The 265,109-nt window shown below is 40.7% G+C and overlaps 1 protein-coding gene, 1 long non-coding RNA gene and 1 other non-coding gene across 5 annotated transcripts; 1 reads left to right on the forward strand and 2 right to left on the reverse strand.

The window, feature by feature from the left end:
- The first annotated feature begins 38,811 nt into the window (after positions 1 to 38,811).
- EPB41L4A (erythrocyte membrane protein band 4.1 like 4A) lies at positions 38,812 to 156,346 on the forward strand. Of its 2 annotated transcripts, none has more exons than XM_030968200.1 (23): positions 38,812 to 39,448; positions 85,305 to 85,409; positions 92,129 to 92,180; positions 92,636 to 92,714; positions 96,422 to 96,519; positions 99,008 to 99,128; positions 103,275 to 103,362; positions 105,450 to 105,538; positions 105,910 to 105,973; positions 115,273 to 115,364; positions 116,109 to 116,186; positions 118,537 to 118,649; positions 124,791 to 124,872; positions 129,116 to 129,199; positions 131,376 to 131,489; positions 133,832 to 133,879; positions 138,331 to 138,408; positions 142,708 to 142,827; positions 148,231 to 148,278; positions 148,870 to 148,938; positions 149,813 to 149,923; positions 150,961 to 151,042; positions 152,114 to 156,346. In XM_030968200.1, the coding sequence occupies exons 1-23, from the start codon at positions 39,350 to 39,352 to the stop codon at positions 152,240 to 152,242; spliced, it is 2,043 nt and encodes a 680-aa protein (XP_030824060.1). In that variant the 5' UTR covers positions 38,812 to 39,349; the 3' UTR covers positions 152,243 to 156,346. The 2 variants fall into 2 exon arrangements, with proteins under 2 accessions (XP_030824060.1, XP_030824061.1); XM_030968201.1 differs by having other exon boundaries at positions 85,308 to 85,409.
- On the reverse strand, positions 155,763 to 160,493 carry LOC115915121. 2 transcript variants are annotated; one of them, XR_004061485.1, is made up of 5 exons: positions 160,464 to 160,493; positions 160,263 to 160,333; positions 159,424 to 159,536; positions 158,621 to 158,780; positions 155,763 to 158,122 (listed from the first exon to the last, which is right to left on the reverse strand). It is a non-coding gene; the product is annotated as an uncharacterized LOC115915121 (long non-coding RNA). The 2 variants fall into 2 exon arrangements; XR_004061484.1 differs by having other exon boundaries at positions 160,418 to 160,482.
- On the reverse strand, positions 159,981 to 160,113 carry LOC115915829. Its single transcript, XR_004061529.1, has one exon. It is a non-coding gene; the product is annotated as a small nucleolar RNA SNORA13 (small nucleolar RNA).
- Positions 160,494 to 265,109: the final 104,616 nt, after the last annotated feature.

Raw genomic sequence — 265,109 nt, forward strand, 5'->3', positions numbered from 1 at the left:
AAAGAATATTGCTGCTGGATGACTCAGAGACAGCCCATGTGTGTTAAGTGTAGTATACAGGGGATAAAGAGAAGGAAAAGAGAAGTACTAATACATCCTGATAAGTTTGGCAATTTAGCTAGCATGAAGAATGAACAACACAAGAAGTAAAGATGGTATTAAAAAGAGTGCACTAGAATGTAATTTAGCAGATGAGAAAGATTTGGGAGGAATCCCAGAGGGTAATTTTTCAAGGCAAGGTAATCTGATGAAACACTCTACCCAATGGTAGCCTTGGTATCAATTAGAAAGTGGTGAAAAGTGACCCCCTAATGGAACTTTATGATACATTGTTACAGTTGATGTTATTTTTAAGAAAAGAAGAAAAATGAGATCCAGTGCTTTCTGCAAACATGTTTTTTACCCTGAAGAATAAACCTGAGTGGCAGAAAGAATGTGGCTTTGATTTGGCCCCACAGGACCTTTAGTCTTAACTTTGGAAAGAGATAACAGGCAGAAAATAAAGAGATGTCGTTCAGCATTCAGCATAGAGTAGAGATGTTTGAAATTGGCTCAAATGCACCAGGAAGATTGTGTTCTAGGTGTCCAAGACTTAGAGCCGAGTGACCCCAGGCCAGCTTGAGTACACTCCCCCGCAGCCAACCACTGTGCCCCCTGAATGAAACCCAAATGGCAGTGAGGATGAGATGAATAATGCAGGGGAGGGGACAATTTCAGAGACCCCCAGTGACAACCAACACAAGGACTAAAACCAAGAAAGCTTTGCTTTTAGTCACCCCCTTAAGGCAAGTCTTGAGTCCTCCAGGAGAAGCCATGAGGGTGAACATCTGCTTTTCTACTAGTGACCTGAACAGTTGGTGGGAAAAAGTTAAAATGTATCGAGAAAACCCTAGCAAAGGAGCAAAAAGATTGGAGTTCATAGTCAAGAATCAAGAGCCAGACTGAGGTGATACTGATTTTGTGTTGACACAGCTAACAAAACCAGCAAAAGAGTTGGTGATAAAGGTAGCCAGAGCACGTGTGCAGGGGCAAATTGCTAGAGGAGCCTTACAAGGTACAGTGGACCAGCTGTTTCCTATTGTAAGCCCTTTGTGGGACCCGAACAATGCAGGCAGCTGTGCAATGTTAACCAGATACCCGGAACTAGTCAAATTTGAATTAAAAAATGCCATTCCAAAAGCAATAGATTGGTCAGTAATAGATAATGTTACCCAGGGACAGCACAAGTCACCCACTGACTTTGTGGACAGGCTCTGAGCAGGTGCACGTAAACACAGAGCCCTGGATCCCTGGTTGGATATGGGAAAGCAGCAGTCAGTTTCCCTGATGTTAGGGCAATCTAGCCCAGGTGTCAGGCAGAAACTTCAGAAGCTGAAAGAGCCTGTAAAGAGAGACTTAAAGGCATGAATGAGAAAAGCATAGAAAGTGTATGATAATAAAGACAGAGAAAAAGAAAAAGAGCTCCCTGCAGCCATGGTGGCAGCTCTGGATCAGCACCAGGGAGAGGAGGTGGGCGTGGACGAAGCAGAGGCAGGGGCAAAAATAGCAGAGGCAGGGGAGGTTCAAACCAGCCACAGACCAAGCTGGGGCCAAATCAATGTGCATATTGTAAGAAATCATGACACTGGAAATAAGGCCAGTGCCCAGAGTTAGCAGACAAAGTACACAAAACTCTTGCAGCCACTCTAGATGATAAGAAATTACCGAGACTGGCAATTCTTCCCCTAGCAGGCCAACGGTTAAAATACAGCTAAAGAATGATAAAGAAGTTGAATCTTTAATCAACAGTGGAGACACATTTTCACTCTTGAATCAAGCACTGATACCCCAAAGTGAAAACTATCTTCAAGCAATAGGAGCCACTGGCCAGCCAGAAAATGCATTCTTCCTGAAACCACTTAAATGTAAAATCAAGAAGAAAATGGGAATACATCAGTTTCTTGTTTTACCAACCTCACCCAAATCTGTTCTAGGCAGGGATTTGCTTGAAAATTTAGAAGCAACAGCTCTGTTTAGAAAAAGAAAACTTAAATTGAAGGTACCTGAGGATAAATTAGCGGTTTTAGCAGTAGGACTGACAATTGACACAAGACCAACAAACAAGAATAACTATTTAGAGCAAGTATTGAATCAGATGTACCCAAGAGTATGGGATACCGATAGCCCAGGAAAATCAAAACGAGCAGACCCTCTTAAAATGGAGCTACAGACAAGAGTTAGGCCAGTAGTCAGAAAGCAATACCCCTGAAGATTATAAACTAGGAAAGGAGTAGAGCCAACAATCAATAAATTCCTGACATCAAGATTCTTGGAAGAATGGGAGTCAAAATTTAATACTGCTAGATTAGCAATCAAGAAACCTAATGGAACTTAGAGACTAGTGCCAAATTTCCAGGCAATTAATGGTTTATACCTTACTACCTTACTAGCTAAACTTGGGGATGATTTTATTTGGTGCGGGGAATGTCCATGGGCTGGTGCTGTCGAGAGCGGTTCCCTCTTGGTCTGAGAGACCAGCTGCCCCAGCCCACCTTGCTCTCAGGCCCGGAGGTTGTATTGTGTGCTCGACCGGCAGCCGAAGGAGGGCTCTTGACACCATGTCTGATCCAACAGGGTTTACTAAAGGTAGGTCAGAGGGTCCAGGTTGGGTGAGGGTGAGGAGAGGGACATGAACAGGCAGGAGCCCATCCACTCTTGAAGGGGATCAGTGGCAGAGCCCAGAACAAGGGAGGGGCTAGGGTTTATAACCAGCGGAAGGTAGGAGGGGTCAGGGTACAAGCTGTCCCATGAGGAAAAGAGTTAGGGGAGGAGTTGAGGTGGAGTGACCTGGGGTACAGCAATCAGGGATTGGATCGAGGGTGGTCTTTGTAGGGGAACCAACAGGGGAACAGAAAGTGTACAACTTTCCAGAACAGGGGAGTGAACCACATTTGATTGACAGTGAAACAGTATCTTCCAAGGGCATCTCTGCCCTGTCTTCCCTGGGGCTCCCTCCCACAGCTCTTCACCAGGAATGGTCTCACCATGGTGACTTGTCCTTCTGGCCCTTCGATGGTAACGTGGTGTTTGCTCCTCCTATAGGTGACAGCTCCCCTGATCCCAGAGACTGAGCCACCAGGGGATACCAACTCCCAGTGGCTTGGCCATTTTTTGTACGGAATCAAGGTGACATCTGCTCCAGTATCAGCCATTCCTACAAGAGAAGGAGACCTTATAAGACATGGTTACCTGCACTTTTGGCTTCTCCTCCTTAGTATTTGGGATAAGGAAATATCATAATTGTCTGTGTCCAAATAATCTTGACCACTCAGGATATACACCTGGGCAAATAGTGCATTCTTAGTCAATGAAAAAGGAGGATTAGTTATGGAGATGGTGATTTCTTGCCCAGGACTGACCAAGACAACCTCTGGGGTATACTGTTATTTCATCAGGTATATAGTGATTTTCTCCTATTAATAATACACTAGTAGGTATTCCATCTGGGTTCAAAGGGAGGTATCCTGCCGGGACTCTTACAATACTTTCATCACCCAATTACAAATGTAGGGAACTGTATAACACACGCCGGGTCCCTTGGTTTAATTGGTTAGTTCTCCTGAACAAGTGGAGTCTCTCTGTGTGGTCTCGGTCCTCCGAAATGTACCTTCTGGGAATTGGGTCTCCTGGATGGTGGGGAGACTGGGGTGATATGACCTCCCATCTGATGTTGTGGCAGGGGTTGTATTGTGCTCAGCAGTCCCGTTTCTCGGCTGGTACATCCTGGCAGATGATGACCTCTAGAAGGCCTTGAGGAAGGGTGAGAACTTGAAAAAGGGTGAGGACAGCTGTTGCGGTGCGCGATGTTTGTTTTAAGCAGTTTTGACAGTTGTTTGGTTTATTTCTGTGAGAGTTTGTACCGGTTTTGTAAGTTATCTTTATTTGTTCAAAATGGCGATTTGAATTCAGGGCTCCCCCTTCCTCCCCCCTCCTTCTCCATGCGAGATAACTGCCTGTCACCAAATCCCTATGGCAACTCCCACCCTTTTGTATCCTTTTATCCATCAATCAGTTGCCCCCGCAGTTTTGACAGTTGTTTGGTTTATTTCTGTGAGAGTTTGTACCGGTTTTGTAAGTTATCTTTATTTGTTCAAAATGGTGATTTGAATTCACGGCTCCCCCTCCCTCCCCCCTCCTTCTCCATGCGAGATAACTGCCTGTCACCAAATCCCTATGGCAACTCCCGCCCTTTTGTATCCTTTTATCCATCAATCAGTTGCCCCCTCCTATGTTGCCCCGGCGACCCCCCTGTCCATCACCCTCTCCCCACTCCTTGTCCCTAGAAGCTTCCATCAGGGGCTGGGGGTGATTGGTGCAGGGTGGGAAGCCACTCCTTAGTTGTTTTCTTATTTGTCACTGTGTTCTGCTCATCATTTGTACCTTTGTTATCATTGGTTCTTTGTGCCTTCCCCCTCCCCTCGGAGTTCCTTTATCTGCCCCCTCCGAGGGGCGGGCGGGGGGCAGTTGCTCGCACCTTCCTTCCCGACCCGTTGTCCTCCTCCCTCCAATAAACCCAACCCCTGCTGCGAGTGGCTGCCTGCCTCGTGGTTCTTTGCCTTGCTGCTTCACTGCTGCCGTGCACCTGATTCTTCTCAGCCTCCCTCAGGGACGCATTTCCCTGCCCTGCCGCAGGGAAGGTCCCTGGAAGCCTGCTGCCTCCCCAGCCGCCTCTTCGGAGCCTAAGCTGCAGCGTGAAGGCAGCCGGCCCAACCAGGCTGTTGGCTGCGGGAACTCTCCTTGTGGTCGCTAGCCGGGACCAGACTCCCGCGCAGCCGCAGACAGCGCCCCTTAATGTGCCCCATTTGTTCCATAGTTGAAGCATCACATGGTATTCTGAGCTGCCATGACTTCCCCCACCCCTTTGCTGACTGCCAAGGCAACTGGGTGTTCTGAAGAGGTTACCTTGGAGCAGACTTCTACCATTTATTGAATTGTAGGCTCAGGTTCCTGAGGAAGTGTCCTGATTACCTTTTTATATTCAACATTGATGTTGGTCGTCTCCATCTTTCTCAAAAATTCTTCTTGGACATCAGCGTTTTCCATCTGTTTGTCCATTGCGTCTTTGAACTGTCTATGAACTTAATGAAAGACTCATCAGTGTCTTGGAAAATAGTAGAAAAGTTTTGCTGGGGGGTATTACCGTCTGGTGTTTTCCATAAAGATGCTGTGTGTGCAGCATCTTTAATATCATTCAGCACTGGCAATGGCAGCTGAACTTGGTCTTCAGGGCTTTCAAATTCCCCTTCCCTATACAACACATCCATGACATCTTTTGCCTCTCCATCCCCAGCCTCATGTTTATTGATCAATGGCCTTAACAACTTCTTCCACTGTGCCTCCCACAGCATGAATTCCGTGGGGGACAGCAGGCTAATCATCAGGTACCGAATATCATGTGGTATTAATACGTGACCCGAAAAAGTAATTTGTGGTACATTCTTAAAATATGGTGAATTCCTCCCGTAGTCTTTTGCTGCTTTTCGCAATTCTTTTACCTCGGTGTACAGAATTTGTTCCCACCTATGTTTTCCCCCCTACTTAGGATCACCAGTGCTACCAAATGGTCTTTGGCTAACTCAAAATTTCCCTCCCTTAGGGCTTCCTCCTAAATTTGTTTCCAGCCCACTCCAGGCTGGGTGTTGCGGCCTGGGGAGTCACAGTCCTCATCCTCTGAAGAAGATGAAGGAGGACTGGCTGGGGTACAGATTCTCCTATTGGCTGGTAGAGTCTGATGACTTGGTCCCTTGAGTGCCAAGATGGCCTTCTTCCAGCTAGGCCCACTTCTGATTCTGGTGGTGTGAGAACTGGAAGTGGTAGGAGGCGAGGGGGTGTGGCTAGCTCTAGGTGTAGAGCTGGGGAGGAGTTTATCAGTGGGAGTGACCGATAGGGGAGAAGGGGAGGGTCCCAACGCAGACACCATCGACATCATGGAATGGGAGGGACCCTGTTGCAGTGTCCACCAAGTGACCACTTGGTGCCTCCCTGCTAGCCCTGACACTGCTGACTGCAGGGGACACTTTTCTGTGCTTGGGAGCGCAGAAGGGTGGCTAAGGGTGTTAGCCCTTTCTTCGGAAAGACACGGCCGATGATGGTGAAGGAAGGGAGGAGGCAATCTGGAGGGTATTTAATCCAAGTTTTTATTAGAACCTACGAAGAGCTCTCAACCTCAGGGGATACAGCTCTGGAAAGCCTCTGAGACAGTAGGAGCAGCACCTTTTATTCAGGGGTGGAAACAAGGGAGGAGTCCAGCTATCTACCAATAAGGGGATAAAGGGGAGTGAACCAAGAAAGAACTGACAACAGAGCAGTTTATCAGGGAACTTAGTAGGAGGGACCCCTGGCCCTTGACCAATCACTCAATGCCCTTTAGGGAAGTTTCCAGAGAGGGGGACAGGAAGCCGTGTGATAGACAAGGCGCCAGGGAGGGGATTAGAGGATTGGCAGGGAAGTTTCCAGAGACCTGGGAGGAGGGGGGATAGGATTGACATTTGGGGAAAGGGAGGCAACTTAGGGTGAAACCATAAATGGGGGAAGAACAAGAACAAACCAAATGACACAACACAACAGGACCCAACGCAGGGGCAGAGCACAATGCTTGGGAGGGGTCTGGTGGGAAGCGGGGGGCATCACTCCAACCTTGATCTTGTTGAGGCTCTAAGGTGGTGGCCCCTGTCATGTGGCCAGTGCCATCTTGGCTCATTAAATGCAATGCAGGAGGGGAAAGAACTAGGGTAAAGGGGAGAAGGTAAACAAGGGATAAGGTTAGTGCTCAGACTGGCATGGCCAGCCAGTGTCAGTCTGAGGAAGGGACAGAGGGGGACTGGAGGTGGCAGAAAGTGTTGTGGTGTGTTGAGGTTGTTTTAGACTGTTTCAAGTTGTACTTTGGTCTGTTTTATAAGTTGTTCTGATGTTATTCAAAATGGTTTCCTTATTGTACAAAATGGTTCTGTCTCCGGCTCCCTCCCTCTGCTCCCCCTTGCAGTTAACTGTCCGTCACAGGTTCCTACAAAACTCCCGCCTGTTTTGTATCAGTTCATATGTCCGTCTGTAATCCCCACCTTGTTTTCCTCATTATCTCGGTTTCCCCTCCCCTGTTACCTTGTCAACCCTCCTGCCCATCATCTTCTGCCCAATCCCTAACCCCAGAAGCTTCTACCCTGGGTGGAGGATGATTGGTGCAGGAAGGGCAGCCCCTCCTCTGTGGTACCCTCATTTGTTATTGTCTCATGCTCATCATTATGTTCTCTGTTATGATTTGTTTGCTGTGGCACGCTCCTCGCCTCGGGGAGTCAATAACTGTTTGCCTTTGGGGGCGGATCATGGGCAGTTTGCTGCAGCCTCCCTCCCGACCTGTACCTGTTTCCCTCAATAAACCCTTTTCCCGCTGTGACAAACTGCTGCCTCTCCGCCTTGTCCTTGCTGCATCGCTTAGTTCGCTGCCGCTCGCCTGCCTCTCAGGGAGATGCAGTCTCTCACTCTCTGCCGTGAGAGAGCTCCCCTAGCCAGCCGATCGCCCCAGTCGCTCCCCGCTTGGAGCACCGGCTGAGTGGCCACACGGCTGGCACAACCCAGCTGTGGCGCGCATTTGTGGAGTGTGCCAGGCTTCAGCGTCACGCACAGCCGCAGCTGCTGGTGCCCAACGTAGGGCCCCCCTTTTTGGACTACGTCGGACCCATGGACTGAAGATCCTCGTCTTCACTGGGCGCGGCAGTGCCCCTGTGAGCAGACCCCAGGGCACTTGGGGTAGTGCTCCGGGGGATTTCGGACTGGTGACATCTCCCAGCACCCAGAGACAGTCCTGCAGCTGGATCTTGGCATCCGGACCCTTCCCCTCTCGCCTGGATCGGTGAGCTCCTTCCTTTTTCTCACCCCCTCGTATTTTATCAACCCCCTCGGCGTCAAAATTCTGGGGCGTCAGGGGCCCGCGGTCCTCCAAGGCTGCGGGGTTGCGGTCACTTCTCTCAGCGTTGAAATTCTGGGGCGTCGGGAGATCCGCTGTCATAACTTTGAGGCAGTGGCGACAAGGGGCCAGGCGGGAGATTCCCTCTTCTCTTTTCACCTCCTATTCTTTTCGGTTGTCGCGTTTCTCTATCCCCATTTTTCTGTTACGGGTGTCGAAGGGCACGCACGGCTTTTAACATCATACAACCATGGGTGCTCGGTTGTCAGCCATGCAAAGAGAGGCTGTTTTTGTTTGTTCAGGAAATTTGGTTGGTTGTGATCTCCAGGTTAAGGAGCGGGAGATCAAGAGTTTAATCCGCTGGGTCTGCTCTCAGTTCAGAGATTTCTCCCCAGACCGTTGTCGAGACCTCCGCTTTTCGAAAGAGGTCTCTCGCAAATTATCAAATCTGGCCAGGTCTGAGGAGATTGATATTACGAAAAGGTTAAAATTGGCAAGACACCTTCATTGGGTGGCGCAGATTTTATCTGCGTTGAGACAGAAAAATGAAAGAGAGCTGAGAGGACACCCGCGAAATGCCACTGTTGTTCGGAAAAGTTCAGTTCGTTCAAACGTTGTCCCCAGTTCTCTCCCTTCTCATGTCCCTACCCCTCATTCCTCTCCTGCTGCTCCCCAAAGACCTGGGATCCTGAAGCAGGCAGCCTCTGCCCACAACAGACGGGAGCAGTTCCACCGCCCTGGCCCGCCTCAGAGTTGCCAGTCCCCCCACGGTGAACGACAAGGGGCCCCGTCGTCTCCTGATTCTCCCCAACCCTCTTCTTCCCATTCCCCAGCTTTCCGTATAGTTAAATCCCCCAAGTTAAACACTAAAATCCGCTTCAAGGTCCCCGCACAAGATGGCTCCCATGGAGCACAAGATGGCGGGGACCACGAGGCGGTGTGGCAGGAAAACCCCCTGTCTTCTTCCCACAAACCTTTCTGTTCCCCGCCACTCAACCCTTTCCTCCCATCTCCAAACCCCTTCCTGTTCCCAGACTCCGCCTTCCCCTCAGCTCCTCCCAAATATGACATTAGCGCTCCTCCCTTGGTTCCACCCATTGCTCCTCCCTTGACCACTCCTTCTTTGGCCGCTCCTTTTCCCGAAGCCGCTCCCCCAAGCTCCTCCCCGTGGGCGGAGGGTCCCACGTCATTGGACCCCGCCTCCTTTTCCCACGGCACCTCCCATCCCCTCCCTTTGGGTTCCGGTTCCCATGCTCCCTCTTCCGGTTCCCACGGTCCGCCATCTTGTTTTCCAGGGCCGGGGGAAGGTGGGGAATGGCTGGGACCTGAGGCGCTGAATACAATCATGGCGGCTCCGGTGACTTATCACCGGAGACAGGGGTTGGGGGGGGGGGAATTGGGACGTGCATTGGACCCCCGTTTCGCAATCAGCGATCCGAGAGCTTTGTAAAGCCCAAAAGGAATTTGGCACTCAAAGCGAATTTATTAAGGGCTTGCTCGAGGCTTCCCTCCTGGAAAATGAACTCGTTCCTGCCTATGTGCGGCAGATTTTTAAGTGTCTTATGAACGAGGCTCAGTTTTCCAGGTGGGAAGTTGCCTGGAGAAGGGCAGTCGCCGATATGCTCCACAGTTTGCAGGAGGATCCCAACGCGGGGAAAGATGGGAATGGGGAGAAACTCACCGTAGACCATCTGTGCGGTCTGGGGGATTGGGCCAAGGGACAGAAGGGAGCTGAATTCATTCCAAAGGATGTGCTCGATCAAAGCGCCCAGGCAGCTGCCCAAGAATTTTTTAAAATCGTAGCGGGGGTGCTGGTGGTCCACATTTCTTCTATTTTGCAGGGGCCTGAGCAACCTTTCGATGACTTTGTGCTGAGGCTCAAGGCAGCGGCCAGGCACGAGGACGTGGACAAGGGGACGAGAGCGCAGCTTGTAAAATCCATTGCGGCTGCAAACGCCAATGCGGCGTCCAAAGCTGCAATTCTCAGTCTGCCCCTCCATCCATGTCCCACACTCGAGGACCTTCTGGAGGTCTGCGCCCTCAAAGTACCAGCGCTGCGGAGGGCCGGCGACCAGAAGACCACAACATTGTCATGTCGGTTCGCCGTGGCAGACTTTCCGGAGGACGTCGAAGCTGCTGCCGCCTCTGCACCACACTCCACTCCAGGCACCCCAAGGACCGCCCGGCAAAACCCCTGCCACCTTTGTGGGCAAGAAGGACATTGGATGCCCGACTGTCCCCTCCGAAAGGAATTTTATGAGTTCCATCGAGGGAAACAGTCGGGACGTCCCAGTGGGGGAGCCCCACAAAAAAACTAGCGAGTGAGCGCAGTCGCCCCCAGCGCTCTGACAAAAATAAAAGCGGGCATGTACCATCAAGCCGCAGGGGGAGGAGTTGAGGGAGAGCCCGCCGGCAGCTCCACCAGAAACACCTGGGTGGAGCGAGCTACCTTCCACTGGACATGACAACTTACCGGACATAACACTGGGAGATGTGGGCTGTCTTTCCTGCACGGATCCGGATCTCCCAACAAAACCTAACCACTTTTTCTATCCATTCAAAGCAGAAGCCCCTGGTTTTGGTGCGGGATCCAGAAACTTGGCGGCAGGAGGGTCCTTTTGAGCTTGTGACCTGGGGTCGGGGATACGCGTGCGTGTCCACCCCCTCGGGTCCCAAGTGGGTCCCTTCCTGCTGGGTACGGCCCTTTGTGCCCCGTGCGGGAAACACAGTCTCACCAACTCCCCAAGTGAAGGTGGCCAATTGGCGGTGGCGGCAGAGGTCCAGTTCCCCCTCATCCAATTCTTCTTTCTCAGACTCCCTCCTTCCGGAACTTTCCTTCCACCTGGACCCCGAACTCACTCCCTGAGACAGAACCACATTTCATTTACTTACTTCCTTTCTGTTTGCTTTTCTAGAAGTCTGCACCACCAGCATGCTCGTGAGTCAAGTCCTGTTGAGCCTGCTGGCCATCAGAGCCGTCTTATCACCCGTTGCTCCATGGCCAGTCCCGCAGCCAGATCACAGCATCTGGAAGATGCTCGCACGCTCCCTCGGCCGCGAAGACATTTCCCTTGACACCGGCAATGCAGAAAGCCCTCTGGGTACTTGTCTGGGAGTTCGAAGGGCTCTGTTGCTTTGATTTAAAGTCTAAGGCCGAGGATGTGCGGGCAAAAATTGACAAAATGGAACAACAAGTTGCCAAAATCCAACAGGAGTCTTCTGACTGGCTGAACAACCTATTTTCCGGGACTGGACTTTCGGACTGGGGCATTTCTTTAATCAAAGACATTATTTACGTACTACTCACTTTGATTTTAATTATAATAAGTTCTTCTATCATTTGGAGCTGTGTTAAAGGGTTGATTCAAAAGGTAACATCAACCCCGCAGGATAATATGGACTTGGCTCTGGCTCCTTTGTTGCTGGACACTTCCACCTACGTGGAGATGGCGAGTCAAACAATTCCACCAGGAGACGAGCCCCCCGAGAAATTTGAGCAAGGCCAAATTTAGGAGGACGTGCAGCTCCGCAGTTGGGAAGCATGAACATCACAGCCCGAAAATTTAAGTTGAACTTCCTCTTTCCTTTTTTTTTTTTTTTTGTGTAAAAAAGGGGGAGATGTTGTGGTGTGTTGAGGTTGTTTTAGACTGTTTCAAGTTGTACTTTGGTCTGTTTTATAAGTTGTTCTGATGTTATTCAAAATGGCTTCCTTATTGTACAAAATGGTTCTGTCTCGGGCTCCCTCCCCCTGCTCCCCCTTGCAGTTAACTGTCCATCACAGGTTTCCTTGGTTACTCCCACCTGTTTTGTATCAGTTCATATGTCCGTCTGTAATCCCCACCTTGTTTTCCTCATTATCTTGGTTTCCCCTCCCCTGTTACCTTGTCAACCCTCCTGCCCATCATCTTCCGCCCACTCCCTAACCCCAGAAGCTTCTACCCTGGGCGGAGGATGATTGATGCAGGAAGGGCAGCCCCTCCTCTGTGGTACCCTCATTTGTTATTGTCTCATGCTCATCATTATGTTCTCTGTTATGATTCGTTATGCTGTGGCACGCTCCTCCCCTCAGGGAGTCAATAACTGTTCGCCCTTGGGGGCGGATCATGGGCAGTTCGCTGCAGCCTCCCTCCCGACCTGTACCTCTTTCCCTCAATAAACCCTTTTCCCTCTGCGACAAGCTGCTGCCTCTCCGCCTCGTCCTTGCTGCATTGCTTCGTTCGCTGCTGCTCGCCTGCCTCTCGGGGAGATGCAGTCTCTCACCCTCCGCTGTGAGACAGCTCCCCTAGCCAGCTGATCGCCCCAGTTGCTCCCTGCTCTGAGCGAGGGCTGAGTGGCCACGTGGCTGGCCCAACCCGGCTGTGGCATGCATTTGTGGAGTGTGCTGGGCTTCAGCATTACGCACAGCCACAAGAAGGCAGTTGGTTCTCCTGTGCAACAGGGCAGGTTCCACATCCAGTCCCACCTTTAGAGGAAGAGGGAGTAGGATTGGGAAGGGAGGAATGAGGTAACTGGGGAGAACTGCGACCCAAACCTTTCCCTTTTTCTTTTGACAGCTTAACAGTAGAATTATTCAAAGGATAAGATCTCCTCGCCTTAAAATTTCCCTCAACTTGTTCCTCATACAAACATTTCCTAACTTTCCCCTAGAACTCAATAGAACGAGCATCTTCCCGGGTGATTCCCAGGAAGGGTTTGAGTAGAAAGTAAACAAAAAATTTTAAATCCCTTTTAGGAGACTGAACATCTCCCAGAATTAGGGTTCCTTTAACTTAGACGTAAATCTCCTGCTCCACAAGGGATAACTTCAACCCAATTGTGGATGTAATTTCTCCCCACCCACAGAACAAATGTAAATCAGAAAGAGAAGAGCTTATGTCAGCACCTCCCCCTGGTACCCAGCAGCAACCCGGCTGCTGCACTCACCCAATTGCACACAAATGAAAGGAAAAATCTTGTAGGGGTCTGTCAACTCCAGTCATTCCTCTTGCAGCACCCACTCCCAGGCTGGTGTACAAAGTGCTCGAAAAGTGTTGTCGGCTGTCTGACTGAAAATTGTCTCAGAGAATTGAGACAATCTTCTTCCAGAGCTGAAGCTCCAAGGCGACTTGTCCAGGAACAGGGACTCACAGAGTCGAAGCTTCCTGGAGACGCTCTCAGGGAGTCTCTAAAAGACATCCCTGTTTGGGCACCAGCTGCAGCAGCATGGCAGATGTTACCGAGACAGCCACCTTCCAAGAGCATCCTCCTCCAGAGAAGGCAGATAGCTCAGGCAAGCAAGCACCAGATGCTCACACCTCCAGTTGTTATATGCAGGTCCATGGAGAAAGGCAGGAGAGGCTCTTTGTATGAGATTCCAATAGCAGTTTAATAACAAGCACACTGAAGGGACTCGGGGACAGAAGAATCCTGACGGAGGAGGGTTCAGGGGTTATAAACAGTCTGGAGTGGATGGGGTATCACAGTCTGAGGGCCAGTGGGTCAGGGGATCAGGGGTGGAGCTAAGGTGGGGTCGGGGGAAACAATCAACGGGGATACAGTGGAGGAGTGTCTATAAAGGTAAGCCAATGGGGAAATCAGAAGCAATGAACTTCCAGAACTGGGGAGAACAGGGATGATGTCACTGAGGTCCTTAACATTAAGAACAAGGGAACTGTGGGGAAGAGTCTCAGTGTGTCACTCAAACAAGGATGTCCTCCCATGGCATCCCAGTTTCCCCCTCATGAAGCAGCGGCTGATAAGGATTGTCCCTTCGGGATGTCCCGGCTAGACAACCAGCACCACTAGCAGCTGTGGGACGCTCTCCCGATTTCCACCGGTCAGGAGAGTGTCTAAGGCTCCCGTCTTGTTCAGGGACGCAGTTTGCAGCAACAATCAGCAGAAGAAATGAGAGTGGACTTCAGCTGGGGTGAATCTGGGTTTGTTGAATCCCGGCAGGGAGTCAACACCCCAGGGGAACCAACAGCCAAGACTGAGGCTGTTACAAAGGGTTTATAAAAAGGGGAGGAAATGGCGGTGGGATCAGTCTCCAAGCAAATACGATTTCAGGGGGGAGTGGGGTACAGAAGATTGACTTTTGCAATACACCAACAGGAATAACTTTAGGGAAGGGCCCCAGCCCCTGAACCAATCACTTGATGCTCTGACTGGAAGCTTCTAGAGAGAGGGGTTGAGTCGTCAAGTGACAGACAGGGCACCAGGATACATTGGGGTTTCCATGGTAACTGGGGGAGCCAGAGTGATTGACTATGCAAGGAAGGGAGGAGAGAACCAGGGCAGAACCATTACGACAGAGGGGGGAAACAGAGCAGTTCAACCGACAACTTATACAACCAATGCACAACACAACACCCTCACCCACCTGGGATGCTACATATACATGCATAAAATATAAACTGGTGATGACATAATTATATATATATACACACACACGTATATATATATTACACACACACACACATATATATGTATATATATATATATATATGTATGTATGTATATTACACACCCTTTTAAGGCTGTAGTGGCCTATATCTATCTATCTATCTATCTATCTATCTATCTATCTATCTATCTATCTATCTATCTATCTATCTATCTATCTATCTCTATGTATCATATGTACTGATAATGACATATACATTGATATATATACACAAACATATGTTCCTATATATATATATACATACATGTGTACCTATATGTATATATACACATATGTACATATATCTATAAATAAATAAATAATACACATGTATATAGCACCCCCAGGAGTTAGTCTCAGCACATAGATTACTTAAGGATCACTCGTGATTTGTGAACCATGGTAGTGGTACGTCAACTCTGTCTACACTGTGTACAAATGTCTTATTTTGTAGGGCTGTGATATAGATTTAGATACATGTGTATATACATAAAATATATGCGTATGTTGCATATATAAAAATAAATATATACATATACATATACATATACACATACACATACATATACATATACATACACACACATATGTATGTATACATAGTATATACACTGGTAAAATGTAGCTCACTCTGCGGTCACTGGAGCAGAGAGGCGCCGGCTAGCTGCTCCCTTTATGACCGGCAGGGGCCACAAGATCTGCCACTCCCAGGCTCTCCTCTGAGAACTCCTGGGTAGTGGTGCTGTCTGCGGTGTGGGTGACACAGACGAGACTGTCCTGCGAAATCCCGAAGCAAAGGAAGGAGAGGGGACACTTGTATGGGTGCCAAGGAAACTTTATTCCCAGATACGACCAGGAACAAGTGCCTAAGAAAAGGGGTCTGAGGAGGAGTATAAAGGGAGTGGGTTTGATGGGAGGAGACATAAAGCAACCAATTAGCAAAGGTCAGGGGAGGAATGAGAAACAGAGTTTCCTATGAGGAACCTATGAGGATTACACAGGGGAGGGAAGAAGCCATGGAGGCAAATCATGTATCAGGTTAGGGATGATTGACACAGAAAATTCTTGAAATAAAGGGGAGTGGTTGCAATGACAGGCAGGGGGAGTGGGCAGCACCACAAGGGTGGAAAGAAACTTATAAGGGCATAGGGGGAGGAACAGAGGATCAATCACTTTGAGGGGCAAGCCACTGGTGGGAAAAACAGGTGGTAAACAACCTGAGGAAAAACCATTCTGATGGGATTACATGGGGGGAACTGAGGATTGAGCCATTTCTTGAGCTAAACCGAATATCTCTTACAACAGAACCAACATTAATATTTAAAAAAACACACGATGCCACAGTAAAATATTTACTGATAATATGCACATATATATTACATTCTGATAATGACCTGTATTTATATACACACCTGTAGGAGTTGTAGTGGCCTGCCTATATCTGTATCCATATCCGTATCTGTATCTGTATCTGTATCTGTATCTGTATCTGTATCTGTATCTATATCTATGTATTATATGTGCTGAAAATAACCTATATACGTGTATGTAGACGAATTCTTGGCAGAACAAGGGCATGCTGTACTCTTACAGGAATTGGACAACCCTGGCCTGCAGATTACAGAGTTACTTTGAAGACCATGTACCATCCTCAGAACAAGGCAGATGATGTATGAGAAATGCTAATTTAGCACACCTTAGCTAAAATGCTTACAGCGTAGCAACCAATCAACAAGTAACATGTACATGTGATTGCAGTCATTCAACCAATAAGCATTAACCAGTAGTGGCATGAAACAGAGTATAGAGAAGCATAAATATGCCAAAATTGCTTAGTAAAGTAGAACAACATGTGGCCATATTGGTGTGATTGTTGTTACTCAGCCAACTCTCCGTGGGACCCTCTTCATGTGTACACACACCTATTTATATCTCTATCTCTATCTCTATCTATCTCTATCTCTATCTCTATCTCTATCTCTATCTCTATCTCTATCTCTATCTCTATCTCTATCTCTATCTCTATCTCTATCTCTATCTCTATATCTCTATCTCTATCTATCTCTATCTCTATCTCTATCTCTATCTCTATCTATCTTCATATATACTCACATATGTACAGATACATACATATCTATATACACACACATATGTATATATATATGTATAGATGTATAGATATACTATGTATAGGTATGCTTTTATATGGCACTCCTAGAAGTAAGTTGGTCTCAGCACATAGATCACTTAAGAATCATTTGTAAATACGGGAATGGTATGTCAAGTTTGTCTACACTTGGTACAAATGTGTCTTATTTTGTAGGGCTGTAGTAGTCTATCTATAACCATATCTGTTTTTATCTATATCCACATCTATATCTATCTATACCTAATCTATATCTATTACCTATATATCTAATCTATACCTATCTATATCTATATTTATCTATGTATTATATATACTGATAATGAGTTATAAATACACACCTATGTATAGACTGATATATACATATACATCTGTCTATCTATCTATCTATCTATCTATCTATCTATCTATCTATCTATCTATCTCTATCTATATTCATGTAACCCACATATGTAGAGATACATACATACTTATACACACAACACACACACACACACACATATATATACCACTATATTTACACAGATAAATAGGATCCCTAGCAGTTAATTAATCTCAGCACAGAGATTACTTAAGGATCATTTGTGAATATGGTACTGCTATGTCAGTTTTGTCTACACGGTCTACAAATTTCTCTAGTACAAAACCAGTATTCTGATGTAGGGAAAAATCACTTCCTCACCCCCACTCAGCTTCAGGAATGTCCCACACGGCAGAAACACAGCAAAAAAAGGCGTGTTTTCTGAATGTTCTGAAGTCTGCAGGAATTTTCTTCATCCCAGTGTACAAGAACCTGGGTATTTGCTTCGATGCCACAGAGGAGAGTGTTTGTAGTGTCCCTGTAAATTTCCTTGAGGAGGAAGCCTAGCTGCCGTTCCAGTGCCTTTTCTGAATCGAGCTTCCTCAGTGTTCCATGCTCATGGAGCGCAGGAGCCACGCTGTTCACCGAGCCTCGGAGCCCCGCCCTTGTCCATGCTTGCAGTGCCTGCACACCACCTGCCGACCAAACACTGACGCATTGACGGGCCATCACCAACACCCTGCATCTCTCTCTCCACCTCTTTCCTCCTTTGCCTTCCTTTGCTTCTGCCTTTTCTGTCCTCTCTCTTAGACTTTTTTTTTCCTTTTTATCAAGAAAAGTTTCACAGATGAGATATCGATCTTGTTTGCATCTAATTTCATTTCAGGAATCTGATAAGTTTCCCTTCCCCCAGCCTCACTCTGGGTTGGGACATCTTTGGTGTCAGAATTGGGAGTGGATCAAGACAGCCAGCCAAAGTGGGGAGGGAGCATAATAGAAAATGAAATCCCCCAAACAAGAACAAAAACAAATGTGCCAGCCTGTATGATGAGTGTTATTAACTTTTAATACATATGGTGACTACCAAATCCAGAGGAAAGGCAGGGGTAGGTCCTTTACTGGTTCATTAAGGAACAAATCCTTAAATATTTCCCCCAATATTTTCCTGGTGCAGACATATGCCTGTCACACTAAATACAGAATTTGTTTAGAATCAAGCACAATTTAGAAGTTGCCTGTTGCACTGCACTTATGGATGCCATTTGCTGCACTGGAGGAACTGCAAGGTGAATCCTGGGTGGATTCTGTGTGATGGATGCTGTTTCAGGCTCAGCATTCTGTATATCTGCACACGAGATCTGCACAGGAAATCCAGAGGTACCACATGATAACGTAGAAGGTTCATCATCATCGTTACTATGATCTGGCTAGTGCAAGGTTGTTCTGCTGCACACAGCCTGGCATTCAGAGGTATCCAATGCATAATATAAAGGAGGAGATGAAGGAAGGTTCTAGTGAAGTATGGCAGGCACAGTGTTGAAAATGTAGCTTAGACAGTCCCATAAAAGCAGAATAAGTATATTAATATTTTTAAAATTAAGTTGACACTTTATAAAATTAAGTTGACACCTTTACCTCTAAAAAGCTTTCTAAATGTCAGTCTGTAGCAGGATGCCCTGCCTAAGCCCAGATACAGAAGCTTGAACTTGGTCATATTTACATTCTGTCTGTGATGAACTGAGCAAAGAGGGCCTGCTGTTCAGTTGTGAGATTGAGCAAAGAGGATATGCTGGTTTTAGGTCTCCTTGACCAACTATCAGACCTAGTGCAAGGCCATGCAAGGCCCTGATATGAAGACTCAGAAGTGTTGAACAGAAGAAACCAAAGAGCTGATTACAAAAAAAAAAAAAAAAAAAGGAGCATATTTTGCTGAATAAGCCTGGCAACACTTAGCCTAAAAATATCTATGACGGATAGTCAATTAGGTCATACTGTAAAACCCCAGTCCCACTTTTTCACAGTGAAGACTTCTAGCATACCTGCTTAAGGTATGTGAAAATCCATCCCTTGAGTGTGAGTACACCTCAAGGCTGCTCCTGGAGGTTGAGTGAAAGAGATTGCCCATGGTAGTTGGTATGAGTGAGTAGCACCAGCCTCTCCTGAAGAATGGTTTTTGCTAGCCTTAGTGCTGTAGCAGTGCTTCAACACTGCTTCAACAGTAGTGCATTTCAGTAGTAGTTACAGGTACCTATACTGTGTGGAAATTCTGATTGAAGTATTTATTGTCTACTAATTAGCATTATTGTATTAGTTTAAATTATGCTTTGCAATTCTTATTTGTGTTGGACAAATCAGTACAAGGGTTGTATTACAGCTGTATAATGATTTAGGCATAAAACATTGACTAAGTTAGGACTAAGATTAAATTGAGATGCACCTTGATCCCTCTGTGAGGAGGAATTTAGATAGCAAAGGGATCCTTTTTGCACTTTATGTCTCAGTGAAAGGGCTTCTCTTACGAACTTTGACTGATGCTCCCATTCTGCATGCACCACAGAGGTATCTAGGTGTGACACTATTTCTGTCTACCGTGGTACTAAATTTATTTGTCTCAGAGCATTGCAGGATCCTAATTCCAAAGCAGTCAAGTCAGTCAGCTGGAGAGTCTTCCATTGCCTCAGTAGCCCAGAGAAAAGTTCTCACATTTAATTGTAGGTCAGGAACACAGGAGTGACCCTAGATAAGCATCAACAGTTTGACTTTCTCCCTGATTACAAGAAAAGCCTTTAGGATTTTTTGGCAAAATCCTAAAGGAGTAAAAGCCAGCACCTGGCACAGGCAGGTCACTTTCATGAGCAAAAACTTCCTTCTCCCCAGTATGGATAACATTCATATCACACACTTCTTTACACTGTTGTCATGCTGCCAAGACTGCCCACAGAAAATAAAGCCATACAAGGACCTGAGCCTTCTGTAGCACAAGGTCATGCAGTGCCCTTAAATGACCTGTTCATATAGTAAAAGATGTGAGATCTGAAATCTCACTTACTCTTTGTAAGGAGGATTATAAATATATAAGTAAGACACAAGAAATTATTGTTAAAAATACAGTGGTTAAAAATAGTTCTCCACATAGTAGTTATACTTACAATTATTTGTACACTATTTGTACACTTTTGGGAGAAAAAGTTTGCAGGAACAGATAACTCCAGTTAGTCTTACTTTCCTAGAGACAAAAAGAGGTTAGCTCTGTCCTTAAACTAGAGAAGAATTTTAGATGGAGTCAAAGGGTTCCTTATACCACTGATCATTGAAACTTGTTATATGTATAGTGGTGTCATATATTGCATACAGAAGTATTGGGGAGACCACAAAATCAGAGGAGTGCATGTTCTATCTCTAGTTAGAACATGACTTGCACCTTCATTCAGGATGCATGTCACCATTTGAATACTTGCAAGAAAGGGAATTATTAGAGTCTTAAATCTTAATCATAGAACTATTACGCTCTTTAGAGTACAAACAGATAAGCCTGGCACACAGTCTTCTCCGTGGTGAGCAGTCACTCTTACTAGTCAAAATGCAAGATTTTTAAAAAGTGCCTTTTTTCCCTGCTACTTGTTAGTCACAATTTTCCTTTGACTTGATAGTCACAATTTTACAACTACTTCTGTCTGCAGGTATTAGAAATAAATTTATAAGTATAAAAGTGTTACAGCTTATCTTTCTTTGAAAAAGATCCTGTCTTGTCACCACACACAGAGATATCCTTGCTTTGCGCAGAGAAAGGCCAGTTATGCTGAAACAGAAAGGGGAATATGGGATGACAACTTCCTTTGTCTATAGCATTAAGACAGATAGTTTGTAAACCAGAAGCTATTCCTGCATCTTAAGCAGCTGCACTAGCAAGAGTATTGAGCTGCCTTAAGCTAGTTCTTCAAGCCAACATCATATTTGCATCATAGATTACTTTTCACATCTAGTGGGTACCAGGCCAAAACGTTCCCTCATTTGCTGTCTCCTTCTATGCTTCCTATTCAAAAAGAATTCTAGTGCCCTAGGAAATTTGTGTCACTCTGGCTGCCAGCTGATAGACTTAGCTCTTGTCCCTCTAGATACTTCCCTTGTGCCAGTTGCATATACATTTTCCACTTGCTTGAGGGCAGGCTTCCAAATCAAAAAGTGTGCATTGTGTTAGGGCATGGTGTCCACATCAGGGCGCTGCTTCTGATACTGTGAACAGCCTTTTCTCTTCCTGTCGACTGCAAGTGGCAGTGTGGAGCAGTCAGCTTGAGTGGGCCTCTTCTCCCATGCCAGCTCATGCCAGCTCCCTCCAGCCTCTCTGTGGACAGCTGTAGTGTGTGAGAGGGGCTGATGTGAAGCAGTGTCTTTTCTGTGCAGCTAAGGGGGTGATTTGGGAATTGCTCCCTTCCTCATCCAGCCTGTCTCTTGCCACCTCTCACCTCCAGAATTTCTGCTTTAGGCGCCTCCAGCTTTGCCTCCAAGCAAGGAGAGCGAGAGCTCCATGGAGGCCCTGGCTGAGGCCGAAGCCCCGATGAGCCTTCCTGACTCACCCAGGTAAAAGACGTTTGCATTGACTGCAACAAGAAGGGACTCGGCTCGTGCGTCTGGGCTTTGCCCGTCTAATCCAACCGGGCACGTCAAGGCTTGCAGGCTACCCCAGTGGAGGAACCCAGCAAGAAATGACAGCGGGAAGGCCTGGGCCAGAGATGGAGAATAGCAGCCCGAGAGGAAGAGGAGGACGAGGGACGGCAGGAGATGCTGACAACCCGTGAGGCTGCGGCAGGCTGGGAAGCCCAGGTACGAATGCCCCAGGCTCTGCTGCCTTTCTCTCCACGCTGCCCTGAGTCAGCCCAAGGTGCTGGCAAGAGCCACCAAGAGCTGCTGCTGGCCAGGGCTTGGCAAGAGCTGCTCTGCAGCCCTTGGCTTCTGGCACAGCCATGTGCTGTACCTCTGCAGGAGGAGTGCTTTGTGCGGGAGAAAGCACCTGAGGGAGAGGCTGTGAAGATGAGGCAACTGCCATGGCTCTCCCTCCACTTCTGGGTGTAGCTGTCTTTTGAGCTGCACTTTTGAGATGAGGCTTCAATCAATTTCAATCTCAAAAGTCCTAGCTCCATGCTAAGGAGGTAGGTCTTTTTCTATTGGGAGAGGGAGATGCTTCTTTTTGGCCTCTTTCCCCACTCTGCTGCCCCTGTGCCCTGTTGCCTTGCGCACCCTGCCGCCCTGTCCCTTCTGGCCGTGCTGCGGTGCGGGCTGGCAGCCAGGCCGGGCCGAGCAGCGCTTTCAGCCCCAGCTCCCGGCTGCCCGCCCCTAACGGGAGCGGCGGGAAGTGTCGGGGGTACCAGACACCGTCTCCCTCAGGGGCCGCGGGGCTCAAGGCACCGGGGAGCCGCTGAAGGGCCGGTAAGGCTGAGGGCACCGGGGCTGCCACAGCAGGGACAGTGCCTCTGAAGGCACCCTGCCGCTGCTGAGGAGCTGCTGCTGGTGCCCATGGCACTGAGGGGACGGTGAGGCGGTGGGGGCTGAGGGCAAGCTGTGGCTCTGGAGGCTGAGGGCGATGGTGGCGGAGGCTGGGTGGGCAGGGAAGAGGCACGGGCTGAGAGGGCTGGCGGGGCTCAGGGCACTGAGGATGCTCAGGGGGATGACAGCACTGCGTGGGCTGATGGGCTAGGAGGCTTTGAAGGGACTGGGGAGCTTGCGGGTGTGCTGAGGCTATGGTGGGGCTGAGGGCACACGCAAGTGACTCAGTGCTCCCTTTGCTTCCTAGAGATCTCCGTCTGCTTGACCTTTCCAGAAGCCAAGGGACCGAGGGGGAGTGAGGAGAGATGGGCCAGCTGTGTTCCCTCTGTATCTTGTCCTAGCCCTGTTTGTACTGGGTTAGCATTGTACCTCTATATAGTTATGTATTGTAAATGCATGGTGAGCCCTGTGGCAGGGAAGAACGATGCATCTGACTCCATCTTATCAGAAGGCTAATTTATTACTTGATTATACTATGTTATATTAAAGAATACTATACTATACTATAGTAAAGAATACAGAAAAGATACTTACTGAACGCTAAAAAGATAATAATGAAAACTCGTGACTCTTTCCAGAGTCCTGACACCGCTTGGCCCTAATTGGTCAATGAGTCAAAACAACTCACACCAGAGTCCAATCAAACAATCACCTTGGGTAAACAATCTCCAAACACATTCCACATGAGCACAACACAGGAGAAGCAAATGAGATGAGAATTGTTTTTCTTTTCTCTGAGGCCTCTCGCTGCCTTTCAGCTTCCCAGGATAAAAGCCCTGGGTGAAGGTATCAGGTGAAGGTATCATGTTCAGAGAATGTGAATGCCACAATTATTTCCCTGTCTGTCTCCAGTACTACCTCAGTATGCATGGAATGGTAGAGCTATACACAGTTCTGTGTCTTTAGTTACAGGGACATAGAGATGTAGCTGGGTCATTGTATAGCTCTGTACAGGTTCATGTTATGTAGAGCCATTTGTATACAGAAGTCAATACATTTTCACAACGCAGATCCTTATGTTTCTCTCTGCATCAATTCCTATATAAACCTCCATTGCACTGGGCAGTTTCTTTCCAGCTCTGTGGGTATTTAGAGAGGGCCAGGGATGTTTGTCACTCTCCCTCCATACATGGATCTGTACAGGCACCACTTTGTAACCTGTCAGTGATGAGATGGTGTGAACTGGTAGTGACCTCTGTGGCCTGCCATGGAATCAGCAGAGAAGTAATTATGTGCAGTAAGCTTGTGAAAGAACTTGTAATTGCATGTAAGAAGCACGAGTACAACAAGCTGTAGCACATTTCCTTTTTCAACTCAAGTTGCCTTTGGTGGACTTCTACCTGGACAGTGCTGCTGGAGCAAGGTGCAGTCAGTGAAACTGGAACTGAAAATGAGTCTTGGTTGGTGTTGTTGGGAGCAATTAGGATCCAGGAGGGTTTTGGCAAAGAGGGCTGCTGGGGGCTGGGGGAAAAGAGCCAGGCCTGCCCAGCTGATCCCTGAGCTGTGCAAAGACAGGCCAAGAAACCGTAAAAGGGCCTGGGCAGGTGGCGGAGCCACACGTTTGGGGAGAAGGCGCTGCAAGGGCCTGCTGAGGAAACCTCCATTTGCCATTGGGAAAGTGGGCAAAGGAAAGAGAGCCTGAAGGCTAGAGGGCATCTCCTTTCTTTTGTGATAGCCCATCCTGAACTCGTCTGTGCTACTATGGAGGGGGGATGCGCTAAGGAAGGCTCTGTGCAAGGATGCCAGTGAGGCCACCTGCCCCTCCCTGTCTGCCTCTGCTCTCTGCAGCCAGGGCTCTGCCTGGCCCTGGGCCAGCTGTGGGTGCTGAGCACCGGGAAGGGGGCAGTGCTGCAGACACAAGAGCAGCAGCAGGAAGGCAGTGATGAAGATGCCACCTCCATGATCCTCATCTGGCCCAGCGGCTCCTGCTTTGCCACTTTTAAGTGAGTCATGGTGCCACGTGCCATGGCAGGGCAGGAGAGCTTGCCAGCTGTGGATACAGGAGTCCTTGGGCAGCCTTGCCTTTGGCCTCTGTGCGGAGCAGGAGCAGAGAGTGGCCTGTGTAGCTCAATCAACATTGGCTTGCCAGAAGGTAAGGGCAAAAGCCACTTCTCTGGCAGCTGACAGAGAGGCAGGGCTTGTGCACCATCCCTGTCCTGCCCCCCAACATGGGGCTTCTGGTCCCTGGGCAGGGCTGTGCCTCTCTGCCCCCCAGGGGCTGGGGGCACTGGGGCCTGCTGCTGGTTCCCCTCTCCCTCTCCCTCTCCCTCTCCCTCTCCCTCTCCCTCTCCCTCTCCCTCTCCCTCTCCCTCTCCTCTCTTCCTGCAGCTCCCAGGCACTGAAGGAGCAGTGGGTGGGCACACTACAGGGGTAAGCTGCTGCTGCTGCCACAGGGGGATGCTCCCATGGCAGCCACACTGGGCAACACAGCTCCTCAGCTGGGGAGAGCTGCCCCTGAGGCTGTGGGCAGCTGTCGGGCACGGCTGCCTGATGAGGCACCGCAAGTGGCTTGGGGCTCACCCAGCTCTCTGCCCATCCCTTTTGCTTCTGCCCAGGATCCAAGGAACCCGAGTCAGCCACCTGCCAAGCATCAAAGCCCTGGCTGTGCAGTTGAACGGCTGCCCTGCAGCAAATGTTTCTGTGCTGCAGGCTCTGTGCCTGAGCGCTGCTCAGTGCACTGTTCTGGGCTGCCAGGGAGCCTTGCCTAGTGCACTGACCTTGTGTACAGGGAAGCAGGGGACCCTGCTGCTGCTGGGCAAGCAGAGCCTTCGGGAGCCAGCAGCAGTTCTGGCTTGTCTTTGCTGCTGCCACTGGCAGGATCGCTGTTGCATGGGCTAGAGAGGCTGGCGGGCCAGAGGCTGCCATCTGTGTGCCACACTCAGGCTGCTGGGGCTGGGTGGCTGCTGGCTGGTGGCCCTTTGTGCTGTGGGACTCCTCTGTGAGTGCAGCTGGCTCCTTGCAGGCTGACCCTGAGCAAGGGCCTGCCATGGCCCCATCCAGCAAGGGAGGACAACCTGGCCACTCACTCTGCAGGTGAGTTTGGGAAGGAAAGGCAACCTCCTGCTCTGGCCCAGCTGCCCTCTCTTGTGCCCTGAGTATGGCCATGCAGGTGTGGCACCTGAGGGAGGACATATGCCGCTGCCCATAGCTTGGAAGAAGGCAGGGCCAGGGCTGGGGTGGCTTGTCCCAGCACCACGCCAGCTCTCAGGACTTCTGGGCTCTTCGGCCACGGCTCAGTCTTCTGCTGCCAGCCCGTGGCAGCAGGAGGCAGGGAGCTCAGGCTGGAGAAGAGCAGAGCTCTGGCCCTGGCCACTGCTCTTGCACCAGGCAGCTTCTCACACACATCCCTGCCCTCCTGCCTCTCCCGCAGGAGCTGCTGACTGTCCCGCACAGCAAGGGCTCACGATGCAAGGCATCTTCTGCACAGCCAAGAGCGCCACTTGGAGAGATAGATAATACTTGTTCAGTTTAAATTTCACACTATACATTGTAGAAGGCAGAGAACAGAACCCCTTTCGGCATACCTGTGGTTACATTTGAGAGAGGAGGGGAAGAAAGACCTTATAAAAAATCTCAGGACAGATAAATTAATAGTGTTTGAAAAAAATAATGAAGCGTAGAGGCAACAGAAAATCGCATAGCTTGCACAAGCTTTTGGAACATGTTCGTGTTTCTTATCCTCTTGAATTACTTCTTTGTCTCTTCAATTTTTGACCTCTCAGGGCAGAAGCTGATATGCTGTAAACCATAAGAGTCTAAAAAGCACCAGTTGCTTTTTGCACTGTTTTTCTGACGTCATTGAGAAAAGGAGAACTATGTGAAATGTTAGTATAAACAATTAGAGACAACGCAGTTCAAGCAACAATTTTCATTCCCTTTGGATAAATATAGCCCGTGGATAATAAGTTATGACAATATGGATTTAACACTAATGTCAATGGGCAAACCCATGTTTCCCATGTTTTGGCAGGAGAAGCAACAGTACAAGAAGAAGTACAAGTACAAAACCCTGAAGAAAAGGGTTTGGAGTAGATATAAATATAAATATAAAAAAAATCTCTGTGAAACACATCAAGAGAAACAGAAATTAGTACATATAGTTATATATATGTATTTACAGCACAGAGGGAGTAGAACAGCTATGTAAATGTAAAAAGGCTGTGGTTTATACTGATTTGAAAAATAGGTATTAAAGCAATTAAAGGAACTCAAGCTTACTTGAATGATGAGTTGTTTTTCTATCCTGCATAATTTTAAAACTATGTATGTGTACATGTTTTTGTAATAAGAAGTGTTCATTTACTTTACTTTAGATACTGTCATGTATTCTTAATTTTTTTTTCTCAATGCATTTATGCAATTTTGGGTCCAAATAAATCCTATTAAAATGCAATCTTTTAAATATATTTTTAAGCAAATGTCAGAGAATGAAATTAATATGACATCTCAGTAACTATGGAAAACAAGATGCTATAAGGATAGAACAGAGGATGTATAGCCATTTATTGGTATAGCAAGAGTAGAAAAAAGATTTGGAAGTCTCTTGTACTTTTTTTTGCCTTGTGATGAAATCTTCACATTTACATGAAAAATATGACTGGTACAAGAGGTATTTAACTTTATGTGTTGTAGTTCTATCTTTAGGTATTATGTAATGGTAATTTTTGTATCTAAAAACAAAACAAAAAACTATAAGACTTCACCTATTTTATTTTAAAATCCACAAAAGTTTGAAGTAGCAACATTCTGTAGTGCATACTATATTAAAACATTAATTTTAATTCCAGACAAAAAACAACAGGGCATCCAATTTATCAGTGTGAAGGGGACTTCACACTTTTCAGTCAAACAGCTGATTAAGTTGTTAGTAAATTATTCAACAGTGCAAATGAAGGAAACAGATGTTTAAAAGACAGAATAATGTTTAGGACACCAACTACTCTTAGCACACTGTATTAGCAGCAGATTAAAAAACATTACATACCTACAAGTAAATGGAAGTGATGGTCATAAAGAATGTGGATTGATTGCACTAAGAAAACATATGGAAAAATCTTTCCCTTAACATGTCACAAGGTTGAGAAGGAATAGCCTCTGAAGAAGATTAAAAGAGGTGGGTTTAAAAGCAGTAAAATTTTAATACTTAGTGGAATAAAGAATATCCAAAGCAAACAAAGAAAAATAATAATGTAAGGGAACCTGAAAAATAGAAGAATATTGTACAACCCAGAAAAAGCAAACAAGATAAATAATTTCAGATTTTATCTAGCATACTGAAAAGAAATACATTGACATTATCCAGTGTAAATACTAGTAAATCACCTGTAATATGTAGGAAGTATACCCAAGAAAGAAATTAAAACTATAAAAAAGAAACAGAGCATCATGTCTCAACTCTTCAGTCAATGCAACGTTAACTTTCTGATTACTGAAAGCCAGATACTTTTGGTTAAGTTAAACTTTCTAATGGCCACTCCCAAATCAGTAGAAATAGTGGAGTAATTCCAGGAGCCTTTAGAATGCCTTCTGCTACTGAAATAGGCAATATTTAAGAATTTGATTTACAAAATCTTCACACCATAAGGTCTGGTCACTTTAGATAAATTTCAAACTGCACATGTTACTTAGAAAATATAGGATTTAAATTCTGCATTGTTAAATACAATATTTTATTCAAATTGGGAACAGTTAGTGAATAAACAGAGGCATTTCTAAAATGAAGATAATGATCACCATTTTCAGTTTACATATAGTCACTTTGACCAATTTCATATATAAATAGTCCTAATAGATGGTGAACTGAAATAAAAGTTCATTAAGAGATGATGCAATTACTTCATATCTTAAACTATACTTCTAAAAATAACATTTTGTTTCCTCAATATAACTACAGATCTCACATTGTTATATTTTGACAACCAGTTCTTTCAGAATCAGTGAGGAGCTCTGACCTTGCTCACTGTGCAGCTGAAGATATTTCTTAAATTGTCAGTGACTTTCAGCAATCTCTCTTCCCATTCAATGCTACCAGACTTCCTAGGGATGACCCATGAGTCACTGTAGCTCTTGTATTCACTCCAGTTATCATCAAGAAATATGATTATTCCCCATATAAAGAATCACCATCTTCTCTGGCCACCAATTTAAGCCCAAAGCTCAATATGCCTAGGTTTGAGTGGCTGTTGGTTTATTTGCAGTCAGCCTTCACAGAGTGGATTCTGGCTGCCTTCAGGGATTGTGTCTTCTGGCTATGTCTCCTCTAGAGAGCAGTGCCAATGCAGTCCCTTTTGATGAAGAGCAAAACCAAAATAATTCTTCATTAAAGCAAGCTATTCTGAACAAATGAAACTAGGAGGACACCCTGGAAATAGCTTACATGGGGGAACTTTTCTAAGTGTTGTCCCCAAAAAGCTGGACATCCCAACTAACCAGCAATCAAATTCTTGACAAGGTTAGTAATTTCATTATAACTGGATATCTTTTCAGTAGTCTTTAACCAGGTATGTCTCTGTCTATGAAGAAATATACAGGATGATTCCACAAATGGAGATATTGTCTTGTTCTTTGAGATTATTTGAATAATCTCAGAACCCAGCCACTGTTCAGTTGCTTAGATTTTCTCTGTGAACTTAAAGGTCATGTATAAGCCCAAACAAACGTCAAAGTGTTGATGAGTTTCCTCTGTGATTATGGTCAAACTATTAATCTTGTATAAGTCTGGTGTAAAGGGCATCAGGAATACCCTGTGTTAAAGAAGACCGTGAAGTTATGTGTTAAAGAATGCTCTGTGGTTGGAGAACTCTGGTATGTTCAAAACCTCATTTGGACTAACATGGTGTCTGATTTGTTGGCTGTCTTGTGCATATTCATATAGATGCAAACAATATTCTGCCCTGATGGCTTTCATGTACCTGTGTGAGCCTATAAAGCTGTGTAGTGTCCAACATCTAAGGTTTTAAAAGCAGGGCTGAATAATGTCCTGAGGAAACTTTGTCTAGCCTCACAGCTGATTAAGCTGGAGTTTGACCTAGAAACATCTTGAAATCCTTTCCAAGCTTATCTTTTGCTACCATCATCCTAAGATGTTTGTTGATATCAGGTGAATTATCATCAGTTCTCTGGTGAGTCAACCTCGACTGAGTGCCAGGTGTCCACCCATTCTTTTTCACTCATGCATCTCAACTGGATAAGGGCAGAAAATATGATGGAAATCTAATAGGTCAAGGTAAGAACAGGGACATCTTTTACTAATTAGTGTCATGGGCAAAACAGACTTGACTTGGAGCATATTGGTTTAATTATTTGCCAATTAAAAATAGAGTAGCATGATGAGAAACAAAGACAAAACCTGAAAGCCCTCCCCAACTTCTTCCCAGGCTCAACTGCTCTCTTTCAGTGTCAACACCTCTACTTCCTTCTGCCTCCAACAAGGGACATGAGAAATAGGGGCTGGGGTCAGTCCATAGCAGTTCTTTCATGCTTCTCCTTCCTCCTCACTTTGCTGCTGCTGCTGCGGCATGTCCATCCTGTGGGATACAGACCTCCATGAACTGCTCCAGTGTGGGTCCTTGCCACAGGACGCAGATCTTCACTACTGCTCCAGCTGTTCCCTTTCCACAGGGTCAGTCCTTCTGGAACAGCTTGCTACAGTGTGGGTCCCCCACAGGTCACAGTCCTGCCACCAAACCTGCTCCAATGTGGGCTACCCTCCACTGGCAACAGCCCCTCTGGAGTGGGCTCTCCATGAGCTGCAGTTTCCTTCCTGGGACCTTCTGCACAATCTGCGTGGGTTCCTCTATAGGTACAGCCCTGATCTTTGTCCCCTGTGCCCTCTGTGGGCTGCAGGGGCACGGCTGCCCCACCATGGTCTCGTCCAAGGCGAGCAGGGGTGTCTCAGCTCTGGTGCTGGAGCACCTCCTGCCCCTCCTTCTGCACCGACCTTGGGGTCTGCAGGGCTGTCCCTCAGATTTTTTCTCAGTCTTCCCTCACAGTTATTGTGCAGCTTTTTTCCATGTTGTTAAATGTGTTATTACAGAGTCACCACCATCTTGGCTGAGGAATTGGCTGTGCCCCACAGTGGGTCCGCTGTGGATCCTTGTGTGGGGCTGACCCACCCTCCCTCTCCAGTGGCCATTCCTGCAGCATATCCTGCCAAGACCTGGACACTTGTACCTGGTACGAGTTCTGCTCAACAGTATTCTAAACTTGGTTCCTCCAAGTGCAGAAGGATCACGCAGGAGGAACAAGAAGTGGGTGATTTTTTTACAATATTTCCCAAAATGGGATCCTTATCCTGAAATGTCATGCTTATTCTAAGCTGAGTATGCTTTCTTTGAAAGCTTCAAAGTAGCAGATGAAACAATCAATTTAGAAGACCCAAGTGTTTTTCTGAAAAGGTCAATATTGTTTCAGTCAGCTGTCTGCCTCTTCTGCCAGTCCTTACATCTTTTACAAAAGAACTTGGATCACTAGTAATGATTACTATAACAGTCAATATTGCCTTCTTGGTTTTCTTCATACCTCTATTGAGAGAGAAGTATAAATAAAAGACTTTTTTTTTTGATGGTACAGACATCAGCAGACAGAAATACAACATTTATTTTTAACTGGTAAAAAAAAAATTGGTAGCATTATAGTCTGTACAAACACCCATTTATAAATATGCAAGGAATGGTGCAGAACTTGGTTACAAGCATCAGTTGGGTTAATAGATGTCAAAGTATAAATACACCACCATTCAAAATGGTATTTCAGGTATGCTGTTCTGGCAATGAATTAAGATCCTAGGAATGCAAACCCTATCAAAACAGCATGAACATGATATAAATACATGTACAAGCAAATTAAAAATTCATCGTGATCATTCAGTGCTAGCAGCAATGGAAATTATTGATGAACTTGGTAATGTGAATATGGAACACTATCAGTTTGTAAAGAAAAAGCATTTCTGTAGATATATTAATAGAGACGGAATGGCTTAATCTCATTAATCTTCTCTTCACAGATGCTGTGTACAGAGCCCTTATATCCTTGGAGCACTGCTGTATCAGTCCCTGGCAATCTGTGCTTTTCTGTAATGTGGTGGGTTTGAGAATATGCATCTATTAGACTTGTATTGCATTTTACATGCTGTGTAAGCTGTAGCATTTCTACTTTCATGTCACAGAAAATAAATTAATGTCCATAGTGTTATCAATTTGTACATAATATTTAGCATGCTAAAAAGGAGTCTACACTTTGATTTATTCACGATCATCTCCGAACATCTAATGTGGGACACATAGTTCTCCAAGGCTGGCAAAATCTCATTTTTATTTTCAAGATATAGAAATGTACTTGGCTTCATGAGCAATTGCTTCATTTTTTATGTTCAGGTGCGGGGGAAAAGAACCCCCAAACACTGAAAAACCCAAACCCCATATTATATGAGCAACCTAGAGCATACCTTGCTGTTTAATAACCCATGTGCTTAGGAGGAGTTACAGCGAGACAGGTTACCAGTTCCCTGCTGGAAGCACCAGAAGCACACCTTTAAAAATTGTGTTTTACTGTGCACCAGGGTAGGAAGCCAGGCCAAGAATGCAGCTTGGATTTTTGAGGAGAACAAGAGGTCTGTGGAAGCAGATGAAGGGGAGGAACACCCATGGTGCTTAGACCACATTCCTGTTGCCTTCAAGGCAAAATGTTACATTGGAGGATAAGAGCTGTGCAAGCAGCATTTGCCCTTCAATTCCATCAAAGCTGTTTACATTTTCATGACCTCATCTGATACTCTCTTTCTGTCCCTGCTTGGCAGGCCCAGCTCCTACCAAAGCAACTCCTGCTTAGAGCATTTTTATAATACTTTCATCCTCTTTCTCTTTTTCAGTTTACATGCTCTTTTCCTCCACTTTTCTTTTTATTTCTGTCTTCTCTGATATACCTCTCGTAGTTGCTTTTATTTTCCTAGCTTTCACCTCTGTGTGGTGTACTTACTTTTCAGTCCTTTTCATCCCAGCAACAAACAGATGTTCTCTCTCCTCCTCCTCCTCCTCCTCCTCCTTCTCCTTCACTTTTCTTGTATACTCCCTTCTCCTCCCCTGTGCTGGAAATTGAGTTTTTCCTTTTTCTCTTTCAGCCAGCTGAATGTTAGCATGGCCAAATAATTTGAACTTAAAAGTGGGGTGGCAGTAAATTAGACTGTTATACAGACTGATAAGGAGCAGAAGGTACAGTTGTACTGTTAAAGCCTGTGTCAGACATACACTATGAGAATATGAAAGGCAGCAGTACCAGGGCTTTAAGAATGCTCTGAACCTCTTATTCACCTCATCCATTTCTTTGAAAAACGCTGGGTGCTGATAATTTTTATTCTGAATGCAAGATGAGTTCTGTAATTTCCTTGCTTTATTAAAGGACTTGCTGTCCCATGGAGGTCCCATTTACATTTTTTTCCATATGTCCTAAGGAGACAACCAAATGTTAAAAAAGGATACACACAGAAATATGTCAGTCAGGTGTAATCATGCTTAGAAACTCCTAGAAAAGGGGAAAACTTTCCAGATTGTACTGTTGTTCAGCCATAATTCCAGAAAATACACTATATCAGAGTGAGTTTCTGTCTTCTGCAGCAAGAAACATTCCCCCATATTGAAGAGAATGTGATAAACACGAAATCAATTAGACAATTTGGTGTCCCTGACTGACTTTGAGCTGGAGCAATCCTCTGCAGGCTCAGCATCACTCAGAATCAGAGGCTGATGTAGGAGCTTGAGGGAATCCTCATCCATCTGCTACCAAAAGGAAATTTGAAAGGAAAGCACAGCAGGCTACATGTGGCATGCTTTAGTCTGTATCTTATATTAATTATCTGAGTCTACAAGATATATGACAACCTGGTTATTTCCTTAATCAGTTGTGGGAGCTATTTAAATCTCTTTGCTTTTGAAATCAACATAGATAAGTGTGGTCACTGAAGAAAAGATTTATTTCTTCCAATTTTCTCCAGCATCCCATTACCACCCCATCTCATCATAGCTCACAATAGATGATGTTCTCCAGACAATAACTGCATTTTCTGCTTTCAAGGTTCAGCTAAAGAGCACTGCTTATCCAGAAAGGACAATTCTTCACACAAATTGTATTAAAAAATCTTTAAATTTTCAGGTTGAGCAAAACTTGAAGTGTTGCTGCATACTACAGCTGATATTATTTTAGGATACATCTCACAATAGTAGAAATTTATATTAGCTACATGAGAATGACAGGTTTAAATTAGAAACTGTGTTTAGGATTAGCATTGAAGATCTCAATTGAGAATGTGGCTGTAATATCCAAACATCAGAAGAGAGAATAAATGTAGATCTATTACCTGTAAAAAAAAAAAATGGACCTGAAGTTTTAAAGATTAAGGTTCACAGTACTGAGTTTATTAAACATAAAAGTAGTCAGCTGTTTTCTCCATCAGAACTTCCTACTGATGGCTTGTATATGTAAATATATTCTTTTATGCATGGAAAATGCTTGTCTTAATGGACACCTATGTCACTCTTGACTAACTGCCTCCCTGATCTGGCCTGGAGTTCTGGCTGGGGAGGGTCCTCTCAGCCTGTGTTTGCCTTGCCTAGATCATTGCTTAAGTTTATTGTGTCCCTGGGTTTATTGCCATGGCATTTGTAGACCTCTGTCTAATTAATCTCAGTGGAACAGAATTGAAGATCTCCAAAACTTGCATCCAGAAAGTGGCAGAGAGGAAAAAAAGAGGTGATGCTTACAGACAAACATGGTTTCTGTTGTGTTTGGGCAATGTGGGGCACAAAAGGCAGCAGACTGGTTAACTAAGCCCCCTGTCATTTGCCAGCCAGCACAGCCAGCCTGTCCTTGGGATAAAAAATGCTTCACTAAGTGTATTCAAAGCAGCTACTTCCTACAAAAATGTCAGAGTATATCGGATGCCTTGGAACAGCTAGCACCCTCCCTGAGATGTAGGTTTTGGCTTACCATTGTTCATTGTCTTACCCCAAAGATGCATGTCTGGAGCTATTCTAATTGAATAGGAAAAAGTGCAGTAGTGTGGAGACAATATTCTCCTTTTTGTGCTTAAGCATGGATCTAGTCTGTTGTGCTTTATTAAGAAAAGCAACAGTTTATTCACTAGGCGGTATTCTTTGAAAAACTCTTTGCAAGAAGATTACCTTCCAAGCATCCACAGTCCTTCACAGCCTGTTTCTCTCTGCAGACTGGGGCTACAAAATACTACTGGTTTAAATTGTGAGAGCATGACTTGAAGTCTTGTAGAGAATTCTTGGTTTTGTTTGCTCTTGGTGAGTTAGATTGTTACATCTTGCCACCCAATTACCTTTACTATTAAAACTTACTAAGTTCTGCCGAGGAAGCTAAGCATAAGCAAAATAAAACAGGATCATCTGGTTCTTCTTTGCATAGGGGTAACTTGTCAAAGTCTTGGCAGAAACTTTGTAAAACCACATCACACACAAAATTAGGTTCAATAAATTGTAGCTAAAACCAGTTTTTTTTTTCTTGCCTTGATAAAAGTGTACAGATCTTTCAGTTTCTAATTTTAGCTCTATGGTTTACAATAAATATCCTGAATGTTTTATTTTAAATTTTTCTTGGGTGGAGGAGATATAGTTAATGTCATGTGCTCTTATTAAAAATCAGCGAGTGAGAGATGCTTATTATTTCTTTGACTGTTAAGTGTGTGTCTGCAGTGTTACAATCTTCTGGGTCTTGTTAAATGTGTGAAGAAAATCAGGAATTGATTGTCACTCAGTCTCATGTCAGTTCAGAGGATCTCAAGGCATTTATTGCTATAGAATGATTAATAAATGTAATCTGTTCAAGTTTATTTTGTGGCCTCCTAAGATTTTAAAAAATGTTTTGTTTTATTTGCCTGTGTGGGGTTTTTTATGTTATCCTTGCACTGTATATGTGAACTTTGGCCTTTCTGTAATATGTTTTGTAATTAAGTGGTCTTAACTGGTATGTCTTGCTTTAAGGACTCTAAATGTATTGTGTAGAGCATAATGTCAACATTTTTGCAGGAAGTATAAAACTGATCAATATCTGAATAAATTTATTTTCACAGTGTTTTTGATCATAGCTTCTAATGGTGCAATGGATGCATACATGTCTAATGTGTAGTGGTAAGACAGAATCCAGATTAATCAGTAGTTGGCAGCATCCCTGAATGTGTTTTAAGTAAAGCCTTCCATTATTGAAATGAGAAATGTCAATTCATGCACCATTGCAACAAACTTTTTCCTCTGAATACTGTAAAATGCTATGTGGAAAGTATTATTTTTCCAGTGCCTGCTTTGGTCCTCTTTTTGGATCCAAGAGCCACAAATAAGTAGAGCTCTTAACAGCATGTTGAAGCTCTGGAGAACCCCTGTGGCAGGGCTGAGGACAGGTGTGTCTGGGCAGGTGGGCAGTGCCAAACCAGGGCAGTGCAGTGCTGCTGGGGGAGTTGTACCTCATTTTCCCTATAAAGACCAGAGACCCTACTGGGCAATAACTATTGAACACTTGTCTTAGTAAGATTTTTTTCTTTAGTGGAAGATACATTCAGGATTGTACATGTAGCCCAGAGAGTATGTGCTGTTTCTCCGTTTTCATTTTAATTTTCTTGCATTAGACCTCAGTGCTTTGCCTCTGCTCATTGTTTGAGCAGGGAACTGAGTCCAGGAGACTTGTTTTTACATGTAAAGAAGAATGAAGAGCTTGCTCTGTGCCTCTGAAACTTTTCACTCAGTCACTGGAAACCTACATGGGTAAGATGCAGGAATTGCATGCCTACATATCAATGGGTAATAGTGATAGGAAAATGATACTAATAATAGCTAAAACAAGTCATCATGACTCCTACTATATTATCAACTTCCTGACAGCAAATGTTTGTGAGCAAAACTGTGTAAAAATGAGAGAGAAAGCAGATATGCCACCCTGTGTCCCTTGGGCAGTCAAATTGCTGTATGTTGGAATATGGATATAGGTCACTTCATGTATAGGAGACCTTGTGGTGCCATTGTGATGCCTTGCTTATACGACCTCATTGAAAATACTGCATTACAGCTAAAACTGAACATTTTAATGAGGGTGTACTGGATCACAGAGGCTGCAGCGAGTTCTGCTGGCTACTTCATCAAACAGGCAATAGACAAAAATGCCTTTATGCTCTGGTCCTGTACTTACATGCCTGAGTTAAACATGTCCATAAGTGTTTGTGTGATGAGAGCTTACATCAACAAGTTTCATTCTGCAGTGCTTGACCTGTGTTTTTTATTGTAGAGAGAAGTAAAAAGGAGCTCAGTTTCCTAATGGATTTGGAAAACAGATGGCTATCCCAGGATCTTCACGAGTTGTGAGGTGGTCCTGATACTTGAAATACTGAGGCAGGGCTGGTCTTCTATCACACGGTGCTCCAAGCTTAAACTGGGCCCTATGTTTTTGCCTGCTGGTTGTTTTGATTTCCTGAGCTTCTCAGGGCTCATACTGGTTCATAGTCTAGATCCCATCTATTCCATCCTCTCTTCCTCTGTTCCCCTGGCTGATTTTCTCTCCTCTGAATTTCAGGATCTCCTCCCAGGCTTTCACCTCAAGTAGCACGTCCTGGTACTGCCTCTTTATAAAGTGCTTAGCTGTTGGCAATAGCTGGCTAGGAGACAAATCCAAGAGTTAATTTCTCTGTCCCCTAAACACTGGCATCAGCTCAACATCACTGTGTATTATGTATTTTTCCTATGCACCAATCAGCAGCGGCACAAAATGGATCTTCAAAAAGAGAAGACGTGAAATAGTTCACTTGGACAGCTTATAAGCAACATATAACCCAGAGCAGTATTGATAAAACTGCTCAGATTTGGGATTGTGATTGTATGAACACTTAAAATTATCAATAAAGATTTTGAAGAAGTTTTGAGTTCACTGAACCCTCCCTCCCACTTGATTAACCAGTGATTTACACATATATAATGACTTTAACTGACTTAGAGGGTAATTTATATCTCAATGTGCATGATACATGGATCTAAATAGACTAAAGAGAGGGGAAAAGGAACCATCTGATCTCTAGAAAATTGTCTGCTGTCAGAGGGGCTCAAGAACTGTTTGAAAAATGTGTTTAGAAAGCCATGAGTAAATTTCCTAAATTTTCTGTGCTTTCTGGATGGCATTCTCCCTGGGTACATATTGCCCAGGAAAAAAGGTTAGGAAGTCGTATTTTTAACTGGCTAGTCTTTTTAAGTCTTTCTAGGTCTTTCAAAAGGCTTTATTTTTATGAACCTCTATAGCGGGTTTTGTCCTGATCTTCCCAGTGCTCATGGAATATTGTTTTTTGCAGCTACAGGATGGATATGGAGATCCCAACACCCCAAGGTCCAAGCTCAAACATGAAAATGAGAGTGCCATTACTTGGGAGCAGCAGGGTTATATTTAGGACAGGTGTTTAAAAGCAGACTTACCTACATACCCAGTGGGTTTTGTAAGCATAATTTCGTTGCGCCTCTCTCTTATGCTACACAAACAAGTTATTGACTATAAGAAAAACACTTCTGGCATATTCTTAATTTATACATGTGGACTTCAATAGGACGACTCATGCATACAGATTTACATAAAAGCACAGGCACTTGTGGGATCAGGGCTTAACTTGTAGGATCCCTCTTCTACCTGAGAGGGAAAAATCCTGGAGGTATGTGCATCAAAGAAAGTGGATTGTTGTGTGCTCCAGAAACTACAGACAGCAACTGCAAAAGCAGTTGGAGGATCTCTCATGTTCCCCCTTTTCTTTGTTGGTTGGGTTTTCGTTTCAATTTTTAAAACTGATTTTTAAAAATGTATCTATTTATTTGTTTTTAATACTGTTGCTTTGTAAATTAAATATACCTGTAGCAAGCTCAGTGTTTAACAGCTCGATGGAGAATAGACTTCCGATCTAGCGCACCTTCAAAAATTCAACCTCTGCTGGACCCTTCACTCGTGGTGTCTCCTGAAGTTCTTCTTGTCAAGCGCAGAGACAAAACCCGCTCCCGATCTGAGTCCCGCCCGAGCGGAGCCGGCGCAGCCCGCAGGGGTCAGTGCTGCCACGGAGACCGGGGCCGCGGCCGCCGGGACGGGCAGCCGTGCCCAGCGGCGACGGGGACAACCGAGGGGCGCGGACCGGGGCAGGGATCACCGCCCCCGCCCCACGGCAGAGGGCAGGGAGCTCCCGGCCCCAGACCGGGCACGCCGGGGGGTCCCGTGCCATGATGCGGCGCGGTGCCGGGGCCGGGCAGGTGCCGTTCGCCGCTCTCCGCCCCAAAGGCGCCCCGGGGGAGTCCTGCCCGGCGGCCGGCAGGAGGCGGCCGGCGCTGCCCGACCGCCGGGTCTCTCTTCTCTCCATCCCTCCGCCCCCGACGGGGAGGAGGCGAGCGCTGCCGGGGCCCCCCGCACGGCCGCGGGCAGCCGGGGAGCAGCGCAGCGCCGGCCGGGCACCGCCACCGCCACCGCCACCGTCCTGCTCCGCCCGCAGGCTCTGCGGCCGGAGGGAACGCGGTGGCCGGGTGGGGAGCACCCCCACGCCCCGGCTGCGGCGGCCGAGAGCGCTTCCCCGGCCCCGCTCCTGCACACAAAGGGGAGGCGCGGAATCGTGCGCGGACGGGGCGGAGGACGAGGCGGGTGGGCGGCTCGGTCCCACCCCGGGGCGGCAGCGGCGGGGGAGCCGCCGTGACAGCCGGGCGCGGGCGAGGGCTGTGCCCTGGGATCCTTCCTAAAAAAGCCGCCGGTCTTTTTCCCCTCTTTCCCGGAGAGAGAGCCCGGCAGCCCCGTCCAGGCTGTTGGGCGGGATGGCGGCGGGCCGCCCCGCGGGGCTGGGCGCTGCGCCCTAGCAGCCGCCGGGCTCCATCCGCGCAGCCGGGGCGCGGAGCCGGGCGCGGCCCAGACCCGGCTGCGCCTCAGCCCCTCTCCGCCGCCGCCCGGGGCTCTTCTCGCCTCCCCGCCCCGTCTTCGGCCATCACAGCAGGCATGGGCTGTTTCTGCGCGGTCCCGGAGGAATTTTACTGCGAAGTTTTGCTCCTGGACGAGTCCAAGCTGACCCTGACCACGCAGCAGCAGGGCATCAAGGTAAGGACGCCGGCATGGCTGCGGAGTCGCGATGCGGGAGAACCCGCGGGGCTGCCCGGCGGCGGCTGCCTCCCGACTGCGCTGCGATAGCCGGGAAGGGAGCGGCGGCGGTAAAAAAGGGGTTTCGGGAGGAATAACGTCGTAACTTTGCTTACGGTCGCGCAAAGGACAGATGGATCAGGGTGACGCGCGCCGGTGGGGCAGACGGTGCTCTGGAAGGCTTCACCTCGAGATAGTGACTTAAAGCGAGCAGGTGCCGACCACCCCGCGGCACTCGGGACGCTCGGCGCAGAGGTATTGTTCTGTACCTGCCAGATCAAGAAAAGAGAAGGCGGCTGTGTGCACGGTGTGTTGCGCACCCGTGTTGAGTCATTCCCCGCTCCCTGCGCCTTGGGCCGTGCCCGCCCTGGGACGCGCTCTCCCGGGAAAGGCCGGGGGCCGCGGAGCGGGGCGGGAGCGCAGCAGTTCCTGAGCGCAGGGGCGAAGGTCCGGCCGCCTCCCCAGGCCGGTGTCCCGTCGCCCGGCCGCTGGGAACAGCTCCCGCGCCGCTGCAGCACGCTTGGCGTGGATGAACTCTTCAAAGTAGTCATCTGCCAAGCGCTAATGAGCCCTGACAGAGCTTGTGAAAACTGAGATTTTTCTAAAGGCGCTTAACTTGGTCCTGTTTTGTTAAGCCTGATGACAACTGATAGCATGTCGCAGACACTTGAAGTCCTTGTTCGAAGAGCCGCGGACATGAATTTATTAGCAACGTAAGAACGTGGTTTCAGTGTTGGATTGTTGGATCAGAAAGAAAAAAACCCAAAACCCAAACAAACAAACAAAAAACCAAACCAAACCAACTAATCAACCAAACAAACAAAACACATTTGAGAAAGAGAAAACACATTCAAAGAAAGAAATTCATTCTTTTAAAATTTATTGTTGGAAAGGGCTGTCCGATTTTACCGAAGACATCCAAAGAATAAAATTCTGTATGCCTTTGTGCTTGAGCTTAAATGATTGAAGCTTGGTGAAGCAACTGGGGAAAGGAGAACCTGAAGGAGGGTAGTGGGGAGAGGGAGTTTATATTTAACAATATATTTTCAACTGTAATCAGTGGTATTACTAGGTCTACATGTATTCAGCATTATCAGGCTTTGCTGAATCAACTGCCTGCAGATAGGCCCATAAATCCATGCTTAGCACAGAGGAATAAGCAAATCACGCTGGAATGACACTGGAATTCAGTACCTGGGCAGGGTCTTTGAAGTCTAAGTTTAGACACTTCTGAAAAGCCTTACCTTTCAACGTGCAGATGTGGGTGTGTTTATCATGCATGCTTTTGTGCAGTAAATGTGCAGTCACAGAAGTATGTTAAAAGTATAATCTGCAAAGATGGTTAGTCTAATGAAGCTGAACCCTGAAAATGAAGGGTATGTGCAGTGTCTAATAAAAATTAATGTCCCATGGGAAAGAAGGAGTCTGAAGATGTAAGTTCTTTCCAAGAATGCATGACTTGCAGTGTTGGGAACTGTCTAGTTTAAGATGAGGGTGTGTTTTCCTGCCATTCTTAGTGTGATCTGAATGTGGTATAATGCTAAATATTAAATATTTCATCCCTTCTACCTGCTCCTTCTCTGTCTGAAACCCAACCACAGAGCAGTCATGGAATCAGTTGGAACAGTGTGTGGATCTGACAAGAAAAGTAATAGTTCATTAACAATTTGGCGTAGGCACTCACACTGCGCAGTGGGAAAACTTAGGGAAGGGAGAATCTCACTTTTTGTAGCAACCTGTTTTCTGTGTTTCCTTTTTCTTTCCTTTGTTTTAAGATATAGTTTGTACGCGGTGAAACCACACCCCAGTGCTGTATCTCCACGAGCCTTTGAAAATCCAAGGTGAGGAGCTGCAGAGCTCTCTCCCAGGCAGTGTTTTAAACCATGGAGCCCTCCCTTGCCTCTGTACCCGCAGGAGTGTTTGTGCAGCTGTGCATGAAGAGCAGCTCCTGCCCAGCTGAGGGGTGGCCACTGGTTTGCCTTTCACTGGGTGAGCCTTCAGCTGGACCTTTGTGCCCTGCTCCACTGCACAGCTGGAGGGTGGCTTTTTCAACACAGTCCTGGCTTCTGTAATTTTCAGCTGCTGTTGTTATTATTCTACAGCTTTCCAGGGATGTAATATTATCAATTCTTAGTGAAACAGAACATAAAATTTGTCATATTCTGTCACGCTTTGTCATTTGGCACTTTACCCTTGAAATACAAATGTTTTATTTTAAATCTTTTACAATGCACTCATGTAAATGCAGAGACTTTTATTTTTAATTTTTAAATTTTTTTTTAAGTGGCATTTCAGCTTTGGCACATATGTATAGTTTGTAAAAGTTTCATAGGTTTCATTTTAAACTAACATTTAAGAAAAAAACATTTCCTTAGAACTACAGATTCTGGATGGGATCTTCCTTTTGTCATCTTCACTATTAATTTGGTTCAGAGATACATGGGAAACAAGCTTTTGGTACTCTTTCACATATCTTGAATTGTTACAGGAGCAACTTTGTTCTCTTATTTTCTCCCAAGCAGATGTATGTCTGTTAGAAATAAAAACCACAGCTCAACAGCTTTTGGCAATCTATGTACTTGCTTGATATTAGTGATATAAAACTACTTGTTTTGAAGGGTGGAAGGCAGTAGGAGTCCGAGGCAAGTTTGTTTCTTCAGGGAATTGGCTACGAAGTAGATACTTGTGTCCGAAGAGTTTTGAGGACGCATTGCTTACTTTGTATAGTGGTTACTTCTGACTTGTTGTGCTTGGCAGCAACTCTACTTATCAAAACATGACATTTTTTAATTACAATTTCATTGACAAATTCTTCATTCTACAGTGGGCTTCAAATTGTACTTCACATTGAAACAATGAGCAGAGGTGACAAGACTGAGACTTTGGGTGCAATTTAGGGGTACTTTTCTCTGTCGAAGAGCTTAGGGAAAGGAAAAGATTAATTTTCTTCTGGCTCCCAAGTGGAGAAGCTGAGATGGAAGGAGGTCAAGTGGCTTTTTCAAGGTTGTATGACAAGGAACCAACTTCCCTTTGCTGTTAGGGTGATAGCAACTGACCATAGTGCCATGGGCCATGCTGTCTGGAGGGGTTAGTGAGGGACTCTTCCTCAAAACAATTATTGCTTCTCAGGGTGTTTTTTGGTGGTTTTTTTTTGGTTGGTTTTTGTTTTGTTTTTTTTTGTTTTGTTTTTACTGTTATCAGTGCTGCGTTGCTGTTCTCCCTTTCTGTCTTTGTGGTTTAAGGTTAGAGCACTGCTCTATGAACATGTGTAAGCTGGGTCCAGCACTGAGGCTTACAGGAGGCTGATAAGAGTTAGGTAATCAGGAAAGGCCATCAGGTGTCTCATAATTTTTGTGTTTCCTTGTAGTACATTAACAGAGATATTCTGGAGTGTACATGCATTGAGATAAAAAAGTGATGGCAGTTGTTAGTCCCAGAAATTTTGGGATGGAAGAGGCTATTCACCACAATCTCATGCTGCTTTCTAGTCAAGGTGCATGGCCTCAAATGGGGACAGCTTTTCCTCTTAAAAGGGTGTTCGAGTTTCCAGTTAGGAAATGGGTTTTTGCTAAAGATATGGTAAGAATGAGCTACCAGCTGAAAAGAATCCCTTTTCCAGGACTGCTACTTTGTCTTCTCTTCACACAAACTAAACAATAACTTAGGCATTTGTATGGTACAGCACCAGTTGTAGCTCATCTGTTGATGTTGCAAGACATGTCAGTGGTCTTTTGACATGATACCTGACTGAGGGGTTTGTGGGCATTACATATTTTGGCTCTGTTGAGAACTGGGCTAATTGTCCTTGTAAACAGTGGTGTGCCTTATTGCACAAATTTGTTTCTGGAGATTAAGGAAAATCTCTGCGGGCCCTTAAAATTAATGCCTTGAAACCTACTGGTGATCAGCTGTTTCATAAAGAGTGCTCATCTTGAAAAGTGTGTGTTACAGGAGCCTCAGAACCCTTTTTTCCTCCACATTGAAAATAGTATTTAAGGGAGATATTTATTTTGGTTTTTTTCTCCTGAAGAAGCTAAAAATGATATGAAGCATCTGTGTCTCATGTTTGCATCTCTTTGGTTGGAACAAAGATCTCAAAAAAAAAATATTAGCTGCTTCTGCAGTGAAGAAGCTCTCTAATTAGTCTTAAGCCATCTGGTCACTGCACTTTTGAAGTACTCCTTGAAATTCCTCTCTGAGCACTCTTTTTATGTTCTGTTTAGACTGACATGTGTGATGGGCCATCAGCAGTATTTCATTAAAAGTGATGAACAGGAAAGATACACAAGATCTTTCTGGGAGAAGTATATGTTCTGTAATATTATTTTATTTGGTGGTACCGTTTATCATTGGTGGCCAGTGGTAGTCTGGCCATCATACCGTTTACTTGATGATTTACTGAGAATTTAGCAAAAGGATGGCTAAAAAAAACCCCAAACCCTCACCTCAAAAAACAAAACAAAACAACAACAACAACAACAAAACAAACCAAAACCCCCAAAAAACAACAAAGCAAAAAAGCAAACCTGAAATAGAGAGTGACTGATATTAGGAACTGTGTTAAATAACTGGACATGTAAAAAGCATGAATGGGTTCATCAGAATATTATACATATTGTGAAGATACTTATGGAATAATTGACAAAAGGATTCAGTATGATCTACAGAAGTAGGTAAGCACACCATTTCTTAGAAAGTTTTCTGTGGATTATTCTGGTATTTTTCATTTTTTTGTGTGTGTGTTTTTTTGTTTGGTTGGTTTTTTTTTTTTTTCATTTGTTTTGTTCAGTTTGGGTTTTTTTTGTTTGCTTTATTCCTTTGTTTTTTTTTTTTTGACTTTTTTTTCAGTCCCCAGTGAAGCTAAACAGTTCCAGATTTCATGTCTTTAAAATACAGTGTATACAGAAAATATACAATTTTACGCTTTTACAAGTGCACCTTTACATCAAGCTGTATTAGCTGTAGGTACACCAAGGAGTCAGCCTGGGAATTATAGGGATCTATTTTTTTCCCCAGTGAAAATACTTAATGGATACATTTGATAGCAGGAAATAGAATCCTGTGAATACAATGAACTTATATTGGGTTAAAAAATTATTGTAATGGAGAGTTAGCATTAAAATCAAATTGGTAGTAATTTGCTGTGAATGTGGAATGTATTCTTTATGAAAGTGATTTCTGCTGGTTTATTCTAAATTTTTCTAGGAAAGGAAACTGTCTTTTTTTGTAAGAAATTTCTAAAATTTTCTGGTTACACTACTTCAGAAATCTGAAAAATCTTTTTAAAGGTAGATTGCAGTTGTTTTCTACCTATGGTGTTTTCACCACCTACAGGAATTACTAAACTGAAATATCAGAGTTCAAGCATATTTAATCATATTTTCCTCTGCCCTCTTTGGTATTGATTAATAAAGAAATAATTAATCGATAGATATTTCAAGGCAGATTCTTCTTGATAATCTGCATATTGATTTGAAAAGAATAGTTAATAAAAAGTGAGTTGATTAAAAGGACACAATCTCAGTCTCGTTTCAACCTTGTAATATATTTTCTTTATAAAGCAACAGTTCTGCTATGTGTACATATTTTGCATAGCAGCAGGAAAACTACACAGACAATATCATCAAGTTCCAAGTGTGAATAATTTTCTTCCTTAATGCTGTTGACACCCTGCATCTAAGGATTGTCTGTAGCAAAACAACAAAAAAAATGTTAACAAAAAAGTACATTACTGATAATCCCTTTCATATCAGAAAGGTGCTGGTGCTTCTTAAAGTTCCTTTATGAGTGTAAAATGGTCATCTGATTGCACACTGAGGACCAGATGGTTTATATGAAATTTTGAACTATTTCAGTTCTCTACAAATGGACTGAAACAGTGCACAATTCTAGTTTACAGAGAATGAAAGGAACAAAATGGCTCATGAACACTGCTATTAACTGCTCTGCAAAAATTTGTGTCACAAATTTGAAATAAATTAGTAACTTCTTACAATATCTTTACAGATGAGGCCAGCGATCTTGAATACCCCACAGAATAACCATAAAATAAATGAACAATGAGACGCTTTATTTTCCCTAGGTTCACTTAACTAAATTAATGAAACCAGCATGACAACGAGAAGTAAATCCATTAACGTCTAAATGGAGTTATGTCTTGGTCAACCTGAGGTTTGAGCAATAATATTGTCAGAGGTGTCTGTTCTTCTGTTTTCACTGAGCAGTAATTTCATAATAGGACCAGGGTACACGTAAACTATGAGGCTGCTTTTTTTTTGGTACAGTTTTGGGTTTATGTAACTTGGATCAAGCATTTCTTATATTAAAATATTTTAGTATAGTTAAATATCACCTCTTGATATGTTATTCATTTTAGTTCCTGAGAATTCTGAACTAAAATTCAGCTGCAGAATTGCAATCCGTTCCCTCAAAAAAGAAAACTGCTAAAAATCATCACATTGTATGAGGAGAAATCTTGAAGAGACTGAATTGAAAAGGTGTTTCAGAAAGAGAATATTTCTAGAAGCTAAAATTTTATGTCACTTCATGTTGTAAAAATATCTGTTTTCAGGATGATATTGAACACATATGAGGAAAGAGAAATTATGTATTGGTCATATTGCATCATTATTAATATCTGCATTTTTGCTAGAAAGATGAGAGAGGACTTGCCAGTCTTTTAAATATTTTTAAAATTTATTTTCCTAAAGGGGATTTAATTTTGTAATGATAGATCAGCTATATTACCTTAACTTTTTTCACAACTGATACATTTGGAAGTGAATAATCACATTTCAGTACCTGGGTTTGATTTTGCAAACTGCATTTTAAAATGCACATTTTAGATGCAGCTTTCTGATCAGATCTTTTGCTTGCTGCATACTGATTTAATTGGAGAGTTTAAAATGAAGGTTGTCATTTCAGTATTGATCGAACTTTCGTTCCCACTTCTTCAGTCGCATCCTGAGTTGTGGATGGCTGAACACTGCAAGCACTAAGGTCAAAAGGACATGCTCGAGGTCAACCCGTGCTATTATTCAGAAGTGGAAAACCAATAGAAACATTGCAAAATGAGAGCTCTGCTCCTTTGGTTTTGCTGCAGCATGAAGAGGGGAACCTGCCTGTTTTGCCAAGCGGGAAACATGCTTTATCTGCTCTCCTTGGCTTGTGACCACAAACATTGATTTCTTTGAAGGAAAGAGACCTTTTTTGAATGGTAATTCTAGCAGTACCTTTCCAGAGGCAGGAAAAAGACACCTCAGAACTTCCTTTGAATTGATATACAAATTGTCTTTATTGAAAGTAACAACCAAAATTCAATATACCCGCATGGGCATTTTTGATCATTCTAGATGGAAATCCCTATTGGGCTGAATGTACCATTAACCTATAGTACTAGGGTAGTTATGTTAAAGTTTGGTTGTTAGATGTCTCAGAGGTCTGTAAAGATTCTTTTTTGAGAAGACTTTCTTTCCTCTTGCCCCTCATGATTTCTTTTTAATTCTGTCTTGTTTGCAAATGGCAAACTCTCACTCCTATCAGGAGCTTTCATTAGTTATGCTTGGTAAGAGCAAGCATAAGACTATATATTCAGTGAAATTCAACTGCTCCTGCTTATGTTTAAGGTAAATAATAAAGTCATTACAGTAATGGGTAGTTACTGATGTAAAGGAAAAGTGGATCTAATTTGTATGGTGATATGTTTATTTATTTGTCAATATTTACATTTTAAACTCTGCAGATTACAACTGGTTGTCCATAAGGCAGAGAAGAAGACAATCTATCTTGCTGTAGTTCTTGAAGTTATGGGTAAAATCTCTCTGTGGTTGAGTGAGCCAGTTTGATAATAAATCACTCACCACTTCAATACTTTTCCTCTGTTCTTGGGAAAGTAAGAACTGAGTGCACTGAAGAATAAATTCTCTTGTTTGTGTGAGAGACAGAATGCCATTTAGGAATGGAAAGGAAAGACCTTCAGTATCTCAACTCTATTAAAAGAATTTGGAAGGCAGAAAATGGCAGTTTCCCTATATAATTAGTGGCAAAATTTGGCATGACTACTAATGTAGGCAAGCACATGATTTAACACTTTGTAGAACTAAAGGCAGTCGATTGTCTTGTAGAATTGATCCAGAAGACAGTTCATCCAAACAAAGCCCACTGGATCTGGTTTTTGTTTTTCACATACTATATATTTCACTGAAAGTTCTCATTTGTGTCTTGACAAGAGGTTATTTGTAGTGTTTTGGAAAATATTTTCTATCTATAATAATACTCATTTGTGTGTTATATAGAATATGTGGTTTATTTTATTATTAATTTTTTAAATACATTCTATATGAGAAAAAAAAATTACAGTTCTTGTTTTGGTTCCACAGTTTTATTTAGATCGCAGTGTAAAAGAATTGTGACAAACTTCTTTCCTATTTGGTGGATGAATGGTGGCTGGAAGGAATGTAATGGGGTTTTGTTCTTTTCCCCCTTTAGAATACCAGAGCAAGTATTCTCTTTATAAGAGACTACATTGAGAACCATAAGGGAAAGCAAATTTTCTTTTTATGCTGTTTGTGAGTACTGCAGAAAACTGGTGGAGCTAACAGTTCAGAATTATAAAAATGAGGAGGAATGCATAGGAGACTAATGAGGAGTGAGTTCAGCACTGACTCAGGACTTGAAGCAAATGATTCAACAGCCCTTGTGAGAAGAGGTAATCCCACAGTGCTGGTGTGATAGGTAACATGGAAGGAGATTCTCCACATCCCTCTCAGGGGTGCCTCAAACTGCCTGCAAAACTCCCTGTTTTGAAATGAGTTTTGCTTTGTTTGGCCAGCACCAGATAGAGAAGAATGCTGCCCTGGGCCCTGCCTCTGCCCTGGTTCAGTGCTTGTGGGGTTTACTGTGGTGTAGAAGGTGGCTGTAATTTATAAAGTGGTGAGATCTCGTCATGGCCATCAAAAGGAATGCAAGTCAGGTGTCAGAACCAAGTGGGACTGGAAGGCCATGACTGCCAGCATTTCTTCAGTGTTTGTTCCCATGGAGGAATCCTCAGATCCTCCTTCCCTGCAGTTCCTGTGGCTGTGGGAAGTGAGAAGGAGTGCAAAGGAGCTTGTTGCAGCCTGACACTTCCACGCTGTGTCACACAGAGCCCGGACCTCCTACAAAGGGGTCCTTTCAAGAGTGCTTCAGGCTGGCAGCAATCTTTTGTCTGTGTGGCTAGTTTGTTTATTTAATATGCCAGAACCAAAGAAAGCTGAGTGTCAGACTCTCATAATTCTGGTTGTCATACCATGACAGTAAGGGGTGGGTGATATGTATTGGGGTGCCTTGAAGGGGACAAGACAGCAAATAATCCTGAAACCTGTGCCTGGATCTCCCTTCAGAGCAAATTAGGACACCTCAGGAGGGACCACAGGAGAGAGATGGCTTAAGTTCAGTAGAGGTGATCAGGAGAAGAAGTTCCTGGGGAAATGAAGGAGAGTTGCAAATGGACAGAATAGTCTTGCAACAAACAAAGTTTTTTGTATTGCCATTCGCTTTCTGAAAGAAGGGGAGAAAGCCACAAGACTTTGTAGAGGAACCTTTTGATGAGGTGTGTGAATGTCCTGACTTGCCCTCAGCTTTTTAGGTTTAATTTCCATTGGCTACTTTGGGTAGGGGAGGAGGAACTGGAGAGAGGAGGAAAAACATTAAAAATGTTTTTTAAATAATATTTTCAGGATGGAATAAAGCCCTTATGTTGAAAAGATCAAATATTTTCTCCCTGCTTTGAAGTGATGTCAGATTCTTCAGCTGTATTCTTCACTTTTTTATTATTTTTTACTTTCTAAAAGTCCCATCTTTTCTTTTTGTGTACAGCACATAAGTTGGCCGAACACTTCAGTTCTCTTTTCAGTGTGTGCGTCCTTCCTCTGGAACACTGCAAACTCTAAAGCTGTGGGAAACAAAAGTTTCTGGTATCCTTCAAAGGGTATCTACCAGATTTATTCTTATCCTTTTGTTCTTAACAAATGCATTTCTGTAGACAAATTATAATGCCTTTAAAATCAACCCCTGACTGAACCATCTTTCTCCAAAAATGGGGAGTGTTCTGGAGCTCTCTCAGTGCTCTAGGTTGGGATGGATAAGATTTACTAAAGAAAATATTCTTGGCCTTGAGGCTCCTTTATCTGTGTCCTTAGTGTCTCAAAGCAGTTCCTGCAAAAGCCAATTTTCTTTCTTGGACCACCATTTAGTAATAATGTTTCTTTTTCTTTTCCTGTGAAAGCAATAGTGAGTTACCACTGTCTTTCCTGGATTGGAGAATACTTGAAATTTTGTACCTGGTTTTAATTTCAGTGTCGATGACATGTGTTTTGAAGTTCTTTGGCACCAATTTCCACAGGAGCCGAACTGACCCCAATTTTTCTGTGAGCAGGTTCAATTAATAAATGAAAATTTACTTGAAAGAAACAGTGTAATTTCTTGGATGAAGGTGACAGACGTTATTAACGTAAAATGAACATGAAGAATTTCTACCTTTTTAACAGAAGTCAAATCTTTTTCTTAATCATCCTTGGCCTTTCACCAGTATTCAGCTCTTGTATCCGTTTAGAGCATGAAAGCCATTCCGTGTCTGAATCTTTATTATTTTCTTTCTTTTTTCCTGCTTTCCTGGAAAAAGTCTTCTACAGAACCAGGTTTCATGAACTGTCTCCTGAAATCTTTGTTTAAAGGAAAACTGCAATGCTGACCATGTTTGTTTATGGTGTCTGCTGCTTTGGGAACAGGTGAACAGAAGTCAGAAGAAATAATCAGAAAAAATAGTAGGTTTAGTTTTGGTATTATGTGTGTGTTTGTCTGCAACAGAAATTGGAGGGACCTTGGCGAAATGAAGTTGTCTGGGGAGAGGAATCTATAAAATGTCCAAAAGAAGATAGTTCTAAGTACTGTTGTTGTTTTAAATTTTTCTTCGTAGTGTTTGTAGTTTTGTGAAAGCTGAATTTTTTTTCCTGTGGCATGGAAAAGCTCCAGAAGTAGGCAGAAGTCCTGCAGGAGAGCTTGACTCCAACTTGATGTGTTTTGTTGAGAGGAAGGTTTGATTGGGAGGGAGTTGAACCACTTCCACTGAGTTGGCTGAAAATGAATCAAACCCAGTTTTTTGTTTTAGGTACATTTTCTTTTTCCTGATGCTTAGTCTGTATCTCAGATCAGGACACTTTCAATTATCTTGATATTAATTAATTAATTAATTAGTTTATTTATGCTAATTTTTGTTTTGTTCATGAATTTTAGAAAGATCAGGGTAGAAGATTTGCAGTAGATTTGCAGTAGGGCAGCACACAGAAATATTTCTGCTGCTGTGTGTGACATACACACATAGTGTGCTTATAGAACCCTCCCTTCAAGAATATTTGCTTGGAACTTTTCATAGAGAAATAGTGCCCCCAGAGAAACTCAAAAATTGAAAGGGTGATTTTTCCTTCAGTATTAGTTAATCCTGTTGTGTGTCTTACCTTGAAGAGAATTCAAACCAGACAGATTTTTATGTGCCTGCTGCACTAAGGTATAAGCATTCACTTGAAAAGTTACAAAAGTACAAGTCAGTGTTCATTGCAGCATTCACTTCTCTGAAAGGTACATAAATGTGTGCACTGCCCATCTCCATGCCCAGCTTGAGGTGATTATACTCTGTTTGTATCTAATCCACCAGTGGATTCACGCAATTCTATTGAAAGTGGCAGAGTTTCTTTGCCTACAGTGGATCAAAGGCTCTTCATCTTAATATGCATTTTTTCCTACCTAATCTAGCCACACAGAGCAGATGGACTTGGTATTACTATCTATGCGATGAAGAGCATCTAACACGATGCTGCTTATTATCTTGTTTTTCAAGCTTGCTGTGATTCATATTCCTTTTCTTGCATACAGAAGGAATATGGGATAAGAAAAATCACTTGAACTGAAGAAATTGCAGTGTAATTGAATTTTGAACATTGATTTCTGAGTGTACAGAAAATGAAGCGAAATAATGTACTTGAGCAGCAAATTGCAGGAGGTAGGATAGTGTACAGTGCCTTTAAGAAGCAGGTGTTTGCTGGGTAGTTCACTGTGCATACAAGGGTGCTCACATTTTGAAGTTGGTTAGGAACAGTTATAGGGAAGAGGAAACCTGACTACTACAGGCTTTTTCTATTCAGTACAGGCTTGAAAAAAAGGGGGAAATATAATAATGTAGGGAAAAGCTGGGTTTTGTTTGCCCTTTAAAATCTGAAGCAGGGGAGAACCAGAAGTATGATTTAAAGGAAATTGCAGTAGTGGTTGTTGTAACACAGAGAGGAAGCCTTGCATAGTTTTCAGTCTGGAAGGAGGAACTGAACATTTAATTAAACAATGCCTTTGACTCAATTAGTTGATACTCCAGTATTCTTAGTACATATAGTTTTAGGTTATTTTTCAAATGTACAGCTGTTTCCTCCTGCATAACATCTGGGAGGGAGGTACACTGAGGTTCCAGGAGCAGAGGGGATGGAAGGTTTCTAGGCCCGAAAATTTTAAGCATCTCTAACTCAAAGCTGCGAAGGTAGCACATCTGACAAAAACCTAACAGGTAATTTCACAATGAGTTCACAATTTCACAATTTCACAATTGACCTTATCAAAGTCTACCCAAAATCTATTGAACCCCTTTGATCATCCCATCACCCCTGCCAGACTGCTGAACCCCGAAACTTCAGGAGTTTCTCTGCATGCAGAAATGGTATTTGACTAACTGGATCTGCTTTCATGGGGAAAATAAAACACAGTCCACCTGTAGTCTGTTTGAATATGCATTGTGTTAGTGCTCATGTAACAGAGGTTACTCCCTTGTGGGCAGAGGAATATGTTGGACAAGGTTAAAACACCTTGAAACATATTTTTATATATAATTACACTAAAAATTAGCAGAAACAGTGTTTTGGTAAAATAACAAACTTATTGAACTGTGTCATAACAGATGATTGTTGTGATTTTTTTTTCCTTGATCTACCTCATTTAGATAGAAGGCTGGATCTGCTTAAAAGAACACATTATTTTAAACAGGTATTTGTTCTGGATTTTGGCTCTTGTTTCAGGGGGGAATTATATTCTCTAATGGCACTTGTTTAAGCCAAAATAAGCCAAGTCAGTTGGAGTTTGGTAATCTCAGACATGTTCTGCTAAAAAAGAAGAAGAATACTCTCCTGTGCTGAATTATCTCAAATTTCATTTAAGCAATAGTTTATCAATGCAAATAAAGTGCAGATCAAACAGAAGAAAATTATGCATAATAAAATGAAGAAATTGGAAGGATCTGACCTTGGTGAGGAAGGGCCTGCCAGTTTCAGTGGGAATTATCATGTGTCACATAATCATAGACAGGATTGCAATTGTGCACAGAGGACGCAGGCATTGGAACTTATTTTCAGAACTATTTAGGTGCTTGCATAAGAGTCTTTCAAAAGTCTTTTTTAAAGATTGTACAGGGCACTCAGGCAATTCTGAAAACCACTCAGGACTGAATTAATGGTTACAGAGTAAATATCAGGAGAACAGCATCACTTAAATTGAGGTACCTACTGCATGAGAGCTTGACCCAGAAGCTGAGACTGGGGAGCAGCATCTCAGCCATGTGAGCTGGCATTTTCTTACTCAACGCTAGAAACAGAAGATAGAGAATTTTATGCTGCTGAGGCTGTGGACTTAACAGATTTAAGGAACAGCTGCTGCTGAGACAAAGAAATGTTTGCCCCATAGCAATTCTTCACACAGAATTGCTTCAACAGGAGAGTTTGGCTGTCATAGAGTTGTTTAGGTGGGGACATTGAGCTGAAAGTTCTGTGATTCAGGTCGGTGTGTTACCCTATCTAAAAATCAGTTCTCCAGAGGGATTACAGTATCTAAATATTTTACTTGTGTGTAGTATTTGCAGGCACTGCTGATTCTTACAAGTTTCTATGGAAAGGTTTGGACATGTGATCAAACTGGTAAGTGTTCAGTCTGGTAGCCATCCATATGCATGAATAGCAAATATTTATTAATTCAGTTTATTTTAGATTGCACTAAGAGGATTTAGTTGCATTACCTTTTATTTGCTGTTGGCTAAGAGCCTTCACTCGTGGTGGTGGTGGTGGTGGTGGTTTAGCTTTCTATCTTGAAGGGCTCTGATTTCTCTGGGAGGATCAAATCTGCAACACTTCAGTCTGATTCTTACAGTAGATTTCACTTCGGTGTTTTTGTCAATGCAAAGTCTTGAATTTCTTTCTTGCTTTCATTTGAAATAAACTTTCTGTTGTCATGGTTGCAGAGAGGAGCTCAAAAGCATGAACCCTGCTGGCACCTAAAACCAGTAAGCCTGCATATTTCTGTGAGGAAGCTTGGAACTAAAGCAAGTGTTATGATTTTTTTTTTTTCCCTTGAAGGTAAAGTCATCATTTCTCAATGGCCAGGATTGCCTCTGTTGAACAGCAGGGACAGGAGGGAATCAGATGAGGAGGCTATATAGTCAATGTATAGTGAATTACATTACATGAGGGCATGGTCACAATTATGTGGCTTATCCTTTACAGGTTCTTTCAGTGTGATCTGTTTTTGAAAACCCCAACTAAAGGAGTCTCCCAGGAGCTCAGCTGCAGTCCTTTGTTACTCTTGCAGTAGAAAGCTTTCCCTGATATCTCATCAGGGTCATGTTTGTTTTCAGTTAATCTGCTTTCATGTTTTCCTGGCTTCGGTGGGTCTGTGCACAGAGTACATTTCATTCTTAACCTTTTTCCACATGCTTTTTTATAGAACATTAGGAGACGATGCTAGGAGATGCTGGAAGCTTTGACTTTGATCAGAGGCAGACACCCAGGCAATTGTCTGACAGCCAGGGTGGAGGAGGTTACCAGAGTATAGAGCATTAAATTGTGTGCCAGCCTCTTCCACCACCATTTCTCCTACCCATGTACCTAAGGAAAATATTAGGATTTGGGTTTGTTTTACCTCAGCTGCTTCTCTCACGCTCAGTGTTTCTGAGTACCCCCAGGAACCATAATCTTTGTTCCTGCAGTATGTCCTCACTGTTTTGCAGTTTCCTCTTGCCTTTCTTGACGAGTTCTTCTTGTTCTATTGTTTCCTTGCTGGGAGCATTGGTCTCCTGGCCAAAGACTTGAGATGGCATGTGAATGAGCAGAGTGCAGTTCTTCTTCTGGCAGCACTTGGGGCAATCTGGGCTTCATATCTCTGCACTTTAAAAAGTGGGAATGGGCAAATGTTTCTTTTGTTTGTTTGGCTGGTTCATTATTTTGACTTTATGTTTTGGGAGTCGGGGATTAGTAATTGTATCTTTTACAATCCATGCCACAGGGAGCTACAGTATTTTAGCATCCCTTTTTGTGTCTCATCTCTAAATCATGGCGACAGTAATAAAGCAGGAGGGGCGAGTGGCATGAGGGGAAATAAGCACTGCAGTATGAAACATATATTTTAATTAAAATTGATCTTATCAGATATAGGTCCTTCTACCATATACAAACTCTCAGACAGTTCTTGTTAGAAGATCTGAGAGGACCCTGAAGACTGGAAATGTGTTGAACCAAATATCTGGTATTTTATTTAAACTAAAAGAGTTTACTTAAAACAGACTCACAAAACAGAAGCAGAGCAAAAATATGCAAACAAACCTCACCCCCAGCTCTGCCAAATTCCTCTCCCCTTAAAAAATCCCTACAGCTAAGGACAGATTTTCCTCTCCAGAATTAATTTTGAAATTTAAGTTTGCTGGCTTATGCATCCAATATTTATAATTTCCACTACACTGTTGCATCCAGTGTCCCTTCCCATTTTAAAATGCTTATGCATTTACTTTCCAGAAGTAGACCCCATGATTGTAGAAAATTAATGGTTTTTAGAAAACTCACGGTTTTTAGAAGATTCTTCTGCTTCCAGGCATCCAGCAGCAGGACAAGAGGACACAGCCTCAAGCTGTGCCAGGGTTGGACATCAGGAAGAATTTCTTCATGGAAACATTGTTCAAGCATTGGGATGGGCTGTCCAGGGATGTAGTGGAGTCACCATCCCTGGAGGTGTTCAAGAAATGACTGGACAGGGCACTACGTGGTATGATCTGGATTGGTCAGAGTTTGGACTTGATAATCTTGGAGATCTTTTGCAACCTAAGAGATTCTGTGATTTCAGGAAGTTCCCTCAAGTGAACTCGCTGCTATTTGCATTCTGGTCTCAGGCTTTGAAGAAGCCATTTGTAATGACTTCCTATTAGATCAGTTCTGACCTTTCATGTTTGGGAAGTGCTCTGGGGTCTTTGTGGTCGCTGTCATTCTGACAGTGAAGCATTAGACTGAAACTGCAAATGACATTAACCACCTTTCTTGCCAACTGCTATGCAGGCAGCAAAATCACAGAAACAGAAAAGGTACATTGAATCAATATTTTCCACTCTTGCTGGGTTCAGTTTTACTGAAGGCCTGTAGAGCTTTACTGCAGCAGTTGGTGTTTGTCTTTATTTGGCCCTTGGCTTGCTGAGATTCATGGCGTCAGGAACAGCCTGTTTTGAGTTACACACCTGATGCACTTTCTGGGCGGGGGGAGTGGGATAGCAGCACTGGTATTGCACTAGTATTTTTAACTCTGGCACTTTTTTTTAAGATCCAGGAATCCCGAGTGCAGTAGAAAAATGAATGACACAGCAGAGATGATGTCCCTTTCCATTCATTCTTCTTCCAGCCTAGAATTGTTGGTATTTGTAAGTCTGGCTGTGGATACAGGTGGGATGGAGATAGGCTAAGCAGACCTTTGTAAAACTCTTATTGCTCAACAAAATTAAGAGGAAACATGTCTTCGATTAAGAGAGTGCTTCTTGAAGTTTATCCTGATTACAGCTGCGTGTTTCTCCTCTCCTGACTTGTCCCAGCCCTGTGTAAGGTAGCCTGAGGTCTACTTTAATTTACTCCAGTTGGCAGTGGTCCCTGAGGAGCTGTGTGCCACCTGGCCATGGCTAGAACAGGGCTGGTCCCAGCCACTCCCTTTCCCTGCCCTGCCAAGGTGCTGTGGGCAGGAGGGTGTGGGAGCTGGATCTCCTGGATCAAAGCCCACCAGGTTCCCTCCAAGTGAGGAACTTGCTGAGACTTTCCTGTTGAGGCTGTGTGGTGTGCAGAGAAGGAATGAACCTGCTGTCTTCCTTCAAATACTCCCTCATGCCCTCAGTGAGGAGTGTGAATGCTGCAATGCCATGCCCTGTAATTTGAAAGACAGGCACAGGACTTGTGGCTGAAGTCAGTGGGTTTTATCAAGGACCTTCTCTAAAGGCCCTCTGAGAACAACTCGACAGTTTGTTAGTCAGAGATATGAATGTCTCTGCATCTTTTGCAAAAATGTTACTGGATGAGTAAAGTAGGAATATTTCAAAGAAAATTTAGTTGCCTTAATTAATTTACAAAAGATAAGTTTATTTTTCATCTTGCTGGAAAGAGTTTAATCATCCTGTTTCACTTAACAGAGTGTATATGAATAGTAAATGCAATAAATAATTACAGAATACAGTAACATGATAAACTGAGGTCACAATTCATTCAACCCATTAATTTTTTCTTTTCCCACTCCTCTGCAGCAGAAATACTTTAATAATTGCTTTTAAATCTACACTCCCTTAATATATGCCATGTTTGGGGGTTTATTATTAAAAATGTTTGCGCCAAAGTGTAGGAATTGATTCCTTGTCCACAGTAAAGCTGCTGTTTCTTTAAATAAAAAGAAAAAGACACATCCATGGATTATATGCTATCACCAATACATTTTTACTGTTACTTGCCTGCTTCATGCATTTATTTAACTTTGTGATTTATAGCCAGGCTCGGTATTGACTTTCATCTCCCTTGATGGCAGATTTAATGCAACCACACATGCATTAGGAATTAGGATGTCATTGCAAGAGTTTACAAATCAAGAGTGTTGCTGCAATGCATTGTACCTGTGCTAAGAGCACTGTTTTTTATTGCATGGGGAATTATTCTCTGCAGCCTTCTGAATAGGCTTATCATTCATCACAGAAGATGCATCCTAAAATGTGTAATATTGGTTTGTCATAATGCTGTCAGATAACAGGAAAAAAAAGTTTTTTTTCTTTTTCCTGTATTAACCTTTAGCTTCACCTTCATGTTGCAGTGGGCTGTTATCAGAAAGAGCAAGTTTCACTTTAAAGTTCAGCAGACTAATTAGTTACAAAAAAAAGTTCATTATCTCTCTGGTTTATATTTTTTATCTGAGTGGGTTTGAGATTATAGTGAACAAGATTAAATTGCATACCTGGAAATCTAAAACCTTGAGTAAATATTGACTGTGAAAATGAATTTTCAGGATTTTTAAGCATCTGGATATTTTCTGTGCAAATCACCTGCATAGTTTTGTAACTATTTGATTTTACTGAGTAGTTACTGAAAAGATTAGCCTTAAATAGACTAAAAAAAAGAAAACAAACACACAGTGTAAAAATGCCTTTAAAAAATTTATATCTTTTATATAGAAGAGTATACAGCACATAAAAAGTATAAATGTAATTTATGCTGGGATCTCTCTATGTATCTTTCTACCTAAAAAAGTAATTGAAAGACCAGACCCTTTTTCCAGGAGAGCGGTGGCTGAAAAGTGCAAATGTGCTGAAGAGCTGCTGAGCTGCCATTCCTAAAAGTCTGCAAGAGGGCTTTGAACTTCTTGTGAAAGGGCAGAAGGTGCTCAGGATTCCTGTGAGTTGGTTGCAATGGGAAGAAATTTAAAGATGTGTTGTCCATGTGATGTACACTACCAGTCACCTTTGCTGACTGGGATGATGTAAATTTAAGGAATTGTAATTGGATCTTTATACAGACAGCTTAGTTAAATCTCACATTTTCCCACTGATTTTAAAAGACTAAAGGTCAACTTTTATCACTTTCTCCTCGGCTGAAAAAGACCTTGACAAGGGCCTGGAAAAAATGTGTGTATGTGCAATTTTCTCAAGATATTAAGACAATTTAAAAAACAACATAAATGTTCTAGTAAATCAGGAATCTGTGGTAAAAGTTTCAAAACATTGGTGTTCAGTGGAATCTTTTCATTTTAGAGGAGATTTCACACACACACATACCATAATGTTTGCTTCATGTCTCAATAATTTTTGTCAAGAAATCTAATTTAACGTGTAAACACAGTATTAACATAAGCCCCCACAATTATATTATCTGATCGTGTGAACACACATTTTTAGCCTACCTTTTAAATCCTAAAAGTAGTGTATTTTTTCAGATTTCTGGGTATATTTTCCTGAAAATGTAAGGGCAGGGCTTTCAGGCATGGTTTCCTGGTGGCATATTTCCTATTTTACATGGCTTCGTAGATTTTCATTGGCTCTGCATTAAACTTATGGAGTTTGAAAATGTTCCATGATGTTTTGCCTGAACATGGGGAAGAACTTCACTGCGCAGTGACTGAGAACTGAACAGACTGCCTGGAGAAGCTGTGGGTTCTCCCTCACTGGGGATATTCCAGAACATGGGCACAATCCTGGGATGACCCTGCTTGAACAGGGCAGCTCGACCAGATGACCCCATTGTGTCCCCTTCTAACCTCACCCTTCTGTGGTCCCGTGGTTCCAGCTGTGCGTTGTTAATGCTGACCTGCATGTCCAGGGGTTTCTGCCTGCGGTATGGGACAGAAAATGTATCAGGGAAATCAGGTCAGTGGAGTCAGAGTTGATTATCCCAGTGACACAATAGCAGGGAGCAGCAAATCTCCTATGAGCAAAGAGCCCGTTTCATTTTGGTTTCCAAAATGATGTTTGCAGTGCATTGTCTGAGTAGGGCAGGTGTGGTTTTGTGCTTTGTTTGTCTGTAGTGCTATGTTCTGAGCTGAAGTGAGGCCAGACTGGATACAACCTGAATATTCGCAAAGTTTCCACTAGTACAGTGTTTAGAAGTGGGTTTATAGCTGTTGTCCAGACTTTTAAGTAGTTTGTGGGCTTGTGAAGAAAATAGCAGAATTACAGTTCTGGTTCATGACAGGTTTTGTGGAGCATCGCTGTGGAAATAATCTGTCTTGACACGACTGTGGGGTGCCAGTCATGGTTTCATAAACCCAGGTATGCTTCTCACAGTGCCACAAACTAACACAGAATTAGCCAATTTTTAGAAGTGAATAAACAGCAAATCTCAACAGCATGTCTGGGTCTGTTTCAAAGAATTTTGGAGATTATGTGTGGTTACCAGCATGTTAGTAACTTTCTGGCAGAGCAATTAAATGTTTTCCTTTATCCCATACTTGGGCCAACTGGGGCTGCTGAAAAGCCTCTGTTTCTAGATCACTTCTCATAAATAACTCTGCCCTGTATTCTGTTTGTGAAATACTGAGACATCTTACCCTTTCACCTGTGTAACAGCAGAAAGCCTTGGAGTAGGCAGGGACTGCAGAAGGCATGGGATTTTTGCCTTGTAGGTGATAAATAGTATGATGGAAATATAAAGCAAATCTAGGTTGTGTTCTGTATACTTCACCTGCCTGGGAGTGTTCTGTAATTAGCTTTACATGCAGTACCCAAGGGGAGGTAAAAATCACGTTTTAAAACAAGATATGGATAAACCTGCACAATAAATTGATGCCTGACAGGCAATTCTTTGAGCATTTTAGCAGCACACTTTGATTACCTTTTGGTTCCTGTTTCATCCTTGCTCTCTTTTTACCTTTTCCCTTTTATTCTGTTTTTATGAGGTGTTTTGAGCGTAGGGTTTTTTTTTTTTTCCTGTGTGGTTGCTTGTATAGGCTTGTTAGGCAGGCTCTTTCTCACCTCGTGCATGATCAGGTGATGGTTCTGTGGAACCAGCAGCTCACAACTAGAGTCTCGAAATGGGGTGGGAGTGGGTGGATGAGGCATGGGGGACGTGCAAAGCTCATGTGCTGCTCTCTGGAGGCAGATGTTTGTGCTGCCCTCCCTGTCAGGCAGGAGAAGGTGTTTGTTTCTTTCACAGAGGGCACAGTGTTTGGAGGGCGAGAAAGAAAGGAGCCATGCTTTCTCTCCTTCTTAGTATTTCTGCTCTTTTGCTCTGCCTCCCTTTAATGCATTTTTGGCTGTCTCCTTCGTGGCTGGAGCTCCCGGGACATCCTTCCAGTTGCTACCTATCTTCTTTCTGTTTTGCAGAAAAAAAGAGGCTTACTTTAAGAAAACAGACTGTAGGGTTGAATTTTTTTTTCTTTTTGTTGTTCTACTGTGTTGAAAGCAGACATCTACTGCCGTATCTTTTGTTGCTTATCAGTACCTGAAGCCTAATGCACAACTGCTTTCAGTACAGCTTAGGGATGTTTTGGTCTCAGGCACATGGCTTTGAAGCAAGAGCTCATTTTCTCTCCCACTCAGCCAGAGAGATCCAGAAGAAGGGTATCTTCATCTGAGTCCTTTCAAAATTTGAAAGCAAATTTAGAGCTGATGGCTGTTGTCGAAGCCACCCCCACTAATGAATCAAAATAGTATTTGTACCGTTGGTTTCCATCCAGTTTTAAACAAAATCCATTCTCTTCCTGGGAGTTCTTCCTTCTCTTCGCTTCTTCTTGAGAGGAAGAACTGAAATGCAGTTTTTAAGTACCCATTTTCTATTTTTGGTGTAGATCACATCAGTTGTGACAAGTTAAGTTGCATGTGTGGCTTGCACATGGAAGTCCAAGTGTGACAATGTAGATCTCAGAGTGCTTTGTGTATGGCTTACAAAAATTACCACGAACAAGGAATTTTTGGTTTCAGGTAGGACACAGATAAATAAATGTGAGTGGAATACAGACACTAAAGCTTGTCAGAGAGGATAAAGTATGAAAATATCAGCTTAGAAATTGAGCCTGTTTATTTCATCTAAGTAATTCAGTAATTCTTTTCATTCTTTAAAAAGCAGCATCCATAAGAAGAAAAGGCAGTGCCTTTTATGGCAGATTGTGCCAATTGAAGTAAAACCCACCCATCATCTGTGAAGGAAAAGGATTTTGTTTCTGCTTTAAGTGCTAATTTCAATGCATTTTCAAATTTGGAGCAATCATTATGTAAAACTGCCCATACTTTACCTCATTTTTACTGGCTTATATAGTTTCATAAACCTGCAGAGACAGATATGACAGAGCAGCCTGTCTGGCAAAAGCACAGCAAGAAAGCTAAGTGCTTAAAAATTGGCATTCATCTTCTTTTAGCCAAAATACATTAGAATATTCCTTTATACCTGAAATGAAATTAGTGCTTTCTTGAGCTGCTGTCATGTTTGTGCTATTATTTTGCCCTTCACTTAATGAATCCCAGAGCTTCAGGATTGTTATTGACATAGCAAATGCAGTTGAATATAGAAGTAATTTTTCCAACCCTTTCACATTGTACTTGCTTTTTGAGAGCACTTTTTATCCATCGGTGTTTGAATCCAGAACTGTTTTTTACTGTACACAAAAAGACGAATGAAGGGATGTATCTTCCTGGAAATAGGGAATGGTATCTGGTATTGAAGTGGCAGAGGGGGAAAAAGGGTCCTATTGTATTTACTGAATAATCACCCCTACTTTGTCTGATATTATGCAATATACCTGTAAGATAAAGCCTAACAGATGTTTTATGTTTCATGTAAAATATAGCTTAAGCTTTCTCGTGAGAGAACCATGGAGGTTTCTATAGGTTTTGCTGCTGCCTGATACAGTGAGAAAATCTGAGTACCACCAGAGGCAGTACTTTAATTTATGGGGAGTCAAGTTTTACCAGCCAGTAGTGTCTTTTTACCCCTCTGGAAAGAAAAAGTAAAACAACAAGAAAAGAAATTAACTCCTCCACCACAGGAGTCTTTGGCTTCAGAATTGCACTGCCCTGAGCCATCCCCCCCCCCCAACATGATAATTTAGATCCTTAGCATGGCTGTTCCTAAAGGAGGATTATGGAGAACTTCAATGGCAGTGAGCCCTTCTGCTGGCAGTGCTCTGAACTGGAAACATGAACATGTGAGTCAAGTGTCCAGGCTTTGAAATATACATTCTTCTGACGTGTTTGGAGACAGCCACACATCCTCCACTGCAGCTGTGATTGGTCACTACAGTGGATGTTTAATTTTGGTGATATCCTGTCTACAGTCCTGACCCAGAAATCATTCTTTCTTCCTTAGCTGGCGAAAATTTAAGATATATGCAGTATTGCCTCTCCATAAATTTGTGCTCACTTTTTAAAAAGGCAGCGATGAGAACGTAAAGTTTAAAATTAAGTGTTACTGTATCACCTGTTAGGTTGCTTGATGTGTTATTTTTGTTATTGTCGCTGTTAATGCTTTCTAATATTTACTGTGAATTTGTGTAGATATCTTTTATCCATTTCAGCTTTCTCTGCCTTTTGCTCTTAAACTTTTGCCTTTTCCTCTCTATCAGAAGCCTTCCTTGTGTTGATACTGGGAGGCACAGACCAAATCACCTTTAATCTCTTTCTGATACACAGAATATTTCAACATTCTTTGACACTTCCCAAATGGCAAGATTTCCAGAGTTTATCTGTTTGTTTTTCAAAAATCCCCATCTGAATGAGTTTTAACTTTTGAGGTACAGAACCAGAAGAGAACTAGTTGCATTTCTTCAATTATATTTAATTATTGCCATCTTCCTACAGGGATACCTGGAATAGAAGTTCATGGGGTTGTATTCTCTCCCTGCCCTTGCTTAATAACTGCATCACTGTGATCTCAGGTTCACTTGCTCATTCCCAGTGATGCCCAAATTCCATTCAGAGCTGCAGCTTGTCAGTACACAAACCTTACTTCATAAAATTGGTGTATTTTCTTGCCACAGATGACCTCGCCCTTTGCAGTTGTTAGAATGCATGTTTTCAGAGAGCTTGTCTTACCAAGAGGCTCAGGTGATTTTCGCCAATAACTGGCTTTTCTCATTACTTGTCACTTCAGTGATTTTTGGAGTGTCTACAAATTGCAATGTCTACAAATGTCTACAAATTTCTAGGGGGAGGTCTTATGTTGCAGGTCATAGAAAAGCTGTTGCAAAGCCCTCCTTTGAACTTGGAAGACAGTACTCTACTAAAAATTATACTTTAAGGATGTATAATTCACAACATTTATTTAATTTAATTAATAGTTCATTGGTATATTTATAGTATAACTTTTAAACATTATTTAGCGTAGGTTTACTTATAACTGCCAGACATCTTTAGTAAAGTGTTGCTGTTATAGCAGGCTCCAAAATTTGAGAGTATGTGTGGGAAAAACAGACCCCTGCCATAATACACATTTATTTTACACAAAGAAAATTGTTGATTTTATTTTTTTTTCCCTGACTGTGGTTAATTATTTTGGGGAAGGAAATTTTACATATGATATTTCTGGTGCTGGAGCTGAAATGTTATTAAACCTATAAACAGAGCTTTCCCCCCTCCCACCCTCCAGAATAACATCATTATGGAACAGTATAATCAGGCTCTCAAAGGCTTATTCTGTAGGCTATTTACACAATCACATTGTGTTTACATGGCAAGGCTTTTGTGGTGGGGTCTGCAGGGATGGCCTCTGTGAGGGGAGCAGGGGAGAAGAGGAAAGGATGGAGCAGCAGTGAGGAGCAGCCATGGGTTGAGCACAACCCCTGCTCCCCATCCCTCTGCACTGCTTGGGGAGGGGACACAGGACTCAGAAATGAAGTGAAATTGAGCCTAGCAAGAAGAAATGGAAAGCATTTCAAGTTTTGCTGCTGTTTCTCAGCATCCTTGTAATTGTCAGCAAATTAAACCACCTTTTCCCAAGCTGAGTCTGTTTTGCCTGTGACAGTAATTGATGAAGCAATTTCTCTGTCTGTATCTTGACACATGAGCTTTCAATTTTGTTTTCTGCCTTTGTCCAGCTGAGGTGGGGAAGTGAGGGAGTAACTGGGTGGGCATCTGCAAGCCAGCCAAGTCTGCTCACTATAACAATAAAGATTTAGGACCCAAAATGTTAGCAGCCTGGTTTCCCTGAATTAGAACAAGCATATATTATTGTAAAGGGTTATGATAATGCTACTCATATTAATGAAGAAGGACACTGGATAAATGGAAATACTAAGAAAACACTAAGTTATACATGTGCTTGGCAATAGTCATAGTGGATAATTGCTGTCCCACTCCTGTTGTAGCACTGAGTTGATACATTCAGTTTTATTCTACATTTACTGTATTCAAAAATATTTAGCTGTATTTTAAAAGGTACTAGTTACAAAAGCTATTTATGCTTGTTTTAGTCATCCTTTGCTTTGTTTTGAGGCTTTTAATGCTTTTTCAAATACAATTCCTTTTTTGGCCATAGAAGGAGTAGATTTTTAAGACTATTGATAATTTAATTGTCTTTGGGTTTTATAAGGCATTTTAGCCTTATAAACACCTACACCTTAAAACACCTACACTTTAATGGTTTTTGCTACAGGTGCATATTAATATTATTCTTCCCATAATGAAAAAGAAAAAAAAAAAAGAAGAAAGGAGGAAAAAGTGCCAATGGAAGGTCTTTGAATGGAAGATCTTTGTAATTGTTTCTTACTGCAAGCTCCAGTTTTGAAACAGTATATGAGAAAGTAATGTTGATCATGAATTTCTGATAGTTTATTTTGGTATGTGATCAACATGGAAGTTCCACAATTAAATTGCATATGTTGAGATATGTTCTGCTGCAAAAATTGTACTAATAACTTATAGTGAAAAAGACTACTTTTATTATTATTGTGTGGATAGAGAGGAGCAGGAGAAAAACATCTCCAGGTCTCTCCAAGGGCTTTGAGAAACATGCAGTTGTGAACTTGTTTCTTGCCCCACAGAACAGCATGTTTTATTTTTGTATTTTGTTTAATGTCATGTATATTATGTCTCAGGTTGGAGATTTTCTGTTTAAGTGCCCTCCTCGTGTGGGTTAGCAGAAGGAGGTGTGGTACTGTGACTTTGTTTTCATTCTTCACTGTGGAGAGTTTCTTTCTGTTTACATTATTGTTGTGCAGTTTGAAGGCCGGCAAATTAGGAATCAAACTGGCATTTACATAATGTTTACTTATTTCTCTATGAAATTGGAAGTTTTTAATTGAAAAACACATTACTGGGTCCTGGAACCTCCAGTGGTGGTGGGTTTTTTGTTTTGTTTTGTTTTTGTTTGTTTGTTTGGTTGGTTTTGGTAATTTTTTGTTTGTGTTTTTGGGGGGGAGGTTGTGTGTGGTTTTGTTTTTTTTTAATTTCAAATAAATAAAATGGCCTAGGATCAATTCAGCTGTCCTTCTGGGTGGATAATGTGAGCGCTGGCTGAAGTTAAGCCAGACGTTAGATACTGAGAGTGACAATTTATTTTTCTCTGCTTGCAACAAACTTGTCCACTTGGATGCCTCAGAACTTGCCATGCCAGAGGCTTCTGGCAGGCACAGGGGCATGGCCATGGCCTCCTCGTGCTGGCAGCAGGTTTGCTGCAAATTCCTCAACTGCAGGGTAGCTCTGTGGTACTGCAGGATCTGGATTGTGAGGACATGGGGGACTGGCCGGAATGAGGCAGAAGCATTGCGTCACCACATGGATGGATAAGCCAACAATGTTAATAATCTTTGTTAATGACAGTCTTCTGTATTCTTCAGCTGGATTGGTTTTAAACACTTGGAAATAAGTAAGTTCTTGAGTTTAAAACGTGTTGCTCTTGTGGAACCTGCCTGTGGAAAATGGTGTAACCAACAGGTGGCCTTCGCATTCACAGCGTAATTTCTTGATTGAGACCTGATTTGGTTCTCCTGTTTCATAGATGAATTGGACCAATGCCTAAGGCAACAGCTTTAAATCAAGATTTTCTGGCATATCTGTGTGGGGTCCAATTATCACAATACTCCTTTCCAAAAGAGAGCCTGGGGCTGCAGTACCACAGATTTGGGCTGAAATTTTGAGTTAATTTATTTTCTTTCCAACAGCTTTATAAAGATAAGAAAATGAAGGACCAGTAGGATAAGTATCTTCCCTTTTGCATTATTAACACAAATGTCTTACATGCTAATTGATTGCACTTATTTAAACCAGGGTACAGCTGTAATCTGAAGAAGCCATCAGTTATCTAGCTGCCTATATAGTGGAGATTATGAAATAGTATTTTGCCCTGGGAGACTATCTTAGTGTCTTGAGTAATGAATTACCCAAGGTCAGAATGTTTTATTTCATTTTCCTGTATAAAACAGCAAAAGAAGTGTTACAAAAGTTCCCTGGAAGGTATTTAAGTATAAAGTTTTAAGGAGTATGCTGGCAGGAAAGGAACTTTTCTTTTAAGTGCTGAACTTACACAGTTCTGATGGTACCTAGTCCATGATGAGCTAGGGCTTTGCTTGTTACAGCTAAGAAACATTCTTGCTTCTCGCCTTTGAAACAATCAGCTTAAAGAATTAAAGACTTAATTAAATAATTAAAGAATTTGTGCTTGAAAATTTTAATATTAATTAAATTTCTTGCAACTATTGTTTTGGAGACTACTTTTGAACTGTGAGATGCTATATCGTCTGCCTGAGCTTTATAGGCAGGTAGCATTTGTTTCTCCTGTGCTGGAAGAAAAGGAAAAGGAAAAAGAAAAAAATTCAGATAAAGATGCTTGGAATTTGGTATTCAAGGCTGCATTTTTTCAGACACTGTCTTTCTCATTTCCATATATAAATGAAGAATGAAGTTTAATCTTTAAGAGAAACAAATTGTAGCTGCAGATTTGGCTGTGAACTGCTTGAGTTTCGAAGCTCCAGTCAGAAATTGTCTATGTCTTTTGATTATAAGTTATGCATAAGAAATGTTTTCCTGCATCAATATAATGTTTCCAAAACATAGCAGATTTGACTCTGTGACATAGATGGCAGAAATTACATCCATAAGTTCAGTGCTAAGTTCTGGTATATCTGCTCTGTGTAATGGCAAGGATCTGTTTTAATTTTTGCCAGTTTGTAAGCAGTAATTACTGGAGAGTGAAAGATTGATTTCCAGTTTCTTTTGAGACTGGGCTTCTTTCCTCATCTAGCTGGTAAATGTAAGCAAATTCAGTTTGGTGTTTCCCAGAGGCAAGTCAAAGCATTGTCCTGATTCAATAGAGATGGCTATAGCTGGCCCTGTTTAAGCTGTCCAAATTTTTCTCTTTTCAACAGTAATAATTCATAGTATTATATAGGGTTAAGCTGGTTGAATAAAACCATGAAAGACAAAAGTAAATGTAAGAATTGCAGAGTCAGTCATCTTATGCTATAATTAATGCTAAGCTATCAGATCATGCTGTGACTGAAATGGCTTTGAGTGGGTCACTGAGACGCTTGTGCCATTGTTTCAAAGCGGCCCAGTAATTTATTGAAAATAGTCTGCTTGAACTAAGAGTCTTCTGTTAATAATTAATGAAAAGAACTCATGACAAGTGCTGCTGGCCTCAAGTTTCTAACTATTCTCTTTAGAAACTCCTCAGAGGCAGCATTTCTGGAAATTTTGCTATAGGTAAACAGAGCTGAGTTGTGTAATTGACTTTATGCATAACCTGTCTTCTGGCGTGTTTACTTTTAGTGTTAAGCTGACTTGATGGTTAACACTAGAATATCTCATTGCAGTTAAGAGTTGTAGTTAATATCTAAGAGGTTTGTGTAACTTCTTTTAACTCCTGCTTTCCTTTTATATCAATATAAGCAGTATAAAAATGAACATAAAGTATTTTTGTGGGAATAGTCGTTATGCGTGTGTCCACTATGAATTAATCATATGCTGTCACAATGGCATAAAAATATTTTTCAGTATGTGTATTTATACCTTCAAAATATTTTTGAGGTTAAAGTGAGTAGCATTTGGATAAACAATACACTATTGTCTTGGAACAGTAAGTGTACTATTTATAACCATTTCAATAAAAAATACTGATAATGCTTGTTGACTAGATGTCTATACAAGCTCTTTTAGGATTTAGGAGTTTTACAGACTACGTCCCATTTCCCCCCCTGTTTTTGTAGTTGTATCAATTATATACATTTATTTTAATAATTTCTGTATGACAAAGGTTTCTTACAACATCCTTGGGAGCTGAGGATATGTGCATATTTACCCCAAACTACTATTTCCACTTACTCACATTGAAATCTAATTTCAGACAAATGCAGACAAAGTGATGCAGCACTAATTAGCTCTCTTCCGTGGGCTGTGTTAAGTTGTGTGATAGGATCATTAAAGCTGGAAGGACCCTCTGGGGGTCATGTAGTTTATCTTCTTTCCAAGTTAGAGCAGGAACTTTCCCAGGTGAGTTTGAGTCTCTCTAACCATGGAAGCTCCATAAACTGTAGCTGTGGGCAGCCTGTTTCTGCACTTACTCCCTCTCTAGTGAGGGATTTCCTTTGCTGCATCTTGTAATCCCTTCATTTTCTTACTGTGCATCTGTGAGGAGAGTCTGGCTCTGTTGTTTCTTGCTGTAACTACACCCTCCCTTGAGTTCTCTGCAATGTAGATAAGTTCTTGTGGATACTTGGATGTCCTTGTGCTGCACCCCACTAGCAGCCTTTGCAGCTCTCTGCAGAACTTTATCCTGCTTTATTTTTGTGTGGGACCTGGATAAACTCACCTTTTTACAGAAAGGAGGCTTAATCAGTGTCATGTAAACCAGGCAACCAGGAGAGAGTGAGGAATAAACATGAATTTTCTCATGTCTGTCCATAAATAATATTTAAAAAGTTGTACTTCATCTCTATCTAGGTGTTGTGACTATAAATTAACAAGACTTTTGATGTGTAACTTCTGGTCCTAATCAGAACTTTCCCAGGGTGGTAGGAGAGTGAATATACCAGATTAACTGCAACTGATCCTACCTTCTTTGGGTCTGGCTTCTGAAAGCAGGGAAAAATAGGTATTATAATGGCTATAAAATGACTTAGAAGAAAATATTTGCCCTCTTCATAGTCCTAGTGGCAAAGTGTTCTGCTTGCTATTTTATGAGCATCTTTTTCTCAAGTAAGCTACTGAAATAATTGGACTCCAAAAATTGCCTTTTCCATTAAACAGAAATCTTAAACTTCCCAGTCTGTTTGTTAGGTCTTAAATTTGTGCTTATTTTGGTAAATGTTATGTATATAAGCCCTTCTGTGAAGTGCAGTTTTTCTGAATATTATCTTCCTTGTGCAGTGAATGCAGGATTAGGACACAATGAGTTGAGTGCTGTCAAAACAGCCATGTCACCAGCTGACTTGTCAAACAGTGAAGTATTTGGAGCCTACTTATGCTACTTGGTTTTGACAGTGGAGTTGCACGCCTTTTCTCCTTTGTGACAGATTTGAGAGCAAACATTTTATAGGGGAACACAGTAAGACCTACAATATTCTGCTGTTTGGTGAGCCAACAATGTCTTTCACTTTGACTTTCAACAGCTGTGCATCTAACTTAAACAACTTATTCGAGTTCTGTAACCTCAAACAGTGCAGCCCACAGGTTTGTAGCAGTTGTTTGAACACCAGGTGTTTACAGGTCTTGTGAACTGCCCTGTGAACCCAGCTGAGGCTCTTCTGCTGTATCAGCTGAAGATCCTGAAAAGTCTCCAGGCTTTGAGACTTCTTGCACACATAAAATTAATCAGATAGAGATTTAAAAATTTTTTTTTTGCCATTGTCAAATGTGTAATGCATTTATGATCTCCACAGAAAGAACTTAAATCTGGGTTTCATGGCTAGGATTATATTTTTTTTTCTTCTAATTTGAAAGAAGGAGCTGCACAATGAATGTAAAATTCAATGGTGTATATTTGAAATGTAGGCTTTTTCAGTAGGATTTTGGTAATTAACCTGTCTTAGCCGCTTGGATCTTGGTATTGCGTGATGATATTCACTAGGTTTAGGAATGGAATGCTGAAGTTTCCTTGGGCAAATCTCAGTTTTATTAGATTTTAGTGGATTTATGCGAAAAAAGTAAGAGGTAGATACATACACAAATAAGCATTTTAGTAACAGAAAGGATGCATGATGATGCTTGCGAATGTGGGGGTGAAAAAGAGAAAAAAAAATTATTCTTACTGTGGGAATAAGTACAGAGAAGACTTTCCTATCAGAACAGGAAGAACCTTAATAGTACTAAAAATACTGTGGACAAAATGAGGTCGATACGAATTTGCAAGCATCTCAGTTCTTGAATATTAACATACTTTTGCCTTCTTACGTTTAGTGCTAGGTGTAGTCTATTTTCTGTAAAAACATGCAATGAGTTAGTTCTTGCTAGTTGCTAGGGCTTTATTTGAACCAAGATTTAGACCCGTAATTATGGACTACAGTAGAGTGATATAGAGGACATATATGAAGCATTACCTCAGAGCCACAGTAATGAGAAAGTACCCTTCTCCTCTCCAAAAATTATTAGCCAAATAATTTGGCCTAAGTGGTAACTGTCCCCCTACCCAAGATGGGAACTCCAGCACTATTTGGGTTATTGCAGCTCTGAAGGGGATAACAGATGGGTTCCCCACATCTAGCAAAACAGTAATGTTATTTCTGCTTCAAACAACTCTGAATTGAGCAAAATGTGTTTCTTGGCAGCCTCCATGGACCATTCTCAATCTAGCTGTGCAAGTGGGGGTGATGGTTTCTCTTATTTCACTTGCTTTCAATTGCCTGCCCTTGATTTTCATACTGTCCTGTTTCTGTGTCAAAATGTGACATCCCCAAATCCATCAGCTGCCTTTCTTCAGGAAACATCAGCAGCATATTTCAGACTAGGATAATATTCAAATCCTCTGTTCAGCTTTGAGTTCCTCACAACAAGAAAGTCAATGAGGTGCTGGAGCATGTCCAAAGAAGGGAAACTTCTCTGGGAGCTGGGAAAGGGTTTGGAACACAAGTCTGATGAGGAGGGGTTGTTTAGTCTGGAGAAAAGGAGGCTCGGGAAAGACCTTATTGCTCTACAACCACAACCACCTGGAAGGAGAGAGCATTGCTTGCTTGTCCCATGAACGAGTGATAGAACAAGAAGAAATGGCCTCAAGTAGTGCTGGGAGTTTCATATTGGATAATAGGGAAAATTTCTTTATGGAGGGGTTGTCAAAGAGAGGATCAGGCTGCCCTGGGAAGTGGTTAAGTCATCACCCTGGAATTACCTAAAAGATGTGGACATGTGGCACTTAGGGACGTGGTTTAGTGTTATGGATTTGGCAGTGCTGGGTCAGTGGTTGGTCTCAATGATCTTAAAGGTCTTTTCCAACTTTGACTTTTCTGTGATTCTCTAATGGAGTCAGTGTCACCTTTCTTCTCAGTGTTCACAGGAGAAGTTTGTGCTCTTGCAGCAGGGAGTGACAGCTAGGTAATAGCTGAGTTTATAGAAGCTGCCAGACAACTGTAAAGGAGTGAACAGTTTGAATGTAAGGAAGTGAGAACTACTTCGCTGTGGGAGGAAGAGGGTGCATAGGACCAGGCAAACCTTCAGCATCCATCTTGAGTATTTTCCATATTTTCTTAGGTAGCCTGGATAATCTTTGGTCATCCTTCTTTCAGTGAGGGTTTATTGCCCGTTCTGTGGTTTTGCTTTTTGTTAAAATGTATATTAGAATACAGGGAAGATACTAGGGTAGTGCTCTCCACTCATCCATGAGTGACCTCAGCCCCGACTTTGGTGGCGTGTTGCATGGCAGCAGGTCCAGGCTGGGCCTTGGAAATGTCAAAGTCACTGGCATCACCCCTCCTTAATTAACTGGATGAATGCCATGTACATCACTGGCATAGTGTTCTAGTCCTCCCAGACCCAATCTAGATATAAGTTGTGTATTTTAACAGCATAACTCTGTCTGGGAGATGGCCAATTTGCAGTTAAAATCTCATATGTTTTGCATAACTGGACATACCAAATGCCCTTTATCTCTGTGCTGTGGCTGGGATAGCTGATCACTACTCCAGTACAACTCCTGCAACCTGAGGGACTTGCTCATTTCCATACTGATTGGATACTTGCCTAAAATTCCTAGCAGGTTTCTGACTGAGACGTCAGCAGGCTGTGGCAAGTCAAAATCCATTAGATTTATGAAGTTTACCTGAGAGATCTGTGCTATCCTGGTTCATTTTCATTGAACCCAGATGAGTTATACTCCCAGGAGCAGCTGTGTTAGCTGGCATCCACTCTCTCTTCAGCAGGGGGATGGGGATGTCAAGCACCTTTGGCATCTTGGTGAGAGCTGCTGGGTTTGTTACAGCTGGGAAGTTGGATGAGACTGTCCTTGGGAGCATTTGTGTTAAGCGGATATTTCATTATATATTCATATAATAGGCAAATAAATGAAGGCCTTGATCCTTAGTCATGGCTGAGGCATTGTGGTACAACCTGGTGGCTGAGGAGCAGGGCCTGGGAGAAATAGTGCTGGGATGAATCTTTAACATGGTGGATACTGGACCAACACTGGTTAAGTTTAGACTTTTATGGTGGAAAAGATTTACTGAAACCTACGTTCACTCACACAGAACTGCACCTTTCAGTAGAGACAGTGTCAATCTCTTCTCTTTTAGTGTCTGTCTTCCTTTTATTGGCTACCTGGGATGAAGTTTCAAATCACCTTGGCTGGGAAGAATCAGTATTTTGGGGGATGCCCTAAATAATAACACAACCTCCTCCACTTATAAACAAACATGGTTATTTAAAAATCATTTTACATACACGTTGTAACATGTACATAGAAAGAGATACATATTCTAATATGGTTTTGGGTGTTGTCTCATGTAGCAGTCCTGGTGTGGTTATTGTCAGCAGAGAAGTTTTGCGAGCAGGAGTTCATATCACCAGAAAAAAAAGAGGGTGCAAAAGTTAAAACCTTATATTTTACTAGAAAGGGTGCCACAATTAATTCTGGAAAATGAGAGTCACTGACTTTGCAACAGAACTTCAAGAATCATCACTTTGATATATCTCATTTAGCAGCCCATTGACAAAGGGATGAGTATGGGCATGGTTGAGGTCCACACGAAGTGGTAGACCTTAAAAATTTACAGAAATCGTGCCTCTTAACTGAAATGCCAGGGAAAGCCTAGGGACTATTACTTTATTAAGTTCTGCTGAATATGCTGCTGGTTTTACTCTAAACAAACCACATTATTTTATCCTCAAGCAATCAGATCAAAACTGAAGGTTGTGAACCTCCTGTCTTTAAGTAAAAGGTTGGGTTGGTTTTTTTTGTTTGTTTTTTTTTTTTTTTTTGTTTGTTTGTTTGTTTTTTTTTTTTTACTTTTGGATTTCAGTGTGAATAGGATTTTGTCCAAATCATCCAGTAAGCTAAATTTACTGTAAACAAAAGTAATACTGCCAAAAGTCTTGTATTCAACACAGATCAGAGATGGGTAATTTTGCCTTAGAGATTTGGACATAATCAAGTACATTTTAAGCAAGTTAAAAATGAAAAGTAGTGATATATTTGAAATGAAATGGTCTAGTCTGCAGAATATGTCATGACTTGACTCTAGTGAAAGAATTGTGTTGGGCATATGCAGTATTTAAAAAAATTCCTTTAAAACGTGGTCATTTAAGGTTCATCCAGAGCTCTGTGGCTGGGTACAGCTGTAACAGAAATGGAGATTCTCTGCTCAATACTCCTGACAATACACCAGTGGCTTGCCTGCAAGCTCGGGATTTTAAACATAAGAGTTTTTACAATCAGCCTTCAGTTTCATAGTTTATTTTGCTTTTCTTGCAGTCATCAGTTTTCTACTCTGAGTATTGGGAGGTAGCTGGGACCTGTGTGCTGTTTGGGTCCAAAGAAAGCACTGTGAGCACAGCTCCACTGTGTGCAATTTTTAGGCTAAAGGCTTAAAATCTTATTTCTAACATTAATCTAAAATTCTCTGTCTTAAAAGTCAGTAATAAATTTCACATTTACATAAATCTGAATGTGTTATTTTCACGTCACCAGTGAAAAATTTAAACAGATTTTTGTTGTCTTCTGGTAATAATCAACTCCTTTTTTTCCCCTAATGTGAAATATGTTTGTGATTTCATGTCCGTAGTCAGAAAGCTGTTTTAAAAACTGTTTTCCTTCTTGCTTGAGATGTGTACGTGGACTCATAGAGTATAGCAGATAGGAAAGGGTGGTGTGCCTTGGGCATTTAATTAACTAACCTCGTTATTCTGATAATGGAGATGCTGCAAGGATGCGTTTTTTCAGTGGAGTCACAATACTGAGACTATGAGCATTAAGGAGTTAATTGCTTACATCTCTACAACTTTTGTTAATGCACAGATGTATTTGTTGATTTTGTACTAAATGTAAAGAAAGAAGCGTCTGGTTCTGCAAAATTACATGCACCATGTTTGTGTATAGATTGTTATACTAAGTTTATCACTAATCTGCCTATCAGCTGGCAGTAAAGAAATTTATCCAGATTTGCACACGTCTTTAATCACTTTATATTCTCCTTCATACATCATCATGGAGATGTATTGTGGAGATGCTAATTAAGGTGAATGTTTTTTTTCTTTTTTCTTTTTTCATTATATATGAATATTCTTGCTAACTTACATAGTTAAGCTGCCAACATGTATAAAAATATAACTGTCATATATGTAAGTATATATCATACATACCATATATCACCATGCATAAAGTGCTCCATTTCTTGAATATTCCATATCAAAGAATAAAAATCTTCTGCAGGAATAGGTTTCAAGTCAAGGCATAGCAGTTAATTGATTTGTAGCCTCATGTTAAAAACATCTTTCCCCAACAACCTTGGTATGTTAAACATCTCTTAAAAATAAAGAGATTGTGGTCATTTTATTGATGACTATGTGAACGTGCAAATTATATTCTCTGGTTTATGCAGTTCCCATATCATATAAAGGCACTTCAAAATATACTCCCCATTTTAGGGATCCAGTGAAGACTAAGCAGTGAGTGTCCTTGCTTGAATCACTGTGATTAACATCAGGTCACTACTTGAGAGGTTTAATTGCTGAAAGGGAAAAAGAATGGAGGTCACAGGGAAAAAAAATCTTACTAAAATATGCCATAGTTTCCCTTGAAACCACACAGAATGTTTTTTGCATTACTTTTTCATAGGGAGATAGATGTGTTTTCACTACAGTTCCTTGCTGAGGAGCTTGTTCAGAGTAGTATTGACTTTTTAATGAAATCTCTGAGGAAATAGTTGTAAATTCAGAGTGAGAAGCTTGTGGGACTTTCCTGAAGAGAAGGTGCAAGGGAGAAGGTTGTTAGCTCTGCTGGAGTTGGTTGTTCTCTTTGTAGGTTTTCTACTTACCAGTTTTCAAACTCTGCAATGAATTATATTAAAAGCTTTGTTCAAATCGGTTTACCTATTTCCAAAAAGAAAGAAAACCAGGCAACTTTTGTCTGAGAAACTCTGGGAGCAAAGAGATAACAATTGCTGTCAGCATGGTCACCACGCCAGAGATGTGTTGTTCTCCTTTTATTTAAAAAATATATGCCTAAAATAAAGCCATTTAAGATGCTGGAATCACTCAGGAGAGATTTCCTCAGACTTTCTCAGTGAACTCCTGTTAGGATACCATCTCACACTAGCCCTATCAGGTCCTGGTGTTCCTGATGCTTGAGTTTGGGCACCAAAACTGAAAAACATATTCTTGCATTTGGAGCTGTCAAATGTCTCTCTGCGTTACCTGTCCCACAACATGGGAGTGTGGAGGAATTTCCTCTCTTGATTCATGTGGGGACAAGGACAAAGTCGGTGGGGAGAGTGAAGAAACAGATTGGAGGTGGGTCGGAGGGAGGATTCGGTGCAATCCGCGGGAACCGGTGAGGATGTCTGGCTGGGGAAGCAGCGGTGTCTGTGCAAGGGGGCTGAGCACGGAGGGTGCTGTTAGCGCTCCGTGGAATCAGGCAGCATGTGGGAAAGGGCAGGGAACTGGGAAGTGGTTCGGGAAAGCACACAAAACCCCCTGGGTTACACCAGGGGTAGATCTGATTAAGGAGCAGAGCTCTGGCAGGCAGGGATGAGCGATGATGCCCGGGAGGAGACAGCGATAGTCCTGTGTGAGTTGCAGGGGGAGGGGAAACAGCTGGTGGTGGCACTGCCGCATTCACACAAAAGAGTGAATTAATGGTCGGCAGGTTCTGTCGATGCTTTAAGTTATGTGTGCTGCTATTTTAACTTAACACTTGCGTTTTGTGTTTATTTATGCGCAGGAGTATCATTCTACCAAAACAAAAAAAAAAGGCTGGCTTGGATTCTGTTTTATCTGAATATACAGGGCTGGAACGTGCAGCGATTCGGGGACTGAGTGACAGCTGAATGATTCGGGAGTTGATTGACAGCTGAATGAGGCACTCTGGCTGTGAGTGTGGGTGTGAGGGGCCAGGGAGCACTGGCAGAGGGTGACAAGAGCTGGGAGCTGTGATGGATACCTCCTTTTCATCCCTCTCTGCTGCCGCGGCTCCCTGAGCGTCCTTCCTTTCCCATGCACGGGCTTTTATGTTCGGGTTTTTTTTTTTCAGTCAAGCCTGTTAAAGTTGAATGCAGACCAGCGCCAGTAAAATGGTAATATGAGCCCATGCAGTGTGTGGCACTGGATAGCATCTCTTCAGGACAGCCAGAAATTCTAGAAGAGGAAGGAGAGAATGCAGGTGTATAGAGTTCCCCATTAGTAGTCATTATGCCCTGCTAATGGGTAACTTATTCTTGTCCTGGTGCAAACGTGTTGACTGCTTTTTTCTTTTTTTTTTTTTTTTTTGTGTGTGGCATTTGTTAATGAGAATATCTGGAAAGCCATTTTTACAACAAAACTCTTGCAGTGTATCCTCCATTGCTCTAATGGGAAATATCTATTGAACAAAAAATGAAGACTTTAAAAAAAAATGTCAATCTTCAAAAATTTTTTTTAAAATATGAAATTCCAGATGTTTATTTTGAGAAATTAGGAATTAAGTTTCCAGTATAATGAATCAGTTTTCTGGGAAGCGCCATGGCAATAAAATTATCAAAGATGTACAGAAATCATATGTACATTTTTCAGGATAATATATGTATTCCTTTGCCTTCTGTCTGTCTCCACTGCAGAAGTAAGTAACTTGGTGGTGTCAGCCCAAATGAGAATTTGAACTTCATCAAATGGGAAATGACACTTTTAAATATTAAAAATCATAAAGTGTTTGGGAAAAGCTTTTTGGGATGTGAGCGGCTCTGTGGTGGGGCACGACTCCCTCAGGTTTGTGGTGGAAGAGCAAAATTCCAAGGATCTATGTGCTTTGAAAGGCTTGTTGAATGGCACGAGCTACTATTTTTGTTTTGCATTTCCCCCTCTCTTTCTTCCCCGAGTCACCTATGCCAGAGCTAGAGAGAAAAGGTGACTCTGTCCAGTCAAGAAATATACCGTCTCTTTGTCCTTTCTGTTAGTTTTGCATCTGAGAAGGTTCCACTTGACTGATAGTGAGAGAGTTCAATTAACAGAATCAGCTGATAAACAAAATCATGCTAGCGCCATTGCTTTTGAAGAAGGAAAATATAAAAACTTATTTTTAAAAAATTAACTGAGCTTGATAGAGGTTTCGAAGGTGTGAATTGACTTGAAGATAAAGATTTCAGTCTCTATGTTCTATATGTTGTAGCCCTTACTCTTGAACATGGGGATTTAGAAAGAAAGGGTTAAAAAATAAATAGAGAATCTACCTGGGAATTGCCATCATAAGTTGCTGACTTCATGACCAGAACACTGATGAGATTTTGAGAAATGGAGACTAAAGGAGGGGGAAGAAAAAAGGGGGATGACACAGGTAAAAGTCAGAGAGCAGCAGAAATAATTATCTTAAGAAAAGAAGGAGCAACTTGAAGGCAAAGATGTTAATGAGGCTGAGAGTAAGTGGTAAGCAGGGCGCCAAATTTGGGCTTTGCTGAGGGACAGAGAGCATGAGAAGGTGGTTTGTTTTTTGCTCAGTCTAGTGGAGCTCTGTACAAACAAGCTTCTGCAGGTATGCTCAGCTCTGACAGTACAGCTATTCATTCTGAATGAAAAAATGGCAAAATAAAGGATTGGCAAGATGTTCACTGACCTTTTCTCCTCCCCATTCTTCTTGCTCCTAAAAGCTTCCCAAAGAATCTAACACAGAAAACCTTCTAACCATTTTGCCAGCTAATAGTTTGAGCCAACTTCTTATAATGAGAATATAACTTCATTACTTCTTTAACAGCTGAAACGATAGTAAAATCCCTGAGCAGTTTGATAGAGTGAGTGTCTAGTCTTTAATTTCTAACATTCTCTTTCTGAAAGCCTTTTAGAGTTCAACTCTTTACTGACACTCTCCCTTGTCAGTCTTGCACTTAAAGCAGTTAAGCAAAGCAAGTGACATATTTAAATTTTAAGTCCCTGCGCTCTAAAACTGCTATGCATAATCAGTTTAGTATGCTCCATGAAAATGCATGCAACACCTAATTTAAAAGAGGTGTTTAAGTGGATGACCATAGGAAAAGATAGGGTGTTAAAACTGAGGCTTTAGTACCTCAAGTGCTTCCTTTGGCACAAAGGCAGCAATCACAGAATTACAAATAGGAGGAATAGAACCAAATATACCAGGACTAGATGACTTATACAAAAAAGATTATACCTATGTATTTATTTCTCAATTGATATTTTGTATGTAACTTGACAAAACTAGCATGAATTGTAATAAAACATAACAAATAAACGAAGAAAAATAAATAAGACAAAATAACTAAAAAGAGGACAAAATAGAAACCAAGAATGCCAAAATAAGCAGCAGCAAAAAATAGACTTTTAAAATGGCAAGAAATTTATATGAGAAAGGTTTCAAGAAAGATTTCAATGATTGCAAAAAGAATTGCAGAAACTGTGTCATGAAAATCACCTAGAAAACAGGATGCTGATTTTATTTAGAATGAATCTGCCAAAAGTAAGTACAGCATCCTTTCTCTGCCAGGATAACTCTTCCATCAAGAGCTCTACCATGGAGCTGCTCACCTCACAGAGTAAAGGGCTGTCTCCTGACCAAAAGGTACACCAAGTCACACAGCTGTGAGTGAAGAGTAGTTTCAAAAAGTAGAAAAACAGTAGCAATCTACATCTTCACTATTCCCAATGAGCGGCTGTATTCTGTATTTTAAAATTTCATTATTACATTATTCATAATTCCTTTCTTAGGTGTAGATTTATTCAAAGTACATTAGGATGATGGAAATGTTCATTGGTATTCAGTTCTTCAGAAAAGCTCTTTTCTGTGAAAACTTGGAATGCATTATTGTTGGTAGCTTAACTCATCTGTCATACAGTGAATGTAGATGCTAATGAGCTGGATAATGTTAATATCAGGGGATAGATTAGGAGATAGATTTTAACAGAAAATTTATATGGCTAGGATTCCTCTAAACAGAACCACTTGCTGCCATTTTGTAAAATATCATTCGTTGCAGAGAAGAGATCAGTTTTAAAGCACTAGCATGTAATTATGTTTCCAAAATTTATTTGTCTTCCCATTACTTATTTGCTTGCTCTACTTGTCCTTTGTTTTCTTCACTGGGCTTTGATTCCTGCTTAGAGCATTCCTTTTAATGTATGTGCATGTCCAAATTGCATTGCTATACCATGTAAGCATAAATATACTTGCTTAAATCTTCTCCCCAGAAAGGACCCCACTGAACTGAAGTAATTTCCCAATATTTTTCCCCAATTTCCCATAATTTCCCAACATTCCCAAAAAGCCAAACATTTTTAAAGCATAATTTCTTCAACTTATTTTCTTCTGTGTTTAGGAATCAAGTAAATTAGTTTACATCTATCTGTGAGAGTGCCTCAAAGTGCACTCCAGCCAGTAGTTACAAGGGGAGACGTTTAGCTGTCTGGAGCTCATGCTTCTAGGAATGTATCCCTCTCTCAAGGAGGTTGCCCCTGAGCAGATGAATTTGTGACAGACACAGTAATTGCAAAACCAGAAAAATATGGTTCATCTTCAGACATTTTTTCTGGAATAGCATTTTCTGACTGAAATGCAATGGATTGACCACTAGTGAAAGCTAAACAGATTTACAGGTATCTTAATGTACAGTGCTTAGAGTTCTGTGTCATCTCTTACATCCAGGCAGGTCAGACACTGTGTCAAGTTCTTGGGAACAGTGATAGGGAAGTCGGCCTGTGCCCGTAAATCCAAGGAGTTCTCACACAAAAACCTCTGAAAACATGTTGGCATGTCTGCTGCTAGTGACATACAAGCAGAGAGGAAGGGATGGATTAGTACATTTTGGATGGTTCGTTTTAATGGTGTATACCTACGGCAGCTTGTAATGTTTCATTTGTGTTTGTTAAATTCTCAGTTCCTCAAAGTATTTGCTTCTGTTATATGATTGTGCTGGGGAATGCCTTGCATGTATAAAATAACACTAATGTAAATTCTTCTCTGTTTGGACATGCATTCTGGAAATTAAGGTTAAGCTGTTTCGTCTGGGTGAATATTTGTAAATGTTTAGCATTTTTAATTTAAAGACTTTTCTGTGCTTGAACATGTGGTATGCAAATTGAGGCCTGGGTGGCACACTGCCTTGGGGAAAAGGGGTCCTTATTCTTCATTATTAAAAACCAAGAACTTTGGTTTCAGAGCTTCATGCCTTGCTGCTTTTGTCAGGGGCAGGTGATGAAAAATTGCAGGGTGTCTGGTCTTCTCTGAGCTTGAGGTAAGGAGGAAGAATAGGCCAAAAAGAAGAGTAAGAAAATGCTGTTTCGAGACACCTATTTCTGCTCTGTGTCTGCTCGCTCTCATGTATGGTTGTGTGCTGCCTTTGTGCATAATTTTAATCTCTCCATAGTAACCTTTACCTAGGGCAAATACTGCAATTTGGTCTCCAAGCATGCTGCATCAGGGGAGACTCTCTGATGGGCATCTCAAAAAGCAAAGGTTATGTTCAACCTAAGTTCTAAGCCCTTTTTCTGAGCAAAGGCTCATGAGTTCTGCATCCTCCTTAGCTTTTTTTGGGGGGTTGTAAGAGGTAGAGTGTGTGGATTGAATTATTTTCAGGAGAAAAGCCCCATGATGTCTGCTTGATCTAGAAGAGACAATAACAAGAGGCTTCACTACCTATAGCTCTTTTCCTTCAATAGAGGGACTAGTATCCTACTGGGGCAGAGATTTTATCTTTAAATTCAGTTAATTCCAGTAATAGTTCTGATGTGGCCACCACTGCTCTGTACAACACAAGAGAGAAAATTAAAAACTACCCAACAAGAAAAACCTCGCTGGAGCTAAAAGGCAGTGAGCTGTGTGAAAGATAAGAATTTCTGGTGTCTAAATATAGAGTAATATGAATATGTTAAAACACAGAACTCTATATACAGCTTTTAAAAGAATAATTTCAATTTGGTTAAGAAAACTACAGTTAAATCAGCCTTCTCCTGAATGTTCTGGCTGTCATTTTCTTTAGCCAGTATAAACCTGCCTTTCTGGTTTATGAAGCCACAGTGCTAACATGTAAAGCAAGATGTTATGACTCATTGAAACAATTCTTTGTTCTCTCTTGAAAGCATTGCTGATGGTATTTTCAAGTGTACTTGGGTTTACCCCTAAGAATGCAAACCCTTTGCAAGTCTGAGCTTAATGCAAGGCAGATTATATAATTTTTGCAGTGCCATATGATGTGAATGTAATCCTGTTAATGTCTTTGATAGTTTTGGTTTCCAGCTTTGCTGCTGAATTTTGCTGTAATTTTATCAGGGGAAATAAGATGGCTTCTCTTAGTTTGCAAAACTTTGAGCAAATGCGGTAAAAATGTGTTTCAGGACTGAGGCGTAGTTACTAAGAGATTCATCAGCAAAACTTCTTTCTTGATTCAACTTGAAGATGCAAACTACCTGTGTGAAACCCTGAAATCATGAAGCTAAAACTGAGAACTTCAACTGAAAATGAGTCTGCAGTGATTTCACCAAGGGTCAGTGTTTTACATGGACCATGCTCCCCAGTGCTGGGAAAATACAAGGTTAAGGAAAGTGAGGTTTAAGGGTGTGAGGATAGGTCCTGGCTCACATCCTGGCTGTTCCCTTGCAAAGCACTTCTTGTGTTCAGCAGGCTGTGCTGAAAGATGTGAAAGGGATTGGCAGAGAGGGCTGTGGAGACTACAACATGCAGTCTGTTTTTGCTGTGAGTAACCAAAGCACTGAGCACCTTGCTGCTGTAGAGGTGGAGAGCCCCCAGCCACTGCAAGCTGGATAGGTTTGCTCAGCCTTTCCTCACAGCCAGACCACCTCTCTCTGCAGGATCTGCAATTATTGGAGTGTTAACTGAGCTGCGTCAGAAGAGAATAAATTAACAGGCTTTTATGTTTTCTATCTGCTTAGTAGTATAAGTAAAAAGCAGTTTAAAAGCCTTTTATCTTTGAAAGGAATGAAAGGAGGCTTTAGTTTTAACCAAACCAGATGTGATATATGCATCTTTCTTGGGGATAACACACTAGATTTAGGGTCCATAGGAGGAAAGCTGTCCCAAAAACTGCTTGAGCAGTCCTCAGCTGAATGAAGCAGAAGATTCTGCTTCAGCCAAGAAGGGTAGTTGCATTCTAAACTGGTGCAGAGTCATGTAAGTTGAACTCCTGTAAAACTTAAGCTTCTTTGATTACTCCCAGGATTGTGTACTATTATTGTGAGTAAAATAATACTTACATTATTGAAATGGACAGCTCCATCTTGGTGGCTCAATCACTGTTTCTCAGTGCTGTTAATGAAACCAAATGACACTGTGAATTATGGTACTGGTCAGACAAGGAGTGGAAAACTCATTGAAAGAAAACAGATTTGAACTTCACACAGTCACAGAAGCTGAGCAAGGCTTGGGTGGGCCCCACTCGATGTGTCCTGCGAGCCATGGTGCAGGCGCCCCTTTTTATACCTTCTGCAAGGGTTTACTGACCTCACTGTGTTTAACTGTGTCAAAAACCATCAACTCTGAGTGGCTGATGCTGGAGATCCTTTAGTCTAAAATGTTCTCTGCGTGTTTAGTGCACAGCTGGAAGTGTTGCCATCATTTGTCTGCATGGGTCATTTGGAGTCAGGGCTGCTTGCTTATTTTGAACTTTTCTTGCGTCTGTTTCTAAAGATGCGTGTCCAGCCCTAGGTTCCCAAGACATTGCTGTACTGTTTAAATGATGATGGAAATAGTTAACAATGCTGAAGTAGTTTACCTTATATGACACAGAATCATAGAACATGCCAACTGGAAGGGGTCCACTAGGATCATCAAGTCCAATACATGAATGATAAGATAGCAATGTCCTTTTTAGTGGGATATCTCCTCTGCTTCTTTTGAATGACAACTAATTAAAAAATAAAATGAGCAAGGACAATTACTACGTCAGTCTTAAATCTCTGCTGTCTAGTAATGAAACCTGTATTTTTAGTATTTTTAAGGTGTGTTTTGTTTTGTTTCAACTTTTTTTCTGCAGTGCTCCTGATAGTCACTCTACAGCTTGTCTTGCCTTGTTCTCATAACCTGACTTCAGCATCTTGTTGATGAAACTGATGATAAAATCACTGTATTGCTCTGCTTTATCCAACTTAATAAATTGAGATGTAGTGAATTTCTGCTTACCTTAATCATGTTTCCCCCAGATTGCCCTCTGTTTTGTGGCTGATCATTAAGGCTCACTGTACACACTGAGGGAATATGTAATTGCAGTTGCCTGATGTAAACAACCAGTCTGATGGATTCAGACAAAGAGAACCTTTCAAGTACATCTCCTAATTTAAGCAAATGTATAGTAAATCTGGTGAATAGCATGGATATGCTATTTCCAGCCTACCAGAGATGTTTACCTTGTCATGGATTGCTTAGTGTGTGAGGGGCCACCTGAAATTTTTGTATTATCCCTGCTCGTGGGATTAGATATGAATCCTGACCAAATGCACCTGCTGAAAAAAAACCCCAGACCTTCAGTGTTGTGATATGATTGATACTTCACCAGCAGAACTAAATTAAATAATTTTTAAATCAGTATTATTTGCCATTTTAATTTTGAAATGATCTGTTCATAGGTTAGAAAGTGAAACTGCGCAAACAATATCTCACAGCTTTCCACTTCCTGTTTCTTTTCTCTGTGGTGATTTTACTACAGTCTAGTAGTTTATAAAATATGAAGCAGCTAAGCAAAACCTAATTATGAGTTATGTCCATATTTTCTTGTGGAATTTAAGACTGTAATCATCAAAGGCTCTAATTGATTCCGAGAGGGGATCATTCTGTGTAATTATTCTCCATCTTCCTCATCTGTTTGTTGTTGGTTGCCAGGCGAACCAACAAATACAAGGCATTCAGGTGGAAGTGAGCTTTTTACGGAGCATATTGTCCCCGACATTGTTTGCAAATACTGTCGTAGACACTTAATGAAGTGCTATTCAAGAAAACAGTGGGATTATTTCAATTCAGGGTGTTGGACTGTTCTCCCTTCTACTATCAAAAATATTTTACAAGAAAACAAATAAAAGTAACCTTCTTTGCAAAGATTAGTTACAGAGAAGTTAATGATGTATAATTTAGGTCTTAAGGGCAGTTTTGCCTCCTGTTCTCCATTGTCAGAATTTGAGTGACAGGTCTGCCCTGGAAGGGTGAGTGGGATTTGAAAAATGCTATGTTCACTAGAACCGTGGGGTTTTTGTTTGTTTGTTTGTTTTTCTTTTGGTATTGTGTAACTACTACCTTGCCTAATAGTATGTTACAGAATTATTTTTCAAACATGCAAAATATTTTCATCTGTACTGCTGAAATTTTTGTTAAAGGCACTGGGAACTGCCTCATTTTTTTTTCGTAGACAAAGCTAATTGAATGCATGAATGCCACTGCACATAGCTGACAAAGGCAGAGCATCTTTGTGAATAGGCTGTGTAAATTCTTTCCCACAGAAGTCAACGAAAGGGTCGGTTGTCCTGGGCTACGTATTTCGTCACTTAAACCTGGTGGAAATAGATTACTTTGGGCTGCGCTACTGTGACCGAAGTCATCAAACGGTGAGTGAGAGACACAGCAGACTGGATTTGCCATGCATAAAATTTGCCCTGTTGTGCTGGTTGCCTGTAAAGCATTAGGTTGTCATACTTCCCCTAACTTTCACTGTTTCCTGGCTCAGGCTTCCAGTAATAATTTATTTTTTTAATTTCCAATAAAGTCTTGGAATAGCCATTAACATCTTAGATAGGAATGGAATCAAATGCTGAATGTTGTTGCAAAACTAAATTAAGAAAGTACAAATTGTAAAAATTATTATATGAACGCAGGATTGATATTTTTACCTCGTTAATTCTGTGCCCTGAAGCCAGTGTCTGGTGCTCTGTGCTGCTCAGCCTCACTTGGCCCTGCAGTGCCTGGGAAGGAGCATCCCTGAGTGCATCACAGCCTGCTTCACTCGCTGCAACACTGGCCAAACACCTGTTTCAGGCTGTGTTGGGCAATGCCATTTTCACTCTGCCTGAACCACCTCTGTGTCCCTGAGACCATGTTCTCTAGAGCCTCCTTGGCAGGGACTCACCCCACATCTGGGGCTTTTTCCACTGGGACGTTACCACGTTACCATCCTAAACAGACAAGGAGATGTTTCAGCCAGGCTGAGATGTTTCAGCCAAAGCAGGCAGTTTTTTGGAGCAGTGCTGTCTGCCCCACCAAAGGCTTGTGTAGGATTGCTGCAGGCGGAGCTGAGGAGCAGGAGGTGCTCAGCAAGAGGAACCAGTGCTGTATTCACAGGATGGTCTTCATTCTACCTTAAAATTATGAAGGGAATAGTGCCTGGCCTGTGGTTAAGTTAAGTCAAGTCATTACAGTTTTGAAACCAGTGTTTTGTGATGTTAGCACTGCACAAGAACTTGTTTCGCCTGTATATAGTAATAACTTATTGAATTGGCTAAATATTTGCTGATTTCTTCTGTTAACCAGAAGCTGATCATGAGAAGACTGAATTTAGAACAGTATTAAGCAGATTGCTGATTGCTACTGAGAGCTACAGACTGCCCCACTCCCTGTGTTTTAACTTCTGTGCCATAGTCCAGAAATATATGAATTCAGTTCCTTGATGAGCTTCTAATCATTTTATTCCATGAAGATGAAAGACAGATGCAGCTGTGAATTAAAGGTAGACTGTTAAAAATGGTGGTTTTGATTTTCTGAGGAATTTGAGGTGTGAATGAAGAGCAGGTAGGTATTTTTTGCTCTCAGAAGTGTTTTCCTTTTAGCTGTGGTTGCAAATAAAATGGAAATGGCTGTTCCTGGGAATATTTCCAGAAGCATACACAGGGTATATTTAGTGGTGTATATGAAAATATGAGTATAAAAATGGATTGCACCTCTGTTATGGAAGGGACACACAAAAGCACGTTTTAGGGCACATCCTTTTGTTCTACTCTTTCTCTCATGTGGTGCTGCAGTGGTGCAAATTTAATGTTAGCTTTGGGCTTTATCCTCTGGCCAGCCCAGTGTCAGGAAGCCACTGTGATTCTTGATTTTCCCATGGATTAGGAAGGTGTTTATCCCACTTCTGTCATTCGCCTGGTCTTGCACAAACACTGGCCTTATCATGTGGATACAGGACCTCAGCTGTGTGCAAGGCTACGGAGTGCTCCTGCCCAGCCGTGGAGATGCTGCCACAGGGACTGCCAAGTGTGTGCTGCTGCCTTTGCCTTGGGCTGTTCTCTAACAAACCATTGTGAAAAGGCCTGTTCGTGTTGTTTGTCTGTGTAAGGATAACAAAAAACTGATGCTCCTTCATCTGAAAAGTTCATAAATGAGCCAAACAGTGCTACTGTGTGTAGTTTTATGTGTTTTATGATGTGTGGTTTTATGCTGCTAGCTTGCTATTTTTATTAAACTCCTGTAAGCTCTTAAGAATGGGCAGGATAATGGAAAGTTTTCACACAACAAAAAACACCTTGTGCTTTAGCTGTAAACATATATTTAGTTGCATGCTGACTGTGGCTAAAACTCTCTGGGCTGTTGTGGGAATTAGTTCAGTAATGGCTGGCAAGAAGCCTAGATCTGCATTTTGGATTGGATATTTTTTGGATTGACCACAGTAGATTTCCTAAGGGAAGAGGAAAAAAGTTACCTTGCTAATTAGCTTTAAAACTATGGTCCTGAGTTAGTCTCAGAGGGAGAAAAGTGTTTGGGGATTGGGCTACCTATTAATACATTGCTTATGGTGGGGAAAGTTTTATTATTTGTACTGTCAGGTTTTTTTGTCACACTATAGATTTAACTGAATGACGAACAAAGCAGCGTTGACAAAACGATGTATTTTAAAGAACACAAATCAGTCACAAAAGAAACATTTTTCTTGTTAAGGGTTTGAAAGGGATTGTTTGGTTATTTTCCCCATTACTCTTGCATGCCTCAGCATTTCCAGGTGGTCTTTTAAGCGCTGTGTTGGTGAGCTACCTCTTATGTGGGTGGTATCATAATTATTTTAGTATACTACCAGTAGGGCTTTAATGAGTGAACAAGGTTTCACTGTGCTACGTAGTGTATACAAATGTGTAGCATTAAAATGGTCTCTTCCTGAACACCAGCAAACTAATTAGCCTGTGAGAACAGCTGGATGCAGCAGATTGACAGAACTGGGTGGCCCTGGCAGGGGCACGAACAGTAGGGTGAAGCACAAATTGGATGACCCTGTCTCCAGGGTAGTAATTTGGTCATATTGCACAAATTTCACTTTACTGACGTTCCAGGTTTTGCCAAACTCTCCACAGTAAAAGGACAGTATTCAAATGGAAAAATCAAGCTCTGGAAGATTACAAGTTGATGTCAGAATAGTGTTACCTATGTCTACTTAGTGCTCTGAACAAGACAGGTCTCCAAAGGAACAACAAAATATATCTTCTAATAATCGGTTAAAATACAACATTTAATAATGAGTTAAAAAATCCATGATATAAAACTACACTCCAGTGAACAGATGGGTTCAGCTAATGCTGTGTTGTCAGTAGTGTTTCCTAATAGTGCCTCTGTTGACAAACTACATGGTGCTTCCTCTCATGTGGTATTTCAGTACCTTTCTTTGTGCTGCAAGTTCTTTGAAAAAAGACCAATTTTCTTTGAGTGCCACAGGATCCCTAACTGTGCTCCGTCATCTAACCTTCATCTGAGCCTTTTGCATTACTGCAGAGAGTGCTGGCTCCCAAATTAGTGTGAGTTGACACCAGATACTGTCCTCATGGTTCTCAGTGTGGATATGGCTCTCAGCTGGGTCTTCCCGGACAGGGCATTTGTGTCTTCTGCCTCATCTCCCAGGACTTTGTGCCCCATCTGTTATTTCTAGGTGAGACACAATCACCAGAATATGTGTAGCAGAGGCTGAGGGTGGCTGAGGAAACTCTGTCCAGAATCACAGAATCGTTAGGTTGGAAGGGACCTCTGGAGATCATCCAGTCTAACCCCAGAGTCACCTGGAGCAGGTGACACAGGAGCACACCCAGGTGGCTTTAGGATGTCTCCAGAGGGGGAGACTCCACACTCTCCCTGGGCAGCTCTTCCAGCGCTCTGCTACCCTCAATGGAAGTTCTTCCTCGTGTTGAGGTGTAAATTCCTTGTTTTAGTTTATGCCCATTGCTCCTCGTCCTGTCACTTTGCACTATTAAAAAGAGTCTGGTACCGTCCTCCTGCCACCTACCTTGGAGATACTTGCATTAGTGAGATCTCTTCTCCAGACTAAATAGGCCCAGATCCCACCTCTCCTCATAAAAGACATGCTCCAAAGCCCTCACCATCTCTGCGACCCTTCGCTGGACCCCATCCTTTAGCTCCTTGTGTCTCTTGCACTAGGGAGCCCAGAACTGGACAGTTTTCCAGATGTGCCTCACTGGGACTGAGGAGAGGGGCAGGATCACCTCCCTTGACTCGCTGGCCACACTCTTCCCACTACAGTCTCTCATTGCTGTAGTATTTGGGGAAAACAGTGTCCCAGGGGTGTGCTTCTCCAGGGGCTGGGCAAACTGGTGCTGGGAGGGCTGTCCTGCCTCTCTCACTGCTGCTGCCTGCTCTGCTGCAGCTCCCAGGTGCTGCTCTCCACCCAGTGCCTTTGCTACTGCCTCTGTGGCTTTGCCGGGGTGTGTAGGATAGCCAAGCTGCTCTGGAAGAGGCCAGTGTTTTATTGAGGTACACAAAAGGCAGAGATTGCAGTATTAACACGTGATATATGTCAGGAAAAGCTGAGCAGAATTTGATGAGGGAAGGGGTCCTCCTGAAGCCCAAAGGTGTTCCCTTTTGTGAAATGCCAAAAGAATCATGCTATATCCAAAAAATAGTGCAGCCGTAAGAATATTTACAACAGTAAATATTTTTTTTTTTTGACCTGATAGTGCTAATCTGAGCTATTATAATCAGAATGTACCACATACTGATGCCTTTCTAGGGCTCTAAGAGGAGAAATACAAATACAGGAGGACAAATCATGATATTCATGCATATTGCACCATGCCCCCACCCTGCAATGTAGGTGTATTTTTCTCCCCTGCTCGGAGGAATCTCTCTTTGAGCACACAACCCTGAGAGCACAGCAGTAGGAGGTAACCCATGGCAATACAGGGAATTAATGTCATACAATGTAGAGCATATTTTGTCTTCAAGATCTTAGAAAAAAAGTCAAATTGTACCGAGCTAGTGTTTTGTTGAATGGAATTTTTTAAAATAGAATTTTACACTCATCCCCAGGCACGATATACTAAATTATCTAGTAGGAAAGAGAATTGTTTGTGTGTGTTAAATTAGATGTCATAACCAGTGGAAAGAAAATGGAGACTGATAATGTTGAGTAGAAACAAGAAATTTTAGAAGAATGTTATTGGATTGAAACAACAGACACAAAGCTGATGGTCAGGTGAGTTACAGATAGTAAGAATAAAATTTTAGAGTGCAGCAGGATCAGTTCACTGATGATATCATAATAACTATAATCTATATAACTTCAGATTCTAAAAACAAAGATAGTAGCATTAAATACACATTTATATGCAAGAATTTCTGTAAAAGTTTTACATTTCTTATATAATAGGGACATCCTGAACTCAGGTGATTGAGGTTCTTGGCGCTGGATATTTGCAGGAAAAATATGATACAGCAATTCCTCTTCTTAGTGTTGTCTTAGGCTGTGGGAAGTCTCGATAATTTCAGATTATAATTGAAAAATTACACATTTTCTCTCCAAAACTGTCTTTATTCCTGCTGTAAATGTGATCAAAAGCTAACACCTTGATTGTGAGAATCTAATTAAGACAGTCCAACATTTAGTTTGAATTTGGTAGATCTTTCTGCACCAGACACTTCATTGATTGATACTACAGCAAACATTTCTACCTAGTTAATATTTTGTTTCAAGTAGGTTCATGGAATTTGACCCAAGTTTAACCCTATGCAGGTACATAAAATTAAGATTCCAGATTTGTGGTAAAGTTCTTGCAGGCACTTAAAAGGGCTAATTATGGAATACTGCATGGAGCTTGGGTGCATGCTGCTTACATACCTGGCTTGTATGGGATCCAGGTTTGTAAAAGTACAAAGGACAAGAGAGTCCATTTATTCTTTATGCTGTGCTTTAAAACATTTTTTAAAAATGTAATTTCTACCTAAATTTAAAAGGGAGCTATTTTCTTTAATAACATTGTACCTTTTTAATCAGTCTTAGCAAATTAAAAATTATTAAAGTAATACTATATGCATTTGTAAAGAACAATTAGTAAACTAGTCCCTTCAGTAACTGGATAGCTGCATTGGTTAGGACTATTACAAAGTGATTATATGTTTTTTCCCGCTTCTTCTGTAAAAGTTAAATACTTTTAGATTCGCAGTGCTGGTTCCTGGGTGAGGGGGTGCTGTGTCCTCCAGCCCTCTGCAGCAGGGGTGAGCTGTGTGCAGGGCCATGCAGGGGCACAGGTGGCAGAGCCCTGGGGGTGTCCCAGGGGCTGCCAGGAGCTGGGAAGGGCAGAGGCAGCAGTCGGAGCTGCCTTGGCGTTCTCCACACCGGGGTTTGTTGTCAGCAAGTGCGCAGGGTTATTGAGACACTGGTTTTTTGTTGCATTTCTCTTGGCACTTCAGCCTAGCAGCTTGCGGTGTAACTATAGCTGACACTGTTTATCCATCTGTACAAGCATTTAACAAGTATCTAGCACGCATTACTGTGTAGGTGCGCCCAGGTGTGCTCACAGTGTTGGGGTTCTTGGATCTCTAAATGGTCTCGTCTTTACTGTCTGACTTTGGCTTGAAAAATGCCTTTGCATTATCCATGAAATTCCATTCATCTTTGGCTTGCACATAAAATGTTAGAAATCTCCTGCTCCTCCCCCCACCTCTTGCATTCTTCAGGAAAATTTTGGCATCCTTTGAAATAATAAATAGCTGCGTGGTGATTTTAAGCATGGGTTTGTGCCATGGCCACAGAGCTAAGTACTCACTGGAGAAATGAAAAGGCAGATGAGGTTGTTGTCTCCACCATACTGAAGCATTTAATCTCACCTGTGCTGATCTCAAGACCTGTGGCACTCACAGAAAAACATATTTTCTCATGGCAGCTGATACTTATTTTTACTAGCACAAGCAGCTGCACTCTCTCTTCCAGGGATGAGAGTGCAGTTCCTCCTGTCAGCTCAGTATGAAGGAAGAAGAAAAGGTTAAGTGATATGAATAACCAATTGTTCTGTGTTAATTTTCAAAGTTAAGTAACTAATTTCCATAATTATCTGTCTCACAGTACTGGCTGGATCCTGCAAAGACCCTCGCTGAACATAAAGAATTGATAAACAGTATGTATTTCATTTGAACTTTAAGGAAAAAGATGAAGTAACAATGTTCCATCTACACAGCCGACATAATATTCTAGTCACAACAGATTTATAGTTCTTAACAAGTTTGTTATTGCAGTTCTTTGCTGTATCAAAATTTCACACATGGATTGCACATGGTATCATTTAATAGTGTCATTATTGTCCAAAGACTGCTGTGTGCTTAAATTTTGTTTTAGGCTAATAAGTGGTGTTATTCCTAATTAGTATAATTTTATAGTGGCTATGATGCCTCTATCATGCTTAGCATACCATAACCATTTGCTGTGTGAATGTAACATCTTTTTCTGAAAATTTCAAGTTTCATAAAATGTTAAGATAGGCTTCTTAGTAGCTGTTTTGTAATCAACTAGTAACAATTAAAACCAATTAACAATTCATGAGAACTAACTTTTACACCAAATTTTTTCCTGCAGCTGGACCACCATACACTCTATATTTTGGCATTAAATTTTATGCAGAAGATCCATGTAAACTTAAGGAAGAAATAACAAGGTACAGTATCTATTAAGAGTGTAGTTTGTTGGTCTCAGCCTAGCAATACGTTTCAGCCAGGTGCATATTTTTGTGGTGTGCCTGGGTTGGTTTTTTTCCTTGAACATCTGAATGTTTTTGCTTGAACATTGGTGTGTAGAAAGAAAATTGTGATTAACTTCACAGTGGTTGATAGTGAGGACTGTTAGGAAGCCCAAGAAGAAAATATGTTCTCTGGTGCATCAACAATCAAAGGGCCTTGATGTGTGTTTTTGAGAGTGGATTTTGGGTTTTTTTTCCATATTTTCAGTAATGCAGTGTTACAGCTGCATTTATACTATGCAATAACCCAGTTTAGAGTTTACTTGGATATCAGATATAAATACAGGGATTTTTTTTTCTGTATTGGCCATAGCCTAAATTCCAGAACTGTTTTTCAAGGGGATTTCTTTTGGACTTACTAAAACTATGTGAAGGAAATTGAAGAGTTGCATGCCTGTGATTCTTTTACCTCAGCTTGTCCTCTGCAAGGTATGAGGATGCATGCAGTAACACATGCACATATTTGCACACAGACACACACACGAGGTTATCTGAACTCTCTCACAGTTTTGGCGTTATCTGTCTGTTTTATTTATTAAACGTCTCGGACAATTAACTTTAGGTTCAAAAGGAAATTTGAGAATTTGGGTAGGTAGGCGGACAAAATTACTGTGCTGGCTTGCATTAACAAATGCCAAAATACTTCTTTTGATGTCCTAAGAATGTGGCACATGAGGATTCATTAGAATGCATGTAAGGTTTTTAATTTTCCTGAATCAAAGGTTGCTGCACAGGCAGAATATTTTTCTTGCTCCAGAGTGAGAAAATTCTTTTGTTTCCAACTGGCACAACAGGAATGGAAGTCTCCAACGTAACAAGACTCAGGCTGGCCTGGTAAAAATAAAAAATGCTGTGCCTTGGCAGGTAAAAGAACATAAGCTGGCAGCAATGGGATGCCCCTGTACTATGGGAATTTGGTGCCATTTTCTTGTACTTTCCCAGAAGAGCTTTAAATCCTCCTCACAGGGAAAGATGGGTGTCCCTGGGACAGGAAACTTTGGCCACAGAACCTGTTGTGATTGCCTCCCAGGAGGCAGGGTGGAGCCAGGGGGCTAATTTTTCACAAGTTCTTCCTTTGCCCTGAGATAAGGCCAGCCAGTGATCTGCGCTGCTGATTGTGTGCAAATCCAGTCAAGAAAGGTTCCAGTGCCATTAGGAAACCTCTGGTCATGACTCCACAGTGTTTGGTCATGCAGAACTGGCACCTTGGGTGGTACAGAAGGCCAGCCTAGGAAAGTGATATAATGGTATTGTCAGTCTGCTATGAAACACATTGAATAGCCAACTGCCTTCAGCATCTGTTGAAGCAGAGCACTTATTCCCATAGGCTCTTAAAACTTGGAAGGAAGGCTTTTTTTTTTTTATTCAGGAAAATAACAGTAGTAATACCAATAATAATAATAATAATAATAATAATAATAATACCACTACCATCTCCGCAGAATAATTTGCCTTATAATAATAATAATAATAATAATAATACCACCATCTCCTTAGAATAATCTGGGTTGGAAGGCACTCTTAAAGGTCCTTCTACTTAGGAGGCATTAAAGATCCTCTTTTCCTTTATAATAATAATATTCTGCCTAACTCTGTAATTCCAGTGATGTGTTAACTGCTTTGTGCTAATCAATGTGTTTCTTTGGAGCACGTATTTATTACTTTAATGGACATGAGAGCTAGCTCTGTTGTTATTAGATTCTGATGATCTGTGCCATTACATGATTACTCTTTGCAAATAATGAAAACCTGTCAAATTTGTAATTGCTTTGCAGCAGAATCTGTCTGGCTTGTCAGCAAAAGCTAACACTGCAGTGTTTGCTGGATATGTTTGTTAGAGAAAACTTGCAATTTGGCACTCTAATATATGCATGACAAACACAGGCACAAAAGATGAGACTGCTTTAGTTATAGGTACGGACAAAAGGCAAGGGGCTCAGTGGCTTCAGTGGGAATTGAGATTGTTCACCTTACAGGAGCCATTTAAGCAATTATCAGTGCAGGATGCAGGTGTATTTTGAGGGTTCCTATGCTACTTTATTTTGAGACCTCAGAAATATAGTTACCTGCTGCAAGGAAAATACATTTTTAGCATCCTCTCCTTCCAAACTCTGCTTTGTAGAGGTGGAGAAATGCTAACAGAAGTATGGGTGTGCAACAGAAATGCATTTCATGTCGGAAAGATGATGTTGTGTACTCCACAGAGGGTGTAAAATCATCTTGGTCATTATCATAATTCATACAGGGAAGATTTGTCTAGGTAGGATTGCAAGCATAAACTAGAAGCAGGACTGAGGTGGTGCTTAGAGTGAGGAAACACTGAGTGTCTGTGCTTTGTGTTGCCCAGAGACATTCCCAGGAAATTCCTATGCTAATGCCATTCCTCTAAAGTAGAGAACATTAACCATTTTTTAGAGGATGGACATTCCTACCATAACATCTGTCACAGCGCAAACTCTGGGGGAAATCATTAATCAGAAAGACATGCGTATCTTTATTCAGAGGCTCATCTGATAAAGTCTAGAACATTTGGTTGGACCTTAAGTTTTCTGAGTCAGCTATCATGTAACCTGCAGTTTGTAAACTTCTCTGAAATCAGCGTAGGTGCACTTTGAACTTACAGAGCATTCCAAGGTGCTTTCATAAGTTACTTGTACTAACACAGGATAAATTATTTGCAGAGTAGCTGAATGGCTCTATGTAGATAAAATTGAACTAGTGAATAATAGAAAAGCTATGTGCTTGTATGGAAGACCTTTTTTTTTTCCTGTAAAAAATTACCTTCATTGTATTTTTTCATTTTATGGGAAATCAGTGCAAGAAATTAACTTAGGCTGATGTGAAACACTGCATAAATTTGTTGTAATAAAACCAGACAAAATCCAAATCGCGTTTAAAAGATTTCGTATAAATCATTATGGAATGTTGCAAAACTGCAGATCCTTTATATAATGGCTTGTTATCTTGTCTGTTCCATCTGCTTTGGGCATATTGATTCATTCTAAGTGGCCTCAGCTTTATCAAGTGTAGAAGCAGGTTATGGCTTTGAAAATCACTTTTTCACCCCTGCTGTCACTATTCCAAGCAGGAGAGTATCCTGTGCTATGACAGATTCACTTAGTTGCTGATGGCACACCCATCAATCTTTTTCATGGGCTCCATCAAACTTCCCTGCTGCATTGTACTCAATACTCTGGTATGTGGAGAGGAAATATTTGAGTAAGCAAGCATGCATTACCCAGTCATCCTTTACACTGATCCTGTGATGAGGTTAAATTTTTGCCCTTTGATAGGTTTCTTGTTCAATTTTTCTGATTCCTATTCCTCTTCCCTACTTCCTGACTGCTCCGTGAAAGTTCAAAAGAGGGAAATGACATTTTAGGGAGATAAGTAATTGCATCTGCACAATATAAGCAGATTGGAAAATAGGGAGTGCTCCCTTTCCTGGGTTCTTCCACTGGATGAATATTTGTTACTTCAGGATCAATAGGGGAAGTAACTTAGAGGGGAATACAGGCATTTACTGTCACATAGTTATGGTACATGGTATGTGCACAGTTAAAGGGATAATTTTGAAATATCAAGTGGACTTAAAATAACAACTTTGTTTTATCTCTGTGTTTTAGGTATCAGTTTTTCTTGCAGGTAAAGCAAGATGTTCTACAGGGCCGTTTGCCTTGTCCAATCAACACTGCAGCACAGCTGGGAGCATACATAATTCAGTGTAAGTTCTCCTGGCCCTCTGAGGGCTTGTTTCTTTCGATCCTGCATTGTGATTATTTTAAGTGATGACTGAAGACAGCATTAACACTTTATGCATTTGCTTACAAACAGAAGTAGCATGACTGATTTCACTTCAAGTGCTGTAAATAAATGACCATTCTGAATAGATAATGCAGGAGTAATATGGAAATTAGTGTAAAGAAGAAACTTTAAAATCAGTCTGAAGACTCTGCTAAACATTATTTGCTTTGCTGGAGAATATTTTATCAAGTACTCAAGACTTTATAACTTTGAATTGCATGTAGAGTATGACAAAACCTTCATCAGGACTTTTACAGATTTCAAAGGCTATTGGTAGCCTCAAATCTGGGAAATAAAGTATTATCTCAAAAATTACATTTTATCAATGTGAATGCAAGTTTACTTAATGGGAGGATATGCTTTTACCTGAAGTGAAGAATTTTCATTTTGTTTAGTATTTATCCACATTCATCCATCAGTAGAGATATTTTCAGGAGTGGAAGTTATGTGCTGCATGCTTAATAGAACTAGCAATAAATTAGAAAGGAGCTGTCTGTCTCCTGGAGCTGTTATTCTTTTTCCATTACAGCTCAAGATCTGTATTCAAACAGAATTGCAACCAAAAATTGTGTGAAGTGCCATGCTGGGACCTCTATCTGTAATTTCTTCTCTGTTAAATTTAGATTTGTCTAAAGTGATATGTATCAAGGAAAGATTTTTTGTCTTATTGGTGTTACAAGTATGACTCAACAACACTTAATATAGCATAAAAAACAGTCCTCCTTTTATATCCATTTAAGAATGACATGGCAGAATAACTTGTGTATGAAATGAGAATGGGCCTAATACAGGATTTTGTGGTGGATTATATGTCTATCTAAAAAGCTAAAATTTCAGGCAGTATTATTTGTGTATAATTATTTTTTACTTTATTTTGCCATCTAAGAAATATGACATGTCATCCTCTGAAAAATTGTTTGCAATGCACATTTCACTTTACTGGCAGACACGCCTTCTCTGAAAAATACTTCAAGTGTGAAGCAGGAAAATATGCAATGATGCATCTTCATTTTATTATGAGAAATGAGTAAAATGAGCAAATTCATGGCCTTCAGTTATTTTGTAAGGTGGTGAGACCTGCTGTTTTCGTATAGTGTCCTGTTCCTGTAATTCTAATCTCAAATATTTTGTTGGAAAACAATGAGAAAGTTTATGGGAGAGAGAAGAGTTAAAGCGTGGCCAAGGTTACATACAGCGAGTTAAAGTTAGTCCAGGCTCTAGGAGGTATGCATTCCTACAGGCTCTATAAAAAAACTTTATCCTTGTATTTAGGGCTTGCAGTTGTTCCAAATATGTAAAGACACCTGAGAAATGTCTGTCTCAGACACTGAACACATAATTTTAATGGGCGTTTTCCAGTGAGACTTCTCAACATCCCTACTGAGCAGCTCACCGTCTTTTTCTAGCAATTTCATTTCAACATTTAGGAAAGAAACATCAGTAGTTAGATGAGTTTTTTCCTTCTTGGCTCTTGAAGCCTCCTTTTGGCTATGTTTTTGGCTCAGTGGGCATTGGATAGAAAGCTCCTGTGAAATCTTTCTCAGAGAAACCCAGTCTACAGATATTACCCAGGGTTATAAAAAATTGAAATACTAACTTTTGCAGAGTTCCTCAGATGCAATTAGAGTTAAGATCAGTAGATGTGAGTTCTGGCCAAGATGATATTTGTTTTATAATTATGTTGTGACATATGAACAGACGTGACTAATGGGTACAAATTCAGGGTTGCGTCAAACGAAATTACATTGGCTATATGTCATGTTCTTTTCTTTAAGAAAAGTCTTTTGAAAGCTCTTTTTATTTTAAAAGTGAATTTAATATCCAGGAAATACACTGATATTTTATTGAAAAAGGAAAGCTTGTGATTCTTCACAAGAAACACCATTAGAAAGCCTTCCCTCCAGGACTCACAGGATATTTACCTCCATTTGTATTCCCAGTTTATGTTAAAGTCCCAGCAATAATATGGAGGTTTTCTGCCAGTAATATTGCAGTATATCATGAAAGCATAATATTACAAACCTAGACTTTTCTTTTACACTTGTTTTGCATGTGCTGCCAAATAATCAATGTCATTGAATTCAAACTTTGCTGGCTTGGTTAAAATTTTGTCTGGCCTGTAGAAGCAGTAAGTTTCCTTTTGTCAAGGCTCTTTCTAGCTCTTTCTAGTTCTAACCTTCTATAGAGGTTTTAAAATGTGTTAAGACAATTTTATCTTGCTTTTATGTGTGCTGATGTGAATAGTTCTGTATTCTCTTCCTTCATTCCTTTTTTTTCTTATCTGACTGCTGCTTAAATTTGCCATCAGTTGGAGAGGGGTAGCTGGATACCAGTAGCTGGATTGTGTAACACATTTTTTGTCTGAGAAGAAGCACAGGCGACCTTTGTTTTCTCCTTGTGTTCTGCAGCTGAGCTGGGGGACTATGACCCATACAAGCACACTGCAGGTTATGTCTCTGAGTACCGCTTCGTTCCTGACCAGAAGGAAGAGCTGGAGGATGCCATAGAGAGGATACACAAGACTCTGATGTAAGAATTCAGTTCTTTTGGGAACCTGGCAGGTAATACCAGACTCAGGGATGCTAGGCAGGTGGGGAGGAACAGCCTGTGGGGCAAAGTGGAGGTTTCTAGGCTTGAGGAAAGGACACAGGGAATCCAGTTATACCTCTCAGAAGCAGAAGAGATTTTACATATTGAAGCTGTTCTTTTAGGAAGTGAGTAGGACAATAGCTGGAAATGTGAGGTGTGTCAGACCTAGGTATGGGTGTTTCAGAGCTAGTGGTTTTAATAAAACATATGCCAGAAATTCACATGTAGAGCCAAAACAAACATTTACTTGCTTATCTCCAAGTTCATGTTCCTGGTAAGTGTAAGGAAGCTTGTTCTAACAAATCCAAGTTAGGTGCAATTGTGATATAACCATTTATGAAGATGAGAGCAGTAAGAACCCTTTCATGAGGGTGTTCATCATAGCCTTTGTCAAAGTAATGCAAAGAGAATCGGTTACCCATCTTGTAGGAGATCTAAATTTCTTGATTCTTTTCCTATAATGAAGCCACAGTCTGGATAAAGGTTAAGTAATTTTTGCCTGTAGCATTGTGTGTTAATGTTACATGTGTCTTGTTTAATGAGAATAGGTATTAACTCAGGGTCACAGCTGTTCTCTGAAAAGTTTTCCAGTAATTGGAGTCTGTGCCATTTGCCACGTTGACCTGAGCTTTCTCTTCCAGGGAAGAGAGTCTGTTGTTACTAATTATTTCTGTGTGGTTGCATGGCAGCCTTATGCTAATTGATACTTTTCAGAGAACTTACTACATGTATTTCCATAACGTAAAAAAGTTGGTTTTTTTCCATTCCAGACAGAGGAAACTGAGTCACAGCTCGTTAGTTTGGTTCAACATCACAGAAGTGGTTTGTAAGAAAAGAGACTTGAGATGAATTGCTGTGAACTAAGCAGCCTCCGTTTCTCTCTCTCAAGTTTCTGTAGTCATTAGATTCAGCAGCCAGTGGTTGTGAAGGGCAGTGATCACTGTCAAGCACTAAGTGATCCGGAGCCCTGGTACTGTTCTGCTGCTTGGCTGCAGTTGGGTGTCAGGGATTTAGCAGCATCAGAACAGAGAGGAAAGCCAAGGTGTACTCATTGCTACTTCAGCCCAACTGTTACCATCAGCACTGCCAGCTTTGACTTCTGCTCAGGTGACCACAGTCTCTTCTGCTAAGAAGTGTGGAGCTGTAATGGGTGTGGGCATCCCAAATTGTCTCATTGACCTGAGACATTTTGGGGACAGGTGTGTGATATGGTTTGGAAGAAATGTTTTATTCTTTCTGGATCCCAGAATGGAAACACGGGAGTCTTTTGTGTTTGTTGGTTTGGTTTTTTGTTTGTTTTGTTTTGTTGGTTTTTTTTTTTTTTTTTCAAAACAACTGTGGCCCTGCATATACCCCCTTCTCCTGGTTATGTCAAGAAAAACTGGTTTTGGTTGCATGTTTCCTCTCAGTTTTTTTGTTTTTTTGTTTTGTTTTGTTTTGTTTTGTTTTGTTTTTTTTTACACAGCACAATAGCTATTTGGAGATTCAGTAAGGATGCAAATTTTTAAGGAAGTTTCTAAAGCAAGGAAGGTGAGGGAAGAAAGTGGAGGGGGTTTCTGACTCTGCAGCCTGCCTACCGTGACTGTAGTCCCATCTATAAACCAACATGACAGCTCCAAGGTCAGAGAGCAGTGTGAGGCGACCTGATGTTGTCAGGCACGTCTGGAGGATCAAGCAGTGACTTTGGGGCTCACTTGTGAGGGCGAGGACGCTTGGTGCTAGAGGACAGGCAGAATCCCTCAGTGCAGCCAGGAGAGCCGGTGCTGTGCTGCTGACAGTGCCCATTTCAGGCTCTGGGAGATCTGTCTCTGACTGGTGCTTGGCAAGTCAGCTGCTGCTGTGTTTGAATCAACACTTCATGCTGCCAGTGGGGCACAAGCAAAGCAAAAATGCCCTCGATGTTTAGCTTTAAAAGCAGCTTTCAGTGTTGCTTAGGGCCTCAAATGGCACTCAGGTGCCCTTTGTCCATCCCAAAGGAGTGTGTGCGTGCGTCAGCTGCACGGCTGTCACTTTGCCAGCTCTGTCATTCCCCCTGGCAAAGACTGCTTTAGTTTTGGGATGTGTAATGCTGAGGAGAGTTTGTGTTTTCACACGTGATAAAAATGAAACACTCTTTGTAGTAATGGGAGTTCTTTCAGTCCCTGACAGTTCTTCATCCCTTCATGTTCTGGCTTCTCCATCTGCTTTTGGGAGGACTTCTACCTCTGGTTACCATCTGCTTCCTTCAGAAACTCCAGCTCACATGTTTGCTTCCTTTGATATTTTTGCAAATTCAGTTTCTAAAACATGATATATCACTCTGAAACTATTTATAAAAACACACTCAAAAAATTTATTTGACATTTGAGCTTTTTGGTCCTTTCAGAGGCAGGTGAGAATAGAGGAATAAGTGCATCAGCATTTTTCTAAGCCTGGTCAGTAAGGAAAGACTAACAGCAGGGTTTAAATTGGAATTGTATTCTAGCATTAATTCAGTAATAGAATAATCCATTTTGCTCAGGACTGGTATTTAGCCCGTTTGCAAATTCAGTGAGACAGTGCAGCCCCTGTGAACATTTTGCTTACATTTCTGAGATATACTTGTGAGACTTTAAATTTAAAAATCAAGCTGCAGAGTAAATTTTTACAGCAAAAGTGTGTAAAAGACGTGACAGATGTGACATAACTGATGTGCTGAATATCCAGTGTTCTGCGTGTTCTGAATGCAGATAATGAATGACACATCTACTGGGATTTGAAGAAAGGGATTTCTCGTACCAGCTTCAGATCTGCTGCTTTTCCAGGAGTCCTTGGAGAGAAGGGCACCTGGAAAAGGGGCAGTGCTGCTACATGGATAAGATGAGCTGAAGCAGTCCATCTCCCAGATACAAAGTCATTTTAAATGCCTTTGAATACCTTTGAATATCTATTGCATTAATGCCAGCGCTGCTGCTTCATGTTTTTGACCTTGGAAGTCCTTTTTTCTTCGTCTGCCATAACATAAAGTTGGGAAAACCTGGATGGTAGCTTCTAGGCTAGAGAAAATGGTGACACAAGAAGCAGGAATGTGCCTATTGCAGGACTTTTCCAGATCTTTGGTCAAAATGTTGAATGTAGAATGCTCTACTTCGCACCTTGAATTTGAAAGGTAGCACATCCAGTGAAGTATTTCCCCAAGAAAACCAACAGGATGGAGCAGGATACGCATCATTTTGAGCTGATATTTTTACAAGATGTGCTGTACTTTCCCAATAACAGTCCAGTTGCTTTCAGCAAAGTATTAAAAAGAAGTGAAAATGAAAACATGACTTCAGCTATTTCAGGCTTACAAAAGAGAATCTTGTTCTTGTATCAGTGACAGATATTAAGCAAAGAGCAAATTAAATTCTGAGGATAAGGCTTTGAATTCATTTAGTTGTTTTGTTCTTTTTTGAAAATAAGTTAATTTTCAGTAACGTCAAATATGTTCCTACCAGCCAGGATTTTTCCCTTACCAGTTTTCCCAATTGTTTCCTGCCAGTGGTACTTTTTAACTGATGGATTGATATCTGTAGCTAGGAAGGCAGGCAGGATCTTTGAAATGGCTAATCTCATGAGGCAGACTCCAAATCTTGTTTTCAACATAGCTGACCTGTGTCCTACCAGCTGGTGTGACTTACTGTAGGTTTTATGGAGAATGTAATAATTTCTCTGAAGTTATCCACCTTGCTTTAAGGAGCTTCAACACTTCCATGGGGAAATAGTACCCCAACCAGTCATTCTATTATTACTTTATTAATAATAATGTAATTATTGGAGAAAAAAAGTTATTTTGCATATTGAAGCCTGAAAATGAAATGTGTGAAGTGTGTTTGTGGCAGCAATGAAAAGGCAAAAGGCAGCGCGTTAAGCAAACATTATATATGTGACAGCATGTGTGTCTGTGCTAGGAGATCACTAGACATCTAGTCTTATCTGGAATCAGTAGTTCAGAGTTGAAAAGACCATGAGAGTCTAAAAAACTGCTAAGAAGGGCTGCATATGTGTCCAGAAAACTATATTTATTAATATGATCTATTTTGATGTTGACTGGAAGGACAAGATTCTTAAAAATAATTGTGTTTACAGGGGTCAAGTTCCTGCTGAGGCAGAAGTGAACTACTTAGGTGTGGCCAAATCTCTGGAAATGTATGGAGTGGATCTCCATCCTGTTTATGTAAGTATTAACTGTGAAAAATAGTTACTGCCCTAATGTGTGAAACAGTACTTATATAGTTTTATTGCCACAGGATAACTGAAAAGGGAACACTACTCAAGAAATGCAAAGGAACACATATTTACAGACAGAGAGGACTCAGTTATTCATATATACAAAAGCCTAATGATTTTCAGATCAAATGCTGTGATTGTGTTATGCCTATAAAAACCAACCAGTTATACTCTGGCTAAAAACAATTCAGATAGAAAAGAAGTAATTTGTGCAAGTGTCAGGAGACATGAATGAGGGTTGTCACCTATTTCTTTGACAGAAGAATTTGCACATTATTTTAGTTTAAAAAAGAGCAAGTGTGTCCTGAAACCTTTTCAATATCATTGCAAAAATTAGGGTGGAGAAGCAGTAGCATTTCTGGCTTTTTATAATATTTATTGTCAAGGTTTTGCTAAAGATCCAGACTATGTTTCCATTTTTTCCCGGGTTGTATCATGCAGCATTGCAAGTTGACTGTATTGCCTCAGAAAACCCCTCCATTCCTTTTGTCTGTCAGCATGTATGTTGGGATTGGATCCAAGTCATCACCTGGAGGCTATGTGCTCCTGGTGGAAACATCATTCTATCTTGTTTGAATTATTCTGCTTGTGTCAGGCATTTTTTTGAATAAAAGAAAATCAGGAGTTCAAATGGGGAGTTGTAGTATAGATAGTTCACTGAGTTAGATATCAATACTTTGTAAAATTACTTGAAAGAAAATGAAGAAATCAAGATAGTACCTGAAGATTAAATATGTATTTCCTCTGAAAAATGTGTAGCCTGTAATATAAAGTACCTTTTAATGCAACCTATGGCTTAATTATATTCATATCCCAGGCTTTGTTCCCCTCCCACCAATGGAAAAATGGGGAGTTACTGGAACAAGATCCAACATGATCCAACAAAATCATGTTGAATTAGTACAGCCTGGAATTTTTTTTGCCTCATAACTTGCCTTTGTTGTGCAACGAAATCCCTGTCTGGGTAACCTGTGAACATCATTGTTCCTACTTAAATTTCATCAGCAGCAGAAGCCCTTGTTTGAGATAGAGGCTGCACACACGATGAGATGCAGTTATTTTCCTCCCTTGGCCACATTAAAACCAAAGCTGCCTTTAGCAGTTAATTCACTGAGGAGCACAGACAGAGCTTGCCAGGTGTGCTTGACCTTTGCCAGCCCTGTAATCACACAGGACACTTTTTCAGTGTCCCAAGTCAGTGCCTCTCACAGCTGATAATTCTGCTGCTCATGCTCCGCTGGTTTAGACTTGCAGGGCTCTTCCTCATTGCCTCAAGTAGGCAGGTGAATGAGCTTTTCCAGCTGACTTTCTTTTAACCTCATGCACTAGGGTTTGCACTCTTTCAGCTGTAACCTGCTTCAGGTTTTGGTTATTGACTGTGAACTGGGGAGGTGGGGAACTTCTGCCACGCAGCAGCAGGGCTTTCACCCTGTTCTCTCCCAGTGCAGTTTGAGATTTGTATTGTGACTTCAGGAATGGTTTCCTTCAGAGGAGTTGGTGTATGTGGCTGTTCCCTGCATACCATTGCCCTTTCTGAACAACAACAAAGAAGCTTGACTCTCCCAAAGGAGCTACTTCACTTGGAGGCAGCAGCAGCTGAGCAACTGTTTTAGGAGGGAGAAGGCAGCTGTGTGGCTGTATTATAGGTCAGAAAATCACTATTTTCTTTCAGCTGAACGTTGGGATATCTATTACGATCATGCCTGAGTAAGGAATTCAGTTTCTGAGTTTTGGCCATTTGCCAAATAGCAAAAATTAATTCAGTAAGAAAACAGAAAAAAAAAAGGTATTTTTGTTTTTCGCCATGGCGTGAAATTCCCTTTTTTCCCCTCACTGCCATTCTTTCTTGCCTCTTTTCCCCCAGAACTACAAATTTTCATATGGAATCTTTCATAACTAGATCAAGTACTATTTTCCCATTTGTACAGAGTGAAACAGTATATTCAAGTCACCAGGATGAATTTCTCACTGGGTCTCAATGATACTGTGATTCTACTTGTAACTGTATGAATGACATAGATTTTTATTTTCTAGGGTGAAAACAAATCTGAATACTTTTTAGGATTAACACCTATAGGAGTTGTGGTCTACAAGAATAAAAAACAAGTAGGAAAGTATTTCTGGTATGTACTATTCAAATGTGCAGTCTGCACTAAAACAATAACTATTGTATGGATGTCTACAATTTCTGGTATCTATTTAAAAGTTTAATCATAGCAATATCAAAAAATTATACATAAAATTATTAATATTTCTTTGGATGATGCAGATTTTTAATTCTTTGATAGTCCAGGTGATAGATCACCTTTACCATACTTATGCTGAAATGTTTACATATCACTAGTTGTCTGCTGACATCTAGGGCATACCTGAAAAATAAATCTACCTGTGAATTTTTTTGTCTTTGTATGCAAATGTATACAACTTTATATCTTACTACACATGAAATTAAAAGGTCATGAAGTTGGTCTGTCTTTTTTTCTCAATATTACAGGCCTAGAATTACAAAAGTTCACTTCAAGGAAACACAGTTTGAACTTCGAGTCCTGGGAAAAGATGTAAGTTTTCATTTAGGCCTGAAAAGATCAAAAAAATGATTGTAGGTCTAATGAAGGTGGAGATTTAGTGTGTCTGTCGAACTCTAATTGGTTTTATTGAAATTTACTGTATGAAATCAAATGTAGGTGAAGGGAACCTCACAAAGCTGTCAGGCACAAAACAGGCAGCCGTGTTGTATAGCTTGAAACCCATTTGTCAGAGTTTAGCATCACTTTGCACTTAGGCCATCTGAGACAAAGCAATCTTGGTTCCAGTGGGGCAAGGACAGCAGGTTGATAGGAAGAGAAGAGGTTTTAAGATGCAGTAAGTAAAAAAAAAAAAAAAAAAAATTATCTCCTACAAAGCATGTGGAACAGGGAGAGGAGGAGACTGTTGAGAATGTAGGAAAAAATAATGACATGCAATAAAAAACATAGTTGCAGTCAGTTTGTGATTTTTGCCGTCTGGTTTAGTTAAAAGTTTAGTTAGCTGAAATAGTTTTTGAAAATACTTTGTACGTCTTTTTGGAACATGAAAGTTTATAGTTTCATAAGGACTAATAGTTAATAGTTTTAAATTATATTAACCTGCTGGCAAAAATCCCCTTTACTGTTTATCTATGTGTTTTTGTTCATCCTTGTAATGGTTGTCAGTCTCATCCATGGTTTTTCCATGAGGACATTTGTCTTGCTCCTGTTGTGGACAGCATTTCTGGTGTCTCTGCAGATGACTTGGCAAATCTTTCTTTTGGTACTCCCAAGTGGCTTGTTTATATTTGGTGTGGTAATCTATGGGAGTTTTATTTCTGAGGGTGTGTTTGTTGAAATAGGAAAGTTATTTAAAGGCTGGGGAAAGGTTGGGAAAACTTTTCACCATGTTTCTTGTAAAGGGTGAGTGATAGTTCATGTACAAACAAGTCTGAGTTTGACTTGGAGTGAATTGCATGGAAGTGAATGAAGCTCTAGCTTCTCTTTGATGCCACATTTCCACAGTTTTCTTTTAACCATATGGAATTGCAAAGGCTTAGCATGCTGAGTAGAAAACCTGGAAGGTTTTGCAAAAGTTGAGGCTGTGAATATTGATGGCTGGTGAACTCTTACCATTGTGATCATAAGGCAAACATTTTGACAGAACTTGGTAGTTTCAAGCCTTGACAGGTATTTCTAGGAATTATTGGGTAGAACAGTAAGTACAGGGGTGTGTACCTTCACTAAATTTGCCTTTGCAACTAATACTAATCTGAAGTATTTCTACAGCACTTCATATCCTAACAAGATCAGGAAGGGCCAAAATTGCGTAGAGAAATCTTCTTTTTCCTTTTTTTACCAGTCTGGGGATACTTTGAACAAAATTATATATTGGAATAAGCAGACAGTAACCTCAGTCTCTGGATTAAAGCTGTCATAACAATTTATGCTGTTCTACACAGAGGAGGAAAAGATCATCAGTGTGTTCATGTATGTTCCAATACTCCTAAAAAATCTGATTCACAAATTTATTTTGTTCTTCTTGTGTTTTTTTTTTAATAAATGCTATCACTTTGTCCTCCCATGTGACACATGAGTGTGTTACAGGGGAGTAAATATGCCATTTTCACTCCATCCTGTCTCCTGTAATATAATTTTACAGCCCAGGGAATTAATACTTTCCTTGTATCAGATGTGGTATACTAAGTCTGGAATGTCTGTTCCAGTTAGTTGTAGAGAGCTCCAGAAGAGATTCAGGAGGAGTAAAAATAATGGGGGTTTTCCAATGTCTTTAAATTGAACTTTATGGCATGAAGTGAAGGAACTAATACCATGTAACAGAGCAGATTATTTCTGGGTGAACTGAGTGTTTTTCTTTTCAGTATGTTGTAAAAACTCTCTACAGGGTGGGTTTTGATCCATGTTTCCAGACACATCAGCTCCCCTTATTCCCACTGACTGTCACCTTTCACTGCTCATGAAGAGGAAGCTGTTGGTGCCTTTAGTACCAGCAAAGCTCTTCCCCTGGATGGAGTTACTTGTGGTAACTTCTTTGTTGTTGCTGGCTGAGATTGGTGTGACATTTTTTCAACCATGCCAGAAGAATCTGTGTATTTCCCACTAGGTGGGTGGAAATGGACATCTGATCTTGACAGATGACAGTCTAAATGTACAAGTCCATGCCTTCAGACTACCTAAACCCTGCTGTTGTCTGTGTCAGCCAAACCTATGGCTGCTCATTTTCTTGTTTACATTGCTTCACTTTTCATAAACTTGATGCTTACTGAGCAGGAGATGCTGTTGCTTAGTGTCTTACAATAAAGTAAGCTGCTTTGGCTTTTCTGTTTTGTAGTGTAACCTCTTCTACTTCTTCATATCTTTTCCATGAGAATAATTCCTGTATATTTAGCTGCCTCATATTTTTTTCCTGCACACCTGTTGCTATTGTGTACAAGCATGACCATCAGTATTTTGGTTCTACCTTTCACTACTTTGCTTGTATTATGTTTTCTCCCTTAGGTCATTGCTGTTGCCCCTTCATAAACACAATATTACCTTTAATATTTGGCCATCCATGGACATGTGAGACTGAAGCTCTTTTTCAGTGGTGGTAATAATTGAATCAGTGTTTAATTGTCCCCCTGCATGAATCCATGCTGTGAATTCTGAGCTATAAAGGTGTTAGGTCCTCCCTGGCACCTCTAAGCATCAGCATGAAATGAGGAACACTTCCCCTGCAAGGGCTTCACATATTCACATTCCCTGCACGTGACATAAAATGGCCAAGAATTTTTGAAGATTAAAGAAGTTTATTTCTTAGAAAACTGAGAAATTCATCTAATGCCTGTGCACAGTTCCTGGGAGCATGTCTGTGAAGCAACCTTGCTGGAAACAATCCAGTGACACAGGTGGCTGCCAAAGCCCTCCCCTCTCCACCAGCAAAACAGAGCTTGGCCACAATAGATGCTCTGTGTGGAAGTGAGCAGTGTAAGGGGTGCCCAGCATACCTCCTGTGATTCCCCATGTGAGGAGCACGGCCTGCTTCCTAGATTTCTCTCTCAACTAGGGATGTGAAAGAAAACAGAGAAAAACATGCTCTGATAGACTGTGTAGGCCGGCAATGTAAATGTGATAATAGGCAGGAGTGAGAGATGAGGAGCTGTTTTGCCTGTAGGTACCAAGTACTTTTGTGCTGTTCCCTGCACCCCGGTGCTGTTTGGTGTTACTGGGCCTTTTACTTTAGTTGCTCTGTGTCTGAACATGCACGTGAATGATTTCACTCCTTAGCAGGGTTTATGCAAAACCTCTGTTCTTACTTTTCCTGTTTCAAAAAACAGAAAGAATTCAATGTGCAAAACACTTGCTTTCATCGTTTTTCCTGTAAGAGAAAGGCCTTTTTGCATTCTGAAATTTTTATTTCAAGGGATCTTGAAATTTGGGTATTTTCCACTCAGAGCAATCTCCCAATCTGTGCAGTTAAAAATTATTTCCACATTTTTGTGTGTTCCTCTGCAGTCTTCCATATTCAGATGAACTCACAAGGTGAAATTGGTAATGACCCTTCAGAAACAAACACTGATGCAAGTCCAAAGTACATAATCCTCCCTATTTTGTGTGGCTGAAACTTATATAAATACAATAATGTTTTTGTTATTTTAAATAGTCCAGAAAACACTGTAAATATGCTTTGTCTTTTTAATCTGCTTTTCATAAGTGTCATTAGTCTGAAAAATAATTAGGTTAATTAGGTGGTTCAGCTGTACCCCTTCTTTTCCTATCAAATGCTGTATTCTGTCTTGAGTTACAAATTCCAGCCAGGAACTTCTAATTTGATTTATTGTTCCTGCAGCTTCTGGGGAAATTTGAGCATGATTTGAAGATATGTTACTCTCAGTCTTAAGTGAAATTTATTGTATGTGTAGTTTCCAGACAAAAATAGCAGTTTGATCTTTCTTATGGTTTAAAAATTGCAAATGACTTTTGCATCATTTGCATTTGCACCCACTTAACTCAGATGATAATAAAGGGTGGAGATGAACAAGCCCAGTGATATTAATATGTCATATTAAACAGTTTTGGCTTGTTTTGGCTGCTTGGGGGTTTTCCTGTATTTTCTTAATTGCTTTCTGAGCCATCATAGAAGAACTGTAGGATCGGTTCAAGGCCTGCATAAAATTAAATTCACTGACACTAAGGTGATACTGTCAGCTTTCTTTTTTTCTAACTGTTCCTTAGTGTTTTTGAATTGCTGTAACTGCTGTAAAACTGAGAAATGTTTGTTTCAATGTTGACATGCAACTGGCACAGATTTATCAATTTTAATTGCCAACTTGGTATAATTTTCCTAAAGAATGACCTTGTGTAACCAGTAATAGTACATTGTTTGTTACATAAGCCGTGATTTGTCTGCATATGTCTGTATATAAAGACAGAATACTTCCTATTGGAATTTAGAGCTGATGGTACCCAGGTATGTGCCTAAGAATAATTATTCTGGCAAAGAATAATATTCTGAATCAGTAGCTTCAGTGTTAATAATTCTGTTACATGTGCAGGTGCAGTGTGTGTATGCAGTGTGCCCTGTCACGGGGCAGGATCCCTCCTTGTGCAGCATTAGCACTCACTGTGCCTGGGAGGAGTGCTGTGCATGCTGGCATGGCTCCTAATGTGGTTGTGGGGTTTTCTTCATTTCCTGAGCCTGCATTGCTGGGAGCCCATAAATGTCCTGTAAGTTAAGGTAGCTAAAGCCTGCTCTGCATCAGTGGTTCTTGAATCATTTTTGCTCTGTGGGCAGGTTCAGGTCTCCCTGCAGTGGGTGTAAATCTACTGACAATGGCCTCTTATCCTGGGAGTAACCCATGAGCTCCAAGAACAAGGGATATTCTGTCCCTCAGAGAGAAGAGCTGTCATTTTAAGTGTGTGTCTTCTCTTCCAGGTGGAGCTGATCTTGCCCTGCCTAGGAGCTGAGCTAGCTGGGCACAAAGCATCTCTGAGCCTGAAAGATGTGTAACCAGGCTGGCGAGGCTAAGCAAGCAGGAAGCTGTTTGCCAAGCACTCCTGAACTTGTGTACTAGTTCCAGAGGTGTTCTGTGCTTAGACAGAGCAATGACCCCCTGCCTTGTCTCCTCTGAAGGGTTTTGCAGCACGCTTTTAATCTGTCACCTGATAGGTGTGGGTATTAGGGTGCAGCACTGTTCCAATTCCCAGCTCTCTAGTGGAGGTCTTAGAGGCCCTGCCAGGTCAGTCTTCTGGCTGCTCTGGGAGCCAGCATAAAACAGGGAAGGGCTTCAGTGTCCATCTGTGTATAAGTTTGTAGTGTTGGCAAGCTATCTGCATCCACTGTGCTAGTCTCTCTCTCCTCCCCTGGTTAAAAATGGTGGTGAGGTACTAGCAGTATGAGCTGTAGCATGTTTTGGAGACTGCAGAACAAGTTTTCAAAGCACCTAAAAGGAGAGGGATATGTAATGTTTGTCCTCACATTTTTTGACAAAGGGTGTGTGCCTTGTCAGGGTAAGGAGGAGGCAGTCCCACATCTTGGTTATTGCTGCAAGGGTCCTTTTGCAGCCTCTGGTCCCATCCTCCTGCACCTCCCTTGCTCCTGCAGGTCACAGATGGGATTGAAAATAACCATACAAAAATAAGTGGTTTTCTACTTGTTTGATCAGCAAAATGGGCTTCCTGAAAGAACAGACAAACACCACGATAGCCCAAAGGAGAGAGATCTCCAGAGAGTGCAGAAGCCAGGACTGCTCTGTAAGGAGTTCATGATTTACAGTGCCTCACCTTTTGTACACTGGGCACTCTGAAAGCAGCAGGATGAGTAGCCAGGAGAAGCTTGTGTTGCACCAAAGAGCACTGAATGACTTTGGAAGTGTCATTTCCTATAAATAATTAGTAAAATTACAATAGGTCATTGTTTCTTTTGGTTCACATATACGAGAATAATAAGCAAAACACCCAGCTAACACTAACTACCTGTAGGAAATTGCTACGTTCAAAATGCTAAAAATGTTGTCTTTTATTGGGAACAAAAGGTCATGGTCTTAACAGGAAAGGCCATCCTTGCTTTACCAATATAAATAATTTCATTCCCTTGGGGGAGAAATGTTAATCCAGAAAGGTATTGATGTTGTGAGTACTGCTTTTTATATAGGCATCTATAAATTGTCAGGGTAATCACTACTCTTACAAGCCTTAAATAGTCCTAAAAGGAATATGGAGGAAGTCCTAAACCTGGCTGTGCTGTAAGCAGTGTTGTACTGGACTTGGCTTCAGTAAGTTACAGAACAATTCCCAGATAAGCTGAGAAATGGTGAAAGAATTGTGAATTGTTTCCCCTTTGATGGGGTTGAGTGTTTTAGGCTTTTTTTCCTCTATATAGCACAATTTTTCCTCTCAATAGCACCATTTAATTGTGCTATTGAGTTAATAGCAAGCATCAGTTTTGAGGCCATAGTTTTCAGACATATGATTTTCTTTCAAGTTCAAATAAATAAATAAATAAGCCTGGGTGGGTTATCAGAAGGCTTGTTGGTCTGTCCTATGACTTTTAGGCAATTGTTTCATTTTCCAGATCTGAATTCCAGAAAATTTTGGTAAATTGGATCGATAGGGTTATTATCCTCCTCTCACCTCCCCCCCACCAGCCCTTCTATTTTTTGCCCTCCCTGAGTGCCATTGATTGCTGAATACTAAGTTTAGATGTTTCAGCATCATCAACATTTTTCTCACCAGCTAGGGTGAACTTTCTTCTACCTTAGAAAATAATGCCTTCATGATGGAATCAGTAATTTTTGCTGGTCAGATCTTTCTATGAAATGGCAGTATAACTATATGGTCCCACTTATTGTCACTTACTGATTTTAATGTGTTTTCCTGATGTTTGTTCTGTGTATGGGAGAGTTCTAAAACTGTAACTTAAAGAAGACAAAATGGATGAATAGAACTTTTTTCCCCAACAGGAATAGAACTTTTCCCCCAACTTTTTCCCACTGTCGTTGGATGCCAGCGGCATTCAAATTGGTCTAACAGTAAGATATGGCAGAAACACCTTATTTTAAAAAGTCTCTTTAAAGAAAAAAAAAATCATACCTGTCTTCTCTTTGCCTCTCCCTTCCCACATACCAGAAACTCCTTCCTTTGAGATTATGTAATTAAATACATTTAAGTGCAACAGAGGATTCTTTGCCTAAAAGTAGGATGAACAAAGAAGGAGCAAGATCCTGCATATTAAAAGTGAGTCATTGAGTTATTTCCTAACAGAAGCTAAACTGATTCATCATATTGCATCAAGTTTGCAATACTACAATGCTGTTTGATATTATCCTTTTGAAGATGAGTACAGTTGTGTGGGTTTATATGAAACCATATGAGATGACAGTCTAATATAGAAATTGTAATTTAAATCAAGTAATGAAATCCAAAGTTACTTTTCTGCTATGCGCAAAGTAAGCAAATGCAAAACACCACTTTATATGTTTTCTTTAAAAGTTTTGCAATGTAAAATGCGTTATGAATTTTCAGTGGGTAGACTCTTGTTTCTAGCCATCAGAGGAGAAAGACCAATGTTGTTACTCTAGAAGAGTCCATGATAAATTGATTTTTCTCCTTGACTATTTTCAAGATTTTTCAGGAAGCCTTTACTTTTCATGAATTAAAGTTATTTTGTCTATAAGTTAAACCACTTGTGAATCCTGCAGAGAGATGATGATCCCTATCAAACTTGAGGAACTTTGGGAATATATTTATTGGACCTATATATTTCTATTTTATGCATATATATATATATATTTATATTTATGTACTACAAAGTAATTTTATGATATACACAGCAATATCAGATGAATCCTACGTTTCAACATTCTTGGTGGTCATTGTCTTACTGTACTGCCTGTATTATTTTCTCTTGCCATGGACAGTAAAATGTGCTTTTCATGGAAGACCAGAGAATTATTTTAATTCTTTGTGTGTTCCACGGCACTGTTCCAGCTAGGCATTTAACTGAAATAAGGCATGGAAGAAAACAAGCTCATGTATAATATATTTTGGTTTTTTTGGTCAGGGAATGAAATCTCTATTATTCTAACCACAGGTGCAAAATTCTGTTGTTTTGCTGTTATTTGTTTCAAGGTGAAGGAAAAGCTACTTGAGGAGGTAATTTGTGGTTTTGTGAGGCTGCTTGACAGCTGTTAATGGGGAAATAATTGGATTTTTGTTATAGGTGAAATTTTGAATTCTAGAGAACATGGAGAATTAATTCACAGTTTGCAAGCTGCTTGCAGATAATAATAAACAACAATAAATGAGGAGAGGGAGAAACTTGCCTGAGCTCTTTACTTGTGTATGCATGGCACAGAAGTGTAAGTAACGCAGGGACATAGATTGTTCAAAATCAGCTGCTGAAGGTGGTGTGAATCACACCTCCTTCGTAACTCACACCTTGCTGAAATGGTTTGAGACTCAGTTTTGTTACAGGGGGTGTCATGCCCTGCTGAGCTCTCACACTGACATCACTGGGATTGCTCCTTCGCGCAAATCACAGCTGAAACACCAAGTGCTTGAGTTCACCAAGTGAAAAATAGATGGCAGGGTATTTTTTTGTGAACACATCTGAGTGTTGAAAACCAGCACTGTGATGTGTCAGTTGCTTCTCCTTTCTGATTTTATAGTTTGTATGTGTCCCACTTCTCTTTTCTCTGCCAGTTTCCAGAGACTGGCTTTTAAGCTTTGTATATGCTTTTGCTCTGGCTGTTGTTGTCTTCGTTTAGAGATTCTAAGTTGGGTTTTAAGACTCTCAACTTTTTCTTAGCATTTTGAATTATTCTGAGGCCTGCTTTCTTTAAAAAAGAAAACTCTTCCCTTCTTCAGTAGTTTTTTCCCCTCAGGTTTACCTTGGCCTGTTTTGTGTGTTTCCTCTGTCATTGCTTCATAGTAGTTTATAACAGATCCTGAGCTCCTTTCTTTCTTTCATTTATTCTTGCCTTTTTTATACTGTTAACCAGAATATTTTTGACTGACATCTGTGCTGCCATTTCAGAAAACATCAGAAACATAATTTTTGAAAAAAAAACCAACTTGTGTTTTATTAGGAAAACTTGCAGTTTTTTAGGAAAGAAGATGTGTATGAACAAAGGAACATAAGTGTTTCAATAATCTCTTTTCTCTGTTTTTCAAAAAGAAAAACACTTTTAATGAAGAATTCTACAGAATTATAGAGCCTGCTTTTCTTTGTGCTGATTTCTTTTCTTGCATGGACTAACATGCAATGACTGGTTCTTGTGTTCAGTAAATGAGATTCACTCCAATGGCAGGATCCCCCATAAGAACATTAATTTGTTTTGTTTTGTCTTTAGTGCAATGAAACTTCCTTCTTTTTTGAAGCACGTAACAAGGTCACATGCAAACATCTCTGGAAATGCTGTGTAGAGCATCATACATTTTTCAGGTGAGTGATGCAGAAATTAGGTTGTGTTTTCCATAGGGCCACTACACTGAGTGGGAGCCTTGTTGTACCTGCAGAGTGGTGCAACAAAGGCTTGCTGCCTGGAAACACGTTTGTGCTTTGGTTATGGAATGCTTTTAAAAGCCATCGCCTTTTCTTACAGTGATGTGAAACAATGTTCTTAAAATTTGGTAGTTTTGTAGTTTCTTTTATCTTAGCATTCTTTTCTAAACAGTACTTCAGGTTGTGTAGAGTAGACTTTATCAGAAAGATGGCAGTATTTAAGCCGCCAAATAGATTTGGATGTATTTGATCATCAGATTTTCTGTAGCAGCATTAGCTTGAGGGAGGCCTTTGGAATTCAGACATTACTATTTTCTACAGTGCACATACATACATAAAAAAAAAATATATATATATAAAAATAAAAAAATATATATATATATATATATATATATATATATATATATATATATATATATATATATTCATTGAATTTCCATAACATCTTGCTTACTTACTGAGGTGTATAAAATCTTCTCAGTACTGCACACCTCAAAGCACTTGATTTTACTGTTGCAAAAAACACCAAGAGAAATGCGCTAAGGTGCCTAACTGAGAACTGGTGGATGGAATCTTCTGGGCTGCCTTTAGTTTTGTATTCTTTTTTCTTGACTTGGGAAGGGGGCTATAATTCAGACCTATCTATGCAACTTACTCTGTTATTTTATTTTTCAAACTACACAGGATGCCAGAGAATGAATCAAACTCTCTGTCAAGAAAAGTCAGCAAGTTTGGATCCATAGGTTATAAACATCGGTACAGGTGAAATTTTTTGATTATTTAAAACTTCAGTTCATTCCTTCTTCATTCCTTTCTCCTCTTTCCTTCCAGTGAAAGAAAACCATCACCCAGAATATGATCCAGTATAGTTCTGAAGATGAAAGATGAATCAGGGCCATTTTAAGACTGTCTTTGGGACCCTGACAGTTTTGGGACAAATGTTTCTTCTCCAGATCCCCAGAATGGGTTGAGGCTTGCTATAGTCTGTATTCAAAGCGGGAGCAGCTTTGACAATTCTTTAAATCATTATCTCCTTCGAAATCCTGAAATTATGTTCATGTCTTAAAGAGGTTTTCCTGACAGCTGGGGAATACCAAAATGAGGGTGTATCTTTTCTGACTTGAATAGGTGACAACATTGGATGAATGTTCAAGGCTCTAAACCTTGAAAGATGCTGTAACTTGAAATAAAGGATGGATAAGGAGCATTGTTTCCTCTATCATGCAAGAAATAAATGGATCATAATGAGTAAGGTTGATAATCATTAGTTAGGCAGATCTTTGTCATTTTGCCCATTTCCTAATCCAGATTGAGTTATCACACTCTCTATCATGATCCAGATTCTCCTTGCTGTGGACAGCAGGGCAATGATTGTCCTGCCTTTTGTGTTTGTAATGAATCCTGCATTACCCCGTCTGGGATAATGGGTAGGAGCTCACTGATTCCTGCCAGAATACTGCAGATGAGTTTTTTCTGTTGGATCACATCAGTAGACTGGAGCAGGGCACTGGTCCTGGGGAGGAGAAAGCTTTGTACCGGCAAGAACTTTCCTATCAGTTAAAAAAAACATGCCATGGGGCAGTTAACTGTGTTTGAGCTATTGCTCTTTGTGGCGCAGTTCAGTTCATCTTCCTGTTTTAATAAATGTCATGTGTGATATGTGATCAGGCCTGCCATGTTGGGATGATGGTCATAACTGACAATTTTGGTTGTCTTGCCTTTTTGTCTTTGGCCCCCACTGTATCATCGAAAACAGTGACAGTGTTGTGTATCTGCACACATCATTAGCTCAGAGCAGAAACCATAATCCCATTGTTTTTCTGGGTGAGTGGGGGGGACCGTAATATTTTCATTTGTCTTGTGGTATTGTGTTTTTAATGTTGTTCTGTTTTGTTTGTTTGTTTGTTTTTGGTTTTCTTCTTCTTTTTTTTTTTGGTTAAATCTTTTAGGTACTTCTCATTGTGTGTCAGACAGTTTTCAGGAAGGCAATTTTTTTGTCTTAAGATCAGATGCTTTGGAGGTCTTAGTGGGGGTGGAAGGTCCTATTCCCAGATGTTTGTTAAAATTGCTTCTGGAATTTGCAGTACTGTCGTGGTTGCCAAAGTTAAAAGTTGAGCAGATGAGTTTTTTGGCTAACTTGGGAGCATGCTATAAACTAATTACATAAACAAAAAAAAAGGTTTTTTACATCATTACTGTGATGTAGGGTTAGGATTTGAGATTTTTTTTTGTCCTTCAATTCTTTTATAATTTTGAAAACATTGGAATTCTGCAGTGCTGAATATCTGTGAAGGGCTACTGGTGAAAATACTATCAGTATTTCATGGAGTCTGTTCACAAAATTCAGAAAATCTAGATAAGTAATTCCTGTATAGTTGCTTAGTACTTTCTAGTACAATAATTTTACTTCCCAATGATCAAACTTCAGGTGTTAAGGAATTAATAGTGACAATTTCTTCTCTTGTGTTGTAAGTTTCCAGGAACAAATATGGAGTTATGGGGAGGAATATGAATTTTAGATTTTTTGTTATGACCACAATATTCTGTTTAGGCACACTGAGAGGAACATTAAAATGAGTGTAAAAGAATTTATTTAAACTTAGTAATTTACTTCAATGGTGCAGTGAAGGGAAACCCTACTGCAAACAAGAATCAAGACTTTTACTCAATTTGTGGTCATCTGCGGCTGTGCTAGTGAGAGTCCTTTACTACAGTTTGTTTTGCAGTCTTTCAGGCTGTCAGTCCATATGCCAGAGGAGTAGCCCCTGACTGACTGGAACTGAACAATATTAAATATGTGTAAACAATATTAAACATGTTTTCCTGGGAGGAAACTTGCAGAAAAAGTTCAGGAAGAAATAATATTGCTTAAGAAAGTTGTACGTTCGAATGTTCTAGGTTAGAAAAGCGATTCCTAACAAAAACCATTTTGTTTCAGTGGTGTATCTCCACTAGAAATGACAAATATAGGAGTGCTTGGCACAATCTGTTGATGATTTTGCCAGTGACTGATTTGAAACAAAATTCGGGGTAGTGCCACTCAACGGAGAACCAGAAGTGGGATGACAAATTAACAGCATGTTTTTTCTCATGATTTTATTGTGTTTTGAAGTGGAAAAACATCTTTACGAATGACCAGAGACCTTTCTGTGCAGCTTCCGCGGCCTGACCAGAGCATTGAAAGAAGTCGCAGCAAGACTTACCCCAAAAGAGCACAACAGACAGGTAGGTCCTTCTCTGCTGACCTGCGCGCAGATGTCTTCTTTTTTTGGTTCATTTTGTCATCATGAGGTGACTCAGAACTGCTGCAGTGTCGTTGAGGCTCTCTCGGGATGGATTCTGTGTTTTGCTTTCAGTCAGTATTTATATCGAAGGTTAACAGGATATGAAACCTCCAGCTTTCCAGATAAAATAAAAGAGTTGCTGTGGATTAAAGGGGATAAGCCCCCATGTGTGTAGGTCTAATGTAAAGGTTGAAAGGGAAGTTTGAAAACAGGCAGTGTGAACATGTTTTTCCCCTCTGGAGACCTGTCTCTTTCAAACGAATTTTATACCTGTGTGTCTTGGTTAGTATCCCATTGTTCGGCCTGTTAGACCCAGCGTGCCACTTTTTGCACCCTCTTCCCATTTCAAGAACAGTATCCCTTTATTTTGATATTAAGTGGAACAGAAGTTAGTGCCATGCAGTTTTAACATGCTTCAGATGTGTGAGCTGGAAATCTGTTCTGCATGCAGAAGCTGTTGTGGCAAGCTGGAAGTTTTCACAGGTGTTAGAGGAGATAGGATTAAGGATCACAGAAGTCATGCCCTAGATAATGGATGCTTCCTGAAATTTGGTAATGAAGATGTCAAGCTCCAGGTCCACATATGATTACATGGGTATTGCTTAGCTTCATCTATGACAAGAAGGCAGACACTCTTGAGTCAAACTTGTGCCTGGAGTAAAGCATGCGTGTGTGTGTGTGGGGGTGTGTTTGCTGTTTGAGAAAAAACTTGTCTGGGCTTTAAAATGTAAATAGCATCTCCCTTTTGTTGTCGTTCAATATGCCACTATAGAATTTGAGAACCTGTTTTTAAAAAGAGAGCAGATATATACCTCTGGAAACCTCCAGTGGTTATCCTGAATGCGGTCTTTTGATTTAGAAACAAAACTGGTGTGCTTTTAGAAACAAAACTCTGCCTTTTAGCTGTGGTGCCTCTTGAAATGTAACATAATTAAAAGCGTAGCCTTGGAAAATAGAAACAGTTTACAACATCTTTTAAAATTTTATTTTATTTTATTTAGTGTAAAAAGAGGAGAATTGCTTTGCTTTCTGATTCTGATATGTTTCATTGTGTGTGCAGTTTTAAGTGGGTGTCTGAGAGGACAAGTAGCTAATGACCCTTGAACCTAATGACTTAAACTTTTTGTTCAGCTGGAGTGTCCTGTTCTTAGGGCAGCAGTTCAAGCCAAACAGCATTTCCTACCTCATTAGTCCCTGGTTCTGTTTCAGGAAATTTGTGTGGCTATTTGTCAGCTAAAATTCAGCTCTTGGTTTAAAATAATGTTTGCCTTAGCCCAGGCCGAGAAGGTGAGTCTGTGTTGCTGTGAGGCTGTGCATGTGTTGTGTTTGTTCATTTTGTTTTCAGTCTCTTTGGCTGGAAATATGAAGAAAAACTGAAACTTTTCTGTAGTCTCTTCTGCTGATGTAATTGGAATCAGAATTCTCTGGGCAACGTGTGTTCGCTATTTTGATGCATTTAAACACTTTCTTCCGCTTGAAAATAAAATGTCTGCTTTTTCACCATTTTACTTACATGTAGTTGTGTAATCTCTATCATCCATCTGTTTTCTTTTCAAATTCAGCTTAATTGATTACCCATGTATTCCAAATGTGCAGTCATATCATTGGGACAAATGTATTAACTTAGATGATATTAATGTTAAATTAATTTGTTTAATTTCCAGCTCAAATATGGGCTGAGGGAAGAGAGCTATGTCTTTCAAATGCCATCTTGCCCTATGAATAAGCATATTTTCTCCTTTTTAAAAAAATTTTGTCTTTGCTATTCACAGTTATAAACATTGAATACTCTTCCTCCATTTAAATGGGATTCCAGAAGAAGAATGAAGGCTAATGCTCCTTCTCCTTGCTGTGTCAGGCAACATGTGATAGTCTATTGCACTAAATAAATCTGCCTCTTTTTACCTAAAGTTGTTCTTAGATATAACAAAGTCCATTTCACACAATGAATCAAGACTATTTGGCATATTTTAACCATCATTTACTTAAATATATTATCCCAATGTAGATTTTATTTTGTAGACTATTTTTTATCTTGCAAATTTACCTGGTGCTCTAATAGGTTTTACAGGTTATGTAAAAGTTTCCCTGACTAAAATATGTGAGAAAATTATATTACATTTCTCCTTAAAATAAATATTCCTTTTGTATAGTGACATTATGCAGATGGTCATCATTGATGGCTAGTCCTTTGTTCTTCATTTTCTGTTTGTAATATGGTATATTAAGGCTAAATATTACTTGTCCTACATTTTAAACAGGGTTATTTCAGTTAACGTGTACTATATCATAAAGTATTTTCTGTCAAATACACCTTTAATTAGATCTAACTAGGCAAAGTCTTATAATTTAATTTTTTTGGGATGAAAGTCAGGTTTCCATTTACCTCCCCAAATCCAACAACAGCTCACGGATACCTCGTATAAAATAACTTCCTTTCACCTTTTCTGAGTTCAGCATCTTTCCTCATCTGCTTCTTTCCCTTTTTATCTTTTCTAAAGACTGAAAGTGAAATGTATTAAAGGGTTCATTTTTGTACTCACTGCAATTAGCCATTTTGATTTTGTTTAATATTTTTTTAAATCTGTCAGTACCAGTGGGGACAGTAAGAGCTAAGTGCATGACTACAGCATATAACATTGACTTTGCCTCCATCAGATAAGTGTCTGCGAAGTGCTAAAACCTCCAACCTCTGACATCTAAATAAAACCCTTCCCCTTGTTGCTTCTTTTTGTGTACATGTTCTGGTGTTATAAACATAGTATGTGCTTTTTATATATTTTTTCTGTCACCTGAAGGAAGAGGTTAGTTATCTCTAGCAGAGCTGAGCAATAATGTTTCTTTGTCTCATTGGTCCACTAAAGTACCCTGAAGTCTAAGGACTGCACGCACTTGGTGAACTCTGGGTTAAGAGTTGTAGCAACTGCCAGCCAAGACAATGATAGAAAATATTATTTCTGTTTTCAGTAAAAATATTTGTGGTTTAACATCAAGATTGAAGGAGATGATACTGTCAACAGAGAGAAACTATTTTTTGTGTATACAAGCCACTGCCATTGATTGCTTTCCCTGATAGGATGAACAGTGCAGACCTTTGGCTTTATCATGGCAGATTATATTCCTAGAATACAGATTGCAATGGTTTAAAATGCAGTAACCTGAATTTTGTCACTTGTTTGGTACATTTCGTATCTCACTTGTTCTAGGGCTAGTGCAAAAATCATATCAGGAAACTTTAATGGCTATGATTTTATATTAGATCTAGGCTGTGTTTTTATAGTAGCACATGGGGTTGTTTTGCTGCATGTTTAGGCTGGTTGGTATTCAGGTTCATTTAGAGGAAGAGTTTTTTTGTTGTAGTCTGCCAAGTCTTGTGAGTGAGACAAGTGTAACTTTATTCATTTGCTTATTTTTCCCATTTCAGCTGAGAGAGAATTACAGTTGCATTTTGCTCTGCTTGGAAATAATAAACTCAAACATGGAACAGGATCTCTTGCTGTTCTGTCTTACTGTCTTAGGGCCTGACTGATAATATTCAGCATTCACAACATAGGGTGAAAGTATTCATTATTCTTTTGGCTGAGTGCTGAACATGAAAAGCTCCTTGGGAACATCCTCTCAGCACAAACATTGATGTGACCAGACCTGTTGCTGTGGGTCTGAGTTTATTCAGAGGTGGGAAACACGTTGCTTAGGGTTTGTTGTTGTTTGGTAGCTGAGGACTTGGTTTGTCCCTGACTTTGCACGTGGGGTAGTTGTATAAACCAGTGTAAAATAAGTGTTTAGGAGCCAGGTGGAGACCTGGGTGTGGGTATTACGATTACAGTACTGTCTGTATTGTGATATTCCCTAAGCAATCACATTTTGCCACAGATGCCTCTCACTGCCCTACTGGTAGCTGCGGTAGGTAGAGCTGTTGGTCTGGCCCAGTTAAAGTATTTTCCCAGAGAATTGTAAGATTGGATTTGAAAGTTAGATTTTTGAGAGAATGAATCTGGGGGTGATTTTAACTGTTTCCTAATTTATGTACTTCGAGCTTTATACTTTAAGGTTTACTTAAAAATCCAATGTTTGGTAAAAGGATGGGTGTGACTGCTTCCGCATTTCAGTCATGGGGCGTGAGATGAACAAACTCTTGAGGCTACAGGCTTAGAAACTAATAAGAAAAACAGCCCTTATCACAGAGTAGACTGTGCTGGTGTAGACATATGAAAGTCCATTCATTTTTCTAGGCTCACAGTAGCCCAGGGTGCAAAGCATGAGCTCTCACTGCATGTTTTCCATTTGGTTGCACTATCTGCTGCTCCCATGACTCAGTTTAAACACAAACACTGCTTCCAGATAATGTCAGTTAAGTGGCTTTACCTGATAAGAAACAGGCATGACAAGCTAACTAACTTGCCAGGCTGATATGGTTTTGGACACTTGAGTTTTTAAAAATGTAATAGTTGGCTTGAATTGAATGGACAAATCAGCATCAATATGGCCGTAAAAGAGAATTAAGTGTGTGCATTCACTTCATTGGAAAAGTTCAGTGCAGTGCACTCAATCCTGACAGTACCTTATCCAGCCAAATGTAAACAACCAGAGAAACTGGCCACGAATGAGACGTTCAGGATTTCTACCTAAGGTATTTTTGAGAGGCCTGTTGCCTTGGCAAGCAAGAAGCAGTGATATACTTAAGTTTTTGCAATGGGATTAGTGTTTGGACAGTGTTTTTGGAGTCTGCTCTTTTATATTAGATAATTATATCATACAGAGGTATAAGTTGGTAGAACAGTACTGTAGTCAGTAAAATATACACCAAGTGGAACATACTTGGAGACAATCATTACAGTTTCTGTAGGTGTGCACAGAAAACTCCTGATTAATCCACCATGGCCTGACACCCAGAGGTGACTGGGTGCCTGCAGAATGGTAGGGATATTACCAAACATAGCAAACAATCACTTCTGGAGGTGTCTATTACTTTTATATCATCTGACCCTTGGCTGTTTTTCTAGCAGCTGTTTCACTGCTATGATACATTTTGGAGTACAAGTTTTTCTTACTCCATTAAGTGACAAGGACTTTCTGTGACTTAATCAAAAACTGCCTCACAGAAGAATATGTGAAGTACTGAGATAAATTCCTTGGTTTGAAAAAGTCATGTATTTGCTGATTTCTGCAGAAAACTGGCAAATCTAACCTGTAAGAGAGCCAATTGATGAGCAGACAAAAGGCATCAGAAAATCTCAAGTATTTGTGTTGAGGTAGGGTCCAGAGACTTTGTTGGCCAAAGGGGAGGTGTGGGAAGTTGAAGGAGATTGTGAAGAAATCTTTTCTCTGAGGCTGAGGGGAAAACTTATCATGCACGCAAAATCTTTTCACAGCTTAAATTAAGACATCACATTTTTGTTTTAGCCAGTCAAAATGGCTTGGGGTTTGTACTACTGTATTAACAACATCGTGATGCCGTTGCTTTTGTCCAGAGGACTTCATATTATAATCTTCAATCTATTTAATTATCTTCAATGAACATGCTCAGAATCCTGTCCGGAGGAGCCCTACATCAATAATGATATTTTTTTGTTGTTCTACTTGACATCTGTTTCTATAGATGGTAACAATTTTGTAAGAAATGTCTGAAATTGCCAATTAGGCGGAAACACAACGTGTGAACTGAAGGGAAATTACAGATTGATATAAACAGCATAGCATGGAAACTGAAATCATAGCACCAGCAGGAACCAAACTGTATTCTCCTCACACCTTTATTCTCATTGTTGACTGAGCAGGGAATTTCCTTCTGTTGACAGTGGCAGAGTATCCTTTTGAGAAAAACAGCTTCAGACTTCTCTGTCTTATGTGGAACAGTAATGAATGTGGTTCATGTTAAACTTTATAGTGCCCTGGTGCAACTAGAAATAAGGCTAAGACACAAAGGTGTGATCCTTACACGCCTTTAACAAGATGAGCATGCACCAGATATTTAGTGTGTCATTTTATCTCTTGTGCTGCCCTGTAGGTGATTATGCTGAGTAGGTGTGCAAATATTTATGCTACAGGATTCAACTATTTTGGGCTTTTTATTTTTTTCCAGGTTCTAAGAACATGAGCCAGATAACAACAAATGGGGAAAATGAAGGAACTACCAAAATTATTGCACCTTCTCCAGTGAAAAGGTATGCAGACCCACAGTTTCCTTACAGCTTTTAAGAGATTGTACAATGCATTGGATAGAGGAACATATCTAGAAATCATTAGTATCAATTTATCCTGTCCTTGAGTTCAAGATCATCTGATCATCTACTGACAAAGGTCAGAGAGTGTTGCCAAGTATTTAATTTTATAAAACCGTGATCTTCCAATCAATGCAGAACAGGGATTTCAGCTGACACATGATTTGAAAACCCATAAATCAGCACAAGTTAATGGGAAGGCAGACAGTTTCAGGTTTAACTAGGAAAAAACCTAGATAATGACCCAAAGTGCACTGGTCAGGGTAGTCCTGTGAAGTCCTATTAGTCTGTCCCCTGGGAGCTATGGGCTGGCTGTCAGAGCCCTCAGGTCATGGGCCTTCAGTCTCTGAACTGGGCAAGCTTGGGGTGTGTGGCAGGGAGGGGCTGGGCATGGACCCTCTCCCAGCAGGTTTGTTATCTTGCAGTGATTGTCCATTACACTGTTCAAATTATAGTAAAAATCAGGTAAAAATCATGTTTGTTCCTGATCTGTAGGAGTAGTGAATTGCCAGGGGTCCCCTGGGCTTGTGTGGCCTGCTGTGTCTAATTAATCAGTGTTGAAGTGCACATCTCTGGTTATTAAGCATATCTGAAAGGAAATGGTAAGGCTCAGATTCAGAAAGGGGATTGTATTCCCACCCCTAATTTTAGGTGGAATTTATGTGCCTGAATCAGAAAAAGAGCGATCTTACAAAAGAATGAGTCAAAAACACTGTACCTAACTTTTGTTTAATTGCCTAGATATGTGTCTCTGCATGCTTGGCAATCCTGACAGTTGGGTTTTTTTCCTGACTGAGTAACCCTTAACTGGGTTTACCTATGCATTGAGGCTGTTGGCTTCACAAACTAGGTATCTGGACTGAACTCTGAAAAAGGATCTAAAAGATGTACTGCAAATACTTGGTGCATAGTGTTCTCTATTGCCTAACATCTGGAACAGTTGACCTCCAAAAGAAAAGTTGAGCTAAATTGCTTTCTCATTTTGAGGGAAATTGAATCCACTATTCCAGCCCTTAGAAAATAATGCTTAATTGTGTGTTTAAAAAAAAGTTTATGATTGCCACTTGGTCATGCTGAAGCTAAACCATTAAGTAGAAAAGAATACAGAAGTAAAAAAATACATGAAGGGAAGGCACAAAGAGGATGGATCCAGACTCTTTACAGTGGTGCCCAGTGACAGGACTAGGTGGGCACACACTGAAACACAGGAGATTCCCTCTGAATGTCAGGAAAAATTTTTCCCTATGCAGATGGCAAAGGCTGTCCTGTCCAGAATTGTGCTGGAGTCTCCATCCTTGGAGATAGTACCACAGCTCTCTGGGAATTGTTCTGGGCAACTGAGTCTGTGTCACTCTGCTGGAGCAGGCAGCTGGACTAGATGACATCCAGAGGACCCTGATGGCCCCACCATTGTGTTGTTCTGTGATTTGTTAGGAGAAAGAAAGATATAAAACAAAAGGTACCATTATTCCACAGTGCAGAGATCATTGTTTTAGGAGGCATGGGAGTCCTTTACTACAGAATTTTTAACAATGAGCTGTTAAAAAGAAATGGATAGATAGGTTTTTAGACAAAGAACCAGAATAAGTAGCTCTCAATATGACAGCTTCAAGGTTACTGAGTTTAGTTTCTTACCCTGACAGATTAAAAGCAGTTCACAGGCAGATTCTTACTGAGTCATGTTTTAGACAGTGTTAGTCACTTCCAGAGGAAAAAAAAAAGAAAAAGGTGTTGGAAATTCTTTTTCCATTTAGGATTTGATTTGTTTTTCTCTGTGTCTCTATCTGCACATGAAAAACACCTTTTGGGTCTGCCAGGCTTTGTGTATGTGAGAGGTAGCACAGAAAATTTGTGTAGCGCTTAAAGTTTGGAAGTTTGCTCCATCCTGTGTAATTCTTGCATCAGTTGTTAGTGATGCTTGCAGAGCATCTTTCAGTAGTGTTCACAAGCTGAGTTTTCACGTTTAACATCTAATTCACTGTTGAGATCTATAGTTAACCACTTCTGTGTAAGTGGTATAACCTCAAATTATAAAAACCCTCCAATGAAATCTCACTTGACATTCACATCCTAAGCCTTACACATACTTCGAATGAACTGAGTACGTTTTGCAACTGCATTCCTGGAGATACTGCTGGTATTTGAAGAGCTGCCATGGTCTAGCTTTCTGTCTGTAAAGTGTGTGTCTGCTCAAAATGAATAATGACTTGTGAATTTAATGCAGTAAATTTACCTTCCAGGTACATTTTCTTTCTCCTTTTAAGATTTGAAAACAGAATTCAGAGTTGTTTAAGTTCAGCCTAGGAATCGTTCAGTAGTACATGCTGTGCAAATCAATTCCTTTTTGCAATATGGAACAGAAATGTATTTATGTGGGTTACTTGCTCAGTCTGTAGTAAGCACATATTTTTAAGCTTGGGAATAGATTGCATGCATCCATGAGTCAATAATTAATGGGTGCAGTATTAAGAAAATTATTTACCTGATAAGGTGTAATTTAATTTAGTTTCCTGCTGACTTACTGTAGCATTTTGTTCACTCTGTGAGAATTAAATGATTAACTCAGTGACCTGTAGTAACCAAAGGCTGAGGTTAAAAGTGGATTAGTGAGTTAAGTAGCCACGATTCCTTCATAAAGCTGAGTCTGTCACCTCCTGCTCTGGGGAAAGAACTCCCAGCTTATATCCTCCTCTCTGTAAGCAACAGTAAAGCTTTTATTTTCCTGCTTGAGTTGCACTTTACAACTATATGGTGTATTAATGACTGTACAGGGTTGCTGTCAGTAGTACTTGATGACCTTAGTGGAAATCAGTGAGGCTGCCTTGTTGTGTCTCAGGTGAACTGCAGGAAAAGAGCTCTAGAGATGGTGCTGCAGGAAAAGCTCTGCCAAGCCTTTGGACAGGGGTGTGCTTCGGCTAAAAGCCACTTCCCAGCATTTGAAGTACAATTATCTGGGGGCGTTAATGGGTCAGAAGCTGTAAAACCTGACACAGCGAGAATGATAGGAATAAAGGAAGAATTGGAGCATACTGCTTTTTCCCCCCATCCCCATAGGTGTGGTGGGAGACTGGTTATAAATGCTGAAATATCTCTCAAACCACGTGACTCTTCTGATACTTTGCCTTGCAGCAGTCAGTGAAGTCAGTTCTTTCACAAAAATGTCTTTCTGGCAAAAATAAAACCCAAGGCTTCACTGGGAAGGGTGTGAGAAGGATATGCTACTCTTTGAACCTATGAACCTGTGATCTGTCATGCTTTGAATAGTTTTCATCACCCCTGACTTTGTTGCTCCCATTTTAAAGTACGTACTGTACACCTGGAAAAATGGTAGAGAAATATGATAAGGATAACCTGAGGTATGTGGTGACTCCCAGTACTGGGAGAGATTAAATAGTCTGTGGTTCTTTCGCTTGGAAAAGGGATTAGACAGGTAAAAATGTGTAAAAAAAAATTAAGGGGTGGAGTTTTTGATTTAGGGAGTTGTCATTCATAGCTGTTTGTTTTTCTTTATTTCTTTCTATAATCAGAGAAACGGTCAGGATCAAGGGATTGAAGTTTTGAACCAGGTAGAAGTTTTGAGATAACATTAAATAATTGTTTATGTCATAGCCAGATATTGGAATATTCTCCTACTAGGCACTATTTATGACAAAAATTAAAAAATATTCTAAAGATATTTAAATAAATCCATGAAAGAAAAGTTTCATTTAGAGCTTTGTAAAATAAAAAGGAGGTAAAGCCTCTGATTAAATAATCTTTTAACTGCATATTATGGAAGACTATGAGATCGTGCTGTATGTTTGGCCTACTGTTAGACTTCTTGCTTAGGCATCTGCTCATGTGTTTTTTGGAGACAGGATTACCTGTTTTTCTGAGTCAGTGCTGCCACAATTATGAGGTTGCAGATATGATTTTTCTCTCTCTTGCTTTTCTTTTTTTTTTTTTCTTCTTTCTCCTTCCTCTTATGTTTGCTCTTTATAGGAGAGATTTTTCAAGATAGGAGCTCTTTGCCCTCTTTCACATAACAAATAAGTAACTGTGTGCCAGGGTGGATCTCTCTAATGACTGTATGCCTTTAAAATTAAATTTTAAGTGGTCAGCATAAAAGAAAATGTGATCTGTGTACAACGTTTTGGGTTTTTAAAAATATATATATACATGTGTATTTGTCTGTACTCTTATTTAGCTTTAAAAAGATGAGAAATGAAAACAGTCCAGAAACACAAAGAAGTAAAACAAGCACTCCGTGGGAGGAAAATGGCCCACAAAGGTAAGGGAAGACTTGATGTCTTAGGTATTGTGCAATAATAAATATCATACCACAGCAGAAGGTTGAAGGTTATTAATATAATATATTAATGTGTTATTTGATTCACAATATATGTGTATTGCATGTAAGCAGATAGGTGCTTTCATGGATAAATAAACAGTTAAAAATTAAGAAAGTATGTGTAAGAGGAGGTAGCCAGTGACTGAATGTCAGCAGCGGCTTTTTACAGAAATCTGTTCACAGACCTCTGATATTTAGAATATTTCTCAAAGAATTTGAAAAAGGGGTAATAAAGTTTGGTGATGATACAAAATTGTTTAGGATGGTGAGAAATTTGTCTGTGAAGAGTGGCAGAAAGACTCCTAATGTTACTGATGGTTAGATTCTGTTGAGTTGAAAAACGTAAAGAGAGGTACAGAACGACAAAAAAAAATCCCCTAGATATCTGGTTAATATGAAGTGCTATGAAATTATGATGGATAACAAAGAAAACATCAGCTGTGGAGCAGTCAGAAAAACAGGTAGCAATTATTAGTAAAGCAAGAGGACAGAATTATGCCATTATATAAATTGGTGGATCACATTTTGGAAGCAGTTCTGATGTTCTTATCTCAGGAAAAGGAATGGGCTTTGAGAGGAGCAGCAAAGGTGATCAAAAATATGAAAGGCTCTGCAGTAAATCTGTATAAGGAGCAAGGGTAGAGGCAGAAAGGAATCTTCCTTCAGAATGTAAAAGAGGGGATTTCAGGGGATGACATATGGAAAATCAAGAATCATACTGAGAAAAGAGGAAACGACCAGGACTCTCTTTTTCCAGTAACAGAACTAAGGATCTTCAGGTGAAGCTATTGCAAGTGGTTGAAAAGGCAGTCAGTAGTGACTCACCATGAGTGGGAGACCTGTGGTCCTCCTTTGCAAGGAGGTGAATTCCTGGGGGAAGCTGGGTGAGTCATGGAAGAAAAATCCTGAAAGGCTTGTGAAGACAGAGGTGCAGCAGCCGGCTCAGGAAGTCCCCTGGACTGGGAATGGTGTGGGACTCAGGGAGCACTGGGGAGCTGCCTTCAGGGTTTTGCTTCCTGTAGCTGGTTGTTAACAGCTGCTGTTGGAAACAGGCTACTGAACCAGACAGCATGTAGAGTGTAATCCAGAATGCTGCTGTCTTTCTGTGACAATTCATATCTATACCTGATGTGTCATTTGGGGTACCCTGATGATTTACCCCTTGTGCTCCTTCTGTAAACAGCAGTAGTTTCTAGAGCAGGAACAAAGCAGTGAGCAAATATTCTTTTGCTACACTCCTTTCTTTGGTTATATTTAGAAAAGTGGTGTCATCTTGTCACTTTATGTCTCCGGTGTTTCAGTTGCTCTCAGGACAGCAAGAGGTTTGATCTTGCAGAAGCCAAACAATGGTAGGATTGAGTGTCTGCAAAACTATTAATTCTAAAGCACTATGCAGGTTTTGACACATAAGCAGGCTGGATGTTGCACAGAGGCTTTTAATAATTCTCATTGAGATGAGCTGTGGGAACTTTTCACCTGTGCAGAACAGAGCTGTAATCAGCTGTGTGCAGAAGTAGATGAAGAAGAATGGATTCAATTTGATGGCCAGAGGCTTTTAGGAAAGTGGAAAGAAAGCTGGAGCTTAGGACACCTCCATACCATTGGCAGAGGTTTGTGTGGATGAACAGAAGAGAAATGGAGATAGAATTGTTTCATGTTCCCAAGCGTCAGCTCTGTGATGAAGACAAATGTCATGACAAAACATGGGAAGTGTTCATACTTGTTACATCCATGGAAAACAGGAAGAATACCTAGCTCTGGGTTGGATACGCTATACTAAAGCACAGAAATTTTATTATGGTAAAATAATATTAATAAGCTAAAATCTAAACTTTGTAATCTTAGAGTTGCTGACCTGGCAATGATAAGGGGTCTCTCTCTCCTACATTTCAAGGTTCAGTGTGAAAAATTTATTGCTAGAAAGCAGTGCTATCTGCATTTACATAGAGCACCCACTAACACCCAGAAAAGCGCACACAGCCCAATGCTCACCTGTACTTGAGTGTGTGTGTGCGTGCGCTCATGGATCTGTTCATTTTTGTGAGCTGAATCTCAGCTGGCCTAACCGCCGTGGAAATTTTAAAGCTGACTCTTTGCTCTTCCTTTTCAACCTTAGTGGACTGTATAATTCTGCCAGTGACCGCAATAAATCACCAAAGTTTCCTTACTCTCGCCGAAGGAACCCATCTGGCGGCAGTGAGAATGAGTCTGGGCAGCCAGTTCGGAGGAGGTAAGAGCCTCAGGATTAACTACTGTCAGCTTTTCTGTGTAGAAACTGGAGGTTCTGCATGCTCAGTGCTCAGCTCGTTGAGGCACAGCTGGGTCCTGGGAAAGGGGCTATTCCAGGGGCCAGTAAAAAAAACCCACCTGCTATTAAAAAAAAAACACCTGAGCAAGAACACTGCAGCTGTTTTTGGAAAGGAAGCTTTGGTCAGGTCGTTTGCTTGCGTGCTGTTGTGGGAAAATGATGTTAAAAATGTGAAAAGCTGCATTATTGGCATGGGCAAGATTCCGTTAGTTTCTGGAGCTCTTTTTGCCTGGTGAGTGAAAGCACTGATGGATTTGCTTGCTTGCTTTGAGCTTCCAAAGCAGTGTTATAAGTACATGTCCTTATTTTAGCTGCCCCAAGGATTACACAAATGAGCCATAAAGCTGTCTTCAATGGTCCCATATATGAACCACTTTGCATTAGAGAGGACACCAGCAAAAATACAACTAGTGGCAATTTCAATTGGTACAAGCTGAATTGAATGGCTTAGAGGAGTAAAACACAATGGGTGGAGATTCTGTGCTGTGTGTCCTTGAGCACGTCCAAAAAGCAAATTACAGGGACAATTCTGAAGCAATAGAGCATTGAGAAGATTGTGTTTTACCTGGGATGATTTGTCCTGCTGAGAAGCTGTTTTCATCACTGGGGCATCCTGCCTGGTGCTGTGATCTGTTATAAAGTATAAACAAACACAGATACTGTGCCATATTCATTTCAGTCTTCTAGAACTGCCTCAGGAGCCAGCACCTGAGAGTTACATCTCTTTCTGACAGCCCTGAAATGAGTACCTGTTTGGCCTTCAAAGCCAGAGTTGGCAAAGGGGTCTCTGACAATGCAGCTATATTGATGAGGAAATCCAATTTCATGTGGAGCTTTTATCCTTGTCAGGTTTCTGAACTGTTTCAGGCCTTTTATCTGCCATTAGCTGTCTGGGAGAGAAGAAACTCACCCATAGTGCATGCTTAGTGACCTCAAATAAATCAGTGTAACTCTCAGGCAATGGAGTTATGTTTATTTGCTCTGTTGGATAGAGCCCTTGTAGGTGCTAACAGCAATGTGCTTCTTGAATGGTTTTTGTCATGTTTTAACCTCAGCCAAATCCCCTCACTCACTCCCCTGCCAGGAGGGAGAGAATCAGAAGGGTAGGAGAGAGAAACTTTGTGAGTTGAGAAACGCAGCAAAAGCCATGCACCCAAGCAAAGCAAACCAAGGAATGAATTCCCCGATTCCCATTGTTGAGCAGATGTTCAGCCATTTCCAGCAGAGCACAGCCCATCACACTAAGGGTGACTTGGGAGGACAAACACCATCAGTCCAAACATCCCCTCCTTCCTCCTCCTTCCCCCACTTTATACACTGAGCCTGATGTCACAAGGTCTGGAATATCCCTTTGGTCAGTTTGGGTCACCTGTCCTGGCTGTGTCCCCTCCCAGCCACCCACACACCCCCAGCCTCCTCCCCAGGGTGACCTTGGTTCTGTGCAGTCCCTGCTCAGCCATAACAAAAGCATTTCTATATTATCAAGCCTGTGTTCAGCACAACCCCAAACCACAGCCCCGTGCCTGCCGCTGTGAAGAAAACTACTCTTTTGTTTTTACAAAGTCAAAAGAGCCCTTCTGACAACTAAGCTATCAATGCACCAGAAAACCTGTGCTGGTTTTGTCTGCAGTGGAGTTAGAGACGTGCAATGCAAAGATCTCTCATATCAAGAAAAGTGTTTGTGCACTGTGCAGCAGGAAATTGTCTTATCATCTGGGACTTGCGTTGGGCTGATCTATTGGACAGTCATGCCAATAGCAAGTTTTCTCTTGAGCTACCACATGAACAAAATGTTTTTAAAGTCTTATCTCATATGTGAGACTGTGAAGACTGACAATAGTAGGTAGACTTTAACTTAATTATGCCTTCCTGAGTCTTGGTTTTATTCATGCACTTTCCTTTTCCAACTGTTAATAACAATAGCTGTGCTGTTTATGCACCCTTTTCTAGAGTTAAGAGGAAACCACCACGCTCTGCTGTGCTGGAAACAGTAGGAAACTCTAAAGGGCAGCATGCTCTGCTTAATTTTGCAAGTCAAGGGTTTGCAATGAGACCTTGAATGGAATCATGCCTTCAAAGCTTATTGTAAAGGTGTCCTGCAGGGTTTAAAAACAAGCACATACCCTATTTTCTCTGCCTGACATGATACTGGGGAAAAAAAATCCATCAAAAAACTAAAACACTTTGGGTTTTTTATGGGTAGTTCTGTGTATTTGTATTAAGTAACTCTATGACACTTCATTAAAACTTCCTTAATGTTACAGGAAAAATCAAAACAGTGGTGAAGATTCAGATTTAAAGCAAAGGAGAAGGTAAATATGTGGTCTATAGCAGCTATGAAATGATACTGAAGGTACTGGTCATATTTTTGTTCACTGCATTCCCTTCTTTCCTTCCTTCTCCCTCATCTTCCTAAATGTCTAAAAGGTTTGCTGTGTTATGACCTTTTTATTTTTTATTTCTTATCTTTTGCTAAAATGCTCTGTGGCATAGCCTCATCACAGCAAAGTCTTGCAGTACATTGTTACTACCCCGTGCCAGAAGCAGCTTGTGAAAGTTTCCTAAGGGCTTATTTGCAACCTGAAAGTCAGTTTCAGAACCTCTAGCTTTTGGATTTTGAATCTGCAGATTTGTTTTTACTTCTCCAGCCTCCCTACCCACTTTCAATTAATCTGTTTTGCAAACAAGTGTGCTATCATCTGAGATGAATTGTCCTGCCAGAGGTGAGTGCAAAGACACATGTAACTCCTGATGGTCCTCTTGCTGTCTTGTACATTTTTTGTTGATTTTGTCTCAAGCTTCTCCTCCCTGCCCCCATCTCCCATTTCAGACTCGACTAGTTATCACGTTTCAAATAAAATGCAGGTGTGAATTTGGGTGTGACCTTCAACAGCTTCAGCTTTTGACAGATTTCTGCTACATCTGCTTGTCATGACTCTGTTTAGTGCTCCTGCTTGCACTGCTGGAAGAAGGAGACAGTGGAGTGCATTTCAATGTCAGAGGCTCCTGGAGCTTGTGAAGGGAAGGAGGCACTCCCAGGATCTGAATCACTGCAGCAGCAGCACGGCAAAGGGGCTCTGGCAGAGATACAAACATCTCGGCACAATCACAGGAAGCCAGAGAAAGTGCTCACGTACTTTGTACTTACTATGAGATAACAGAATGTTTTTTTGAAGGATGTTAACATTACAAGCTGCTAGTAGTAGTCCTGTGATAGATGTCCAGCACACAAAACTGGGAACATTTAGTTAAGCATCTCAGGTGGAAAGCCTCAGAGCTCAGAAGAGACCTCTTACCACACGTTTGTTACTGTACATTGCAAAAGACCTTCTCCACTTCCTCACAATTTGGCTGCTCTCCTCTCATTTTAACCAGAAGAAGATGTGCCAGAATGTGAGCTTTCCTCAGCCTTCCAAGCCCCCTCCTAGGCAGTATTTGTTGTGTGTCTTGTAAAACTGACTATGATTTCTTTCCGGTTCCTTATGCCAGAGTATATAGGTATTCTACCTGCAAAATATCAAATATATTGCATGACAAAGAAAACAGGGGAATAAAGGACAAAAGGTACCTTAAAATTCTCAGAGATAGGGATGATCTCATGTGTTCTTGCACCTGATTTAGGAAACTATATTTTTTTTCCTACCCATTTTTGATATTTTATTTGTTTTAATAAAAGATGAGAGTTAATATTCAGTGAAAGATAACATTCTGACAACAAGCATGAGCAGCTGCCACTGAGCTGACAGCTCAGGAGCCCTTCTGTGTCCCCACAAATGCTTTCCTGACAAGGAACACAAGGTAATTCAATGGGCAATATCCAAAAGGTGAATCAGATTTCCATTCCTGAAAAGTTAGAGAAAGGCTTATATTGAGTTTGATCAATTTGGATGTTTTATCTTGTAGTTTGCCTGCCACGCTGTGATTTTTGGCTGTTTTGGTACCTTATGACATAAATTACTTAAATCACATTAAGAAACTACTTGTCATACTGAAAAATGTAGAAGAGTCATGCCTAATGACCTGGAAGTGTGAAAGAACAGTGTTGCTCAAATGACTTAATTGATGCTGATGTTAGTGGTGTATTTATTAAACACCTGATAAAACAGGGCTGGGGAAAGGTATCCTTTTGGCTGTGTAAGGTCTCTTGCAATTCTAGGGCATTTTTATTGCTCTTCACTCTTCCATTGAGCTTGAATGACTCTTTCTGACATCATCTTTTACTCTTCCTGCTTCCTTTGGGGGTTTCAATTTTCTGTATTAGCACATAAATTTTTTATTCCCACTTTGAGCTTCACCCAGAAAAGTGTATTTTTAGCTGGCAGCATGGATAACCTGGCTTTAAATTATGAACATGAAGTTTGGGGATGGCAATGTCACTGAAACTGTGGGAAAAACAAAAAAACCCTCCAACAACATTTTTAGTATTAGAGAATCAAGGCATTACTTTATTCTGGGTAGGATGTTGTTCTGACCAGGATGTCAACAGAACAACAGAAATAATTTCATCCTCACGTAGCCTCAGCGTGCAGAGGAAATAATTCCATGATACATATATTTTACCAGATTTTCACTAACTTTACACAGTCAAAACCCATGGAAATTCGTTGGCTCAATGTTCATTGGTTCCAAGTTATGCAGTTCTCAGTATTTGGTTTTCTATTGGATATGAATTTGCTTGCCTCCAATGCTAATTTTGTCCTCGTTCCTGTCCTTCCTTTCCCAGACCATGTGTCTCTGACCATGCCAGGGTTGATGTTTAGAGTTGAGGGTCATTAATGGTCGTTGATGGTCGTTATCTTTTGTGTTTCTTCTGTGCTACTCCCAGTCTGTTAAGATGTTAAGTTCATCAGGCCTTGCCTAGTGGAATAATGCCCCGAAAAAACTTCAATTCCCTTCCCCCAGGGCAAAGGTGAACAAACCTGACTGAAGCTATAAAATAAAAAATATTTTAACTTGGTATCTTTTCCAACAGGGATTTTTCCTTCTCTGGGGGAAATTTCTCTTTGCCAAATTTATTCCCTTCAGGCAAGCTGGGTTAAACTGATTTTCCTAGACTTTATCTGTCCTATTATTCTTTTTTTTTTTTTTAATGGGAGCTATTTGAGCTAATTATTTATTAATTTAGAAGTGAGGGAAGAACAGACTCCATAGACCAGGCTCAGCAATTGATTGGAGGCAACTATAATTCACTGGTATTATGGAGAATTTCACGAAGCTCTCAGATGTGTCAGAATGACATCTGTAACAGTGTCCTGGCTATTTAGTCCTAGTCCTCCAGAAAGCAGAGTGCTGTGTGCCTGAGCAGATAGAACAGCTCCATGCTGCATCTGTGCTGTTGCCTGGGATCAATCTTCTCTCATCCTGTTGGGCTCTTCTTCCTAAACCATTAGAACATGCATTGACCAGGTGCTTGTCAGGAACTTCCTATCTTGTCATTAAATGTTTCCCCTTACTTGCTACTCACACCTAAGGAACTGCTTTCTCTCCTTGGCTTGTTTGAGGTGTAGTGTAACAAATCTGTCCTCTTACAAATGCCAACTATCAAAGAGTGAAAGAAAAGCCAGGAGGCATAAGAAGATATGTATCTCTACCAGCATCATCAGGAGTTATCCCCTTATAGCTCCTATTTCATGGCCAGAGACCTCAGAAGAAAGATTCTGTTTTCCATTGAAGCGAAACCATCACCGATTCCAACTCAGACAGCCTAAATCCTTGTAGGCCAGCTCCTGTTAACATCAGTCAGCTTTCCTCATTAATCAGCTGGGCTGTCAGTATAGCAGAGAAACACGTCTGTCTTTGGAATCACAGAAATGTTCAGGGTGGGAAGGGCCTTTTTCAGATCGTCAAATCCAACCATTCCCAAGCCGTCCTCACACTAAAGAACAAATAGTCCAAACCAGACTGTGATGAGAGTGCCAGTTTTAGCCAGTGGTAGAGTGGCAGAGTCCAGGATTCTAGAACCAAAGCCCTGACATCTGGTCTGTGTGCTCCAAAATGCAGTCACAGATTTAAGGGTCTCAGGTAATAGAGAGGAGTTTGCCTGCAGGTAGTGCAGCCTTCTTTTTTCCATAAAGAGCAGTAGAATCCTAGTGCTACTGGTGTTTCTTCCATGCTGCCTAACATTCCCTTCAGACAAGCTGGGTTGAACTGATTTTTTTAGGCACTAGCTCTCCTGTTCTTCTAACACATTTTTGTTTGAGTGGGAGACACTTGAACTAATGATTTTCTAATTTAGCATAGAGAGGAGAACAGACTCCATAGACTGAGGACTAAAGAATTTACACAGTTGAGGAGAATAGATTATATAGACCTATGAGCATTTTGTTTTGCCTGCAAACCCAGAATTCTGAGTCATTTCTGCTGGGTGTACCAGAATCTGCAAGAAGAAGAGAGCCATACAGATTAGAGATGAAACATTTCACACCTCCAAGAAACAAATTGATGTGGCATTCACAAAAAGAATGCTGAACAATAAAATAATACAAATTTTAAAAAATAAATGAAACAGTGAAATTATTCAAAATGAAAACAGCACTCACCTGATACTACAGTCTGGGTGCACTACTTTTGGAGCAGTTCTTCCTAATCAATTAATAATAAAAAGATAATATGACTTGCAGGTGTAGACAAGCACTCCAGAGTCTTTTAATTCTGGTTTTCTGAGTAATGACTTTACAGTGTTGTTCTTTCCTTGTTTAGCACTGCAATGATTTTGGTGTTAGTAGATAAATTCATCCTGAGATGTTGCTTTTCTCTTCTCCAGGTCACGGTCCCGTTGTAACACCAGCAGTGGCAGTGAATCCGAAAATTCCAACAGAGAGCATCGGAAGAAGAGAAACAGGTGACAATATATTCAATATTTTAGACAGTAATGCATGAAGAATTTCATGTCTTTAGGAAGACATGAAACAGACAAATGGAGATGGACTTTTCTCAGATAAACCTAGTAAAAAGGGATCTAACATATTTTATGTGTATAGAGTCCTCCTGAGGCAGCTGAAGACCATTTTCTGAATAAGAAGAGTGATAATTGCCAGAATACATCATTGTAGTTGTATTACACTTACAGAAGACTTGTGGTATAAATGCAAATAAAGTGGATAATATCTTGATAATTATATTCTTAGCATATACTTTTACCTCATAAATTCAAGTGCAGATTTTTTCAAGCAGAAAATAAGCTGTTGAGAAGTAAAACTACTTTTAGTGGCTATGAATCTCAGTGTTGTTTTTTAAATTCATGTATTTAATTGTATAAAGATTTTGTTTTCCAAAATGTCAGGTGTGGGCCCAAACCCAAAATGTGCACAGCATCAAGTTTTAATAGGACAGCAACAGTTCATATCAAGTGATGCTAACAAGTCCTGTATTATATATTCTATTTTTCTTGTTGCTGGTATAAAAAAGATGATGTAACTACTGATTTCCTATAAATTCCCTTCAAAGCTGTGTATTTTATGTTGCACTGGAGATCCCAGCATCCTGGAGGTATTTCTGAAAATACACTTTTAAAAAGCATATAGAATTTCCTCATATTGCATAAACACAGTGTAAGAGAAATGTAACTAGACAAAAGAGGAACTGTTTTAAGGCAAAGTTTCTAAGTTACTGTCTGCATGAGCTGCCATCATTTCTTCATGTCTTATATTCAGTGATAAATGATTTCCAGATCTCTGGAAGGTCTGAGAAATAATTGCATGCTAGATAGTGCAGCAGAAGTATGCAGTATAATTACATTTTCAGCATGACTTGCAGTAGTTAAGGAAATGTTAAAAACCATTGTGAGACTCACATGGAATGGCATAAAGCACATCTGAGACATGAGATTTCTTTGAAGCTTACCTAAATTAGGGCTCAGTCTTGTAGGGTACTTTGCTAACAATAATCTAGTGTGCCTGGAAGGTTTGTTTTCCAGCTGAAGTTTAAATGACACGCTGAGTGTAGTTTCAGTGATCAGCAGTAAATGGTATTTTGTATCCCTTTCTCCCAGAACATTCTTGCCAGGTTTTTTTCCTCTTGTGAAACTCCTTCTGCAGGGAGCTCCACAAGCAAGTGAAAGAAATTAGAGACTGACCACAAGAATGTTTTTAAGAACTCCTGGCAATATAAAGACTGAATTGTAAGAAGGATTAAGTACTGCTTATAATTTTTTGAAGAATGAAAAGGCTTTTACCCACACTTCCTCGCTTAATGGAAAAAAGAATTAAAATAAAAAGAAAAAAAAGATCAATTTTTTTTGCTTGTTTCTAACTTTTTTATGTTTTCAGAAATGGAAGATACAACAAAAATGTTGATGTTTGAGCATCTGTTGTTCTTAGGTGATCAGTTGAAATCTGACCAGAAAAAAGATCATTATCAGTGTTAGATTAAACAAGTACTAAATGAGCTGGAAGTCTAAGACTTGCTCCTTGTGAGCAGGTGCAGGAAAACAGCCAGTCCTAATGAATTTCTGCATTTTGTTAGCAGCCATAGCAGGAACATACCAAGCTGGAAGGTCAGAGGCTCTGAGCAGCTTTCCTGTTTTCAGAGATGAACCAGCACTAGCAGGGTTAAACAGGACATTATAATGAGGCTTGCAAATGCTGTTACCCAAATTTCTGCTGTTGCATAGACTAGTACAATTTATTTCTCAGTACACTAATCAAGTCCCTGACACAACCAGAAACAAAAGTGGTTTATTCTATTGAAAGAAAAAGAGTGAATATTCACATTAACCAAAGTAGTCTGCTTCTGGTTACATTAGAGTAGAATATGTTGTTCACATGACAAGAGATAACTTTGAACTATTTGCCAGAAGAAAACAAATTATCAGAGAAAACCAGAAACATAGATGAGACCTTCTGAAGGTAGAAAACTAGAAAAATCTTGGGGAAGATCTTTTTACGTGATCTCAATCTTTGAGGTTTCACTCCATTATAAAGATGTTTTCTCCTAGGCGGATGTTCATATGAAAGTGAAGAAGAACCTGTGATGAGCATATTTCAATCACAGAAGAAATGCATTTGCATTTTCAATCCCGTGGTCAAAATTTATTGTGCAGATAAAAATAGATTAAAGGAGCAGGCAGTGCATGCTGAAGCATACTTTCCTTCCTGGCTACACTTAGAAGATACATCTGATCAGAATCAGAGGGTGACTGAATGGTTGAGGCTGGCAGGGCCCTCTGGCTGTCATCTGGTCCAACCACTGCTCCAGCAGGGCCACCAAGAGCTGGTAGTCCAGGATCACTCCCACGTGGTTTTTCAGTATCTCCAAGGATGGAGATGCCACCACCTCTCCGGGCAGCCTGTGCCAGTGAAAAGTTTGAAAGGAAAACTGTAATGGGCTTTCAGGGCAAGGGCAACAGTTTTTATTAAAAAATGTCTTTAAATAGAAAATTAGGATTTGAGCTAAATTTATTTCAGCATTTTTTTGTCATTTCTGTCACCAAAACCCTAAAAAATTTGTCCCAGACTTATTACAATTTTAACATTGCATTCAAAGAATGTATTTAATGTAGAGACTGTGGTACCTTGGTCATCTTTTATCTTGTTAAATGTGAGCATAGTACCTTTCTTTGCAACTGGAAAATGCATGTTCTCCATGTCTCCATCTAGTAGAGTTCTGCTGTGGTGCAACAGCACTTTGAGTTTGTCAACATGACTTGTTTTAACAGCTGCAATGCTAACTTTATATATTTAGATTTTCAGTATTTTTGTGCAAGTGACTGCTGTGTGTGGGAGGCAGTTGGTGGGGTCTATACCATATGGGATGATTGCTGTTTGCACAAATTGGATTATTTGGGATGAAAATCACAACTCATTACTTGTTGCTGTGTGAGTCTTTCTACTAAATCCTTAGATAGAAGTTTATGTTAATACCTGTCAGCAGATTACAGATTTAAAAAGATTTGCTTAGAAATCAAAACCTGAGGTTGCAGTCTTCTCCAGATGCTTCATACCATTTGGTAGAGTTGTGTCTGTTTATAGTAGTTGGGGATTGAACTCAAAATTCATTATGCATGTGAGAGAAGATCTGATTAAAGGAAAAGCAGAAGCCTGTGTAGCTGGTTTAGCCTGATACAATTCAAAACTCAAAGAGAAAAGTACATCTGAAGTGAAGAGCAACAACAACATACTTTGCATTGCCTACGTCTCCAGTGTAATCCCTTAATCTTTGCTGGCCTCTTTGTTTGTTGTACCTGTCAGTCTTCCCCCCTGGTTTCTCCAGTATCCTAGCCATACCATCTGATCAGACAATCCACACTTGGGAGATATTTTCCAGGGATGTTTTGAAATCCCTGCTGAATTTTAAATTCACTGCTGTGACCAAGCATATCCACTTGCTCCACCACCTTAGCCCTTCATCCCAGCAGTCATATGGGCAACCTCAAAACGGTGGGAAGCATCTGCCTGGAGGGCTGTGGCATTGTGGAATTACTGCAGCCTGCTAACAAATGTGCTGAGTTGGCAGGATTTTGATATTTGGCTCAATCTGTAATGCATTCCATCAATGAATTAATGGATTTTAAACAAACCAACTTAAAAAAAAAGAAGGAATAAAAGGCATAGCATGTCATTTAGATCCACACAAGCCATGACAGGGACCAAACCCTCAGGGGATGGTGCAGAAGGAGTGCCATGGAGATCTGCATGCATCCTGAGCTGTGTTGCAGGTTAGGATGAAAGGATGATTCTTCTGAGCGGGGACTCACTGAATGGATTTTTCCCTGGATCCTAGGAAGGTGCATGCTGTAGTAAAGTGCTTCTGAAAGCTGTGGTACAAAAACCTTGTAGCATGATGTGGGTCTCCCACTTGGCGCAGATGAAGGAGAGTGGAATATGTAAACAGGGAAAAAATTCCAGATGTTCGGCCTGAACTGGGAAGAAGAATGCAAGTTGTGGGTCTGTCCTTAAAGGTGTGGATTGTTACATTTTTGGCTCATGCTGTTTCTAAATAATAAACCAGCACGTTTTCTTTTATATAGCTCTTACACTAACGCAGTTTGGGAGTATTAGTTAAAATTTAGCAAGATGAAAGGTAAAGTACAGCATTGCAGGAGCTGGATTTTTTGGGGGGTGGAGGTGGAAATACCCCATTGCTTCTCAGAGCATCCTGCCCTGAGAGCCCTCAAACTAAACTCTTGGTACCTGTTTTGCAGATTGCGGCAGGAGAATGATATGGTTGACTCGGCTCCTCAGTGGGAAGCTGTGCTTCGGCGGCAAAAGGGGAAAACCCAGGCAGATCCAAACTACCGGCGATCCAGGCACAGATCTCGATCGTACGTAACCCTTGCACCCTTTGATGTGGAAATTAAGGCTGTTGAATCGTGTTAAGGAACAGGAGGAATATCTCCAGTGTGGCGGTGGCCCTCAGCTGTTGAGGAGCAGAGATTTTCGCCTGGCACACTCCCACATTAGCAGATAGTCTTTGTGGTCAAATTGCCTTTCTTTAGCGATTTGAATTTTAGGGCACAAATCACGAAGAGAGGGCTTTGAAACAAAGCTTCTGAGGAACGCTGTCCATCACCTGGGAAGAAGTCCAGGATGGTTCTGTGGCTGAATGAACGTTAGTTCTATAATGAGTACAGTGATTCCTCTTTTCTGGGCAGCATGTCTGTGGAGGCATTGAGATTTTACTTGATAGCTGCAAACATTTTAATGGAATACATGCACACCTGTTTAATCATATAATATCTGCAGTGGTGTTCCGGATGAAAGCAGCTGCTCATGTTTCCATGTCAAATTATCCCTGACAAGTAGCAGTCAGTGATATATTGCATCCCAGTGTCAGGATTTCCATGATGGAGCCATACTGCCAGGCGCTGCTCTTCCTGCTTACAGCCTGTTCTGACATGGTGAAGTTATCAGCTTTTGAAATTCATTTTCTCAAGCTAATGAAAATGTTGGTTTCCTTTAATTTATATTTTTCTTCTAAAACGGCCTGGTTTTGGGGCATAGACACATTGTTTGGTATCACTGAAATCATAGTCAGCATTGAAGTTTCCAGCATTAAAATCCACTTGAGTTCTATCTTCAGTTGTCTATGTTGCTAGAACTCTTTGCTGTCTCCAGTTTTACAGTGCAGAGTTTTATTTCTTTATGAGGAGCAGAATTTACCTTTAAAAATTCAGATATTGGAATTTCTTCTTTAACAGGCTTTGTACAGACTTGTTCACTTACAGCTGTGCAAAAGTCTTGTGTTATTAGGTGTAATTATACAATGATATATTACTAAACTTCAGGAATATTAAAGCTTTCTTGTATGGAATCCACCAAATACAGTTCATTACATTTTATTTTGGTTTGTTTTATTATATACAGAAAGTGCTGTAAACTAGGAAATGTACTCAGTTAATAATGGTTACATTAAATTTGTAGCCAACTTTTCTTTTTTATCCACAGGCCAGGTAAATCTCATTGTTTGGACTGCACGGGTTCCCTCTTATGGTTAACTTAACTTATGAAATGGCTTTGATTTTCCAGCACAATGACATTTTGAGTTACATTTCATTTAAACTACTTTTAACAAAACCACATAGATGTTAAGCATCTAACTTAGAAAGAAAAGGTCCTAGAGGAAGCAAAGAAATTAGGAAGTCCTGAAGATTTTGGAAGGGGTCTCATTTCCTTTTGCTGTTCTTTTAGTTATTCATGAGTTTCTCTTTTTTATCATACTCTCTAGGTTAAAAAAAAAACCACAAAAACAAACAAACCCACAACGAAATAAGCCCAAACTAATTTTTGAAAATAAATTTGTAAAAGGCATTTTACTGTTAACATGTAGAACATTATAAGAGAATGTATTTCATTTAGTTTGGCTCAGCTGTTTGTTTACTTGACTGGATACACTTCAGAAGAAAAGGAAACATAATTCCATAGGTTATGGTTGTTTTGGTTTTAAATGTTGTCAAATGGTCATTTCAACTTGCCCATTCAAAAATTGATACAAACCCTTAAATTTAGTAGAACGGGTAATTCTTTCTCAGTAAGTCCATTATTGCATTTGTAAACAGAGCTTCCCTTTGGATATGTGAAGTAGTGTCTGAAATGTTTGCTACTGTGCCTGGCATAGTGCATTTCATTTGCTTGATAATGAGTAATATTAATCATTTCTGGTGGCAAGGTGGTGTCTCCTTGGTCTTGGGAATAAAAGTATTTGACAGGAATTTGACCTTTCTTTCTCCTCAAGGAATAAGCAAATGCAGAGAGCTCCCAATTCTAGTTCCACAGGGTTTATTTTCAAGAGTTCATGTAAAACATCTGTGTAGCCAAAGGGCTTTTTCTAATTAAGAAGAATGGCCATAAAATTCCATGGCTATTTAAATTTACCATTTGTGACTCAAACTGAAATATTAATAAGGGTGCAGATGCAGGCACAAAAAATAATGTAGACCTTATTAATGTGTAGAGCTGTTCCAGCTTGTGCAAACGAAATAAAAAATAAACAAAAAACCCCCACGAGATTCATCACTTACTGGGAAGTCCCATTAGGTTTCTTGTGCATTATAGAAACTGATTAGCATGCAAATTGTCTAGAAGGTATTGATTCAGATACTGAGATAGGACAATCTGAGTCCTATATATAAAACCAGTGAGTTAAAAAAAAAAATCACAGTAAAAAGATGAAAACAAAGTAAAAGAGGGATTGTGATCTGACTTTAAAGACTTAACAGAAGAATTGCTTTGCTGTGGGCTCTTAAGAGCCATACAAACACGAATGTCCTATGCAGTATATGCAATACCTACGTTTCATCTTACATTTCACTTTTCTTTTTGTAAGCTTTCTGTCGTTTTACTTTCAAAGGAAGGGGGAGCAGACCTTTGGAAAGAAAATGCCTTAATTAAGTTACTTTATCTGCATCATATTTCTTTATATTCTTTGGTGGGGAGCTAACCTGAATAAATGCTGTAAGGTTATCCCAGTATGGTAACACTTCTTAAACAGATGGAAAATAACTAGTTGCAGGATGTGAAGTCTAAGAGAAGTTTGGTCTGAGGAATCATTGTATTTAGCCCTTTTTTCTTTCTTTTCCCCATGATATGCCATAATTCTAAATTGGTATTGTGCAGCAAAGTCTTTATTATTAGTGTAACTGCAGGGATGGAAAGAAGGAAAATGGCAGAGATCACAGAGCAAAATACCTGGAGCTGGTCACAGAAAGCAGGAAGCACGGTTCCTAGAGAGTGGAGAAATGAAGATGTCTTCCTATGTAACCACTCTCTTTCCATGCTGCCCCATAAATTAATATTTCTTGCTGTCGGTGAGGCTTCACACGATGCTTTGTGATACTTGAGACTTAAGGCCAGGTCCTGAACTGCTGTATTTCCATGAATAAGTAAAAGCCATGAGCTGATCAAATGGGTCAGTGGTGTGCACAATACCCTGCTTTGTGCGGGTAATGGGTTAGGGAGCAACCTTGGGGCTTTGCTTCCTCGGGCAAACTAGGGCTTGTAAGCATGACAAAGCCTCCGTGGAGAAGCTGGCATGTTCCAGGGAGCTTTCACATTCCCTGCTGTCTGATTATTCAGCCTCAGAAGAGGATGCCTATCTTTCCACCCCCAGGGTGATCGCAGGGTTTGCAGCTGCTATTTTGTGAGCAGGAAGCTACATGGGGGCAGAAATCAGTTCAAAACTGACGGGTGAAAAAGGCTATTAAATGCCACTGAATTTACTGCATCAGGGAGTTAGAAGCAGCATGGACAGATGCAATAAAGAGAAGTAAATGCAAGAAGGGTGAAGGAGTACTAGGAGCATTGTACTTAGCCCTTTTTTCTTTTTTTTTCTTTTTAGCAGGATGCCATACTGCTAAATTCTATTGTACAGCAAAGTCATTATTATTAGTGTGATTGCAGGGATGGAAAGAGGGGAAAACTACAGAGATCACAGAGCAAGATACCTGGAGCTGGTCACAGAAAGCAGGAGGCACAGATAGAAGTGAGAATCAGAGAAAACTTAATGCATTATAATAAACAGAAACACAAAAATCTTTAAAAAGCTCTGAACACAGAGAACAAATAGACTGTAAACCACCCATGTTGTAGCTGTAGCTATCACAAGAACCTGAGGAGCTGGAATGGACAGCAGTTTGTCAAGGATGGGAATCATCCTGCCTGGAAAGTCTTGGAGCCTGAGGTGGTTATGGATTAATTAATCTTAGCCCTACTAGGGAAACACAAATGCTAGGTTGTTTTTCACCATTTGGTCCTTCTCTGGTGTTTATAAACCAGTCAAGTAGTATCACCTAGTACTTCTGCTCCTATAAAATCTAAAAATTACCCCAAAACATCACCATTCCGAAAATATTCTGACTTTACATCAGCTGTATAATGTTTTCTGCAATATAGATGTCTCTGAACATTATTTCTAGGCTGAAGTCTGGAAATAAGCCAAACATGGTAAAAATGCAGATCTCTGCTGTCCTCCTTGATCTGCATCTAAATTTGGATAATATCCCTCCTAAAGCATCTTTGAATATGTTGGGCCTTTTTGCCCAAGAGAAAAAAAGATCAGGCAGTATGACCTGATGGTGTAAGACTTAGTATTTGAGAAACTTTGGGTTTGTGTGCTGTATGTGTCTAAAAGTTGCATTCCTCACATCTTGGTTAGTGTGGAACACTCTAGCTGTTGACACTGGGCTTATATAATGACAAGGAAAAGAGTTACCTGATCTCTCCATGCAAATGTAGTCCTTGCCACTGTCTAAAATCTTTACTTAATCTATTACTCTCAGTGGGTTTGGGTGAATTCCAGGTGCAGCTTAAACAACAGTGGTGGTTTTGCACTTACCTTGCAATAGAGAAGGAAAAGAAAAGTAAAAATAAAGGGGCTCTAGTTAGAAGCATCTATTCAGTGATTTAGTAGAAAATGTGGTGCCTGCCCCTCAGGCTTGCTTTTCTCCATCTCTATGTCTGCAACAGGGAGATTACCATTTTTGGTAAGTTCTTTGTATGTGAATTGAATACTCGCTGAAATATTTAGGTGCATAAGTAGGCATAGTTGCTAGTTTGATTAATTTGTTGCTATTTTTTTTTTTGTTGTTGTTTTTTTTTTGTTGTTTTGTTTTGGTGGTTTTTTTTTTTTTTTTTTTTTTTTTTTTTTTATTGGACACCAAAAATACATAAATTGAGCAGAAACCTATTTTGGAGATGACCAGAAAGAGAGAGGCTGCACTGTGATTGCAGTGGAGTTGTTTAATTCAGATTTTTCCCAGTGGTGTCCACTGGGAATGTCTGGGATTACAGATCTGTGGCCTGTGGCCTGTGCTTCCTTCTGCCCACCAAGGGCTCTGGGGGCCACAGGACATTTCTGAGGGCCTTTTTCAGAAGTGTTATTCCAAAACGTGTTGTCTTTGGAGGGATATGTGTTGGCAGCGACTGGGCAGTCATTTGGCTTGGGGAATTCTGCTGTTGTTTATATTTTATGTACACTCTTGTTGAAGGCTGGTGGAGCTGGAATTGTGATTGAGAGCCTGTCGTTCAAGAAATGACTTTTCAGTTGAAATGCAGCGATGAAGTTTAATGAATTTTCTGAGATGATAAACATTAAAATTGAAGTCACTGGTGGAATATATTTATCATGATTTCTGTGCAGGGTCTGTGCTGTTAAAAGTTATTTGGACAGCAACATGGTCAGACAATGGTTTTCACAGCTGGGCCTTTGTTGTCTTTGTTGATATTTATAGGAGAAGCCCAGATGTACAAGCTAAAGAAGAACTGTGGAAACATATTCAGTAAGTATGGTCCTTGTAGGGTCTGAGAGATGCTTGGTTTGCCTTTAATGTAGTTATTCCAATCCCCTCCACTGTTGCACTACACTGATTTAGTTTCAGTAAATTATGTATATGTTAATGACCTCTTGTGTGTAGAAGATACTGCAGGTCACTGAGTGCACTGAATAAAGATGACCATTGTATGTAAATGAATTGTTAAAGAACAATACATAACTTTGGACATTTATTCCTGTGTGGCTTCCAAAATGTCAATGTTGACACTTTTAGCATGACACCCCATTACCCCTTAGGAAGATATTTAGCAATTCCAAAGCATGTTCACTGTTCAGCACACATAATGTTCATGATATTGTGAAGCAACAAGATCAGATTTGCAGGGAGGTAAGAAGAAGGTGGAACAGGATGAGACATGCAGTTGAAGCAATCAAGGTGAAGTTATACTTATTTCAAAATAAGTGTCCTGTTTTGATGTCAAGATAGCTTAAGGGCTGACAACAGCTTGTTTTAGTAAATCTTTTTAGCCAAATATAATGAAAATTTTTGCACTTCACAGTTAATGTTACATTTTTTACTTTTCCTAATCCTTTATAGGAAGGAGCTTGTGGATCCATCTGGCCTATCTGAGGAGCAATTGAAAGAAATTCCATACACTAAAGTAGAGTGAGTTTGGTCAGAATTTATTTTTTGTGAATATAAAAGACCACTTTTCTTACTTTACTGTGAACTCTGTCCTACTGAAATAGGAATGGGTTTACATATATCTATAAGCTCATATCTATTCCAAATACTCTCCTAGGATGGGTTGGGTGGGGATACTTAATAATCTTAAATCAAATATTTTTACTTTTCAAAATAAGGAAAAAACCCTATCTTAATCTCTCCTAATCTATCCCACACACTCATGAACGTATCTGTATGTTCTGTATGTCTCCCTATGCTAGCCATGAAACTTATATTATAAACTACAGAACCAGAAAGAAGTGAATGCAAACAAGAAAATAAATATTTTCCTAAACTTCTTCTTTGTTTTAAATATTCCGATCATACAAGGCACTCTTTAATCTCTGCAACCCCTTCCCTGGGTTGTCATGGGCAGCTGCCAGGGCATAGCTATTTCCTTAAGAACCAACATCCATTTCACTGCAATAATTGCCCATTTGGGATTCCAAGTGTCAGTGCAAGCAGCTTGAATGTGGCACGAATGGGATCCTGGGTTGCATTATAATGTACTTCCAAACACCACTAGGCAGAAAAGGCTGATGTTAAGGACATAAAAATTAATGCATTCTTCATTAAAGTTCCATTCTCAAATATGGGCATGCCAGTTTGTGACCTCTGCTCTCTTAAAGCATTGAATTCCAAGTGCAGGCTTCTAAAAAGAAGCACCAGCCCTTTAAATTCAGCCAGTGCAAGAAGAAGCCATCTGTTACACTTCAGTACGAAATGCAAAGACTCTCAGTCTGCAGCTGAATTCGTGTTCTGTGCCAAAGATCTGGTTTACCAAGCCCTGTTGTGAATTCTGTGTCTCTCTCAGGACTCAAGGCGACCCCATCCGCATCCGGCACTCGCACTCCCCTCGCAGCTACCGGCAGTACCGGCGGTCCCAGTGCTCCGATGGGGAGAGATCTGTCCTGTCTGAAGTGAAGTATGCGAACGTGGTTATTAGCACTGAACTAGTCTAGTGCAGCCCAAAAGTTGACAGGGGTCATGGTGGTAAGAAGTTGCATAAATGTGGCTTGTTGGTGGCACAGGGTTCAGGCAACCCCCTGAATAGTAAGTCTTCAGAACTAAACGTGAAGGAAACAACTCCAAAAACATTTATGGTCTGTTCTCAGCCACAGTGACTTTGTTGATCCACTTGAAAGGAAGAAAAACTGAAAAGGCTGAAGTAAACCTGTATTGGTCTTTAGTGGTAGGTCATAAAGTTGCTTAGGGGATGAGAATCTATGGGTTGCTTTCCAGGTAACTTCATCCTTGACAGAGTTAAGATGTTATCAGTGTTAGGCTTGTAATTTTTTTCATGGGAACTCTAGTACAACCCCCTTCATCAACTGGTGGATCAGTCTTTCCTAGAAGGCTGAAGAGTACTGATTAATGGAAAAGCAATAGCCCCATTCTTGGCTGCAGCAAGACCATAAAAATATGAAAAGCAGTCCCCACCTGGAAGGCCAGTTTTAGCTGCACAGCACCCTGAAGGAGGTGTGGCATACCCACGATTTCATGTGACACTTGTCTTTGCCATGAGGGTGCCTGGGCCCTGGCACCCTCATGGCAAAGACAGGCTGCCCAGAGAAGCTATGGCTGCCCCATCCCTAAAAGTGCCCAAGACCAGGCTGGAGGGAACTCTGAGCAACCTGGGATAGTGGAAGGTACCCAGGCCCATAGCAGGTGGTGGAACTGGAGGATCTTTATGGTCCCTCCAAAACCAAACCATTCTGTCATTCAGTGATGTTGTATCAATTTGGGCTGCTTCCAAAGACCAGGAAAAGACAGGAATGGGATGGGCTATGCCCTGAAGGTGCCCACAGAGGATCAGCATGACAGCTTTCAGGTGTCCCAACTCAGGTGATAGAAGCCTTTCAGATCAATAGAGCAGTCTGTGTCAGTTTCATTGTTCTTCCTCTGCACAGTTATAGTTTACCTCATTAAAGCAATATCCATTTTGTGATATCATAATTCCAGTGTCAAAACTGATCTGGTCCCTCCACTGCCTGTTACACGATCTTCAGATGGGAAAGTTCCCAGCATCCAGCTAACTCAACAGGTTAGTGATTGTACATCCTTTTCAATTTTCCTTTTTATTGGAGGGAGAAGTGGGGCTCTAGTGCTTTATTTAAGATAGTCTTTGATTTACAGTGAAAAATAAAGATGAGATTTTTTTTTAGCAGCAGTTTGAATTGAATTTTTGTATTTTACTTACACTTTGTTTGTATTCCAAAATACATGTAGTTCTGTAGTTCTGTAGCACAGGCCCCTGTGAACACCTGCTTCTGCTGTTGGAGAACTCTTTCCCAATCTGATGCATTCCTAAGATGCATCTCTGCTTGTCGCTGAACAAAAACTGACTTTTACCCCTTCTTGAATTATGCAGATGTGGTTGTGATGCAGGTGTAATCACATCATTTATTAATCTCTTATAGAGGTTGTCTGAAGAGTTTTGTTGCTTGGGCTTGAAACAGCGCTTCTTTTGTTTTCCTTTCTCTTTTATTTTTTCCACCCCCACACTGAATATTTTTTTAGGCTATTGACATCTAAAAAGGACAGAAGTTGCCTTTTGTTAATCTAACTTAATCACTGTCTTTCATCATATATTACACTACCATATCTCTCAATTTTGATGGTTTTATTGAGCTCAGAATGTGAGAAGCAAGTTCTATTCCAAAGCACTCACAGGTCTTTTGTACAAACACACAAAAGGAGAACCAAAACATGGAAGAGAGAATTCCAGACACCTAACTATCATACCAGTAATGTTAAAATGTTCAGTGGGTACAAACACCTCTCTTTTCCCTCTGCCCCAGGCTCCCTCACGACAGTGGACATTAATTCCTTGTGAGTGTTCGCTTGCAGTGTTTTGCTAAATATCAAATAATTTATCATGGTATTTCCTGAATAGGCAATAACACAAAGGGGCAGCAGCTGGCAGGAGGTAAGAGGGGAAAAAAGTTCTGTTTGATCAAATAAATGTAGAGACTTTAATATTCCTGATGCTTGTATATATACGTATACATAAATTGTCATACCATAGCCTAAGGCTTTCATAGCAAGTTAGCAAAATACAGTGTTTAAATTCTGCTGTATCTTTTCAACAACATGTTTAATTTATTCTCTTCAGAGGCAGAATGGATCTAAGGACAGCCTAATAGAAGAACCATCTCTGCTATCCACTAATAATGTTGATGGAAAACCCAACACTAAGATTGTAAAAACTGTACAGGTGTCACGCTTCAAGGTGGAGACTTGACTGATGAATTGAAGATGGTGAATGGATTTTGGTCTTTGGAAAATGAGAATTTGTTTATGTGTGCAAGGGAAGGAACTGAAGTCGACGCGGTGGTCTTTCCTTCAGGACACCTGGCAGTGCAGCCTGCTTGCTGGGAAGACCAAGCAATGCTTTTATCACCAACACCATTCTAGTGGTGTGGCTGACTGAGGACAAGCTGCCTGATAGACAACCAAAACCAAAAGTCTTTGCAAAACTGAAAGATCAGTAGTTACATTTCCAAAAAATGAACAACAACAAAAAAATTGCTGCAACAAAACAGGCTTCACGGTCTGCTCTGTAACTGAATAGCCTTGTTCTAAGAAGTGACTGTTAACTGACATGATCAGGATCAGATGCTTCAAGATAAGTAAAATAGTCATATTTTTGGTCAATTGTGCAATACAGTGTGATATGGGGAAATTATCTTCACAATTTATATGGGGATCAACTTATGTTCTGAGACATAAGTACAGATAGCTCTTACAAGGGTTATTTTAACCTAGCACAATAACAGATGCTTGTGTTGTTGATACAAATTCTGACTCAACCCATTTTAGCTCAAAAACACTAGACTCTGTAACATGCTGTAGCAGTGCATTCCAGAGGTGATACAGAATTACTTTGCTTTGGGCAGGTTTAAGTGCTAAATTTTGAATGTCCTTTTGTGTAGAGGGACTATTTAAATGAACATTCCATACCACAGAAATACATTTACCAACTTGTAGTAAAGCACACTGGAAACTGGGGAATGTAAATTGACCCACTGTGTTAAAACTGCTTAACAAGGCACTTCAGTGCTGGTTAAATGAAACTTGTGGAGTAGTATTTAAAACAGCTAGAAAATAGCGCCTTCTTTTTTTTTAATCTAGATTAGCAAAATCTGTCTTAATATCTCATATCAAATAATCTGACACTTTTCTCTGAGCCATTTCTACTATGTTAAAATGACAAAGGCAGTAAGTATTTCAGGTATGAGAACTATAATTTTTTTCTATTGTCATGGTAGGAATACTAAGTTTTAATGATGCTGCACATTGAGTGGGTAATCTTCTAAAATATATCTGAAGTGATGCCTGGCTTTCCTGTTGTCCTATCACTTACAAATATCTGAAAATCACTTTTCTGCCTCCCATTTGTCCACAGTCAGCACATGGAAGAACCTTCAGGTGCTGCTGACTTGCTAGGGAGTTTAGCAAAGTCTTTGTGTCGTGGAAGTAATTTTTTGCTAAATGTAATCATTGAACAAAGTACTGAATTTGTCAAACAGTGTTGCAAACAGCTGTAGCAGCTCATGTGCCTTTCTACATCCGTCCCCTCCACACTCAACCCTCACAACCCACAGAGATTTGCAGTAATCCTGTATCTTACAGTCCAAGCAACACCAGGGAACTGCAGCCCTGTCAGAAAAGCAACACTGCTTGAGAACTGGAGTTAGCATAAGGTGTCTAAGTTACACTTTACAAGAAGCATGGGACTGCTAAGACGCATTTTAACTGACTAAACTGGTAAGCAAAATGTTGTACAATGTGTTTTATTTTCCACTCTATTTTTTGATTCTTCATTGTTTCACGATGTGGCCAGGTGGATGTTACTAGCCAGGGTGGCCGCCATACAGTGTATATATTCCTATCACAGTATGGAGTGGTCTCTAGGCTAGGAAGTGCTGCAGGGAAGGCAGATTCACTTAACAAATACTTTGGTCATTTACTTGGGACAGCTCTGCTTCTACAGTCTCAGTAAACAAATCTAAGGGAATGAAAGAGCAAGATCGAAAAAATTCATGTAGTAAAATGAATGTAGTAAAAATTCAGTTTTCATGGAGGCTCTTTAGAATTTTTTGAACTTCCTGTGGATTTAATTCTAGGACATTGTTGGGCTTGGTTTAAAGTATTTGCTCAGCTTTTTAAGTTTGTTAAATGGTTTCATTGTCATTGCTCCAATTTAAAGTGATCCTGTAGGATCTGTTTATGACCTTGTGTAGTACTGTCAAGAACAACAGTCAAGAAAAGCCCAAACAAAACAAAAAAAACAAACCAAACCAAACCAAACAAAAAAAAAAAATCCAAACCACAGCAAAGAACCCTGATCAACCCCTAGGGGAAAAAAGAAATCACCATGGCAAAATGGCTTAATAGAGAGCATCACGATCTTTTAGAAGACAACTGAAAAATGACAAACTATACAAGAACTGATTAGTATCAGCAATGAAAGCTGCTCCTTGTTCCTTTGAGAAGGTATTCCAGCTTGGAGCATTACCACTTGGTTATAGTTTGGTGCTTTCTAATCATTACCATTAGTTTGCTATCCTTACCCAGGCACAGGTAAGTAGTAGTACATATCTATTACTGCAGGGGGATTTCTGTTACTGAGCATTATCTGTACATAGCGTACCTATCTTGCCAATCTTTAAATATTGATCAAGAAGGTTTATATTGAACCTCATGTTTTCCTGTATGCTTTCATCTTCCTGTGGGCCTTTTGTGTGTTATTGCTGGATACCCTCAGCCAAGTGCATGGTGTTTTACTTACTGCACTACATCAGAAAATAGCTTGTCTAGTCTAGTAGTGAAAGGTTTAAATTCTCAAGTCACTGGAGAGTTGTTTTGTAACCAAGCCAACTTTTTTGCATTTAGATGAGAAGTTTACAGAGAGAGCCCGAGATCTGAGTTAGTGATCTTCTCCCTGATGAGACTATGTAGGAAGCAGGTTTTTAGCAAGTCTGATGTTAGCCGGGCCACTACAATCCAGTTTTGTGTCCACAAAAAAGACTAAAGATATAATGCCTCTATTACACATTTTCCAAATGTTTTGTTGTGCCAAAACAAGGCAAAACTTGCAACAAGGATATCACTGTCAGCTAATAGTACAGAAAAGCAAGTTTCTTTCATATATGTGATCCTCCTTTCCCTTAAGCTTCTTTTCCTCAATCATTTGAGGAAAAGCACGTTTTTAATGATATTTTTGTGGGAGATATACACAAGTGATCAATCACTGGAAACATTGTGTCACAGCTATGCCTTCTACATCTAAACCAGTTTTACATGTCTAAGTCATCAGCCTCTTACAGCTCTGAGCTACACCTTGCCCCTTCCACTGTTGCTACCCTTCCCCAGCTCTCCTGGGGCGTTCAGTGCCTAGAGGCAGTAGCATTTTCAGATCTGCAGTCTGGACGTCAGTCTAAAATACTTGTACATCCTGATGAATCAGGCAAAAGACGTGAGATGTGTAACAGTGTCAGGATGTTTACCCTGGGGTTGAATGCCATATACAGACCCCTGCTCACTTGGACAAAGGATTGGTATTTGAGGCCTTCTCATCTTAATTCTCCTGAACTGATCTCAGGCCAATGATTTTAACTTTGTGCCTCTGCCTTTACCTCTTCTGAGACTTTCATAAGTGCTAAGCATTGGTAAGTTATAGAACTCTCACTAATTAGCAACAATTACAACATACTTGTACAACCTTTTGCAAAACATTTATTTTATACAATAAAGAGGGCTTGCTAACCACAGCACAAAAGTACTGTAGTATATCCTGTACTGGTTCCCTTGCTTAGTTGGCTGGTTTCTTTCATTTGGAGCTAGCCTGGACCTGCTCTTTTCTACACTGCACCTCTTACCAGTATCACTAAGTCTGCAACTTGTATTCTAATCAAGCTCATTATTTTGATGATGTTTGTTGCAAAGTCATTACCATTTAAGTTGCCAAATTTATTCCCTTTATGCAGCTGGATATTGAACTGAAGAGACAGCATGTTTTCTTTTGGGAAAATTTGTTTAATTCAGAACTCCCTAGAAAGGTGTTTGAAGACAACATACATGAACATACCAATGTGATACCTTTGTTCCATGTACACTAAGTATTCATGAAGCAACTGTGTGCTTTATTTTAAAATGAGTTTGATAGATGGCTGTGTCAACACTTGTGTCCAGGTTATTTAAAAGTCAAGTAAAACTTGAATTTTTAGGGCATTGCATGGTTGCCTGTGTGTCTTATTTACATTACACTAAGGAGCAAAGCCTTCAGAAACACAGATTCATTTGACACCACCATCTGGTAAAAACAGGTGTAGTACCAATTAAAATCCACTTGAGGATACAGCTTCTCCAGATTAAGTATTTTATCTTGCAGCAGGAAGTTGTCAGTGTAAGCTTTGCATTTCCAGTGCACATCTATACCAGTTTCCTTTCTCACCTAAAAATCACCAGAGAGCAACAGCAGACTATGTGAGCTGTCAAAGCAAACACACAGATACAGAGCCAGTGTGGCAGACAGTCTCTGCTTAATGTGTCTGTTTTTATTTCTGTATTTGTTCTCCTGAGTAAGAGCTGTGGTGTGTTGACCTTGGCAGGACACCAGGTGCCCACCAAGCTGCTCTATCACCCCCCTCCTTAACAGGATGGGCAAGGGAATTAGATGGACAAAATCCTTGTGGGTCAAGATAAAGGAGTTTAGTAAAGCAGAAGCAAAAGCAAAAAATAACCAAACTCCAAAAGATTTACATTTTCTACTTCCCAGGAGCACATGGTGTCCACCCAGTTCCTGCAAAGCAGGGCTCAGTACATGTAGTACGTTGTTCCAGAACATGAATACCTTACCCTTTCTTTTCAGTTTTTATTGCTGAGCAGAGTCTTATACTCTGATGTTTTTTTCAAGGGTGCAATTCAGTTAGCCAGTTATACAAAGTAAAAGGCAGTCCTAATGTTTAACATCATACTTCACATTTACCAGCATTAGTATTTAAGTAATCTGTGACCGTCACATTGCTCCCTATGCAAAAGAGAGGAAAAGCTCACTTTTCCCTTGTTCTACTCCACTATAACACCTGTATTAAACTTTACAGCTTGGGGTTCTACATCTTTTTTAGCTGAAAGGAAGTTTACCCTGGGTTTGATACCAAACAAGTATCTAACCCTGGGGTTAGGTACCAATCATCAAATCCTGTCACTAGCTGTTGCTCATGAGATTTTTTTTTTAAGTTTTAAAAAGCTACTCCTGTTGGTCTTACACTTCAAGAACAAAGGCCCACGAGCAGAACTCCCGAACAGATGGTATCTTCAGGGAATGTAATCCCTAATAAAAACCCTAAACTTTCAAGTACATCCCATAATTACAAGCTGGATCTCTTAAAAATTAATTACTCTTGTCTAAACCTCTCTCTCTTGACGAACTAAAAAAAACCTTACACTTAGAATTAGTAACATGCCTACATTCAGTACTGAAAAATCACACAGTGCAAGATACAAAATTAAGCATTTGTTCTTCTGATAAACCATGTTAAATCTTCCTAGAAAAATAAGCAGCAATCCCAATTATTTCAAGAGTATTTCACTCCAAGTTATGCTGAAGTACCACATGTTGTAGCTGGTCAAGGTGATAATAAACCAAGCTTGCCATTCTCCATGTTGGATAAACACCTTTCCTGATATTATTAAACCCACGTTTGCTGAATTTCTGCTTTTTAAATTTCTACTTTTGCTCACCACAATAGAAATCTCAGCCAACTCTATCTTCAAATACTACAGGAGACCGTGGTTTAAGTCATCACATCCCAACTCACTGCTAGGTTTTGTTTCATCCAAAGAGGTGCACTGGTATCTCAACAATAACACAAAGAAGTCTGAACTCTGAAACAGAAGCACTAAAACTTGGAAAAGATAGAAATTCTGAGAACAGAAACATAAATCTTTATTTTTTTATCTATATAAATATTACCAGACACTGCCACAATGCAGTTAAATGCACTATGTCTTACTACATGGAGGCTTAGTAGTCCATCTTTTAAACAGTTTTTTGTTTCTTAAGCAGGAATGTTTCAAGAGACAGTAATTGTTCTCAGGCTGCTTCTAGCAATTCTTCCTAAGGAAAAAATAAACACACAGTGTGAGACCCATGTAGCACACAGCTCTTTTCAGTAACATCCTCTAAATCCCCAACACAAATACAAAATTATAAAGATGAGCCTCCCCTCACCCCTTGAGCAAAAAGGTAAAATTTGCAAATCTAATTTTTATGAAGTCTGTCTAGAAGAGAGGCCTTTTGCCCACCTAAGCAAGAATTCAAATAGTAACTACAGGCTGGTGGCAGTAATTATTCTTTCTGGCTAGTGGGAATCAACAGAAGTTTCTGCAGTACTAACTCGTGCATATGACTATGCATTAGAAAACACTCTGGGAACAGTAAGCCAATAATACACATGATTTAATAATTCTATGTTGGAAAACAAGCAGCAGACCTGTTACTGGACACTTTACTAGTAATGGGTTACACAAACTTTTCTCTTCCCAGAGAGAGATTCATACAGAGTGCCCACCTTGCCTGGAGTGCAGATGGTGTGGATGGATTTCACAGGCTCACCTCCTACCAGCAGCAGGGGTAAAAGATTCAGTGCATCTGTGTTGCTCAAGCAGATTTTCGCATTTCATTGATGAGACTTTCAGATTTTATTACTTTCAGGACCATTATGGCCAACCTGAAGGAGTTTCAACACTTCGCTGAAGATTAGTTATATTTTCTCCTGAAAAAAACCAAACCCAAACAAAAGCTACAGGGATGTAATACAGGATCACTCTTATACCAGATTTCCAGTACTGACCTAGAAATTCCTGGCTTCAGAGACTTGGATTACGTACCACACCCTTGGGTATGTAGGTTACACAAAAAAAGACTTGATAGTGCATGTAATTTTTACTTAATACCTTGTCTGCACTAATGAAATTTGGGCTGACTTGTACTACTCAGCTTTTCAGTAGCGTTGGCTTTTCCAAGACTTTACAGTGAAGCAGTATCTGGCATATGACATTCCAAGTTTTCTTTCATATTTTGCCAGTCTTTTTAACATTTTCAAAGCTTGTGTTCTGAATTGCTCCACAATATCACACCCCTAAAAGCAAACATGAGAAAGCAAGTCCTTGTCTTGGACAGACTGGCAGCCACATACTGATTTAACAAAGCCACCCACACCAAATGTTTTAATTTTGTAGCTTCCACTTTGCTCTTTTTGATAAAAATATTGCCATCATGCTGATCTCACTCACACTGTTTCAGTTCTGATTTCTGCTCTGAAGTCATTGTGCCAAATCTCCTTGTCAGCAGAAAGCCTGCTTCATTTTAACAGGAGGCTAAGGGAAAGAGTTGTACAAAGAATTATTGTTACTCACAGCTCTGCAATCAGCACTTGGTGGCTTCTTCCAACCCTTCCATGCCCTTCTCAAGCTCAGAGGCTTTCACCACACAGGGAGATCCCAAACTTCCAGTAAGACATGCTAGAAACCTGCAAGAAGCATTCCTAGCATTAAATATTCTGTCAGGAATTTGACAATATCCAAGAACACTTTACACTTTCAAACGGGCATCAAGGAAAATCCAGCAAAAGAGGACAATATATTATACAATACTGAATAACACATCTACAAAAACAAAACACAATTTTTTCCTCTTTAAGAAGATTTAATGTTTTCTATGCATGAGAATTAAGCTGTAAACATCTTTTTACAATAGAAAATCTAGAGGCCACTGCTGGAAACATGGAAAATTATGTACTAATTACTTGCAAAGGTACTGACAGACAGCAGGGCTAAACAATGCTAAAAGTGGCCATTATAACTTTAGCTTTTCCTCTTCTAACAACTGTCACATTCTCCACTTTAAAAGACTGCAGAATAAAATCTACTACATAGCTACTCAACCATACTATTTCTACATGTTGCTTGGGGTTTTTTGTCCTTGCAAAAACAGAAAGGAGGAAGGTACATAACCAGCTCCCTAAAGCAGTTTGAGCAAGAATTCCTGTTTGCCTTTTTTGACACCACATCCATTCTGGACAGGAATGAATGGGCAACACAAAGGCCAAAACTTAAGTATGGGAACTCTTTACCTCTAAAATTAAATTTGTAGCTTATGAAAAAGAGAAATTAATCAGCTGAAAAAGATTTTAAAAATTCGCAATTAAGTAACATTTTATACAGAACAAACATTTAATAGGAAAAGCCAAGAATACCATGCTCCTAGGACATCTTTTGGTCATGGTGGTGCACGCTCCGGCCACTGACCAACTTCCATTGCTTTCATCTGGGGAAAAAAAAAAAGGGAGAAGACATATTTTGAAGAGCGACAGAGACACACGAACAGTACAAGGAGTCTAAAAGGACGCACTAGAGGTAAGTGCCCGATTTCGAAGACAAGCAGCGCCAATACCCACAGCCTAACACCGCACCTCCCTCAGCACCCGCGGCCGCCGGGCCGCTCCCGGCATGCCTCCCGCGGGGCGAACCATCCCTCCCGAAAGGGAGGGGGGTGCGCCGTGCACCGCCTCCTCCTCTTCCCGCAGCACAGCGGCCGCGTACTGAGTCTGCCGCAGACGCGAGGCCACAGATTCGGCCATCCACGCAGAAGGAGTCCTGAGCAGGCGACACCGCCCCGGAAAGGTGCCGGGGTGCGGACCAGCATAGGCTATACCCCCTGTCTCACCACGGCGATGGAGGCGCCTCAGAGAGGGAGGCGGTGTCGCTGTTTGCGCATGCGTAGTGCTGCGCCCGGCGAGGCGTGTGGGGGCTGCCGAGGGCAAGTTGCGGGTGCTTCCTGTTCCTTGTGGCAGCTCACTGTGTTCCCGGGGCGTTTGTGGGGGCTCCCCGTGTTCCCTGTGCCCTCGCGGCGACGAGGCTGCGGCAGACAAGTTCCCGGGATTCCCTTTGTCTTTACGGGGGCAGATCACGGTGGGGTGACTGCGCATAACATTCCATTCCGTGCGCCGCTTGCTCGTGGTTGCGATGCCTTGAGGTTGAGTTGTCTGTCCCCAGGCTGAACTCCCCTCACCTTTTGTAAACATAACCAGTGCCCTCAGATAACATACAGTAGAAGTTGCTCAATAGAGAAAAGGGATGTGTTTGAGGAATTGCACAAGGTTACATCACAGAAATAAACATGCATTAGGTGGGCCGAGGATGTTTTGCTGCGTGAAAGCTGTGACCTTTCACCCTGCGGTGTGCCTGATTGGTGGAAACCTCCACTTTGCTCCCCTGCAGAATAAGCAATGTTTATTTTCTAAACTTAGTTCTTTGTCTGTTCAGAGAGCCAAAATGGGCCTCATCCATCCCAGGAGCATCCTGCTGTTTGCTCTGCCGGGAGCACATGGAGAGGAACTGGCCTTGATGCACACTGCAAGTTGAGACAGCCCTCGGTATTTAAGGCTGGAATGCTGGCAGAAGCTCAGCTCTGCCAGAGTGCACATTTTCCACATTTCCAGACCTTGTGTTCACACATTTGAAATCCTGTGAGAAGGGGGAATCAGAGCAGGCAGGTACACCAGGAGGATAAACTGGCAGCGTGTCTAGGGAAGAGCAGGATGAGGATGGTGCCAGCTATAGGGAAACCTGTACAGCTCTCCTACCTGCCTTGCTCTGGTGGATTAAGCTATCATCCAACAAAAAATTCTACAACACTACTGATTCCCACACTTATAAATCCCAAAGATCACAATTTTTTTGTGGGTGAAACACAGGATGTAAGGTGCAAGTTGTAATCTCTGTGCAGTTCACGTCTGTGTGCCTGCTTCTTTGCTTGTCGAGTGGTCAGTGTTTCTCTGTAAGTTTCACATTCTTTGCTAGAATCCACCTTGCTCTGCTACTTGGGGCTGCTGTTGTCTGCTTGTTTCTTTTGGCTCCCCCTTATCTGGGAGTATCAGAGGAGGCACTTACATAGTGTGTGGAAGGCAGAGTTGCCAAGTCACTTCTGCAGGACAGCCTGGAGTGTGTTCTGCAGGTGTGAGTTCACCTTAGCTAAATTACAGGAGGTTATGAGAAGGCTGCCTAATGCCCAGGCAAGGAGACATGATTCATTGCAGCCAAGACACTTAGGAGGAATAAAGATAAATAAAAGGAAAAGTTAAGGGGCAGCAGATGTCATCACTTCGAGCTTCTGGGAAAGCCTTCATACTTGCAGGGGTGCAACATTAGTTTGCTTTACAGAAATTAGCTTTTGTGTCATTATGCTTAGACACGTCTAAGAAAGGGTATATTAATGCTCTGTTTATAGCACAAACTAAAATAACATCAACATTAATTTTAAACAGATTCACCTCTAATAGCTTTGGCTTGTCATTTGAAATTCTGTTTTGCACATGAGGAAGATGTGCAGTTGTCTTAGGCGTTGTCTCAAGCCAAACTTATGCATGCATAAAGGTCAGCACTTTGAGGAAAGTGATACTTATAATTCATAAGTAGTGGTCTTGGAGGGACACAGATGAGATTGTAGGTGACAGTCAAGCTATTAAATCAGTGGAGATCTGTGACTCTGTGTTGCTGATACAGTCAAGTGTTGATTTGCTGCTCAGGGACAGCTGCCTGGACAGAAGTATAAGTCAGATATAACTAGGTTTTGATTATCTAAGTAAACAGTATAGTGAGGAAAAAGCTTTAAATGTCTGTGACATTGAATAGCTAAATGAGAAAATGTTCCATCTATAGAACACTAACTGACTGTATGAACGATGTAGTCACTTCAGGTGAACCCAGGAATTGTTACTGAGTCACAGAGTCACAGAATGGTTCGGGTTGGAAGGGACCTGCTGTCCAAATGCTGTGCCATTGGCAAGGGTATCTTTCACTAGACCAGGTTGCACAAAAACACCCCACCAACCTGGCTTTGAAGACTTCCAGTAATGGGGACATCCACAGCTTCCCTGGGCAATCTCACTCTATCCTCAGAGTAAAGAATTTCTTCCTTTTGTCCAATTCGAGTGTCTAAATTTCTCCTCTTTTAGTTTCAGACCATTGTTCATTGTTCTGTCACTACAGGCAATGATAAAAAGCCTGTCTATATCTTTTTTTATAAGCTCCCTTTAAGTATTGAAAGGCTGCTTTAAGGTCTTCTCCAGGCTGAACAACACCAAGTCCTATGAATCCCTCCACCCTCAAACCTGTTGAGGTCTCTTTGAAGAGAGCCCCTTCTCTCAAGCCTTTCAGTTTGGTAAACTTGCTGAAGCAATCGTACCACGAGAGAACAGTGATCAAAGCTTTTGAGATTATAAACAGGTTAGGGACATTGATCACACATCCTGTTTTTCTTTCCTTACTGAACAACTTTGAAGACAGTAAAAATAATCAGTGGCACAATTTACAAAAGACAGGAGATGATACTGCACAGCTGGATTTATTTATTTTTTTCAAACTGATTCATTTAGTCCTATCAGGGTTAGAATTTTCTGTAAAGTGGCAACATAATTCAAATTGGAATGACTTAATGTGCCTCTCTTCTAGATGATCGCAGTGAATATGAATTCCTAATCTCTGAATCTGTGATCATTTTATTTGTTACAAATATTCCCACAAAACCAGGACATGCTAGATTGAAGACATAACTAACAATAATTCTTAGTTACCTAGTAGATAGAACAACCTCTTGAGGTGGAAACAGATACCACATTTAAATGTGTGGGAGGTGTAACAGAAGGTTAAAGTGTGAGTCCTGCTTTGCCAGGTCAGGACACTTCTGTCCCAGCAGTTGGCCCTGTTGTTCAGATTATTTATTGTACATTTTGCATGGTTAGCAGCTTTGAATTATCTGCTCTGGTACAAAGCCCTGTTGTAGCTTTGTGGCCTCTTATGTGGAATTTGAGTTAAACCACTGTCCAGTAGCATGCAGTGGTTGATGTATTCTAGTTTGCCCACATGGCCACAAGGCACGAGAGGACAACTTTGACCTACAGTAATTAAGAAAGAAAAGCTGAACCTACCTTGTGAAAGGCATAAGACACTCAAGTTTTTGTCTTTGAAGTTAATGGTGAGGTACTACTTTCTCTTTTGTTTCCTAAGCATATGATCAATTATTTAATCGCTGGAATTATTTCAGTGTCAATTGGCAATATTTTTAAAGCCAAATTATAAAAGGGCTAAAGAATATTAATTTCTTGAAGGTTTTCTGAAAAGTCATCATTTGGCTGGCTGAAAGTGCTGTGTGCACTACTTGTCATCCTGCCAAATGGAGAAAGCATGGGAGGATGCAGTGATAATGATTACATTTTCTAGTGTATTCATTCTTTTGGACAAATGTGTTTTCAGACAGTTTAACCAGCTTGCAAGCGGCGCTGCAGACTTCCAGCAGCAAGGTACCTGTGTCTCTAAGTATGTGTGGACAGCATTTGTGTTTTCAAGGTCTGCTGAGCTACTTCAAACCCAGCACTTCAATGAGTGCTGTTAACAGCCACATAAGCTGAGATCTTTCCTTTCTCTTAAAATACTCTTAAGCACTTCCTGAACATGCACAAAAGGCCTATTCTTATTACTGATGTGTTTTGTCAGACCTGAGAATTATTTCTGACAAGTTAGTACTGAAAGAGCCCATTAGGCCTTAAATGATATTAATTTATGTTACTATGTGCAAGGGAGAGTGAATATTCAGTCTTACTCTACAAGTGGAATAAGCACAGTTCTGGCTCCTCATCCTTTTCAGTAGCCATTGATTTCCTGTGAACGCTAATAAGCAGTCAAAATCTGAATCTGCAATAAACATCTTGTTTTGTTCCACTCTGTCTGGGTGTGTCTTCAGTTTTCCTGAGTGAATTCCAACACTAACTTGTAAGGCTGAAATTCCCCGTTGTGCTTTCTTCAGCAAGAAAACCAGTTCCTGCCCTTCCTGGCTTGTGGCCTCATTTCAGTTCCCAACATCAATTAACTGCTCCATGAGTTTTGTCAGTACTGGTATTTGTGGCAGCATGCCACAAAACCGGTCACTGAAACGGTCAGTCTCCCAAAAACATGCAATTTGCCATTAGGCACATTACAATGTGCAGTAAAAGATAATAAAATTAATAAAAATAGTTCAATATTTGTTTCTCTCAGTACTCTGAGAAGAGTCAAAAAAGGTTAAACATCTGTACTTCAGTTTGAGATATATTTTGCAGAGAAAGCTTGCAGATCCACCTATTCTTTGCTTCCTTTTCTTCATAAAGATTAAGGGGCCACTGTGTGCACAATATTTTAGTGCTGTTATAGGAAATCTAACACAACAGAGTAGACTATTTGGAGGGAGCATCGTTGTAAAAGCTGAAATATCTCTAAAGTGATTTGTGAGCAGCAAGGCATTAGTTTGTTCCTGTTGGGCTGTCTTGAGGCACTTGCAAAGTCAGACTTTCTGCGTGCCCTTGCTGAACTCCCGCCGAAGTTGCAGGGTATGATTTCCTTGGATTTTTATCCGCATTAATTCTCGGCGTCTTGTTTTGCTGCAGCCCACCAGAGGTCAGTGTAATGCCGAGAATGGCGAGCAGTACGGCCAGGACGGTGATGCCAGGTTGCTGGGCTTATAGGAGCCTAGCAGCGATCTGTCAGCAGCACACCTTGTCTTTTGCCAGTACCAGCTGAATTAGAGAAAGGGTATGGAGCTGGCAGTGAGTCAGTGTGAAGTCACCTGTAGGTGGTGAGCTTGCCTCCAGAAGCATGAAACTGGCTATATCTTTGAAAGAGTGTTAATGTCAATTAGCAGCTTTTCAGATATTCTGGAGAGCCAAAGAACGGCCTAAACTTATTAAGCTCTTCTCTCAATGGCTCATTCCCTTCCTTTTCTGGCAACACTTTTTCGTTGAATGAAGCCCCTCACTGGACTGTAGTGACATGTCAATTTCCTTCAAAAGTTATAACATTTATGGGAAACATTGTGTGACAGTGTAATTTTTTTCCTCCTTTTTATTTGTTGTTACTGACTTTGTTTGCCACTGTATTTCCCTATTCAGCTGATTTGTTCAGGGCATTTGCAAGTTCCTCTCAGCTTCTGTTGGTAGCCTCACTTGCTGAGTACGATAAACTACAAAACCCACTAAAATACTGGCACACTAAAATTTTTGTTAAACCTGTAAGAATTTTTTGTTTTCAGAAATTTTTTGTAACCATTCTGTATCACAGGTCTCTTCATCTGGTGCACTGCATTTGAAGCTGATTTGCCAGAGTGTTTCCCTATGTGTTCTATGATTTTTATCACTACTAACAAGACAATAGGCTAGGCTATCCTGGACATAACAGATGTTTAGAACAATTGTCTTTTCCCCCTGTGATATGAATCCAGCAATTGACTCTTTTGTGGTAGTTCTAGGACTGAGTATTTGGTAGAAATAAGTACTCAGGCTCAAGTAAATCAGTTTGTAAAGCAGATTTTCATGGACTTGAGCATCCCCAAAAGAAGACTCATTTACTAATGTGTAAATTTGGGCATCAGTGGCAAATAACAGACTGCTCCCTTACATATACTTTTAGGATAACGTTTCCATTATTGTATAAAAAATTCTCACAATTATTGAAAAAGCCACAGAAAATCGATATGGGAATAGCTTGGTGCAGAGATCTGCCCAGCAGCATATATTTATTTACTCTTGAATTAGGAAAAAAACTTGAAACTGGTGCAGGAAAATGACACATTGGCCTTGGCATAGTGTCCACAGTTCTGCTCAGCAGATATGAGCTGCTCAGCTGCTCTGTGGGGATGGTGGATGAACCTGCCCCAGATTCTGATTGTGAGAATTTCTCCATTGTTAAGTCAAACAATTTTAATTTTTGTGTTGGTGGACTGATTATTTTCAAAGAATGATGGTTTTGTATGTGTATTGGCATTGTCTTGCACTGTATATGGTATATACACTACACTTGTTTTGGAAAAGTTAACTCTAATTCCTGATACATTCAAATAGTCTAGAAATAGCTTTTATTTTCAAAACATTGGTTAATGTAAACATACACTTATGTGTATTCTTACCTCATTCTTACATCATTGTTAAGGGTTTGAAGTGTTTATTGTTGTTGAGAAGCTCAGTCAAAGTGGGCACGGAGTAAAAATGATGACTGTTTGTTTAAGTTACCATCACGTAGTAGTGGTAGTGCTGGTAGTTTTTTAGGGTGGTTTGTGAAAGTAGTTTTTTTTCTTTCCACTAGAAGTTCAGTCTTATTATAGCACTTTGCACATTAGCCAGGAGTAGCATGTTCAGTTAATTTGACACTGGGCATGTTTGAATATGACTTCCAGGTTTAGTTTGAATAATTTCTTCAGTTTCTTGGAACAAAGTTGTTTTAGTCCTGTGGAAATGGGCAGAACAATAGTGAGAAAGATTACAATATCCTTGCTTTTCTTCAGGGTGTGTTCTCTTTGTAGAGTCCCTTGGACAGGTCCCAGGCTCTCTCCTTGTTCCCTGTTCTTTAATTTCTAGTAGAAAGGAGTAGAAGAGATTCAACAACATTTGTTGTACAGAAAAGTGCTTGTTTATTCTTGTCCAGATAATCAGGAGCTGTCACCTAGGTACTTAAATTACCAATACATTTCCTTTGTAGAGATGTTCTGTAGCTGAAACTCCTCTGGCTTTGTAAGAATGGAGCCCATTGCTGTGCTGCAGAGTGATGCATCACTGTTCTGGCTTTTACTTCTATAGAGGTTTAAGAAGCTGTAACAATTCCCTGTGCACTGACTGTGTTGGCAGCATTTCTCACTCTGAAAAGGGTGCTGGCATATCATTACTGTAAGTGCTGCTGTCTGTATACAAATGACATATCTTGAAATTCACCATGTCTCTAGGTCACTGGGAAGCGGAAGGGGAAGGGGAACTGGAAGGAGAGAGATGTGCTGACAAAGTTTCTGGTGAGAGGACTGTTTAAAAATGGCCATCTCTGAAAAAGTTAACACTGATGTCTTTCGTCTGGCCTTTTCTGTAGTGATCTGACATTTCTGTGTCCCTGCTGGAAGTTCCTAGTCCTGATGTGCTTAGAAATTACCTAATTTGGACTAATAAAGAAAAAGTGATGCCCTTTTAAGAGTATTTTGACACATATCTATGTTTGCCCCATGGCCATATTTTCTAGTCAGTGAGCAGTGTTTCTTTACCTAATGGTGGCAGTGGGCCCTACTTATCCCCTAACCAGAAAAGCAGTTATGAATATAGTACAGTTCTGTTCTGCTTAAATGGTAGACCTGAGGCTTCCTAGAAACTTGGAATAATTAGTGACAAATCTTGAGGGATCCTTTGGAGGGAGGCAGCTAGGAGCATGCTAGGTGAAGATTATGTGACAATTCATGCACCTTGTGACTTGCTTCCATAGAGTCCTCAGGAAAAAGGGCATCTGGATGGAAACTGCAGGCCGGAAAAATTGTCTTGGCTTGCTGCAAACTGACCACAGAACTGGAATTCAGTTCAGTCCATGTGCTTTTCTGCCTTCTTTCCCCATCTGCTTCTTCTGCTATGCACTTCTATAGTATTATTTGATGACCATTGATCTTTTGCATGGTTCAGGTTTTTTTAATATATCCTTTCTGAGTAGGATGTAAAATTCCAGGAGATTTTTCTTTTGAAATGACAGCACAGTGTGATTCAGAGAATGAAATACTCAGTTGTGAAACTGTGCTCATAGTTGAGAAATAATGCTATCTGCTAGTGTTAATATGCAGAATTAACATTATTTTACACTAATGCTGCTCATTAACCCTCAACATTGTAGTTTCACTGGAAAATGTGTTGGCATGACATAGGCTAAGATAATCAGAGCTTTTCTTTCATTCTGTGATTGCACACATCCTCTTTAATTAGGAAATTGCAGAGTAGAAGATCCTTTCAGGCTGCAATATGAAAAATGTCAGTATTAATCTACAATATTTGTCCCATTCACTATAAGCAATTATGAGTGATGAATTATAAATGATAAATTATACACTGTGGTATTCATTTGTACTGCAACACAAATAGGTTTGCAATTCTTGTCCCATGCAAAAGAAAACCCCCATAGCTTTATTCACTGTGTTTTCACTTCTCCTCGAGAGCTATTTGCTTTAACTTAGATTAGAACATCTGCTGGTCACAGGTGTCCATTCCCTAGGAGAAGTGTGTGTTCAGGGTCCACTGAGGACATACCCAGCTGCAGTGGAAGGGATGCACATTGGTTGCAGACTGGGCTGAGCCAGTGAGGCACTGGATACCTCACATACCTGTTCCTCCTTGCTGACTTGCCTTCTCACTGCAATACCAAACTATGGAAAGGGCAGAGTGAGGCTTTGGTAGCAAGCTTTCTATTGACCCTTACAGGTAGCACTTGCTCGTTCTTGTTAGCCCCCCAGGTGCAGGGCGGGTTTTTCCTCCTGTGAGCGGTGGGGTAGTTAAAAGAGGACTCTAGGAAGCATGGCTCAGAGCATGGCACGGCAGATTGTGTGGCAGTTTGCACAGGCAGGATTGCAGGTTTCCTCCTCTTAGTGAGGTTTTTCTATTTTTTGGTTTGGTTTTTTTTTGTTTTTTTTTTTTTTTTTTTTTTTTGTTTTGTTTTGTTTTGTTTTTGCTTGTTGTTTCTTTTGGTTAGTTGGTTTTTGGGGTTTTTTTTGTTAGTAATGGATTTTACGTGATCAAAAACTGCCATTGGTAAAAGTGTATGTAGCCAAGTAGAACCCTCCAAAAAGGATGTGTCTGTCCAGACCCATTCCTGTGCAGAGTGTTTGAGCTCATCAGTGGTACCAGGGGGCATTGCAAAAGAAGCCTGCCTGTGGTGTGAACAGGTGAAAGATCTCCTTTCACTGCTGGCCAGGCTTCAGGAGGAAGTTTAAAAACTTAAGGAGTATCAGGGAAAGCGAAAGGGAAATAGATTGGTGTTCAGCCTTCCCATCCTTGAGGGAGATCCATCGGGGTCAGAAGACCCCCATGTCTCCCACTATCAGTAGGAGGCAATAGGAGGACACCTGGATGAAGGGGGGTGGAAATGTTTCCCTGCTTGGGGAGGTAATAAAAACTCCTTCTGACCCCCATCACCTACCCAGGTGCCACTTCAGAATAGGTCTGAGGCCCTGGATCCAGAGGGTCAGCCAGAGGATGCAGAAGAAAATTATCTGCCCAGTGAGCCTCCTACTTACACTGTCTCCCAGAGAGAACACCACTTCTGGCATTAAAAGAAAAGAAGGGTAGTCATAGTAGGTGACTCCCTTCTGAGGGGAACAGAGGGTGCCATGTGTCGACTGGACTCATCCCACAGCGAGGTCTGCTACCTCCTTCGGGCCCTGGTATGGGATATCACTGAAAGACTGCCTGGGCTGATTTGACCCTCTGATTATTACCCACTGCTGATACCCAGGCTGACAGTGATGAGATTGAAAAGAGGAGTGTCAGGGCAATAAAAAGGGACTTTAGGGCACTGGGTCAAGTGGTTGATAGGGCAGGAGCACAGGTAGTGTTCTGCTCAGTCCCTTTGGTGGTGGAGAAAAACATTCAAAGGAACAGGAGAACCCACGTTATTAACAAGCAGAATTTTGGGTTCCTTGATTATGGGGCAACTTTTTTGGCACCTGGCCTGCTGGGACTGAACGGGCTCCATCTCTCTGTTAAGGGCAGAAGGATTTTAGCTCATGAGCTTGCAGAACACATTGAGAGGGTTTTAAACTAGGTTTGAAGGGTGAAGGGGATGCAGATGGGCAAGGGAGATAAGCCTGAGTTAGGGCTGAAATCAGCAGCCCAGCTGAGGTGCGTGTACACTAATGCATGCGGCATAGATAACAAACAAGAAGAACTGGAGGCCATGGTGCAACTGCAGAGCTATGATGTAGTTGCTATCACAGAAACACGGTGGGATGACTCACATAGCTGGAGTGCTGCACTGGAGGCTACAAGCTCTTCAGGAGAGACAGGAAAGGGGGAAGAGGTGGAGGGGTGGCCCTTTATATTAGGGAGGGTTTTGATGCCATGGGTATTGAAACTAATGATGCTGAAGTTGAGTGCCTATGGGTAAGAATTAAGGGGAAGGCCAACAAGGCTGGCATCCTACTGGGAGTCTGTTATCGTGCACCCAACCAGGAAGAGGAGGTGGACAACTCATTCTATAAGGAGCTGGAGAATATTTCAGGATCACCAGCCCTTGCTCTTGTAGGTTATTTTAACCTACCAGACATCTCCCAGGGACTTAATACATCAGAAAAGAGGCAGTCCAGGAGTTTTTAGAGTGTGTGGAGGACAATGTTTTGTCACAATTGGTGAGTGAACCCACCAGGGGAGGGACTATGTTAGACCTGTTGTTTGCAAATAGAGATAGGCTGGTGGGAGATGTGGTGGTTGGAGGCCACTTGGGCCATGGTGATAATGAAATTATTGGGTTCTCAATGTTTGGTGAAATCAGGAGGAACATCAAGTATCAAGACTTTTATATCAGATTTCTGGAGGGCAGACTTTGGCCTCTTTAGGAGACTTATTCAGAGAGTTCCTTGGGAAATAGCCCTTAAAAATTAAGGAGTCCAGGAAAGGTGGGCATGCTCCAACACAGAGATCTTGCAGGCACAGGAACAGACTATCCCTGTGTGCTGAAGGACGAGTCAATGAGGAAAATGTCCAGCCTGGATGGGCAATGAAGTTTTGAAGGAGCTTAGGAATAAAAAGAGTATGTATCATCTTTGGAAAGATGGTCACGTTTCTCAGGGAGTTTTTAAGGGGGTTGCTAGGGCATGTAGGAAAAAAATAGGGAGGCCAAAGCTCAGTTTGGATCTAATTTGGCAACTTTTGTAAGGATAATAGAAAATGATTTTACAAATATATTAATGGTAAAATGATGGTACCAATCTTTGTTCTCTATTGGATTCTAGAGGGAACTTAGTAACTGCAGATGAAGAGAAGGTGGAAGTGCTTCTATGCCTTCTTTAGTGGAAGGATGGCTTGTCCTCAGGATAACTGTCCTTCTGAGTAGGCAGATGGTGTCAGGGAGCAGAATGGTCCCCCTGTTATCCAGGAGGAGGCAGTCAGAGAAATGCTGACTCACTTGAATGTTTATAAATCTATGGGACCTGATGGAATCCATCCTAGGGTGATGAGGGAGCTGGTAGATGAGCTTGTGAGGCTGCGCTCCATCATTTACCAACAGTCCTGGCTCACTGGTGAGGTCCCAGATGACTGGAAACTGACCAATGTGACACCCATTCATAAAAAAGGATGGGAAGGAGGATCCAGGTAATTACAGGCCAGTTAGACTGACCACAGTACCTGGTGATGTAAACCCTCAGCATGGGTTTAGGAGGGGTAGGTAGTGTTTCACTGACCTGGTCTTCTTTTATGACCAAGTGACCCGCCTGGTGGATGCAGGAAGGGCTGTTGATGTTGTGTACCTGGACTCCAGCAAGGCCTTTGACACTGTCTCCCACAGCACACTCCTGGAAAAGCTGGCAGCCCGCGGCTTGGGCAGGAGCACTCTTTGCTGGGTTAGGAAGTGGCTGCATGGCCGGGCCCAGAGTGTGCTGGTGAATGGTGCTGCATCCAGCTGGTGGCCAGTCACCAGTGGTGTCCCTCAGGGTTCTGTGCTGGGGCCAGTTGTGTTCAATATTGTTATTGATGTCAGGCATAAGGGGATTGAGTGTTTCATTAGTAAATTTGCAGATGACACTAATCTGGGAGTGTGTGTTGATCTGTTGCAGGGTAGGAGGGCTCTGCAGAGAGATCTAGAACGGTTGGGTGGATGGGCAGAGTCTAACAAGATGAAGTTTAATAAATCCAAGTGCCGAGTCCTGCATTTTGGCCACAATAACCCCCTGCAGTGTTACAGGCTGGGGATGGTGTGGCTGGACAGTGCCCAGGCAGAAGGGGACCTGAGGGTGCTGGTCAACAGCCGACTGAACGTGAGCCAGCAGTGTGCTTTGGTGGGGCCAGCACTGTGCCCTGGTGGCCAAGAAGGCCAATGGCACCCTGGCCTGTATCAGGAATGGTGTGGCCAGCAGGAGCAGGGAGGTCATTCTTCCCCCATACTCAGCACTGGTGACGCTGTACCTTGGGTACTGTGTCCAGTTCTGGGCTCTCAGTTTAGGAAGGATGTTGAGACACTCGAGCGCATCCAGAGGAGGGCAACAAGGCTGGTGAGGGGCTTGGAACACAAGCCGTATGACAAATGACTGAGGGAGCTGGGGTTGTTTAGCCTGGAGAAAAGGAGACTCAGAGGTGACCTTATCACTCTTCACAGCTTCCTGAAGGGTAGTTGTTGTCAGGTAGGGGTTGGTCTCTTTATCCAGGCAGCAACTGACAGAACCAGAGGACACAGACTCAAGATGCGTCAAGGGAAATATAGGTTGGATATTAGGATAAATATTTGGATAAAAGGTTTTTTTACAGGAAGGGTGATAAAGTACTGGAATGGTCTGCCTGGAGAGGTGGTGGAGTCACCATCCCTGGATGTTTAAAAAAAGACTGGATGTGGTGCTTGGTGCCATGGTTTAGTTTAGGTATTAGGGCCGGGTTGGACTTGATGATCTTAAACGTCTCTTCCAACCTAGGGATTCTGTGTGTGTGATTGTCTGTGAAAATACTGGGGTTTTTTTCCTCCTGCTTCTTCTGAAATACTGAGCTCTCCCTTTGTAGGGTAGAGAGAGATAGACTTCAAAGCCAAGGCAGCAGGGGATCACCATAGTACTCTCAGGATTGTGAAGCCTATATTCCTCTATGGATCTGATCCCAGAGCAGCCAAGTCTTGTTCTGTACTGCAGTACACCTGTACATATGACTCAATATGGGCATGAAGGCAGAAGCATTTCAGAGCACCCTGATATCCATTTGAAAACAGTTTTCAAACATAGATGTCACTATTTCACTGTGCTCGTTGTCTGTTTGTTGCTGTGTAGTGCTGGCTTTGCTTACCAATATATACTTGCTGTTTCACTCAGACTTCTAAATGGAAGACTCTGCTGCTACCTGGCCAGGTTCAAATTTGTCTTTTAGGTGCCTGGAATAAATGCAGATTTCCAAATTCAACATGTAATTCCCTAGTGTTTAACATCTCAACTAGTTAAAATCCAGAATACATTCAGCTTCTCTGGAAGTTGCCTTTACACTGGCAACCAGATATTTACTTAGAACTTAAAAACTGCTCGGTGTCAGGAAGTGACTACAGGAAAAGCTTTTGTTTCTCAACAGATCTGCTCACTGGATTCTGGAGGACAGGATAAACAAGCATTAACCACCTTTCCCTCCTGTTACCCTTAGAGTTCACTCATCTAAAAGGAATACACTGAGTCTTCTTTTTGTATAGTTTTCATGAAGTTGCTTACTGAATACCAACTTTTGTATGTCCTTTGAAAACAATGGGTTTCCCTGTTCCTGCTGAATGTTCTCACGATCATATGCAAACAGGAATGAGCTCATCTTGACTTTCAAATCCCGTGCTAAATTTGGGCTTGTCATGAAGTACTTCATTTTAATTTGAACATACTGATATGAAGGTTCCAGAAGAATAATAAATGCAGAATGCCCAAAAGACCTGCCTAAGAGACATCAGTATATCCGTTAAAAAAAGAGAAAGTTTTTGTTTTAATATGAAGGTGGAGAATACAAATTGGAGTGTCTTAGTTACAACTGACACATTTCAGCTATGAATGCTTTTACCAGCCACGGATGCCAGGTGTGCTTCTTTGTGACATGTTGGAACCGCACAAGTTGTCTTAGTGTACTTCTCAGGTTCCTTCTGCTGTATTCAGTCTGTCATCCTGGCAATTGTGAACTCATGGTGTCCTTTTTTCCCACCAACAGAGTTTGGCACACATGTCACTGGGAGTGGTGTGAGAGGAGCATATGGTATTGCTGCAAATGAGGAGGGATTCCTTGTGGAAGCATGAGTGCTGGAAGTTTTACGTCACCTGGAAGCTTTTTTGTTCTTGACAATTGTTATTTTTTTGCTTTATTGAAATGGACATGTCTGTCCATAAGCAGGCACCTTGCCACTGCAACAGATGGGCAGGAACAGAAGTAGCCAGGAGAATAGATCTGTATACCTCTCAAATGTGTAATGGCCTGACTGTCAGAAAGCTGTCACTGTAGTTCTTCATAGGGAACTTCCTTGGTATATGGCTAAAAGTGAGATAGTCTGTTATTACTCAGTTACTTAAAAACCCCAAACTATCAAATGTAATGTGCTGTGTTTCCCTCTCTGATGAATAGGGAGCAGAAGGCCCCAGATAACAAAAAAAATCTTCAGGTTTCTCTGTTTATGTGAAGAAAAGATTCTAAGAACAACAAGGCTTGAAACCTCTCTGTGTGTGTGCTAATATGTGGTAAACACTAGTTGGTAGTCCTGTGTTCCATGAAGTGTTTACAACCGGGAAGCAGGCGATGGGCAACTGGTGCTTGGGCAATCAAGCAGCTGGAACACAGCTAACACAGAGAATGGATATTACAGTGTCTATAGTAGTCTGTTTTCATCATTAGTGTTATAGATTTTAGTAAAATAATAAATAAAAGTAAATAATAAAAATAAAAAATAAAAGAACTATTTTTTAGAAACTTTCCTCCTATAGATCTAATGAAAACTACTGACTCTTCAGAAGCAAAAGCTGTCACGGAAAGAAATAACACAGACAGCTCAGGTGTTAGATGTTGTGTTTGGCAGCACATTAACCAGCTGGGAGCTGGATGTTAGCAGCTGCATGTTCCATTTCTTGCCTTTGTGAGGGTGTTCTCTAAGGGCTGAGAACAAAGGACACAACCCTAAGAAGCCTACCTCTTAATTCTGTTACCCACGGAACACCTTGTAATACTTACACTTTCAGGTAATGAGAAAATCAGTATTTTCAAAACAGAAATTGATCCAATGAGGAATGTAAAATAGGATCTTTCCTCAGAACTGCTGGTTTATGGGACTGGTCAGATCTACATGTGGAACATTAGAGAACATTAAACTGAGCAATTAATAATATTCAATTATAACAAAATAGAACATTCTTTTGTGTTATAGGGGAATAGGAGGTTGTTTGTAAGTCTTGGCTTTCTACTTCCATGCACATCTAGAGGAAGTTATGACCTTCACTCAAGCAGACACCTGCAAGGTGTTATTAAATAGGGCCATTCAGGAATGAACAGTAATGCAGCTTTAGCAGTGTGCAGCACTGCAGAACCCAGCTGCACAAGGGTTTGTTTCTGGGACAGACTGAACAGAACCCCATGCTGCTGTGATTGTAGTTACCCCTGGAAGGCTTGCCTTGCTCACCTTCAGGAAAACTTAGACAGCATGGTAGAGATGCCACTGCCCACAGCCCCAAAATTGGGTATTATATAATTCACTTGCCCTTGAAATGGAGGCATCAGAGTTGTGTATGTGTGAGCCCTGCAAATTGATAAGCATTGATGCTGAAGCCTAGCCAAACATGTTCTCTGGCACAGCCTAATGTTCAGGCTGGAGATGCTTTTCCAAATCCTAAATTGCTCCTGGGAAGGGTTTCCTAGTTTTGAATCTAATCTCCTTTTTCTTTCTTTACAGATAAGCTAAGAAATGTGCAGGATCCAAATTGCAGTCACTTGCTAAGTTTGGGCTTTTTTCCCATATATCCCAGTATATACCTCTTCATTTCCAGTAGTGCTCAGAAGACCACTCAGTAGACTCAGAAAATAATGGCACCCTACTGTCCCAGATGTGAATAAAAACTTAAAATTATAATTTTCAACCTTGAGAACTAGTTTTCTGAAAACCTGATCTGTAGTGAAGAGCTAGTGAAAACAATGTTATCAAGATTACCTGAATTCCTGCAGGGCAGCAGTGCCATTAATTATATGCTTAAGGTTAAATGCATTTCTGGGCCTAAGAAAGTAAGTGGTTTGAAAATAAAGAGTTACAATTAATTCTGCATTTTAAAGGTAAACTCAAAACATGTCCACATTCTTTTGTGTTCTTTATATTGCTGTTACATAGCTGTTTAAAAATTGAAAGCAAAAGCAGATTGCATTTTGCCTGGGATTGAAAAGCACTTAGATATAAGACAAGCTTGTTACTGAAAGAAAGACTAAATACTCAAATATGGGTTTTAAAGGAGAGAATAAAGTAGCTTCTAAAGAAGGAATATAAGCTATATGACTGCTAGAAAGATTGAATAATGCAGGCAAAAAATTTCTTTTCTGACCATCTCCAGAAAAATGCACTTGAAAACAGATAGGACCAGGATATCATTTTATTACTTCTTGATCATCTTTCCTGTCTCTCTCTGAGTTGTTGTTTTTGTTTGTTTGTTTGGTTTGGTTTGGTTTTTTTATGTAGAACAATGCATCTGAGCTAACATTGAAGCATAACTTAAGGAATTTTAGAGGGATAGCTGTATTTTAGGCCTAGGTTTTAAAAAAGAGAAAGGAGTGCTTCTAGTCAAGGAATATTTTAAAACTTATATCACTCTGCCTATGGGATAACTTGGCTGAACTCAGATTCAAAGCTGCAGATTTGCACAAATATTAAGTCATCTCAGAAACTATGCATTTATTTATTATAATTACCTGAAACTAGAAAGATAAACAGTTTTGTTAAATGTGGGCCATGGCAGGTCAGGATTGCAGAAAACTTAATTTATTCAGCTAAAAAGCAAGGACTAGCCACTTAAAATTCCATGTGATTAAGGTGACTCATTCTTGGCAGTAACATACTACACCAGAATGGAAAATCATCTTGATTTGTAATACTAAACAGAAGCTCATATATACCATAATAAGATGAGAATGAGTATATGAGAAGAACTTGTGTGTATTGGTTCAAGTGAATTGAAAATTTGGACACATGTTTTTGCTTGCTCTGAAATGATCTGGGAAAAGTTCAGAAACACTTGCTATGCTGTATCATAAACCAAACTGTATTTTTGCATCACAAAATAGTGTTCTTGCATGTGCCTTTTTATGCAATGTCATTCGATCATGGTGTGTTTTGATCTAAGTGAAGTGTTGCACAACTTCACAAATGGAGCTGTGATCTAAGAAGAAGACACAACTCCATGAAATTTATTTTACTGGACAAGTACCTTCTTGGTCATATATGCTAACAGATGATAAAGATACTGGAGATGATATGGAGGGCTTGATATTAATACATATATATATTTGGGAAGGTTCATAGTGTGGGGGAGTAATGGAGTTTTTCCTATAAGTGGTGGAATCCTTAAAAGTGAGATTCTTCCTTCTTTTTGTTTTTGTCTCTATGCAAACACCTCACCTACACACCTACAGCTTTGAATATATTTTTAAAGTAACTTGTGAAGTGATTTTGTTTTGTTTTAATATAAGATTTACTGTATTCAGAGTGGAAGAGAATAAAATTAAAAATGTGCAGAGCCAGACCTCTTCACTTTTATGCTGAAAACAGCCTTTATTTAGACAGAATTTTTAAACAGTAATGGTGCCAAGACTTGCTGACTCTTTTGCTACAGTTCACTATGGATCATGGAATTATTTTCACAAAATGGAGCTAGTGGAATTGTTCACTGAAGTTTAGTTCATGGGGTTTGCTATACAGATAAGACCCCAAAATCAAGCCTTTGTTTAAAGGAAGATAGTCACCATGTGTTTATCTCATTAAGGTCTTGATTAAAAACGTCACTTGCAGGAGGTAGGTTTAGGTCTGTTGTAAAGGGTGGCACATACAGGTAATGAATATTACAACTGTACTTGTCATTTGCTGGATTTTTAACACTGGTAAACACACCCTTGGAAGATTTTATGAAGTTGTATAATTCCATAAAATACAAATGGACCATTGTGTTAAGGAAAAGAGAATACCATTCTTGTTTGGACCTGTCATGCTTGTATGGTGCTGCAATATTGAGATGGTTTTCAGGTAAAACCTAAACAGAGAGAGTGGTCCATGCTCCATTCCATGTCTCCTACATACATATTTATGAGAATGCAGGATTAATAATCTGTCTGACCCCCTACAATTTATCTGGTGACTGTGATCATGATAATGTGTAGTTCCTATTAATTTATCACCTATGAGATTTATTCCAAATTTTGAAACCTCTAAACACAACAAATGATTACAGGAAGAAGAAAGCATGACAAGAAAACATTTTCTTCACTTTTCTAAAAATTAGTTATGTAGGAGTCTTTTATTTCAAAAATAACCTATGTTCACGAGCCATTATTAATGTAATTTAATCCAATATTTGTTCTAGCTTTGGATTTTTAAAGCAAAGATTTGCCTTAAAACTGCAATGTTTAATATATTTGACAACCGTAATATCTTAAAAGATTAAAACCATCAAATCCGTAACTTTTTTAAGGAAAGGGAGCTTGTGTAATTTATTGATGGCATTAAAATTTCTCAATTAATTTGAATACAAGATGCACAAGAATAAACTCTCTAAGAGAAAAGAATTGCAGATGCTATACAGCATTGTCATATTTTAGTGTTCACAAATCCTATTTTTATACATGTGGTGTGTGTAGTATATAGAAGTAAGATGACCTGAGGAATTATATAAGACCTCAGCTGGTGTTTTTTAGTAATATTTAGTAGTATTCCTAATACTTTTATCTTTTTTCCCCAGAAATTACCATCAATACAACTGTAAATGTGATAGAAGAAAACGGACAACTGGGCTTGCCTTTAAAATACTAAAATTAGCTATTCAGGACTCAACTGTTCTCTTGTGTTTTCTTCCTACCATTTTCTTTTGTTGACATCAGTCAACAGAGTTCTGAATTGGGATTTCATCTCACTCTTGTGACTTTGACTCATGTGAGTGAATCAACCATTCTAAACATCACTTTAGGAATCCTCTGTATAGATTATCAAGCACAGTACTTCTGTGGTACAAATGTGATGTGATAAACATATATTTTATCTTATATTCAAGAATCTTAATATCTCTTGGAGAAGGACAAAACATAACAGAAACTTGTTAAGTGTGCTTAAAAATGCATTATTTCACAAGTAAGTGACAGGCAATGGTCAAACGTATTCCTCAGGCAAGCACTCTGAAACATTTCAAATGAGCATTTCTCTGCAACAGATTGAAGTAGTTCCTGGTGACAATCTTTTGTGAGTAAATATTATTAGCACAAGGTGACAGAAAACAGATTGCCTATGCAGGTAGAGAATGCAAAGGAGTAGGGCTGTGCACAAGACCTTTGTCATAGAGGAAAATGTTACTGACAAATAGAGGGCAGAAATATTTGCACATGAGCTGTATTTTCAGTATCTCAGTGGGATGAGAAGTCTCATTACAATTGGTGGGAGATGTGGAGTGATGCTCTAGGGCAATGAACAAAGCACTTTTCTGGGAAGAGCTGCCAGTGTTCTTCACCTTGCAGGTCCTCTAAAAAGCACTCTGGTAGATGTGCCTTTTATTCTCAGCCTTAGCCTGTTGAGACTAGGCCTGGTTTTCACAGTTAGAAATAATGCATGAAACCTCAGATTGAAAACCAGTGACCATGGCCAGTCTTTTCAAATATGAACTCAGTAAACTCAGATGGAGAGCTCTGTTCCTGAGATTTGGGCAGCTCTAAATCACTTGCTGAGCTTCAAAAATTTGTGACAAGCAGAATGAACGCCTGAAACTGAAATACTGGCTGCGAGTGCCATTTTTATGGACAGACAAAAAAAGTGAATACATTTCCTCTGACTACACTTAAAGTTTCCTGGAACTGGGCCAGCTTTGTCCTGCAGATCATATAGCTTCATTACCATGGCTCTGATCCTGAGTTAATAAGCTGTGCTGAGCAAGCTCATGTGTCTCTGCACCTGTCTCCAGAGCTCCTTGAGGTAGTAGAAAAAGATAAGTATCCTTTGGGAAAAGCTGAATACTTCTTTTGTGGTAATTGCAAATTCTGTCGTTTAAACCTGCCCTATTAATTCTGTGCAGTTTTCGAATTGATGAACCCAGACAATGGAGCTTGTGTAATAAGAATTTACCTTGAAAAATAAATCCAGCTAATTTATTTATGTGGTAATCTTCCTTGCTTCATTTTTTTTAAACCTTGTCATCCTCAAAAGTTGGGGATGTATTGAATTTTTGAATACAAAGGTACCCCCAAATGATAATTTTATTTAAGCTAGTTTGATGACATCACAGTCACTGGAAAGTACTTCACCATAATTTTTGTCCTTCCATTTAATGCTCCACTCACATGAGAAACTTGCTTTTTCTACTGCTGTTTATTCAGATAGTGATACTTTGAAGTTAGCAGGGTTTGAGTTCCTGTGCAGTTTTCATGATGAAACCTAGTAAATATGGAGACACTGCAGTTGCAAGCAAAACTTGTTCATATTTGCAATAAATTTGACTAGCCTCATTTATGGTAATTAAATGTTTTGTAAGCATAGGCTTTCAGGATGTGTCACTATTGCTAGCAGTCAGGAGTTTAAATTGAAATAATTACCATCACATCACTGTTGTGGAGTCTTTTGTAGTGCACACTCAGGTATTTTGTAAAATGAATGTAATAAGCATGTATTTTCTCTTCTCTTTACTAGGGATCTTGCTTGATAAGCTCAAAGAAAATGTAGAGTACATTTGAATCACACTTTGGTACTACTTCAAACCTGCTATTCATGAGTAAAGAAAAGTTGTCATGGAAACTTGAACTGCGAGATGCAAGACAATAATTTTATTCAAATCCTTTATTCAATGAATATGTTCTCTTGCTGCTAATTAAGTGTGAATTACTTACAGTTTCCTTGTATTTTTCTGTTATTTGAAATAAGTTGCTAAGCAATTTCTGTTAATGTAATTTCTGAATACTTCTTTGCACATATTTAATATATGACATTGAAAAGGTTTATTAGTTTTGGTTGAGAAAACTAATCACTTGATAGGGTGTGTTTTGCTTTCCCAATGCATCAGGTATGTTTGTCTTAAAAATATGCTTTTTTTCTTAAGTTCATGGTTTTGATCTATTTTTTGGATGCTCACTTAACAGACCATCTTCAGGGAGACATTCCTGTCTCTCCACACATTTATTATAATAGTTGTTGAATGTACGAAGGCAAAAGGTATTGAATTTTGTGTCTTGGGCATACTGTAGTAGGCTTTCTTGGAGAACTTTTTCCCAGGCTGATAGGTTAGTTAGGAAGAAATTTATCTGACAATATATGACCTTAGTGCTTCAAACAGGATCTATGCAGTGAAGTACTTTTCTGTCATGAGCAGAATATTGTACATTTGGGAATAGTCATTAAGTTAGGATTTGTTTTTTCCCTAGTCAATGTAAAAATGGTAAGCAATATTTACAGCATATTTTGTTGAAACTTTTTTTTTGGTAGGTGTAAAAATTGTTCTGGTATATGAACAAGTTAGTGTACAAGAGGCTGTTTTTATTAAGACTGAAGTTGAAATACAGCCAGGTATTTTTTATAAATTGATGAATTGTGTATAATTCAGGCTGCTTGGTTTTGTGGTCTGTTTTCATGATGACCATAGCAATGTGCTTAATATGATATTTTAAAATTTTAACTTTTTTTTATGTCCTAACAATTAGTAAGTATTAAATATTCTGGACTGAAAATCACGGAAACATAATTTCTCTGTGAATTCACCATTTTAATCTAGGCTGCAGATTCACTTCTCCAAGTGAATTTCTTCAAACTGAACTGTTTTCATGGGCAAGTTACATTTAAGAGTGGAAGATGCCTGTTTCTGCTCCACAAAGCTCTGCAGTTGCTTCTGTGTCTGACCTTTTATGTGACTTTGTGCTCATTTACCCCCCTATTTATGCTGCTTTTTCTTCCCCTGTATCTGCTGTTCTAATTTACATGAATTTTTGAAATGCTTTTCCACTAGGGCTGTTCCTTGATGTTGGCATTGACTGTACCAAGTCACTGGTGTTAGGTGTGGTGTAAGTTAGCCCTGAAGAAGTGTGGATGACAAGTAGCTGGGTGGCTCTGGCCACCAGCAGCCTGATTGCCTTTTCAGCAGTTTCAAACTCCTGGGAGATGGATTGATTTTGGTAGCTCCCATTCCTGTATAAGCCATTTTGGAAACAGGACCAATAGAAAGATTTTGCCAGTATAATGTTAATGAGTTTAGCTAAGTCAAAAGATTTTCCTATAAGAACTGCAATTTTATATGCAAATTTACTAATGCACACTAGCAAAAACCTTGTGATTTTGCTGTTGCTGTTTTGGTTTGGGTTTTTTTTCCTTGACGAGGTATGTCTCTTAACAGTTTTTGACACTCTGATGCTGACCAGCATTTGTGGACATGTTGTTGCAGGCTAACAGCAATGGGCTTGAAGAGTTGAACTTCAAGATATGGAAGTGGAGATGCTGACTGATAAGCAAAAGTTAATGACAGGGAATGTCTCTCCCTTTTCTCTCCCTGATGGGCCTTTCAGTGATACAGGCTTTATCTGCTTAGATGAACTGCAGTTCACTTTTTTACTGCCCCAAGATTGAGACAAAAAATTGTGTTGTTTCAGTTGATGTAAACATGAATAAAACTTGCCTTCTTATGTAAAAATCTTGTCTGTCCTTCATTTTATGGCTGTGCTTTCTTACCATAGCAAGATGTGGTTTGACTTCAGAATCATACAAGTAATTTCTTATTGATTCTGTCTAATCTTTTGGCAGGTGATCTGTGAAAATAACAGTTCAATCCCTACCTTATTATAAGCTTTGTCAAAATCACTGTTTGTGCTTAGACAGACTTTGAAAAAACATTTTCTGGAAAAGATCTCATTCAGACAGCATTTCAGATCCTGAAAACACTCATAGCACAAACAAATAATTTATCTTTTTCAGAACCTGATGTTTGAGAGACCTTGCTTAGAAGACAAGTATTTTATGCTTAAGAAAAGGTAGTGTAAAGTGAGAGAAAATTATCTTTTCCAGAGGCTTTGCTTTACTTGTTTAGAAGACTAGCAACAACATGTTAAAATAGACTACATAAAAACTCTGTTTACTAAGAAGAATTCAGTGCACTTGTAAGGAAGAAAGGAAGAATTAGTTCTCCATTGTTTCTTTGTAGAACTTATTTGTGCAAGAAGAGAACAACTTTATGAAATATCTTGAAATAAATTTTGTCTTGATAGGAGTTCTCAATAGGATACCAGGTCTTCTTATATTAAAAAGAAATTACCATGCTGAGCCATATGTACAGTTACCTGGGCAGACCAAAAGAAATGCTCCATGTGTACTACACTTTTCAAACTGCTAGGAAAAGTCAGTGTTCAATTTTCTAGTGTTTGTTCAGAGAAAAGTAGCATTTCAGTCTAACAGTAGCAAAACATTATCATTAAACTAGTGAAAAGTCCAATGTTTGATCCGGTTTCTAACTCAAGGCTATTATGGAAATAACCATTCTTTTATGCGTGCTGTGAGGGCTTGGAGGCTTGAGGTTAGAACAGCCTTTTGAAATAACAAGAGTTCCATGTTTCATGGCTTAAGTGTTTGTGATACCAGAATTGGACATTTACAATTATTCTGTTCATCAGATGACCTCTGTGGAGGTATTATATTTAACATTTGTTTAATGATCTTTTTAAAGGAGTGATAGCATAGGTTTTATTTCAACTAGGCTGTACACAAAACCAAGGTTTTGGCCTGTTTGGAACCTGTGTGCCTGTAGAAACAAATATTAAGTACTAGCAGCATGGTGATTAAGATGGACATTGTGTATGGAAGATGGGCTTCATTAGCCAGAATTAATTTACTTCTCATTATTCACTTTATATAATTATGAGGCCACATCTGGAGTACTGTATCCCTTTTTGGGACCCCAGTATGGGAAAGTTCTTGCCAAAACTCGGGTGAGGTCAGCAGTAGGTGCTTTGAGCACATAACATATTCTGACCTAAGAAGATGGGTTTTGTTGGCTCAGTTTTCAAAATACTTAATTCTTCAGCTGTGGAATGAGGGCTGTTTACAAGATGAAACCCCACTGCTTCTGGGGTGTGAGCTTGAAGGACAAAAGGCAACAGTCCCAACTCGCAGAAAAAGTGGTTCTAACTAGGTTTAAGGCAAAAATCCTGTTATTTGTGGGAGTGATTTGGCACAGGTGCCCTGTGAAAATATTTAATGTTGATCTCTGGAGAGTTCCCATTGTAGGCCAGACATTGAGCAACCTAATCCAACTTGGAGACTCTTTGGAGATCCATTTTGGGTAAGAGCTTGGACAAGACAACATGCAGGGACAACTTAAGTGATTCCACTTAAATAAAGGATAAATGTGAACAAGATGAGAGACGGACATATAAAAAAATTCCAAGTGCTAATCACTTTCTATGGGTTTTGTGTTATTAAAGTATTTTTCTTGCATTTGTTAGTGCTAAAGATCAAGTGTTTTAAGTGGTACTTTGGATAAAACCTAATTCCATCAATAATGGATGACTTTGAAGAAAAGCTTAATTTTTGAGATTTTAAGTTTCCTTTTTTTTTCCCTATAAGTAGACAGAATATATTGAAGTAAAACTTCGATACATCAATGTAACATTTCATGTCTTGTCATCTGTTTATTGCATTTCAGACCATCCATTGCAATTATCACAACATCTGAGTCTGGGAACATTAGTGATAAACAATTAAACTTATTAGTTAGCTAGCTCTAAAAATAGACTTAATTCTCTATCTTTATCAGTCAACAACACCTGTGATGGAATTCTAGTTTCATTTCCCCCTTCAAGTGCAGAAACCATGAAATTACCCAGAAGAGTAAGATACAGAGAAGAAAGTTTATAATGAAAAATAAAAGCTGGAAAGTGTAAGACAGTTGTGTTCCATGCACCATCTATAGTAATTATATCCTTGGCTCTCCCCTCCTGTAAGAAAGGAAGAGGCTCTTTTGTTGACACTAAACAGGTGGCCAACCCACCATGTGTGGAGATAAGATCGATGGAGATGAATCAAAGTATCATTTTGATAATGAAAATTGTATTTATTTTTAAACAAAGATGTTTTGTTTCAAACAGGTCAGGTAGGAGTCAAAAATGGACAATGCAGAAAGCTAAAATAACGTTCAAGCTTTTTCTGTAAAGTTCTTTTAATTATGTTTGATTTATTTTTCCTTTGAATTTGGACCCTGAATTTATTTACAACACAGTTTCATGTGGAGGTGTGTTGAAGAGAGAAAGCTTTTAGTCTTTTCGATGGACTATAAAATATGCTGTCTTGTTCATTTCCTCCCTGCTTTTCTTTTGTAAAAAGCTTCCAGTTGTTTCCAAGTAATGATTAGGTGTTGGTTATGGTAAGAGAGCTGGAAAATTCAGATAATTCAAGAAAAGGTATGATTGGGGTCAAGTTATGGAATGCCACCCATCTCCTGAGAGGTGGGGAAAAAAGAGAAAGAAAATGGGAGGAAAATAAAACACCTGACTAATATTGTTCCATGAGCAGCTATGCTGTTTCTTTTTTCCATCCATTTCCAGATCTAGACCCTACAATTACTTGAGAATTAAATAATTTAGCAATTATTTAAATAACAAATTATGTAAAGCTTAATTAACCATAATACACCCATCAGAAACATGAACAAATGTGGAACAGCAGGGAATAGATCTACCCACACAAATTCTCTTTCTTCCCAAAAGACCTAGCACAGATAATTGCCTTCCTCTTGGTCCAAGTGACTAGAAAACATTTGGGCCTTTTAAGGATATTCCAGTGAGGAAAAGAGACCAAGCAGTGAGCTGAGTTAGTTTGTTCTGGTGTGTTTGTTTGCAATAACACAGAAAATTTGGTGTGGTTTTTTTTTTTTGAGCAGAAGAGTAATCAAAGAATATCCTCCTCACAGTCTTTTAGTTACAGACCAACCATGGTTTTGTACCTCTTTCTATGAAACAAATCTGACTTTTTTGTTCTGCTCTATCAGCATCTCACTTTTTTCCTAATTTAAGTGCCCACCATCCATTCAAACTTCAAATAAAAACATATAAAATCCCTTTTACCTATAGCAACAGAATTCCTTTGCCTGTTTGGTGAGGGGACATATCTGAACCAGGTTCAATGAGATTCAATTCAGTGTCTAACAATACCCATTGCACTAATCTAAAAAATCCCAGGCAGGTTCTATTGAAAGATGATGATGTCCTGGAGCTAGGCCATAGAAGAAAATGCCTTCCATCACTCCCTTTCTTTTATTTTTTGGAGTTCCAGGTGGACCAGCACCTTTGGCAGATGCATTAATACTATCCCGTGAGGAAAGAGTAATTTTTCCAAATGGGCAGCTCTCAAAGTATTCAGATCAGAGCTTATGCTGTTAAATGGCACCTAGAATCCAATAGACAACTTATTATCAAAGAGTGTCAGTAACCACACACTCTTAGGAAGGGGTATCATTGAAAATCAAATCCTTTGTCACCTTTTCAAGCCTGGAAGAGGAAACCTCATTAAGATCACACTGCAGTACAATAGGGTGAGTAAGGTGTGGATAACAACAGAGAGGTCTAAACTCAAAATCTGTGTCCTTGGACGATGCCCAGAATTAGATGGGAAGGGGCTTCCTTGGCTACTGAAGCAAATGATTATCTTAACCAATTGGGAAACTAGCTAAGGTATTTTTTACAAGATAAAGAAGCATAAAAATGTGAGAAGGCATTATTGCTAAGTGGGGGTGGAATGCAATTGAATAGGTGTGTTTTTTCTAGGGGGGCTGGAACAGCAAGTGTGAGTCCCAGTGTTGAAGTCATATTGTCACCCCCTTTTCCCCAGCTTTCCCTTCCTGGAGATCACCAACTTTATGGTAAACATCTGGATGATGACCAGTGAAGGCGCTTTAGCCACTGCTGTTTCCAGCCCACCACAGCAGCAATATAAAATTTGGTCCATGTTCATCTCCTGTTCCAGTTTGTGAGCTGCAGTGATCACCCCTTGATGCAGCTGCACTTAGTCTTAAAATCCATACCCACACCAGGTGGAGGGGGGCTGAGCAGATAGAGGAGGATGAAGCAGGGCTGCAATGGAGTAGTTTGCAACAACACCAAGCTTAGCCGTCAGAAAGTCATAAAAATCCTATCAAATATCTGGAAAGATGAGTTGGAAGCTTGCCAAGACATAACATGTCAAAGGCCTGGAGAATTCAAATGATTTGTTTTTACAAACCTGCATAGCCACTATACAGGTTTTTGTGAATTTCACCAAAACTGGAAATAAATGATTTTTTCATTACCCTCATCCTTATGGAAACCTTCTATATCATAGGAAATGTTCTTGGAGTATGCGGCACTGACGTGGCCTGTATTAAAAATGTGCTTTATATCAAATGGAAGGGAAAGCAAAAAAGAATGAAATACATATTGTAAAGAAAGCAGGTGTCATTTGATGTGATCTAGTTCAAACTTGTAGTTGCTTCACCCCTGTACAAAATTTTAGCAGAGCCCTTCAGAATTAATACAAACCCAAATGCTGAGATATTTTTATTGTCTTAATAATCTCCTTTCTGAGTGATAGTTGAGACCCTCAGAATACATAAACCAAAATATTTGTTCTGTGTTCATGCCTGCATAATGATCTAATTACTATTTTTATACTCCTTTGGTGCCTATGAGTAAAAATTGGCTAAAACCAATGCTGTTTTATTGATGATGTGTTTAATTTTGCTGTTTTTGTTGTTTTGATTTTGGTTTTGCCATGGTGGGGCTTTTTTAAAGGTACTTGCTGCCAGGAGTCTTGTCAGTTGCCTTTTGGTCTATATCCTAATAACAATCCCACAGCAAATCCATACTGTAGGTTTGTGTTCAGTGTTCTAGAAACAAAAGTCAGGAGCATAGATGTTGGAAAGGTGTCCTTTATTATGTGTGCATTTCTTTGAGATAATTTAAGGGGATGTTTAGATATTTGCCTGCAAACCAGCCCCTGCATTATTCTAAGATAGGCCCAACAGTAGAAATACAGCTATCTGAGCTCTTACTCAGACTCCCTTCTGGTTTTAGCTAGTCTAGATGCAGCAGTTTCCATCAGAAATCTTGTAAGAGATGGTCCTGTATCCCAGGTGTCAGCACCCCAAATTCTTACCTGATCAAATCAAAGTTCTGGATGTGAACTGCTGTTGCTGAAGGGGGACATGCTGCTTTTTTTGCCACTATTGCTTGGTGACAGCAGAGTCATCAGTTTTTAAGCCATGACATTTGTCATCTAACATTGGCAATGTCTGTGAGTCAGCGTGTTTAGCACAGCACGTGCACAGCACCGTGTCCCATGGGTTCTTGAGATGACCTTTATGCCTTGCCAAGTCATGGTTTTAGTTACAGCAAATCCAGAGCTGTGCACACAAGTCCTACACCTCTCTTTCTATGTATTGCACATATCTTTCCTTTTATTTCTGGAGTTAGATCTGAGGAAATCAGTATGCTTAGCTCACGTCAGAGCACAGTGGGGTGTTGCTTAAACTGACTGATGTCTTGCACGTGAATAGTGAACAAAGGTCAGATAAACCCAATGTATGAATGCAATGCCCCTTTTGAAGCAAAGAACTCAGGCAACCCAGGCTTGATAATTTATCTAGTGCAGCATATTTGCTGGTAGCACAGCTCTGTCTCTGCTGAGTTCGTTGTCATCAGTGCCTTTGTCCATATAATGATTATTAACATTATAAAAGCCCCATGAGGCCCCAGTCCTCAGCACTTTACCAATGCCAGTCTACAGTCAAGAGCCCTGTCCTGGAGAGCAGTCTGGGTCTGTGGGGTACAATACTTCCTTTGTCTAGATTCAATAGCACAGCAGAACCAAGAAGATTCACATGTGCCCATGTGAGAGGAGAACCTTGGGCTGGTCACAGCCAGTCTGATGTGCTTTTTATTCCTCTTGTTTGCCTGCTTCGTTTTGACTTGTTTTACAGATGCAACTGAATTCTCAAGCGGATAGAATTTTTATGCCTGAAATTGTTTGTTATACATTTATACTGAAGTAATATATCTACATACTGCTGTTGTAAACAGCATTGTTTTGTGTCATACAGAAATTTGTGAGCTTGCTTTATTGGCTTTTGTCTCTGGCATAATAAAATCCATCTGTACTTTGAGCAAAGAGATAAGGCTTGGCTAAATACAGGACTATTCCTTTTCGTAAATTTTTACTCTCTTTCCATGAATTAAGAGATGTTCTTTACTCCTCTCTGTTATCTTGTCTCCATGGTCTGGATAAGTTTTTGGAATGTAAGAATTCAGTCAACATTAACTTTGTTCCTCTGCTTTGCTCAGTTTAAGATTGTTTCTGTGACAGCAGGAAATGAATTTTTTGAAGAAAAGTATTTGGCTCTGGAGGTTTTCTTGAAGATCTACTGTTATCTTCTATAAAATGAGAACAAATACAGTCAATTATTTTGTTGAACCTTTCTGTACAGCAATTCTGTTCACATATGTATAGTTACTAATACCATAGTGTCTAATCATTTGCACTTGTCCTCCAGACAGACCGAACATGGTCTGGTTTCAGGCAGACCAAACACTGCATTGCTATGTCCACAAATGAAGTGTTATGTTTTGCTTTATATCAGACTTTTTTAATGTCAGGATGTATATCAATGAAGAGCTAGTCATACATACATGTATGAAAAATTGCAGGAAATAAAGTCTTTAAACTCTTTCCGACATTTACGAGGGGACAGGATGAAGTCTCACATGATTTCTGGTAAGTCACACTGAGCAGCAGCTAACACTGCAGCATCCATCGTACCCTTAATTTCTTTGTCTCTACAGTTGACCCTGCTCTAGATGAGACAGTGTTGATCACAGGAGAAAATGGGCCCACAGTCTGTTTCTTAAGTAGAGCTCTGCAGTAAAAAGGATAGGATTTTCTGTCCATGGCTTACCTTGGTGTTTGGGTTGCTGAAGTACTGACAGCACTATCTATAATTCAGTGATAAAAACTGTAACACTATACACATGAATGGCTGCTGTTCAAATACCAGGACATCCTCAGGCTAGACCACTGACATCAACAAATATTTTTATCCCCATCTGAAAGATTCTGAAATTGAAGAAGTCACTAGCTCACCTCAAGTCACACTGCAAGTTAGAAAGCACCCATGAGTGCTTAAGATATGTTATATAATATTCTGTATAACTTAGCACATGTATTTAATATATATTAAACATTCACTGGTAGTTTCTAACTTGCTGTGTGATTCACAACTGTGCAAATCCCTCCTTCAGTTTCTGAATATATAAATAGTAAACCCATCAGTGTTTATATTTTAACATTTTGTCCTACTTTTATTTTTTCTATTCTGCCCTCTGGCTGTTCTTTTCCATGTACCTGGTAATTACCATGTTTTAAAAGGTACCTTCTTTAGCTCCATCAACCTATCTGCTGTGGGCACTTAGGAAACAAATTTCTGAGAATTTCTGAAATCTTCTGTCAGTAGTATTTGAAATTACTGTACCTTTAGATTTGGTCTATGAATTGAGTAAAACATTTTCATCTGTAGATTAATCAGAAGCCTATGGTCCTGTAAACTGATGGCTTATATTTTATTCTGGGATTTATAAACATATAACAAAGAAGTCACTAAAACCAAATAGCTAGCAAAATGATCCAGTACTCATTCTTTCTGAAAGAATTATACCACAAATGTAAACAGATCAGATGATATTTAATTATTTAGGTTTAGATTTCAGGTGGGACATATCCAAAGTAAAATGTGTGAATACAAGAATAATTTGTTTGCATTTTTGAAAACAAGGCCTACAGAGTCAGGCATAACACATTTATTTACCATGAGGAGAGAGAATATTTGCTTCTAACTAATTTATAAAATTCTTCCCTTCAGCAATATGGAAGTAATTTTGTGGTCAGTGGGATCTGTTGGATGTCCTTTCGTAGTTTAAGTGTTAGATATTGTATGTGAGGCATGCAGTTCTGTGTGTAATGTACTCCATCTGTTACAAGACTGAAAGGCACATTTGGTGCACGCGCCTGCCAAATGAACTGCTGTGAGCTGCCAAAAGTGTAAGATGTTAAAAGGGAGAGAAGGTTGAATTTCCTGATTGTCTAATGCCTGTGAATGTAGCAACTGGAAAATAATTTCTAGTGTGGCATACAGTGGAAGAATACAAGATTATTTATATTGCACTGTCTTTGGTGTTTCCAGTCATTTCCCTACCTTACTCCCTTGTCCACAGTTGTCTCTCTCAGCAGTGAGCGGAGGTTTACTGCCACTGGGCATTACTCAGTCTCTCCCTGAGGTGCACAATCAGGCATCCTGTTTTTCCCTTGGAATCTCCTTGCCTTCTGTTTCAAAAATATCACTTCTCTGCTAGAAGTCATGGCTACCCAGCAGAGCTGGGATTTTTTAAGCCTAGGAACCAGACCAATGAGAAGATTCTGGGTGCATGATGCATCCAGTTAAAGCAAGGCAAACTTGAAACAGCTCCAAGCTCCCTACCCTGATAAGGTAGAAAGTGTGCCCACAGTCACAGAAGAATGCATCTCTATGCTTTTCCTCCATTCCTCCTGCTCTGTGCAAGGGTGACTTGCAGTAGACAGAGGGACGTGGCAGTCAGACAACTGCAGGCTGCTGATGCGTTGCCAAGGCGTGTTACTCCTGCTCAACTTGGAGCCCTGTTCTTGCTGCTTTCCTCTGCAGAGGAGTTAGTCCTTGGCCAGTGAAGGAGTGAAGGAGAGGACAGAAGGATTTTGGGGCATGGCTTGACCTCAGCTTCCTCTTGTGGCCTGTAGGGCATAAGAGATGCTCCCCTTCTCACCCTAACAATAAGGAGAGGGCTGTGGAAGACTTGTAGCCTCTGAATTGTGCAGTCAGGTGCTGCCTGCATCAACATTGTGCAGAACTGACATCATATTGCTCAAATGAAACAAAAGTAGACTGACCTAAAGCCCTGTGTCCCCACAGCCTGTGGAAAAGAGGTCTAAAGCTTGAGTGGAAACCTGCTTCTGTCCAGTGGTGGGGCCATGCACAAGGTACAGACCATTTGCAAATCTGAATATCTGATATTTAGAATGCTTTGCTATTTGATTCCCTGAGGATCATGTTTGTGAACAGAGGACATATGGTGATGGTTAATAGATGGAAAAGGATAAAACAGACTGATGTCAGTAAAAGAGCAGCAAGGAGTGAGTAGGTGTACAATGAAATCTGCAATGGCAAGATCATCTCTCTTTTCTGCTCTCTCAGTTTCTTCCATGAATAAAAGATAAGTCTGTCAAGGCTATGGTCTAGACTGCATATTGGAGCAATTTCTGCTGAAACAATGGGACCACAAAACAGATTGCATTGAAACTTGAAGGTTTTAACAGGTTTAAAATTCTAGTTTCCCTTTTGAGAATGTTTGCTTTTGGGACATTCTGCTTGAATGGGTAGCTCTTGGATGTGTTGAAAGGGTTGAGGTTTCCTTTTGCCTGTGCAAACAAAGCTGAAAGCTCTGATTTAGACAGAACTATTGTGTGTGTTAATTTAATTGAGCAAACACAACCAGCTATAATGAAAGAAAAGTATTTCTGTGCTGTACTGCAGGCGGGTGTTGCACTTCTCAGGGATGGATTATCATGTTGACAGGACCTGCCCTAACACAGTTTGGTATTGTCTTTCTTGTTGCTGCTTCTCATGGAGATTCGAGGTGGTAAAAAATCCCCAATCAGCATCATAAAACCAAGAGAAAGTAATGATGCATAAAATATAACAGGGCAGAATTACATCTGACCCAAAACCCTTTCTAGATGGTCAGTGAGGTCACTTGTGAGTAATGGTGCCAAAGCTCAGGAAATTACATAGGTTAATAGACAAGAAATTTTTTGTAGGTAGTCCAGTACAAACTCAATTCCAGGTACCAGTTCTGTACCTGAATACTCGTTTTGCTGCATGGCAGTTAACAGGTAATTTCACCTGGGTCTTCTCTCTCGACTGCTTCTGGATGGAAGGAACATCATGGGAAAAGACTGCAGCATTACACCAGCTCCCAGTTGCTTGGAAAGCTGCACAGCAGCTGTTGAAACTCAGTATAATTTAACATCAGCAGTAATGGTGATCCACCTTGGGCAGAGAACTAGAATGGCTCCAGGGCTGGCTGACCCCCTTCTAGCTCAAGTCCTGTGAGATACAGAGCATGAGTAATCCCAGGGATCTGGAGACAACAGTAGCCGTTTGAGGATTATCGGTACATCTTTATGGTATCTAGTGATGAAACCAGCTTGTACACCCTAGCCAAGAATTGTGAGGCCGTGGTGTTATTAGCTGCTCCTTTTATCACAGGTCTGTTAGTGAGTGGGAGAATCAGGATGACACATGCAGGTGTCTCACATAAGGACCTAACACCAAAAATGACAGAGCAAAGAAGGAATTTTTCCAGTTGATAAAACAGGGCGTCATTCGCATAGCTTCAGACAGGGGCTGAAAGCACAATTAGTACATAAATCCAGACAAAGTAAGAACTTGTCTAAATCCAAAATTTTAATGAAAACCATAAAATGTAAACTCTCAGGTGTAGTCCGAGAATTTGTCTAAATTTCAGGTTGTAGAAGTATTTTTCAGCTAAGCACAAGATATCAACTCAATGCTTCCATAGTGTCTGCTCTTAAATGTTTATTCAAGACTCCCAGGGGATTCAGCAGGAGCTGACCCTCTGGTTATTAGGCTCCTGGACCCAGATGCCAAGCTTTGCACATTGAAATAACTGCAATTGCCTCAGCAACCATGTGATGTGGAAGAGATCTTTCAGGATATGCTGCCTGGGGACAAGAATTATTAATACTGCAGTAAGCAATGGTGCAATATTCTGCAGCACATCACAAACAAAAGAACCCCAGACTTTGGAATGAAGTGGATTTCACTGTAACCTGGAAGAAATTAGTTATGTTTACCTGTATAGTCAGTGACAGGTGAGTTGAAAGTGGAAGAAAAGAACAGACAACTGTACAAATGGCAAGGCTTCCTCAGTTGCGACTCCCTGAAAATTGAACCTGTGCACAGACTCCTTTGCAGATGACTAGAATAAATAAATAGATATCATTTTTCTCAGTGCAGTTTATGTGCTGAGATGTAGAGGGGTGTGTATTTCTCAGGTTCAGAAGGCACTGAGAAGAGTGGAAAAAGGAAAACCTTGGGAAGTTAAGAATTAAGTGCCCTTTATTTCTAGAAGCACTTCTAGAAATTCTGAGGGTAATAAACAATCCATAATGATGTCCATTGCAGGAGAGTAGGGCGAAGGGTGATTTAAGTACTGAGTAGCCTCAGAAGAGTTAATTCCAGAAAGAAAAAAGAGAAAAGTGAAGGAAAGCTATAGGCAGAAAGTGGTTGCAAACCCTTTGATTAACACCCCTTTGTAAAGTCATCTCTGTGTAGAGATGGTACCTGACCTTAAGCTGCTGGGAGCCACTGGCTGAGTGAGGAGGCTCACCCGGCCAGCACTGGCTGTTCAGTGTAGTTGGCTTCCTGCAGCCCATCTCTCTTCCCCCAGGACGATGAGCTCATAGCAGATACTCTTCCACTTGGCTGTGTGCCATAGACTGAAGTGGATTTGGAATGTGATCTGTATTAGCAACAAGCTTGAGCTATACTGAGGCAGCTCTTGGTATATTGCTTGTGCTGTAATGCTTCTCAAATAATTATGATTTAATTGTGATACAGTCATTCAGGCTAACGTATGCCTGCATTATCTCATGCTTTTTTGTGGGCAGATTTTACTTAGCCTGTTTGGCAACTGTCTCAGGAACAGGACATGTTAAATTTCTTCTTCCATTTGTCTGTTCACATTATATTCCTGTCTGATAGTGTAACATTACACATGGTGCTCAAAAGGTCATGCCAACCTTTTTGCTCTGTACTTTCTGTAATTCTACCAGCTTCCATCTCAAGCAGCACTGAAGCATACATACCTCCCTTGCACCTAACCACATATTTCAATGTGACCAAAACATGCAAACATTTCCTTCCCCAATGGTATATAACTTTTCTCTTTGTAAATGGTGTTGTGCATACTGCATACAAAATGTAGACCAAAACAACAACTGAGATGCAATGATGAGAGAGAAGAATGCAAAATTAATTCTTTTATTATGGCCTAGTAAAACTCTTTGCATATTATAGAAAGCTGCAGGTGGGGCTGTCCAGGAGCCAGGATGTGGGCTGTCCTGATACTTCTGTGGCAGACACAAACACAGTCACACTCCTGTTTTCAGACTCAGACTGCAGCAAGGATTGTAGCAGCACATGATAAAAAAAGAGTAAAATTTAAGTGTAGAAATTTGCCATAAGTAGTAATCACTGCTGGCTACTTTTATAAGAAGAAAGACAGATTTATTCAAGCCCATGGTTACAGTTGTACAGATACTCAAATACATCTACAGATGTTTGCAAGCCACTAGGAAAGCTGTTGTTAACAGTGGGATTGTTGAAATTGGGTTGCAAGAGGCATTTTGTGTAGAGATTGCTGCTGCCAACTTAGTGGAGTACATGCTGAGTGGTTCTTAAAATTCCTTTCAATCGATATTACAATTGTAATGCAGGCACACATTTATAAGTGTATGTGAAAATTCTGTAAGTCAACAAGAACAAATGAATAATGCAGGTGCCGATTAGAGATTTTTTTGAAGCAATGGCCTCTGACAATTTAGGTGGCATCAGAGAAGCCACTAATGGCAAGGTAGAAACCAATGATTTTATATTGGCTGTAGTGGTAAGTAATGGAAGGAAATCTTTCTGTCCTTCCCTGACATTAATTTCCACCCTAGATTAATTTTTTTCCCCTGTTATTCTGACTAGATTATTATCCTCCAGCAAGGTCACCTGACACAGCTATAGATTTACTATGTGCAATGAAGTTCAAGGACAGGCAGTATGCATCATAGCAGCATCTCCTGCTCTAGTCCCAGTACAATTGTGGGTTGCAAATCAGAAAAAAGTACATGAGGAGGACATATACTGTCATTTGCTATGACCCACAGCTTTTAGGAAACCTTGCTAAGCACAATTTCCAGGTACTGCATTAATTTTCTAGAACATATTTTTTCAAATATGTTGCTCCCTTCATGATTTCAGAGACATGATGCTCTTTACCCAAATTCAGCTAACACATAATAGGGAAAAAAAAAAAGATAAAGTTTTATAGTTGAAAAAAACTTAGCAGAAACAGTCCTTGGTTTTTCTTTTTTAGTTGTGTCAAGGCCTGAGGAGATGGATGGAAGTATATTGCCATAAGAGTGCATTTGTAAGTGTTTGTGTACTTTAACTAGAAGAGAGGCTTCTACCAGGCTCACTGAATCAAATATTTTCACTTTGACAGAGAGGAAAAATTTTCAGAAATCAGGTAACATGTCAACACCTTGGCCTAAGTCACTGTAGTGGGCCCAGGATTTTGCCTTGAGCTTTAGGAAAATGGAAGATTAATTTTCAGTGAATGCAATAAGCCTGAGTCTTAGATCAACTGCTGAGTGAATGCTTTCCTTTCTGTGTTTGGGTTTTTTTTGGTCTTGTTTTGTTTTATTTGTTTATTTGTCAGGGTTTTTGTTTTTTGTTTTGTTTTTTTTTTTTTTTGTTGTTGTTTTTTTTTTTTTGGGTTTTTTTTGTTGGGTTTCAGCATTAGAAAGAAGCAGCAATATATTTGTGGATTGCAGTGGAACTGAATTTTATCACTTGTATTTGTTTGTCATTTAGAAGTGCATGTTAAGTCCCAAACAGTACTGCAACCTAAGTATACAAGACAGTAAATAAACCTAGAGCATGTCAGGAACATCCCTCAGGACTTTACAAGCAAATTCAGTCTACTCACATCAGACACATCCAACTGGAATAAAAAGGAATATTGGAGGGAACAGACAAAGTCTTCATAGTAGAAATGTTTTAATCATTGTTTGAGAAGCACATCAAAAGGTTTTTGACTTGGAGGAGCCACATTTGAGGAAAAAATTACTTACATATGATGTATAGGAGCATGAAGGGATAGTTTGAAGTAAACTGAACAGGAAAAGAGAAACTTGAGTTTCTAGCTACTTTTTCTTAGTCCCGTTAATGGGCAGCATGAAGGAGAACTGGAGAGGCCAACACAGAAATGGGGTTGTGTTAATTGTAGGGGTCTATGCCAAATGGGGCAGCCAAATACTGTAGGTGACTTCTGGAAATGTGTCTAGATGTGGAGAAGGTGAAGAAGCATGAATATAGGAGCAAGGATCAAGCAGCAAACCATGGAAGAACAGAGACGGCAAGAAGGAAAGGTAGGAAAATGTGCCAAAGATTGAGTAAGACAAATGGTCAGGAGGGGGCAAGAAAATTTTGCTTAGAATAGAGAGGAAGAACAGGAAGATGGTGGGAATACTGCTGTGAGAAAGAGAACATGGAACTATAACAGGCATTAGGTGAGGAGGAAGATACAATAAAGACAGCAAAAGGTATTGCAAGCCACTAGGAGGAAGAAGGATGGGGCGAAGTTATGAAAGAATGGTGGAACAGTGGAGAAATGATGCCCAACAAGCACTGAATCACTTGGGGAGGAAGAAAATAACCCAGATAGTAACGACGGAAAACAGGAGGTGAACTGTCTGCCAGAAGAAAGCCTGGGCATACAGCCAGTGAGGTGCTGAGCATCAGGTTCATGAGTAATTTAGAGTAGAGGAACAGCTGGCTGCTCTGCCTGTGGCTGGCCCTGCAAGTCTGACAGCTGCTAGCCAATAAGTGGCCTATTGGCAAGGCTCTCATCCATGCTTGTATGAACAAGGACAGAATGTGGCTGTGTGTAAATACATTTAAGGATGAGGGCTAAAATGGTCTGATTTTGATGTTTGGAATGGGTTATGTGTGGGCCAGGACTCTAGCCTGATTGACACTCTGGGGGAAATCAAGGAAGGAGAATTCAGAACTGTCTTTTCAGCTGTTTTCATGTCCATAGTGTTGGAAGTTCCTGGTGAGTGGGGTAGGCAGTTTGGTAGCAGAGCACTATTCTGCTATTCAAAACCTCTAGAAGGTATCAACTCTCTTTTAATCCTTTGCCAAGTCTCTCTCAAGTTGAAAATGAAGAGCCTAAACTGCATACCACATTTTCTGGTATCAAAAGTGGTTTAGCTTTCAGCAGCAATGTGATGTGAGGAACTGATTCAAAAGATTTGACTGAAGCAGTGGTTGTTTAGACATAGCGCCAACTTTAAACCAGCCTGCAAACTATCTGCACTTACTTACCAGCACAAGGCATCAAATCAGGGATTGATTTATTTTAATCAGATTATTTATGGAGGCTTGATTAGAAAGGGTGACTGAAAAATGCAAATAGTGGATCTGAAATGTCATAACATCAACCTAATATACTTCTGAATTATTCAGTGGGACAATGCAGTATTGGTAGATGATGTTTAAATTATTAAAAACATGATTTTTCACTTCACAAGCAAAACAGTTTTTACAGGAACCTTCCCATTTAGTGTGAAAAGACTGAATACATTTGTGAAGAACTCCAAACAGTTCACTGCAGTATGGTGTGTATGGTAACAAACAAAAAGAAACAGAGGTGTTATTCCACCTCTGGAATAACTTGCCCGAGATATTCCAGTTCCTGGGTTTTATTTTTTCTAAGAAAGGGAGTAAGACAGTACTTGTGCCATAATTTTTGTGTGATTTTTCTTTCTTTCAGTTAGTTAGTGGTAATTGCCAGAAGTGCAATATTTATACAGTACCACAAAAACACATGACTATACCAGGTCCTATGCCGAAGGATGTGTCATTTCACCAAAACAGATATAGGCATAATATTTTGCATCTCAAAATCCACATTTGTGTCTGCCTACCTCTGCTTAGTTACTTAATTTACCACACATATTTTTAATGCTTGCATGACTGTAGTATCTGGCCAGCCTACGAATGGATGATATTCTACATTTCTTTGTCATTTTGGACTCAAAATAGATCAGGCCCTGTAACTATGGTGATGATCAGTGTTGGACAACATGCCAGATTGATTGCAGCATGCATACATGGATATTTCATACTGCTTTTCACAGCAAAAGCCAGTTCCACCAGGAAATGTCCTGACTGCCCTTCCAGGCACTTGTCCCAAGAGCCCTCAGAAGCAGTCTAGATTTGCCATTAGGATGGGCTGCAAAGGAATGTCATCCAGTGGGCAATTTTTTCTGATACTGTCCCTGAGTCCTAATCTGCTGATGGGTGCAAAGCACAGGCTGGTGTCACAGTGTGCCCTGTCAGGCACCTTTGGGATGCTCCACTGACATGGCATGCCGGGGTGTTGCACCGCTCCCCTGTCCCTGACCACTGAAGGACCTTACATGCACATCCTCCCCAGCACAGCCCAGGACCTCACTGCCTTGGAATTTTGGCTTCAAACACAGGCGGAGATCACTGGTGACAGAAAGCCTCACGTAATCTGGCAGCTACTGGGTAACCTGAAGAAAACTGAATTTCAGCACCTTCCCAGTGAGAAGTGTTTTCATGCTGTAAGATTCATCCATAGTGCTTTTTCAGCTGCCTATTTGGCAGTGGTAGATGAAAAATCAATTAATGCACTAGCCCTGAAAATGTTTCATAATCCAAAATTCCCACTCAGGTAATTTCTGTGAGTTTCTTTTTCCAGTCAGGTATCTGTTGGCCCAGACCCTGAGATGCCAGAGATTGTCCTTTCAGCTTGAGGGCCAAGTTAGATTTAACAGAGGAAAGCTGAGCAACCTGTATGGCTTTCACACTTCTAGAGGGTGAGCAATGCCTGAGCAGTGGCTCTCAGCCTCTAACATTAACAGTTGATAGCATGAATTAATTTGAAATTTCTGATTTGTGCCCATTCACTGTGCCTTTAACAAAATCAAACCTATTGTGCCAAGTAGGATGGTGCATAAATAAATAATGAACTCATAGCAGCTGTGAAGTCAGTGCTTGCCAGAACTGTATATAGCAGTTCCCAGAGACCATTGGGAAGTGGTAGAGAAAGACCAGTTTGAAAATAACATTTTTAAGTACAATTTTTAATCAAACTAATAACTTAGAGTGTAACTGCATCTGTGGACTTGTTTAAGTAGAATAAATGTGGAATAAATGGAATATTGACATCAAGTAAATATATAATGGAATTGATGAGAAGTATACTCTTCTCCACACTATCCATCTTCTAAACACTAAAGATCTGGGGAAGTGATTCAGACATCATCCTGCTCCTTAAAATTTAATACTAATTCATTTCCACCACATTCCTGATTTGTAACATGAAGGATTGTGAATCATGGGATTATGAGCCTTGCTAAATCAAAAGAAATTTTTGGCTTTTGAGTATTGTGTGCTTAATATTTTGAAGAACTGAAAATATGCAATACTGAATGCTTTAAATTCCCATTGCAATTACCAGTTTTGGGCCTTTTTTTAATACTCATTGTTTACCAGTTTCCACTGTGACCCTACTGACTGGACACCTGAGAACTTTGTGCTTGATATATCTGTCAATTCCAAAAATCTGTCCTCAGTTATGGAAGCTAAGAAGTTTTGAAAGTCTGTCAATTTTTTCAGTTGTTGAACTTATCCCATAATTGAACATGGAATAATAAAAGAGTCACCTGTTTCTTTAAAAATATAGGTGAGTCCTAAGGAGACCACCAAGGCGATCAGAGGGAGGGAGCACCTCTCCTGTGAGAAAAGACTGAGAGAACTGGGATTGTTCAGCCTGGAGAAGAGAATGCTTTAGCCTTCCAGTACCTGGGGAGAGCCTAGAAGAAGGATGGAGAGGAAGTGTTTGTGAGGATATGTAGTGTCTGGACAGGGGGGAACGGCTTCAAACTGAGAGTAGGTTTGCATCAGATATTAGGAGGAAGCTCTTTGCTGTGAGGGCAGTGAGGCCCTGGCACAGGTTGCCCAGGGAAGTTGTGGCTGTCCCATCTCCAGAGGTGCTCAAGTCCAGGTTGGAAGGGGCCCTGAGCAAACTGGTCTTGTGGAAGGTGTTGCTATTGATGGCAGAGCAGGTTGGAACTGGAAGATCTTTACAATCCCTTTCAACCCAAACCATTCTAAGAAGCTATGATCACTCCACCCACTTCCAGACCCTCACACCTGTTTTGTGAGGTACCAAACCTATTTGCTAACTGCTGGTCTTCAGGAGGAGCAGGAGCCCACTTTCTTGTGTGGGCAGTGGCCTGCTTCCAGCCCTCACATTCAACAGACTCTTGCCTTACTGCTCGAAATGGCACAGACTCCACCCTCACCTCTGCTGCCCATGGTGGGACGAGACTCCTGAGCCTGGACGGTTTCTAAGATCCCACCACTGTCTCCCTCATCCTCCTCTGTGTTGCACAGCCTGTCATGTCCTCACATGGGAAACTGGTGAGAGACAATTTGATTTTAAGGGACATAATTTGATTTATTTTATGTTATTGAACATGGTTATAAAAAGAAGCTAATTTGATTTCCAAAAGTAGTTTGTGAATCTGAATTGTGGATTCAAACCTTGTGTCCCCCACTCTTGATAATTTTAAAGAGAGTTGTTTAGACAGTGAAGTCTTCTTAATGCATCTAAACTTGATATACAAAAAAATGTAGTGAAATTTGAAAATCTCTACCCCTTAATAAGGCAAGCAATATACACAATGCTCACAAAATGGCAAAATATTGAAACAATCTGGGCCAATTTCCTTAAAGAGGAAATAATTCTAAATTGTACGAATAATTTTGAAAATATTTACAATCTAGATGATATAGCCATTAACATGTGACTATGATGTATGAATGTTTTTGTGATATTCTGAAACCAAGAAAGAAAATAGTTTTAGCAAAGACACAGGTTTCACCGTATATGAAATGACTGATTAAGTAGGGGTCCTAGGCTGGTATGTAAAGCTACTGGAGTTCTTGGAAGTGAATAATAGCAGGTAAATAACCTCATACCATTTGACCTCAAAACGGTAAATGACCATTTTTTCTTGGTAGCATAAAATTATTGAATACAAAAAATATTTTGATTCATTGGATTAAGTTATCCCATAAGTTATAACTGTGCATTTCCTGATTATACTTGTACAGCTTCTCAGAGTAGCTGAAATGATGGAGAACAGAACTGACCTTTAGTTTCTGATTTAAAGTCCCAGTTTTAGAATAAGTGAAAGATCCATTTCTGAATTAATTATTATATTAGTAATAAGATAAGCTATTGATTTGCTTTTCATTAGCACTACAGAATATTAGTTATTCAGCACAGTCTGCTATGTGTAGTAGTCATTCCTTAGTGACTAATTACAGGGATGATTCTTGTGATATTTGAAATGCTGATCTCACTGTTCATCATTGCCATGAAACATGGATAATTTAATGTACAGTCTGTATGGTGGTATTGAATGCTGTGTGATGTAAATATGTCAAAGCCTGATATTTTCTAATCCTCTTTATGGCAGTCTTTGAAATATTTGTTTGTAAATTATTACTGTCATTGATTATCAATGGATATTCCTCAACTCCTTTTTTTAACTTACTAATTTATATGTGTAATTTGTTTGTGAAACTGAAGGAAGACAACATTTTTCCATAAAAAGCTGTAATGACTGATGGAAATTTGATAGACAGGGAGTAAGAATTCAGTCGGTGGATAGTTGTAATAGCCAGTGTACATATTGGAAAACCAGGTTCTCATTTTTGGAGATCCAGATCTGTGGTTTCTTTCAGAATTTAATTTTGAAAGACAAAACATCTGTCCAGACCTCATGGTGCTAGTACATTTTTTTATCCTTTCTGGAGCCAATGAAAAACATTTATTGTATCATAAAAGACTGTTGTAAACTACTTATTTTAGGAGCTGTGTATCTTAATCTTGGCAGGTGACATCAAAATATACTGGTAGACACCTACTGGGTGTGCTGCTGTTAGACACACGTGCTGTTATCAGCTATGCTGTTATCAGCTTTCTCCTGGCTGGCCACAGTTTTGAACGAGTGGCTGGGGGTGTGTTGGGTGAGATTTGTGGATGCCTGCTAAAATCCCTGAGGTGGAGAGCATCCTTGGGCCTTGAAGGACCTCACTGGGAGTGAATTCAGCAGAGGCTTTTCTGAGTCGCATCTGCACAGACTCAGCACTGTGGTTAGACAGGGGTCACAAGGCTTGAATGTTTTGACTGAAGTCCTGCTGGTGATTTATTTCAGAGATCCAAATCCTTTCATGTATCTGAGTCATAGGCTTGGATCTGTAAGATGAAAGCTGAGAGCACATTGCTGTGTCTTTATCGGGACAAGGTTCTGGACTGACATTCATTTTCAGATTCGTGGCTTGTCAGTCTCTGGTGGGAAGGGTTAAATATCAGCTTAGTGCTAACTGCCTGCTCTGTGGACTAAAATGTGGCACAGGTCTGGAGTAGATCCTCCTCCCCCCTCCTCCCCACCCATGGAGATGAATTTCACCCATAGGAATTGGGAGCTCTCTGAGAAACAGCAATGGTATTACTCATTTTCTAATGTGAGCTAAGACCAAGCTTTCTCCTGTGTTGCACAAGAAAGAAAGCTATTTTTAGTGAATCAGAGAATGAATTAAATGCCATGGGTATAAACAAAGCAAATAATCATGTAAAGGATGGCAAACATTTTATATTTTTCAGACAACAAATGCAGAGAAATTAGTGAGGGACTTGCCATCCACATTGTATTCTGCTGGTCTTTTTTTGTTTTGTTTTGTTTTGTTTTGTTAGTTTAAGCAGTGACATTTACTCACAAGTTTATACTAAATGAATAAATGATATTCATGGGTCGATGTTAGTGTGGTATTGGCAATGAAAAGCTAATTCTTATCAACCCCAATCTTCAAGTAAGAAAAGGCAATAGCCAAGGTAGATGGCTTCAGTTGTCTTTGAGCAAATAATAACAGGAAAAGATGCAGAACCTAATTAAGCAAATATAAGAAAATATGTATAAGAATAAACACACATCGTAACCACCCGCTATTTTGTAATTGCTATGTAACACCAAACACCTAGACAGAGGGCTGAAAATCAGACTACAACATGTGTGTCTCATTTTGTGAAAAACATGTGATAGAATGAAACAGGAGAAAGAGAGAAAGCTCTTGTATGCAAATCTTGCACAGTCTGCATGAGACAGGGTGTTGGCAAGACCCTTAGGGCTGGTCAGAAAGACAAAGGTTCATTATCCACTATCTCTTATGCCATTTGGCACGTTTGGAGTGTTCTGCCTCTGGTCACACTTGTAAGCACAACCCAGCAGCTTCCCTTCATCTCTGTGGTGGTCTGCAAGACCCACTCTTTGGGTAGTTCATGGCCCGGAGCTAGTGGGCTTTGGGTGGAAAGAGCCAAAGTGAAAGAAAAGTTGAAACTTTCCACATCTTGGTCTTTGCTCAGTGGAATTGCTGTCACACACAACTTGGATTCTATGGCTTTATCTATGTCGTGCTTTTTGAGTGGTGCCAGAAAAAACTGTGAGCAGCATTAGGATTGACTTTTCTTCCTAATCCACACCACTGCTGCACTGACTGCCCACAGGTAGGCCACGGGGAGCCTGTCAGCTCTAAGGTGTGTGCTAAGACATCCAGCAACCAGCCAAGGCTTTGGACATACCTGAGCATGTTTTGTCTTTCATAAAGTGGCCTCTGGTTGTACTTTCTGTTCATATGAATTGGGCATTTGGTCTTGAACCTTGCCTTGGGACACCTCTTACATTTGCCAGGTACAAATAACTTTTGTGCCTGCAGGTGGAAGATAAGGGCTATTGCCACAGAGCAGCAGAGGTCTGCACTTTGCACAGCTGCATTTTATAAAAATGTATAAATAAATAATCCCATGTATAAATATTTTCATTTGAGGCAAGCATGTTTGTCATGAAGGATACTTAAAATCCTGTACCTTTTTTTTTTCTGTTCCATAAGTAATACTATGGAAGAAATCAGAATCTAATATAAGAAAGCCACATGACTTCTTTGCTTAAGATGATCTACAGATCTTTTGTGGTATGAAAATACACTATTTTTACTTTCTTTTTCTTTTTTTCCTTTTTTGTTATAGTGTTCTTAACTGACTTTATCTTGGCCCAGGATCAGTGTTTTTAGGACATGCAGTATTACATATTTATGGAACTTAAGTACTAAAGATGTACAATTTGTTCTTTAAAATTTGGCTCCCCTTGTAGTCTTCACTTATAAACCCAGATAAATAAAAGAACACATGCCTGGCTGAAATGCACAATCCTTGCAGTTCTGACTAATTGCTTCCTCACTGCAGTCCTCCTTCAACACTCCCCCCTCTGGTTTTGTTTCAAGACTGTGAAGACATTTTTTCCTGCTTTCATGTTCAGCAGAAGATTGAAGGCAATTGCTAGATAAACTTGGTTACCACTCTTACTGGGGCCTATAAGACAAAGAGCTACCCAGCTTCCTGCATGATGCCAAGACAAGAACTTGACCAGAACAAATTGTGCTCCCATTAAGCCCAATCTTTTATGTGGAACATTTTTGATAAATCGGTAGGAGAAAAAAAGAAAGGTCTTTTGCATTTTAAATAACACACTCAAACTACCCCAGCCAAGAATCTGGGGAGTAATTTGTTTAAGGCCAAATGGCAGGTTTATGCAGGTAGGCTAGCATGTTTACCAGAGGAGGAAAATGCTGAAGCAGCAGTTACAGGCATTGCCAGCAGTGGGGTATGCCAGCACTAGCACTATTTTTGGAGGCAGATACATGGCAACTATCAAACTTTTCCAAGAGATGTGAATCAGTCTTGTTAACTATCAGAGAACATGGTCAATTACTTTCTTATAGTTTTGATTTATTAACTTCTACTCTGAAGCTTAAAAATCTGAACCAGTAGCATATCCTACTCGCATTTGAATATGCTTGTTTTAAAGTACTGCCTTCCAAAGGTAATGCTCTGGCCATGCCAAAAGAATTTTGCCTGGATGACAACTTCAGAAATACACAGAACCTATCCAATTTTGTCTGAAAGGTGACTTTTAAAACATACATGTCTAGGGAATTTAGCAAGAAAAGGTTGAACTTTAGCCCGTGTTTGTTTACATAAGGAGTGCTTTCCTGGAATGTATACACCTAGATGTTGTATATTAGCAGTAGAGACATAAAGGCAAAGATTTGCAGTTTACACATATAGCAAAGCCACCGTGGCCTCCCACTCACCTGCCCCCGGGGGAAATAAGCTATTATTCTGAAAAATGTTGTTTTTCCAGTAAGGTCCTTTGTCAGTACAGCTGTGTTGGGGTAGGGCTTTGTATTCTTCTTAGCTTCACATTATTCTCAAACAAATTCATTGTAGTGTAAACCTAGATGAGTTTATGATTTTTATTTGTAATATCTGCACTTGGAGGTCATTTTCTTGCATCCGACTTGAGCGCCTTAAGGAACTTTGCTGTCTGAGCACCCAGGGGCTGCTCTGTCAGCCACACTGGCACCACCTGCTTGGGACCAAAGCCCCTCTGCAGCAGCAGCCCCAGGGAGGTGATGGATGCCCTACTTGGCTCCCTGCACACCCCACACAATCAGACCACTTTCCTTACTGTCTGACTTCAGGCTTGCCACAGCAGAGTCTCAGACCGCTGGGTCCTTAAAATAATGTAGTCATTGTGCAACAACAGAATAACACCTCAGGCTGGAGGAGGAGGGACCCCAGAAAAGGGACCCTATGTCTTTTATACTCTGTCAGTCTGCACGGGGACATCTGGGGTCTCCCTGCTGAGTCCTCGCCTCCTGCAGCGTCCCTCATCTGGCTGTGCCTGTGCATTTGTTATGCAGAAGGTTGGCAGTTCATGGGCACTTGCCTCGGGCTCTGCCACCCAGACCTCAATCTGCACAGTGAGCTACCCGCATTAAATATATTCCTCAACATCTGAGACATTCTTTCTCCTAGTTTCGTAGCAAATACTGAGTATGCTGCTCATACTGAGTATGACCTTTTGGCTCAAATTGCCTGCTGAAATGCTTTATTCAAACTGATTTCTCTCCTCTCTTCATCTAATCAGTTACAAATTTTCTGGGAAACTCCTGCCACAGATAATATCATATTGTGAAGAGAAACTGCCTAAAATATTTTATTTATATAGTATGACTCATCGTTTGCTTGATATTACACTGGTTGCTATACAATTGCCCACTAGAATGAATTCTTGGCTGTTTCTAACAGTCTGTCTCATTGCTTACTAGCCATGGCACTTATTTGAACTTTGCCTGTGTGCTGAGGTTGGCACCATGGCATGGAAATCCAGGTGGGAGATGGAATAAAACCCTTTGGTAAACCTCTGAAGAATGATAAGAGTGAGAAGTTTTTGCTGAGCAGATCATACACAAGGCTCTTTTTCAGGTTGTGAACCTGCCCATTATTTGTCTCAAGCTGAAGTTGCCCATGCAGCCTTTTAGGAGACTCCTCAACAAAACATTGGTAAACACTGAGTTTCCTTGACAAGTTCTGGAAGCAGTTTGTGAGTCTAGGAATTGTTCCAAATGCACAGTATGGCCTTTTAAAGGTGAGGAGGAGGACAAGGGCAGATGAAGAGCTCTGCACTAATTTGTTCAGCAGTATAAAGGTACTGAGGACTGGGTTTGTCTAGGCAAGACAGGAGCGCAAGACCTTTCATTGCCTTGATTCTGATTGCTAGCAGTGTTTCATCTCTCCTGAGGAAGGTATTTGTGTTCACTCACAGCACAGGCCCGGCATGGCTATGCTGGTAGACTAGGCCCTGGTCAAAATGAATCATTGACATCCTACTTTTTGTTCAGTGAATGACACCCTGGATACAGATGCTGGTAGCACATGCCAGGCAACCTGCTGAGCAGCTGTGTGGAGCATGTTTTAGGTGGAGGTAGCCAAATCAGCTGTCTGCTCCTGGTTCTCCTGGCCTGAATATCAGTTACATTGATAGCAGTGCAACTATCTCAAGGAGACCTCCATCAGTGAGAGGTAAAGAGTGATGCTGATGAGTGCTGCAATGTTGAGCTGGTCTGCAAAGCAAAAAGTCTTGTTTTGCCTAATCTGCTAAAAAACATGTGAACAGGCTTTGGTTAGGAGAGAGGCTGGGACTGGAGGGTAGCGTGGACTTGAGGAGGTTTATCTACTCTTTCACTTGCTGTGCTTCCTGGTTGGTAACATTTTGGTAAAGACAGGTATTAAAATAAAAAGTTATGTAGAAAAGTGAGTCTGAATGTGGTTGGAGAATATTTGTGTAGAAAATGTCAACTTCATTTAAAAAAAATATTCAATTTTGGCAGGTTCTCTTGAGATCATCTAGTCCAATCTCATACCCAAGCTGGATGAAGTCATGCAGAGCCTGGTCTGGCTGAGGACAAGACATCTCCTCCAAGGATGGAGTATCTTCTTGGGGCACCTGTGCTGGTGGCTTAACCTTTCCCCCATTTTCTCCAGAAATCTAGTCAGAATTGCTTTTGCTGCAAGATGGGACAGTTGGCTCTTTTCTCCTCACTGTGCATCAGAGAAGAGTCTGTCTTCATCTTTCCTGTAGTCCTTTCTATTTTAGTGATGAATATTCTCTGTACTCTAGTTAAGTCTAGTTGTTCCCAGGGCAGGTTTGGAGTTAGGCCTCTCCAACAGCACAATTGCCCACGGCAGCTGTGGTTTTTCTACAGCTTTTGCAATTGAATAGGTGACAAAATCAGAGCACAGTAGAATTCAGCTTAGCTTGTGCTGTCCCTAGCTCATACAGGCTGATCTCAATTCAGCCTGTGACTCTGATGACATATACTGAATATTTCTATAAGGCAAATACAGTTCCATAGCTCTGGTAGTGATGTCACCTATTTGAACTGGCTGAATTATTATTTTAAGTTAATACTACACTGTATAAAATGATTGTGGGCCTTTTTGCTATTTCCAGCTCTATTCCCCCCACTGGTAGAGCTCAGTAGGATCTCCACATCCAGGTAGGAATAGAGCAGGCCTAGGAGCTGTCTGCTTTGTTCAGCATTTTCTTTGCAAAACCTACAGGAAGCCAAGGCAGTCTGCCTGCAAGGCTTCTTATAACATATTATCTTGTGTGGTTTCCCTATGGAAAATATATGGCTGGAAGGAATATCTTGTGTTGAACCACTAGAATGTGAAGAATTTGGGAATCAGTTTTTCTTACATAACTCGGTACTCACTCTTCAAAAGAAAAGCGACAGAAAGGAAAGCTCTTTGTCATATCCTGAGTTTATTATCTCCTTTATTCACTATTTACTGCAGGAGGTTGTGACAGCCTAATGCTCTTCTAAAGGTTATTTTAGTCTGGCAGAAAGATGGAAGAGGGAAAAACAGACAAGAGAGGAAGGGAGTGAGTGGTCATACCAAAGGGAATTTACTATTAGATTCTAGTAGAAAGAAGAAAAGAGAGCAAAGCAAAGGATGACATAGTTTCATTCCATTTAATGGAATGGATTTTGCTAGCAGTGTATCTATCTCAAGGAGACCTCCATCAGTGAGAGGTAGACTGTACATGTACATGACTCACTTTGCTCTTTTGCATGTGGCAGTTCCTAATGGTATTCCTTTCAGATTTCAGTGATCTCCCGTAACTGCTGCTTTTATTTAGGTAACAAGACTGTAGCTCAACATTACAGTCTTTTCACATATTCTATGAGTTTTCAGTAATTTTTCATGAGAAAGGAATTGCTGCAGAATATGAATGTCAAAATGAAAACTTCCATGTAAATAGAGTCTATTTTGTAAATAATATTTTTTAAATTTGTAAAATCATGAAAAGATGACAATTTCATTCTTACATTTGATAATGTAATAGTGTACATGGAGGTCACAAGGGATTGAAGGGAAAACCACTGAAATTATTAATCTCCCCATTTAAATTAGTTTTCTGATTCTGAAATTGAATTTAACATTTTTACTTAGTTTACACTCCGAATTCTTCTGCAAATCCTTAATTCTTCATCTTAGGAAACTAAAAATGTCTGACAACAGCATGACTGACATTTACAAACAATAAATAATATGGTTTCAAAATACAGTCTCCAAGGAAAGTACATACTTGAATTAGTACGATAGTAGAATTCTTTCCCAGTGGTTCTGTGCTTTGGCAAGATATCTTCTTGGACGTTGGAAACCAGCAATTACAGATGGACTGAAACAGTCAAAGAGGGAACATCTGAAATGATTTTTTACACGTTGCTGTAAGTTCCTTTTCTGTTTTAAGTTAGCAAGATCTAAAACATCATGGTAACAGATGTTGGTATCTAAGGGTAAACATTTCAGAATGGAAATCTCTCTGTGTGTCTCCTGCTCTGCATACGTAATATTAAGAACATACAAACATATCTTATAATTCTAAGAAAAGTTTTCACCTACCTTGAATAGTTGGCTTAGTTAAATAAAAGTTAGTAATCTTAAAAGGGTTAATAATCTTCTTGTGCATGCCTGGAGTAAATACTGAGGGCTTATGAATATGTATGGTAGTAAAAATAATAATTTCTTATCTTTTTTGTTTTGCTATCCATACTTATTTTAAGAGAGGAACATGACTTTTTCTTTGGACAAAATCTTCTCATTTTTGCATGAAAACCTAGATTTCACAGAATATGGGCCATGATAACAGGATCAGGAGACGTGAATGCTGGAAGATATACACATTAAAATTAGTACATTTGATGTTTATTGCAGACAGGAGATCTTTCAAAGGTTCAAAGGGTATTGATTACGAGATTATTGGAGAAGAATACTTCTATTTCAACAACACAAAATATACTGCTTTAATAATTGAGTTGTCTTTCTTAATTTATCCTGAGCATTGGAAAGAATCCCTTTATCCCACTGCCAAATCTAATATATTTTGTGTGTAGGATCACATAAATACAGTGGTTTTATAATTTACTTTGGACAATACCAAAATGAAGCATACATGGGAGGAATGACTGTGTCAATAATGAGGCTCAGCAGAGCTAACTTCAGACAGTGACCTGAAAAGCTCATCTGGTATCACAAGCCTTTATTTCGTTTGCACTCATGACAGCATTCATCTGTGAGAACTGCCTAAGAGGAGTAAAATAGTTTTGAGGAGTCTCCACAGTTAATGATAGTTTGCTGTTTTCAGCCCAGGTGTTTAGCTGGTGTGTGGAATCCTGAGGACTACTGGGAAAAAGAGAGTAAGTTACACACTTTTTAAAAAATTAGAATAAGATGTTCATGTTTTATGTGTCTGGATACATAAAAAAACCAGGAGGAAGTTGTAAAATTTCTTCCATGAAGTAGCATTCATTCTTAGAGGTTTGTTTCTCTTAATACCTGTTTGTACTTTTTTGACACCTTGTCTACGTTTTCATCACTTCTAATACTATACACACTTCACTGGAGACTGAGTCCCTCCATCTTTTTCCCTGTCCTCTCCAGCTGCACATAAGTGTCTTTGAATCATCCCAGTAGGAATCTGGCTGTATCATGCATCTCATTGCCCTCTCCTCCATTCCTGTGATGATCCCTCCAGAGACGTGCCCACATTTTTCATCTTGGCAGGCAGCCCACTCTCCCATTCTGTGAATGGCCCATAAAATTCTTCTAAAGGAGAATGTAAACCCACTTATTTTGCTGTTCATATGGAATTCCTACCCTGCATTTTTCTCCTGTCTGCATATCATTCTGTGATTTGGCTCGATTTTACGTTTATTTCTGTCTATCATCCTTATGCCACATTCTATTTTTGTTATTTCTTCTCCACCCCTTTTTGGAAAGAGCTGCTTCATACTTCCTATTTTCTGGTTTCCCTTGGGTGCAACCAAACCCTTCCTTGGGAATATCTTTGCTCTGGGAGCTTTTTTTCTCCATTTCTTCTGTCCTCACATTCTTCCACAGGCAACCCCCCTATAACGATATTCTTCTGCCACTTTTCTCTGTGACGTACCTCTCAGTCTTGGGTTACCTACCAATTTTGTGCTCCACCACCATGATGAATTTCTATCAAGCTCTGTTATTCTCTACAGCTGCATTGAAGTCTGTGGTCTCATCATTTGTTGCCTTCGTGAGGCCAAACCTTGCACTGCAATGGTTTGTGCCAGGTTGGCCTCTGCAGAGAGACATCCTCTGCCTCTGCACCTTCTCATTTACGTCATGCCAAGCCCTCAGTCATTTCCAGCTGCATCTCTCTGTGTTTTATCACTGACAACATTTTCCATTTCACTGGCCTTAAAAGAGAAAGAACAATGTCTCTCAACATGCCTGTTACGGTGTTTGCTTTATTATTGTGGTGGGTTGATGCTGTGACTGGATGCCAGGCATGTGTCAAAGCCACCCTGTCACTCCCCTCCTCAGCTGGACAGGGGAGAGAAAATATCATGAAAGCTTATGAGTTGAGACAAAAACAGGGAGGGATCACTCAGTGATTACCATCAGAGGCAAAACAGACCCAACTTGGGGAAATTAGCTGAATTTATTACCAACAAGAATCAGAGTAGGATAATAAGAAGTAAAAAAACCATTAAAAACAACATTCCTCCACCCCTGCCTCCTTTCCAGGCTCTACCTCCTCTCCCAGAGGCCCATGGAGACAGGGAATGGGGGTTATGGTCAGTTCATCACACTTGATTCCTGGTACTGTTCATGGAGAGGAGTTAATCCCCTGTTCCAGCGTGGATTCCCTCTCAAAGGAGACAGTTCTCCATGAACTTCTCCAGCCTGCATCCTTCCCATGGGCTATGATTCCTCATTAACTGCTCCAGCACAGGGTGCAGGGCTTCAGGAACAGCCTGCTCCAGCTTGGATTCCCCACAGAGTCACAAGTCCTTCCAGGAAACCCACTCCAGTGTGGGCCTTATCTCCACAGGGCCTCAGGTCCTACCAGAAGCCTGCTCCAGCGTGGGCTTCCCAGGGCATCACAGCCTTTCTTGGGCATCCCCCTGCTCCAGCATGGGTCATCCACAGGCTGCAGGGGGATCTCTGCATCTCTGTGCATGTCCATGAGCTCCAGGGGCACAGGGTCTCCACCACAGGCTGCACCTTGGGCTGCAGGAGAATCTCAGATCTGGCACCTGAAGCACCTCCTGTCCCTCCTTTTCCACTGACCCAGGGGTCTGCAGAGTTGTTCCTCTCACATGTTCTCACTTCTCTCTTCTTTGAGCACAATTACATCTGCTCCATAACTCCTTTCTTACATCCGTTATCACAGGTGTGTTACCACCTCAGCTGATGGGCTTGGCCTTGGCCAGCGGCGGATCCATCCTGGAGCCATCTGGCACTGCCTGTGTTGGCCATGGGGGGATCTTCTGGCATCTCCTCACAGAAACCACCCAGTAACCCACCACTACCAAAACCTGGCCGCAGAAACCCAATACAACTAGTCACTTTTCATTTAGTGGAGGATGAATGTCATGATTATGAAACTTATGTTTCTTTCCTCCTGCATAATGAAAGTGGCTGAATTCCTGCTTTAAATATGAAATTTGTTGGTGTTAACTGTGGAAACTCAAGCTGTATAATTTGTTGGCAATCTTTGCAAAATTAAAAGCAAGTGTATGGGATTATATGCATAAGTCAGTTACTAAAATCTGCTTCAATGCTGTATTGTAGGGGAACAAAAGGAGAAGAAAGATCCACAGCTAGGTAGTACTGATTAATGCAGCTCCATTGCTAGGGAAATGTTCCTCTACTCAGGACATTACCATTAGAATTAGAAAGACTTTTTGAGAAACAGCAGGTTTTGTCCTCAACAATATCTAAATGTTGTCAAATGCAAACACCTGTAACCATTGAAACATCAAGACTTAGAAGAGAATGAACAGGACAGTCGACAGTTTTCAGGAAGTTCCAGCTTCTGCCCTTTAACTACCAAAGAAATTCAGATTTTTGGGAAGGCTCATCCAAACTCAGCATCTGACAGCCAGTCATAGCTCCCCGTGACAGGACACTACTTCATCCTCATTGGATCTGGATGAGAGGTGTGTACTAGGCCAGACAGAAATTGGTGATCCAGAAATAATGTTTTCACCACAAGTTTATATATTTATGTCTGGTTTGATGAAAGTCAAAGACCCGGCTTTTCACACAGTCATCCTGATTTGAAAGAAAATTCAAAATAGTAATTCCAGGTGTCACTTCTTATACTGAATTTTATATCAGAAAATCCAAACTGACCACCCGTAGAAGGCAGGTAAAGTAGCTATTTTTTCTTGTTAAGTGTTAGAATTTAGCTGCATGATTTGTTTCAATTGATCAGTTCTACAACTACTTAATAACAGCTGCATTGGAACAGGCTCCCCTGGGCAGTGGTCACACCACCACCCTGACTGAGCTCAATGAGCCTTTGGACAACACTTTCAGGCATCATGGTGTGACTCTTAGGGGTGTCCTGCACAGGGCCAGGAGTTGGACTCAATGATCCTGATGGATCATTTGGTACCTTCAAACTCAGCGTTTTCCATGATTCCATAATTCTAAAGACTGTTAAACTGCATTCCAACTACTAAGCAACAGATTTTTTGTACTCCTTTTATTGAAAATCATGCAATTTATGGCTTCAAACTGCTCTCTTTTCAGTTCTGTTGCAGTGAGACATGTGGCTCTCTTTGTAGGAAGTGAAGAATTTGCAATTTTATGACTGAATGTGGAAATTGTTATCACTCTCTGTTTTGCCTGTTTTCTCCTTGTCTTGCTGAGCAGCCTGCTCCTGCTGCTGCAGGGAGCTCTCTTATGTCAACCTTGTGTTTGACCTAACAGCACAGGTTACCCATGCCAACTAGGAATTCTTCTGTGGATGGCTGTTCAAGCTGTAAACTAATTTTGCTGTTTAAATCATCACTGAAGCATCTCACAAAAATTCCTGCACTGATGAAAGACGGGGTATACATTTGCTAGTGAGTAAGCAGAATGATAAAGTCTCTGAGCCACTCGTGCTGCTCATGGGAAGGAGAGGCAGCGTTGCAGGATGAGGTGTTGACCTTGGTGAGTGGCCATAATTTTCAGATCACATTTCTAGCAAATCATGTTCTTTCTTCTTCCTTCCCTTTTCTAGCATTTCCATCCCCTTTGTCCAGGGAAGAAATTCAGACATTTCCTGGATGGCTACGCAAGAACTTTCACATTTATCTTCTTCTCCTCTGTGAGCTTTTTCCCTTCCCAATTTTAAGAGGAATTTAGAGGAGAGAGAGCTGCTGTGAAGCAAGGTGCTAATTGGCACGAGCACTGATGACAGGGCTAGGTCTTTCAGGGAGGTTTCTGATTTGTTCATCCACAGATTAATACAGAAATTCTCTGGGATTCATGGATGGTACAGATGGAAAAGTCATATTCGGTCATCTGGTTCATCCATCTCAGAGCACAAGGTTATTCAGCAAGACATATGTTTCTAATATTTTGTCCAACCTATTTTTATAGGCTGGGTCACGAATCATGGGGCTTACTCCATCCCCAAAGGACCAGTATTCTATGTCTAATCAACTTTCAATGCTGGGAAGATTTTTTTTCTGCTATAGGTTTTCAATTTGTTAATTTTATTTAATTTTAAACTTGCTTATCTCTTCTAAACACTTCCTCTCATTTTTCATATTTGAGTTCTTCATCTGTATCTTTGCCCCTATCAGATCATGGTATTTTAAACAGGGCAAATTGTTGAAGCTTATCTTTATTTTTGCCTGGCAAGTTGCCTTATAAAACCCTCTGTACATTAATGTGTCATTTAACCTTCAGACTTAAACATTTTGGAAAGTTCAGCCATATCTGAAGACTGGAGGAGGCAAAAATACCCCTGCTCCCTTCCATGGTAATATAAGCAATATAGTCATTCAGTTGAAGCTCTGCACGCCCATGTTTTGAAGCAGGGCTGGGAGATTTGGCAGGAAGGATGGTTGCTTACAACCAAAATGCGTCTCTTGACATCACTGAAAAATGTATTTTAGACAAATGATGAGTCCAAAAAAAGAAATCCTCTCTCAGGAGTGCAGTGGGAACTTGTCAGAGCCTGGCTGTTGGCTTTGGAGCGTGGAAGATCCCCTGTCCAGCTGTGGCTGCTGTGGGATGAGGGGATTGTGACTGTGCCAGCCCTTTGCCCTGATGCTGGGCTGAGCAGCCCCCAGCAGGCAGGGCCCCACCTTGCTTAAGGACATGGGGCACCCCTTCTGGTGCTGGCACAAAGCTGACGCCAGGGAGGCAGGAGAAGAAAGGAAGCATAAAAATAGACCTGAAGAGAAAAAAATCTGGGAAGAAGAGGTGAGAGCAGTCAAGGAAAACTGTACGCACTAAGCATAGGAAGGAGTACAAGACTCCCTGTCATATGGTCCTCTGCAGAACTGGGTGTGTGATAATAGCTAGAAAGGCATGTGTTTCTATATCCTATGGATATAAGCACCTGTATTTTCAGTCCCAGTTTTACAGACTTGGTTTTTATTTCCAGGGTCTTTCCTTGCCTGACCAGACCCTTAAGCAGCTCAATTCCCATTTCTCACCTCCTGTCCCATGTTCTCCTGAGCACCTTTCTACCCAAAGGCAGCTCCCTGTTTTCCCCATTTCCTAGATCTCCATCTTCCCAGCTTGCACTACACTTACTTCCTTTCCACAGCAACCACTAGTATGTGTTACCAAATTTAGGGTTGTATTCTTTTATTAGGTAGTATGAAGTGCAGTGAAATATGCAAGATTACTGATTTGTACATAGTGATAGGAATCATGTCTACTGTCATTTCAGTAACTATGAACACAACATGAAGAATCTCTCACTAAACATTCTCATTTCAATAGCCATTTCAGTATTATGTTTAATAGTAGTTCTGGGTTTTGATAAAAATCAAGATTTTATCAAAAAACTACTTAAACAAATATTCTCTTGACCTAAGTGAGATGAAGGAAAAATAAACATTGGTTTATGCTTTAAGAGGTAAAGCTTGTTTTGCCTCCAGGGATTTTCCTTCAGTAAGAGGCTAAAAGGCTGCCAGATATTAAGGACGAAGTTGTGAATTACAATATTGGAGTAACTTTCACTGCATTGAGCATTACTAGGCCAGTCATAAAGCAATATGAATTTGCATTTATTAGTCTCCTTGCTGTCAGTATCAAAGCTGCTTTTTTAAGATCATGGTTTAGGAACTGACATCACTGGAAAATCATCTACTGTGTCATAAAGAAACATTTTATTACTGAAAATGTTTATATAGGGATGTTTATGCTGCTGAAAGTAGAGATGGCATGTAGGGAAATGTACTTGGTGCTTTTGTAACTCTTGAAATTTATCATCTAATTCCTAATATATAAAATTATTCTACTGTTTGATTTCTTTCCAACACTTTGATTCCTTTACATGCAGTCATTTCAAGGAACAAATACTGCTAACATCACCACAGAGAGTAAAGATAAACCAGTTGCTACTAGTTACCCAGTTCCAAACCCAGATTATTGTGTCTTCTTTAATATGATTTACTTTGTTTTCTGAATACAAATTGGATTTGTTGTCTTGTTAATGAATGAATAGAAGACTTTGCAGAAAATATTATATTTAACCAGATGTGTTTCAAAATTTAATGGGCCAGGATTTCTTTTGACCTATCACTTACTAAGCTATTTGTGATTGTGTCAAATACAAGGTGTACTTTTCAGAAAGAAGCTCTACATAGTGATCTGGTGTTAAGGAGAAACTTGAATCATTTAAAATATTGGAGAGCATTCTGTTCAAGCTCTATTCATAGTAAAATAATGTAAAGAAAATTGTTATTGACAAAGCTATAGGTTTCTTTTAAGAATTTGTTTGAAAAGAATATATTTTTATACTGAACTTTCAAAACCACATTCGCCAAAAAAAAACCTGGTTATACTGCCAGATGTCTTTGTGAATTTATTTTGCTATTGTGGTAGATTTATGTAGTTACCATTATATTAGTGTTGAAAATTTTAATAAATTAAAAAATGGGACGAATTATTTTTTTTATATTTATGAGAACTAAATAAATTTGTTCTTGCTGAAATTACAAACAGATAAACTCCTTTCACCTCTATTTACCCTTGAAGGGAGTATTGCAGTTAACTATCACATGCGCAGCAGCACACATTGTACGCATTCATTTACTGAAGCAATTCTACTGTATGTAAAAAGAAAAAAGAGACTTCTACTTGTAGCCAGAATTTAGGGTGGCAATTCTTTCTTCCTCATGCAGCCCAGCAGTCTCTGCAGCACAGGAATGCCAGCCCTCCTTGTTGTGGGCCCAAAGGGCGCTGAAAGCCGCGTGCTGAGGAATGAAGCGGACACAGTGCATGAGTGAATTGCTCATTACCAAGAGCACAAAGATTCCCTTGAAAGACTGCAGCATCTTGAAGTAAACTGCACTTCACCTTACGCTGAGTAATGACATAAAAGCCACCATCTAATGCTAATTACACAGGCTGAGTCACTGCAACTGCACAATCCTACCCACTTGCTTTCCCTCCCTGTTCTTCCTGCTTGTGACTTGTTTGAAGTATATAACAAGTACCTCTGGACAAGACTGTCTGCTCTGATTATTTCATTAACTACTGCAATATGGTTCAGTCTTCATTTGGGAGGCTGGTAAGCACTGGGATTCTACTGGTAAACTAAAAAGAGAACACTAGAGGGACTTTCCATGTAAGAAATCTGTCAAAAGAATATGCCACTGCCAATATGACTGCATCAGACTTCAGAATGTGTGGTCTGGGATAGGACCTGGTAAAGTAATTAACAGCTGCATTGGACAGCATGATTTGGCTAAAGGACTAGTCAGAGATTAATAGACACCTGCAAACTTCTCTGGTGATTTGTATAAGCCTTTATAGCTTATATTGCATCTAAAACATTAAGACTGTCCTGAATGAACTTGTTTTATCACTACATCTTTCTTCTTGAACAGGAGGGAGATACCAGCAGGAAAGCACTTGTTGAATTTAAGGGTTAAGCAGGAATTACATCATGCCTTTTCAGCTCTGATGGTCTCTCATTCCTTTGGAGAGACAGCACAGCCTTGGGCTGGCTGCAGTGCACATGACTAGGTCTCCAAAACAGGATTTCCAGAGTTCAGTTTAAAGAGCATCACCTGGTTAGATATCACCTGTCAGAGTGGATAAGCAGGGCAGTCTAGAAGCCAAGACTGGAGAAAAGAACGAAGAAAGCTCTGGAAGGCCATTAGAAGACATTCACACAAGAGTCAAGAGCAGCTGGGTAAGGAACTGGTCAGACTGAGGAAGCCTGAGAGCTGCTACTGACCCTTAGGTCTGGGACCAGAAAAGCTGCTTGATGGATATTCTTGGTGGAAAAAACAGATGGAACAGTAAGGTGACTGTTCAGTTCCTTTGTCCATCCAGAGCTTTGAATGAACCTTTAAAGGTGATTCTTCAGTCTGAAAATCTTGCAAAGGTTAAGATTGTTATAGGTAAAAGTTAAGTTAAATTAGGGTATATAGTTCAATTATATTGTATTAATTATGTTATATTAACTGTATTATGTTAAAGGGGGGGGGCTTATTAGAATGTGCTAAGAGAAGGGTCCAGCATTTGGTGGAACAGCGGTCTGGCAGGGCAAGGCGAGGTCAAAGAGAGATTGGATGGAAGACCTGACCAATCATTCGAAGCCCTGCAGAAACGATTGGTTTAGAATGAACGGCATTAAAGACCAATGAGAAGCCTGGAAATTGACCAATCATCATGTGGATCCAAAATGGACCAACCCTGGACTCAAAGGGGGCTATAGATGGGGGAAATTCGGTCGGGTTGGGGTTCTTCTTGTTTTTGGTTACTGGTTTGTTTTTGGGAAGAGCCCGGTGCATTTGAGGTTAGCACACTGTTTTGGTTTTTGGCTCGCTGTGTGGGTGCCTGGGCTTATCCTGGGTCCTCTGTTTCTTGTAGCTGTTTTAATAAACCAGAACCTCTTTCTCCGGAGAAAGTTTGGCTTAGTTCCTATTCATAACGAGATGACTGTAGTGCAGCTAGAAGAAACTCAAATTCAAAACTGCACTCCTGTAAGCCCTCATTGTTGGTCTCTTTCTTCATGTTCTCCACTCTGTAAGAGTTTGCTTCTTTACAGATACACAGGAGCCCCAGATTGTCATGGCAGATGAACTCGATGCCCAGCTCGTACCTACTCATGCATACCACTGGTTTAGATTTTTGAATGAACCACTGTGCTTAAACTTCCTGAGATCCTGGTCCCAGAGATACTTGAAAAGACATTTCTGCACAGATCACTGCCTGAAGATCTCTACCACAGATGGCAATACACATGAGAGCTGCCCTGTTTCTAACCAGACCTGGCCAGAAATTCAGTCTGGACAGAGACAGACTTGGACACTTCTTGATTGAGATACTGCATTCGCTGATGAGAAACTGATCACTGAGGTTTGGAAATGCCTATGCACGGAAAGACTGCATAAGAACTATGATTTTGATCCTGATATTTATAACAGCAAAGGAAGAATGGACTGGGAAGACATTCAATGTCATGGTTACTGTACCTCTGGACCCGGGAGGATCTGCATCCTAGCAGACTCTTAGGCTGTCTCATTAAAAATGCAGTATTATTTGCAAAATGCTAGTCAACTGTTGGTGACCTCAAAAAATATGGTGTTTAACAGTGGTTAATTTGCAATCAAGATATGGATAAACGAAACCCCCTAGTTGCTGACTACTAAGAAAAGAAGTATTATTTTTTTAGTCTTTGTTACCTCAGGTTTCCTGCCATGTTCTCCAGCTGCTACTTCAAAAATTTTCTTGTGTTATTACCAGATTGCATATTTTAAAAAGTCATCATGCAAAAGCTGGCTGATTAAAAGCAAGTTACTCATCCAACTCATTACAGCTTTCATGAGTATCTATCTCATAGCAGCCGGAAGAGTTATTTTGCTATAGTGGAATTTTCATTAAATCTTCAATTTTAATTTCTGTTTATCAAGCGTCATTTCTCCATGGATCAGATGTCTTACAAATGTATCCAATATTCTTTTGATTTTGCCAACCAATTTCTTTGAGGGAAGAGGTATAGTATAAAAACTCTACTAATGACCATCAACTTGTCCCTTTAAAATTCATATTTAATTTCTGAGTTTTCACTGCATAGATTTGCACTCTTACTGATCAAAAAACCCTACTTTTCGTACTTGACTTGCCAGAGCAATTAATTCTCTCTAACACATTGCTATTTTTGCTTGTTTTTTGCTGTTTGGCTTTCTTCCTTTTCCACCTATGATTATGAAAACCTGTCATGGTCCTGAAAGAAAGAATATTGCAATGTTGTTTTGAAAGTAGATGTTCAAAGCTTCCGTGATTTTTCTTTGTGATGAAATAGAGCCCACAAATCTCTGTACCGTCCCTGACATGTGAATTGTGGAAGATTCAATCCATTTTGGGGACCTCAGAAGACTTTTGAAACCACAGTTACAATTGACACTCCTCTTTTCTATAGGTATTCACTATCAATGCAGTGAGTGAACAAAAAAATTTTTTTCAACAGCTCCAGAAGAAGTTCTTAGTATCAGTAAAGGGAGTTATTTTCAGAAAATTAAACCCATATTGTCAGCCTTGTGTTTTGAGAAAAATACAATAATCTTTTCAGAGAAAGATGGCACAATGCTGTCAAAATGGTATTAAACTTTGACATATGTAGTGTGTTGATCAGTGTTATCAAGATTGGAGACAGTATAAGTAATCACAACAAATTAAAATAATACCATTTAGTTTCTTCTTTAAATCTTTGATCAACATGAAAAAGGCTTATCTGCAAGCAAATCTAGTCTTATTTTAGCATAGCACTGGGACGGACTGTTTGAAGTGAGCGGGGGTTACATCTTCAGCAACATTGTTCACCTTCCTTTTTTAACTTTTCCAAATAAGAATTTTTTGCGTAAACTTAAATAAATTTGGGAATCTGTGATGGACTATTTTCAGCTGCAAAATTCCATTGTGTACCTCTGATACAATCAGATAACTGCAATCCAGATATAAAATAATCATCTCCAAGAAGCAGGCCTAGACAGAACAAACATCCCGATGGCAACAGGGGAATTATTTTCACTCCCAAATACTTTCCTTTACAGATTATTAGGAAAAGCAGTTGTCATCTAGTATTTATGTGGAAACTAGAAATCTGTTTTCATGAAGAGGATCTATCTTTTATCTTAAAATAACATTGGATGCAAGTCTGCCACTGCTGCAGAGCTGCTTACATTGTGGGTCTCCAGCATCCAGACTGCAAACAAGACAAAGACAGAGAAACAGTCCTTCTAGATAATTTTGCCATTTCCATAAAAAAAAAAAACAAAAAAAAACACCCAAAACTGTGCTCATTCCTTGTCTGCTGGGCCTCCCTTACAATGGCAAACCTTTCCATCAGTCCTTTTCCATTTCCAACAAACTGCGGGACACGGTGGAAGTGCTAAAATAGCACAGGTCTTTGCACTCAAGGTGGGAGTAAACACAAACAGCCATGCAAAACTCTGCTACTTTCTTTCAGCTGTGAAAGCTGAATCCTTGGCCACTCAGTCTTCTCTGTCACAAAGATCATGGTCACGACATATGTGCCAGGAGATTTTCTGTATTACTGAGAGATTACAAAGGAATACGTGGCTCTAGCAGGGGTAAAACACTCTTTCCTTTCAACTCAGTCCAGACAAAGGCATTGGTGTCAGAAGGAGCTTTTGAACTTATGGCATCCATAATTTCTCACATTATCAGTCATTTGTACCCTCTGATTACTTAAGGAAAAGAATACAGGATGAAAACAAGGCCCAACTCCTATTCACTCAGTGGCAGACTTGTTATCACAAGATGTATTTGTCATCTCCAGGGCACTCACTGACCATGGCTGTGAGCCCAGACCACAGGGAATTGCAGGGATATTCCAATAAACATAATGCAACCAAGGCAAAACTGGTGGGAGAGACAAGCCAGTTAGCCATAAGTTCCAGTAAAAAAAAAAAAAGTTACAGACTTTGATGAAGATCCATCAAGTATGAAAGGGATGAAATCAGCCAGTTTTCTTTTCAGCAAAAATCACTATGATTATTTCACACTGACTGGTTATTTTATTTTCTGTTGGTTATTTTCTACTCACTTCCCTTTGAAAGTAACAGTTGTATATAGTAGTGTTTCCAGCTGTTTCATGGGATTCATAATCAGAAGTAGTCCTTGACAGAGATGTTTTAAAACTGTGACATGTTTAATCAATAAAACAGGGGTAGGCTTAAAAAAGGCAAAGTCAGAACTTCCATAGCAGCTGAACAGGTGCTAGATTATTTATTTCTGAAGCAAAAATAGCTCAGGTTTTCTCATACAAATCAATGATAAAGTATTTATTTTCCTTTTCCTCCAATTAACTTTTCAGGTTCATTACCAGAACACAGACAAGCACAGACAATATTCTAAGCATGGAGATGAATAGTGACGATAGTCCTTAATCAGCCCAAGAAAAACAAGAGAGAGACTGAGATGGAAACTCTTGTGGTCATTTGCATTTTTAATACTTTAATGATATCACTGTCAATCTGCTATTACATAGTGCAAAATAAGAAATACATTGTTAGTCAGTAAAATGAACAAAACCCATTCAGATCAGGTATGCCACAGAATGCAACTACTTCAGCTAGGCTTGGTGAGATTGAAATTTTTAGTTTCCTGCTATCTTCTGCAAAAACTTCTAAGACTTATTTCTGTTGCTTTCCTTTTTCTCGTTGTTGCTGTTGGACTTTTTGTGTGCATGTGCATGAAGTCAACGTATGTCTGTATAAAATTTAATAATTGCTGCCCAAAAAGGAAACAAGGAATCCTATATTCAATGCTGGGACTGCTTTTCTTCACTGAAACAAACTTACCAAGCATCAGACTAATTTAATCATACCTCTGCTCACTCTTTCTTGCTATTATAGTCAAATAAATATATTCATGCTACTCATGAAAAAGTTGTAGACAATGAGGTTCCAATGTAAAGGAAAAGTGAATGCTTTTCTCTATTTTGATGTTTCCAAGTGGATCCCCAAATGCAGATAACCTGCTGCTCAGAAGAAAATGATGTCCCATGTCCCAGAACAACAAAATAAACAAAATTCCTGTGTCTGAAGATTGTATCCTAAACATCTCCCATTCACAACTTTCTCATCATCTTTTTACGGCGGCAATGGGACCATATTGTTTGGAATGCATTTTGCCTGTGACTTAGAGCTGGTTCTGGATTTATATCTAGCAGATCAATCTACAGAGTGCCATGCCCATGGATGTGCTGTGCTTACATGGGAATTGCCATTTCAGAGCCTGCTACAGGCACATTCAGGAAAAGGGATAATTTCTGTGGGGAAGTGAAATCACCTCAGAACCTTGCTACACTGTCTGAAGTGCAGCAGTGATGCTGAAGCCCCTGTGATAACCCCCAGCCCCCCCTCTGCCAGACAAAGCAATCAGACAGTGCTTGGCTCTCCCACTCCCAGTCTGTGTCTGGGACACAGCCCTGCTCTGCCCCACAGTGAGCTGGCAAAATTCGGTTTTATCTTCCCGTGAGAGGTTGAGATGGTTTTATGATGGCTTTGTTTTAATGCAAGTCAGAGTTAGTGTACACAGGAGATTTAGGAGGATCTATCTGCTCTCTCTGTTAACTAAGCTGAGGTAGAAAGAAGTACTAAATGTCTTTATCTGTCATTAGGTGGCATCACTTCCACCTGCAGAAAACCTTGGGGTCTCTGAGTTACAGAAAAAAGAGTAGAAAAAAGAATATTTAGTTATTAAGTAATAGCTCTCAAATTACTTTGGAAGTAAAAAAAAAGTGAGAATGAAAAAGAAAATGAAAGAAGATAAAATCATTATTAAAAAGCCCTTTGTCTGGAATGGTTGTATTCCAGAAAGAGTTTGTTCTTGCTATCTCTTGTGATTGTAACATTAGTTTTGCATCATATTTTTCCTATATTTTTCTTATAGAGAAAGTTGCTGGGGTCAATGCAACACCTTCTTTCATAAGGCATTTTTTAAGGAAGTTGATGTAGAAGGTAAATGAATAAAGGGTGTGCATGAGGTTTAGGAATTGTCAGCCTGAACAGCCTGAAAAAAAATTGTCAGCCTTTACAGCCTGAAAAAAAATCATTCTGCAGAATAGGATTTTGAGTTCTCAGGGAATCCAAGCCTTCAGATTTTAAGTCAAAACTGACATAAAATGTTTGTTTTTTGTTTCAAGATGAGGCATTGCTATCTGTGTTTAGGGAACCACTTAGAAAGTGCCAGCTAGAGGGAGTAATGGAAAACACATCTTCTTTGAGATCTTTTGACCAAAGTAGGCTCCAAAGACGTCTTAACTTTCTAGACTTCCTGTGCAAATTTTATGCACACAGGAAGTGCAATCACATGTCATATTGCTTTTACCACTGAAAGATCTTTATAGAGCAATTTTATTTCAGTTTGTATTTCCTTATGCTTTCCATGAGATATTTAGTGGGTACTTCTGGTGCACAATCATCCTCGGGGTACTCCCAATTGATGTCACTGTAATGATACCACAAGTGCTACTATTTTTCATTTTTCTGGGCATTTCTTCCTTTAACAGAAAAAGCCACATAAATTTATTCGCCATGGACTGTGAAACATTAAGATTTTGACTTATAATCAAAGAATCACAGTAACTGTGATCTGAAGTGATGTGCCCTTTTTATTAAAAAAAAAATTGGGCAAATTGCTGTAGTCATAAGCAGAGGCTAAAAAGGAATGTATCTTACTACAATATTACCAAAGACTGCAAAAACCCCCAGCTTCTAAAGGACATCCTCCAGTGAAGTGTTTGTAAAGGGGTGGTCTCTGTGTTTGTGCTGTCTGCTGGTTTTCAGCAAGGTGCCAGTTTGTTTTCCACGGTGCAGCCTGGATAACATGAGTCACAGTGGAAAGGATTAAATTAGCTGATTTACTTCTTCATGCATTGCTTGTCATGCCTTACTTTAAAACCTTCAACATGCATCAATAAACAACATGCTGCTATGTGTTTCAAAGTGCAGCGTGTGCACTTTGCAAGTGTTCCAGTTCAGAGATATTTTCTTTTCACATTAGCAGGTACTTTAAAAAATGAAAAGAATATTCTATTCTCTTATGGAACCAGATGTTGCTATAACTTCTTATGTCTTCATGAACAAGCATTCAAGATTTCACTATAAAGGCTCTAATTATTCCATCTGCACTTATACTTACATAACCTTCATTTGTAATTAAAATCTATTTCTGTCTTAATTGTGGACTTGATTTTCTTAACTGGTGATATCAATGCAAATGCCATTTTATGCACTCATAGCCACATGGTGCTAAAGCTATACGTACATACATGACTAAGCACTCATAACCACAAATCAGAAGAAGCTTGGTATGATGTTTTTTCTTCTTATCACTTCAAGACAACCTTATGAAAAACTCTCCATTAATTATTTTCCTATATTCTGATAATATATCTGCAATTTCTGGCTTCCAAGTTTCACTGAACACCACAATAATGTGACTTTGATGTAAATTCAACAAAAAACAATTAATGGTGGGAAGAAAAGTACACCTCATAATTCAAGCCATATTTTCTCTGTTCCCTCAAAGACGTAGAGTATAATTTTGAAAACAGCTGTTTAGATTGTAGACTAATCAGTTAATCAGACTCATCAAAAAGTTTAATCATCTCAGATCATCTACTCCTGACAAAATCACATTTAGGATGGCTAACACCTGAGCATGGAATATGTCACTTCGACAGTGCACTTCTGTTGCCTTGGTGACAGAGTTGACTAGAGAAGGGCTTAATGTCATGAAGTACCTTGATAGCCTGTCAAGTGTCTCATGATAATTGTGATAATTCATGTGATGTAGAGCTGGGACAAGAGGTCTTCTGAAAGAACACAGGACTGTCAAAGCTTCCTGCTGTTGTGCAAAACTGCACAGCCATAGATGGTTTTTCAACTTGTCCTTTGGCCCATGGCAAAATCTGGCACACTTTTGCTCTTTTTACATTTGCAAGGATTATTTGTGCAGAGGCAGCTGGTACAAGAACATTGCTTTCCCAAATTCCTCTGATTATTTTATAATAACTGCAGTTCTTCAGCCAGCCTATATGCCAGCACAGACATTTAGAATGAAAAAAGGATCAGAAAGTAGCAAACTTTCTGGAATGGCCTTCGTAGGACAATATATGGGCACATAAGGGAATGGAAACCCTTATCTTTTCTTACACAGTTGTGCCACCCTGCTTTTGGTCACACTGGCACTTAGTAGGCAAAGACATTGATCTGATAGAAGAAGAGCACTGTCCTTCAGCCTGCAAGTCCAGCAGCCAGCCTGCCACTCCTCACTGTGGTATTACATTTCTGCCAGGGGATCTTTTTTATGAGTTAAATACCAGGTGTTATTAGAGGGTAAATGTGGTTTTCTAAAATGTAGGAGAGGGCATGTATTAAATGTCTTGGGTGTAAATAAGAGCTCTGCCTCTCTACAGTCATGCCTTCAGAGAGAGCTGATAGGGTGCCCTTTATAAGAAAAGGCTGACTGATGCAACCAATGACTAATGCAACACAATTTGGTTTCCAAAGTGAGATGGGTTGGGCAGCAGCTATAAAACACTAAACCATGATGTTTCTTGGGTCTTAAGTTGAAATAAACCCACGTTCCCAAAATGTTTTCTTTACTGAAGGAATCTTGAGATCATTGATGAAAAGGCTAATAGTTTTCCACTTGTTTCTAAAAGACATCCAGCTGTTCAGGCTGCTGGAACACTCATGAACCATGTGAAATAGCCGTGAGATAGCAGAGGCATCAGCCTACACCTCCTGAAGGACAGACTGAATGTGCCAGAACTGTGACTGCTCTGTGTGGCTAGATGGCACATAAAGGAGTAATCCTGAAAGTTTTGTGACTCACAGGAGCTGTACTGTGAGCATCTTTTTGAAGCTGTGCTGCTGCAACATTTTATTCTCTTGCTGGCCTGTGCTGTTTGTCCCCTGTTTATATCGAGCATGACCTGTGACTCAGCTCTGGAAAATCTACTTTTAGAGGAAAAATGAGAGAGCTTTAGCAGCAAATTCTTCACAAATGAAACAGTTTTTATTTCAAGTAGCCCAGTTCTACACAGCCAAGGAAAAAAGATCTTGAAAATATATTACAAGAACTACTGTCTTACTCAATCTTACAAAGGCTTCCTGGGAAATCTAAAGTAAACAGCAGGTGTCTATTTCATAAATAAAATAAATATGTTAGAAAAAACCCTCCAGCTACTCTGGCACATTACTGTATATGCAACCACTAAGAAACTTCAAAAACAAAAATGCAGTCATAGCTTTGACCCAAGCACCAGAATAATGATGCAAATGAACAGAGCTCCCTTTAGTTAATGAAGAGTCCTCAAGAAACCAGATTTGTTTCTGGCTTCTGCTGCAATCTGTCTTTGCTTCCTAACGATTTTTCTTTTTTTTTTTTTTTCAGACTGAAGTTGTTTATGAAAATACTGCAATATTGAAGAAGAATACTGTTGAGAATTTACAAGATTGTATTTGGAACATGTACTTTTGAAAAGACAGGGAAAAAAGAAAGAAACAATACCAAAAATAGGTATTAATTTTCTGAGGGATCTTTGTCCTGAAGCTGTGTTATTTCTATACGCAGAGATAAAGGAAACTCCTCAGAAGCCAGAAGTACAATTTGAAATTTTTGGTAACACCAGGAAATTTTCAGCTTCTCCTTCAAAAGTTTGCTCTGCCTCTCCAGTAATTATAACATTTCAGAGGGGGGAAACAAACAGAGTTAAAAATAGAGTGAAAATCTCAATGGGGGAAAAAAGGATAATTTTATCACTCTTTCTTCAAGAGCTCTGTAGTACTTTCATCAAGTTCTTTGTAATATTAGCCAGCATTCTGACTTTATTTTTAGTCTGGACTTACAAAAGCTACAGTGTCTGAGGCAAAAATTAATATGTAGTGAATGAGTTTCAGTTTCCTGTTCCTTCAGCATTGCTGTGGGTGGCTATGTATGCACTTTGGTTCACGTTTTTCTCTTTTGTGAATATTTCCTCATAGCCACATCTATGGTGGCAGCAAAAGTGCAGTACTAGTGGTGGGATGTGAATTAGACAGCTTCTTGAGTTGCCTCCTAGTCCTGTTTTCCTGGATTTGTATGATTTTTGTGTTTCTGCAGCGCTTTGCCTCCGATGATGGTGGCCAGGACTAATGAGACTTGTTCCTTCTGCCTTCTTTCAGGCAGACAGTAGTGAAGAAAAGAGTCCCCCTGTCCCAGCCAGTGTTGCAGATGAATCAGAGCACCACCCCAGACAGCTTGTGCTAAGTCCCCTGCTACTGAATCAGTCTTGCTTCTGGCAAAATTGAAGGTTTGTTTGGCTACATCACATGATACAGATGATGACTTGTTGGACAGAGTCTTCTTGGCAAATTGCTCCGCCCAAGTGGGTCAGCAAATCAAACTGCTGCAGGGTGTACAGAAAAAGAGTAAGCCTTGGCCATCTCGTGATATGGGAGCAGCAGTCAGGAAGCCCCTTTCTATCTATTAGCTCTTACTGCTTTGCTTATCAGGGACGTTCTGTAAACTTCAAACTAGCTGTTGTCAAGTAGCACTGCTTGGCAGAGGGTTTTCTGTAACCTCTTATACGTTTTCTTTCTCAATATAAATGCTAGGAGTTTTATAACTATGTTTTCTTGTATCAGGCATGGTCTACTTCTGCCATCAGAGTCACATCCATTTACTTTTCCCAAGCTTCCTCCACTATGAAATTTCACAATTGTATCTTCTGCATTCATCTCTTTCATTGTCCTTTTTTCTTTTTTAATTTGAGCCTTATTAAAGGGTGCTAACAATGTTGTAATTAAGGTGCAGATTACTGCCGGAGAAGGAGAACATTCTTTTTTTCATATTTTTTCTGCCACTCTGAGCCATTAAAAACGCAACTTAGAATAACAACAAATTTAACTGATTATCACATCGCAGCTTCTTTACCTTTTTTCATGCTTACATATATTTACTCATGTGAGACCTATCTCCAGGTGGGACTTTTTTGTCCAAGTAACACACAAAGGCCAAGGTGGTTCAATAACACAGAGGGGGAATGATCATCACCCCATCCAATCTGTGGCTGAGTTGAAGATAGCTGTCCTTCTAAAAGGGATATCAGTTTTACTCGCACCATTCCTGAGGGCTGGGGCTGTGGATAAGCAGAATGTGGAACGCCTGCTACTTTGTGGCCAGTCTTTTGGTCAAAAATGGGCTTGTAGCCTCTGCTGGTGTTGCCCCTGATACTTCAAACACTTCAAATGGATAATTAAAGTTTTGTGGCTCCTCTCTTTACTAACTTCTCGCGTCTTCAGGTATGAATTTGGCTGAAATCCAAGGTTCACACTGCCTGTCCCTACAGGTGATTTCTGTTTTCTTTCTCCAGTATTAAAAAAAGGTGTCAGGATGCCCAGAAAAACAGAATTTTTGGGCAGAGTAGAAACTTCAGCTCATCATAAAATGTATACATGAACCTCCTCATTGCAAACATGAAGAAGATTTGTTAAAAATCTTCCATAGCTACTCTTCCAGGCCTACAGTAGGACTGCAAATACCCTGCTGAAGAGATTAGCAGCTAACTTCTAACCCAGCATATTTTTCTGGCAGGGAAGGCAGATGTGTGCATGCCTGGCTCTGAGCCCATCTCCTGTCGCAGGCAATCACTGGTGAGTGTTAAATCTTTACTGCTTCTTACCTAAATGACACATGGCTACATTTTTTCTGTTGCTTGCTGGTTTCCAGCCTATCCATGGCTGTAGAATGCTTAAGAGTAAGACCACGCATGCCATATTGAGGTGTTTTTCTTCTACCTCTCTTGAGTGTTTGAAGCAAACAGAGTCACATTACTGCCATTACCCCAGAGCACCTCGGCAGCGTTATGAATATGAGTCAGATTCCTTCATGCTGCTATGTGACAGGATCAAATTTTTGCAAGAATTCAGCAGAAAAACACCAACTGTGCCCATTCAGCTGGACTTCTCCGTGTGTCAGGAAGGCAGAGCCAAGGTTTCACTCTGACCTTACACAATTCCTTCTGTGGGGAGTACAAGTGATAAGCAGGCTTTTGTTCTCAGATTATGCATTTTTTTTTCAGATCCATTAAACCAGGCTGTAGTGATTCAAGGGTTGAAATGTGATTCTTTTCTTCTGTTGGCAAACAGTCCTGTTTTATCTAATTAGTCAATTATATGCATGGTTTTACTGGTGCTTAGATATGTGCTTTTCGTGGGACAATGACACTGCTAATAAGCAATAAAATATTTGTTTAACTGGAAAGTCCTGAAATGAGAGGGCTGTGACATAACTTGTCAGAGCCATGAAGTGGTAAAATGACAGTTTTGCTGATGGGAACTAAATGAGCAGTAAACTCCAAATGTAACACTAAATGAGCAGTATTGTACTAACTCCTTTTCATTATGAGCTTTTAAACCAGATTTTAAGTGGATAACTTAGTTAATTCAACCTGCTCAAGCTTGAATGTCAACCATTTCCAGACTTTAATTTTTTGGTATATGTTAATTCTTTTGTTTTAGCTCAGTTTAGTGTTTCTATTGTCAACAGTTCGTTCATCAGCCTAACTGTGGACTAAATCAATTCAGGTCTAAATTAAATGGTGTCTCTCATGTTGTTTGAGACAAGCTAGCCTAGTGTTTACTACAGTGAGAAAAGAAAATAACTTTCTTCTGTGTGATAATTCACTGACATAATGTTCCACACTGTTAGGAAAGATCAATGATAAGAATGGCCAGTCAAAAAATCAACATTCTTTTTTGGAAACTGACTACTCACAAAAAATATTTTACTGTTGGCAAGAGATCTTCTGCTGAAAAGTTTCTGTTTTATAATTTAAACACAAAAAGCCAAAGGAACAAAGCCAGTTTTCAACACATAAAACCTGAGCAAAATTTTTTATTCTCCACATCAAGAAATGATGACTAAATTAAAGTATTCCCACACGTTATTATTCCCTTGACAGGTCCCCCTGTTCCCATCTTTTAATGGATGCTTTGACTAGCCCTGCTTTTGAGGAGCTTTTTGAGCAAATCGAAGGGGAAAAGAAGGGGAAAAGAAGGAAAAAAGAACGAATATCAGTATTCCTTCCACATACATAGTTGTTATGTACTGTAATTTGTAAACCTTTTATTAAGTGTCCATTTAATGTAAATCTTTGGGTCCTATTTTCTCAATCTGCAGATAAAAAGACTAATAGGCCACAGGCACCAGAGATTTTGGACAAAGGTTTTCCAAAGACACATGCTTGCTTTCAGTAGGACACTAAAGTCTGGTAGATACACCTTCTCTCCACGAAATGTAAAACTCTGAAGTTGTGTAAAAGTTGGGGTTTGGAAACCACAAATAAAGATAAAGAAGCAAAATCATTACAGTAATTTTGCTGGGGTGCACCTTTTAGAGATCACTCCCTGGGAAAACCTACCATGCATACATTTGTACAATCTGCTAAGAGCTGATAACCTCACCTTACCTACCCAAAGAATATCTCTAAACATTAATTTTGTATTTAGATTGATAGGATTGTTTTCGCCCTCGGTAGAGTGGATTTCAATCAATATGTACAGAGCTCTCTGCTCTCCAATCTGCCAGCAGCAGGGGGGAGGTTTAGATTTTTTCCAGGTGTTGCCTCCATCATGTTTAACTCCCAGTGTTAGAAACCTTTGAAAGTAAAATATGGTTCAGACAGTTGATAAATGAGTACTCTGGGAAGGCTTGTTTGTCAAGGTGAACAATGGAGATGCAATTGTCCCAAAAATTGTCCATGACTGACATCTTGCTTTAATGTAGTTGCCTGGACACTTGGAGGATCAAGAAAGTGCCAAATAAGACCATGTTTTTTCAGAATGAGAACTAGCAAGTCTGAAGGAATTCTCAGCATCAGGGCAGCAATCAGGTAATTAGTTTGTACAGTAACTGTTGTTCAGTGCACACAAGTGAAGGTGATTATTGTCATAGCCTAGGTGGTCATCTCATACTCACTGTGCTTGGCTTGTTCATAGTCACTACCATACACTCATCTTTAAAAATTGAGAAGTTCACCATAGCAACAGAGATGTCTCACTAGGTTTTGCCACAATCACAGGGTTTTCTGGTTTTTGTGGTTGATGTTCCCCCTTCTCATTGGCCAGAAGAACCAGGGGAGTAAATACAACGAAGCCCTGGATTCAGGTTATCCCAAAGAAAAACAAGAATGAGAGGTGCAAGATGTGAAGGTAGAGGAGTCATGGCTCTTCTCCATTTAAAGGAGATTGATTTTCTTCATAAAGGTTATTCCAACAGCAGTACAGTTGGCCTTGATGCGCAGGCCCAGGCTCTGGCTGTCACAGAGCAGTGCTGGAGCTTTGCACCTGAAGTTTGTTTCAAGATTAGGTGTTTGAAAATGGGACACTGTGTGAGAGTGCTGCAGATGCTGGACTGGATGTAGAAGATGGGCAGGGTGGAGTCAGAGTAGGGAGAGACCTTGTTAGATCTCGTCCCTGAGCTGCACTGATGAAGCTGCTTCTTGCTTAAGTCTCACCAAAGACACACCACAATGCAGGTATCTTAATATTTAGATGTCTCTCTGCATAAATAGTAGTGAGGCAGAGCTTGAAAAGATACACACTGTTTTGCTTAAAATTAGAAAATGGTGATTAGAGGCTTGGGATTAGACGCTTCATCCTTTTGTAAATTTCTCTCCATTTTTTTATCCTGTGGCCAGGGGGTTGAGTGAAAAGGAAAGTACACACAAATGTGGTGTAAGACACTCAGTGCAGTGAGCTGGGAGCCTACATCTTGTTTTTTAAAGTGTCTATGCATTTGGGAACTTACATCTGGACATTTCAACGTTTCTGAAGATTTTGCACTCTTTCTGCCAGTGGTATGGTTTGTGAACCTGTTTAGTTAGATTGATTACAAATTCCTTGACTGACTATCTATATATCTTTTTTATCCTCTCATTTTCTTCTCTACCCATTACAAATTCCTTGACTGACTATCTATATATCTTTTTTATCCTCTCATTTTCTTCTCTACCCACCGTCCCATTAAAAACAGTGTAGTAGAGTTGACAGAATCAACTTTGGTTGTAGTGTGAATCATGTTTAAACTGAGGAAATAAATTAGTATAGTCACTGTCAGATATTTTGATAAGGCTTTCCATGCTGAATGACTAGAGACAATTAAACCCAATTGCTTCATTTTAATGGCTATCCTTTGTTAAACCTCACCTAATTTTGCAGTGGCAGTGTTTGGGGACTGCTTTTTTGTTATATTTCATTAGGCATGAGCCTGACAACAGCAAAATATATTTTAAAGAAAATGCTAAACTCTGATTATGACTGATTTGACTGACATGGATGAATAACGTTCATACAGCATGGTTCTGCCTGGCCTGATATTAGCATAAGAACATTAGGCAAAACTCTGTTAGAATGCTAACATATATTTAAAAGCTACTAAGTTGAATGACTTATGTAGATACAAATCCATCCACTTTACATCATCATCATCTGTAGCTACTGTTCCATTTGCCAAGGTAATTTGTTCATTTATACCTGGTTTGTGCAGCTTCAAGCCATAATTTTTGCAAGGTATCATAGCTACTACATAAAAATGACAGGAAGTGGGATCAATTTGCGTGGAAGACACTACTTGTCTTGGAACATGCTGTACTCAATGTTCTCCTCTAAATAACTGGACACCAGCTCTCTTGTGAAGACTTTTGTCAGGCTCTAGATGACTAACCCTTCTTCACAGCCAGGCACTGCATCACAAGCACCCTCCACCCATTATTTCACGTTGTTTCTGAATGGGTTCATGTCCAAAGAATGGAAACTGGGTGACTCTGGAGTCAAGTGAGGAAAGCTCGTAGTGATTCATGAAGATGATAAAATTCGGATTTTCCTAGTCTGGAGAGAAATTCAGCTGGACTCAGATGCACAAAATGAGTCAAACACAATTGTGTCCAAAATGTTATTTCTTAACTGAATTTATTGCTTCTGGGGGAAAAGTACACCTTAAGCTCTAGAGGCTGTGTAAGAAATGGAAACTTCCTTGCATGAGAGAAATAGATTTCTACTTTCCATCCGCCTGCATTTTTCTCACTGGTAGATCTGGACAATGGAGCCAAACATGAGAATAATATTAAATATGTTCACCCATTATGTTAATGACTTGGTTGCTGACATAAAAGACCTCCCCCTTACTTCTTTGTTGTTCCACTATGATCTGCTCAAGAAAAAATGGCAGGACTTTTGACAAGACTTTATTTGAAACTACATTTTCAATGTACCAGAATGTCTCACCCCAGTCTCATAGACAGTTATTCCTCAGTCAGGATTATCATGTGTGTCTGGTTTTGTAGCTTTTTATTCTGCATCTGTGCAGCTCCAGATGCAGTGGGTTGTAGTAACTGAGCAGAGCATGAATCATGGTAGCAAGGCTCTGGTCCAAGAGGAAATGACACTGAGTTTTTGGCTTAAAGATAGAGGGAGGCATTTCTTGCCACTGTTGCTGTTGCTGTGTTCCTGTGCAGTGGCTGGCCTGACATACACATGCTCCCTATTGGCCCATTAATGAGAAAAAGAGTTAGTTCTGTTTCCTCACTAGCTCCCTGACATTTCCTCTCTTCATGCCAGCACCAGCTGTGGCCTGTTTGAGGCCAGCTTCAGGTGCTGCTTGGTGTGCACATGAGGTCAGTGCAGTACTGGGGTGATGATTCTGGCTAAGAACCATGATTCTGATGCTGTCCTTATCTAATGCTGAGTTCCTGGTAGAGTCCATCAAGTCATGAAGTGCCCATTGAATCAGAATCACAGAATGGGCTGGGTTGAAGGGACCTGAAAGATGATCTGGCTCCAACCCCTCTTGCCATGGGCAGGGACACCTTTCACTATCCCAGGCTGCTCCAAGCCTCATCCAGCCTGGCCTTGAACACTCCCAGGCATGGGACAGCCACAGCTTCTCTGGGCAACCTGTGCCCGGGCCTCACCATCCTCACAGAAAAGACATTCCTCCTAATATCTGATCTGAACCTGCTCTTTCAGTTTGAAGACATTCCCCCTTGTCCCCCTTACAATCCAAACTCTTGTAAGAAGTCCCTCTCCATCTTTCTTGTGAGCCCCCCTCAGGGACTGGAAGGCCACAGATAGGTCACTTCAAAGCTTTCTCTTCTTCAGGCTGAACAATCCCCGTTCTCTCAGCTTTCCCTCCTAGCAGAGGTGCTCCACCCCTCTGATCACCTTGGTGCCTCCTCTGGATTCACTCCAGCAGCTCCGTGTCCTTCCTGTGCTGGGGATGTTTTGTTGTATCTTAGGCAGTGAAGTCCTTCAGTTTGAGTAAACATGTATCACAAATAATGCATTTATTTTTTTCAGTGCACTCAAGTTCCCTTTTTTTTAAAAAAAATTTTACTCTATATATGAATTGTTAGATTTGTACTGAGCTTCCCCATAGAGACTACTGGATGTGGAGTTTTGAGAACTAAACTGTTGGGGAAAAAAAAATTATGTGCAGTAATTTTACCCAGTTACAGCAGTTAAAAGAGTGCTTTTGTGATTTTATAAATATAAAGAATCTGATTCTATGTGTGTATGTAAAATTACAATGTATTATAATATGTCATAGCATAATGAGCTTCTGTCATGTAATTTTTACCTATGTAAATATTTTAGTGCAAACACTCTGAAGAGTTTAGAAATACGGCTGACCTCAGGCAGAAATAAATGTTATTCTTATCCTTTGTTAAAAAAAAGACAGTATTAGTATCTTCTGCTATAATAAAATTGGATTGCTGCTGCATTTCAAGAGCTGCTGCTGGGAAGCCCAAGCCAGGCAAGACTGCTATGACAAAGAGAGATAGCTCATACTACAGCTGCCCTCTGGCTTGATGCACTTTCCCCCATTCACTTCCCTCAGATGTGTGCTCCTGGATGGCATACAACAGGAAAGAAAAAAAGGGAGATGGTTTGGGTTACATTCCCATTTACCACCCTTATGTCACACACAGACAACAGGGACACACAGAGAAGGGATGCTTGAGAGCAGTCAGATGTGAATAGGAAGGCAGTGCTGTGAAACAGCTTTTCTTTTGGTAACATAAGGCAGGCTAGTCAACAGAGACTTGTGGAGTAGTTTAGGGACCATGCCATTATTGTTCCACTTGTTGACATTCTATACTGTGGTGGAGAATGGTAATTTGTTTCTTATAACGTAATAATGTCTCCTATGAAGGCAGGCTGAGAGAGTTGGGGCTGTTCAGCCTGGAGAAGGCTCTAGGAAGAACTTAGAGTGCCTTCTAGCACATGAAGTGGGTCTACATGAAGACTGGAGGTTTAGATTAGTTATTGGGAAGTAATTCTTTACTATAAGGATGTTCAGGCACTGGAACAGGTTACCCAGACAGATCATGAACTCCCCATCTCTGGAGGTGCTCAAGCCCTGGTTGGATAGAGCTCTGAGTAACCTGTTCCAGTGGAAGGTCCCTGCCCTTAAGGATGATCTTTAAAGTCCCTTCAACCCAAACCATTCTATGACTGCATAAATTTTTCTCTGCAGGAAAGAGCGCTCAGCCTGCACACAGCTCTGCAGGCAAAAAAAAAAAAAAAGATATATGTACTTCCCACTTCGTATTCGAGCAATAATTTGTTAGCAAGCCCCTATAAAGCTTTTGTCAAAATAAAAGGTCAACCTCCAGAGCTATCTGCCAGCACCTTTGATCCTGCTAATCGTGCTGCAGGTGAAGTACACCACTTAATCTACTATACAAATGGTTGCACTGAAGAACTGTGGTCACCCTCACCCTGCTCTGGTCTTCTTTTGTGGATCACCAGTGGCTTCAAATCAATGCAAAGCAAATAATCTAAGAAGGAAAAAGTGCTTGACATGTTATTTGAAGGCCCAGACGGCAGCAACTGTCAGGGTTTATTATGGATGGCCCAGTCATAATTCCATGTGAGGGCCAAAATTCCAGTAAATATGATGGAACACTAAGAAAGTAAATTTGACTGAACAGGAGACTCTGCTCTAATGGAGAGGCAACAGAGGTAAGAAAGAGGAAGTATGGCTGTTTATGGTCTAGTGCCATTGTGATGGCTTGAAGGAAAAGAGAGCGCAAAGGATAAATTATAGGGGGAAAGAGAGAGTAAATGAGAGAATGAAAGGATTCAAACCCTAGGCTGGCCAGGGATTTTGCTGAAGAAGCATAGAGGAAAACTGGAGAGAAAATTGAATTACAACTCTGAAGGCAGAGGAGCCCTGACAAACCCTAAAAAGGAAACTGAAAGTGCATCAGAGAACAGTGGTTTTCTACTAAGAGCTGTGCAGGTTACATTCTAGCACATCATTAACTTCCCATTAAGCTTTTCCAGTTTTTTCTACCAAGTTTTATGTACAAAGAATGTTCTCTTTGCTTTAAACCATACATTCCCTAAACTATGATATGTTTGTGTCCTGATGTAAAAACTTGGATGGCTTTTCTTCCCAGCTGAGCAGCATCAGTGAGGTTGTTTCACCTCTGTGTCCAAAGACTACCAATAGGAATAGAAGCATTATTTATCTCTCACTACTCTTTGACAGATGATACTCCTTTGTATGATTTTGGGAGGTTTATTTTACTCTTGCAAACAGCACCAGGCAGCATTGACCTGCAGCCCCTGGGAAAGAGACATGCCAGAGGTTGAGTGTTTATGCCTAAGTACAATCCCCATCAGCCTAAGCAATCCTTTACAATGGGTCTGTGGTAAGACCAGGTGAGAGCCTTGGGTGGAAAGTCTGGATCCACAAGGGAATGCATTTAAGGAACAAGTATTCATCGTTTCAGCCCAGAGGAATAAGGGGTCCTGCAGGCACAGCACTCAAAAGCTTAGATAAGCACCAGCAGCTCTTCAAGGAAAAGATGTTTCTACAGCATTTTCATTTCCATTTGCTTTTTGAGCCTGGTAGTTTGTATTACATTGGCTGCTGACTGGTGACTATGCATTGCCAATATTCGGTCACCTACCTGAGAGTGACAGTAAAGTAAATGATCCATAGTAATCTAATGAGTTAAGTAGCACATTTTCACTATCACATGCAAAAGGGGTACTGCCCATTTTTAATCACATTCATGAAGTGACCTTCTCTATTCTTAGCATACCAGTCTGAAAAAAAATACCACAAGTTGTTCCAGAGCTGCACAGAAAAATTTGTTGAATTCAAGTTTTCATTACTTCCCAAATTCCCACAGGGGCAACAGTTTATCTGAGTAAGCTTAGCAGCATATCAAGTGACCAAATTAATTTCTGAACAAGGTACAACATTTTCTGAAGACCTACACTGAAAGTGAATTTTTTTTAAGAGTAAAAAGCAAATACTGCCCCCCTCTCCCACAAACCAGCTTCTCTGTTCATGGGTGACATTTTTAATCTATGCTCTCTTTTTTATTATCTTCACTGTTACCCTTTCCAGCACATAGAAGTCTATTTTGGTTGTTGAAGTGCAGTCTCCAATCTAAATGCTTACTTGCATTTCATAGTGCTTCATTGCTGTAGGTATTCATGTTGTTGTTTAAATCCTGTCTTTGTTAATCCTTACCCAGTTACTGTAAAATAGATATTCCTTTGTCCTATTGAAGTCTAAAATGACTTCACAATTGTTTTCAAATGCTTGTGAAGAAAGGAAGAATGGAAGATTGCTTGCCTGTCCTTTTCCAAAACTTTGTGTGGCAAGACTTAGGGCAAATTTATCAGTTGAATCTTGAAAATGGATGTTAAATGGAGAAGTTGACAGGCCATGAGCTGCACAGTCTGACTTAAACTGTCTGTAATTTCATATATTTTCTCAGTGTGTTGGGTGTCTTGTTCTCTTTTCTCCCTAACCCAAAATGACAGGTCTGCTACACATATTTATGCTAAGTGCCTTAATGGATTTAGACAAACCCTTCCTGATATTTAAGATGCAGCCACTAGGTGGTTGGAAGCAGGTGCTGTTTATGGTTTGAGCTCTGCTTCCCTCTCTCTCTGCTGTTAACGTTTCCATCTCTGCTATTGATTAACAATGAGGGGTTTGAATGACACCAGGGCAGTGTCACAGCCACACTGCCATGGAGACTGCTTTCATACCCGCCTGTCTCTCCCTCAGGGCTCCGAAAAGAAGGGAGAGACACATGTTTATATAGCCAGTAAGCCAATATTTACTTTCAGTTATTTTGCAATCTACTTGCTTACAGACTTTCCCTGCAGGTTAATCTCTGTGCCACCTGTCTCTCCTTGTGTTCTCACAACACTCTGGTGTTTCTTCCTGATATGAAGAGGCCAGTGACTGAAACAAGAGACCTGGAGAACCTGAGAAAGTGTTGCCAGCACCCATTCCTGCTATCCATTTTCTTTGCTCATGATATCCCTAAGTGATCAAGAGCAGAGACTAGTGGATAATCCCAGTTTAGCATGCAGCTGATCCCACCACACCTCTAGTGTTTCCTAACATCCCTGGGTAGGAACTGTGAGAGAATGCCCAGAGCTGTGTGCTACAAGATGATGCTTGGCCTGGCAGACTGTGTCTGATGCAGAGAGGTCTGAGCTCTGAAAAGCTCTGCTTTAGCACATCTCAAGCCTATGCCTGTGCTTGCACCTGCTGAAAAAAGGGCAGGAAAGGTGCCAGGTGGCATGGGAGGTGTGGCTGCAGGTTTGTATTGGACAGGTGTTGATGTGAGGGCTCCATATGTTACCTTGCTGCCCAGCAAATGAGATGCCTTGCAGCAGTCCTCCTGCACCTGAGGTGTGCAGACAGATGGCCTGATGGCACTGCAAGGCACTGCTGACAGCATTTGTCCTTTCCCAGTCATTGAGACTGGAGCAAGGACACAGCTTGATCCACAGCACTGAGGGTCCTCCCCTTCTGCATCCATTGGATTTCACTGTTTTGAGTTGCTGTCTTCAGAAGCAGATAAATCAGGAATTAATTTTGCCCCTCCTTTTAAATTTATGAATATTTCTCTAAGAAAACATTGTCACAGCACCTAAAAATTGAATTATACTTATTAAGATTCTCTAACATTTAAAATTGACACGTTGGCTGTTCAGTCTTGTCATTTAACATTTCTGAAGTGAAAATAGATGGAAATGAAAATAGGCATGAGTGAAAATAAATGTGTTTACAACACATTTACGGAAATAATTTACTTGTAATACAGTGATGAAGTAAATTACTGAAGCAATGATTAGGGCAGTGTATGTAGCAAATGTGTAACAGAGGTGTATGGAAAATGTGGACTTTAGATAGCAGAGAGGTAATAGAATAAAACATTTTTCAACAGCCTTCCTTGTTCAGTAATTCTTTGCTTTCCATTTTGCATCAAGGACAATTAAGCAGATGAAAAGCACCGTGTGGCAAAGGTGCCAAGTCCCAAGGGTAGTTGAGGGAAGCCTTGCAGAATCACTGTGGGTTTCACTGTGGGTTTCACTGTGGGTTTCAAATGTCAAACATTTTAATTTGGTCCATTGTTAAGAGTGTTTGTGAGAACTCACAATAATCAGCAAGCTAACAGGACTCCAGTAAAATTTCAAATGAGAGGGTATATTGCTTGGAAGGACATTTTATAAATTATTACATATAGAAATCTGACCACTTCATCAAGATTTATGGAAAGTACACTCTGAAAGTACTGACACCACAGAAGAAGGAGCTCATGGATCTGTCAGTATGTCCTTTGGTATAATAGCCTGATACAGCTGCTCTTACTGTCTACTGTATTAACAGGAATATTTTTAGCAGGAGACCAACAGATCCAGTAATTTCCCCTCCCCATCCACCACTCTTCTGGACACACATACATCACTGTGATGGAACCCAGGAAATGGAAAAGACTTGGAGAAATATGTGCTGTTTCCCAGTTTTGGCTCATAGCCATTTCACCACAGCATCATTGGTGAGAACAGGCTTTAGAAGGAGAATATTGGAGACAATGAAAAATTAAAAATTATGGCCATAGGTCATTCTGAAAGAATTATTTTAACACCTTTTCCACCCTCAGCTGTAGAAGTAAAACAACCTGGTTTTGTAGTTAAAGCATCCCTCAAAAAATGCTGGACTCAGCCAGAAATAGGAGTGAGAAGAATATATTCAGATCTATTTTTTCTAAAGCCCTCAAAAACAATGTGGAAATGGGTATCTTCCAAGTTCTTGTTGAAACAAAAAACCAGATGCAAACCACATGAAAATGAGGGTGAATTCTCTTATCTACATCCAAAAAAATGTTGAATGAAAAAGTGCCTTGGAAAAAACATACTGATATGTGCAGCAGACTTCTACAAGCTCTGCATCCTTCTGCAGGCTGCATAATTATTCTCTAGAGTAGCCAGCAATCATTTGGAAAAGTGACATTTCTCCATATGAAGTTCATTCCTGGAAAAGACGTGATAAGAAAATTTGGCCTTCTGTTGTTTCTGTAGGACCATCTTTTAGTTTATAAATGGGGATCAGGGCTGAGCTCTCCCTGTGTGCTGCTATAATAAAAAATCCTGATATTTACATGTGTCATGGAACAGGGTCCAGTAATACCATATGTCTACTATTGAAAAGAATATCCTTGGCATTAATCAGGACTTGAACATGAGGGCCAAGACCCAGCATGGATCAAAGGTGATACACCCTGGGAGAAACTTGCTGAACTTTTGGGTTGGCCAGAATGAGACAGCTGCAGACTAAAGGGGTAACACTGTGCCTTGTGTGATGATTTTTAGGCTTGCATTTGCGAGCAAGACAAGTGGGAAATGTGATAACAAGGGAGATGGAATGGTATTGCAACAGTGAGAAATGTGGAAGGTCAGGCAAGGGGATTGGCCTACAAGAATATCAGAGTCTCCCAAAGTGAAACAGGAGAAGAAACATTGAGGCAAAACAAGATTTTAAGAAGATGGCTGACTTCTCACGAAGATTTCTGGTAAATGAAGATGGGGTGTAAGCTTTCAAGGAAAACCTTGAAAGGGATACGTGCCTTGTGTGCAGGGTCTGCCTAAGCAAAGCAGATGAGAGATTGATTAATCTGATCCTAAAGCACACACCTATCTGTGGTGAGATTGATTGCTTTCTATAGCCTTTCTACAGACCAGGACTTCACTGACTGTCACAGGTATGTGCATACCCAGCTCACAGACCTGCATCAATTATGACTAAACACAGAGCCAAGAACCCCACTCTAGTTACCTCATGTGTGTAAGAAGATCCTGTTACAAAATCAACTTCTACAGGCATTTTGCAAACTCATTGTCATGCATGCTGCAAAGAAGCACAGGCAATATATGCCAGATCCTTTGGAATTTGCTCACACTGGAATACATTTAGTTCTTTGTTGTCCATCTGCTCTGCACTAGAGTGGCCTCACCTCAAGTCCCAGGGCCAGTTTTGGTTATCACAATATAAAAAAGGCATTAAGCTATCAGAGAATGTCCAAAGGAGGCCACGAGGATGGTGAAGGACCTAGAGGTGAAGCCATACAAGGAGTGGCTGAGGGCTCTTGGTCTGTTCAGCCTGGAGAAAAGGAGACTGAGAGGAGACCTCACTGGGGTCTGAAACTTACTCATGAGAGGAGGAGGAGGGGCAGACCCTGATCTCTTCTCGGGGGTGACCATTGACAGGACCCAAGGGAATGGCCTAAAGTTCTGCCAGGGGAGATTTAGGCTGGATATCAGGAAAAGGTTTTTCTCCCAGAGAGTGTTAGGGCACTGAAACAGACTCTCCAAGGAGTCACAAGGTAGTGGTCACAGCACTAGCCTGACAGAGTTCAAGTAGGACAACACCCTCAGGCACATCATGTGACTCTTGGGGTGTCCTGTGCAGGGCCGGGAGTTGGACTGAATGATCCTGATGTGTCCCTTCCATCTCAGATTATTCTATAATTCTATGAAGAAAGTGAGTGGCATCCAGGGATCCAGACTGTCATCCCTGTTAAGTGGAGCTTGTGCTTCCATCTGCAATTTATTGAGTTCAAACTTTTTCTTGCATATTCTCTGATACATCACTTTTGGTGGGTAAAGACAGAAGGGACATAAGAGGATGGCTTCTTGCCTACACACATTCCTCTGTGTATCTCGTGTGTAGTTAGTTTGTACAAATTAGTGGCTTTGTTTTCTAGGGTGCTTAGTAACAACAGCTGGATAAGAACTTTCAGGCATCCAATTAATTTGGAAATCAAGTCACTCATTTGTGTTGCTAAGTATGATTTCAGGCCTTCTATTTTGAAATATTCACAGCTCCTTTTAAACGCCACTGAAAGAGAATAGTGTGACTATGTTTTAACAGACATAGCTGCTTTACTGTTCTCCTCAGCGCACTAGCTCAGTGCAGAAAACAGCCCACTGCCTTCAAACTGCACAGAAAAGGGGAGTAGATCTCATGCTCATGATTCAAATGTTTGGCTCCAGGTGTCAGTCTGCTCAGGATTTGCATCAAGCCCATTGAAATGATGTTAGATCATCCGAGTAGTATCTGCTCATTCATGTCTTACAGAAGAATTGGACTCCCATGCATTTAGCTGAATTGGCATCTGACCAAGGAACCCCTTTCATGGGTGAACTGGGAACTGAGTTCTCTGGGAGCACTTCAGCTGAACTTTTTGCGTACAAAACACTTAGATTTACTTTCTTTTGTGATTTACTACTTCTGGCATTCATGCGGGCCTGTGAAATTCAAGTGTGTTGGGTTAATCTCAGCCAATTTATTTTTGTCTGGTTCTGCCCTGAGCAAATGCTGACATTAGACATAACAATAACACACAGTGCAGTGCCTCCAACAGAGGGTAAACACAATCTGTGTAATTCATTTATGAGGAATAATAATGGGAAGTTACCCAGTACCAGCAAAATCCAGGTCAGGACAATTTCAAGGTCCTGCAGTGCTCCAAGACTACAGCAGATACTTGTACCAATACTGCACACAGTATTGATAAAGACCAATAATTTAAAGTTGCACAATAATGCTCTTATTTACCTTATGTTACTTCATTGTAGGAGTAGACTGTAAATCTTTCTGTCAAAGAGCAAGTGAAAACATCAGAATCTTTCCTTTTGTTGTCAAATTAAAAAAAAACTGCTTAGCCTGTGGACTACATGTGTCTGCAGCTTTAGTACTTAAAAGGAAATAATTTTAGATAGCAATGTTTTTCAGCTTTCTGATACAGCAACTGTTAAGGGATGCCTCTGAGGAATTCATAAAAGACAGTTAAGGACAGTGAAGTTATCGCCAATAGCGTTCTGTCTTTAGGAGAACCAAAAATTGAAGAAAGCTTGAGAGTTATAAAAAACCTCCCCCATTTGTATTTGTATCCTTACCTGGCACAAAAATGATGGAAAATAACAATGCATGAATTAGAGGTGTGTGTGGGACAAACACAAATTTGACCAGTGCATTGTGTATATTTGGTGACAAATGAATTCCCAGACTAAACAAACACACAGGGACAATAAAGATGTGCTCCACCCTGTCAGATTCACTGATAATAGGTTGGGTTATCATGACAATGAGTCCTTCAGTGCCAGGCTCAGAGAGTTAACTGCAGAAAACCTCATTCAGTCCTTCCTCAGGCAAAATTCCATTTGCTCAGCAGGAGTTTGTCTGGGTAAAGAGTTTGGGATTTGACAGGCAATATTTACGAGTTGTACAGGAAAACTAGCTGAAATAGCAATCTTTCCAGCCCTTCCTAATGGACTAACAGGGTTTTTTTCAAGCACCTGGAGGATTTTCTATAATCCCTCCAAGTCCTTAATACCAGTTTTACAATTATGTCTTCTAATAAATGATGGAAATTTCTTTCATTTTACCACCTCAAACGGGTGCCTTGATGAGTTCTGCAGGGGAGTTCACACAAGTTACAACAGGAGCTGGAAGCACAACGACTGCTCTAGGCACAGAACAGCTGCTTCCAGATGGTTTGTGGTGAAGAACCACTCCCAAAATCTGAGGAGACGACACGTCCAGGGCAAGGTTCTTCCAGGTGGAACACTGTCCCTATTCTTTCATGTCTCCCTCCATATGCCATGCCTGCCTGCCTGCCTCCTCAGTGAGGATGGAAGGGGGGTATAGACACTTCATCAGGCTGAGATGCCTGAATATGTGATCTGTACTGAAAACCTGTTTTAGAAATTACAGACTGAATAGGAGATTTTTTTCTTGCATAGTTTTGTACTGCCTACTGCAAGAGACAGAAGACAGTTTCCTTCTTAGAATATGCTTGCGTGTTTTCATCGGGTTGTTTTTCTTATTAAGGGGTTTAAAGATATTGAAGTCTAGAAACATTTGTACAAATTTTATTCTAGTTTGGAAAAAAAAGGTCTTTCTTCCTTTATCATAAAAATCATGCTGTAATATTTTTAATACTCAACCTTCAAAGTGCTGAATATTTTCTCCTTTTCCATGGCTACTGTGATATATCACATATTCTGAAGACTTTTTTTTTTCTCAATTAAATATTTGCTTTTATTTGCTATTTATATGGACAAACTGAACCATGGTCTGATATGTAGTCTATGATTCAGGTATTTTGTATTTAGAATTACATAACAACAGTATAGAAGAGAATGCTTAACGCAGTTAATTTCTGTACTGCTTTATTAAACAAATTATTGTGGTATAAAATGTCACTGTTTATTTGGAACAACTGACAATCCAGTGCAAGACATATTACTGCCCATGTGGCAGTAGGAAGAATGGTGTAGGCAGGTATCTTTTCAACATCTGTTTGGCATGGAGCTTGGGACTTCTGTCTGGCTTGATGAAGGGACTGGGTGATCTTACCTGACTGTTATAAACTGCATCAGTTTCCTAGTAAAAGAAGCTTTCTCTCCTGTAAAGCTTAGCTTCTTATAATAGGTATACACCTTCATCTTCTGCATAATAAATATATAATCTTTTATACAATAGACATTCACACTGATGTCTAATAAATTCCTTGTAAACTTGCCTTTGTGAGCCCTTTATTTTATGGACAATAACAGTGTCATAACAGCAAAAGCTTTCTGGATTTTTGTTCCAATCAATGGTGCTGTGGCAGGAACTTTTTACAAAACACAGAAGAACAGGAGATAGCCAAGAGTTGTGTCAAAGTTGTGGCCACAACAAAGCCCACAAGAAGTCAGGGAGCACAATATACTGGTTCACCATCAAGTTTGTCACCACTTGACACAGCCTCCCAGAGAAATGCACCCCCATCTCCAAGACAGAATGCCTGTTTTCCAGATATCACCTGGCAGCAACATATTTTCCTTGCACAATCTTCTCTGGGGGAAAGGAGAGGAACAAGACTAAATATTAGTACTGCTTGTTCTGCTGGTAATAATATTGTGAGGAATCAATACGTTTACAGGTCTGCTTTTCTCTGACTCCCTGGCAACCCAGAGCATTAGTATTAGGGTGATAACTTACAAGAAGTCCTGGAAAAAGAACTGTTCCATTTAGTGCATTTTGCTGCTTTTATATTACTCTTTTTTCTTCATACTTTTATCTGGATCTTTTGGGAGAAAATGAAGAGACCTTTGCCTGTACTCTGTGGCTGTTTTACTAAGGGAGTAATTTTTACAGCTATATACTATGAATTCATGCTTTCTATCTGAAGGATCCTCAGGAAATTTCTCGCTTTGATCCTGTTGGAACAATTAACTTTTACTGCGTTATTATCTTTATCTGACATTCCCTATCTCTCAAGCATGTCTGGGAAATCAGTGTGATAGAGACCAGTGATTGCACCATACATTAATTTTTTGGGAATGTGAGGAGTATCTCAGAGATGAAAGAACAGACCCATGATCCCCATACTTAGATTCTGAACCTCTGCTTCACTCCCAGTGAACAGCTGCAGTGCGATGGCAGTGCAATCACAGGGTAGTGCAATCTTGCATAGTGGCCTCTGAGCTGCTGCACTTTTGGAAAGACCTTTTTCTTTTTGATCTTCTCTTTGTATCTTACTCAACTTTGATTCTGAGGTTCTGTGATGGCTTTGGCTGGTGTAGAGTTAGTTTTCTTCCCAGTGGCAGGCATGGGGCTGGGTTTCATATCTGTGCTGAACACAGAATTGAAAATTCAGAGATGTTTTTGTTGTTGCTGAGCAGGGATTGCGCAGAGCCAAGGTCTGTCCTGCTTTTCACATCACCTCCCTGGGGAAAGGGCTGGGGGTGCCTGGGAGGCTGGGAGGGGACACAGCCAGGACAGGTGACCCCAGACTGACCAAAGGGATATTCCAGACCTTGTGACATCAGGCTCAGTGTATAAAGTGGGGAGAAGAAGGAGGAAGGTGGGGGAGGAGGATGTTTGGAGTGATGGGGTTTGTATCTGAAGTGACATTATGGGGCCTTGCTTTCCTGGGGATGGCTGAAACACCTGCCCAGCCGCAGGAAGCAGTGAATTAACTCCTTGTTTTGTTTTGCTTATATGTGTGGTTTTTGCTTTCCCTGTTAAACTGTCTGCATCGCAAACAATGGGTTTTGTAGCTTTTGCCTTTCTGATGCTCTTCCCAGTCCTGCTCATGGAGGAGCATCTCTGTGGGGCTTGGCTCCTGGCTGGGGTTAAACCACAACAAAAGAAATCTGAGAGGGGAAAAAACCCCCACAGGGCAGCTGTGTCCTTGGACATCTGCGTTAGGTCAGGACTCAGCACAAAACTTGCTACCAGCATCTGAATTCCCTGAATGCAATTATCCTCTCTCTAAAGCTGAATCAAAATTGTTCCCTAGGGCTGTATCCTGTCACACCTAGGATTCCCCTAGAAAAGATCCAATTCCCTTTGGACCTCACAAGTCCAGTTGATGCTAAACAAAGATTTAGCAGTAATGGCCAGTCTTGTTGACAGTATCAGTAGTAATACAGAGGAAACTGGACACCTGGGAATGATTTGGCTAAACAAGAGCTGAAGTTTATTGCTGCCTGGGGAATTGTTTCTGCCTGGGGATGTAGAGGTACGCTGCTTCTCCTTAGGGAGTGGGTGTCAGACACAGCACATTTCACAGTCACTGCATTTACCTGTGCTCAAGATAGTCAGGCTGGCTCTGCCCCCTAGTCCTGTTAAATTTACACCAAGCTGAGACCATCGTGGTCCTGTCACTCCATTTTCTTGAACACCATGTACGTTTTGATTACTGAGGCTCTGTCTGAACCACTGGCTGAACTGATCTGTTCTGACCTATGTTTGCCAACTAACCAAAGCATAAAGTCCCCTCTCCAAATATCTTTATTAGGTCAAACTATTGATAAACGTCTTTGTTCAGAATGCATGACTTCTGATAAGCCTAGCTTTCTGACCTGGTCTGAGGAAATGAAGACTTCTTTTTTCTTCAGCAAAACAAGAGGCAAGCATTCATACCTTCACTATTTCTCACTAGTCTTGTGCTCCTGAAAGCCACATTTTTCTTATTATCCAAAGGAGAGAAACCCCCCATTGTTATGGTACCACAAAATAACATTAAATATTACTGTTCCACAGAAGTTCAGACACTGATTTTTCCTGGGATGTCATTTAATAGAGGGAAGGAAGGAAAGAAATAGCAGAATTTATGTAAGAATGTAGATGTCAGTGACTGTGTGTCAGTGTGTGATGGAAGATTGGCAAAAATATACTCTCAAAATATACTCTCCAAATGGTCTCTTCTTCCCTTGATTGTGCTTCCAGTAACAATGAAATGATCCAGAACTCCCTTACAGATGATCTCATTGTCAGCTTCTTTTACACAGGGTTACAAAATTAGCTTCAAGAGGAGAATGTAAGGGATGTTCTTATGGATGTGTGGAGTTGCTCATAAATTCTCTAGTAAGATTCATGATTAAAAAAGTGCGACATACAAAGTAATGAATGACTGAAGCTGAGTAAGAAAAAGCTGGCAGTTCTGCAGTGCATGAAAAATTAAAGCCTAATGGGGTGTCCTCCAGCAAGGATTCATGACAGGCACCCTGGATTCAAGGCTCTGTTGCTTAAGCTGACATTCTGCTCTGGCAGCAACCCTTCTGCAATCTGTAACTCTTTGCTGAGAAACTGTTTTCCACTAAATACTGGATCAGGCAGTACCATGTCAGTATTGCAGATAAGAGCATGTACTGGCAATTTAATTCACAGACCACTGCTCCCTCTCTTCTCAGATTCATTTTAAGGATTGTGACAAAAAAACCCACCAAAAACTCCCCAAAAACCAAACCAAAACAAAAGTAAAAACAAAAAACCAACCAACTAAACAAGAAACCCCCAACCTCACTAGGCTAGTTCAAACAAGAATTGGTGTTGCACTCCTGGGTCTGCCTATTCACATGGTGACTGTATGGGGCCATGTACACTAGGCAACAGAATTAGGAATTTGACAGACAAAAGTCAAATATAGCTCATGGACAATAGTCTTTGAAAGTTGTAAGACCTCTTGGTACCTCCTGCTTGTTGTAACAATGAAATAAAAGTGAGGAACAAGGGGCCCAGCAGCAGAGAACAACTCTGACAACCTCTTACCTTCAGCAAGAGTTGGTACAGCACAATGAGATGAATCTCCAGCACAATTGTTGCATATAGAATAGAAAATTATGTACTTGTATCTGCTGGAAGATAAGTTCAATGGTAGATGTGTGTTCATTTGACACTCTTACAAAGAAACAGTCTCTCCAGGACAGAGAAGTTTTGAACAGTCTGGTGTAATGTGGTTCTTACACTAAGATATGAGAATGTCTCTGAGCCTTACATTCAGGTACTACTTAAGACTCTAACCTAGGTCTAACAAGATCAAAAGCATTTTCCTCTCTGTAACACTCCTCATTTTTAGGACTTTTCATTGCAATCTATCACCAGAAGACAATATTTTCACTGGTTAAAACCAGTGTCTGAAATTTGCAGATGGTTTCATACTACTGGAAGTTATCAAAGTGTCCCTGAGGACACCTAGAAGTCTTCTAACTGGATGGCAGCCACCTTTGGGCGTTTTCTTAGGCACCTGTATATTTCAGTAAAGGTAGGAAAGGCTTTACTTAGATAATTTCTGTGTTGGAAAGAATCTCAGTGTGTTTAGAGGTCATAGCTCGAGTATTGTTTTTTCCCTAAAGAACCAAGAGTGCAGGGAGGGGAGCAAATAAAATGAGGTTTTTTCCTCAGTGCAGCAGCTGGCATGCATCCCCTATGGTGTAACCCACACTGAGCCCCCAGACAGAAAGACTGAGAGTGCTGTTATGAACTCCCTGTGAGCCACCCCACTCTGGCAAAAGACAGTACGAGGTGGATGCCACAGACAATGTGATCCCGTGCCTGCAAGACTTAGAGGGCAGAATTCCAGTGGGAGAATTAACACTCAGCTAAAGTTTCAGGTGAAAGAAGTTTTTCCAATAGCAATTTTGGCTGCAAGAATCCGTGCAACTGCTCTTTAGAAAAAGACACGCAGGACCTCATCTCCTTGTGGTTCTCTCAGGGTGTGCAGATCTGTCTCTGGAGTTTCAGGGATAGCATTTCTTGCTGCAGAGGTGAAAGATGCTGCTGCTTCCAGGCCAGAGAGGGAGATCTCCATCAAGCTGCTTGCTTACAGTAGTCTAGCCCTTTTTGTCCCTTTTTTATGATTGGTGTTATGAATCCAGTTGTTTCTTTTGCACAAGCAAATAAGGTGTAACAGCTCGGCAGCAAACACTGTTGTGTTGTATTCATTTCATCTACTGTGCCCCCCTAACAAAAAGATCAGTGAAATATGGCTTGTGCCCTTTCTGGAAATCAAGTACACAGAAGTTTTTGTAGCAGAGGGAGAACAGACTGCAAGAGAAGAATGCTGCTTGACCAGTCTTTGACACCCACCTTTCCTAGGTCATCTGTTCTGTCTCTCCCTACACTCACATATTCAAGATTCCCTACATGTTTAATCTCAGCTTTGATGCCTGTGCCTTTCACTAATATTAGACAACATGCAGTCAGACCTGAGTGCTGGTGAAATGCCATTTTTGGGGTTCAGGGAGCTGAGGGTACACTACAGAACAGCACTTCTCTGAGTTACATTTCTCCCCTCTGCATCCAGCTCTGGGGTTTTTGGTACATGGAAGAGACAGACCAGTGCAAACAGCTCCAGAGGAGGGACACAGAGGTCACCAGAGGTCTGAAACCACTCTGCTGTGAACACAGGCTTAGACAGTGGGTTGTTCAACGAGAAGGGAATGCTCTGGAAAGACACTGATGTGCCCTTTGGAAACACTGAGGGGCATATAAGAAAGAGAGAAAATGTTTTACCAGGGTGTCTATGGATAGGACAAGGGGTAATGGTTTTAATCTAAAACAGGGTAGATTTATTTTAGATGTAAGTAAGAAATTCTTTACTGTGAGGTTGATGAGGCACTGGCAGAGTTGCCCAAAGAAGCTGTGGATGGATGCCCCATCACTGGGAAGTGTAAAGCAAAGCTGAATGGGCTATTAAGCCACCTGCTCTGGATGAAGGTGTCCCTGCCCATTAAAAGGGGTTAGACTAGATGAACTTTAGAGGTCTCTTCCAACACAAACCTATGGCAGAAATACATGAAATAAAGTAACGTATAAATGACATTCTTTGTGCCTTCAGAGCAGTTTAATAAGAAAAAGTACATTTTAATTTCTTAGGACTCTCTTTGCATCATACTAGGGCAAAGCATTCACTGCACTATTTTTTTTTTTCATGCAAATCTGAAGGTGGTTTCATTCTATCGATATTATTCCTTTTGGGAACACTAAGATCCTATTGGTTTCATCTCTGGCTGATTCTGCTAACAATAGAGAAAAAAGGTCTCTATTATTTTAATTCCTTCCCATTAGAGTTATTTTAGATCTTCTTGAAATGATAAATCTGTCTGAATTTTAATACACATTATTCTGTGGTCAATTGTTAAGGAGATTCAAATCTGACAGAGACACTCAAATCCCTTCCTAGAGAGAAAGGCTAAAGAATAAAATATTTCACTTTCTAAAGTAAAGCCAGTTTGTGGTTAGTTACTTGCTCTATAATAAAACTACTGATTAGATCTTACTACTCAGGAACATGTTTTTATCATTTTTGGTTTTAAAGATACTTAATTTTCCCCCATGAAAAACTAGCTTAGTGAACCAAGAACTCCATCTTCCTTGGGTAATGTTTTCAATTTCTCTGTGAACATTGAAAATAAAATGGTACCCCATAACAACCCACAGCAGTAAACAAAATGACCCAGGAGAAACTGGGAGTGCTTATGATTCCATTCCTGAAGCCCAGTCAGATCCACCAGGATCACTCAATATTTTACTCTGTTTAATGTTTTACTCATGGTTCAGTGAATCTTCCCTTTGCCAATTCTCCCTTCCTTCCATAAATACTGTGCTGAAAGGCCAAACTGCTACCAATGCTGCAGACACAAATCCATACTAACACCAAAAGACCTGTCACTGCAGATTTCAAATAGCAAATTAAAAAAATTCTATAAAAAGTTAATTATGTAAGGACCAAACTCCACATTTTAGATGCAACCTTCATGCTCCTGAGTCAGAGTGAGATAAATTATCAGATTCTGTGTAGCAGCATGATTTTGTCTCCCAGACTGATAGCAGATAGAGATTACTGTACATCAAAGTACATTGTATAACAAGGCTGCCACTGAATTGGAATGAGGACAAACTGCCATGGTTTATTAATGTTGCTGCTGAAATTAAAATAGAAGTATAAAAGCCAGATTCTACCCCAAGTGCTTAGTTTACCCTTGCAAGCAACACACCAGAAGGGTTTCTCAACCTATGGGTTCAATGGAGAAATATTTAAACTTCAGCTCATTCTTCTCCAGGGACAATTGCAGTGGAAGCATAAGGAGATAACAGGATGGGAAGGCCTATCCTGGCTTTCCCACAGACCATGGTGTTCCTAGGGGGGCTGGAGGCTGCAGATGGCTTTTCTGGCTCTTGGCCTTTAGGCAGCGATTTTCTTATGTATGTATTTCATGTACTTTATTTAATGCAGTTAGGGCTGAGACAGAATTTGGCTTGCAGGTGAGAATGCCACACATACCAGTTCGTGTGTGTGACATCTGTGGTATTGCAGCACACTCTGGAACTCTGTTTGCCACAGCTCTTGGCAGCCCTCAGACTGGGTAGAGGCAGCTACAGCTGCGTTCATATGTGTAAGATAAACTTTACCATAAAAATCCAAACATGCTACAGGGGCAGCTGCAGCTAAATACTGGACAAAACTGGTTTCTGCTTTCAACTGCACAGCCCTGGCTCTCTTTCCCAGGATTTGTTCAGGCTGTACCTGGAACCAGAATCTGACCCCAAGATTTGCTCTGTGGAAGTTTTGCAGGTCTCCACCTTAGGGCAGAAACAGATCCTATTCCTGTTACTAGTTAGTTACAGTCTAGTGGCATCCATACCAAGTGCGGTTGTGCTACTTCAGCTGGCAAAAGCAGGACATGTTGTGTTTTTACAGTTTTCATGGCTGAGTTTACAACTGAGAATTGTTTTGTCAAGCTAAGCACAACAGAGGCATAGATGAGAAACTGTAAAAAGTTGACTAAAGTAAGAAATCATTCTCAAAAAAACTACTTTAAATGCTTTGTGTTCATCCTCAGGACTGTCAGTAAAAATACACAGGTGGGCCAAATCCTTGTCCCACCAAAATAAACTCCTAGTATGCTAATAAAAAAAGCACCTGTGACTTTTATCAAGACAAGTTTATCAATACTTACTTGACAAAGCTGTACACCAGAGAAATTTTCAAGGCATGCAACACTTCTTTCTTACTTCATGAAGTCACCCAGCATAGCAGCTGTTGTAGTGATTCTTTCCAGAGAGGGTCTGGCAAGATGAAAGCAGCAGTAAGTGCATCAAGAAGAATAATAACAGCAAATGTACAACCACATGCCAGAAAAGCTGCACAGACAAACAAGATGCTAGCTTGAAAATTCTTTACAAACATTACAAAACTTTGTCCACTAAGGCAAGGAACATGAAAAAAAAAAAAGATTCTGCAGAAGTAAAAGTTATCACCTTTTTATAAGCAGAAGCATTGAAGCAGAGTGGTTGTTCATTTTGGTGGTTTAAAAAAAATTATAAAGCTTTGAAAACACTGAGGTTTTTTGGGAATTATAACAGGGAACTGAAGAAAAATAAAAGTTCTACTGTGTGGCTGTAGACCTCTGCAGTGTGTTTGATTTCCCTGATTTATAATAAAAAAAATTAGATAAGGTCTTCTGTTTCCTTTTAAAATATGCAAACTATTTATCTTTTTGCATCTCTTCAGCAAATGTAATTTCCTCATTAAAGGGAGCAGTGATTGCAATTCCTGCAACCTTACTGTGCAATCAAATGTATAATAGTGGTGGCTGCTATTGTTCATGGAGATCAGCAGTTATTACTATTCACATTTCATGACATATGAAACAAAGATATATTTATTAATTGATGTTAAACACAAATACTCTCTAACACTCCTTTATCAGCCCAGTTGAGAATGATGTGCTCCTAATATTCTGAAGCAAATGCTTCAATCTGGTTTGGATCCAGCAGTTCCAGTGCAGAGTGAGATCAGGATCAGAGTACAGGCAGCATCAGCCATGGGCAGCTCTCCTGCATGTCTGGCAGCCTCATGAGAGAGGTAGCTGACAGTAGACTTTGGACATCTGGACATCATTTCTGTTTAGAAAAACAATAAACTTTCTGGAGCATCTCTCTGTATAATAGACATAATTCTTGTGGTATTTGAATTGTGCTTCTTCATCTGCACTTTTCACCAAAGAGTATCCTGAATAGTTGTCTGCCTCAGAAACAGAAATGATGCTAAGCATTAAACACAAAAATCATATTCAAGCAGTGAGTTTCATCCTTTATTGAACACAGATGGTAATTTTCCTGGGGGCAATACTAACACTGAGATAAAATCCTCACCCATATACAATCTCTTCTACATTATATCAATTATTGGGATTCATCAGCAGTCTGGCCTCCTGATGGAAAATATTAAGCTCTTACAAGTAATGCTTCAGCTTAGGCACTTGATGTCTCAGGAAGATATTTTGTTCTCCCAAGAGCATTTAAACAAAGGAAACTCAAGGAGTTTAAGCCGGAGCCTAGCAACAGTACCCTCATATAAGCTACTGCTCTCATTAAGCTTGTCTTGGGCATAATTGCTAACCCAAATAACACTGGGTTTTAGACAATTAAAGCATTTTCAAAGAGTTACAAGTAATTAATTTGCCTGCATGAGAGTGACTTGTATCATGTGGACACTTTTAAGACTTTTGAAGAACAGTAAATATATAAGAGATGTTCCTAAGACCAAACAATTACAAGCCTTAGTACAGTACCATAAGCAGATGGTCAAAGTCCAACCCTCACTGGCACCTAGGCTGGAATAGTCCTGATCTGGCATCCAAATAATGGGGATCTTCTGGGCAGGACAGGTTGATATAAAGTAAATATTCAGGTGTGTGCTGGACATTTTGTCCAGAGGGATCCTGTGAGAGACAGGGCCAAAATCTTCACTGAAATCCAGAATGATGTCACCAACTGCCTTCTCTTGATCAGCTATGTGCATAACCTTAGTATGAAAAGAAATAAAGTTGGATAAGCAGGAATTTCTTGTCATGAAGCTGTGCTGGCTGTGACCAGTGACTGTGTTGTCCTTCAGGTGTTTTTTAATACCTCCCCAAATAATATTCTCCATAATTTTGCAAGGCACTGAAGTGAGACTGAAAGACCTGTATTTTCCAGGGTCCTCCTTCTTGTCCTTCTTGAAAAGTGGGACATTGTTTGCCAGACTACACTTGAGACTGTAGTTATATTTTTCAACTCTAAAATACAATATGTAGGTGTTTTGCTTACCATTTCCTCCTATTTATGGGATGAATGAAAGTGCTACAAGAATATCCCTTTTTGGAATTATCAGATGCTCCAATATGAATTGTGCTGAGCCAAGAACATGGAAGGGTATAATGTAACTCTGCTGATGTTGGGTTGGGATACTGGGATGCAACATATGAACACCATATTAGCTGTGACCATGAGTTTGGGATGGCTGCAAAATGGGCAGTGGACATATGATCAGCAAATACTGTTTTTGTTAAAAACTGTCCCTTTCAGTCTTTGCTCTCAACCTACTCAATCTGTTTCAGAAGGTGCAAACTGCATCTCCTTGTCCTGTACAGACAAAATATGGAGTCAACAGTGGGAGCTACCTGTAGTATTTCCACAGGGAGCATATTTTTCCATGGATTCAGTAACTCTCTGTCTAGACAAGGTGGTACTGAGAATAAGCTGAATATGTATCCCTACCAACAATCTCTAGCTGTCTTCTCTTCAATGAGAGATGCTCTTTTTCCGAGCTGTTCTGGCAACAAATCATCCCCACAACACAGAAGCAGGGTGTTGGCACCACAAGCACCTGTAAAACTCATCTCTGGCTTTTCTCAAACAGGCTAAGAGCTTGTTTGTCTTCAGACCTTGTCCTTGAATTGAGTCTGAACAGCTCTGTATTTCTTTCTCACTTAGTGCCAGCTGGAAGGTTGGTGCCTGTCTTTCAGAAGAACATCTAAGTGTTATTTTGAAATGGCTTTGGGAATATCTGCTTGTATCATGCATAGGAAAGGGGGAAGGATCCCTGTTTAGATGTGAAATACAGATTTATCAGTGTGAATGAAAGATGCTGAAAATATGCATTTGCATGAATGAAGTGGCTCTCTTGGTCTACCCAGGCTCAGTTGCTCCATTGTCCCTGTGGTAACTCTCCCTTTCCAAGGGGTCTCCCATGACAGGGAGGTGGACATTGCTGGGGTGCTCTATTCTCTTTCCCCCAGGATCCAACCAGCAGATCTGAATCACAGCCAAGGCTTTCCTCAGGTCCTTGCTGAGACCTGCTGACCTGGATCAGACTCAGACACATCACTCTTCTCCACAGGAAATGTGAAATGGCTTTCTGCCCCCGAGAAATGCCTTCAATCTGAAGTAGCCTGTGGATGGTGCTGGCCCCTTACTCAGTTCAATCAGAAATCAGTTTGAAGTTCTTTCACGCAAGTCTATAAATGTGTGTGCCCTGAGTGAGTAACACACTTTAACACCGCATCCCAGGAAAGGCCTCCAGAACTAAGAATTCTCATGTAAAATGTGGTCACTTCCGAGGTGCTCTTACTCTTTTACTCACTTCTTTTCACTTGCCTCTCTTCCTTTCACCCCGCCTTCTGCACACCTGGCTGCTAAAACCAGACACACATAAGCACAGATATGTTTAATGCTGTCTAGACAAGCACCCTATTAGGCTGGGCTGGGGCAGCCGTTGCCATGGCAATGAACAAATATGGTTTTGTAGCTGAAAATGAGGTGGCAGGAGATTCATACTTTCTTCACAATATAGTGGCAATGTCACAGTGAAATCGCAGCATGAGAAGACAACTCTCTGTTAACTATTAGCAAAAGAGTAATAAATAGGAAGTGATGTGCTGTTTAAAGACTAGACTCTTCTATTCACTATGAAGGTGAAAAATTGAGTTTTGAAATAGCCCCAAAACTGCTCCTAAATGCAACAAAGGTCACTAAACATTTGCAGTATTTCAGTTTTTGTTTGGTATAAAGCATAACTTTCTGTCTTACAGTGCTTTAACATTTGAAGTTCATACTGAAGTTTTAGCTTAACAGGTGGAAGTTTTCCAGTGTTAGAGGGGCCCAGAAAATTCTTTCTAGTTTTTGCAACATTTCTCACTGAAGCAATGTTGCCAGGAAATTGCTGAGGCAGGCTCAGAGAGAAACCACAAGATTTTTTTCATTGCTACAAAGATTCAAAGGAAAAAACTTTTCTCTTTTTACCTTTGTTGCATAATACAAAGTCAAAACCACTTCATTTACTGGGCATAGTGGTATTAGGTCAAAGGTTGGACATGATGATCTTGGAGGTATTTCCCAACCTTAATGGTTCTATGATTCTGTGATTAAGGTTGGAAAAGATCCTGAAGTTCATCAGATCCAACCATTAACCCAGCACTCCAAGTCCACTGTTAAACCATACCTTTAATTACCACATCTACACATGTTCTTGAACACTTCCAGAGACACGGCTCGCTTCCAGTTCCCTGGGGCCTCTCTGGTTATCCAGGGCTGCTGGAGAATAATGGAAAGTGGCTCAAAGAGCACTTCCACTTCCATGAGCTCCCTTAGTACCATTTGGCATGTTGAAGTGGAGCAGCAGGTCACTGACTGTTTCCTCCTGGATTACAGGGCTCTCTTGTTTCCCAAGAGAACAAGAGCCAGCACCTACATGTACTCCTGAGCTGCTTGTGGAGTATTTCACCTGCCTCTTCATCCTGGTTGGGTGGTCTTTAACAGACTCCTGGGATATCTTCCTTGCAGGCCTTTCCCCTAATTCTCACCCACAAGAATTCAGCCTTAATCATTACCATCATAGAGCTCCGGGCAGTCAAAACACTCCCTCACACACAGGGCTTCCCAGTGCCTCTCCTCCTTGCCTGTCCCCTCTGAAGGGTTTGCAGCCACCCACTGCAGCACTCGGGTCACCTGAGCTACCCCAACACAGCTCCGTGCTCGCCACAGATCTCCTTCTGCACAGCTTTCTCAGTTTCCATCTGAGGGCCGCCAGGAGGGAGGGGAGAGTGCAGCAGCACACTGTGACAGCTCTCACTGCCACAGCCCAGCTGCCCCTGCCACGGTGGTGCCTGGGACACAGCCTGGGACACAGCTCTGCTGCAGCCCCCATGGCTCACAGCCCCTCCTGCTCCTTGCACGGTGGCGTGGGGCCCATTATAAACCCTTCTTGGCTGTAGAGGAAGCCAAGGACTATGCTCACATGGCCTGTTAAAAAATTGGCTTTATTTTCTTCTGATGCTCCTGAAATATGTTTAATTGAAAAGCACTGCAAAAGAATTGTGCTCGGAAGTAATAAAGCAAGGAAGAGGCATTTCAGATGATATTATGGTATGAGTACTTTTTCCCTTATCCCTTTTGCATAGTTTTTATATCAGACTATTAGACACAGCTAAGCTGTATACTTTAATATATGTGTTAATGTGCACAAACCTGTGAGCTGTAAGATGTGGAAAAAGTATTTTGCTAACACAATAACTTGAAATGAATACTAAATGACCACATTTATTCTCAGCCCCAAATTTTTCATCCATAGAATGTAACTTTTCTCCATTTCAAAGATAGGCAGATGTAGGCTCAAAGAGTTCTGTGAGTAAAAAGACTCACAGAAGTCCAGGTGTCTTAAACTTTTCTGCTTGGTCTATGCTTGACTGCAATGTTGCTTGTTTACTTCAAAAGGAGGTGAATAAGCTGACTATTTCTAGAAGGCTCACTTCAGAAGGGGAATCACAGGGGTCGTAAATCATCTGAAAATTCCAGGTAACAGACTGACAAATTGACTGGGCTAGACCATTTATTCATGATTTTCTTTAAAAATATTTTATAGCAAAAAGATTTAATAATAGTAAAAACAGTGAAGATGCTTATTAGTACAAAATTATGTAACCCCATTATTTTTCCAGTCACAAATCTGGTTTCATTAATGTCTGGTTGCTGACTGGGGTGAATAGCATAGTAAATGAATGGCTTGACTTGATCTTAGAGAGCTTTTCCAACCCTAATAATTGTATGATTCTATGATTCCATTAGAGATTGCTTTTTCTTCCATCAGTTGGCTTGTAGGTAGAGTGAGCAGTGTAGAAAGTCGGGTACCTGATAGTACAGACAGCACTTTTGCCAGCATACCCTAAATCAGGTTCCTAAGGAGTACAAATTGTATCCCTGCAAGAACTTTTGCAACAGAACACCTGAATGTGTGAAGCCCTTCTGTTGCCACAGCACTGCTGGTGAGGTGTGAGTGTTTTCCTGGGCTCCTTACCAAGGAAATGGCCTGGCTAAGGCTTGCTGCTTTGGGCCATATCTCAAAAGTGGAGCTGCAGAAAGAACTGAGACTCAGCTGTTCTGCTCAGACACACTGCAGCACGGTTAGGCAAGGCAGGAAGTTAAGGATATTTTTTATCAGGAGTATGTAAATAAATTATTGTTAGTGCTCCTACTGAACTGTAAAAGCCCAGGTAGGTAACTTCATAATGTATGTCCCACTTGTAGCTACTGACTCTCTGGAGTAATAACACTGAGCATTTCCAAAAACATATTCAGTCTGCATAAACAGCTCTGAAAATTGTCTTTCTATTCCTGTTTTTTAGAGGTGACCAAAGCTATCTGTTGTTGTTCATTTAGCACAGCTTGAGGTTTTATATTTCATCTAGACAAGGTCCAGAAAGATCAGTTCTCTCTTCTGACATTAAAACCAGTCTGACTCTTCTGCAGTGTAGTGGTTTTGTTGTTGAACTCCACAGTCTTAGAACAACACAAATAACTGAAAGTCCTCAAGTTGACTAAAAATGCCTACAAATCACACAGCTATCAGATAACATGAGTTAGAATAAACTGAATAATAAAATTTATGGCATGCTGTAATATTGCTTGAAAAATATTTTTTCATTTTTCAGTTTATAGAAGTGTGAGTTCTCCTGCTGCTGCCACACTGGAATGATGATTCTGACACTGCTGGTTTCCTTTGCCCATTATAAAATGTATAATGATGTCTTAGGGCTGAGTAAACAATCAAGTAAGAAGTTCCCATACACTTAGTGGTATATGGGAAGAGGATCAAAGATAATGGACATGAGTTGAAATGTGTGGTTCAGATTGGATTAAAAAAAAAAAGTTTCCCTATGAGCACAGTAAATCAGTGGCTGAACTTATGCAGAGGCTGGGTGGTGTCTGTCCTTGCACAGTTTCAAGCCCTGACTGGAAAAAGCCCTTTGCAAACCTATCTGACCTCAGATGTTGACCCTTCTTTGAGCAGAAGGATGGAATAGAGATCTCCTGACATCCTTTCCAACCTGAATTATTTTGCATCTATGTGATCAGATACAAAAATACTGAGAGAGGTTGCCACAATTTCATCAATAGGAATAATTTGCTGCCAGCAAACACATCCCCTCTCCCTGGCAGGCTGGCAAGATAATATTTAATTAGAGGCGCCTCACACTGTGCCCTGATGGACAGGTTATGGAGGTTTGATCCAGATGTGAAGTAAAACACTTTGCAGGACATGACCATTCTGTCACGAACAGACACACAATGTCCTTGTGAGTACAAGCATGCCTTCATCATCATTCTAAGAAACATGGAGGCAAGGGAAAGTTTCTGCAGAAATCAAAACTTGCAGAAAGTCAGACCTTGTAGAAACTTGGATTTGTGAATTATAATTTGGAGGTGGAAGTACAGACCACCAAATCTAAGGAGTGGAGAAAGCCAGAAGTTCACTCCAGGTAAGAGGTTAACTGCTGTGGTAAACACTGTCTGAAGCCTTCAGGTCTTTTCAAAACCAAATAAATGGCAAAACAGACTGGAGTTCAATGAGCCAGAGCTGCAGAAGCGCACCAAGGTGACCATTTCTGGATAAGGCAGTCACTTGGCTCATAAATACTGTGAAGTACAGACAGCCACCATGGTTGCCCTCAAATTGAAGGTAGAGTTACTCTTCCAGTAAAATCCTTCAAACCACTCCGAGATAAGAGTAATGAGCCATTCATTAGCTGGGCACAGAGATACCACTCCACCTTTCAGGTAGCAGGACTTCCCACTGCACATAGTGTGAATTTGATCCTAGCAAATGTGTGAACAGTGTGAATTTGCAGCTGAGCTCCTGCCATTCTCAGGCAGCTGGAGGGGCAGACACCTCCAGTTGTTTTTTTTGCTGGAGGCCTTTTTGCTAAAGGCTTCAGTAAAAGCCCCAGCTTTTACTTCAGCTAATGCTGAATTGGGCTGCATCATGGATGCCAATATAATGAAAAGTACTGTAGGTCAAACCACCCAGTGCTTTTCTCGCAGCCATATATTTAAATCCAGATTAAATGAGGAATGTGAGGAATGCATCTGTGATAAATCAGTCTGTACTTGGTCAGTATAAGCTTTTATGTGTTTTGGTAAAAATATGCTCTTATCATGTGTGATCTTATATGGTTACAACCTGTAAGGAGAAAAAATAGATGGAAAAGCTGAGTTAATTTGTTTAAAAATAAAAGTATTAAGATATTATTTACTTTTTCTTTTTTTCAGATGTGCAATACCACAAATAAAAATTGACATTTGGGAGTTTGTTTATTTGGTTGGTGTTTTTAGGTACAATTTTACAGCTTTTAAAAATATTACCCAGAACTTCTGAGCAATCCTAAAATGAACATGTCTCTCATAAAAATGTAACTATACTGTTACTACTTTCAAGAACATAGAAAACACACAGATTGCAACTCACTCTTAACTTGAGATCTAAACTAAATAAATTGTAATTTTTACATTGCAATAGGTTTGAAGTTTTAGTGTTCCTTATAAATATGTGACTTAACATGCTATTTCTCTTGGTCATCCTGAAGATGTTTAACATGGTTGTTAAAGACACAAAATGAGATTTTAATTTATACAATCTATCTTTAAATTGCTGTTGTGGGGGAGTACAAATTCTGAACTTCACCATTAGCAATTTACAGGGCAATGTAGACTCTGATATGCAAATTCAGAGTTATGACTTTACTAAAGGACCAAGCAGCAGAATCTGAACAGCTATGGAAAGCCTTTATTTAAAAACAAATATTAGCCACAATGTGAAAAGAAAACATACAGCAGTATGCATTCTCTGCTTAATTTAAGGTTTGAAACCAATTTCTTTATTGTGATAATACAATATTTCATGATATATACTGGATTAACAGAAAAGGACAACAAGACAGTAAGGACACTTATTGAAAGACAATGTAAAAGCAAAAGGCACAGGGTTACATGTCCCTCCAAACAGCTGCTGTCCCAATGTCACAACACTGACCTGAAGGGACTTTCTCAATTTATCTGTAGTGATTTTTAGTCCACCACCTTGTTACTGTGTCAGGAAATGAGAATGCCAGTTATCCCTGAGTGCAAGCATTGGGTGAAACAATATCAATTATGAACTAAGCTGATCAACTAAGTCTTTCACACACAATGGTTAACCTTGTGTCAGGTGATAGTCTGGATAGATTCAAGAAGAGTAACCTACTGAAGACCTCCATAACGTATAATTAAAATTGCTGCTTGGTTGACTTTTTCCCTCCCTTCTCTCTTTCTTTAAGTTCCTCGCCTTTCAAATGCCCTTTTTTTTTTCTTTTTCCCCCCAGGAGCAAGGAATTTCCTTTACAATATGTCTTTTTCTGCCTTAGATAAAACATAACCAAATGCAGATAAGCAGTTAATTTCTTCTAAGCCAAGAAAAAACACATGTGTATATTTTTGTCCACCTGCACTGAACTGCTCAGGACCAACCTCCTGTGTTTCTGCCTGTGTCCATTCTCCATGGTCCTGTCACTGGGCGCCCCTGGAATGATCCTTGCTCTGTCCTCCTTGCAGCCTCCCTGCAGGTGTTTATATGCCTTGGTGAGA

The sequence above is a fragment of the Camarhynchus parvulus genome, chromosome Z, assembly GCF_901933205.1.
Source record: "Camarhynchus parvulus chromosome Z, STF_HiC, whole genome shotgun sequence".
NCBI lineage: Eukaryota > Metazoa > Chordata > Aves > Passeriformes > Thraupidae > Camarhynchus > Camarhynchus parvulus.

What these genes read in the sequence shown, in the direction of transcription:
- EPB41L4A (XM_030968200.1), top strand. Translation starts at nt 39,350, where the DNA reads ATGGGCTGTTTCTGCGCGGTCCCGGAGGAATTTTACTGCGAAGTTTTG. An exon ending in CTTAAGGAAGAAATAACAAG is followed by an intron (nt 92,715 to 96,421) that starts GTACAGTATCTA and finishes TCTGTGTTTTAG; the next exon opens with GTATCAGTTTTTCTTGCAGG. An exon ending in TTCGAGTCCTGGGAAAAGAT is followed by an intron (nt 105,974 to 115,272) that starts GTAAGTTTTCAT and finishes TTTTGTCTTTAG; the next exon opens with TGCAATGAAACTTCCTTCTT.